The 204,888-nt window shown below is 38.9% G+C and overlaps 1 protein-coding gene and 1 long non-coding RNA gene across 3 annotated transcripts; one reads left to right on the forward strand and one right to left on the reverse strand.

The window, feature by feature from the left end:
• The first annotated feature begins 3,715 nt into the window (after positions 1–3,715).
• Positions 3,716–154,260, forward strand: sema6a (semaphorin 6A). 2 transcript variants are annotated; one of them, XM_023344312.1, is made up of 19 exons: positions 3,716–4,345; positions 70,007–70,169; positions 72,028–72,145; positions 88,124–88,184; positions 90,298–90,360; positions 90,833–90,934; positions 101,977–102,067; positions 103,600–103,719; positions 105,233–105,321; positions 108,441–108,658; positions 110,491–110,622; positions 113,689–113,844; positions 118,533–118,706; positions 121,312–121,452; positions 121,561–121,638; positions 127,339–127,397; positions 128,201–128,221; positions 132,061–132,216; positions 149,165–154,260. In XM_023344312.1, exons 2-19 carry the CDS (start codon positions 70,070–70,072, stop codon positions 150,298–150,300), a joined length of 3,015 nt encoding a protein of 1,004 aa, XP_023200080.1. In that variant the 5' UTR covers positions 3,716–4,345; positions 70,007–70,069; the 3' UTR covers positions 150,301–154,260. The 2 variants fall into 2 exon arrangements, with proteins under 2 accessions (XP_023200080.1, XP_023200081.1); XM_023344313.1 differs by lacking the exon at positions 132,061–132,216 and having other exon boundaries at positions 3,717–4,345.
• On the reverse strand, positions 77,489–195,513 carry LOC111610370. Its single transcript, XR_002753637.1, has 3 exons — positions 195,410–195,513; positions 176,652–176,764; positions 77,489–78,218 (listed from the first exon to the last, which is right to left on the reverse strand). It is a non-coding gene; the product is annotated as an uncharacterized LOC111610370 (long non-coding RNA).
• Positions 195,514–204,888: the final 9,375 nt, after the last annotated feature.

A 204,888-nucleotide genomic window follows, 5' to 3' on the forward strand; every position in this document is an offset into this window, starting at 1 on the left:
ATTATTGAGCTCAAATTATACCCTGCCTGCCTCCCACACTTTGCAACACTTCCACTTCAAAGTGTGTGTGTGAGAGAGCTAAATTGGAGGATTTAAAGGCACACTGTGTAAAACACAACCCATCTGCATGTTTATTTGATTTTGTTTGATTCGTCCAGAATTTGCACAATTACTGATGTTTGCTTATGCATAGGCAATATTCCTCCACCAGTGTAGCCCACACTCATGCACATATTAAACAGAGCATTTAATGAGCTCAGACAAAACCACTGCAAATCATGCTACTTGTGGTTGTTCTATCAGTCAGAAAAGAACTAAAGCTGGTTTTGAAAAACAAAAACTGGATGATGAAAACAGATGGATGGATAGTTTAGCAGCAACAGCTTGATGTAAATGTTTCCTGTAGCTTCCCTTTCCTTATAGCTGAATTGAGTTAAATAGTTGATAACGAAGAAGAGAGGAACATTATCCCTTCATGACTACAGTTTATGCTTTTCTGGGCATGAAAACTCTAGTTTACAAAAAACCCACCTGCAGACACATAAATCAGTACAATGAAATTAAACACTCCTTTAATCACAAATGAAAATGTTTTTGTGACTCGTGCTAGTTCCTTCGGTAAGACTCATAATAAAAGGAAAAAGAGGCATAATAAAACAGATTAACGGGATTTCTTCAGTTTTTCCTTTTTTGTTACGCTTAATGTTTAAAATCATCAAACTTAGAAAAGTTGTGTGTTGATGTTTTGGTTTTCTCTTTTAAACTAAAAAGCCTCCAGAAATACCATGTACGGTGTTGCCGTGGTAATAATCTTTAAGGCTATTATACATTGAGATCCTCATGTCTCCAGATGTCTACTTCTTATAATTTCTTCACATGATCTCTCTGTGAAAAACTCAGTAGGTCCTGATGCAGCTTTCAGTCTTTAAAAGGAAATATGCAGCTCTTATACTTGATCATCTGTATTTTTACATTTGTATATTTCTGCATAGTCTTCAGGCTGTGGTCTACCTTGTATCCCCAGAACTAGAACCAGCATTCAGTTTTTATGCTCCACAAATCTGGAACAACTGAAAACAACCAGAAAACTGCAAAACAGCCAAAATACTGAGTTCTTTTAAATCAAGGCTAAAATCCAGATGATCAGAGCTACCTTTGGTCATTAATAGCTGGAATATTGATCAATATATTTGATGCATATCTGGTTGACAATGGTGGTTGACAAAATATAATGTTTATTGCTTGGTTACTGTTTCATGTTTTTATAGTTTAAGGCACTTTGAACTACCTTGTTGCTGAAATGTGAAAAAAACCTGACATGACATGATTGTTTTTACCGTACATCTGTGGTTTTTGTGATTTTATATGTGAAGAGGTGTTAATGTATCCTGGGAGTCAGATGACTCCCAGGAAGGGTAGCAAGGCCAGAAAGTTACTTGAGCAAATAAATGTTGGAGTCCAGATTGGGGTTATGGTTTCCCTTAGAGTGAGCGCACTTCCGATTCTTATGCCATCTCTCATAAAATATTTTGGAAAATAACCAACATCTGAGTGAATGGAAACATTATAGTAATGTTTCCCCGCATTGCGCTCTCTTATGATGGTTCAATGAGATGGAGGTAAATGAGGCATTGTGTCTTTGAAGGCAGTACTGTACTTTACTGTTACAGTAACAAGAAAACAATTTTGTTTGACAGCTCTCTTCTCGGGAAAACAATTAGGTCCAAACACACACACACACATACACACGCCTGCGCGCACCCATTTGTTGTTTCACAGGTGGCTTGTTGTTCTAATGATAAGCCATCACCCCCATTAGCTTCGTCCCCTTGGAGCTCATATAGTGTGGTCTAGACGCTTGCTATTGTGCAGCCTGCTGTACGTCTGACAGCATCTGCAAGCAGTTTGTGTTTGTGCTTCGTGGCAGGCTTGCAATTTTCATTCGGGCAAATTGATGTTTACTTTGGCCTGGTTAAGCCAAGGACTGTTTGTAAGAGTAGCCAGCGTGGAGCATGCATCACTGGCATCTGATTGTAAACGGTGGCCAGATTTTGATATGGGTGCCATGACCCGGGGCTGTGCAGCAACTGTTATTACAATATTGACCAATAACCTAATTTAAGTCTAGTAACAGCATAAACATGATACGTTATAAGGTTTCCTAAGGTAAAAACAAATTTTGCCAGTCATTTGTATACCAGATTTTGTATGGGTTGCCTCTGTCAGAAATTAAAGGATTGTAGATGATGATGTTTTCATGTTCAATTAGTCAGAGATTTTCACTATGTAGCATTCTCTTTAATTTTGGTTGCAAATTTCAATTTGAGAACTAGTTGTACTAATTAACCCATATTTATTCCACTCACTTGAATATTTAAATCCATAATTTCACCCATTCATTAATCTAGAATGCAACACAAGACAGATAACCATGTACACACTCATATCTGAGGGCAAATAACCTAACAGTTCTGCTTTGGGACTGTGAGAGGAAGCCAGAGTACCAGTAGAGAACCCAGCCATGCACAGGGAGAACATGCAAACTCCATCCTGAAATGTCAGAGATCCAAACACATACATTCTTGCTTTATAATTTTATGTATAGATACATATTATTTTCAGTATTTTCAAGTAACCACCACCATGTCCATTTGGTTGCTAAATCCCTTTGTGGAATGTGAAGGAATTCAGGAAAAGAACAGAGACTGGATGTGCAACTCAGTTATCAGCAAAATAATGTAATTTTTGGGTTTTTATTCATTTTATTATACCTAGAAGTGACAGGATTATTATGTTGTTGGCTGTGTTTTTTTCCCTAGAGTATTTTAAAAAATAGTTATTTGTCAGTCAGATGCTTATCTGCATCTCAGTAAATGGGATTTGGCGCCCCCCTCTGGCGTGGACAGCATATGCAGTGTATGAAAGTGAACCAGTCCTGAGGCGTTGCTAAAGCTATACACACCCATGAAAAGTTAATTCATTTTAGTAACTCATTTCACTAAATGAGACACATTAAATACATTAATTACAAACTGGCTGATATTTCAAGCCTTTATTTTTGTTAATTACATATGATGAGTTTTTTTTTGCCCACAGCTAATGAAAACAATTTAAAGCTTACGACTACAGACCAATAATAATATTTAAAAAATTATCACAGAACTGAGGGCTTAATAAAATGTATTTTTGGTACCTGCTTAAAGGTTATTTAAAAAAGGTACTTTTAATCTCACAAGCAAGCCTCATCCGATCTGATATTCTACTTTATTGAATATTCAATAAACTGGAATATATAGGTGAAGGAAAAAAAATCTTTAATTGATCTGATGTAAGATGCTAATCTTAAGCAGTATTGTTTCCATTGACTGTCAACGGAAAATCGTCATAATTAACATAAATAAAGTCTAAAAAACATCAATTTGTGTATAAATAATCTGTGTAATGTGTTTCACTGAAATAAATGAACTTTTCAATAGTAATAACATTTTTAGACTATGACTGTGAACTTCGCGGTCTTGAGAGTTTGTGTGATGACACGAACTTTAAGGTGACTCCAGGGTTGATGTGTAACCGGGAAGCACGTGCTTTAGTGCGTGCGCTAATTAGCGCGTGCCAGCCCCAGACCAGGAGGGTCCATCAGGGAAGAAGAGCTATGGTCCAGATCGCATCCGTAGCAAAGTAGGGTGCTGCAAGTAATAAGACGGAGGATCTAAACCTGCGATGAAACAAGAAGATTCCCAATAACCTTGTAATATTTCTCTGCTTTCTGGCTCCATCGAGATTTTCCCCCTCTCCCCGGTGCGCATTTTTCCTGAAAGGCTGCTGCGTAAAAATAGAAGTACAGTTGTCCATAACTGGCCCCCATTGACACAATAGCTCCCATTCCTCAGACGTGGCTCCTCCCTGTATGTGTGAGAGCCTGTGGGCGTGTGTGTATGTGTGTGTGCTTGTGCATGCAGCGGGTGGGTGACAGCTGGGCTCGCTGCGCTCCGCTCCAGTCTAAGCTTCTCCAAATAGGATGACCGTCGGCTTTTGTGGAAGAGGACTGCGTACGTCTCCGTAGCTCGTTCTGGGACACCCTGTCGGTTCGGTCCGTCCGGTCTCACCTGAGGAGAACCTAAGAACTAGAACATCGCTTATCTGTTTAGTGTGGATTTCTGATGGATATTCCGATTTGAAGAGGTGCGATTTGAGCGCGGCATGTAACAAAAAGAAGCGCAAGAGAAAAGTAACGCTCGTATTGTTATTCTGAAGCGAGCTCCCCCATCTGAACTGCTTGAAAGGACAGATCTAATGGATTATTAAAATAAAAACCAGAGCTGGCATACCCATTCATGAGCTGAAGGTAAGATTTTCCGTTGTTTATGTCAAACTTTATGCGCTAAAAGCTGCCTCCTCCTGTCTGTTTTAACCAGTCTGTACAGCCGGGAGACAAGTGCACAAGCTCCACTGGACTTACTCTATTAACCCGATGCGTAAAAAACCCCAAACTTTTTTCAAAACAGCGCGTGCACAAGTCTGTATTGTTTTTGAATTTTTATAAGGATTAGTACAGTTTTTACATGATAAAATAAAAGAGGAGACTTTCGTGCGTAACCCCTTACTGTGGTGTTTATTCATATGAAATAAAGGAGGTCTGTAGTCTCTAAGGTTCTGTTGAGGATCTCATAGAAGCAAAACAGAAGAAAAGCGATGTGTGAAGCATCAGCAGGTACATGAAGGGAGAACTTTTATGACCTCACAGACAGTTTTCCTATTTGTAAGAAATTAGTTTTAAATTTTAAATCAACTTTTTTTTCCTGGAACTTACAGCTAAAATTTTGTAAGTTTAATTGGCTACATGCTCAGTTTAAAAGATGGTTAAATGCACATTTATTTTCACATGACTGAAATTAGATTGAATTAAAATTGTTATCAGTGGGAATTCTAATGATGCAACTAATGTTGACAGTTTTTTCAATCAAAGTGATGTCGATATTGATTGATTTTCCATTCAGATCAGGATGTTGGCTTACAGTTTCACATACATACACACAGTCCAACACACACACATGCACCCCCCCACACCCACGCACACCCACACTGGTTTGGGTGTGTTCAAGGATTTCTAGCTACCAGGCTGTGGAGTGGTCACAATTACCCTTGTCCAAAAGGATCAATCATATGTTTGCAATTCTAACCCGGAGCCAAATGTGTTTGCCATTAAACAAAGTCCTTCAGTAGCACATTAGAATAAAAACAGGACCAAAACAGTATTATAGCATCAAACTGATTTTTTTATTTTAACAAGCATGACTGCCAACACCCTGTTACTCCATTGTTGCCCCTTCTCTTCTCTTCTTCTCTCCTCTCCCGTCCTCCGCTCTCCTTGTCCAGTGTTAAAGATTCCCCCCTGAGACACTGGGAAGAGCTGGGAGACCAGAGGGGGGAGGCTTGAAAACTCCAAATGTAGGTTACAGATTATGAAGTTTGCAAAAGATGGGGGGGAGCTGGAGAATGAAACGAACACAGCCGAAAATGCCTCCCGTCAGCTGATTTTCAGCAGCAGCACATGGTGTTTTGGAAATGTAATTCTGGTATCAGCTCAGAAAAAAATGATTTTCTTCCCAGAGAAACTGAAAGAAAAACATTTTACTCATTTCAGTTTTTTCTCTCCGAACAGAAGAAGCATTTGGCTTATCTTCTTGTAAAGTGAGAGATAATGTGCATTTGCAGCCTGTGGGCCAACTCTGCGCTTATAAACTGGATTTCAGTCACACTGCTGGATTGAATTGAACTCAATCTGGCTATATTGATTGGTTTGGATATATTTTTTTCCCGTATAACTGAATTATATTGGTTTGACTTGTAAAGTGCCATAAGAAGACTCTGGATTGAACTGACTCTGACCTGGCAATACGTATGTCTGCCTTAGCGAGAAAAAGTGCAAGTAGGTCAGATTATCTCATTTGTCCCTAGGATTCTTGCTTCAAAGTAGATTTTTTTAACATGTTCAAAAATCTGAGGCAAGGTAAAAGAAATTCTAACAAAATCGAATAAAACAGCCATATATCAACTCGTCTGATTTTTGAATGCTCGAAGTAGAAAAATTATTAGATGGATTGAGAGATTATGGCACCTGGAAATGTCTTATTTTCTACTTGATTGGTCCTGAATGGTGGCAGCCGGGTTGGAAAGTCCAAAATCTGATACTTACAAGTCATGTAGACAAAAGCAATCATCAGTGCTGAAATTGTTATAGAGTGAATATGTGTTTTCAGTATCAGTATTCAGAGGAAGCAGAAAAGCTGTAAGAAAGCATTTAAAAGGAAATTGCGTTTGTTATGGGGACGTCTACAAAGAAGGGCTAGACGTCAGCTTGTCTTGGTTCAGTTTTTCTCTACTTTTGTACCTTGGACATTTTCTCTAATTGGAAAAAAAAACATTGTGCAAACCGTGCAAGGGACAGACTCGAAAATGCTTAATATCTGCCCACAGCCTGCACTGCTCCTCCTACAACATCCGCCTGAAGGCAGTCAGATGCTCTGGATCCAGTTTTTCTTATGATCTTCCACAGTCTGGAAATCCCAAACAGTTCCTTTCATTATGGCTGCTCACCACCACAAACCCAGAAGGCTAATCCCGCCTTTAACACTTTTTATATAAACACTCTGTCATGCAGAGGTGCTGATACATGAATTACAGCATGATTACCTTTTGTGACAATGGGCCGCCTGTTGTCCTCGCGGAGAAGCAGAACACAGCAGAGCGACCCGGGCTGATGCTTGTGTTTGGAGCAATGCTCCGTGGAGCGTTTGATCCGCCGATCCCCTAACAATAGCAGTGGGGATGGCTTTGTGTGTGACTGATGTGAATTTGTCACAGTGTTTGTGTGTGTGTGTGAGTGTTAGAGAGAGAGAGAGGCCGAGGGAGTTCGTCTCTACCTTTGCCAGTTAAGGACACATGCGGATACTGAATACGGAGGTTCTGAATAATTGATAAATGGCTTTGCTCCTGTTCAAATGAATTGGCCGTCTATTATAAACACGAAGAGCAGCCAACTGCTGTTAACTACTGCTCCTTGTTCAGCCAGTGTCAATACCCAGTATTCAGCAGAGTGTGTATTTATGCATATTTTATAAAAGCCATGTTTTATTGATGCGCATCCTTGGTGTGTGGGCTCCTTTTTTTTTTATAACAATTAGAGTACAAGGAAACATCGGACCCATTTTCCTCCACTGGTTGTGATTTATTGATGCTTAACCTATTTTCCAGCTTCCACATTTCTCTAAATTGCTGCCACTTAAATTACCCGCTTTAATGGCGAGTGACAAGCCCCCTCTACAGCTGGGGAAATTTGGCACACTTTGATTTTAGAAATACAGGTCGGAGTAATAAAAACACGTTGATGGACTGGTCTTTTACATGCGTGACATGGCTCATTTGCTAACTTTAGCTGTGTCCAAATTGACTTTATTCTGCTGTAATTCATAAGGCTAAAAGAAGACGATTTCCTAACCTGCATTACACTAGTCCCCTTCCAGATAAACATTTTTCTACTTAACCTCCTCTGCTCCATCTCTTTCATTTAGGTTTGCTATGATTTTCCCCAACCCTCTGAAGTCAAACTCATTATTTGATAAATGGCTTTCATTTTTGCTAAGGAAAACATGCTGAGGATATTAGCAGAATGAAAAGAGGTAGTCTGATGTGTATTTGGGTTTTCTTCAGAACTAGAGGTTTATTTACTCACATCCTCATGCTTTCAAGTTGAGCCAGAACATTTTGGCTTTGCTTGTTTGTAGCTATTTGTGACTATAGATCAGCCATAAAATTGTAATTTTTACTACTGGAAATGAACAACAGAGAACATCTGGGGGACGCCCTTAGGTCTTTGCTGCAGGAACCTTGAAAATTTCACCATACTTTGTGTACAAAGACCTGCTGATGCAGAATGTTTTTAGGGTCAGCTGCACCATATGGTTCAATGGATCTACACTCAAGGCAAATAGATGAGCTCAGCGTGTTGGTGTGATTGATTTTTCACTAAGAAATGATGCAATTTTTGCCTCTGTGTGGTGATAATTTGGCACCCGAGTGGACCTAAAATATATATTAAAAAATGCAGTTTAGTGACTAAGACACTATAAACTTTAAATGATTAAACACTGTTTGTATGAATTGGACTTGAATCAGAGTGACAAAGTTGTGAGAAAACCTTATAGATATAGTTAATGATTTTTGAACAGAGGTTCTTCTAAGACTGTATAAACAGCTAACATTTTACTTGACAAAAGACCAAAATGGATTTCATTCAGTCTTAAACATCTTTAATTAAAAAAAAATTAACATCTATAATTTATTTATTTATGAACTATTAAACAGTCATTAGATTTCTATTATGTGTGTATTTCCAAAGAAATTGATGATTATTTACACAGGAAATGAGGGTAAAAGGTGCTGTGCTGCCTCAAATGACCTTAAAGTGTGGATTGAGAACACTGAACATGTTTCCAGGCAGAGTAGATATTTAATTCACAATAATACTATTTAAAAAATCTATAAAATAGTGCTTTCTTTTACATGCATTATGTACTTTTTTATAAACCAGTCACTCTGACTGGAAACAGTGGATGCAGGTCAGAAATTGCCTCTGACCTCAATTTCCTGTATAAATAATATTCAGTCTGAAAATAACCAGCAAATTCAAATGTGAAGACAGCTTAAGGGTTCACAAAACAGCATCATCCTAAACTTCTATGATATTTTGTAGAATGGAAATATTTTAAGTCTGGCTCCTCCCAGATTAGCTGCATGCCAACCCATCTGAATTTACACAAAATGAAGATCCTATGAGAATTATCCACTCAATTCAACATATTAACTGGTTCTAATATTTTCACAGAAACTCACTTAGAGATAATCTTGAATTATCCTTAGTTTATCCTGTTAATGTGCACAGTGAGGCTCTGTTGTGGTAGGAAGGACAGAAGGTGGGCTAAGTGCAACTGGAAAGTGTCAGATTACCATCTTTGCTGAACAGTAGTGGTCTTATGAGGGATATGGCACCCTGCCCAGGGCGCCATGGCATGAGGGTTAGGAGTGGGGTTACATTGAGCACTTAAAACTATATACTTTATTTCTTATTCGGATGACTAGTTGATTGCAATAATTGGTGGCTTATTGCAATTAAGTTTGCATCTGATTTTGGAGTCAAATTAAAAGGCTATTTTACTGTTTCTATTGGGAATCTGGCCTGTTTTCACGTGCCTGAACCACATGAGTTTCTAATTGTTGCTGTAGAGCTCATAATGTAACAACAGACTGGTGTGCCTTCTGTAAGTTACAGTCCAGTATGCTCTCTATCCACTCTATGGCTCATTGAGAATGTAATCACTGTCATATCTCGGGCTTTGGCGTCTGGCTCCAGTTCGTTCTGCCCTTCACTCATAAACACAAACACAACCACCCGCATGGATGCCATGGTTTCCAAGTTTTATCATGTTGTTCTAACTGACTACTTTCTCACCACTTAGCCTTAGCCCTTCTGAGTCCATGAGTGACTGTTGAATTAACCATTCATGTGTTCAATGGCCTTCATATTCTCCACATTTGCATAATTGATTGAGCGTGTTTTTTTACTCTGCCAAAGAAAAAAAAAAACAGGCAACTGGGTGTCTGCTGTTGGCTGTGGGTCCTTGGCAGGGCTTTGTTGTTGGAAATTAAGTGAATTAGAAAGCGATCACCAGCCCACCACCTCTTCTGATGTTGGGAAAGACAGCTGAGAAGCCTGCATGTTGGATAGGACAACACAGCAAAATCAGATTATACCTCATGGATTTTTCCTATTTCAAACACTTAAGCATATCCAACAATAACATGCTGTAATACCTTTGTCACAGATGATGGGTTTTTTTCGTTTGTCATTACCCAAATGGAAATGAAAGCAAATGCATTTGCTGGGATAATCCGTAAGCAGCAGGCTTTTTTTTTTTTTTTAAATGGGAACGCCTGAAAGTCTAGCCTTAAAAAGAGGCTAGCCATGTACCGCACAGACCAGATAATGTAAAACACGGTATGCAGTGTTAAAATATGATGTCCTATTTCCTGTCCTTTAAACACGCTTGCTTTGCCTTTAAACACGAGGTGTGAGTCACAAGGACAACCAAGCTGTGTGCACGGACTCATTAGGCAACATCCGCCGCCGTGGCTGCGGTCATGACTGTGGTTAGTTTGTTTATCCGGAGCCAATAAGGAAAATTATGTCATGCAGATCGGTCTCCTGATTTGGTTCTCCACCCCTAACACTACTGATAGCTTGTGTCCATGTTTAAGTCAGGCATCTGTGACAAACAGACGAAAGGTGGCTAATGATGGAGGCGGTGGAGGTGTGGATTTGGGTGTGCATGCTTGCTGTGAATGTTTGTGTGGCGTTGTTTGAGTGCATCTGTCCCTCCTCCCCAGGCCCAAGCGATTGGCACTGCATCTCTCATCTATTAATCATAGAGAGCGCTTGCTCTCTCACTCGGTTGCCATAGTTTCAGGACCTGAGACAGTGTTGGGGTGCCTATAGAGAGGAAAAGTGAGGGAAAGAGAAGGAAAGGAAAGGAACAGAGAGGAAAGGAAATGAAGTGGAGAGATGTAAGTTTAGAGAAGAGCTAAATCGTGCAAAAAGTGTTGGAAAAGGGAGAAGAGTCTAAAGCGCAGCTGAGGAGGCAAAAAAGGGGGGTATGTGACTGACAGAGCAATGGCAGGCTAACACACCGAGCAGGTCTTCACACTGTGGATGTGAGTGCTTCAAGAACCAAAATGGATTCCATTTTTATCTCGGCAGTAAATCCTCTATCTCCCCCTGCGAGTGCATCTCTTCAATTTCACTCACTCTCTCCCCCCTCTTACACACACAGGCATACACAAACTATTTCCATCTCTGTGCTCTCTGCCTCCTAAAGACACCAGAAGAATATTTTCACAGTAGGCATCATCTTGTGAACAGCACGCTCGTGGGGCTGGTGCATCTTGGTTTGTCACAGTACATTGAACTGCTGTTATTTTATCTTACTTTACAATGGAAATTCTTTCCACTGAGCTGAGATGGAAGACGGGCCTGGGTCTCCACTTTTATGCTCGGTTGGATGCTTTGATGTTAAATCATGCTGAAGTGTGTTTATTATTGTGTTATTTGGTTGTGGATTATATGAATCAACCACTATGAAAATTTCCAAGGCAGAGATTACCTCTTGCTATCAAGTTTTCACCACTGTCGTAATATTATTTTTTCTTCTTCTGCTTCTTCTTCTTCTTCTTCTTCTTCTTCTTCGTGTGAGAGGAGGGTGAGTGGAGAGCGGAAGAAGAGTGAGAGAGAGAGCGAGTGTGTACTTTTCTATCTTTGTTTGTCTTACTGTTTTTCACTAGGTGTTTTGTTTTTCATTTGTTTAATTGTGTTTTTGTGTTAGTTGGTCACGTTTTAGGGGGGTTTTTCGTTTAGTTTAGGTGTGGCCGTCGGGCGTGCCTGGCTTGCCGGCGTCTGACGGCAACAATGGTGGGTGTTGTCGGTGGTGGGTTTTTCTCCACGCTGACACGGAAGAACGGTATCAAGGTGGGTGCTGGTTCTCCGTGCAGCGTGGAGGAAGTTTGTTTGGCTGTAGGGGAAATGATTGGACACGGGAATATAAGGTCGGCGGCACGAATGAATGGAGCGGTGGTATTGTTTGTTGCAAAAGTGGAACATGCACAACAGGTGGTGGAAAAAGGTGTGTCGGTGAATGGGTTATTTTTACAAGTTACACCGCTCACGCTACCAGCCACTAAGATAATGTTGTCAAATATACCCCCTTTTATCAGCGACGAGTTCTTGATAAAAGAATTGTCGAGGCACGGCAAAGTGGTGTCACCGATCAAAAAAATCCCTTCCGGGTGTAAATCACCGCTACTGAAACATGTTGTTTCTCATCGGAGACAATTATTCATGATTTTGAATAAAAAAGATGAGGAAATGAATTTGCGGTTTCACGTTAGAGTGGATGATTTTGATTATGTGCTGTTTGCAACATCAGGTCAGATGAAATGCTTTGGATGTGGACAGGAGGGCCACGTAATAAAAATGTGCCCGGATAAGGCAGAGTCGGCCAGGCCGGATTCAGAAAAGCAGCAACCCGCTGCTGCTGAGCAGAGTGGGGGAACAGGCAGCGAGGTTGTTGTGGAGGGAGAACTTGCTGCTGCTGCAGCAGCGGAGAAGCCAGCTGCTGCTGAAGCGGCGGGGGAACCCGACGCCGCGGTGGGGGATTTGGGGGCAGCGGAGGAGGTGGTGGTGGAAGCCACTGTTGAGGGGTCAATAGAGGATAGTAGTAGGAGTGTGTATGCGGAAAAAGATGAGAGCACGGTGGTGTGTGGAGGTGGGACAATTGGTGATGCAGGTGAGAGTGTAGAGGGGGGAGGAGGTGATGTACAGGAAGAGCAGGAGGGAGTGCAGGATGATGTGGAACATCTAGTGTGTGGAGACAAGGGGGAGAGAGGGGAAGTGCAGGCGCATGAACAGGTTGAAGGAAAATATAGTGAAAAGTCGGTTAAAGGAGGTGGAGAAGAGAGGGATATGGGTGGGGCGGAGAAAGAGATGGATTTAGAGGTTTGTTATTCAGCAAAGAGGCGAAGCAAAAGGAGAAATGTGGTTACTGCTGAACAGGCTAGTAAGCAAGCTAGTAAGTTAGCTGTAGAAAGGAAAGAGGTGTCGGAGAGCAGTGATGAAGAGAGCTGGTTTTCCGACACCAGTGAGGTTTCAATGTCACAAGCAAGCAAAGAACCAAGGTACCCGGTAGAATTATTCAAGACCTTTTTAAAACAAACAAAAGGATTAAAAGGAATAAAACTTGAAAGCTATTTCCCTGATCTAAAAATATTTTATTTCTCTGCGAGGCATTATGTAAAAAACAAAGAGGTGTCAGGTTTTACAAATACAGAGGTTTTTAGGTTAAAGAAAATAATGACCAAAGCCAGAAAACAGTTTTAATGATGCACAGTAACTTTTTAATATTTTTAATTTTTTTAAATTGTTTTTGGCATGTTGTCTTTAGCCTTTTACCCATCATGGATTCTTTTAAGATAGCATCTTTGAATCTTAACGGGGCGCGGGAGGCAAAAAAAAGGGCATTAGTGTATCAAATGTTGAATCAAAAAAGAATAGATGTCATTTTCTTGCAAGAAACGCACAGCGATCTTTTGATCGAAACAGACTGGAGAAGAGAGTGGAGGGGGGAGGTGATTCTGAGTCACGGCACCTCCAAGAATGCAGGAGTGGGCTTTGTTTTTTCTAAAGCTTTTATCCCGCTTTCTATTGAAACTGAGCACGTTATACAAGGGAGGTGTCTCTTAGTAAAGATGAAGTTTGATTTTTTTAACATGGTTTTTATTAACATCTATGCTCCAATCGTCAATGCAGAGAAGAAATGTTTTTATGAGAAAATTGGGGAAAGATTGGAAAATTGTGAGACTGAAGATTATGTTTTTATAGGTGGGGATTTTAATTGCACAGAAAACGAGTTTTTAGATCGTAATCACGCAGAGCCGCACCCGGCAGCCCAACATGTCTTAAAGCAGCTGGTCTCGTCTCATAGCCTGGTGGATGTATGGAGGAGGATGCATGCAGGTTTCAGGCAGTATACATGGTCCCACATCAAGGAAGGTAAAATCTCTTTAGCTCGTTTAGATCGTTTTTATTGTTTTAAGCATCATTTTAATGTGTTTAAAACATGCCAGATCGTACCTGTACCCTTCACAGACCATTCGTTACTTTTAGGAAGTGTTTTTATTAGAAACATTTTACCGAGAAGTGCGTATTGGCATTTTAATTCTGCATTGATATACGATCAGAGTTTTAAAGAGGTTTTAACTTATTTTTGGACCGGTTTTAGAGAAACAAAGGCTGATTTTAGTTCAATCAAACAGTGGTGGGACTATGGGAAGGTCCAGATTAGACTGCTGAGTCAGCAGCACACTGTCAATGTCACTCGTGACATCACTGAATCTATCAGAGATCTGGAGATGAGTATAGTGGATTTGGAGCGACTTAGTGACACCACAGGAAATCGAGAGTATTTTGAAGCTCTCAAATCAAAAAGGCTAACTTTAGCCAACCTGCTGGAGAGTAAGGTACAAGGCGCGTTGGTCAGGTCCCGGATGCAGAACATCACAGAGATGGATGCTCCCTCTGGCTTTTTCTTTGGTCTAGAGAGGAAACAAGGTCAGAGGAAGATGATCCACTCATTGCTGTCGGACACGGGGCAGCACCTGAGCGAACCGGGGCAGATAAGGAGGAGGGCTGTGGAGTTTTATCATTCTCTGTTCCGGAGCGAATATGATGAGAGTGAGAGAATGATGGAGGAGTTCTGCGAAGAACTACCTCAGATCTATAAGGAGACCAGTACCGATCTGGAGCGCCCGCTGGGCATACAAGAGCTCCACACAGCCCTCCAGAGCATGCAGGGCCAGAAGTCCCCGGGCGTTGATGGGCTAACAGTCGAGTTTTTCAAGGCCTACTGGGACCTTCTGGCCCAAGACATGCTCGAAATGTACAACGAGAGTCTAGCCACCGGTTCGCTCCCCACATCCTGTCGCAGGGCGGTCATCACCCTGCTGCCAAAGAAGGGCGACCTGCAGGAAATAAAAAACTGGCGCCCCGTGTCCCTCCTCTGCACGGATTACAAAATCCTTTCGAAGGCTCTGGCCACGAGACTAGGGAAAGCCATGGAGCAAGTCATCCACCGGGACCAGACCTACTGCGTCCCCGGCAGGTCCATGGTGGACAATGTCTATCTAATTCGGGACATTTTGGAAGTCTCCAGTTCATTGGGTTTACAGACAGGCTTGATTTCATTAGATCAAGAAAAGGCGTTTGACCGCGTCGAACACGACTTCCTCTGGAAAGTAATGAGGAGGTTTGGGTTCGGCGAGGGTTTTATCGCCAAGATCCAGGTGATGTACAGTGACATTGAGAGTGTGCTGAAGATCAACGGTAGCCTGTGTGCCCCTTTTAGAGTGTGTAGAGGCGTCCGACAGGGCTGTGCGCTCTCGGGGATGCTCTACGCACTCTCCCTGGAACCCCTTCTCTTGAAAATACGCTCAGAAATTCATGGTCTGGTTTTACCTGGTTTTAACAACAAGTTGATTTTATCCGCCTATGCTGACGATGTTGTTGTTTTTATTAAAGATCAACATGATGTCAACATTTTAATCGAGATAATAGAAAAATTCTCCGTCTTGTCTGCTGCGAAGGTGAACTGGGGAAAGACCGTAGCTTTGGCCGTGGGCGAGTGGCCCGGTGGGCTACCAGTTCTCCCTCAAAGACTCCAGTGGAAGAGAGACGGTTTTAAATATCTTGGTGTTTTTTTAGGTGGAAAGGATACTGTAAAAAGAAACTGGGAAGACTTGGAACAAAAAATACAGAATAAACTGGCAAAATGGAAATGGTTGCATAAACAAATGTCATATCGAGGAAGAGTGCTGGTTCTGAATAATTTGGTGGCGTCACAATTGTGGCACAAGCTTGCTGTTTTAGATCCTCCATCAGGACTACTAGTAAAAATACAGTCAGAGATGGTCAATTTCTTCTGGAACAACCATCACTGGGTGCCGCAGTCCGTTTTGTTTTTATCCAGAGAGGAGGGGGGCCAGGGCCTTGTCCACCTGGCCAGTAGAGCCGCTGTTTTCCGGTTGCAGTTTCTGCAAAAGTATCTAACAGGATCCCCTGTGTGGAGGGATGTGGCCAGCTGCATTCTGAGACGTGTAAATTTTCTAGGGCTGGATGCTGCTCTGTTTTTAACAAATTTTAGCCTTTTAAAGTTAAAGGGAATTCCTCAATTTTATCAAAGCGTTTTTAGATCGTGTGCATTTTTTAAATTGCACAGACCAGATAAGAATAACTCTCTGTATTGGCTTTTAGAAGAACCTTTGATCTGTGGAGCAAGATTGGATGTCAGCGATAATGCCGTTCCGGGTTTTTCTGAAGTGTTGTCTGAGTCCAGAACGGTAACTCTACGGCAACTGATCCAGGCGTCCGGACCGGACTTTGATAATGCCCAGGAGGTTGCCTCGGTCATTGGAATACGGTCCGTCAGATTGACGAGGCGCTTCTTGGAGAGGGTGAAAAATCGGTTGACCGCCGAGGAGAGGAGGCTCCTACAATGGTACGAGAAGGAGGAGTGCCTGCCGGATTCCACTGACCCGTTCCCAGAAATGTTTCTGGACCCGGATTTTGAGGAGGACAGTGGTCCCCTACTGCAGAGCACAGACTCGAAGATGGACCTGTGTAAAACAGGTCCAAAAATACTGTATAGATACTGTACAAAACTCTTAAACAAAAGGACCCTCCAAAAAAGAGAAGTGAGTGTGTGGGACAGCAAGTTCGGAGGACAGAAAACTCACTGGAGAACCTTGTATAAGCCTCCAATCAAGAAAAGGACTGGTGACCTTCAGTGGAGGATCCTTCACGGAGCCATTGCCACCAATTCTTTTTTATCTGTCATCAGTCCTGGGGTTTTAAACGAGTGTCCTTTTTGCAAGATGTCCGAGAGTGTTTTTCATGTTTTTATAGATTGTGCACGGTTAACTAGTTTTTTTAATCTTTTATCGACTTTTTTAGTTTTTTTCATATGGTTTTTTCTAATGCTGTCTTTATCAATGGAGTACATCATAGTAAAACCACTAGTTTTAAATCCCGGATTTTAAATTATTTAATTTCCGAAGCCAAAATGGCTATTTATATTACTCGACGGGACAGAATGCAGGCTGGACCTCAATTTGATGCTGTGACTCTGTGGAAGGTCAACGTCAAAGCCAGGTTGAGGTTGGAGTTTTGTTTCCACAGAGCCACTGGGAATTTGTCGGGGTTTTTAAGCTTGTGGGGTTTTAAAAATGTATTGTGCACCATTTCAGACCAGAAGGATTTATTTTATAACAAATTGTTATTGTGAATATGTATATTTATTTTTTATGTATTGATTAGTGCCTTGATTTAAGGGAATAATGTGACAAAAATAGGTTTATTGTATAATAAATGTTTTGTGAAAAATCAAAATCTTCTTCTTCTTCTTCTTCTTCTTCTTCTTCTTCTTCTTCTTCTTCTTCTTCTTCTTCTTCTTCTTCTTCTTCTTCTTCTTCTTCTTCTTCTTCTTCTTCTTCTTCTTCTTCTTCTTCTTCTTCTTCTTCTTCTTCTTCTTCTTCTTCTTCTTTTTATCAAGATGTGTTCTTCTTTCTCTACATTCAGATTTTATCTGTACAGATGAGATTAGGGTGAGAACCAGACATCCAGGTCATGAGATGGGATGATATGATACGTGGTACTGGATTCATGGAAAAAAAAAACAAGATCTGAGCGATACTTTGCTTAAATAAACATGTTTTATCTTTATGAAACAAGGTAGCTTCATCTCTTGTTGTTAAGTCGTTCTTAAAAACAGTGCATTTTTGTCACGTTTTGATTTGTTCTTTTATTGTTTTTTGTTTGTTTGTTACTACTTATGTATTGATTGGGTCTATTTTAAAGTGTGATGGTCTGGTTAAACAAATGTTTAAATCTATTTGTTGTTTGTTTGTTTGTTTATACCCTTTTTTTACAAACAGAGTAGGGTTGGAATTGGATTCTTTGTTTCCAAAATGAGAAACAACACAGGAGATGTTGACTTTTAAATGGTTAGTGGCTAACAGTTAACCAGTAGCACTATTTTCACGTTGCTTGCATCTGGTTTGTCACTGTGTAGTTTTCTGTTTTCTATTGAATTTTCAAGATCATGCAACAAAAACAGATAAAAAGTGATGCTTTCAGTAGAAAACTGTTGAGAAAGACAAAACCTCCATTTCCTGTTTTCACAAATAGAGTAAAAATTTCAAGAAAATGTATTTAAAAATGTTCAGGTTTAAGTATTTCAAGTATTTTGGATTTTGAACTAGTGATAATCAAAAGCAATCTCAGTTCAGTAAAAAACTGTGAAATATCGGTGATATTTAGCACCGGCTGGATGCTACACAACAGACGCTAATTTTAGTGGCTAACGATTAGCCGGTCTAAGTATCCTTAGAGTGCATGTTCTCTGTCATCGTTTAATTTTCCTGCCATGCGCTGCTAATACTACTGCACAAACCATTTAAAAATGGTGGAGTCTTCGTCATTTCTTTTGGTACTGAGCGTTGATATTAGCTCATCATCCGACTCAGTCAATATGAAGGGACGAGGAAAGCACAACTTTCTTTATTACTTCAAAATAAGAGCCTCAAACACTGATATAATAGGATGTCACTTTCCTATTAATTGCTCTTTGGCTTTTTTTCTCAGAATATGACCTCATAATCTCATTTGATGTCTAACCTTGCCCTAATGTGTTGCTTGCATTATCGCTTTTTTCTCTCCACATCGTACCCTGCTCTTGAGTGTTTCCACTGCGAGCTTTTTGGAGAGTGGGTGATTGCCAGATCTGCAATCATGGGATTCTCAACTGCATTCAACCACCTTTTACTTGAATGCGTGCACACAAAATGGACATGGACACACATCGGCACATTTAAGTGCACTCAGTTTCATGCAACGGGACATTTTCTTTCAAGTTGGTAAGACTGAAGAGGAATAAAGAAAGCTTGTCATTTGTATTGTGGTTCATGCGGTGGATGCCAGTGGGCAGAAACCTTAGAATATCTGACTGAAGAGAATGCTGTAATTCTCCCCCATCCATGTGTGGACTTTCTGCGGGGGAATTACCATTAGGAGACAGCGGGACAAAGGAAGAAGCAAGAGGTCGCGTTTGCTCTCTGTGCTGATGGCACTGAAGTGCTTTTGAGCCTTTGAAGTGATGGGATTGCAGGTGACATCATAGCGTTCACATTCTCAGGTGCAGCAGGTGAATTAATCCAGGTGGAGGATGGGGGTAAAGGTGGATGTGTGTGTGTGTGTGCAAATCCGAAATGCGCTCGGGTATCAGTGGAGGCAGGCATGCATGTGTGGATGAGTGTGTGCATCCGTCATCAAAGCAGAGGAAAGCCAGTGTGTAAGTCGATCTGTATGCTCATAGCGGAGCAGCAGTCGTTCTCTCCCAGAGGCTATGAGCCTCGCTGAATCTGGAAGAAGCAGCTTCTTCTCAGCAGCCCAGCTGCTGGTCTCCTCACGGGGGCCAAACCAGGCCGGACAGATTTAGTTTATCCTGCACATTTCTTAACTTTCTCCACAGCAACACTCCTGGTCAGATTATCTCTCAGAGGAGATACGGTATCGCATGATCTAATATTGCTTACTACATCATGATGTAAACATTTACGAGGCTAAGTGGACAAGCTCTGCTCAAACAACCGTCAATGGATACCCTAGACACGAGGTAATTATTGGAGCAGCCTTCCTCAGCTCATCTGACACACTGATGATGATCATTGTTGTAATTGGTCCTTGGTGAATATTGATTATTTCCAGATGGTTTACAAATCCGTACAAAGACCTGCAAGTATAACCCTTAAATTTAAAAAGAAAAAACTTTCATCTGGATTAGAACAATCAACCAGAGACAGTTCTTGTTTCTTTCAAATAAAATGAAGTTTCACAATTCTAAATCTGTTTTTAATTGTCTCTTTTCAGTGAAAATAGTCTGCTTTGTATTTTATTTTTTGAATCAGACATAATAATAATTCAGATCAGATACTTAGGGAAAAAAGAGTGAAGTAGTCTTTTAAATTAGGGCTGATACAAAATCCATGAATTAGATACCAAGTTTCACATCACTACCCAGTAGTGAAGCCAGTCCCTAAACAACAATTGCTACATTTTTTCAGTGCTTATGCCATTCCTGGTGGAATGATGCCCTGGGTAGTGAGCCACATCTCCATAACAAAATTTGCTACAGATCAAAACAACTTCCCCTGAGCAGGATTTTGTTGAAAACACATCAAGAGGACAGCATTACCTTTCATTTAAACAGGTTTGAAACAAGAGAAACATGTGAAACAAGACACTGAGACGGGGACTTCTAACTATGGCCAATTGTTTTGAAGAGCACTGATCAAACAAAACTAACAAAGCTTATCTGTCTTTGTAAAGACTCAGCAGATATAAAAAGTAACATTATCTATGTATTTTTCTGGGCTAAAGAAGGATAAGAACTTCCTTTATTAAAATGTTGATAAATGTCCAGTGTTGGAAGAAAAACCTCAAAATTAAAGACCATTCTGCAAAAAATTTGTTTCTGTGTAACTCTACCTGCCACACAGAGAGCTAAAAAGATCAATTCAGACTGATTTAGTCTGATAGGAGCAGTGACGATACCTTCATGTTTCTTTAACTCTTGTTTCAAACTCCAAAACAAGCTTTTAAACCACTTTTTATGTTTTCGTAAATTGAATAAAATCTTCAACTGCTGTTTTGAGTCAATGTTCAACTATTCGGCTCAGACCAGTCTTAAGTATTAGAAATGTTTAAATGTAATTCATGTAAATAAAATAAAACTTGTTTGTGGCACAGTTAAAAGACCTTTTGTTCTTTTTTTGTGTGTAGCTCCCTACACTTTGCCACCCTGGGTGGTGTGCCATGTTGGCCATATTAAAAACCGGCACTGGTTTCCATTCACAGCGTTTCTCTCCACAAATAGACAAACGCTGGAAACCTCTGAGTTTGTCTCAAGCCTTGTTAAGAAATCCTCTCGGTCACAGTGGTTGGCAGACTACAAGAGCTTCCCTGGAGGGTCCTCCATTTCAAAACCCAATCAGGCAGAACTCCGAACAATATTACCTCTGTGTGTGTGTGTGTACATTTATTACATTGCTAATGAACAAATTGCAGCCATGTGGCATGGTCTGGTGGCGTAAATGGTGAAAAAACAGCACACACATCACACACTCCCCAGTCCCCAGCCACTGCCTTCCCCCCTTCACCATCATGCACACACACACACACCCCCATGTGCGCACACACTGAAACCACAAGGCTCCCAGTGTTCTTGGCCTGTCTGTCCATCAGCTCATGCAGAGTGCTGGGCTGGGAGTACTTATCACCACTCTGCTGAGTGGAGGCCTCACAAAGGCCCCCCTCACATCACACACACACATCTACACACACACGCATGTGCAAAGAGTACGGCGAGCACCGGGAGGCTGTTGGACGTGCTCAGAGCTGCTGCGGCTGATTAAATGTATGGTGTGACAGCAGCCTGAGCTGACACTGGGAGGAAAGCCTGATAGGTAAACGAGTCGACTCGCAGGCAGACACAGCACTGTGAGGTGATCCGTAACATCCATGGAAATACTAAAAAACAACCATTGTTTGGAGAAATACTTTGTTCTTGGAATGCAGGTTTTACTTAAATAATACTGAACCTTCAACGTGAAGGTTGTGAAATATTTCAGTTCAATGGTGACTGTAGTTAGAATCAAATTTGACCTAACTAATCATTGATCACAGATCAATGATAAAATCAATCCAATCATTGATCTATGATTGGATTGAGATTAACTCAATCTATCTGAACTGAATTTGGACAATTTGGCCTCTACAAAATTGATTATGATTTCGACCTTTTAGATCCTTTTGTTGTATTTTACCATTGGTATTTTTACCATTTGTTTGGTATTTCTACTCAGAATATTGAAATTTCAGATTTTCAAGTCAGAACATTCAGTGCAGGTGACTTCGAAAGTTGGTGGACTTTTACCATTTCAGAGTTCAGATTCTACATTGCTGCTCCACGTTTAAAGTGTTGTAAAGTTTGCAGGAATAAACTCTTCATTGTTGATGTATTTGAATTTTCCCACTTTTTTCCTCAATCTTTGAAAAATTATTAAACAACCCTTTTGTGTTGTATCAAATTTCAGCCTATAACTTTTTAATGAATATGCAAATATCCATTAAGGAAAGGAAAGGAGTTTTGTTTAGATTTTTTAGGCTTTTTCCTGCTCCCTGGCAGAATGCCACCCTGTGCAGGGAGCCATATTGCTCATATCACAAACCACCATGACCAGGGGCACAAAAATGACATCATCTCTATTTGTGAGCATGCACCTTTATTATTACAGTGCATGAAACTGAGTCATTCATTATGTTGGTTTGCATTAATAACAATCAGTAATGACTTACACCATATGGGCAGCATTAGAAAATAGCAACATAATGCATGTTATATATCAGTTGTGCACAGAGCAAGTTTTCTACTTCTTTTGTGAATGTGGAGTCAGTGGGGAGCTGGCATCCAGGTGTGTGGCTCACCCAAGGCCCCATTTATGCAAGAACAGGCACTGCTTGTTGTTAGCGCCATGGCAAATTGCAGATCAGACAGATTTTCTGGCTTGCAACTTGAACACAGACTATGCTTCTGGAGTAATATTTTGAGTCAACTAAATATGAATATGATTTTTGTTTTCTTTTGCTTTTGACTGAGATTTTTGTTTTTGTTTATGAATACAGCTTTTAAAAAATGGGAAATAGCTATAAAAGCTGTAAACCAATAAAACAATATTTTTTAAAATTTTATTTTTAATTAAATTAACCACCTAATGCACAGTATGAACAGATCCTATCTATATGCAGTTATATGAAGCCTAATTCATTCCATATTCTGATCATAAAGTCAGAGTCAACATGCACTGATCACTTAATACCTATTAATGGAACGCTAACTATCTGAGGAAGTCCTGCTTATTGTTTTAATTTGACTTTGCACTCTGACCGCAAAACTCTGGATCTTTGTTCAAACGAAACAAACAAGACTCAACTGTCAGTGTGCTTCTTTTAAGCATTCATCCTAGCAGTAATTACTCACATAGAAATGTGGCAGGTAGAAGGAAATGTTTGGAAAGCAGCAACTGACAGAGCCACGCAGTCAGCCTGACAGCCATGCAGATATCCAGGTTAGGGGGAACCGAGGAATGCACAGACTCAAAGAGCTAACTCGGATATTTAAGAAGACAAGCTGAAAGCCAGACAGCCTGTCAAAGGGGGCAGTGGAAATAGCCTGCAGAGTAAGTAAAGGAGGCAGGGAGCGGGGCTTTGAGTCACACAGAGAAAAAAAGAAACTCAAGACATCTCTCTTTCAAAATGAGTTCTTGTGAAAAGAAATAATTTTCAACCTCGCCCCATCCGTTCCTCCTTTAATATGGACAAAAGGTGCTCTGTATGAGTGCAGGTAATCGGGAGAGCAGGTTTGATAGGCAAGAGGACATACAAGCTGTGAGGCAGGAAGACTGAAGTTGTGCTCTGCATGATAATGTATTCATTCATCCCCCACTCTGATAATGTTCACAGCATGCTTGGGTTGATTCATTCATCACAGTCTACTGGGGTCCTTTATTTGTTAAAAAAGCATCTCAGCTTTTTAAAACCGTTAAGGTTTGCTCACTGGATTATTTGCAACGTAAATTCTTGTGTGTGAAGCTGCGTGAGTCCACCTGAGTTTGGACCTCGGTTGTTTGCATCTCTGTGCTAACAAGGGTGTGTTGAGGCTGAATATTCTGCAATGAAGCCAGTGTTATCTCCCTAGTTGCTTAGGATAGTTCCAACACAGTCTGGAAAAATCAGAAATTTGATTTCAGTATATTCCAAGTCTGGAAAGTCTGAAATGAGAAAAACGAGTGGGGAATAGTATTTCCAGATTCCTCTCTTACCCCATCCTTTAAAAATGTTCCATTTTTCCCTCTTGAGTCCTTCTTGCCTCCCTAGTGTTCTATTGTCACTGCTTTTTCCTACTTTATGTTCCTTCTGTTCTTCCTTGTGGCCTTCCTCCCTCTCTTCTCACTTTGGGTTCTATTTTTCTCCCTTGTAGTTCTTATTTCCGTCGTTACCTTCCTTCCTCTTCCTTCTTTGTAGCCTGTCTTTTTTCCTTGTCCTTCCTTCTTTCTGTCCCTCCTCGTTTCCTTCCCATGTCTCCTTCCCTCCTTCAATTGTTCCTTCCTCTTTCCCTTTTTTATTCATTCTGTCCCTAAGTTCTGTCTTTTCTTTTGCTTCTTCTCTTCCTCTCTTTTGTCTTTCCTTTCTTGTAGTTTTGTACTTTGTAGTTACTTTCCTTCCTTTTTATTCTTTGTGTCCTTCCCTGTCCTTCCTTCCCCTTTTAGATATTTAAAGTCACCTCTGCTATATAAATATTTGCTATAGATTCTCTGTCATTTCTAGTATCCTAAATATTAAGGTAGTTGTCAAGGACAGTGAACTCTAGAAAGTTGAGCCTGGACAAGTCATCATCATCATCATCAATCACTTTATCATCATCAATAAAGTGATTGATGATGATGAGTCTGGACAAGTCTTTTTATTTACATGAAAAACATGTAAGAATGCCGGTTTAGTTATTTTCTGTCTTGTCCTTTTAAATCTCACCTGTCGCACTGATAAGTTCCCTATATATTCGCTTCATTTCATTTAAATGTTCCGTTTATTTTATGAGTAATAAACAGCAATTTCATTCTTGATTATTTAATTGGATTTGCAATTTATGCGAGGAAGCGTGGCCGGGCGCCCGGCTTCTGTGACGACAGTTTAGATGAGTCAAAACTGGTGGGACATCATCACAGTGAATTAACTCCGTTTTGACAGATTAGTCTGATGTGTGCGTGCTTCTTCGGCATCAAATCCTGCTTGCATGAAGGCTTTAACGTGACTTTCTCAGCAGTCCGTCAGGTCGGAAAAACAGAAGACGGCCAATCCATTAGTCAGCCTCCTAAATTTCTCTCTTCCTTTCCATCCGTCTCTTTTTATCCTTTTGTGCGGCTCTGTTTCGGGCCGGAGCACATTTGAGATAAGAGTGCACGCATTAGAGCTAGTAATGCTAGCTACTCCAGTAATACTAGCCTGGTAACCAGATAGGAGCACCAAGAGACAAGTGAGACAACATCTTAATCATTTACATGGAGTAGCTGGGTCTCACTGATGCGTAATGGCTCTTTTTTCAGCTTTTCCAGCTAATTGTAATTCATCAAATGCTCTTCTGTTTGCTGTTTCTACTTTAGATCTGTACTAGAAGAGTGTAAACACATTTTTAGCCAGTTTAAACTTTGATTTAAAGGTCAATTAGAGCTGCAAACAGATTTTTCTCTGGTTGCTGCTGCTCACATTTCAAAGAAACGGTTGTCCCCATTGCCTTGGTTGTTCTGTAGAAAATAAATTCAGCAATCTGCTCTCCATCTTGAGTTTACTCTGCAAAATTACAGTACATTACATCATGGCACATAACAACAAAGACATCAAGCTGGCAGGAAAGAGAGGCGGGATGATTCTTCAGAGGTGCAGCTCTGACCTAGATAAGATTGTGAGTTTGTAGAGTTAAGCCGATTCTGTGGCGTAGGCCTATTGTTGTCATTCAGCTCATACCTGTCTTTGATCTTCATCCTCCCCCTGATGCTGCGCTGAGTTTTTCTGCTCAGGCTTGTGAGCTACTGCCATCCTGGGCCCAGCTGAATTCCCTCTAGCAAAACTACTTGATTGTTGCAGACTCTATCGAGAACAAACAGGCTTTTTTTCATGCAGCCAGCTGATAAGACGGGACACGGTGGTGTGCTCACAGTGGCGCCGCTGCAGCAGTCATTCGTATCACACGTTAACAGGTGAAGGACTCAGTGTGCGCTTGTGCTCGCTGTGTGGGTGCTCTGTAGTTAACTCTGGATGACCCAGACTTTTGGTAAATGAACAGTCACAGATAAGACAGACGACCGAGACATGCATCGGGTGTCATTGCAACACCGTGAAGAACGAGGATGTGGTTGCCTATAAACAGCTTCTTTGTGTACACTGGAGTTCACTCAACCTTGGACACAAATATGCTCAAACATTTGGACTCGATAAATCAAGGCTTAGAGGCAGCTGACTGGTGACATCTGAGCAGTGAGGTGACAAGCTTGAAATGCATTTAGCACCAGAATATACAGCCTCGCAAAAGTGTTAATGCACATTTAAATTTTTCACATTTTGTCAAGTTATAACCACAAACCTTGACAGGTCAAACAAAGGAACATAACATATGCCTTTCATTACTTACTCTTTTTCAGATCAGACATCCTCTACTATGATACCCCTAAATAAAATCCAATGGAAGCAATTGTTTTTAAGTAACCTAATTAGGAAGCAGAATCTAGTTGTTTGTTTCCACTTTCTGATTAGTTTAATTTGTTTGATTAAAAGTACCTTTTAAACATAACAACCTTTAAGGTGGTATTAAGCTTACTTTTCATAAAAAAAAACATATTTCTTTATTATAAAATGGTTTTTGATTGGTCTGACGTAATGTTCTTATTCTAAATGTCATGTTTTCATTTACTGTTAGTGGAAAATAACCATAATTAACATAAACAAGTGCAAGAAAAAAACAGTCTGTGTGCAATTAATCAATAGAACATGTTTATCTTGGTGATAAAGGTGCTGAAACTACAGGAATTTTTGATAATATTGTAATTTATTGAATGGATATGTAAATCCAGCAGTTCTATGAAAGTCTTAGAGGTTTGTTAGAGAACATTAGTGAACAAATAGCATTACGAAGACCAAAGAACACAGCAGACACATCTTGGAGACAGTTTAAAGCTGAGTTAGGTCATAAACTAATATCCAAATCTTTGAACATCTCATGGAGATCAGTTCAATTAATCCTATGAGCCAACTGCAAATAGGCCAAACCATGACTGTCCACCTAATGTTACAACCTGGACGGGGTGTAAAACGAGGCAGCGAACTACCCCAAACACACACGGTCTCTCTGGTGAAACATGGTGGTGGCAGCATCGTGGTATTGGGATGCATTTCTTTAACAGCAGCAGGCAAGCTTGTCAGAGTTTATGTAAAGACGGGTAGAGCAAAATACAGGACAATCCTGGGAGAAAACCTGTTAGAAGCTGCAAAATAAAATGAACCCCTTAACTGTCACCCTTCATAAAAGCTCTCCATCAAGGCTGCCTGAACTTGAGGTAGTTTGCAAAGAAGAAAAGGCAAAAATCTCAGTTTCTAGATGAAGCTGGTAGAGACACATCCCAGAAGACTTTCAGCTATAATCGCAGTGAAACATGATTTTTAAATGATCAAGTTTTAACTCAGTGGGCTGAAAACACAAATTATGAAAAACAAAACAAAACACTTTACTCTGACTTTTAATCTTAGTGTGACAGTGTAACTCTCTGTTATTGCACCGTTATTTGAATTTTGCAGAGGCCTTTTTTTTTATAGACACACTCACTCATAAGCCCCCATTTTTCATTCTGAACTGAGAGGCATGCTGATTACAGGGAGCAGACCACTGCAGGGTTTCGGTTATTTTCCCTTCCACTTCATATCAGCTTCTCAGTCTTACTCACAGTGATTGTAAGACGCTGCCTACATTGCCTCAACTACCTGCAGAGGGGTTTTTTCTCTCCCCTCTTGCATAATGAGGTCTGACTTTCAGTTTTAATGTTCTCATTGCTTGTCCCACCCTTGGGGCAGTCGGGTAGTTACTCCTTCTTCACAGTGATTTCCATGCTTTTAAGGCTGGACTAATTACCACAGATGACAACAGCATCCGTCTGAGTGGAAAGGATGAGCACACAAGAGATGCTTTTAATTAATTAATTGATAAATTGCTGTTTGGGGTCCTTAGTGATACCGAAATAGACAGCAAGGTGCTATTTTTATCCAAAGGATATAGGAACAAGAATGCTTTGGTCAATTTAAGATAATCTAAATGGATCAGTTGTCCTTTCTGTTCCAACTGAGTAGTTTCACATCAGCTTTTTCATCCTTAATTCCTTGTGCCACCATATTGAGATTAAATAAAGATTGTGGCTGGGGTGGATATTGATTTTAGTGGCTAGAATGTTAACCGATTCTCTGGAGCTTTTTATAGCCATTAGATGTGGTTATTAATTCCCAGGGATGCATTGTGTTACATCTAAAAGGAGGGTGCAGAAGCAGATGGCGAGATTGTGATCAATAGAATCATAAATCCTGTTTTTTCCCTCTTGTGTTTTCCCTATTTCCACACTTCCTCTTTCTGGACAAAACCACTTTTATCATGGGTTCAGCTCATGGTTCAGATAGGCTCGCAAATCGTCATCATATGATGTGGTCATGGGAGTGCAGCAACAGTGAGCCCACAGAGGAAAGGTTAGTCATAGAAACAGCTTGCTGACTGCGGCGCGGCCTACCATATGCTTCTAGTAAACAGAGCTAAATGGAGATGTTATTCACAGAGGGATGTAATGAAGAGCAGGACGTAGAGAGGGGAAAAGTGTGTGTTGATTAGCGAAGGGGGTTTGGTTACCCTTTTAACTGATAGCTATCTCTCAAACGGACAGAAAGAGAGGCACACCTGTATTACAGTCATTTGTATAAGAGAACAAATAGTGGATTTTATTACCTCCTTGCAGAGGATGCAACTTTATCCATCTCTGAGGGGTTTCATAGTAGATGAACAGATAAGTGTATGAGATAAAACACTTTTTGGCAAATGTTGACAGCAATGTAGTTATTATGAGTTTAAGATATCCTAAATCAAATAAAACAAACAGCCAGGTTGGTGCAAACAGGCAGACATAAATTCAAGATAAAAGCTCCCGAAGCCTCATGCTGCCTCAGGTTAGAGGCACGCTGTGTCATGCCTGTCCGGTATCTACGATCAGGGTTCTGGACTGGATTCCACGTATCACGTATCAGCAACTCGGACATGTGCTGGGGAGTCGGATGACTCTGTGATCGGATGAAGATGTGATCCATGAGAAGCTGGATTCTCTGACTCGGGTTTTATTTGCTTTCGCCAGAATCAGACTTGAGAGACATGGTTTAACGAGGGGTCAGCGGGGACCTGTGGACTGTAGGACTGAAGCGGTTAATGGATTAATGTGTTAGGTGACCCACCAGGATTTAAATGGCAGCAAATGATTGTGTAATTCCTGAAGCTGCTTGGTCAGGCTGATGAAGAGGCAGGATCAAATGTCTTCATTAGGAGGGTGTGATGAGTGTCTGAGTCATGTTTGAGAACAAAGAAATTATTTTATGTAGCAGTCTCATCATACTTCCCAGTAATACTATATACTATATAATTACTATACTATATAATTGTTCATATAATATGTAGGAAAAGTCTTCATACGCCCTGAGCTTTTTGTTCATCTTCTCACTTTTTAATTAGAATGTAAAGGACTAGCAAAGAAAAGCTTTTTTTGTTTTGTGGAAGGAAGAAGATGTTCTCAAAATGTTTTTCAAACAAAATAAATCTGAAAACTGTGGCTTGGATTTGTTTTACTCAGATACCCCTTAACTTTATGTATGTAGGAAAACTAAAACCCATGTAATAAAATGTGGTTTGGCATTATCATGTTGTAAGGTTACATGGCTCAAAAGACTCAATAACTAATAACTGATAACAGTAATATAATTTTCTTTTTACAAAGTTTTTGATAAATATCAGCCTCCAGCAGAGGAAAACATCTTCTTTTAGGCCAATTTTTTATTTTCTGTACTTTAAAATTTAACAATAGAAGTAAAATGGTGGTTCTTTAAAATGACAACAAAGGTCCCATAATAGATGTATTTATTTTTATTATAAGTTGCCTTTTTCATAAGGTTAGCTAACATATTTGAGTAGTTTAGATCAAAAAATATTAATATAAAAAATTGTTCCAGTCAAAGTCCAAATCTAAATCCAATTGAGAATTGTGGCAAGATTTGAAAATTATTTTTCAAAGATATTCTCCAGTCAGTCTGGTTTAGCTTGAGCTAAATAATGGGGTAACATTTCAGTCTGTAGATGTGCAAAGCTGCTGTAAATGACTTGCAGCTGTAGTGACGTCAAATGGTGGTTCAAGCCAGCGAGGACCTAAGGGGATACAAATGCACTTTACACTTTTCATATTTGTATTTAAAAAAAAATAAAAATAAGAAAAACATGCATATTTTAATTCCAGTTGACAGTCATGTGCTCCGTTGTGTTGTTGTACCATATCAAATTATAATAACATGTTTTGAAGATGGTGAAAAAATTGTCTCAAGTGAACACGTTCAATGCGTGTGAGTATGTTCGCAAGGTTCTATATATTACTAGAAAACCAATGTTTTAGTCAACAGAAGACAAGTAAACCTAATTTACCATAAATGCAGGTTTTTCCTGGTTTGACTGTTTTTGGCACCATTTCTCCCTACAGCTCAACTGGGAGCTCTAAAACTAGGCTTGTTACAATATTGCTGCATAATATAACACTTTACAACACCATCTGCTGCTTCTTTCAATTATAATAAGTTCATGAAAGCAAACGTTAGAGAGTGGCCAAGCTATGAACACTAAGTCAAATCAACAGCATGGCTTTTGACATGCTATAGATCTGGTTTTGTTCTCTCCACCGTTGTTTAGTGTTCAGTCAGATCTGATTGTATTTCTGCCCACCCAGTCTGCGCTCCGAGCATGCAGGCTATAAGCTGTGGTGGGAAATCACAAAGAACCATTCAACCAAGCGTCCTCCCCCTGAACAGATCAAATGTAAAGATAAGACAAACAAACTCATGTTGGCTGCCCAACTAAAGCATGTGATACTTCCTCTTTCTGTGGTTCACTCCGTGCCACAGCAAGCTTGCTTTCTGAGTCTTTTAGGTATAGAAATACAGAAAATAGGATCAGATTATGGTAAAGCCTGATTGTCTTTCCTGCAGGTGGACTGGGAAATATTACTCTTGTCCTTGTGCACAGTTATTTTGCAAAGATAAGACAGGACAGCAGCTTTTAGTGTCACTTTGGGAACAATCACTGTTCCAGATTTGTTCTTTGGTTTCCTGGAACTGGATTACTGTAGCAATCATTCTCTTTCTGCTCTCTGGCACCAGTACGGCGCTTTTGCTAATGTTCTTGTTAGTTGTTTAATGCAGTCTTTACAAACCCTTTGAGAAACCCACGCAGTTTATTGTGCTTAAGAGGATGTTTCTTACTTCCGGTGGGTCTTTTGAAAGGCACATTGAAAAGCTTTTGACTTAATACCCTGAATTAGAACTGTGTTTTAGTGGAGAGTAAGAGAAGCGTACAGTTATGCAAGAACCGTAACAGGCTGAATGCTAGGACAAAGAAATATTCATTTTTGCTTTCTTTTTTAAAATGTTAACTGCTGACATTTCATAAGGTCTTGAATGTTTCTTTAGGGGAGAAAAGGATGGTCTGTCTACCCATCCTTTGTCTTTTGGCTATCAGAGATCGGTAACAAGTATCTCCTCCCATCAACATTCTCCAAGCTATTCTGGATCCCAGTGTCACCGCAGGCCAGAAGGTTTACAAAAATCTTCAAACAGATTGTATCCCAGTGGAAAATCTGTTAAAAACCTCCAAAATGAGGCAACCAGGAAGCACACTGATCCAATGCTTAAACAACCACAACAGCTATACTCTGAGCCTCCACTAATGATGGAGCTTTTCAGCATATTTTCTAGACTGAATCCAAGCACTATACAGAGGAAGCTCCTTTCAGCAAATCATTTAACTGGGGTTGTTCATTGTTTATGGTCCATATTTTAGAACCATATGTAAGAGTTGGTTCAGTGAACCCCACCTATTCGCGGTTTGAGTATTTGCAGATTCCCCTACTCTAATTATTTGGAGAAAATTCACCTGCTCATGGATTTTTTTACAGCATAAATAGAAATGGGGCTTGGGAGGCTGAAATATCTGCATGCAATACAACTTGAGACTATTGGCTGGTGTTTCCAGAACAGCCAATTCAGAAGAGATATTGATTTTACTTGGCACTGATTGGCTGTACCACAAGGAGGAAAGATAAGGAAGACTGAAAGGTAGATAAGGTGTATCTATTATTGAATATTAAGTTATATTTGGCATTTTAACCATTAACAGGTAGTTATAATTGCTTCTGGAGGGTTTTAAGTATTCATGGGTTTTCCTTATTGGTCCCTAGCCCCTCGAATACTGGGTGTCTAGTAAATTGGAGTTAGAGGAGTTGACTCTCATCCTGGCTACTTCACACTCAGTTGTTCCCTGATCCAATACATGCTGTACAAGTTATCGCCTCATCTGCAAAACACAAAGAGATTCCAATAGAAGACACCCTCCTCTCATTGACTAGGGCTACATAGGGACACAATTGTTGCAACAAGAAAGTTGTGGGTTGTGGACATTCGGTGAGGCATTTTAATGCTCTTGTTATATGCATATGTTTTATTGCTTGTTTTCCCATACATGCAACTTAGGCTGCCCACTTTGAATTAAAAACCAAGTCCAATGTGTGCTTTTTTTTAGTCCAGTAATGACTGGCAACCTGTCTAGATTGTGCTTCAGCTCTTGCTTATTGTCCTTTGGAAAAGACTTAAATGGGTGTAGAAATAGATGGATGATTTTTTTGCAGGGGATAGTCTCTTTTTAGTTTAAACTTTTACATTATTTTCAGTTTTTGCTTGCTGCCTCATGTTCTTTATGTCTACCCTTGCTGTGCGCCTGTGTGTATTTTAGGCGAGGGAAAGTGAGTGTCTGTGCTGCTTAGTTGTCCTCTTATGATGAGAGTCTTGCAGTGCTGGGAAAGCAGAGCCAGGTAGACCAACCCAGAGCAGAAGAAGAAAACCAGGGCAGCCAGACCCTCCTTTATGCCCCATTAATAACACAGTTCCACGAAGGACAGCCAGAGGCCAAAGAAGCTCTGTCAAGGTAGTTCATTGTGCTTTAGGAAGTGAGTTGTTCATATGGTAATAGCCACAGAAGCTGGCTCCTTCAGAGCCCGTTTGTTTTAGAGAAAGTTGTAGTCCCTCACAGAGGACGCCTGGATGGAATGTGACAGGGTGCAAGGCTGTTTAGTTACTGTAGCTTAATTGACCCTGAGAAAGCTCAGGCCAAAGACGGTGGGAGGAGGGTTAGTGGAGAAAGGAGTGAAGAAATAGGACAGGAGAAATGTTCAGAGCAGTAGGGGGCAAAACTAGAGGAAATTTTAATAAAGACAGAGAGAGAGAAAGAAAAAGGGACGATGCTTTGTTTTGGGAAAAGTTGCTTTCTGCAGTGGAATCTGTCTAGATGAAAAGAAAAAAGACCTTATTGGTGAATGCACAGCACAATAACATGAAAACTACTTGAAGTTCTTCTTACTAATGAGCTGACTTGTCCAGAATTATCACATTTCTAATTATTTAGTCAAATTTTATTTATTTTTCCATTTATATTCTCATTGGTTGATGATTTGCTGTTTTATTTTCAGGGTCATGGAAAGAACTGAGTCTAGTCTTTTTTCATTTGACTGCATCACAATTACATATAAAAAAACTATACTTTGCAGCAAAGTCCACCTTCATATTATCTGCCTTGTTTAAGGCAGATAATATGAAGTTATATATATATTAGAAGGTGGAGAGAAACATTTATGTCCTCAAGGGAGCTATAGCTTCAGAGATAATGAAGAAAGCTAAATATAGACACAGGACAAAACATAATGTTTAAGACACTCTGATGGACAAATTATGACATTATGTTTACTGTAAACAATTTGTTTCTGCAAGCAAATTCTTTTTTTGTACCAAAGTACCAGTACCAGGTACTGGTGCTTTAACCAGAAAATTACTTAAATTAAATCACTTTAATGTCCAGATGTTGGTGCACAAAAAAAACTGTAGATGGGTGCTCAGCAGTAGCAACAATTTTTAAAAAATTACATTTGAAAGTTGAATTTCTCAAGTTCCAAGTTGGTTCACAAGCCAGAAGTTGTGGTATGCTATCTGGACTCCAAAATCCAACATGGCTGCCTAGTATCTACAATTAAATTAAGCAAAAATAAACTATTTATCTTCCAACACTTTAAAGCTCATCAAAGTAATTACATAATAATAAAAACATCTTACTAGTCTATTGTTAAGTGCAGTGTTTGCAGTAATAACTAGCCTGGTCAATTAGATAAAAAGCTAAAATATGCCACTAGTTTTTCCACACCACCTGGATACAACTAAACCAAATTTTCCACATACAGTACCTATTTTACTACATTACTAAAGCTATTCTGAATATAATCCAATTAAAAGTGAATATTTTCACCTCAAAGCTTAGATAGCTTATCTGTTAGCTTTCTTATCCCAATTATTTTCAGGTAAAAGTGGATAAGTTTTAAATAATTTCATAGGTGCAGCCCTTTAAAAGGAAACATTTCCCTGTTGAAAACAAACTATCATAACCTTTTGGCGTGAATAATTTCCAGCTAAATTTATACTGACTGAGATCAATAAGGATTAATCATTGCATGACATGTGGGCTCTAAAACATTGATAATTTCTTATTTTTCTATGCTTTTATAATGATAATAATATCAAACTGCTCCTGTCACATAGTTATCAAACACACTGTGTTAAGTGGACAGTGTGTCAGAGGGGAAAAGAACGAAAAGAACGTGGGTGGGAGGTTGTTTGCCTGCCTGACATTCCCCTGAAGTCACTATCCGTAAGCTTCTAATCTGACAAGTTTGATGGATGACGCAGACGCTCTGCACATTCATGAACTTGCAGCACACACACAAGCTGTGCGTGGGCTCCTGAGCTACTTTACACCCAAATTTCTTGCTGAAATGAACACCAGTCATGTCCATCTTTCACGCTGAGATGTCTCCTTCTGTTTCCACTCGCTACAGAGGTCATAAGGTAGTCCGGATTGAAAGGACCTCAGCAGATCTTGGATAGGCGGGTCATTATTTGGACTGACGCTGTGCTGAAATTGGGGGAGCTATTTTAAGGCCCCAGCTGCAGTGTCCCCCCTGTTCTCCCTATATCTCTCTGTGGGAACTTAGTCATTGATCTATTGCCAAGCAGCATCCACTGCTCCACCCTTCCTCAGCGGGAACCCTCAAAGCATCTCCACCCGGCGGATTTCACCTTTAGATGGCCTAGCAGCTGTATCGTGGCACAAAACAAATAACAGTGTGCAGGGAGATCAGTGGAAAAGGCTTTTAGTGACACTGCCAGCCTCGTACCGCAATGCCCCGACCTTCAGCAGAAGATTCTGCTTTGTGTTTAAGGCAGTGAATTGTTGTCCGTAAATTATAGGCTCAGGGAGCCTTGCCCTTTTGCAACATTTGGAAATGGAAAAGCATTCCTCAGGTATGTTGGCTGGAATAAAGATGAAATGCAGCTTGTGTCTGCAACTAAGCATTAAATGACTCGATGGAGGACTGTTGTTGATGATAATAAGCAATGAGCCCATACCCTAACCCTATCCCTACCCTTACCCTGGATTTCTTTTAATAAAATTACTTCTTTATGTGCATTATTTTTGGAATAAATACAGCTGTGGTTTGTTTCTATGGTAAATTAAAAGCAAAAATAAACAATGTTAGATTTGTTACACCATCAGAGCAAACATGATTTCACTTCACATTGGAATTATATCCCAATAAGTCTTGACTGCATGTGGCTGCTGTACAACCTTCAACTTTGTATAGGAAATAACAAGAGGAGATTTCCACAGGAAACTTGTGTCCAGTCGTATCTCACACTTGTCTTCCTTCCTGTCAGTCTTAGATAAGTCTCTCTCTGTTTTGCTCCTCACTTCCATCATATCCTTATTTGCTATCACTGGCTAAATACTAACTGATATGTTGTTATTAGCATGTTGACCACCTTATTGGTTTAACTTACATTTACAAACTTTACAAGGTTAATATCAGCTAATATACCGATCATAGCAAGTTGTGTAAAAGTAACTGTATTTCTGATCTTGCCATGTAACTCACTCTGAAATGGTGAATTACTGTCATTGGATTAAAAAAAACATTAAATGCTAATTATTTAGATTTATGAAATCAAACTCCACACAAGAAGAAATTAGAAGCTAAATTAAAAAGCATCCCAGTGCTTTAAAAATATTTCATTTCTTCCTTTAAAACCAATTTAGCAGCACTCAGAAATGGGGACTGAGGGTCCCATTGAAGCAATAAAGCAGCTATTGAGACATTTCGTCACTGTGACATGCGTTTCAGTTCACCAGCAGTCTGATTGTTCATTTGATTGTTACCCCTGCGTCAATTCAATCGGCACTTTAGTTTACATAGTCTGCCCCTTCGTCTTAAGTTGCTGCAGCAGACTCTCCTGCGATGTCATTGTTTATTTAGGTAATGGATTCTAAGTTGCTATTGTTGTTTATGTCATTTGGTGATTGATGGGAAAAACTCACCTTCTCTTAACCCACTGCCCCGTCCCTCCCAAAGCCATCTTTACACAGACAGAGCCGAGAACAAGTCCCATCCTATTCTTCAGACAAAGTGACTCAGTGGCTTCCGGATGCTCGTTTTTTGGACCAGTGGACCGTGCCTTTAAATCAAGAGGAGCTTTCTGAAAACAAAGTTGAATCTGTGTGACTATGACTCTAAAAGGGAGGTTGAGATTATATGCGTGGACAGTTTGGGGGTTCCTTCTATTCATTGGTCATGTCACCCCATGGGGAAGGACTAATTGGTGGCCCCAAACAGCCCCCTGTTTTGTCCCCGCTGCTCACAAAGACATTGGGGTGCAACTGCATGGAGGACAGGGGGTGCAGGGAAGCGGCTATGGGGATGAGCAGGTTTCCCATAGAATAGCTGGCTTGGATGAACTGGAGTTGGGTAGGTGGAGGAGTATGGGATGGGGGTCTGTTCCCCACTACGTTGCAAGGGAACATGACACACTCGTTCACTCACCCACTCTCTCATTCACACGCTCACATATACACACACTCAGTAGGGGATTCTGGTGCCAGTTGCTGGCCTCCTCCTCTTTAAATGATCCAAGGCTGACCCACATAATCAGCCATGTGTGAGGCTTCCCTTTATCCGGCGGCCCCGCTGAAACATTGAGTTATGGGTGTTCTCTGGTGCGCCCCGGCCGGGACCGCTGTGGGGCCCCATGTGGGACGACATTGTTCACCCCGACCCGAGGACAATGAAGCTGTTGGCTGGACTGAGATAGACAGAGGGAGGGGAGACAGAAGAAGAATAATAATAAAAAAAAACAGACAGAAAAAGATTGAGATTGACAAAGTGAATGATTGAGAGAGGAATGGAAAAGATGAGGAGAGCAGATAGCGAGGGAAAGCGTGTGGGGTAAAAGACAGAAGGATTACTTTGTTAGTAGACGGGTGAGAGATAAGATGCTGAGATGAGGGGTGAAAGGAATGGGAAAGATTGGCATGAGAGATAAAAACAGACGGTCAGTGAGACGGACAGCAGGAAAAACACAGAGACTGCATGAGAAAGTATTGATCGCAGTGTGTACTGAGTGTCTTCAGCTGTCGTAGCTGCATCCAGAGTGAGGTCGTTAGTGTCTGCGAGGCATGGAGCCACAGACATTAGTAGCTCTTTAACAAACTGTATTGATTGGGACTTAGAGGAAGACTTACATGTATACCAAGGGGTAGTGTCATGAACGCAATTAGCACCATGGCTGTGATAGGGACATAAAGGAAGAAACTATCAGTACTACTGGGGACAACGTCTGTGTGTTTTTGCAGTAAGTAAAGGCTTCATTTGATCACTTCTCTCCTCCAGCAGCTTTTATGAGCCTTTTAGCCTTTTTGATCCAAACAATATTTAATCTAGTTTCAGGCATCTCAGGCAGCCAAAAACAGCTGAAGAGGCAAAATTAATAGTTTGTTTTTAATAGGTATGAAGAACATAAATTAGAGAATTGCAGCTACAAAGGTGTTTTGGATCATTTAATTTGTCTCAGTTTTCCTTTAGCTGCCCCCCCACATTATTCCCCTCTCCTTCTGGCTATGATTAGTGACTGGACTGGCTCTCAAAATGAGCAATTTAATTGAAAAATCACTCTGAAGTTAATCAAGTGATTGTGTTGATGACGGCCATGTAAAAGCGTTGGCTCATGTGCAGTGCTGCGGGTCAAGCACAAAAAATCAAAAAATGCTTTCTTTTGTAACGTAATTGCCTTTTTTTTTTATTTTAACGTCTTAACCACACAGCTAAAAATATTTTTTTTGGTAAAATTGTGGTCTGAATGATCAGGAGTTAGTAAAGCACATTGCCTTTCTTACGGGATAGTTGTTTACAAATAAAATATCAAAAAGTGTGGCATATTTGTATCAAACCCCTTTCAATCTGACACCCTTAAATAAACACAGCTGTACAATGAAAGTTTGTTGGAAAATATTGCGAACAAACAGAATCATGAAACTCAGAAGGCAGAATCGGGGTAAATTTACGGAGATGTTTACAAATCATATATGTGACACAGCAAACATGCAGAGAACAGTACTCTGGTCAGCTCAGACCAAAATGCAACTTTTTGCATTGAGGAAAACTAATACTGCTCACCAACCTGAACACACCAACCCCACAGTGAAACATGGTGGTAGCAGAATCATGATGCGGGAATATTTTTAATCAGCATGAATAGATAGATGGCGCTATGTAGACGATATTCCTTGAGAATACCTGTTAGAAGCTGCCTGTAACTGGGGTGGAGACTCACCTTCCAAGACAACGACCCCAAACAAACCAGAGCTACAACAGAACGGTTTAGATTAGGGGTCTTCAACTCCAGTCCTCAAGGTCTGGTGTCCTGCAACTCTTAAATGTGTATCTGGTACAACACACCTGAATAAAAAGGCTGAATTAACTCCTTGGTATCAGTGGAGCCCCCAGAAACATTTCACAGGGGTGGCCAGATCAGGCCAGTATAGATTTTAGGGTGACATAACTAAAACAAAATACATATTTTTATATATTTATTTACTTAGTTTTTGTGTTTTACATTTATGTCTTAATTGAAGAAGATGACTGTATGCCTTTGTATGGAGCTGATATGATTGTCTTTAGGAGGTTGGGGGACAGAAAGGGACCAGCATTTTTCCAGAGGTGTCATGGCTCCCTTAATCCATCTTCGGGGACGGCACTGCTCAGTATAGTTCTCTTGAGTCCAGTTAATGATCATTTCAGTCAGGTGTGTAGAAGCAGAGATGCATCTAAAAGATGCAGGACAACAGCCTTTGAAATCTCTGGTTTAGATCAAAGTATAATCATGCGTAAGAATGGCCTAATCAAAGTCCACATACAAATTTGATCCATCAAGTGTGTGTGATTTTGAGAGTGTGAGTCTACTTGAGCATGGTGTGGGAATTTATGTGTTTAAATGTCTTGATTATATTTTGGATTTACTTACAATTGGGATTTTTATTATTTGTTGATTGTGTTTATGTTTTGTAAGGACACACTCCAAAATCAGATGCTGCATCTCAAGAGGTTATCCTCGAAATAAGTAAGATAATCTGTTGCAATACTTGACATTTGCTTTTCTCAAAGGCTCTCCATTCAAATCTGACTGAGCTTGAGCAATATTAAAAATAAAAATAGGCAAAAATGTCTCCTGACTGCGATGCAGGTATGATCTATTTTACATAAAATCACAATAAAATAATGGAAGTTGGTGGTTGAAACCTGAAGATAAGTGAAATGGTTCCAGAGGTAAAAATGCACTATGTTAATGTTTGCTATTACCTGAGACAGACAGACAAATTTGTCTGTCTTCATTAAAGTACTCCATCTCATCTATCTGTGTTGATATTTCGCAGTATTGGCATCTATAGCCACAGATGAGAGATATTGTTTATCCAATCATAAAAGCTGCCAGATCCAGAAGAGGTCCCACTCTCATATTTTTGGTATATTTGCAAAGCGTAAACACTTGTTAGTGAGGTTGTTAAGGCTGTGAAGCTGTTAAGGGAGACTTCTGCATTCAACGCTGTGTTGCAGTGAATTGCTTGTAACACCACACAATGTGATGCCAAGGATTGATTTATTGGCGCTTTTATGGGGAATTTTTTATTTTAAGTTCTGATTGCACCAATCAGAACTTTTTGCAAAGCTTTTATCTGCAATAATAATTTCCACAGATTCAGATTTCTCCTTAAGGGCTACAATAAAGAAAAAAATCTTTTTGGGCTTTAGTGTCGTATGCTACCAGTTAGCACTGTGACTGCAGCTAACGTTAGGAAACAGCAGTCTACTTTAAGTTTTCCAAATGTAGTTTGGGAACCTGAAATATTAAGGTACAACGCAACCTGACTCACTATTTGTCATGAAGTGGTGAGGTGAGGGATGGTGAGGCAGACGCAGCGGACCCAGGTAAGATGAATAATGATATTTAATGGCGAAAACACAGTCCAAAACAACAGGCAGCTCGCACAGAGACGCATCGACAAGACATTGACAACGACAAGGACCCGACGAGGAACAAGGAACACAGGTGGAGTTAAATACACGGGAGGGTAATCACAGAAACGAGACACACCTGGGAACAATCAAGGGAAGGACAGGACAACGAAGAGACTTAAGGACACAGAAAACTCTAAATAAACAAGGAAAAACACAGATCCTGACACTATTGGCTGGAGTTTGAAGGCAACCAGTCCAAGAACTCCATTTATTTGTCTTGGTCCTGACTGACTGTACCCTTAATGGTGGAAATTAAGAACGCTGTAGATATTATCTAAGTTTCCAATGTGTGTATTAATGCGTATTAAGGCATATTTCTTGTTTGAACTATAGGGTTTTCAAGTTTAGTCATATTTTAGCAATTCAGAGACGACTGTGGTCCCTAATTGCCACTCTTCTCCCTTCAGCCTTCATGTTACCTGTTGATAGTCTGCTCTCTCTCGCTCTCTCACAACCTGAATTATCTGGGAACAGACTTTTGAACACCCCAGTGCTCCCGCTGCTCCCTGCAGGAGTAACCTCACTCTGTTTCCAGTGCCACATGTTGATCATGAGCCGCCTTCTTGGTGCATCTCTAAAACAAACAAAGTGGGGAGTTTTTTTTGGTCCTGAGCAATTCTGCACCTTCAGCACAGATGCTCACATCCCAGCCAAACCAGCAGCGTTTCTTCAGAGGCTAAAGCACCAGTGCTGTGTCCTCGCTTCTGGAAATCATTTTGGAGTGGTGGTAAAACCCACATGAAAAGTGGACTTTTCACCATATGTTTTTTTAATCAGTGACTCTTTCTCTCAGCTTCTGTTAGAAGATTAGACAACTTTACTGGATTTTATAATCAAAGATGTGAACCACGGCTCTAAAAGAAAAGAAAAGGAAAAAAAAACACCATTCTGATCGTTTTCCAAAAACGAGACATATGCAGGTCATTATGCTTCTCCCCTCAAAGACATCCGTTGCCTCTGGATTTCAGGATTCCTTGAAAGTCTTTCACATAAATGGAAGGTAATTACCATATCAGAGATCAAGACTCTGGGCTCTGACACCACTTTTTCAATTACGTGGAAAAGGTTGTTAAGATGCAAATTCAACAAAATGGGAAAAACCTCCAGAGAGGGATATGGTTTCACACTCAAAGCTGCTTCTTACGTTTCTTTGCTCATCACATTTTGACAGACAAAGAGAGAAAAGGAGACAGACGTGGAGAAGAAGGGCAGGGGGGATTGAAGATATCTATCATTCATTTAGCAAGGCATCCCTGCATCCATTTTGGAACAACTCTTTGGAACCATTGGGCATCCTTTCCTGCAGGTTTTCATTTCTTATCGAGGAAGGTTGCCCCATTAATTTGTGAGTCAGGTGTCTGTTCTGCTCTGAGTTTGACATTTTACATTATGACGAATGTCCTTACAGAAAGGAAATAACTGCTTCATCAGATGTGCTAAACAGAGATCAGGGTTCTTCCAGTGTCTAAGCTTTCCTCCTTGCTGCGTACAAGATAAGCTCATTCAAATTTAACATATACTTTGTTTTCAGGGATCTAATATTTGCATTGCTGGGATATAATCCTGTAATGCAGATAAATTATGCAGCAGTCATGAACAGAACTGTACAATACATCTCTTGCCATGTATCATGCCAATTTCAGATTCTGCCTTTAGCGAAAGCTCAAAGCAAATGATTCATTGTATATTTAAGGCAATTTTTGGAGGAGAGATGATGCATGAGATGCAAGCATTTATGACAACCTGAGCACAGATGAAAGGAAATTATTTTTATTGGATCAGAAGCTATTTGTCAAGGTATTTGGGGTTTTGTGAGATTTGACGTTGCATTGTTGCATATTTTATGATTTTCTAAATTTGTCGGGGTTTTATGAACTTAATTTTTTCGTTTCAAATTCTGTGTCCTTGTTGCATTTCTTGGTCTGTTTAATCCGTCCATCTATCCATTGTGTTAATCCATCTGTCTGTCTATCTATGAATCAATCTCAACATATTTTGTACTAAAAAAATGCCTTGAGTGAACTTTAGTTTTCCAGACTAAAACTTACCCCTTCGTACAACAGAGGATTAGGGTCACTGAAAAAATATTCTGACATTTTCTTCAGAATTTTGTCTTTTAATCTCAGACTTTTTTCCCCACCAGAATCCTGAATTCAAAAAGTCTCTGAGATTAAAATCAGAATTCAGAGAAAATTGTCAGAATTTGTTTTTATTCCCCTCAGTGGTCCTAATTCTCTTTTCGAACTCCTTTGTTAGGAAATTAGCAAGCTAATCTAAATCAATCTAAGCAGAATAATGGCTGTGAAGGTACAACTGACATGAACCAGGTCAGTTTCACAGTTAGGTGTTCATGATATGAGTAAAAAAACGTCTTGTGGAAAAAAAACAGGATGAAAGAAAGCAGCATAAGGGAAAACATGGAGAAAGTTTCCCAGCAGCCAAAAGATGTGGAGGAGCCGTTCAGTTTAACTGGTGCTGCCAGGAATGCTGGGAGCACTCTGCGTTTTGTGTGTGGGTGTGTGTGTGCGTGTGTGTTAGAGCCAGGAGGAGGGAAGTCTCTGGCTGAGGTCATGCCATACAGGCATCTCCTTTGGGCCAACCACACACACACGTGCACCCCCACTGGTGCCGGTGCCAGATTGAGGGCTGAGGAGACTCTAAGGCTCTGCGCCGTGAATGGCCGTCTCTTACCTCTGTATGTCCTTCATCGTGACGGCCTCATTATGACGGACTTGAATTGTGCCGCTCTGGTTGTGTGTGTTTGAATAACTGGGAAAGGAAAGAGAAAAAGAGATAGAGGGAGAGTGACAGGCAGAACCGCAAAAAAACAGCATCATGTGCGTTCAAGTGTGGCGTGCTCATTCAGTGTGTGTCTTTGTGTGTGCGGTCATGCTCCTTTTTATCGGATTGCTGTACGCATCAACAGGATGTTTCCCTCTCTGCTTAGAGGTTACATTGTGAAGGAGCCCAGCTCAGTCTCGAGGAAAGCACCGGTGGGCTTATGTAATAATTCATTAAAACTTCAAGTTCTACACGTATGCATGGAGTTTGCTTGCTTGGTTTCCACCTAACCTCGTTTCCCCCCCAGACAGTCTATACAGAGATTTCATGCATTATGCAGATCACACAAGAGGACTGGTTTACCGTGTGACTGGAGAGAGGGAAATATAACTGCATAGAGAATTATTATATCACACACAGCTTATTCTTAAACATTCAGAAAGAAACAGGGAGGGCGAATCAAATGGTGGAGGTATCCATGTTTATTCTGTTTTTTGTTTTACTTCTCCCCTGATTCTCTCCATCCCTGATGCTGTTTCTGACGTTTAATAGAACATGTTGGTATCAGGGGGGAATTTATTTGCATTCCTTTGAATGCCTATCCTGCGCTGAATTTTCTTTGCCTTTAAGTAAACATATAAGAGAATCCACTGAATTGGAGCATACATTTCCACATGCGTGCTTTGAATAAAAACCCCTATTCCTACTTTTATCTTACTATTTAAATGAATCAAAGCCAAATATGGACATTTTCTTTAATCAAGTCGATTTTTGATCAGTTGGCCTGAGAACTGAACAGGGCAATTATTATTCCTTAATCAGCTCTGATTTTTTGGTTGCACACAATTCACTGGAACTGCACTGTAATATCAACAAGTCATATTAAAATAAGGAGCAAACATGCATACATTAAACTAGAAGCAAACTGCTCTGCATGGAGGCATCATCATCTTCCTTTTGAAATGAATTCTGTTTTTTTTGACCCAGATAACATCGAATTGGAGCAGCATGTCAGAGATGTTGTGTAGAAACTCTAGTTGAGCCGAAATATCTGCTGCTGTCTAATGAACATTGTGTTTTATTTCACTGCACTTTATAGCTACGGAGCTTTTAATTATACGAATATGTATATACATTCAGAGAAATAAAATATCAACTTTTGTTTTGATTTTCTACAGCATCACATTAGTTGAAAATCATCTGGAAGATGGGTTTGTGTGCATTATTGTGTCTCAAAGTGGTTTTTTAATTACTTTTAAAGACCGTTCCTCTGAAAAGCTCATTGTATGCCCAAATTAAGCCAGTAAATTAAATCAATAAGGTCCAGCCAAAAAGTGAGAATGAAAAAAAATCAATAGCCTCACACATTATTAGAGCTGCTCTTTCTGAGGATAAGAGGGAAAAACTTCACACTGAAGATGACAATACAGATGGTAAACTCAGGAGTTATTCCCCGCACTTTGCTTGTTTGTGTGTTTGTGAGGCAGAAGTTTGTGAATTTTATTGGAGCACTCATTGCATAACACCGTAATTATAAGTAGCTGTGGTCTCTAGAAATGCAACACTGCAGCAGCACTATGTTCTGGTAATGGGTTTTTGCCGTTTTTGTTGTTCTCTTGCACTCGTCCTCATCCTACACGCTTTGAAGAACCTTGATATTTACATCCAACTCTACTGTGCCCTACTTTTTCTCAAACAGAATAATCCGCAGTATCCCCCCACATATGTTTACACTGCTCCCTGTGGACTAAGCCACCGCACCCCCCACGGCCCTACATCACCCAATCCCTCATGGGTCCCATTGCTGCAGCACCATAATAATAATAATAACAACAACTGGCAGTTCTCCCAGTACGTCCAGTGTTTTCATTATGGCAACCGGCACTTCTGGTTGTTGCTGAAGCAGCTGGGAGTGCGAGCTCATGCTAGCCTCTTTTTGATCAAATAGGTGAGAAGAATAGAGACAGAAGCTGAGAAAAATCTATATTTGCTCACTAGAGATAAAACAGAGGAGAGATGGAAGAAAAAACTTTCAGATTGAGGAACGAGATCTCACGCAGAGTTTGAGAACACTGGCCAGCGATCACAGCGAGCAAGTGACATACGTCACCTCTGCTTTTAAAACAGTTAATCTGCTCCTAGAGGGACAATGGCTGCTTCAAGTCGCTCTCTCTGCATGCCCCCCCACCCACTCCTACTCGCTCTTCTAAGTCCCTCCCCTGGAGATAAACCCAATCGAGGCACATTGCTCAGATTAGCTTCTGTTGTTGTTGCATCTCTGCCGCTACATAGCATCAAATGGGTGCTGGAAATGCAGCACTCATTCAGCATAATGTAAGGTGCTTATCTGCGGATAAAAGAAGGGTTAAAATTTTGTAATCTGATGGTGAATAACATGGTCAAACTCAGTATGCAAAGGTGTTACTTCCAAAACATGATGTATTGCAAAGAATGCTCAGAACTTTTTGATATTTTATCACAACCAGAAGCTTCAATGTGTCTCACTGGGATTTTAAGTGGTAGACCAACAGAAAGTAGGCCAAAATGGTCAAATGGGAGGAAAAAATAAATTTTTAAAATTTGTTTTGCATAAAAATGCATTTTTATTCACATGTCTGTAGGCTCATTTTTATTTAACCTCTTCTTTACTCTGATGCCAGTGGATAAAGCCACTTCAGAAAACTTCTGTTAGAAAAATAATCCAATAACCTCCTACAAGTACCACAAGTATTCATGCACTCCACAAATCCGACCTCTGTGGAAGAAACGGGTTGCTGAAAGAAATCCCGTCTGCATTTTGCAAAAAGTCATGTGGGGTATGCAGCGTGGAAGAAGGTGGTCCGGTGAGATTGGACTACAACTTAATGTTTTGGTGTTTATGCAAAAGGCTGTGTGTGGGAGGAAACTAAACACGCAGCCATGGTGAAAAATGGGGGTGACCTCATGCTGTGGGAATTACTTTCTTCAGCAGGGCCAGGGTGCGATAGCCAGAGTTGATCGGAGAGGTGGGTTCAGTTTAAAATAAAAAACAAAAAACAACAGGACAACCCAGAAAGAAAATCTGATAGAGGATCCAAAAGTGCTCATTACCTAAAAAGGGAAACATCGTGCATCCTTTTCTTTCAATTCATAATTTTGTGCTATTTTGTGTCAGGTTTTAAAACTGTCACTTCAAAATGCTCACATATCAGACCTTCGATCCATGAAGACATTAGGAGGTTAAAATATATAGTTTGTGGTTGTAATATCACAAAATGTCCAAAAATTTTAGGGGTGTGCATATTGTGGAAATTTTCAAATAATTCCCTCTGAATAAATTCAGATAATTGGAAGTTGGCGAAATTATGATTGGGCCGTACTACCACACTCTAATGCACTTAGTCGTCATCAGAAAAACTCTAATATTACTCAGGATAATAAAATGATTGGTACCAACATATCCAGAGACTTTATCTGCTTTGACCTCCAGGACTATCGCTTTCGCTTGAATTAATTTGATGCATTTTGTCCATTTTAATATCATTATATGTTTGCACGGCTGGATGTGGATATTCTGCAATGGGTCCTGTCCTCAACTGGCCTTTAAGCAACCCAAACACTAACAAATTGTATTTGTTAGCTGCTAATTTTCCAAGAACTCTTAGTCATGAACAGTGAGTTGCTGAATGGATTAGGCTTCCCAGGAAGCATTATCTGTCTGCAACTGTTCACAAGTCAGAAGAGGTCATCACGTTTCCTTTCTGCAGCTGTATTTATTACTTCAGAAGCAGAGGGTTTGCTTCTGCTTTGCGGTAAATGAGTTTGCTCCATGTGGACGTCTAATCAACCTTCACCTGGAGAAAGTTGAGGCCAAAGTAGTAACCTTTGTCCTCATCCGGCCACCCTGAAGAAAATCTGCTGTTCAAGGTGCTCTGACGCTGCGGCACGAGGGGGATTAGCTGTTGCTGTCTGCTGCTGTTGTTTTGTCCACCTCCAACCACTCACCTCAACCAGTAAACAGACACAAAGGACGCCACTGTGCACTCGTTATAGAGCAATCCAGAAGGGGCCCCTTTGCTTCACAGCAGCAGCTCTGACAGCACTATGGTTGTCAGCCGCAGTCTTTTGACAGATGTAGAGAAAGAGTCAAAGGGCAAAGCGGATGACTGAGTGTTTCTGGAAACATGTCAGATGCCGGCATACCTTCGTAGCCCTGATGGATTCAACAGAAATGACTCCGATTCAACATGAAACTGTCCTTCTACATGACTGCTGTTCACAAAGCCAGTTGAAGGCTGAGCCACACAGCAATCCCCAGACTGCAGGTAAATTAGAGTTCCTATGTGGATCCACAATGTCAAGTAATAAACCTTAAAAAGGTCTTTTTATGTGAATAAATAGGAATATCAACCTCCCTGATCATTTTCCACCTAAATACCGTCTCAATTCCCTCCTAACCTGTCAGTGAGCAATTTTAATCACTTTAATATGCCACAGGTGTTTGATTCCCTACTGTATCATTTCACAGATGGCTTATCTTCGCAGTGACAAAATGAAAATGAAACATGAAATCTTCTAGGTTGCGCACTAAAGTGATTAACTTACATACTCCTGGATTCAAGAGACTGCCAGTAGGCAACCTGAGCTGAGAAAGAAACAAATATAATGTTTTATTTAACCCATGGCGCATAAATATGATTTACAATCTCTAATTCACTCTGGGTATTTCAGCTGAAGCTTTTATTGCTTGTGAAACAGAACCAGAGTGAAATGATATTAGCAGCTAAGCTGAAACTTGGACTGGGTCCTAAACTAATACACAAGTAGTATTCTGCAGTTCGCTCAACCAAATTAAACTGGATTTATTTAATATTCACTGTAAACCAGTTGCTGTTTGTTTTGTTTCTTTTATAAAGTCCGATTGTCTACAATAAGTTTGGACAATAAGGACTATTTTATCTCCTCAAATATTGTATTTCAATTCAACTTTTCTGTTATTGTTGCAAAAGGGCAAAAAGAGTTGAATATTTAAGAATATGTTATGATTATTCTTAAGACTGCAAAGTTGAAGCTCATATTTTGTAAAAATATGAATTTTAATGAGTCCCTAAGTCCAAATTCTTACAGTAAAAATACATCTACAATAGCAACATTTTGAAACAGAAAGGACTAAGTTTGTGTAACAGCTTGACCACGGATTCCGCAGAAAACTAAGGAACAATATCGGCAACCATTTCTGTTCTAAACAAGGTAAATCTTATCCCAAATGTCTCTCAGATTGTAACTTTGGATACATGACCTGTAAATAAATATCTGTTAGGTCGCTATGACCTGTATGCATCTCAGAAGAAAGAAACAGCAACGTTAGGATCTTTGAACATGGTACTTTTCTGTAACAGTTTTCGTGTAAACTTTCCCAATGTGCAGAATACGGTCTCCTTTTACTGTACAACTTTTTAAAAATAGTTTATTTTCTTATCCTGTTAAAAAAGTTGGGCTAAGTGTTCATGTTAGCAGCCTGAAATGTTAGGCTGAAGAGCTACAAATTTGAAACAGTGTTACTTTATTAGAAGTGAGGTGGTTCTTTTTTTCCTTTAATTATTTAACTGTTTTTTTCTTACCAGCATGTTCCTTGAGATAAATAATCTTTTTTGAGTGAGGCCTGGCAAAGACGCACACTGTTGTACAAACCAATAATTAAAAGGTACAGACAAAATAAAAACAATTAAGAATAGAGTAGAAAATTAAAATTCTATAAAATAAATTTGAAATGTTTTAAGAATGACACATACATTTTCAGATTTAAATTTCTTCAAGGGAATAAATTGTAGAAGTTTTAAGGACTTTTGCAAATTGTTCCAGGACCATAAGCATAAGAGAAAACTTTTGTTTATTTATTTTTTATTTTTACCAACTTCTGAGCAGATTTTGGATGCACTGAAGAGAAGCTGGTGTGGCACAAAGCAAATATGGGGGTTGCTTGTTCAAGGCAGCCTTGTAACTGAATACAATTCAGTGTTGTTGCCTCATTTGTTTTAGTGAAAGCCAACAGAGCATGGTGTACAGTTTATTTAGTTTTTACTTTCCTTGCTGTGACTGGTTTTGCAGCCTTATTTTAACCAGTCAGTTTAAAACTGATTAGGTTGGAAAAGGGTCATGGCTGTGTACAGATAAAGAAATACCTTGTCACTCAGTCAGATTCTCTACAATTTCATCAAAATGACTTTATACTAGCAGTTCAGGATTTAATGTTTGTGGTTCTGACCTATATCTACCAATAACCAACCTAACTCTGTTATTATAACTAAATCTCCCAAAAAGTATCCTGCAGGCATTCAGTTGGGTCAAGAGATTATAGCCTTTTTTTTTGTTATGCTCTTCAAACTTTTAACATTTTTGTTCAACATATTGTCTTGCAATGTCTTGATTGATCCATGGTAACAGGTAGAGAAGTGCGGACATGTCACAGGATGATTTAAAAGAGAGAGTCAAAAGAATGTAAACACCAGACAAAGTATTGAGGCTTCCCGGCAGAACATTGCATTCCACATCATGATTGATGTTATTTATTACAGGGATTGTATTGATGTAGCTGATGAGTTTGTTTGTGTACAGAAACAAAAGGAGAGATTCCGGTATTGGATTGCACTTTTGGGTAAGGCAGATAAAAACTTATTAACAAAATTGGAGCTATCCTCCTGGTGTATTATCCTTCCTCTGCACTGAGTTTTAAGGTAACAGCAGTAATCCTCCTTTATATATACAGCTGAACTTTACCTTTCAGTCAATTTCTGATGTAAAACACACAAATTTAAAATTTGCTGTGAGATCAATGAAATGAAATGAAATCAGCATCTGAAATTAGACTCTAGAAGTCCTCCGACATTCAGCCCTGGTTTCTCCTTTAACCCAGCTTGATTGAGTACTTTAGCCTCAGCATGGTCTACTTTGCATAGATTTCCCTTTAAAAATTCAATGTCAATTGGAATTAAATGTACAAAGAGCTAAATGGTTTAAGTTGCTGGAGGAGCAACTTGATCCTCTTATGTCTTTAGGGGTCCTAACTCTGTCAGAGCAGCGCTGATTTCATTGTTGTGGCCAGCAGACTGTCTTCCTGCCTTGTAGGCTGTCTCTGTAATTGCGTGCATGTGAAGGTGAAGGTGCATGCTCGTGCTTGTTGTGCGACTTTATGGGGCTCGTCCTTGGATTAGAGACGGTAGTGCCGCTGGTGATAATGGTTTGGATGGGATCATATCTGGGTGGATGAAAGGAGGATTTGATGAAGGGGTGGAAGAGAAGGAGGGGCAGGGTACTTCAGAGATTCATCAAAGGGAGACAGAATGAGGGAAACAAGAAAAAAGACCAAAGGACATTGACTATCATCCCTTTTCTCTCTAAGTCTTGTGTGACAGCAGCGGAGGTCTGCTTACTGTTGTTGCCTTTAGCTGAGCGAGAATTTGACCCTTGAGCAACCCCTGACTTGCTCCTCATTTATCTCCTTTGCACTCCTGCCCCTACCTCGGTTCATATTGTACTTTCGCCAATTCCATTATATTCAAACAAACCTATTAATTGCATTTTCCCTGATTTTAGTCTACTCTTCAGTCTGAATCCAGAAGAGGTTAAAACAACAATTGTCCTGAAATTTTGTAAAGCTCTATCTTTTTTTTTTTTTTTTTTTATCATTTTAGCTGATTTTTCTTTATCTTTAGTAACAGATACTTTTTTTCTATAATTTGCTAATGTAACTGGCTTAATATTAAAACGTCATAGTGAAATAGTACAAAAAGTTTCTTAAGCACAGATATAGTTACAAATCTGTGTCTCTCCAGGGAAAGGAAAAGAAGTGCAGCATTCAAAAATGAAAAGAAACTAGACATTTTACAACATATATCATTATCTTCTAAATGTTTTTATCTTTCTACCTTCACAATTCATCATTTTCTCATGCAACACTGGGTTCAAAATAAATAACAACTGTGTCCAATTGGAGAAAAAAGGCCAGATTAACTATTATTTCAAAGAATATGAATCATTTTTTCACTTATTGCAACTGAATGAGCGCTTTAAGCAGCTTTTTGGTAATCAAACATTAATAATTTATATTAAAACTGGAGGTAACGTCACACTGTGTGAGTGAGACAGCAGTTAGTGATACACAGTTCTGCAGTACGTCACTATTATTTCAAAGTAACCAAAAATAAGTTCAGAGGCCAAATTTTAAACTGTCTTTTGTATCTTTAGCAGTTAGCTCTGCCAGGTGTGAACATTAATCTCTAAGTGTGTTTGTTGTAGAATAAGTACATTAACAGAAGCTTCCAATAGATTAACATTTCTAAATCTAGCATGACAGATATAAATTCATTATTTAAAAAGATAAAACAGTTAAACTGGTGTAAAATTCTCAGTTTTCAGTTATCTGCTAACTTTTCTATGTTTGTTCGCAGCCTAAAGAAACAACCAAGATGCCTCTTGTATGCTTTCTGGTAACTTCTTACACCCTTTATGTCTCCAACATTCCAACATTAGGCTAATGGTGAAAACAGCTAACTTTCTTTCCCCTGTCTTCACATCTGTGCATCTTTCAAAAACATGAATAATTTAATTAAGAAAAAGTAAAGCAGGATTAAAGTCACCTACACTAAAAATCCAAACCATTCCAGTTAGCTGTGACTCCACTGTTCCTTGTGGAAATATCATCTAAATGAAAAGATCCAGACTCATGTTTATCACAAAACCCAGACAGACATTAGCGAGAAACACCAACAGAGGAAGCAAGAAGCAAAGGGAAGCAGCACAAGCCAGAAAATTGGGCATGGAGAGAGACAGCATAAATGGACAGAGGGAGATGTGGTGTCAGGGGAAGGCTCCAGTCACAGTCTTTTAGCTGATGATGATGAATTACTTTGACAGAGACAATCAGTATGAAATGTTAATGCGAGTGTGCCAGCGGATGCCGTCGCAGCCTGACCGAGTCCTCCTATGGGGAAACGAGATGGTTAGTTAGACTGCACAAACACTCAGACACACTCAGATGCACGCGTGTTTGCTTGGATGTACAGCCGCGCAACAAATCCCGGAGGAAGTGGAAGTTTTATTCCCAGACTCCCAGTTCGTGTGTGCTCTATAATGTTGCTCTGAGGAATGAAATGTGTCAAATAGACGCACATTCTCCCGACATTTATGTACATGCAGGTGTGAATGTTTGTGAAAGGATGTTTGGTGGTTAGGGGATTCATTTATATGGTGAACCAGCGTCTCCTCAGTTCAGCTTTTAAATGTCAGATTGCGCTGTCATAAACAATTGAAAAGTTTTAGATGCTAACTTTATGCAAACTCTGTTCTTTCATTCTGTTTCTCTAATGGTGCTAGATGTGGAGAAACTGTGCCTACTTAGCAGTGATGCATCTTCTGACTAATGCTGAAATGTCACACTGGTATTTGTTCAGTGATGCACGACGCGGTGCGATGATTGTTCATTCTAATCTGTCATAGAAATGATTTCCATTAACGGTCCGTCTTTTTTTTACTTTTTTATTTCACTATTAGTTTTAGTTATGATGCATTAGGACTGACGTGCCAAAGTCCAATCCTTTGGAGGTACCATCCTGTAACTTTTATATGCCACTTTTCTCTAAAACACTTGAAACAAGTCAATAGCTCGGTACCAGGCCTCTGCAGAGCCAAATGACATGCTGATGAGAGAATTTATCTATTTGATTCAGATAAAGGTATGCATCTAAAAGCTGCAAAATAGTAGCTCTTGAGGACGAGACTTCTGGATTAGGGCAATTAAGTGTGTACCTTTTGCTGCAAATATGACAAAACCCCATTTTCTTTTGACAGATTAAGCCTGAAACTTTTGAAAATGTTGGTATTTTGAGCAATTTGTCTTCTCTTTGCTGCATTTTGATCTCTATTTTCTCTTACTTTGTGCATATTTGATGGTAATGTTGATGATATTAATCGCTTTGTGCTTTGTGGTTTGCAGAGGTGACCAGCGTCCATCTGGACGTAGAACCAGGGCTTCTTTAACTTTTCATTCATTGTTGCTGTGGACATTCAATAGCCTCTATTAAAAAGACATTCACACTAACACTGACCCATCTGATCTCCTTAAGACGTCCCTGTTAAAGTTTTAGAACCTGCAGTGGAATCCCAACCTGAGGGTGGGGAATTATTGCTGCTTGTTTCATTGAACACTGTTGTCTTTAAAATGTATGGCACAAAAAGGGGCACAAATGTACTGCTGAAGGCTTCAATCAATGTCTTCTGTCTCAGTCATTCAGTCTTGATAGAGTATTGTTATTCTTTTCTCTCTTTCAGACTCAGGAGTGCTTCAGACAAAACGCAGACTTCGCTCCACTTGATTGATTAAACTTTCCTGAAAGGTGCAATGACTTGATAAGTCGTCATTGATTGCTTAATCAGCCGTGACAGATGTGACTGCTTTCAACTCTACACCTTCTTAAAACACTTTGGGAGAAATCCTTAGAGTCCTGCTGAAACTTTCCACATTCGTCATGGTGCACGATTAAGTGAGGCTGCTTGATGCATGTCTTGTTTTCTTACAGACGCTAAGACAGGGCAGACAAAGAAAAGACAGGTTTTTTTCTGGGATTTGATTGAAAGGAGGCTGTAATCCTGGAATTAGCTTAACATCGCAGTGAGTGGTCTCGACCGGCTCAGGTTTCCTACTTTGTTTCCCGAGTGGAAAGCCCTGGGAGCTGCAGGTAGAAGCACGCCCACCGTCTGACTGACTGTAATACAACACCTGCACGAGCAAGCACAAACACAGAGAGCAGACTCTCACAACAGCCTTTTCTTCTTTGCTTCACACCCCATCTTTCATTATCACTCAGATGGAGAACAGTAGTTCAAGGCCGAAGCTATCACCACTTTCGGTCTGGCTCAACTCACTGTTATTTCCCAGTCTCCTCCGCACTTACACTACCAAGATAGTTGTAAATGCAGGTCTTTAGATGTGGCCAGTTTGGGCCGGTGGGGTAGGTTAGAAGGTCAGAGATGAAAGGAGGAGGAATTGTTTGAGGTTTTTAACCTCAAATGTGTGTTGTGTTTCATATAAACCCTTTGCCTTATGGCATGTGGCGAGAATAAAAATAAGTTGGTGCTCTAAAGCAAAGACAGTGTGAAACAGCTACAGTTTTCAACACTAGCGAGGAACAACACTTGGTGAGTTATGGTGTGAAAGCAAGAAAAGAGTATAGGAATAAAGAGTAAATATGTCCTCAAACTTTTAAGTTAGATTCACTACGTATTGATCCATCTGTTTTCAATGAAGATGCAAGAATCATTTTTGTGGACAATTTCAGATCTCTGATTTTTGTAAAGCTTTTACCTGCCCATACAATTATATTTAATTCTGAATTCTTTAGAAAACAATGTGTAAGAAAATACAACAACTTTGTAACACTTTTAGTAGCCTTGAGTACAAATTTATTTTAGACCAGAGCTGATGAATATTTTTATCCAAAGACAAAACAAGTGTTAATTTTCCCCCAAATATATCATAGTAAGATGATAAGAAGGCAAAAATTAAGAAGCTTTTACAATATTTTGTAACATATTTTCCAAAATATGTCCAAAAAAGAGAAAACCTATAAACCAGTTCTTGCAGTCAGTCAGTTCGACCACATCACCACCACTTCCAAGCAAATATCTACAGCAGCATGATGTATGGCCCCAGCCACCGAATTAATGCAACATTTCCATTAGAAAATTGCTTGACACAGTCGATATAAGAAGTTAGTGATCACAAAGACCCTGTAACACACCATGAAAAATTGCTTATCGGAGAACCGTCATCTGCTCTTTGTTGAAATTTGTGACGGAGAGCAGAGACAGAGGCTGTGATACGCTTTCTCTATGTTCCTCTGGAAAAGGCCGACATGCCGGCGATGGTCTGCCGTTTCCCTTCTGAAATAAATTTCAAGGCAAAAGTCAACGGAAAGGCGGTGATTTGGATGTAATTTCATACAGTTTTAAACCAGTTAGGACATGATTTTTAAGTCTGTAAAGATATACCAGTGTTCATTGTAACTGTACACTATAATTACAGCGTGATTACAGTGCATATGAGCAACAACGAGGGCCGTCTCAATTCAAACAGCTGTAGAACAAACAGGGTTTGAATTTATTGTTGTTTTTACACCATCCTTTTGAGTACCGTACTTCTTATCTCTGAATGTTTTGCCTCATTTAAATCTTCTTTGTCTGTCAAGAGTTGTGGGTAAAAGATGACTGCGATGTGCGTATTCATGTATTTTAAGCGAGGCTCCAGCTGTCTTTATAAAAGCATTGCAGTTACATAAAGCATGGAGCAAAAGAAATGTTTGCATTGTGTTATACTGTATTTTTCTCTGCACATCACGTCTTAAATCCAGCTTTCTATGGATATATTTGCTGATTTTAGTGCAAAGGAATAAAACTCTTTTTTTGCAGCAGCAGGATTAATGCAGTCCATTACACTATGCCAGGATTTGGTGACAAATAAAGTGACTTCAGTTCATGTCCTGCAAATCCTCCAGGTTTTAAAGCTAGTCCTTTATCCAAATTATTTTTGTTGGGGTATTTCTTTTCAGACCTCAAAAAGTGCTGCAACACAACAGCCAAAAGCACATAGCAAGCTAACTGAGGTTAACCAATAATCAACTTGTATGTTTCTCTACAAACCTAAATGGATTCTGTTAGCAGGCTCTCTGCTGATTATGTGGATAACAAGCCTTAGCTGTGTTTATTATTAATAGATTTGCTGTTTCATAATAAATAAAGCTGTTACATTATATGTCTGCAGTTTTTAAAAAATAATTATTTTAAAGACTGCTAAGATAAAATACTATTATTAGTATTTCTTGATGGATGCTCTGGAGGCCTGCTTGGAGCTACATTTGCGTTGTTGTTGTCATGAAGCGTGTCTTACAGGCAGCATGTCTGAACGTACGTGGCACTGCGAGTGTAGTGACACACTAATTGAGCTGATCAGCTTCCCTCTAATAAGGTTTAGCAACAGAGACACTGGTTTCCCCAAGGCGTACATCCCCTTTATCAATCTGCCTGTGTGTCTCTAAAAGGTAAAACTGGACAAATGCCATATATTTTTCTTATTTTCCATTTCTCAGCTTCATTGTTTCTTTTCCTGGGAATAAGGCACGGCACAGCAATAAGCCACACAAAAGTTTTAAAATTCCTCAGATTCAAAACTGCTCCTCACCCACTTGTTGCTGTGAACTGCTGGTCAGTCGGCTCAAAGACGGATACGACACTTTTCCTTTCGTTAAAAGAAAAAAAAAAAACACTTTTCTATGTATTTCTGGTTGAGAATGGATTGATCTGGTAAATAATACCTACATAACATTATACAATATCTGCCTTCGATGTCAGTGGAAGACATGATGCCATAAGAAAATATCTCTAAGGTATGTATTTGACTTTGAAGAATGCCTAATTTAAACACTCAATAAAACTTGCCTGTCAGATTTTTCTTTTTCTCCAGCATCTCCAACAATTCTGCTTGCTCGCATCATCGTACAGATGTGTGACAATCTCTCACTCACTCTGACATGATCGTTGTTTAAAACTGACAATGATGAGTAGATTTACTTTAACGGTGAAATGACGAGTGACCTCACAGAAAAAGTAACACACCCTGTCCTGAGACAGCAGAACACTTTGTATTCCACACTCTTGATCCTAATGGATATGCATTATTCAGAACAGGAGTGCATCAGAAGTGAAAAAAATGTGACACAACTTGATGTTTGACAAAATCCTCTACAATTCCCCACATTTAAATTCATGGCACATGCTTTTGTTAATATGCCAGCACATACAGCAAGACAGGAAACAGTGGCAGCAGCTGAAATATTCTGCATAGTGCTTGGAATCTAGTTCCAAATATAAATGTCTTTTCAAGCATGTCCCTCAAAATTTAAATAATATGTGTTAGTTGTTAATATTAGTTGGTTATTATTACTACTACAAATACCAGTCTTGTGTATTATACATAGAAAACAATATTGCTTTTCCTGAAAACATACTTGAAAAACAGAAATGAGATGATTTCCTTTGTATGTACTTAAATCTTTTGGCACGCTGGTATTTCTATTCAAGGTTCATATCAAGTCATGTCTAGTCAGACTGAATGTGGTTGAACCGAGACAAAAAAAAGAAGAAATAGTCTTCAAATGTTTCTCGTATTTCAGCACAAATCACTGCACTTACTGTATTGTGTTACCTCATCTTCTGACATAATAACATAACGACAGTGAGCACGCCGCTGCCGACTGACAGCATGTAATTTGCAACCTGTTGCCTTGTATTGTGTACAGTTTCGCTCTGCATACTGATTGGACGCCTCGGTGATCGGCCTGCTTCAGCACCTCATTCATTCGCTTAGAGCAGGCTGCATCATTCCTACAATATGGCCTCTGGAGATAACCACATTCATTCTGTACAATAGCAGTACAGCTCCCACTCTGTGACAATGCACTGTCTGTAAGTGACTTTGGCTTCATGCAGCAGCAGGATTGAATATCCTTTTTTTATCCTTACACTCTTGGATGTGATGTACTAACAGAGAACAAGATACTCTGTTATCGGCAATGCAGTATCGCAAGCTGACACTGACTGTAATTGTGTTGAGTTTGTTCCATTCTCAGTAATAAATATATGCTTCCTGTCATGGATGAAAATGGACAGAAGCGGGGTCTGTATGATAAGTCTTTATTTGGTTTTGAGGATTTATTTGGTACTTAGATGCAGCAAAGGGAGTGAAGCCGAGCCAGAGAAGGTAAATTGTTATCCAGAGACACTGAAAATGTCTGAAAGTAAATCAGAGACATAGAGGAAGACTGAAATTGTGTTTGTGTGCGTGAGTCACTCTTTCTCTCCCAATCCTGGGCCACCTAAACAGAGATTAGCATCATGCTAAGTCAGATCTGATGGGCCTGCTGCCCAGGAACAGAAGGCCAGTTAGCCAGTTATCAGCGAGGACGCAGGCTCAGTCACTTAGCATAATGGAACCTGCCTCAAATGAGCCGGGAGCTCAACAAGAAAAATGACATTAACAGGGCTATAGAAATGATTTTCTGTGGAGGTAAAGCAGTAAATTAAATCAGGCTACATTTGCAGGCTTGTTGATTGAAATAAATGCACCTGATGTGATATCCAGCTGCATTATTTACTACTAAATGCTAATTTTGATTTTGTTGAACAGAACTGAATGTTTTTTTTTTGTCTGTTTTCAGGATTTCATTTAAGAACAACTAGATAAACAGTAGATTAGCATGTTTGGATTCATTATTAAAAGGTTTAGGATTAAAAAGTCTTTAACCCGCTGACGATCGGGGAATTTGGTGCTCAATGAGGAACAGGCAGACTGCATCACACCTTGAATGACTCTGAGGCACACCTATTATGTGTAAGCGAGAGGCTGCAAAATGTGAAAACTGCACCAGATGGATTCAACAACAGAAAACCATCACACCTCTTATTCAGTCACTGCACGCCACCTGTTTATATCCTGTGCCTGCTTTTCCAGTTAAGGCTCTCGGAGACAAAAAGAACTCCAGAAAAACAGCTGCAAGTCAGAGTTGAAATGTTCAAAATACAAATCCAGAATAAGTGTTGTGAAGCGTTTCACATTTTGCCACGTCTAAACCTACAAAATTCATGAGTTTTGGGTGACAGACTAACACAAAATACTGCATAATTGTGAGGTGGAAGGAGAAAGACAGATGTGTGTGTGTTTAGCTCTCCTGAGTCAAGACTTTTGCTGCAGTTACAGCTGTTAGTCTACCAGCTTTGATCCTCTAGAGACTAAAATGTTTGCTCAAGTTTTGTAAAACACCTTAAGATCAAGACAGAGAACATCTGTGATTATCAATTTTAAGGCCTTCCTTCAAATTCCCAGTTGGATTAAGGTGTGGACTTTGACTGGACCAAACCGACAGATAAATATGCTCTGGTCTGAATCGTCCCTCCGTAGCTCTGGTTGTGAATTTAGGATTGTTTTTATGCTGGAAGGCAGAACCTCTGCAGGAGTCTCAGGTTTTCTGGAGCTTCTAACAGTTTTCAGGATTGCTCTTCATTCAGCTAATGTAAAACCCATGTGTCTGGTTTTAATTTAACAAATTTGTGAAGAATTTTCCAGCACCGTGATTGTTTTTCCAACACATCTCATAAAATGTTAGTTTTGACATTTAAGTCTAGATAACTGAAAATGGCTCTCCTCACAAAAACAGCTTGAGTCTGAATTTTAAGAGCTTAAACTATGGAGATAAAGCATATTTTCCCCCCCCCCCCCGTTTCTTTTACATGCATAGCACATTTGAATATAAATATATAACTGAAATCCTTTTGCCAGGTCTCCTTGAGACATTTATATCCATAAAATAAAAAATAAATGGATGAGCACCTGTTTAATATTGATGTGAAGGCTTTTCTCATTTATTGGAAGAGCTTCTAACCATATAACTCTTCTGTGAGAATTACATCTATTGTTTTATTGATTTGACCAATCCTCTTTTAGCTGTGGGAAAAAGAGCCCCAGCATCACATCCTCCATACTCTAATACCCTCACTAATTTCTGTTTTCATTCAGAGAACCGAGGCATGAAAGGCTGCAAGCCCATCATGTTTCCCCTCTTTTACAGAGTCTTGCAAAACTACTTCTACCTCTTGAACCTCTTTACATTTTGTGAATTTAAAACCATTAATGTTAATGTGTTTTATTTGGATTCAAAGTGATAAATCAACACAAACTGCTCAAATGGGAGAAAGTGTTGTTAAAACATCTATCAGCTGTGTACTTATGAAACACTGTGGTGTTAGGGGGCTGCTTTTATTTAACTGGGACATGTAAGGTGGTCGGAGATGATGACTGAAGCAAAAAAAAAAAAGTCTACAAAATGTCTACATCTGGACACCTACACTGAACATACAGCCAGCTAGATAAAAGCATGTTGATGTGTAAGAATGGTCTAGTCAAAGACAGACCTAAATCTATCATCCAGTCTTACTTAGTTTCGTCTATTTTGTAATGAATGTAAAAACTTTTAGTTTGGTGGGTGGAGACAAAGAGAAACTGTAAATACCTCCTCGTGTCCATCACTGTTTCCCATCTGATATGTTACTTTCTACAATGTAGGTGACAAATTAAATCTGGAAGTCAAAACTGTAAATACACTGGAAAGTAATTTGCTCTCAGTTTGTGGTAAAGCCGATGATTCCCGGCAAAAACATTTCTAAACATACAATCATTTGCTCCTAATGCCAGGCGTCGTGAACGTCGAGCCTCACTTGACTCACCAACCTGGCAGGCTGGAGCTCCCAGGTCTGTATCATGACTAAGCGTGGCATCAAATTGCTCAGCGCTGCCTGGAGGCACCCTGCAGTTGGCCTCCATAAAGCGAGTTTCCGTCTAAAATGTGCATTTTGCTGAGTGACAGTTTGAACACTGTGATTGCTGCTCGGCGGGGCTCTGCCTCCGTCATGCCAGCATCTGTCTCTGAGGACTTAATGTGGCGTTTATCTCTGTGACATCCTGCCAGCTTTCGCCAATATTTGTCTTCCTCTCGGAAGGAACAGACCCTTCCTTTATTATTTCATGGACACTTTTTGCCCTTTTAAAAGGGCTTAGGTTCAATAACTCCATGCAGGTGAATTTCACTTTAAATCACCACCTTGCTATATGTAAAGCATGCCCTGTTAATATGCAGCACATGAAGAGTAAAGCGATAATCCGAGGGCAGTACAACAGAATGTGCATCAAAAAGGCAGACAGAGTTGACCAAAGAGATAATTGGATCAAAAGGGAGACGGAGAAGGCCATGTGCTACCAAGCTCAGCCTTATCAGCAGCAATTTTTTCTGCTTTGCCCACACAGCTCGGTATCAGCTGAATCCAGATTGATTAAGCTTCACCGCTGGTGTCGTCACAAGCAGTGAGTGACGGGCCTGAGAAAGGTTCTGATATTTAAACACGTAACCTTGTTCTTTGTTTGGCGGCAGCTGCGTGTGTGTGCTTCACATTTGGAGCTCTGTGTTTGTTTGTGTGCTTAAATGCGCCGCGCACAGAGGGGGCTTGTTTTGATTCATGAAAGCTTTTCCACCTCAAAGCAGGAAACATTCTCACCTTCTTAGTCAGGCTGCTGTTCTCAAAGAGTTAAAGTGACGCTAAAGGAAAGGTGGAGAAAAAAAAAAATCACAAAACATTAAAAAATAGTTTTCACTTAGTCAGTGAGACTTGATGAGGGAGCATGGAGGGCAAATATGAGTAGGAACACGACTCAATATGTTCTCAGTATTATAATCTACAACTGTAATAATGTTGTATTGCAGATTATTTTGCAGATATGAGAAAGTTAAACTGTTTGCTTTTTTTATTTAGAGCTGTTCTTAGTATGTTAAGACATGCTGTCTTAAAGCTTAACTTATTTTTAGAGATGCTTTAGATTGATTTAACTCTCTGCACCGATTTCTATTTTGTTCCTGGCTGAACTTGAAAGCTTTTTCTAGAGAAGATTTGGGAGCATGTTGCTTCCTCCTGACCTAGTTTAGAAAACAATACTCTGAGAGGTAGTTTTCTCCTCTCATCATTTATTTCACATGAGTTTCTGCTTTAAGCGAGGTTAGAATGACGTTAGTTGTGATCATTCTCTTTTCTCAACAACGAACATCCATTACCTTTTAACTCCTCTTTGCTCCTTTCAATTCCTTTCCTTACACCACCTTTCTCATCTTTTTTTTACCTTTCCTCATTTGCCCTCTCTTTCCTCTTTTTTCTCCTGCCTTTGCTTTTCTGTCATTTGTTGTCCTTATTTCTCCTCCCTTCCTTTTCCTACTTCTCCTTTTTCTATTATCCTCTATCATTTTCTTATTTTTATTTCCACTTCTTTTCTTTCCTTATTTCTTCTCCATTACCTTTTCATCATTTCATTTCAATTTTGTCTCATATTATAAAGACATAATATGGGAAAAATGTCTTGTTCCACTGGCAGATTATTTCACTTATAACAAGTACTTTTTCTTTCAATATTAAGTATTTATTGACTTAAAACAAGCTCCGAGATCACCTTGAAGAGTTACTTGCATGTTAGTTTTCTCTTATTTTAAATGTAGTAATTTATTTGGATTCGAAGCCAGACCAATAATACTTGGTAAGATTTTGTGTTTTTGCAGAGCACTCAAACACCGAGGTCAGTCCTGAAAACTCATATCTTATTTGTGGTGGATAATTGTTTTTTAAAAAATTTTTCTGGTTGTATTTGACTTTTTATTTGCTTTATATTTTTATTTGTAGCTGGACATGAAAAAAGGCAGTGAGAGATGGAGAAAACAGGCAGTAAGTGACCCGTGGCTGGGAATCGAACCTCTGTATATGGTTCTCCTGTTCTACTAAACAATGTGCCACTCTCTTAAATAATTGTTTTTAATGATTAGGAACCTCAAGAATACATCCAAGTCTAAGGTATTTTAGATCATAAAGTCAGTATAATATAGATAGAGGGTTACAGCCAGTCTTGAATGTCTTTGTTAAGCTTTTATTGTTGCAGTTTGTATGCATCGTTCTTTTATTTTCTGCTCTGTAATTCCTTCCCATTTGTTTTTGAGAGGTCCTTGGCTCGTTCCCAGAATCAATCCTTCACTTCTTACATTCAGGCTTTTATTTCAGTAGCTGACTAACAGCTGCGGGGTGCCTCATTCAACTCAACTTCCTTGTCTTTTAATAATCAAACCATGATGGATTGCCTCCATGCAGATATTCATTTGGAGGCGATGAGAAAGGGTTTAAAAACAGGCGAGGAAAAGGGCGTTGATGCGAGCGTGTGTGTTTGTGTTGGATGGTAGACTTGCTGGTTTTCTTTTTCCCAGTAAAACGGGCGGGTCTCCTCCCTTTGCACTTTCTCCATTTCCTCCTCTTATCACAGCCTACTGGGCTTCGGCTATCTTTTTTCAGCGTATTTATCAGGCCAGGAATGACAAGCGTAAACACCTGCGAGGTGATCCTCCCCATTCGGGAGCCGTAGGTGGTTGGGATGCAGCCCATTTTTTATCTCCCTTATTGTCGGATCAGGATTGTTCTCTGTCTTGCTGGGGTTTTTTCTTTTTAATGCTGCTCGGTTTAATCTTCTTCTACTTTCACACATCAGCTCAGACACAATTTCCTCCAGCTCACCCGTCAACAGGTGTCATAACCGAGAGTGGTCGAGAGCTCCTTAGAAGGATGCTGTGTTGTAAAGGTGTTGTCTGGTGTTTTAATGGGTGTTGCATTCACACCTGTGTGTAAAGGTCTATTTCTGCTCTAATGCTGCGAGACATGCAACACAAACGTCTCAAGGAGCTAAAATGACTGCACTGTAATAATTCACCTGTTCAATAGCCTTTTTTTTTTATTATTAAGCTCCAAGAAAAGAAAATCGCTCCTCTATCACTCCCACTCAGGCATGTTTTCTTCTATTCTTATCACCAGTGTTTACAGGACAAATTTATCTCTTGTACTACGCAAGAAGACTTCTATTTCCTGTTTCTCTCAGTAAATGTTCTGCCTCCGCCTGAGCACGCTGTGGGAGGCTCTGATCTCTAAAGAATACAGAAAAATGACTTGATGCTTTTATTTGCAGCCACATCCCTAAAAAGACGGTCCTCATCCTTGGGTGATCATAAAAACAGGTTCAAATACGATTCTTTTTTATGTGGTGGAAGTTGGGTTTGTGTTGGAAAAGCACAAACTCAGCAAGTGTCATTTATAATCTCTGCTCCCAAATGTGGTGGCTGTAGTAGTAAGAGACCCCACATCTATATCACAGTAATATATATATACCGTATATATATATTAAAAGTCAATCATTTGAATTTCTTTCTTAGACTGCAACCCACTTCCTCCATTATTATTATTATTATTATTATTATTATAGTCACAGTTCTGATTATAGACGCTCTCAGTGAGGGCTAGCTGGAGACATCCTTGAAGGAACTGCTGCTCGAATCTGATCCAGACAGACATTTATGCTTGAAAATCTTCCTCTGAAATACCTCTGTAAGACAGAATAAAAACAAAATGACTAGGAATGACAAGCGTAAACACCTGCAAGGCGATTCTTACAGGTGAAATCCTTTAACATAAAAAAATAACAGTTTTCAATCCCACTGAATTCAAGTTTTAGACTTGGATTGAAAACACCTAAATTACTTAATCTGATTGTCATTGCTTCTTGTTTTCCCATTTAGAGGAATTGATAAGAAAACTTGCCTCTTTTTTGCATTATATTTATGGAGGTAACATTTACAGTCTAAAACTACCTGTTGACTCATAATCAGTTTGCAAAAAGTTGAGTAAAAATATCAGAAAAGCTGAGATTTCTGTCATTTTTCTGCTGCATTTGCCCACAAAAAAGTCTTGATTCTGAGGCAGCGCTTACCAGGAAAATTCATTCAACATTATATTTCAGACATATGTTCTAAATGGTCAATTATTTAGCTCAAAGTTTGCCATAACTTCAAGTGAATATGATTTTAAGTAACTAACCATCTGTGGGAAAAGAGAGGATATATCATTCAATTTAAATAACGTTTTATGGCTTTTAAATGAATATGTTGATAATAAAAACAAAGACAAATATCTGTGAATGTTTCCAATTTCCTCTAACTCTGAAAAGATTATAATTTAGCTTTACAGTGTAAATGCTGTGAAATTTTAACTACGTTATAGTTAGATTGGAGTTCAGCTCCAATGAGAGCTATCTCTAACGTAGACGTCTATTTAATATTTACAATTTTCCAAGGACTATTTAGTGACCCTGAGTCTAGTCAGTTTGAAATATAAAGTTTTATTACTTAAATTATGATTTTTAATGGCACAATTAGAGCGTTCCTTCCATAGTCACTGAACGAGTCCTTGGATGATACATCTGTAGGGGAAGGAGCCAATTCTTTGTTCCTGTTAGTGTTATGGCCCTCCTCCACAATAGAAATGATAAAATTAGGATTTAATTAAATACACTGAAATTCAAGCACAACAAAAGATAAATGTGTTCTTTAGAAATATCTTTGTATTGTTGCCTTTTGTCCCATCTAAAATGTGCAATTAGGTCTTTACAAATGTCTGTTAGCTGTTAAGCTCGCTCAAACACACAAGAACTACTCCATTATGTCTGTAACTGGCCTCTGATCTGGTTCGTACATCTGACGCCAGTTTTCACAAGATTACATGTTTTATTCAAACAGTTGGTAAATTTAGGCAGCAAATGGTTTGGTAGGAGTCAGTGAATGAGTAAGAGTCAGATCCTTTCTTAGGTCAAAGAAACCTTTGTTATCATGGTTGTAATAATGGCAGCCTCATGAATGAAGATTAAAGAAAACTAATTTTCTCACATTTTCCAGAGTTATTCATCCTGAAAGACCTCTTTGTGTGATATCAGACTGTTTCTTCTGAAATCAAGGGAATCCAGAGCACTTTCCCAATTGACAGCAAACATATGTTCTTTGCGGTAAAACTATATTTGTGTACTTGTTTTTCTCCTTGGCGCCACACACATTCAGAAGCATCAGTTAATCAGCAACAGGTTTTACTCAGATGTAATCAAAAAGCCATCTCTCACTCCATTGCACACTGTGTCTGGGCACCATGGGGGCTTTGAGAGATGAACAGCTGGGACCCTCTGAAGATTAGCTAATTGTGCATGTGTCTACAAAATGCCGTGTTGTTCTGGAGAACCAGGCTTTACGTTCATCTGTTTGTGCTCTCATCGAAGCTGTCAAAGAGAAGAAATGTTGGCCAACATTTCCTTCCCCTTCCTTACCTGAAGCCCACTGTGACCGACCTTGTCATTAAAATAAATGTGTTATCACGAGCGTGCACCCATAGCTAACGTGTTGATGCAAGAGCGGGAACAACATCATTAAGCTGGCTAATGTGTTTATTGTTAAAGCTAATGCAGCTCAGCCTGGTGGCCCCTATGGGCGTCTCTCCCGACTTGATTGGTTGTCTGCTTTGACTTGCACGGATGTTGTTTATAGTCATGAATCCTATGCGTATTTTTCTGCTCGGAGCTGTGTGTGTTACGAGATTGTTGAGTGTGTGGTTCAGAGAGGGGATAGGGGGGTCTTTGTGTTTTTATTACCTACATGTGCCTTCTTCAAGGTTTAAGTCCTCCACCTTTTCCTTAATGTGCTTTAAGGCTCCCTAAAAAGTTATGGAATCACTACAGAATACAATCTGTACTATACCTAAACCTTAAATGTTACTTTCCGCAACTTGCCAGGTTCTTGCTAGAACTTATCGTGTATTTGTGGAAAATGTTATTAAACTTGCTGGATACTTTCGCAGAACTAAAATTCTGGAACTTGCTCGCTTTTTTCTAGGACTTTGTTGAAACTTTGAGTATTGTAGACTGCTGTTGATTTCACTTTTATTCATCAGGTACCTTCTGGAGCTTTTATGACACTTAGGCTGTGTTCACACTGCAGCCTGAAGTGAGCCAAATCCAATTTAATTTTGCCTTGTTGTGACCTGTATCTGATCTTTTCACGACAGTCTGAACAACACAGATTGGATTTTTACAATTGGACCTAAATTTGATGCGTATCTGATATTTCAAATGTGGCTTGTCGCTGTACTGCCAGGTCGCATTCATCTGACCTGTACATCATTAATACCCGTCAAAAGTCACTATTCTGCATCCTGATATGTGGAAACGGGAAGAAAAGTAATGCTCTGCGGTTATTGAACAGTCCATTGGACATGCTTTCTATTGATATTGATTGTCTATTACAATATATATTGTTATTGATTCGTTGCCCAGCCCAAAGTTATTTGTCAACAGCAGAAGAACAACGTTCTAAAACTTTAACCCTCTTTAGATGTTCTCCTTTGGTTTTCTTCAGTGAAAGCTCTAAAAGAGTTGAAATCGTCACTGTTCCACCTCCACTGTGTTATTTTGGTAGCAGGTAATTTATTGCAGAAGTGTGGGCGTGCCTTTGATCCTTGATTCCCAAACCCTTATGTCCTCAGTGTATGTGTGTCTAAACACTGCCACACAAAAGGAGCATTTTAGATCAGAGCTCTACACACTCAGTCATACTTAACACACAAGGAAGCAATTGGCTCCTCCACGCACAGAGTAATTCGGTAAAGACAGGCTGTGTCTTGCCTCGTCCCTTTTACTCCTGTGTTGCAGCCGGTAATGAAAGGGTCGCTGGAAGGTTTAGAGGTTTCACGTAAGATGTTTTGTGCTCAATTTATTTTGTGTATCATGGGAGGGGTTTTAGCATCCAATTAAAACCTGCTGATATGGATGGAGGAGCTTCTCTGCCTCCAGTCACAGCTGATCACCAGTGAGATGTCTGGAAAACTCGTCTGAAATTTCCCCACAAACAATAAAAACAACATCGTCTGCGTTTGTGCGAAGGACGCAGTTAGGATTCTGACATAATGAGGCAGAGTTTCAGAATCGCCCCTCGTTCATCTGAGCCGTGTCTTGTTTTGTTGGTTGGTGCGGCCTCCATCCATCACTGACTACTTTCACTCCCTAAGGGTTACTTCCTCTTTCTTATTCTACTTCCTGTTCATCAATCAGTCAATTACTGGAAGAGTTCTGGGTCAAGGTCCAAAAACGATTCACATCTTAGTCCCCCAGTGAGGTTTGCTCTACTGTACAGGCAAAAAAAAAGAGAGAAAAAAATCCACTTTCAATTTGGACAAAATAAAAAAAATTAAACATTCATTCTGAATTCAGCATAGATAACCCACCAACACAATCCAAAGAAAGCCTGTTGTCATCTCTCAGGAGTTGAGAGAAACCAATTCCTGGAAATGCCTGAATGCATTTCACTAGGAGATGATGTTGGACTGAAGCAACATCTATTTTTGAAATAGAGCTGTCTTATTAAAATGTAAAAAAAAAAGAAAAAATAATTTCACTATGCAAGGATAAGATGGCAGACCAACAAGTGAGAAAGGATGGCGGGGAAGGGAGAAGCTTTTGAGATCAAGGTCGTATCCAGGCTTTAGTATTGGTATTCTCCTCAGTGTTAAAATGAATCTACCACTGAATAGTGTTTTCATTCCTCTCCTGAATGAGATTCACAGGAGCATGGAGAGAGAACGAGAGATGGGGGAAGAGAGGCAGAGGGACATGACAGAGAAAAAAGAGAAAGTAAGCCCTCCTCCTCCTCTTCCTCCATCTTCTTCTTTTCTCCTGGTCGCTCCCCCTCTAAGATATACAATAGCGAATGAAAATACAGCGTGGGATAAACAACTTTTATCAGGCTGAGGCAAATGAAATCGACTATTTTATTCAATTCCTCATCCCTGAAGCATCCCATGCTCTTTCTGCACAGCTACGTCTCATCCTCCCAGCTCCAGCAGAGAAGAAAAAAAGAGAAGAGAAAAGAAAAAAAAAACTGAAGGTGCTTCATGCAAATTAAACGCTTTATTCCTGATTAGATTACAGATGCAATAATTGTCTCGGATGATTTATGGGTGTAATTGTGTGCACACAAACTGCAGCAAGCTAATCCCAGATGCCTCCATTTGAGCTATGAGAATGCTGCATTAACTCAGCGTTCGCTTTGAGGACAAAAAAAACTTGCTTTCACGTGACTGTTACTGTAAGAAAACAAGATGATTTCTTTAAAGGTTGACATGATGGAATAGGTGGGATGGTTTGGGATGCAGACCATGGACAAGGTTGGACCCCCTCCTACATGTTACTACTGATAGAAAAGGACAGATGCAGGTGAAGGAATAGGAGGAGGAGTAAAAGTTTTCAATGATGCGACGTATCGTATGGCTCGGGGTGGTTTGGGTGTGGTCTTTCTTCTGTGGTCTGACACAAAGATTTATACAAAGTTATAAAACAAATACTTTGTATTTCTGTCAAACGATTAAAAAAAATGCAATCAGATTAATCACACCAGGGCTGTGAATAACCATGATTAATCACTATTTTTACCTTTGTAAGCTTGAAATGTAAAAATGCACATTTTCAAAAAATGTTGAAGAAAATGTTTTATTGTTTCAAACGAAACTTCTCAGTTTTACAGGTTTTCATATTCAGGAAGGTTTAAAATAAGTGATTTTGTTTCTAACTTAATGTTAAATATAAACTGGTTGTGCTTATCCAAATGTCCATTTAAGTATTTTTAGGCACTAGTCGCCTTTACTTGATAGTAATTTGACAGGAAAGGAGCAGAGAGAATGAAGGAAAGACATGCGGCAAAGGAAATGAGGATGCGATTCGAACTTGGGATAGCTCCATCAACGTCTATAGCTCTTGTATACGGGACGCCTGCTCTAACTGGGATGTTTTTTAAAGCATAATTTGCCTCCAAGCTGACTCTCCTTGCTTATCATTTCACTCATGTTTGCGATTCTGCATTGTTAATCTCAGTCTTAAGGACTGTTTTGAACTATGCAAACCTGGGGGGCCACAGAGGCTTTTAGGTCAAAATAGGTACTGTGATTAATCTGTACTACGTAATATTAATGCGTTCAACTTTTTAGATTAATCACATGCATTAATGCTCACAGTCCTAGTATTTATCAACATAAAAACCAAAATGCTTCATATAAAGCGAACTGTTATCCATTCTCTGATTCAGCAGGTGGTGTATCATGTCCCTGAACATGTAAGAGTCAGTGTACAGGACTATTCTACCCTTGTAAGAGAGTGCAAAGTATGAAATAAAGGACCTGCCATGCTGCCCTGCCCCATCTCCACGCATGGCCGACGCTGTGCAGCAGGTTAATCTCAACAAGAGCACTCCTGCTTCACTAAGACCCTGTCATACTCCTGCAGGGAGAGATCTGCTCTGCCTGACATCGATCTATGACGCATATTACCTCCCTAATCCAATTAATTTGGTTTTGCTTGCATGGTGGCTTACTTGAGTCATCGAAAAATGCTTATAAATATAACTCGGACTGTCTGAAAGAAGCTGGGTCAAACTGCTCAAACAGCTAATTTAGGAGGGATGTGTGAAGTGGCCTTTGACCTAAAATGCAGGAATCGAACACGGGGAATATTGATTCTGCAGCCAGGTGAAAGAACTGTTACATGAACTTTGTTGTTATTTTCGCTGAGAATCTCATCCTCGCCTTTCTGCCTGTGTCTCCTCATGTGCAGGCGAAAACACATCTTTAGCAGAGGACCAGCAGCAGCAGCGGCGGCGGCGGTGTTGGAGTGACCATGAGGTCAGAGGCCTTAGTACTCTACTTCACGCTACTGCAAATAGCCGGGGCGGGTTTCCCTGAGGACAGTGAGCCTATTAGCATCTCACATGGCAACTGTAAGTGTTTTTTCCTTGCTTCTCTTTCTTTTCTCTGGGTTATTATCTCTTCTCTTGTGCACAATCCATCCTCTCATTAGAAGTAGTCTCTCTGCTTTCTCTCTTTTCCCTCTTTGTCTTGTACTTCAGAACTCTCTATTCTCAGTATGTGTCTCATTGGTTCAGTCTTTTTACTCTTCTGACACCCTCTCAACTAGTGCTTCCTCTACAGCACTTACCTTCCCCACAAAACTGAACTCCTTCTGCAGGCCTGGAGTGCAAATTGGCACCAAAGGATGGGCCCTATGCATGGACTAAAATAAAAGACTTAAGGCAGCATTTGAAACTGAGCCCACCTCACATGATTGGATAATCCGCTGTCAGGGTGCTTGTGCTGCTCTGATAGAGCATGCTCTGGAAAGCTGTAAAGATATGGTCATTGTTTTCTCTGTTTCTCCCAGTGTTTCTCTCTGCATCGTGTCCTGTTCTCCTTACTGTGGGCGTAATGCTCTGTGTCCTGGCAGAGAAAACCAGAACTCAAGCCAGACAGCCTCACGCGGACCTGTGTTACTCAGACTGTTTCCTCAAACCAAGTGCTGTCATCCAAAACCACCAATAGCAGAATGAACGCATGGAGCGAAGTGGCATATTTAGTCAAATGAAAGAAATTAGGACACCTCTTTATATATTAACTTGGGATCTATAAAGCAAAAACCATAAAGGTAGCTTAGTCATTACACAACATATGAGCAAAATGTCATTTTTCCAGCTCAGGAACAAGTCAAGAGACTTTAATAATTCCTCTCAACCTCTTCAGTTGAAACAAACTCATTGAGATGCTTTTTGTAGCCATCTAGCAGCCAGTGACCAATATTCTGAGGAAAGTTTGTCTCACTCTCACTGTCAGGTGTGAGATGTTTGAGATGTTCTAACATGTTTGGTCTGTTTTAATTGAGATCAAGATCTGGGCTTTTCATGACTCATTGTCATGTTGCAGGGTCCACTTGGATTTCCTTCCATTTTTCGCATTTTCCCAAAGCTCCCTCTGAGACATTGAAAAATTAATGGTGGACTCTGTGATGATGAGCTGACCAGGTTCTGCTACAGCGAAGCATCTCCATGACATTTCCCCTCTTTGCTTCACAGTTGTTATGTGGCTTATTCAGCAGTTATACAGCAGTTCCTTGACTGCTGTATTTGGTCTTTGTCAAGCATGTCTTTCACTGTCACGTCAAAAAAACAATATTTTACCCTCATGTGCTAAAAAACACAATTAAAGCGGTCTTGGCCTTTGTCTGTGTTGCTTATGGCAAATGTTTGTCTAAAAAAAAAACACAATTAAAGCGGTCTTGGCCTTCGTCTGTGTTGCTTATGGCAAATTTTTGTCTAACCTTCATGCTTTTTTAGATCATTCTCACTTGAGCAGTCAGGAGCACCCCACAAGGCAAACCTCCTTTAAAATGCTGAGCAATGTAGTAAATTCTGCATACCTTATTGTCAGAGGCACCTGAAATGATACACGTTTGTGTAATTTTAACCATTTTAAGTGGAAATACATGTGGGGTTGTCCTAATTATTCCATAACTGAAACAGCATCTTTTAGTAAATTTTACAGAAAATCTTAAAAAGTATTATCTTCTGCTTTTACTGTGCATTTCAGTTACTAGAATTATTCTGTATTGTTAAAATTATGTTAAATGTTTAAAAAAAAATCATTAATAGTTCTGCCATAATAAAGTTATCGCACAGGAAGTTGAGCCCAGAAGGTTGACTGCATTCCCTTGTTAAACAAAGACACTTTGGAGGCCCAGAAATTCATAGTATCTGATTACTTTTTTAACTGAGGGGATATTTTATTTTAATTTTTACCTTTTGACAGACACAAAACAGTATCCAGCATTCGTGGGCCACAAACCTGGGAGGAACAACACGCAGCGGCACAAACTGGACATCCAGCTCATCCTGATCATGAACAGGACGTTATACATCGCTGCCAGGTATGTCATAATCACTGTTCAGTCTGTTAACCTGATGTCTAATTGTTTATCATTTCATTCATGCAGCATTTATTCATCCTCTCAATGGGACAGACATTGTAAGCTTTTTAAGGTGGATTTGTTCAGTGTTTCCTCAGACTTTTTGTACACGTATAGCATTCCACACATGCTGCCTCAAAATTTACATCGAAGCAAAGCATATTCCACAGCAGTGATCAAATAATTAATTTCACATAATTTCATGTTAAGCTATGCAGACTTCATGCCTCTAATAATGAAGATTCAGTTTCCTCACTATGCCAAACGCATGTAGTTTACCAGGGGAATTGGACCTATAACCTGCTTAGTTCAGTTAATAATTTTTTAACCAATCAATCTTAAGACATACTTTTTAGGCATATATGATTAGATACAATTCATTTGTTGCATTATCTTACTGATACTACTCAATTTTATTCAGTTTTGTTATTGTTTTTGTTCTTTTACTCTATTCGGTTCAGTGTTTTGGCAAGTGCTTCCTGTTATTCCAAGTGTTTTTCAAAGAAAGTTGCTTTGGTCGGCTTGTTACCATGTAAACTGTAGTATAAATGTAGGAAAACATTTTCAATGTTTGCAAAGATAAACATCTTGAGAGCAGGAAGTACAATTAGTCCAGAGAAAATGTTTGAAAGTCTGTCTAAAATAGAAAGAGCTACTGATCAGAGTAAAATGTTACATGCATTAAAAACTACTTCCTCTATTACAGAACCTAGAGCATTCTTTCTTCCTTCTTTATTTGGTTTGGTTCAAATGAAGAAAAAAAAAATCTGCATTGGCGTTTCTGTTGTGAGAGAAAATCTTATGTTGATTTTTGGCTAGGTGCATCTCTAGTCGTATCACATGCACTCATCACCGTGACTCTCTCAAACTAAGTCTAAAGTTGCTTTTCAATTTTATGCTAATGTGGCTTTTTGGGTAAATCTGCTGATAATGTAGTGAGGAAAATTCTCAGACTTGGTTGTGAGGACTGCTGCTCTCATTGCATTATAGTTGTTTTCAATTTTAAGCTTGTTCTCAGCCAAAGCTCATTTTACCTCTTACAAGGTCCCGTCGGACTCATGTCGCACTTTTAAAAACATCCACTCATAATCACGTAGCAGAAAATTACAGACGAGTGATAACATTGAAAGATGGAGTTGTCTCTTTTTTTCCTTTCTGAACGACTGCGACAGCATTTAAATTGAAACCGACAGATATGAGAATATAATCAAAATTTTATTTTTCCACTATCTTTTGCGGAAACATAACAAATCGATTTCAAGTCTCTCAAGCTTGGTTTACATTTTGTTTTCCTGTCTGTCACCTACATTTATTTGCTTTTGTGAAACTGTTTCCATCTGTCAGTCTGTCTTTTCAGAAAATAGAGCTCAGCTACACCATGTGGAGTCGTGGAGAAAATCCATTTTTCTTTTATTTTTCATCTAGTTTCAGGTACTTTTTTATGCTCATGCTGCTTCCTCTTTCCACAAAGTGAGCAAGCCAAAAAGGGATTATATCCATATTCAGTTGGCAGGTTAACCTTATGCTGAGGTCTGAAAGTGCGGAATAATATTGAAAAACTGCAGCAATGGAAGAAAAATGGATCATTGTGAAGTTTTTCTCTTTTTTGTACCGATTATGGCTAATTGAGTGGCGGGCTTGATTGGAGGCTGTTGAAAAAGACACAATGGGGGTCTTTCTTTATTTTTCTCCCAAGCATGTCAAATTAAGTGGTGGAGAGAGTCTGCTGCCTTAAGTGGCAGAACTTTTTAAGATATCGGCGGTCATTAAGAGGAGGTGTGTGGAAAGTGAAAGGAAGCAGAGCGAAAGAAAGGCAGGGAGGCTGTCGCCCACCTGCTCCACATGGGGTAGCACAGGTCTTAAGGGTCGAGGAGGGAAACGAGACACAGAGGCTTTATTGGAGGAGTGTGTGTGTGTGTTTGTGTGCTGACCAGTTGTCCCGTGGATTTAAAAGTTATTTCTTCGCCTGCATGTGTGGACGAGTTGGGGAACATGAGCCCTGGTGGGCGTCGGAGCCCCAAGATCCTGTCTGCACATGTGTTCCTTTTCCTGAAGCCGCGTCAGTCCCCGTCACGTCTGCCCACTCAAAGCAGGCAGGAATTTTCACACATGGTCGCGGCATGCGACCCCTAAACGAGCGGGGTGGCTGCTTCAGATTAGACAAGAGTCGGATGACTGCCATTGATCCCGACTCAGACAGAGAGGAAACTTAGCGTCGATTACATGGGCACCCGAGTGACAGCTGTGGGCAGGAACATCCATCGGCTCTAACGGGATATCGATAAAGACATGTAAAAGTTAAGCAACAGCGTAAGGCAAACAGCGGAGACAATTACCACCTCAGGGATCAATTTGAAAGCGAGTCAACATTCGGCACAGGCAGGATGCAAATCGAGACAAAAAAAAAATCTGAGCTGCATCAATAATTGCTTTTATGAAGGTTGTCCAGTTAAATGGCCTGTTTATTCTGGGGCCAGCGCCACACTGCTCTGCCATCATGCCTCTAGACTAGCTTCGCCTCAGTTCTTGGTGCGCAGCAGCTTGCAGATGGCCTCTGTGAACGCCGTCCAAAGCCCAGCACTGTTTCGGCCTGCTTTTGAATGACTGTTCAGTGTATGAAATCCCTTTGGCTCCTGATTCCACATTGGCAAAGTGAACGAAAAAGAAAAATATCACAAGATTTTTAAGCTGTGCCATGCATACAAACATAGAAACTGATGAAATTGTAAACAGACAAAAGTGGCTTAATCCGCAGAGAGAATGAGTCAAATCTTTGGCAGCAACCAAGCTCAGCAACAGATGAAGTGATTGATAATTTGTCCTCAGCTCTCCGGCGTGAATGGAGACATTTTTCAGTGAAAACACTCAATCCTGTTTCTGTCTATGTATGTAAGGAAGAAAAAGTCTTCCGATTTCCTGGATTGTAAGATGCAATCAGCCTTCTGAACTCATATGTACTCAATGTTCAATATGAATTCAGCTCTTGGCAAGTTTAGATTTTTTAATATTCTGAATCTCATTCTGAGGCTCAGTTTACATCAAGTGGTTCATCCAGAGAGACAGGACTGCTGACAAAATGCAGTCATTTCATCAACAACTCCGTTTGTTCAGCTTCAGTAAGACAGGTCCTGGACTGAATATGACATTTCCCTTCTTGGGACCTCACATATCTGCTCTTATCAGAAGAGACAACACAATTTTTTTTAACCACCTTCATAAATAATAAAAACAGGAAAAGATATATTTATACTATCCAAGACCTTTAATACAGAGAAGCAGCTCTGCTGTTCTTCAAGTCATTTTTGTTATCAGCATTATCAAAGGAGTTTTGCAACATAAATCTAAAATTTTTCACAATGAAACATTCCAATGCCAAAACAATTAAAAGTTTTGAGCAAACATTTTATTTTCTGCTCTCCAAAAAGAGAAACTCCATATTGTGCTTCTTCATTTTTTGAAGAAGCCTAGAAATCATTTTAATTGCAAATTAGAAAATGATGCATAGAAATTCCAGCTGTCTTCACAATATCAGTATGCAAAGAATTACTTGAACATTTATTTGAGCCCTTGGATTCACACTGCATGCAAACAACTTACATGGCCAGCCGACTGGACTTTTACGGCCCTTGATGTAGATTTAAGTGACCTTAATACTAAAGCTTACAGAAATCAGCGAGAAAATTGTGGTGATGGAAAAAAAGGGATATAAATGTGGTTTAATCTCACCATTGAATTATTTAATAACATCACAGTTGCATGATTTTCTACTAGCTTGTAGTACAACAAGTGTATAACCGCCAATTCCACAGTACAGAGTTGGGTTTTTGTAAATCTGATTTCTAGAAATAGTCCTCAATTAGATATCACACACATACCTATTTATCATTGTGTTGTCTCAATGCAGAGGATTTGCAATAAAAGCAACATAGCCTTACAACAGATTATTATCAACACACTAAAATACCCTACCAAAACCTAAAATTTATTTTCCCACATTAAAAAATTCTCTGCATAGTTTGTGTAATTTCTTGTTTTTTTTGTATCCTTGCCAAATGTAAACTTAAACATTAAGTATTTACATTTCATGCTTGATAAAGTCCCCAAAACCCTCAGATGTATATTGTTTCATTAAAATGCAGAACAACAAATAAAATCAAATTCTCCTGCACAATGTTTTGCCGAACTGCGTAGGTCAAAATGGTGTCATTATTTCGTAACTCAGATGGTGCATAAAAGTTGTTTCTTAGGTTCTTTTGCAAAAGCCACATCTTCTATAGGATGGCACAACAGGCACATTTAACGTTCTGTGCTGCTGTTTAATTCTGTTTTTCCTGAATGGATCAGCTAAATAATATTTGGTGAGGAGCATAAAACTCTCATATGTGATCTTGGTGGTTCTCGTTTATCTTCCAGCGTGTGTATTTTAGTAGCAGTCATGTTTAATCAAAGCGATATACTGTACACGGAGAGGAGAGCTGTATGATTTCTGTCCCAGAGGTCCATATTTCAAGAGAAGGGTACACTATGTGCTGCATTCAGAGGGAATTTATCAAAGTTCAAAGGGATATTTATGATTTTACTTTTGCCAGAAAATATCTATGCATGGGCCTGAACGCGTGTGCACCTGCAAATACGGCAGTAATGTCAGAATGACTGGTCTCTTGCTTGTAAAGCAATTTGATTAAAGCCAGTTCCAATTAAGTAGTCATAAAAACATGTTCAAACATCTCAGAAATAATACATTCCTGAGAAAGTCCAATTTTCTGTTTGAAGGAGGCCAGTTGAAACTCCTTGATTTAGTTGGCTTGTCTGGTCACAATAGCCAAACCCTATGACGCCTTACTTAACACAAAGCTGTGCCTGAAATTATTTTTATTGTTGGTTTAGCCAGTTATTAAAAGCAAATGTTGAATTGCACGAGACAAAATAAGTGGCGGCTTGTTGGTAGCAAATGCTTTCAAACAAATTTAGATCGTTTGAAGATAAGTGTGTGGTAACTGCTTTTTAAATATGTATTTTTCTGCACACAGAACAAAGGCTTTGCTGTAATTTCCTGGTCTCCTTAAGCAGTTCAGACTTCTTAAGTTAACTGATGAGTTAAGTTGATAGTTGGAGTAATTTATGTGAACGTACATGGCTTTCTCTAGTTCGTCTTTGTGGTGGCTCTGTGATGCAGCAGTGACTTATTCAGGGCTTATTTAGCTATTCACCTTTTTATTAGATTATTAAATATGAAGAAAATTGTGAATGAGTTTCAATGATCCCCACTTCTAGGTAGTGCGCCAGATTTTGTTATGTTGGTAAAACATCATAGTTAGCTCACATGACGAGACAAAACACAATACTGGGTTTACAAAAGCAACACAAAAGACTCTGGAAAAAACTGAACAAAGAACTCAGTTTATTTTGTTTTTACGATTAGACCGTCTTAAAGAAACTGTAGTTTGATTGTAGTTTGACTAGTCCATACAAGCAAAACAAATGTTTTATAAATTTGAAATTCTGTCCAGCTCAGTTTTAATCAGCATCATGAGGGTATGTCTGAATGTGTTACTGTATACGCTGCCTTGCATTCATGTCCTCTGCCCCTCCGCATGCAGAGCATAGTCGCCATTCTTGGGCTGCAGGCAGGCTTCGCCATGGCAACACCAGCCGCACTGTGTTTACACCCCTCTATGGGGCTGGGAAGCATGGGAATCAGAGCAAGAATGTGTGTGTGAGATCCGTGTGAGACCAAGAGCAAAAGGACTAAATTTTGTGGTTGCCATTTGCAGTCACACAGAGACAGACAGCTTCACTCAAAAATCCAGATTACTTTCTCTCAGTTGAGTCAACTAAAACAGTTGTACCTCTGTGGATGGCGCTCCTCCCTGTTGGGTCTCTTTGGGTCTTGCAGTGGAGGCCACTGGAGTCTCCATTATTGTAGCTCCACCAAATCCTTTTTAAGCCCACTAATGACTGGGATTACATGCTTGCCTCCTCTCTTTCCCTCTCTCTCCTCGCAGAACCAACGACATCCAGCCATGTCCACACTCTGAAACAAAAAGATTGCAGATCCAGAAGTTATAATCACCTAAATCACGTTTAATTCAAAGGATAATGGTGTAGGAATGTCATCAACCTGCTTTATCATTTGTGACTACGTCAGGGGAATTATGTTCTAGGATAACAGATAATTCTTTTTTCTTTATAAGAAGGCTGAAATGTGGTAGTAAGTTATTTTCACAGGTTTAGCCTTGTCCATTTCCAGTCAAAGTAACTTTTCAAATGACAGCACACTAATTGGCTTCCAGAAACCCCCCCAAAGATGCTAGTAACAAAATGGACTTAGTAGTGGACTTAATGGACTTTCAATGCAACTTTTAGAGCAACTTTGCATAAAAAATGTCATTATTCACAGAATGACACTTTATGACAACAAACATTCACAAAGACTCCTTCATGTTGATGACAGGTGTTATGTCATGTTTATGACAGTGTCATGTCATTTTTATGCACACCCTGTCAATTAAAGTGTTACCAAATGTTTGCCACCATCAATACTCAAAGTAGGTAAGAACAACTACTGGTTTATATGAAAACTGTTTTTTATTGGTTTTGTAACTTAATGTTGGGTACTTCCTAATCACTTTTGTCAAAATGACTTGGTCCATTATTTTAGGAAGGTGATGATGTGGAAATGAAGTGTTTTCAGTCTTGGATTTCATTCACCATTTGCCTCTCGGTATATGATTCATTAAAACACAAGCAAACTGATTCAAGACACCAATTTGGTAGCTTTGATTTTTTTTGTTGTTGTTGTTGAAGCTTTAGCAGCAATTTGCATTTTTACAAAATGCTAAACACTAAAACAGCTACAAATAAAAGCAAATGTGGTGAGAATTTTGAAACTCATAATAAGAACTTTAACCTTCAAAATGAACAACCTGCCTCAGCTTGGGGGTGGGTGAACCCTGGCTTGTCGCATTTCATGGTGCCACGTCAGCGAGGGCCCCTCGATGCCCTCGGCTCATTTAGAACCTCAACAACTCCCTTCACATCCCAAAGGTGCCTGCCGGTTCCCTCCCGTCCACTTTGTCAAGAGGATTTGAACCAAAGAAAGCCAAAACAATGTACAATGGTCCCCTCCATCTACCACCCATGATCCAGTTATGAAGAGAAAGGAATATGGGGGATGAGGGTGGGAGGCAAAGAGGAGCCTGGATGTGCAGGCATTTAGTGTGTGGAGAGTGGGGTGGTGGCTTAAGGTGCAGGGATGCATGCTAATCACATTCTCGTCTTTTCTGCTGCCCGAGAGTGAGATGGATTGACAAAGACCTAGCAGACGGACCGAGCCGGCCTACAGTTGCCCCAGAAGAAATTCGCTGTTATGAAAACGACATTCTTCCTCACAAAGAGGCTGTGTTCTCATGGCTGCATGTTCGACGAAGACCCTCTCTGTCATTGCGCTGTACTCAGTCTCACACTCTTGCCCACGCTCAGTTGTTCTTCTGTCTTGACTTGATCACTGAGCTCCTTTCTCTTCCCGCGTACTCATTCTTTCACAGTGGCTTCGTATCTGTGCCCAGCAGAATATTTGCATACCTTCCATACAGCTCACACATATTTGTCACTGAATTTTGGGAAATGGAAAGCCCACACATTGACACCCAATGTTCTCTTCTTATCTGGTGTCAAAGGCTGTGGGTGTTTCATTATTTACTTCATTCATCTTTAGAGCTTAATCTTTGGCACTGCAGACTCTAAATCTTTATGTTTTATGTAACAGCATTGTGCCAGCGAATTAGTTGGACATAAAATTAAGAAAAATGCATCAGCAGGCAAATTCTCAGACTTACGCTATCCACCAGTCAACTCGCTTTACAAGTGAAACATGGTTTTTAAAATGCAAGGTGCACATGGACATGATAGTTGAAAGGAAGAGATGTAACAAGATAAAGTAAAAATGTTTGTGACAATCAGCATAATAATTGACCTATATGTTGTGTTTTATTGAGGAAAGAAATTCTGTTTTCACTTTTTTTTTAAAACATCTAATTTAACTGACTTTTTTATTACAGACAAGAAACTAAGCATGAGAAAAGTGTAGTAATGTTCCCTTACCAGGCTTGCAGAACCAGGTGGGGGAAGAGCAGTACTGTTTCATAAAAAAGCATATCCAGTCTCTAATGCCTTCAAACCATGGAAATTGAGTTTTTTTTTTTTTTTTAAATTATGACTCTTTTAAACATTATTGGAAATCTGTGATGTTCTTGGATTACGCTTGGCTGTTAAAAAAAAGTTGACAACCTTTTGGTTTTTGCACATTTTGACCACCCATCCTTAAATGTTTTTTATACACTTGAACTTAGATTCAAATAGTTCTAAACTCTGGTAAAGACCTGGGGCCTCATGCATAAAAGAGTGCGCAGTTTTCACACTAAAACTTAACGAAAAATTTAAAAAAGTGCGGCGCACAAAAAAAAAAAAAAAAAAAAAAAAAAAAAAATCGGACGCATAAAGCCGCGCACCTTTCCTTTATAAATCCTAATTTGCGGGAAATAGAGCGCAGCTGGTCCACCCTGTCGCCACACATAAATACATATGTAAATTAGTATAAATACCCGGAAGTCTGCCACCACGTGAAGCAATAACCATGGCAACGTCCTTGTTCGAAGCAGTATAAGTATTTATAATAATAATACTTATATATTTTATTTAAAAGGTGCTTTGAGGACACATAATGTCACCTCACAAAAAAAAATACATTTTAAAGAAAAAAAAATCCAAATAAAAAGAAAATAAAGAGATCGTACAAATGCCTGTTTGAACAGTAGAGCGTTCAGGCGGGATCTAAAGACAGACAGCGTGTCAGAGAGACTTTGAGTGGGGAATATGAACGTTTATTCTAAATACTAGAATGCTTTATGTCCATAAGCATCACAAACTCTCCCTCTGAATGCTTCCATTGGCGATGTTCTCCATCAGAGCCAAAGCGCTCTGCTACAATTACGCCGCACACCTTTGCGCAGCTACTTATTTGAGTTAATCTGCTGATCCAACCCCGTTTCCTTCTTTTAGTGAGAATTAAATTAACCCATAGATGCATTTTATGCGCTTCGGCGTACGGACCAATGCGTTACATCTTTACGAGACAAGAACTGAGAAAAAGTACTATTTACATTCGAGCGAGGTTTTCACATACTTTTATTTTTACTTTCTATATTTTGTGTGCGTGTTAGTTCATTGTATAAAAATAAATGCGGTTCGGGTTTGATGCTTCTTGTCTAAATAGCACCGAATGTAGTCGGATTTCAGTGTATTTAGGTGAGTTTTGACTCTTTGTAGTTTGATATTGTCCACAGAAAAAGTTTGCCTGGCTGCCGCACTTTTTCGGTGTGCCTATATTTATGCAAACTTTGACGCAAGGTTCATTTTTATACATGCCGACTTGTGCGTAAAATATGGCTCCGCACATTTGTTGTGCGCACGCACGCTTTTTATGCATGAGGCCCCAGATCATTCAAAAGAGAAAACCCAATAATCATGGGTGTAATTAAATTTCCCTACGAGTGTAGGTACCGTGAAGGCACCGTGAATTTAGCTCAATCGGATAAAGGGGATAAAGATATTTCATTCAATTCATTTGAAAAGCAATTTGTCAATCCCAATGGGAAATTAAATTTGGATGCTGAAACAATCAATTAATTTTATATAAACATGTTGCTGCAGTTTATTTGCCATGGAAGTGTGAACATTACAATAAATTTGATTTCCAATTGAAGCGTTTTCCTGTTGCTATTTCCAAAAAACACCAATCTGATTTAATGCACTGGATCCATTATAGTGACATTAGCTGATGAACTGAAGTACCAGATGACAGATCTGTTTATGAAAAGAAATTATGCAGTTTTAAAGGAGTCATGACCCTCATCTCATGGTTATTTCTTTTAATTTTTCCTATTTGGAATGGGTAACTCTGATCAAGTAGAGTAAACCTTGACACTGCAAATGTGAACAACTTTCTGTAATAGATATTTTCAAGCTCAGGAAACCTTAAGTGCCTTAACTAATACATGTTTAGGTTCTGTGTTGAAGTAGAGAAGAAGTGATGATTTTATTTCTTCTGTGTAAATTGCTGGGTGCCGTTGCATCTCATTTGGCTCCAGATCTTTAAATTCGCCAACTCCTAGAAATTGGCTCAAACTAAACCGTGTAAAAAAGTTTAACATCGTGCTTGGCAGCTATATTCTTACAGTTCAAAGTCAGGGATACGAAAGAGAGAAATTCAAGATGACTGACATAAATAGATTAACTTTAGGGTGAAAGCCTTCCTGAACTGTTCAGTGCAAAATTAAACAGGCCACTAATAAAATGACGTTATGAGACTAGCTGTTGCTTTAACTTGTGTTTTCATCTGCAGCAGTTTATGTGTAAGCTGTTCTCAGCAGGGAGGAGAGGCCTTGAAACACAGTCCATTTAATTCTACTTGTGAAGCATCACAACAGTTAGACACTTAAAGCCTCAAATAAAATTCACAACTAATCAAAGAAAGAACTCTATTAAATTAACTCGGTTTAGTTGGACCATACAAACTCGTTATTGTAAAGTCGACCCTCTGTGCTCAAAATCACAGCTGACATTTTCTCACACAAACTGAAGAGTTTTTGATTGATGGCAGCCACTGTCTTTTGTTTAATTTATCTACCGTTTGAAAATAAACACTCCGTTAATTTTCCAGCCTTGAAGTTATCTGAACCGAGAGAATGTGAAATAGCTTCATAAGCCTAAACTCCTATTTTTCAAAACATCTTTGAATAGATCTGGGGCCTCAAGCATTAAAGAGTGCACAGTTTTCACACTAAAACTTGGCATATGGAAAAATGTAGAAAAGTGCGTCGCACAAAGAAATTCACACGTACGCACGCACGTGGCCCCGCATATTTCCTTTATACATCCCAATTTGTGAGACAGAGCAGTTGCTGGTCCGCCAGTCGCTACCCATAAATACATATGTAAATGAGTATAAATACCCGGAAGTCTGCCACCACGTGGGGCAATAACCATGTCAAAGTCATTATTTATAGCAGTATAAGTATTTATAATAATAATAATAATAATAATAATAATAATAATAATAATAATAATAATAATATATTCTATTTAAAAGATGCTTTCAGGGAACATAAGGTAACCTCACAAAAATAAAAATAATACATTTTAAAGAAAGAATAAAAAATCCAAATAATAAAAAAAGAAAATAAGGACATCGTTCAAATGCCTGTTTGAACAGGAGAGCGTTCAGCCGGGATTTAAAGACCGACAGCGTGTCAGAGAGTCTTTGAGTGGGTAAATTGGACATTTATTCTAAATAGTGGAATCATGTGCATAAGTTGTACATTTACAGAATAGAGATGCTTTCGGTCCCTAAAGGTGCAAAGCTGGCGACTCTACTGAAGGATGACTGCAGCTGGAGTGGTACCAGTACTGATGCATTTCATGCGCTTCGGCGTTACATCTTTACGAGACAAAAACTCAGGAAATGTATTTTTTATATTCTAGTGAGGTTTTTGCATCTTTTTATTTTGTTTTCTTTACTTTGTGTGCGTGTTAGATTATTGTATAAAAATAAATGAGGTGGAAAAAACATCGGGTTTGATGCTTCTTGGGTTAAATAACACTGAATTAAATCAGATTTCTGTGCATTTAGGTGAGTTTTGATGCTTTGTAGTTTGATATTCACTGAAAAAATTTGCGTGGCTGCCACACATTTTCACGCCAGGGAAAAAGTGTGCGTATATTTACTCAAACTTTGACGCCAAGTTAATTTTTAAACATGCCGACTTTGCGTAAAATATGGCGCCGCAAATTTTTTTGCTCACGCACGCTTTATACAAGCTAGCTTAACTTAAATGTTAAGCTAGTGTCACTGCTAACGGTGATGCTGGAAATCCAGCCTCTTTCAGGTTAAACTAGACTCAATCCTTGATGAATATTTTAACCAATGTACCTTTATCTGAGGGGGATGGTTTAAGTCAGATGGTCATAACTTAGACACAATAGGTGGTCTGAAAATGGTATTAGCCCACAAATGAAGAAAGGAGGCTAAAATTAGAATTTTATAAAGGCTGGACCTCAACCAACTTGAAAAATAGTAGGAAGTTGCTGAGTCAAGAAATTCTGCCAAGAAAAGAGGTCAAATATCCAGACTGAATTATTCTGTGAGATTGTTCAGGCCATTTGAACAAATATTGGGAATATTTGCTGGGATTTAACGTGTAATTTTAAACCTGTGCACCAGGTTCCTGATTCTCAAGGAATTCATTGAGGTTGTTTGTTGAATAATCATTCAAAGAAAAGATAACATTCTCAGAATTGTCAATAATGTTCATTCATACGATGAGAGTAATGAAAACTCCATGTCTGGCTGCCTCTCTCTTGTTCTACTAAGAGGATGTACGGTATAATGTACAGATGTGACCCGCACCGCGGGGTAAGGAGAGTTCAGGAGCAGAGTTGTAGAAGTTAAAAGGGCTCTGGAGGGAGTCTGTGCCGCCATGTTGGGGTACGACGAATGGGAGAAGGGGGAAGGGGGACGTCTCTATGCACATGTGTGTGTTTATAGAGCCGGTGTTGACACAGACACAGCCGCTCCATTGTCCTCCTCAATCTCTGGTCAGGATGTTTGAGGGATGCCTTGCCGCTTGGCTTCCTCTAATCTCTGCTGGAACCAAAAACCCTGCAGCTGGAAGGCTTCGGCCCTGGAGGGACGCTGTCAGCGCCGGGACAGTATGGCAGGGAAGGTTACTGCTGAGAAAATGTGGAGCAGTCAATTACAGATTACTCATGAGCTGTTTTAAAACTCCAGGCAGTGAAATAACCCAGGGGATTACAGTAAGCCCACCAAGTAATCCTTTGATTTAATAGCTTTTGATTTAGTTTTGTCTTTTTGAACATAGTGTTTGAATTCTTAAAATAAATATATAAGTGAAACTCAATGAATAACTTTTAAGAGACTTTCAAGCACTTAAACTGAACACATTTAATGTCTTCTTCCACAAGTTTCAATGTGTTTTAAAAGACAGTTTAGTTTTGTTTTAATTTAGTACATCAAAGATTTAGCTGCTGTTATCAAATTCAGTACTACCCCAGTTATTAGATCATTGCTTGTGATGTTTTTCATGAACATGTTAAATAATAAACTGAGTAAAACTGTGCTGAAGTACTCCTAATGAACATGTTTTGCAGGTGAATTATTTGATTATATTTATTTAATGATAGCAGAAAATGATATACCAGCTATGGTGATCATAATCTGCTCAATCTTGCCTTAATTTTAGAGTAAAATATTTCAAAATTGCCCCATAAAGAAGGAAATCATCGCTCATTAATCATCATGATTATCTGAGACCTTGTCATAGAGGAAACCGGTCTAGTGGGACATTCGTCTCCCCAGCACTACATTCCAGTTCATTCTGGGAAACTTCAAAATGTTACCACACCGTAAGGGATATAAAGTCTGTGAAGCAAGTGCTGGATGAGGCTTGGGGTCTTCCTGCAGAAAACCTCCAAATGAAGGAATCCAATAAGCATCATTATTAGATGCCTGAACTATCTACCTCTACTGCGTCCTCTCAGTGCAGAGGAGCAGTAGCTCTTCTGTTAGCCCTTCGAAGGTGTTGGGGTTCCACACTTTGTCTCCCAAAGGAGGAAGCACATTTTATCCTCTTCTATCAAGGATATTGTTCTTTTGGTTGTATTTCAAACCACAAGTGAGCCGCAAGAGCTTCACTTTTTGTTTGTGCTGTCTCACAGCCTCTCCAACCTACTGCCAGTCATTAACCTCTACCTAGGCAGAGACTAACGTCAAACTCATGAAGAAGCAGTTCTCTTGGAGGTCAGCTCTTCCAAGCCTCACACTTGGAGAAACAGATCCTCTTCCCAGCTGCTTCACACAAAGTTATGAACCTCTGTAATGATTGCTGCAGGTTAGGGCTGGGACTTAGAAATGGATTCCCATCATTGGCAAAAATCAGACGCTGAGGTTTTCAAACTAGACACCCTCTCCTCTCCACAACTACACCTTGAGATCCTGTCTCTCGCGCTTGGCTCTCACTTTGGTTATAAAAGAACCAAATAACCATAAAAGGAGCTCCAGCTCCTCATACTCCTTCAGATTTCCCTATAAATTGTGTTTATGGATCTGGTTTTTACCATTCTTCAGATCCAACACAAACATAACCTTCCTCCAGTTCAGAGCCACAGCTTCAAACTTGGTTGAGTTGACTGTCATCCCAACCACTTCAAACTCAGTTGTGGATCTGTCCAGTGTGTGCTTAGGATGCCAACAAGCCCACATACACTGCAAAAACCAAAGATGAGACCTTGAGCCTTGCAAACCAGACACCTCCTCTCCAAGGCCAGACCTTAAGAGCCAGTTCATGGATCCACAAAAAGGAACGTTGACAAGGGACCAATCAGATTCCAACTCGTATTGACAACAATGTTTGTGCTGATAATAAAAAATACGTCTTGAATTTATTGTTCAAGGACCGACTAGCATCCCTGGCACACCGTTAACATGCAAATGTGCAAAGAAGCACAAAAAACCTGAAAAGGTCCACATCTTGGAACATGAGAGGGTAACTTTTTCTGATGTTTTAGTTTATTTATGTTTTGGCCAAAGAAAAACCCTCTGGGGGAATTTAAGACATCAAATATATTTGGTTCAATTTAACCTGCATCTTAACTGTACCTTCAAACTTTAGAAGTATTAGATTTTTGCTTTCCTAATGAGTAATCTCCCTGATGGAGCTGACGCGGACACAGTTTGTGGACACACGACATGATGGATATTGGGCCTACATCCACAGCTCTGACATCTCTGTTTTTGCCTATAAAAAGCTGTTTTCTTAATTCCAACCTCTCCCAAAGATTAATTATTCAAATGGAGCCTTGTGTGTCATAGTGAAGACTGGGTTTTGTCCGCAAGGACACAGACGTGGCAGCCCCCCCTCCCCAAGAAGGCGATATAAGTAAATTCATTTCAAGGTGCCTGTTACTCCAAAGACTTTATTAGATTTAGTTAATGAGAGAGAGCAGGGCTGGCTGGCGGTCTGAGCGCAGGTTGGGGAGCTGGAACGTAATTAAACCTCGAGTCCGACGATGCCACTGTTACACACTTTGGTATAAAAAAGAAAAACTCACTCAGCAACTAATCTCCACCAAAATTAAAACAGATACATCATTCATCACTGTTGTTTCTCCTTTTTTTATTCCTCGAAAATCAGATGAATCCTTTTTTCCTTTGTTCTTGTTCTGTTCTCACCACCTCAACACCTTCGACTCTCCATCTCCAAGGGAGGCGTAGCCACACGTTGGTCTGTCTGAGAGCTGGTTAACCTTTTAGAGTTTTATGTCTTCCATATGCCCTGCTGGGGCTTTTATGGCAGGACTGCGTAACACAGGAGAGGCTTTTATGTTTCCAGGCTAGCACGCATACGTTTTCTCGTCCGAGCAATAATGAGTGTTAGTATAGATTTCCTGTGGCTGAAACAGCAGACTTAATTGACCTGAACAGCCCTGAGTGACTTGGCACCTCCCGTCTCAACCTTCCCTCCTCCATCGCCCCCCCATTAGGACCTTTCCTCTGGACAAAGAGGCTTTTGTCCCCAGGCCTGCGCCGCAGAGCTCTAAAGCTTTGTTGACTGTTTCTGTCTGACAGAGCAAATAGCTCTGGCCTCCTTTTGTTTATTGTAATTTTTTGAAGTTTAAACATAGTTTATACAAAGTCCCATTTTGTGACATTGTTTGCTGCCTGCGGGGGGGAAATAGAGAAAGAAAAAAGAACACAGGCTTATTATTTGTAGATTTTTCTGACTCTGTGTTGCTGTCTGAAGTCTTATCTTCTCATTTTTCTCCCTCTCTCTCTGTTTCTTTTCCTCCCTCCTCCTCTGGCAGGGATCACATATACACAGTGGACACGGAGACTGCCAACGGTGACGAGATCTTTTTCAGTAAGGTGAGTGAGACGTGGGACTCTCTGAGGATTGGTTATTCTCGTCGGGCTGCGATTTGACAGCGTAACCCTAATAACCCTCCTCGCTCTGTGTGTCTGCGTGAGCACGTGGTTGTGTGCATTCTTCCATCTATGTGCTCGTCAGCACTCTTACACACCTGCTCAGAGACGTGAGCTTGCCATGGTGACCCTGCAAAGACGATTATCCAATCAGTCGGTTAACAAACCGCCTGCGTCATGCGTTGCTCATCAGTGGGACGGTGGAAGTTTAATAGAGGTGTAGCAGATGCTAAATGGAGGGATCTTGGCACGTTATGAAGCTGAGTGAAAGTCTTGATTCATATTTTTTTGTTGTTGCTTTTTCTCATATGTAAAAAAAAATCATGGATTTTTGCTATCCACAGGGCAGCAATGAAGAAGGGTTAGGGTGATTTCTTGGACAGCAATGTCTCTCAGCCAGTCTATGTTCAGTTCCCATGACAACCAAATAGTTCTGCATGATGTTTAGTGATTGTCTCAGTTTCTAACAGGTTAAAGTCACACACGCACCACAGCATCAAGATATATGTTTCAGAGTGAATGCATCATTTTATAATCAAAATGTTTGCTGTCAGCACGCCAATAAGTCCATTTGGATTCAGAGACGTTTCTATGGAGACGATCAAAAACAAAAACATAGTCTCTTACTTCTGGATGGCCATGGTGTTGGAGCTTGAGCCATACAACTCATATCAGAGACATTTTCTGGGGCTTAAGGAGCCACTGCAGACATCTTTATATTTTGGCTCCAAAGAGCCAGACTTTATTTTAATATTTTGAAATGTCTTTATCAGTATTTCTTCAGGATTCAAATGTCAAATTAACATTGTTTTCTTTAGTCTTTTTGCAATTTTTTTTTTTACAATTTGATTCTTTACTTTCTTGTCAGCAGCATGTCCCAAAGCAGTACTGAAGATAACAGACTTTTGTGTTCATACATCTGTTTTAGCTCCACCGAGTTGATTCCTGATGAGCAATTAGCTGAAAACTTTGCAGACAGTAGATGATGCATATCTCTGGTCCATTATCCTATGCTTTCAAAACAGTCTTTCAGGCTGTTCAAGTGCTCGAGAAACTATCAACGGTGCAATCTAAAGTGCAGAACATGCTAACATAGTCAGGTACCAGGCCTGGAATAAAAAATCAGCAAAAAACCCCCAAAACACCCAAACACTCAAAACTGTTGTAGCTTTTTCGAAGGCCTGCAAAGGTATTGGTTAAGAAAATATCAAGAATTCAAGAAAGGATGGTTTTAAACTTCTGCACAGTGCTGTTAATGCTGACCAAAGGGGAATTTAATTACAAACATTTAAAATATTTAAACAGTATCAGATATTTTCACCACATCTTTGCTGCAATGTCCATCCTCTTTTTCATTTTACCCACTCCTCACTGGCATCCATTGGCCTCAACATAATAGATGCAAACAAAGCTCAAAACAAGGGCGTTCTCTTGTACACAACCACCCTCCGTCTCCTCCACTTCAATGTCAAAGCCCGGTGAGTGGGTCTTAATGAGAGCGGGCTGCAGATGAAAGGCTGGTGAGGAGAGGCGAAGACTGATTGATGACCGAAGGTCTTTAATCAGCGGCTGAGCTCCAAACATGCTTCACAACGGCGGCGGGGCACATGGTGGTCTGAACCCGTGGCTGAGCGCTGACCCTCAGGCCACACAACGAATGGTGTATGTGTGTTAGTGTTGGTGCATGATCGCGCATGTGGCTTAGCATTGATTAATCAGTGTGTGGACTATAGGGTGGAATTTGTCCTTGGTTAGAATCGGCTCTGATCTGTGGCCTGCATTGTGCTTCCACCTCTCTGGCAGAGAAATTAGGTTTCAGAGCGGTAAACAGATCATCCATCAGTGCTCAGAATAAAGTTGGTCTCAGAGCAGTTTCCTGATGTGGGGAATCAATGATGGGGAATCTCAGATGATGATTATTGATCCCTGTATGGATGGATATTGAGCTGTCTGCCTGGGCTTTTTTTTCCCGCCAAAATGTTGAGTCTGTTTACTCTCAGAAACTCTCCTTCTCTCTGTGTCCTGTTTACATCGATTATTTCTATTTTTTTCTCAGAAAATGACCTGGAAGTCCAGACAGGCAGACGTGGACACTTGCCGAATGAAAGGAAAGCATAAGGTAACACATTCATCACAATTTACGAGTATGTCACATTTTACACAAGTACACATCTGATTTAATAACTGAGTCTCTCTGTTTTGTTGTTCTTCACACACACACACACACACACACACACACACACAGACATTGAAATATGACCCTGAAGATGCATCAACTTATTTTTTTATGGTTTACATAATTTATAAAGTTCATCAGTGGGAATCTTCATATCTTTCAGTCGTGCAAAAAAATTTATTGTTTGATTAAAAACAAGGCCATTAAAATCAGCTGAAAACATTGCGTCCCCTGACGAAAAGTTAGTGTTTGTTACACATGGATGACATGTACTTTACCAGAAAAGCAAAAAAGGAAAAACAAGCTTATTGATCTGAGTCAAATGTTGCTATTAGTGTGAAAGTATAAAGACAGAAATGTCACCGCTCACTTTCTCTCTGTTTTGTTCTTTTATCCTGCTCTCTGCTCCCTGAAGGATGAGTGTCACAATTTCATCAAAGTCCTCCTGCAGCAAAACGGTGACACCCTGTTTGTTTGTGGAACAAACGCCTTCAATCCGTCCTGTCGAACCTACAAGGTAGGGAAGCATGCAACTCTTCGTGTAGACACATTTGTTCTCAGATATGCTGCACCCTCTGGGCCTCATTTATCAAAAGTGCATGTAGCAGAAAAACAGTTGCAGCGTAATTTTGAAACATTTTTTGAGATTTGTCACTTTGAATGTGAGCATAGGGTACACCCAGATAAAACCCACTGCAGGTAGCGTATTGTGAATGTAAGTATTGACTGTGGATTTATGTGTTTATGGCCAATTTATGTTTTACACTGCTGGATTTCAGGTGATTTGTTTATTGTGGTTTAAATTTTTTATTGGCTTTTTCTATCATATTACTTTGAAGTTTAGAAAAGAAGATTGTATGAGTGATTCATCGGCTCTGCAAATTTGTGTCAGAGTAGTTGCCTAAATATTGTAGGACATTTAAGAATGAAATATTAAAACTATTGTGAATAAAATTGGTTGTATTTCGAATTGGAAACATTTTTATAGCAGTGATTTGATATCAGAATTTCTCAGGAAAATGTACATTAAACAATATTACTCTATAAATCTGAACTGGCTGAGTAATTAATTGCTGATTGCTTGCACAAAACAGATAGTGAACAATAAACAGAAGCTACTTCAAACATCTTATGTCATTATTGGGCATATGAGGCAAAGGTTTACTAGAGCAAAGTGATCAAAGGCTATAAAATTGATTTAAGGTTTGAAAGTTAAAGTGTGCCAAACTCTAGTAATGCATTCAAGGTGGAGAATTTGCTGCTTTAGAGACATGAGCCTCACCAGACTGTGGTTTGGACAGGATGCACATTTTCAAATATGGATGTTAGTGGAAAGCAGCTGCGAAGGGCACTAATGGGGAGATAACTTTGTGCACATCTGCACAATGTTGCATTGGATCGTTGGGTGTAAAACTGTTGCTCTGCAGTGCGATGAACTAATATTGACCTGGGTTGACGCTGCGCAATATATGGAACAGCAATCTTCTTTGCATTATTTAGTGTCTGCAAACTCATAGTCACAAAAGACACTTTGGATTACATATTCAGAAGGTTATTATAATCCAGGCCTAATGCATTTGAATCATGATAGTCCATCAAACATTTGGCCAGTTAGATGATGTATCACTTCCTTAAATGCCCAGTTTTTATGTAGCTCTTAATGATATAATGAGGAAATCATGAGGATGAAAAAGAGGAAAATGTGAGTTAACTGCAATCAGTATTGTCATCACAAGACTGAACAATAATATCTCAGTATCATGTTTTACTAATATTGTGCTGCTCTAGTCTGAGGACTGTCAGGACTTCATCACACAATTCCAGTAATTTACTGTACAATGTTTCTATTTGGTAAATATGATCATAAAATAAGACATTACACAACAGGTTATTTTAATGGCTATTGTTTTCTCCTAAATTTATCAACACATGGCTGTTTTCCTGTGCTTGGATTGACCTGTATACATACGTATATCATAAATCACATGTATTGAATTATCTTATGATAATTTCTGCGCCCAAATCTTCAGCAGTTTTCATAAATGAGGATCCCTTGTTTTGTCTTTCCCCACTTTCTCTTTCTTGTACTTGCCACACTATTGCATGCTGGTTGATACCAAAATGATCCTGCAGCTACTTTCTTTGTCTTTTGACTCTTGTATATGTAATTTGATACATCACAAATTTTATGTGAAAATGTTCAACTACATGAGATTGACAGCTTTCAGATGTCATGTACTCTTTACATGTTTGCCAAAATTAGATGCTACAAAAATCAGTGGGCCTCAAATATTGCAGCAGTAAGTATGATTTGACTGATAATTGACAACTTGTACAGCTTTGAAATGTCATTCACAGTCAGTCGGATCCCTAAATATGTAAAAAGAAAAAACAACCCCTGAAATGTCTGATCACTGAACTCTGCACCATTCAAAGCTTCAGAGCCTCCAAAGGGACACACTAGTCTTCAAAGATGGGACAACACGATTTTTGGTATGCCTTTGTAGTAGCAAGATTAACTCAACTCATTTTCCAAGTTTATATAAAAACAAGAAGCCTCAGTATGTTTTGAGTCCACCTGTATGAACTATTGTGTCATGGATTAAATGACTTTCATCAGTCAGCAGGTCTTCTGAAGTCTTTGTCTCCAGTTTGATGTGCTTGATTTAGAAGCACAGAAACCTATCAACCTGCATTCAATCACACACAAACACACACATGCCCACCACACACATGTTGTGAAATGGAGGTGATGACACAGTCCTGAAATCCAACTCAGCCATCTCCTGTAAACTTCTTTGGGGTTGTATTCATGCAGGCATAGTGTCTGGAAGGCATTATAATTCCCTCAAGAAAAGTGAAAGCAGCACAGAAAGTGATTTATTTTTTAACCTCAGGCCAAAAAAAAAAAGAGAAGAGCAGGTGGACAATAAAATTGACTTGAAAAATAAAGCTGTTAATAGAAATAGACATGTGAGACATCTATAGGAAGGCATATGTACAGACAGGAGAGATTATCTTTTCTGATGAAACCTACATTTTTATGGTGTGCAAAAAAAATAAAAAAAATGTTATTTCAATTAGTGTACTCTCATAACCAGTTCAGTCACTCTCTCTACCTATGCTAATAGAAACCAACATCATAGCTGCTCAAATAAACAAGGCACAGGGGAAATAAAGGAGAAAAGATGTGTTTCCAGGCAAGAATATCCCAGATCGGAAATAAACCCAGATTCATATCACAAGGTAACCCAGGCTGTGGACAACATCAACACCTTTACCTGATGAATTTTTTCACACAGAGTCACTTTAGAGCCACAGAATATTTTAGCACTTTATCCTAACTGGAAGAAAGTGGACACTAAAAAAAGTACTTCTTTTTTTCAGTGTCTATACTTATTAAGTCCCTTTACTCTGACACCTCTAAATAAAATTCAGTACCAGCAAGATTAGTTGTCAACTAAATATTAGTCTCGTGTAAGTCCAACTATTCCTAAAAAGTGTCACGTATTGGAGAAAATTAGTGAAAAAACAGAATAATGAAGGCAACTTTTCAGAAACATATAAAAATATTTGGTTGGAGAATTAAAAAAAACTTTAGTATTCATATTGTCAATTTTCCTAGAGTGAATCAGGTTACAAGGTTGACATAAAACCGTGAAGGTAAGGAAAGAAATATGTGATCATTTTCAGAAAAATCTACTTTTGCACATCAACGAAGAATGGCATCAGAATAAATCCTAATTTTATAAATCCTGAAAATATAACTGGAATTATAAAGGGTATTTGAGCAGATAAAAATCCATCTTAAGTTAAAATTGTGCTCAAGCTTCTCTACTCTGTTGAACAGCTGATCTGACCTAAAAGCTTGCTTCTTGTCTGTAAAGTACATAAAGCACTTAATAAAAGAAAAGAAACAAGGTGAGGGCTGCAAGATATCAACAAACATTAAATTACCATATAATTGCAGTGAAAAATATTTTTTGGATCCAACCACATTTTCCACAATATTCTCCATCTTTTCCATCATTACAATGGCATCATGTCTCTTACACTCTATTAGGTTTGGATGTAAAAGACAGTGAAAGGCCATCCAACAGTCCAAATATGTTGGCATTCAGTGGAATTGCAACCATTGTGATCTTTTCTACTGCTCTATTTGAGAAGCTATTGAAGGGCTCCAGCATTAGTTACATTTTGCCCAATTTATTTTGAAGTATTATATTGCTTCCCAAGCAGCAATACTTCATTTTTTGGAGTTTTACAGTTTGAACAATGAAAAGAAACTTATGTAGATGGTGGTAATCTAAATTATTTCATTTTAAGCCCCCAAATTTGGTATATACTCTTTTTACAGAAACTACCTAAAGATTGTTTTCACATTCAAAGTTGAAGGGACATATATAAGGTATGAAAGGCTTTTTTGTCCCTACAAGTGTTCCTGTTCTCCTTGTCTGAATGCGATGCGACATTGAGATTTTATCTGTGTAGCCTGTGGGGGAACACTCTCCTGCTTTGGTCCACTAGGTCTGTTTATCAGAAAAGGAAGATGTTTCCACTCCGTTGGCTTTGTGGTTCAGCATGCTAAGAGTGAGCGTCTTTCAATTCACTGACTCCTCCTGCAGGGAGAGTGGATTTTATGTCTCTGAATTTATCAGGGTTGGTTAGCTTTTATAGCGCCTCTGGTTATGGTTTCAAGGTTTGTTTTAGCAGTTAGTGCACCGATATTGCTGCGAGTCTGCTGGAGTTACTGGGATGCGTGGGGGAGGAGTTATAAAACCTATGGAGAAAGCACACTGCCTGTGACAGAAAAATTAGGACACTTGATTTATTGATTTTGGGGGAGCAATCAGAAAAAAGTATTATTTATGGTTGTGCAATATATCTTTCAGATGAACTTTGTTTAGCTAGATCTGTTTGGGTAGTTTAGTGTCTTCAGTTTACATTGACTTGCAGATGTACTCACTTGAACATTTTTAAGGTGGAAACAAAATAATATATGGTTTATTTTTATTTGCAAACAAAAATCTGAAATGTTTTGATTAAAATTTGATTGAATTCATTCACTCTAAGTCAATAGAGTCATGTTCCTCTTTTGGATTATGTCTCTACTGGCCTTGCACATCTAAGGCCTGTTATCTTTGTAAAATATCTCAGACTCAGTCAGTTGGATGGAGAGCATTATGTGAAGATCAGTTTTAAAATGTGGATTTTGATCAGGGTGGTCATACAAATAAATATGCTTTTGATAAGCTCTTCTACTGTAACTCTGTTGTCCTGTGGGAACATTGTTGTCCTGTCCGGTGAACATTTCCCCCTGTTTTGGAATATTTTTCAGGTTTTAATCCTGCTTTGCTCTGTTATGCTCCATTCATCTTCTAATCAACTTCTAATCAGCTTCAGAAAAGTGTCCCCAAACAAAATGCTGCCACCACTATCATAATGTTCAACACTTTTCCCTTAACTTGCCCAGCACAAAGCCGTAGTGTCAACAAATTCTCTCACCTGACCCTGAGACCTGTTCAGCCTCCCCAGTTATTATGGATAAATGTATGTGCATCCATGATTCTTTTCTTCCACTTTACAATTATACAATTTTGAAATACAGTTTAAATTCTTTGTTCTCTCATAAAGAAGCTGTCATTTTTGTGAGTGGATAATGATTTTAAAAAGTATGCGTATACCCAAGCAGCTTGCAGTGAAACCATTGCAAACATGCAACGTTACAGCACACATTTTTCAAAGCTTCTCCCATGCTGCTCTGCTGGCAGACTCTCAGGGCAGATACCAGGCCTTTGATGGCCTGCTGGGCTTATCCAGGCAGCCTGGTCAAAACTCTCTGTGTGTGTGTGTGTGTGTGTGTGGTTAAATCCACCTTGGCCACAGTTTGGCTCTCCATCTCACCAGTGTGACAGCATTGAAAAGAGCCTCTGTTTTGCGGCCAGCCTCATCCCACATTAATCAACGACGCTGCGAGGGCAAGCAGGAGGGACTGAGAGGAATAGATGAGGAGAAAGGAGGGGAGAAAGAAGGACCACTGAAGGCGCCAGCCCAAACTAGCACCAACCCACATTGTTTTCTGCTTCAATGGCTTTCCCACCTAGTTATTTCTTTATTTTTAACTCCCCATTGTGTTTCTGCTGTGTCTATTTTAGAATGTGATCAAGGTTTTCTCTTTATTGGCTTTCAATATTGATTTGCCTCATCCACTTTGTGTTCCAGAAAGTATACGTTAAAAGACCTTGACAGCATGATGCAGTCTTTTTGTTCAGTTCTCTGCAACATTAAACTCTATTTCCCTCCCCCCATCTCTTCTTCCCTCTTCTTTCTCTCTTTCTGCAAAGCACTGACACCTCACTCCCTCCATCGCTCCCATCACTGTACCATCTTTCCTTCTGTTGCCTTCTCCCTCTGTCACTCTCTTGCTGCGCTGCCATAATAAATGCCCCATCCAGCTGGGTTGATATATGAATGGAGTCAGTTTCATCGCCTGTTGCCTGGTGCAGCAGTGGGGGTCGGTGGGGAGTCTCTAAGACTCCCAGGTGATGGGGCCTGGACTTGATTTTAGTGCACTTGAAATTATTTGTGCACACTCAAGAGTTTGCTGTTTTTGAAAAAATACTATTACCCATTTTTTTCTTTAAGTCTATTCTATTGAGACAGTAAGCCTGTAAAAACACAATAAAATGCTGAATTATAAGTAACTTTACATCAAAAAGGACTCATTTACTTCCATTACATGTTGAAAAATGACTCTCAAACAGACAAGAGAAGTTAAGATTTTGATGAGTCAGGGTAGAAAAGATTTTTTTTAACAGCCACAAACACTCTAGTTTCTATTTCTAGTCCAGAATGTGTTAACATACATTTTTCATCCCTCTATTCCTCAGAAACTGGTTACGGAGAAATGGGCCGTGACTATTAATCTCCCGGGGAAGTATGTTCTGTTTTTAGATTGCACCACCTCTCCCAGGACAGGTGCGAACTGGTGCACTTGACCTTTATGGATGGAGAGAGCTGTTTCAGGTGGAAAAATATTTTGCAGTAGAATACATTTGCCGAGGCTTAACCCAGCTGCAAAGAGTAGGTCAACCATCTATAAATTAATCAGCAAGCAAGGAGTAAGACAGTGGGGACTTTTGGGTTCTAAGAACCAAGTCATAGTCATGAATTACTGAGAACTTTTATTATTTTGGAAGGGCTGACACATTCCAATATTAATAAACCCCATGAAACATGCAGCACACAGTCCATGAAACATTAAGCTTTACTGTTTTCCAGTAAATGATACACGCCACCTCAGAAAAACCTGTAATGCCCACAAACTGCAGTTTTTTCAGTCAGACTAGGTGGAGGCACTTCAGACCTGACTTGTAAAACCAAGACTTCGAACTTGACTTAAGCTCATGGACTCAAGTCTGATTGGCAATCTTTGTTTAATGTAATCATGAGTGAAGTCAAGCTGGTATGCATACAGACTGGAGCTCAGACAGCTAATGCAGCAATGTAAGCACATAATTTTTGTCAAAGGGTGCATTCAGTTTAATACCCAAGATGTTTCTGGGCAGTGAGTTTTAATGATTTGTTACCATCTGCTCATATTTTCTGTAGCTTCTTAATATTCCTCACTATGATCTTGATCCAATTTGGACTTGCTCCTCAAAGAATTGACATGCGTCTTGGACTTGCCTCACAAAAGACACGAAACTTGACTTGAACTTTCTACTCAAAGACTTTAAGAAGCAAGTTAAAGGCTTGAGATGACTTGGACTCACTTCTCAAAGATTTGCCCCAAAAAGACTCAATACTTGGCTTGGACGTTTCTCTGAAAGACTTGACTTGGACTTGCCCATCAAAGACTTGAGGCTTGACTTAGAAAGGATTTATGCACATCTGTAGTTAAACATGGTAACAATATTGACTCTGGCACACTACATATTGGTGCAGTCAACAAATAATGTAAAAATAAAGTTCACTAAGCTATTCAATTCGAGTCCCATGGTTCTTCAAGTAGCATAAATTTGTTTTGAATAAGAAATCTCCTGATAACATCTGATGTGTCGTCCTTACGGAACCACACAAACGTAGGATCAGAACCTCACTTTTAATTCAGAACCAATTATAATCTTCCTGATGGGCATGTTCCGGCTCCATGTTGTGTTTGTCTAATTAATTAGCATATAGCCCATGGAAAACACTAATGAGTTGTTGTAGTAATTAATTCATCTAGATGCATTGTACCTTAAGCCAAGGTTACTGTACATTCAGCCTGCCAAAATGCACTAGAATGTTTTGTTAATGCAACATGTGACAAAGCTCTCATTATGCTGAACGGTGTCTCCACAAAGCTGAAACCCGTCTGTCTTCTTTGCAGCCAGTAGGGTTGACAGCATAATAATGTTTGTCTGCTTAATGGCGGAAAAATGCTACAATTCTCTCAACCAGTTCAAATATTGAATTTCCTTCTGCTTAAAAACATTGTGGTGGAGTGTGGCAGGTTTATCCTTTTCTGCCTGCCATATTTCAAAACACTGAATATTGCTTTTGACAGGGCTAACGCCATGTGAGGGAGCGTTAGGGTGTTGCTTCCCCACACATGCCAACTCAACAGGAGATTGGAGCCGTATGCGTATCTGCGGCAGTGGGGCTTGGAGTGTCTTCCTTTGCTTGTACGGCAGGAACAGATTAGTGACAGCCGGCCAGGCCCAGCGGACAGAGGTCACTGCATCAGTGGAATCATCTGAGAAGATGGAAGGCGTATGGAGTGATATGTTAGTGTTTGTCAAAGACGGACGGGGTGCTTATGTTACGTAGACGACAGAAAATGCTGACTTTGCACTCAGATTCAGTAACTACACCTGACCTTCAGCTACTCATGTCTGCTCTGATCTGTCCAATCTATAATTACAGCCTTTCCTGTCTTATAACAATTTGCGTCCGTCTTGCATTGGTATTATCCTGCTTTAATTGCTGCAGAAACAGAAAGAATGAGAGTCTGTGCAATGCCCTGCATGCCACTGGTGCTTCTGTGTTTATTGTAAAAGGTCACTTATAATTTTCCCTGCCAAATCAGCCTCAACAATTTCTTTGGCAAGCTTTTCCACCGTTGCGCTGGGGTTTGTGTGTGTGAGTGTGTGACCTTTTTAGTGGGCAGATGATAACCGTTTCCGCCGAGACAGGAATAGAAGACAAAATGACCTGTTTCGAGACCAGAAAGGGCGGCGTAAGCAGTTTGCAGCCTTAGTAAGCCGTGGCGTTCCCCCCCAAGACTTTGTCAAGAGATGGTGGAGAAAGTGAGAGCTGTTTGTCAAGAACAAGATAGAAAGAGATACAGGCGGAAAAATGACTATGAAATGTAAACTGCAAGTGAAATGTTCTCTCATCTGTGAGTTTGCACGCCTCTGGTCATTAGCCAGAGTAAGAGAGCATCCTGAGACATGCTGGGCAACACAAGCTATCCCATGGTGGGATGATAGTGACCTTTCATCCATGTCTGATTATGTGCCATGCTCTGCCAATTTCACTGGAACAAAACTGGAAAAACTTGTCTTAATTCCATTTTCAATAGATCGTCGGCTAGAATGAAAACACTAATTTTCAGTGCCTTGAAAATTACTCTAAACAGATTTGGAATTGGCAACATAATAGGATTCATTTAACAAGCAACTAATACAGATATTAAATGACATATTTTACTTATATAAAGGATGCCATCTAAATATCTGCCAATACCAATATTTTCCATCACATCCATTTAGCCACTGTCTTCCACCTATTTGAGATCAGGTTTCAAGGGACAAAAGGTTTAGAAAGGAAACCCGAACCTCCCTCTCCCCAGCATCACTCTCTAGGTCATTCTGATGGATCCCAGGGCATCCCTAGACCAGATGGGACACTCTCACTAGTGAGAGATTCATTACTCATAGAGTAAAAAACTTTTATTTTTTTCATTTGTAATGGTTATAGCTTAGAGGTAAACGAAAGCCAAAATTCAGTGTCTTGGGTAATTAGAGTATCACATTAGACCAACAAAAAATGGATGTTTTAAGCGCAAATAGCATTATTCTGAAAAATATTTACATTTATTTGCACTGAGTGCATGGCTGGACCTTCTCTCACTACCTGTTACTGGTGCCTCTTTTCCCTACGACATTTCTTCCTCCCACTCAACTTTCTGTCAATATGCCAATATGAATTCCAGCTTCTTCAGCAATGACCTTCTGTGGCTTGCCCTCCTTGTGAAGAATGTGGACTGTTTTCTGGACATCCGTCAAGTCCATAGCCTTCCGCCATGATTGTGCAGCCTATTGACCCAGAGAGAGACCGGTTAAAGGCTCAGCAAACCTTTGCAGGAGTGTTGAATTAATTAGCTGATGACTTTACATTACTGACATTTTTCTGAGACACTGAATTTTGGATTTTCACTGCCTGTAAACCAGAATCATCAAAATTACGAAAGCTTAGAATATGTCACTTTATGTATACAGTAATGATTCTATATATTTATAGTTTGCCATTATATTTTTAATGGCAATGTTCTGGCCACGTTGCCAAGGAAAATTGTAGTTTGTGCGAATCACTTCTCGAAGGACTCTCTTGAAAACAGAGAACAAGTTCATTGCAAACCTGCAGATTAAACCCTCCTCATGCAGGTCCACTCGACCAATAGCTACATCATTGTTGGTTGTACATTTGGGTTAATCCCGGTCTGACTCAGCTGTAATGTTGTTCAACTATGCATGTATAAAGTGTAAACACAAAGTTGGGAGGCATGGCTTCCAGCAGTAGCTTATTTGCATAAAGTGACGGTCCTAAAGCAACAAAACAGGCATGGTCTCATTATCTGAGAAGGATTTTTTACTAAAAAAATTTAATGAAGATGTTTAGGATAACCTATCCTAATTTATTCAAGGAAACAGAATTGGTCTCCTTTTATATTAAAAAATCTTTAACAAGTTCTTCCCAAACAAGGCGCATCAGCACAAGACCATGGGAATGCAGCCAAAACAGTCACCGTTACACAATCTACAACTAAAACTTCTTACAACCTCTGCTTAAGGCTGCCTGCTCACAACATTTAGCATTTTTTCTCCACACATTTTCTTTTTTTACATCTTCACAGCAAAACAAAAAATGCCTAGACCTGTGTTGAAGATCTGGTTGAGGGTAGCTAAAACTCTTTTTCACCATCAGCACAGTTGGAGAAGGAAAAAAATCCATTCATCCTTTTTTTGAGACATCTCTGCAGAAAGTGTCTGTTTTTCTCGCTTGGCGACAGCTTCCCAGATACACCCACATGGGCGGCTTTGACAAACCTCAGCAGGGCACCAGGATGGCATCCAGAGGTTATTTAGTTAAATGAGCACACTGCTGGGTTGGATAAGACATTCTTGTTTTCATTAAGTCACCCTCCCTATGATAACATGTTTGGCTTTTTCCATCGTCTTTGAGAACATTTTTCAAGATCATTACTTTCAACTGGCTGTGCAGCTGGTCTTATTGATGCCACACTCAACACATGATTTGCTCCTGACCTTTCTGATGTTTCTTGTCCCGCAGATGGACTCCTTGGAGCCTTTAGGAGAAGAGATCAGCGGGATGGCGCGCTGTCCATACGATGCCAAGCATGCTAATGTTGCACTCTTTGCTGGTAAGACTAAATTTCTCTATGCAAATCAATCATCCAGACACTCTAACAACATATCCTGTTGACATAAAAAAACATGCTGTTCAATAATGCAGTTCACTAGAGATTTACCAAGATCTTGCAATATTAAAAATGTTTCTCATCTAAGCTTGGAGTCAGCAAGTTGCTGTAAAGATGTGACCGTTTGTTAAGTAACTAAGCTTTTACCAAAGGCCCTCGATATGAAGGGCTGTGCTATTAGCTTGACAATTTATCTGACTAAGATAAATTTAAGTAATAAAGGAAGTTGTTCTTGAATTAGCCGTTTGTGGTGAGAAAGTCGGGCAATAAAGACTTCAGGTGTGTCCAAAGATTTTGGGTGTGTCCCCCTTTAAAGGACTTGATCTTCATTGATCCTTAATTGACCTCAAAGACTGGAAGTGAGTGGATAGTCTATGCCTCAGATTTAGCCCCGTACTTTGACGTACGTCCTGTCACCTAGTTGATGGTGCTAAACACAAGCTGTTAAATAAATTGAGTTCTTTTTTTATTACTTATTTAACATGATTTATAGTCAAATGCAACCTTTAAAGGTTGCAGTCCCTGAATTTGGACACACCCTGTTAATGAAAAAGAACACTTGGTTAAAATCAATACCCTGTGGTTTTAAGGAGCATTCTGACTACATCTTGTAAAGCAAAGCCAGGGTGTGTAAGATCCATCAGAGGAAAATTGCCAGACTTGCCTCTGTTTTTGCTTCGAGTCTGAAATTTGTTTCCTATTAGGATCTTTGGAAATGCATCAGTAGTACTATGGTAACTGAAATAATAATTTGCCTCTGACTTTTCTGTTATTCCTTTTGTTTCTTATTTAGTTTCTTTCAATATGAATGTGATTTATGAAAGGAGGAAACCAGAATGAGTCAGCTCTCTTTGTTGGTGGAATGTGACCCTCATGCTACAAAAGACATCCAGTCCTTGTTCATGTTTATTATGATCCGATTTATGACACTATTGATGATTTGTCCCTTCTGGTTTCGAACACATGGTAGATGCCAAGCCGGAGCAGTTAATATGTAGCAGAGCTACTTGGAAAAGAGCTGGAAGCTCTGAGTAATCATGAGGGTTCCTCTCTCTGCTATCCTTTCAATTATGTCGTTTGAGTTTCCACTGTGGTTAAGACCAAGCCAGGCTGAGGTCATTCTTGTGGCGCATTGTGTTTGGGCAGTCGTGTGTGTTGGCGAGTCCATGAAAGTGTGTGACTGCGGCTTAAACAAGGGAGTGTGGGGATTCTGTATTTTATTCACAGATGTGCAACATGTTTAAGTTTTGTTTGTTGTTTGTTGAGGACTTCCTTCAGTTTGTGTGACTCATCCATTTTCCAGGTCTCAGGCTTCTGAAATATGTTAGTGTATCCAACCACAGAGGGCAGGAATCTCTTTGTTACTAAACGCTTTTTATTTCCTCTCTTCTTTATGGCTCTCTGTGTCTTACTCTCTTTATTCTTCTCCATCTTTCCTCCTCATTGCACTTTCTACCTCTACATTCCCTGTCCAGATGGCAAGCTGTACTCAGCCACCGTAACAGACTTCCTAGCGATCGATGCGGTCATCTATCGTAGTCTTGGCGACAGCCCGACTCTTCGCACTGTCAAACATGACTCCAAGTGGCTGAAAGGTGAGTTGAGGACATGGAAACTCACTTGTTGCTGAGAAAAAAAAATGTTTTCAAAGATGCCTCACCATGTGTGTTGAAACTGCAGAATAGGCATAGGCAGGTTTCACATATCAATACATCATAAAGTTTAAATGTTTGAAATTAAAGATTGCAAAACTGTTTCTGTTATATCAAAGTTCTTTGGAAAAGTAATTCAGTGTTGTTCCTCTTGTTGCACACTGCAAGTCAGCTGGCTCCCCCTTATTTCTTGAAATTATTCAAATTAAAAATCAGTGCACTTAATGGACTGAATGCTTAAACATGTAAAGAGCAGAGATTTAAACTGAGTAATATATATTTTATATCAAAAACATTCATTAAAATTGGATGAGAAAGTAAAATATTATGTCGTCATGGTTCCTGCGCTACACCGCGTCATAAAATTATTTAATCTGGCTCAGTAGACTCAAACATCTGACTGGTCAATCCAGCAAATTAGCTTCAGATCAGCCAGATAGGAAGAAGTTCCACCCACTGACTGGACTTGTAGGTCTGACAAGAAATAGAATAAAATCAGTAAGCACTGCAACCTTGAAATGATCAGTTGAATAATTACAGATGGCATTTTGTAATCTTTATATTTAACTTATTACATATTTTATTAACTATGTCTGTTTTAATCATTTTGACTATTAAGGGAAAAGTGTAATTTGATTATCTACTTACTTATTCACAAAATTGTGGCATTTTTGGACCTGTAAGTATCACATTGTTAAACCATTACCAAATTATTAAATTACTTTATAAAAAGCAGAATGGTAATTTTGCATGACTTTTTCTTATTTAGTTATTATGTTACCTTTAATATTTATTTTCCGTACACATTTTTCCATTTAAAAAATATATGGCTGTCTTATATAGCCATATACTGTGTGTGTATATATATATATATATATATATATATATATATATATATATATATATATATATATATATATATATATATATATATATATATATATATATATATATATATATATATAATTTTTTTTCTTCATTATTTGTCATTTATTTAAACAGGTTTGCTGACTGAGAACAAATTCTCATTTTCAACAGTAACCTGTTTTGAGTGTTGGCGTACATGCCATGAAACTGCTATATTTTTGCTCAGGTTTATTGTATCGTCCTGCAGGTCTGACACTAGATCATTGCAGAACCACTTATGCAGATACTCCTCAATCTGCTTGAAGTCGATCATTTTGCCATCCTGCTTCGACTGAAATTGTTCTGCCCCCAGGGTGAAACAAGCACCAGTCCAGTCTGTCAAAACCCAACAGGGAGGCAGTCTTTTCTCACATACAAGTTGTTTTGCCTGCATAAAGGATAATAGAGTGAGGCTCTCAAGACCGACCATCAGTGCTTCTCCTCATAATACGATAGATATTCTGTTTGCTGTGAAATATGGTGTCAGAACTATTCTGTTGTGGTAAAACATCACTGACTTCTTTTCTTTTCCTTCTTTGCTTCCCTGCAGAACCATACTTTGTCCAGGCAGTCAATTACGGAGACTTCATCTACTTCTTCTTTCGGGAAATTGCAATGGAGTACAACACAATGGGAAAGGTAAGCACAAGCCAGTTCTTCTGCTATTGTTTGAACTCTAATCAGAGGTGACTTCCTATTTACTGGGAGAATGAGGAAGTGCCTGGGGAGGCTAAAAGGATATGGGTGTATCACATGTTGGGAAGGAGGCTTTCAGGAGTTGCTAAGTGGCAAGAACTTATTTTAGGAACAACGAACAGAATACAGAACTTAAAATAGAACCAGAAAAAACTAAATCTATCGATGTCTGCAGGATCTATTTTGGAGGCTAAAAATAGAGGCAGAGCGGATTGCACGCCCGCATCCGCTCTGCAGTGCTCCTGTTTGACCTCTTGTCTCAATGTTTCCCATGAGAAATTCCTCCCAAGCGCCGCAGAGAAAAACCCTGGAGGGGAACAGGAACAGGAAAAAGCTGGAGAAGGACAAGGAGAGGCAGCAGAAGATTTTTCTCGGGGTATTACACCAGCGGGACGAGAAATTTCTTCTCTAATCATCTCATTTCAGTTTTGGATCAAGCAATGAGAGAGTTTAATGAAGCAGCAGGTAGAAGTGAAGACGAGCATGTACTTTGCAAAATAAATTAAAGGGAATATAAGAGAGAACAGTATGAGAGCAGATCTGAGGCGATGCAAAACACAGAAGTAATGGATTCAGTGCCAGAAACGACAGCCATGTGTTATATAGAGCATGAATACAGATCAAGCCTCTCAATCTGCTGGGTGTTTTGAAAGCAGCGTCAGTGTAATTATGCAAGTGGTGGGAGATCTGATGGCGCAGAGAGCAATTTAACATTCAGTGGATGATATCTCCCCATTATTTCCCAACAGAATGGCCTTCCCTGACAATGTAAGGAGTTGCTTGTGCAACGTGGCAAACTGATAAATCTGCTGTGGAGGAATAAAATAAAAGTAAAACAAAAGGAAATATATTTCTTAACATAGATATTAGCTTGGGGTGAAGAAATTAGGATGTAAATCTGGAATAATTCAACCTCCAGCTTGACACTCACCTGTTCAGCATTTTTTGTTGCCACCTGCTGAAGCTGCCGTGGGTGAGGCTCACTGCACGGCCAAATCTCTCATTTATATATCTGTATGTGGGTCAACGTGAGAACAGAGTATTCTGGTGTGTGCCTAGCCTGGTGTGTGCGTTTAAGGGTCTGGTTTAAATGCATGTTTGCACCCGTTCACACTGTCAATTTCGGGCCATGGTTGGAGTTATAGCTGTTAACTATAGTGTGACAACAGCTAATTACAACACTGGCTACCAAATCTAACAGTACAGTTCCAATTACAGTTTTTGGCTCTGATTTAATGCTGTATGGTTAAAACTTTCTGTTGCCAGGTGCTGACTAACTAAACATATGGTGCACAAATTTACTGCAATAAAACACCAGGTTAAGACGTGGCTATCATTAGAAGATTTTTCATCACGGTGTATACTGAGTTCTTTAAGGGGCAGAAACACCAACACTCATAGGTTTATGGCTCACCAACCAGGGTGGCACCAAATACAGCATAAAAATATTTGTGCTTGGTGTCTTAAATGAATTTTCTATTGCTGTCTGTCATGTCAATAACAATAATGCTTTGGAGGGCCTCTTGAATTTCACTGACTAATTATGCCGAAGCTGTTTCCTTGTTCAACATTCCTGATCTTGCCAATTTTTTCTGAAGGAATCTCTAAAATACTCTTGTTGAAAATTAAAAATACTTTTCTAGTTAAATTTTTCCATTTCTGTTTTGATTTAAGGACCACAACAGATAAAGAAAAGTATAACTATTAGCAGTACACTATACTGCTAATAGTTTTAGGTTACTTTGACACACGTATAAACTTTCATTACATCCCGTTTTTAATACAAATATTTTTAATATGTTGTTGGAACGCCTTACCAGTTACAACATCTACAATTCTTCAAGGACAGATGCTTATAAGGCTTATAAGTCAGTTTATGGTGAATTTTGATTGTTCCTCCACCATCAGCTTTGACACTGATGGTGGACAAGAAGGCCGGTCTCAGAGTCTCTGCTCTAATTTATCCCAAAGTGTGCGGTCATGGTTGAGGTCAGGACTCTGTGTAGACTTGTCAAGTTTCTCCACCTTAGACTCGTTTGTTCATATTCTCATGGACTTTGCTTTGTGCACTGGTGTTCCTGTTAGAACTGTTGGGGAAATGCCCAAACTCTGCCCATAAAGTCAGACATGAAATCGTCCAGTATGTTGCTGTAGCATTAGTAGCCCCATTCACAAATGTTTGGAGAAGCAGTTTGCATGCCAAGGTGCTGGATTTCACACACCTGCAGCCGTGGAAGTGGTTGGAACATCTGAATTAAATGATAGAGGGCTGAGTGAGTATTTTGGCTATACATTAAAAGTTAATCCTGCACCTAATTATTCATCTGTAACAAAAGATTCTTTAAAAGGGTTAATATTTGTGAAACCACCATTGCCAGTTTATCTCACTCTTTTTCAATGAATGCTAGCATTGACCCGAGCGTCACCTGACATGGGATCAAGTATTAACAATGTTTTTTCTCAAAATCTAATTATATTGTGAAACTGCTAAAGAGGAGCTGAAAAGTACAGCTAATTATTCCCAGTGTTATCCAATGTGAAGCTTCAGCTGGGTGTGCTATAAAGGTTTCACCAAGAAAAAAGGATAAAGTGGCACAAACACTGCATAATTTCTTAATTTTAAATCTTTTTCTGGTTCTTCCTGTAAAATCCAATCAACTATGTATTATGGAAGCATAATGCTTATTTTATTCATGCTAAAAAACCTGCAGACCAAGTTTTGCAACTAGTGGAACGAGAACAAGCAGAAGAAATTGGATTGTGCTTGAATCCAAAATAGGACAATAACCAATATTGGTTATTGTTATTGAACAAGGAATGGTTATTGTTCAATTGTAACCATTGAACAATAACCATTGTTCAATGGTTATTGAACAATGGTTATGAACATTGGTTTGTTCGTAAAATTTGGAGTGTCTCTGCAGCGCAAATTAAAGTTTCCTTCTTACTTAAACCTACCAATTATGACTCTTACATGACTACAAGTCTCCATGTACACCACTTAGAAATTAAGATGTGACTGACAAAGATGCCACAGCGTTTTAAATGTATGACTCCATCAGGTGGTGTTTCCCCGGGTGGCGAGGGTTTGCAAGAACGACCGCGGAGGTTCTCCTCGCGTCCTGGAGAAGCAGTGGACGTCATTCCTAAAGTCCCGCCTGAACTGCTCCATCCCCGGGGATTCCCACTTCTACTTCAACATCCTGCAGGCTGTGACGGACGTCATTCACATCAACGGGCGGGATGTGGTGATGGCCACTTTCTCCACCCCTTACAACAGGTATCTTGAATAACTAGAAGGTTCATTTCAGATCTGTGTGAACGTGCCAGAAGCTGATTTTCATGTTCCAGCTCTTATCCTGGTTATCTTTTTCAGTTAGAAGTACTTTCTAAAAACATTTTGACAGCCTGACCTTTATTAACGTTGGTAGAGCTGCTGCGCCTCTCGGCGACACATAATTTCTGAGCGTTACAGGGCCCACATTTACATCTCCTGTCAAAACAGTCTTGCTGCCCTTTTGACTTGCTGGCCTTAAAGCTTATTTTCCGTTTCTGTTTCATGTTCCTAACTGTTCTAGAGGGCCATGGGAGTTTTTAATCTAAATTGAAAATTACCACAAAAGCACAGAGCTCGTCTGATAGCTCATACATATTGTAATTCTCTATTTTATGGCCGCTTTTTAAGCGGATAAGACAATTACTTGTGACAATGCAATTGAGTATGGTTAATGGACACCCAATGAAGCAGCACCTCTGAAAAATTTCTGTAAGGTTCCAGCATTAATTTTCTGTTTCATAGTTGGGGAGTGAAATTAGTGTGCAGACAAGACTCAGAGTTTGTCTGTCTGCCCACCTCGTGCTCAGTCTCTCCTCCTCGTCAGCTGTCTGGTAAAAACATGAGTATAATGGTCTCGCTTTCTGTACATATTCAATAGAGACAGCAGTTACTGTAATTTAGTAGCTGAGCAGAGAATTAACAGCTTTCTGACCTTGCTCTCTATAATGCTGCCCTTGTGTATTCTCGTCTCCCTGATGTCTACGAGACAAGTTTAGTTCATGATGCAACGCCGAGAAAATTCAACCAGGAAAAATGGCAGAAAAAAGAATACTCTCAAGTTTTTTTCATATACTTTTGAGTACAGTTGGATAAAGAAATAGAGAAATGAGTCAGTGATCAGCTATGCGTTGATTCCACACAAAGGCGGCTGCCGCGCCGCTATTAGAGGATGAGGATTTTTTTCCCCATTTATAAAAGAGAGGCAGTAATACAATTATTTGTTGTTCATGTATGGAGCTCAATAGTGGATTTGTAATGAACTTTGATGTCATACGGAAAGAGTTTGGGGAAACCCAGTCTGAAGGCCAAAGATTGGAGATAAGGATTATTAAAAATGCAGCATAAACATGTTAAAATATCAGGTCTCTATGGTGCAATATCCAAGATAAACCATTTCAGAAATTTTTCACACCACAGATTTTCAATCTCCAAATGTACTTTTACAGAAGCCATAATTTTCTCCGATTGGTTTTGATTCATTGGAAATTATTTTGTACCCTTCTCCTGACTGAAACCTTTGATAGAGAGCTGTGGTATGGTTTGGAGTGTCTCTGATGGTTTTTGTTGTGATGTGACCCAGAAGTTGTCAGAAAATGTCAGCCAAACTTCATTTGGGTTTTGTCAGATTTCTACCCTGCATTTGTTTAAATTGGATAATTTTATTATGCAGCTGTTTTATTCTCATCTAAAGGATTCCAGGGAAATGTTGGGCAGGTTTGGATCAATCTTAAAGGTGGATCTGAAAAGGTTTACATTGGTCTAGTTTTTTCAGATGATACAAAACTGGCGCTAACTGGTGGGATGTAGACTTTTTACATCCACTTTATGTACAAAATGCTATAAAAAATGATTGCTTTTAGAAATGCAACAAGTTCTCCTTCAACATTTAAACAAGCCAGGGGATTTAAACGCCTCTGTAAATGGATTGTAAATCCATTTTTCTGTCTCTTAGTGATAGTCCAGAATTGGCAAGATGTTTCCTTGTGAAATGATCAGTCAGTGGCTTGTTTATGCATTGTTTCTTTACTTTAATGTGTGTTTTTGTGTTATGGCAGTATTCCAGGTTCAGCAGTGTGTGCCTACGACATGGCGGAGGTGGCCCGCGCCTTCACTGGGCGTTTCAAAGAGCAGAAATCCCCAGACTCCACCTGGACGCCTTTTCCTGAAGAGAGGGTTCCCAAGCCAAGGTACGGACACGAGCAACACGCACACACACGCCCACACGCATACTTGCACACATGGTAAATGCATTAAATACAGAATCGACTCTATTTCTGTCATTATTCTCAAACACTGCTCTCAATCATTCATTCATTCAATCAAGTCATTTCTTTAGAAAACTGAAAATGACTTATCTAATCAACTACTTGCACTTCTGTTATTTTAATGGTATCTTTTAAACATCCACTGCACATCATCTACAATTCCAATGCTTCAACCATTTCACATTCAGGTTACAAGAATAATTTTTATGTGATAGACCAACAAAGAGTAGTTCATAATTGTGAATTAAAGGGAAAATGATTCCTGGTTTTTAAAGTTTTGAGAAAGGTTTGAGAACCATGGAGTGCATGTATATTCAGCCCCCTGAGTCTTTGTAGAAAAACCTTTTGAGGAACGTCTCCAGCAGCTTTGCACATCCAGAGTGACATTTTCTGCTCATCCTTCCTTGCAAAACAACCCAGCTGGGTTAGGCTGGATGCAGAACAGCTGTCAACATCAATTTTTCAGGTCTTGCTACAGAATCTCTCCATGTTTAGGCTTGTTGTCCTGCCCTGCTGGACAACAATCTTGTCTCAGGTCTTTGAGGTTTTCCCCAGAATTAGGTTTTGTCCATCCTGCCCCTTAATGTGATATTTTTTTCCTGTCCCTGCAGTAGAAAAGCATTTTTTGCCACCACTATCTTTCATGATGAAAGGTGTGTTCAGGTTGATCAGAAGTGTTCGTTATTTTGGGGCATCAGAATAATGATGGTTAAATATAATTTACACCACACATTTTTATTTTCTTTTACTTGAAGACTGTCTGTGTTTACCTTTTTGTGCCATTTTATGTTGATCTACCACATAAAATCCTGAAAAAAACTGATGTTTCTGCTTGTAATTTGACAAAGAGTCCAAGAGGTATGAAAACTTTTGCAAAAATACTGTGCAAATATCCACTCTCAATCACATAAACAAAATCTTTTTTCATAGTTGCACACATTAGCTCCTCTGCTCCCCACCCGCAGTTTCATAAGCATCAGCAAATGAAGCATGAGATCATTTTAAGTATGGCTGGCTAATTCCACAAATGTACCGACCTGATCAATCTCCCATCTATCTCTCACTAATTAGAGCACTGAGAGTTTTTCTTATATCCTGAAGGGGAAAAAACCTGATTTACTACAAAGATTTGGGCTATGATAATTGTTGGTGGGTGTATAGGTCCTCACTTAAAGCCAGGGGATTTGATTCTTCTACAAAACACAAGAGCTACATTGCTAATTTAATGCATAAATGAATATATATGAGTGAGCCCGCCCTTTTTACCTTGATTAGTATATGTAACGACTTGTTTACCCTGAGTGAGGTCAGACATTTCTAGAAGCAGATATGCTCACATTTGCTTACTGCAGTAATTGATGGGATTGATTAAATTTATGCTCTCTGCTGCATTCAGACCCTTTTTATCTACAGGCAAGCAGATGGAGAGCTGCAACAATGCCACCAAGGTCCGGTCCTGTGGCAGTCTGTTCCTCCATGTGCTAGACTCCCAAAACCCAATCATTTACAGATTTTCATATTTAATACATGTCTGTTTCGGTTCTGCCATCCATATGCGTGCGTGTGTGTGTGTGTGTGTGTGTGTGTGTGTGTGCATACCCTGCAAACTAACAGCAGATATTATTCTGTAGCCCTTTCAGCAGCCTCATAGATTTGAGAATCCACTTTAGGGTAAAGATTTTACAGTTAAATGTGTTTTCTTTTAGCAGGAAGTCAATGATCAGAGTTTTGTAGCCAGTTTCCCACATTTGGTTCTTGTAAAGCTTTAATCTGCTGATGTTTATGTAAGAATTCAAAGTATTTTTATATTGTAAAGAAGTTGCTGATCAGGCAGATTTTACCATTTAAAAATAGACTTAAAAAAAGACTGGACATTTTCACTTGTCTTTAACATCTTGAACCACCACTTCAAGGAATGTTGATCTTTACCAGATAATCTGTGATATTTCCAAATCATTCAGGATGTTCACTATGATAGGCAAAGTTTGAAAGCTCAACAGGATAAAACAAAGCAAATTTAGCCTTCTTCCATCTTGCTATAGGTCCTACTATGTTGTTCCAGCCTGAAGAGGTGGTATATCTCCATAGCAAAAACATGTTTTACATAGATCTTTTCACCTTTAGTGCTTCCTCTTGACTGCCTAATGAGATTGGAAAATGCTTCAGATTGATCAGGACCACAAAGTTGAAAATCAGCCAATTCATTAACATTAACAATTCTTGGTTTATTGTTATAAACTAAGCTATAAGCTCTCTCACATTCTGCAGGATCTCGTTTGTATTTAAAAACTCTCAGATTTAGCCAGTTTTCTGAACCCATTTGAAGGGTCGTCCCAGGATGTTGGGAGGAGGCCTCATCATCCGAGTCAAACCACATGCTTTCGTAGAATTACTTCCAGTTCTCAAATGTGGAAAAAAAGGGGAAAACGGAGCAAATCTGACTGAAATGTCTATACCAGCAGCACCAGATATGCACATTTTAAAGCTATATACATTTCTCTGGATGACTCTCAAATGTGCATTTTAAGGCTTGGTCCTTACGTATTTACAGTGCAAGGCCAGCTGTCTGACATTTCAGGGACCTGGTGTGTATTATGTGCTGTGAAAGGGTATCAAAGAGCACACTGTAAAGAGGTTTTACAAGCTCTCTGAGGTGACACGCCTGCAAAGAGGATATGCTATCAAAAGCAGCTTCTTTTTTACCAGCTCCTGTAAACGGATCACACTGATAGAATGTCTCAGTGCATTACCCCAAACTCGGAAATGAAGACATCATGTGTCCTCCTGTTTGACCGAAGGCTCTAGGAATAAGTGTTTGGCCATTTATGACTTAACTTTTATTGATTTTAAGGGAATTAGACTTTCTGTCTTCTGGCAGCTTCTCATTATAAACTGTTTTTTTTCATTTAAACTTTTCCTCCTTATTGCACTTTTCTTTCCCCGTTTCTCACATTTTGTTGTCTTCATCTCCCTCCACTGCATTTGCAGACCTGGCAGCTGTGCCGGCACTCCATCCATGGAGAGGTACAAGGTATCCAATGAGTTCCCTGACGACACTCTGAACTTCATCAAGATGCATCCCCTGATGGACGAGGCTGTGCCCTCTATCGCTCACAGGCCCTGGTTTCTCAAGACCATGGTGCGGTGAGTACATTGCACTCCAAAAAGCCCGCCATCGTCAGAGCTCCGTGAGCCTCTTCAGCTCAGGCCGGCAATTATCTGAAGTGCTGCTCAGAGAGTTAGACTCATTAAAAGACAGTAGTGCTCCATCACAAACCCGCCACTGACCTATTTTTCTTGGAGTGGAGGAAACACTAATTCAGACCTTACTATCTTTTTTTCCCTACACAACAGAGTAGTAATCTTTGGAGTGAGTATTTAAGATACTCACTGGTGTTTATCTTGATCCTTAGCTCATTGAAAACATCTATAAGGTCTTATTAAAGACATTTTTTTCCTCTCTTGACTTGAAACTTCCCAAGACAGTATACTGGAGTGCAAACTTCTTTTTAGTTAATGTGGCTTTTTCCCTGTGCTCTGGAGCTTTTCTAAAACCTATTGCACCATGTTTGTTGTTTGATCTTAAAGTTTTATGTGATTTTTTTAAGCTATGCACAAAAGATTTGATCAAACCCACATTTCAAGTGTTTAACATCCAACTTAATAGTAAGATCAACAGTTAAGAACTGATTTGTTCTTAGATGACAAAGTTATATCAACACTTCATGTGAATTTTCTTTGCATCTCTGCCCTGCAGGGAGACAGTTTTTTTCTCATCATCCCAGCAAACGGATGGGATGATCCATCCCATCCGTTTGCTATAATGTTATCAGTCTATATGTTAGACTGATAACATATAATGTTATCAGTCTAATGTTATCAGTCTATCAGTGACAGTCTGATTATCGTTGTTTTGCCACAAAGACCAGCATTTCAGATCTTTAATTATTATAAGGCTGAAAAGCTGCAAACAGCATTTATAAAATCAGTTAAAAACATTGCTTGTGTTTCTAAGTCCATCTGGTATACTAACTAGAATACACTAAACGATAAGGAAACATTTAAACAGCTCTGTCGTGTTGTATGTATGTGTATGAATGGATGGATCTTTTAAACAGTGGGAAGAGGAACAAACCATGGAAAACTAAATATTCCTTTCAGGCTTTTCCCATACATACTCACCCAGACCTGAAAAATGTTTAAATGATATTCCAGACTATTCAAAACCACCTAAAACCCCATAAAGATGACAGATAATGGACAGAATCTCTGTATTTTTATTGTTCTGGTCTAAATAAAAAAAAACTACCTCACATGTAATGTAATGTTTAAAACTCATGCAGACTGTTGGTCTCCAGCAGTTTGCTCTCCAGCCCCAATAAAGGCAGATTTTACTTCAGGTCCAGCTAAGAGATGGTGCCAAGATAGCACTGGATTTTCAAAGCAAGCAGCGGCACTTTAGTGGTGCACTGACCTCCATTTAGGTCTGGAACTGGTTAGGTGGAAAAATCCTTACACATTTAAGCTGAACTCAAGCACTTCAACATATTCCTAATTAAAATAATTATATTCTCACATTTCTTCTTCTTACCTACAGCTGCTCTGAAGTTAGCAGATCTGGGCAGATCCATGACTGCCCAGTGGCAGGACCTTCTTTTATCAAGCCGCTACTTAAAGATTCCTTGATAAAAGGTTTTTTTGTTCCAGACCTGAGTTGCTGTGTTGCCTCTGTTACAATATAAACAGCTTAGTATGAAAGAGCTCATTAATGTTTCTGATTTGAAATATCACCCAATCAGCAGAACATGTCGATTAACATGCAGGCCAATTGCTGAAAGAATTATTTAAGCTTGAAAAGTATCACAAAGGCATGTGGAGTGGATATAAAACCCCTGTTGGGGTTTTATCGTGGATTACTATTTTGAGCTGAAGTCAACTGGAAATGAAATCAGTAATAGGATTTGATCCTTGTCACACCCCAGAGAGGACACCCGAATATCAAGTACAGGCTTTTTGCTCAATATGAAGACGCTTTTTTTTTTTTTATCTTGAGATTTGCAGCATTTTGGCAGGGAGCTCAGCTAGCTGGATGTAGCCAATCACTTCAAAGAGGAAGACACACGCTGAAAAATTATACTCACTGTGATTTTTGTTATCTGGATCAAAATTGGAAAGACAGACCTTGCCTTATTCACTGAGATTGTATTATTTTAGTGAGTTAAAACCCTAATTTCATACCCTTTGGAGCTCCTGTTAAGATTGAATTAATCAAAACCTAATAATATCTTCGTATTTTTGTCTTTGTTGACACTGACCATTTTAGGGGAAACTTTAAGCAAGCAGGAGTAGGTTAGTGCTTTTTCAAGTAAACTATATCCTTAGAGGAACATTTGCGTACTAGTGCATCACTTTTAACCTGATTTTACGCAAGGAACACTCAGTCAACATTAATGATGGCAATAGTGGACTTCCTAGATTTCCGGATAAGCTTTCATTGGTAATCTTTAAATCCAATCTAGTTCTATTAACCCCTAAAGCCTTAATCTGTGTTTTTGAAGCTTCCATCTTGAAAGATTCTCCAATCCAGTTAGCAACAACCCCTTAACTTTAGAGAACAAACGGAACAACCTCAGGCTTTATGGATACAAGATGCCACAAAGAGGCCTGAAATACAGTAAAGCTAAATCACAAAGCTTCCTCCATATCTTATATCTTGACACTTTAATCAGGCAGGGGTGTAAAGCGACACTCAGCTGTGTCAGTACTTTCTGATTGAAATAGATTTAATTAAATTGAAAAGCCCCAATCTAAGCAGATAAACTCCATGTGCTTTACAAACATGTCTTGCTATATTAAAAAAAAACATGTTCCACATGTCTTAAATGTGTGGCATGCAAGACACAAATATAAGAAAATAACCTGGAATTAGCAGAACATCCAGTACTTTAACATCTTTCAAGAATATGTGTCAATTGCAGAGTTGGATAGAACATGTGTGTTGGGAATAAGGTTGTGATCAACTGCGTCAGAATGACATATATTACCATGATAATTGTCAGTCAAATTTAGGACTTTATGGCAATTATCATAATTAATACACAGTCAGCTTCTCTTTCAGTTTCAAGCTTTTGGCATCTCGATGTGAGTGAATCTTCCTCAGTGTAAACGGAGAATTTGCACGACAGCACATAAGTGAAGTTATTATTAAATCATCACTGTAATATTTGACAAGTAGCTGTTGGTTATATATGCAATATTAATGGCTTTAAGTTGCAGCAAAATCTTTTAATGACTCATCAAAAATTATAACAGCCTGGTTATCAAATTATGTATGCCGTAGTAATAAATTTATAGGTGAATGGTGCAGGAATTCCAGCAGATCAACATTAAAGTAAAGGTGACAACATTTTGAATTTTTATATATGGGTTGAGTCATTTTTGAGTAAAAATACCCCAGTTACGCAATATCATCGTCTTTACAGAAATATTTAAGACAATGTACTGTATAACAAATTATTTTACTTCCGGATCAACAACTTCTTCTTCTAATATTACATTTAACATATAAACTATGTACTAATACTACCTAATTACTAGTGTTATGAAAGTGATCTGAAAATAATAAACATTTTGTTAATTATTTTTTTATATTTTGATACATTTAGTAGTAGTTTTCATAAACTCATTCAAGAGTCCAACACTGCATGCAAAAACGCCAAGGCTGTTAAAACAGTACTGTGGTTGCTTTCAGCAGCCAGAAAAGCTAAATTCATATTTCTTTTTTCCCTTACAGAAATAGTAGCTCTATTTCGGGCAGCTGACAAATGTGTACAACAACAGTTTTGTGAAGGGGAGTTGTGTGCTTCTGTATGCCCTATACATGTAGAAAAATGTTCAGTCATTCCAGAACCTTCACTGACATCTCATTAAAAAAACTTTGAGCTGTCTGGGCTGTTTTTGGTAAACTTGTTACCCTTTAGTAATGGTACTGTAATACAGGGAATGGGTTGAAATCCCACTGCTACCACCAGTGAAACACCATGAAGCAGTAGAACAGACATTTTTCATTTTTGTTTTGGAGTTGTCACCGCACTTGGTACAATTATAAGTACAATACAATGCAATTATTTTTCTAAAAAATAAGTCATATAATATTACCATCTACACCACAAACAAGAATGAAGTGCAATAAAAAACACATTTATTGCAGAACCTTTGAAAATGGCACCTGTTGCTATAACAAATCCAATGCAATAGATGCAAACTCCAATGTGGAGACAGTTAAAATATATAAACCAATGTGCAATTATTCTCCTTTTTGTTAAGGAGAATATTTATTTGTCCCTGAACTTAAAAACTGAGATTTGACTCGTAAAAAGAAAATATATTTTGCAGGAGTTAATTGGTATTGTTGCTTCAACAGTTTCAAAGGAAGAGGTACAGAGTCAAATAGTCTCAACTTCAGCAATTAGTCAGAAAATAAATGTGTGCTTGTTTCCGGGTGCTTGAGACACTTTGATGTCATGTTTTTGTTCTCCCTTTAACCCCCTACAGGCATTATGACAGTCTGATGAATATCAAATAACATTTAATTAACAAGATAACAGCCCCCTGCTGCTCTGTTGTCTTTTTTAGACACTTGATATACACAATAAAAAGTCCATTAAGTGATTAACTGTTTGGCTCTGCAGTTATTATCTGGACTTCACTTCAAAGCATTTACTTGATGTGCGTCACCATTTATTGCTCTTTCAAACATCGTTATATGTGTTTGGAAATTGCACTAATCAACTGATTGGTTGATTTACTTTACCCGGTAATCCTACTTCCAGGTATCGCCTGACGCGGATCGTGGTGGACAACGAGGCGGGCCCCCACAGGAACCACACGGTCGTGTTCCTGGGATCCGAGAAGGGCATCATCCTGAAATTTCTGGCCAAAATGAACAAAGGCTTCCTCAATGACAGCCTGTTCCTTGAGGAGCTCAACGTCTACAACCCGGAAAAGTACGTAACTATGTGAGCATGTGTGTCCAATAGAGGGAACACATGGATACAGTTGCCACAAACAAAAGAGGGCCAGGTTTTTTTTTCCTAATCTCTGTATGTATGCGTTAAGTGATTCAGAAGTGTTTCATTCTGCTGTTCTACCATCGATCAAGTCAGCCAACCCACTAGTTCCACTGCTACCCGCCGGTTCCCCCGACCCAAGCTCTGAAGTGAAGCCAGTCACCCAGATGGCTACTCTATCATTTAAAGGAGTTTTATCAAGTTACACTTTGCCTAACCACAGCTTCTAAATTAAAGACACAGACACTAAAGCTCTGGATAGCATTGGAGTGCGGTTCCCAACCGCATTGGAGCTGAGTTCTTTCCAAAATGCCGGCTGATTAAAGGAAACACACACATACATGCTCAGGCACAGGGCTGCGTTTGTCTTCAGAGCCAGCATAGGATGTCCCACTAATTTATCACATCTTTGTAGGTTTGTGTTGTACCGATGGGCCTTTTCTAACCCTAAACTTTACTCAGAACGGTGAGCAGAGATCTGTCGTGCAATAGAAAAAAAATAAATCTGATGCAGTGCAGTCCTGCCAGAGCAAATATTTGGTTGAGAGGTAATGAATGAGACGGGGGTGGCAGTACGGATAAAGGAGAGAGAAAACAGCCATGAAAACCAAAGACGAGAAACTGAAGGGTTAGAGCATAATAAGTACCAAACTATAGCCATGGGGCTGTTCGAGGCCGTTGGAAAGATTTTTTCTGGACCCCGACTGTGATTTCAAAATGGTATAAATTTTCTATGTCAGCACAGGCGGTTGATGAAGATAGACTCCTTTTGCAAGATGTTCATGGAAAATGCCAAGCATTTTGAAATTATTTCAGTGCATTTAGGTAAAATATTTGTCTAAATTTTGTGCAGCAAACGGTGTCATGAATATTAAGGAATAGAGCAGACAAGTTAGTGAAGCAATGGTTAATCAGTCCAATTTTGCACAACTGCACTGTGGCACACTTGCTGTACATATATTTACATATACATACTGTATCTGCATTTTTTGAATCTTTGCAAGGACTGCTCTAAGTTGCTTTTTATATTGACAGCATGTTATATTTTATTTTTATTTGTCTACAATTGCTACTCAGTGGTGGTTGTTGTGTGTCTTGTCTCTAGGCTGCTGTAACTAATTTAAAATAATTTCCCTGCTGGGATGAATAAAGTAATTCTATGCTATTCTATTCTATTCTATAATTAGAAAACAATATTCTAAGCTTTGAACATATCGGTTTAATTTACTTTTGGGATCAATATAGTGTTTTTGAATTGAATTGAATTGAACTTCGTTGAGTTGAATTTGAACATCTGAAAGAGATCCACAGCTGAGGTGGGAGAATGTTTTGACTGAATGACTGTTAAAGTCACATGAAGGAAGTCGTAAGAAATACAGGTCAAAGTTTGGTCGAAGGAGAAGAAAATACAAATTTTGGTCCAGAATGCCGCAATTAAAGTGCATACTAAAAACAATTAGGAATCTTAAGTGACTTGACTTTTATATAAATTGTTTCCAATGAGTTTGAGCTAAGCTTTCAGTCTGGTGGTGCAAATCTGGAAGACTTTCAGATTTAATTAGAGCTCTATGTGGTACTTCAAATGAGTCAATATGGAAATGGGATAAATCCACATTTTTAAAACACTTTCCACCTTTTACTCCACTTCACAGTTCTTCTCCACAAGTCCCAATTAAATGCACTAGACTTTGATTTTGTTACAAAGGTAAGTGATGAAAAAAGGTCAACACGTTTGCATTCAGAGACCATGTGATAAGCTTTATGAAGGAGATGAAGGTCCCTTCCTTGTTTCCATGTCTCTTCCTCTCCCTCTTCCAACTAGTTCCCTTCCTTCTCCCTCCTCTCTCCTGCTGGCTGCAGCAGAGCATTCACCGGCTGCTGGCCATCTGGCTTCAGTCGCGTACAGTAAGCGACTTTGCCTCCCTGCTTGGCCAGCTAGATCAGCGCAGACCCGATTGTTGTGCATTACCCAGTGTAGATCGACTCTAAACCCTAATTGCGAGCGATAATGCAGGACCAGAGCTCTGTGAACAGGAGATTAAATCCCAGAAGCGGGATGGCAGGACGGAGGGAGAGACAGGATAGAAGGAGGCTCGACACACCCCAGAGGGATTAGAGCGTGCTCCTGCGGGGCTGTGGAGACAAAGTCGGCTAACGGGGGTGGAGGAGTGGTCGCGTGCGGAAGGGATGGATGGGCTTGAGTTACTGTTGGTGGATTTTACACTTAAGTGCTGCTGACTGCTCACAGCGCCCATCTGTCTGTTTATCTGTTGTATCCGTATCACCCTTTTCCTTATCTCTCTTTATCTCCCACTCTGCTCCTGACCTCATGTACACTTGGCTAGCATTATCCGTTTTCTTGCTGAGTCCACAGTTTGTCTGTCTGCTACATCTTAATCTGCGTATTTTGTTCTTGAAACCAACTCTTAAATCTCCTCTTAATCTTATTGTGTTGTCCTGACCTTTCTTTGGTCTTTTTCATTGCATTAAAATATAAATCAAACACTTAAGTACATATGACCCTCTCTTTTGGCTCTTGTAGGTGCAGTATAGAAGGTGTGGAAGACAAGCGCATCATCGGGATGCAGATCGACAGCAAGAGTAACGCTCTGTGGGTGGCTTTCACCTCCTGTGTGGTCAAAGTGCCGCTGTCTCGCTGTGAAAGGCATGGAAGATGCAAGAAGTATGTGGGAATTCCACCCTTTATAGCTGTTTGTTGAAAAAAAATCATGAATAATTCCAGTTTGTAAAATATGTGATGTTAATAATGGTTGATGTGACTGTCCTTCAGGTCCTGCATAGCCTCCAGGGACCCGTACTGTGGTTGGGTGTCAGAAGGTGCCTGTCGACAGGTGACTACCAACACCAAGTAAGTAAAGAGAGGTGAAATCACATGCAACGTGCAAAAGATTTTGAAAAACACATAAAAATTAGTGGCATTATAGAGGTTAAATATGTCAAATCACCAGGCCTCAGATCTATAATGCCTTATAGAAACTAGGGATGGACTATTAGAACAACGTCATTCTATGAAGAACTGTTATTAGGTAAAATGACAGTTTTATGATATTTAAATATCTAATTACAGGAATTACTACAGCAACTAAAATAAGACGCACTCCCAATTCATGGGCCAATTTTCTCCTTTATCTAACCGGTGATTGGCAGGTCAAATAATCAGAATCAGCAGGTAGGGCCTGAAGAAAAACTATGAATCAGTCATGAAAAGCATGATTCTTGCATGTCTAATTATTAGTATTTTATTAATATTTCCTGTACAAGTAGTAATTTTTATCCAAAAATGCTTATTCCCCAGAATATTATACATTTTTCCATTCTGCTTTTTATAGCTTAATATTGGGAATATAGCAAGCTGATATAAGCTGGCTAATTAGTCAGCCATCGCCTGTGGTTAACACACATGTGGCTCATTGATTGCCAACTGTAGTGACAAAACAGTATTACCTAAACAGGAATGATCGGAAGAGCTCCTTTCGTTTCCACACCATTGGCCCCTCATATTTTTGTCTTGCTGACATGCTGCTGAACCTTTAATAAAATGTGGCTTTTTGTGAAGCTTTCCAGGGAATTATTCAAAAATTGTGATTGGAGTGCTTTTTAAAAAAAAGTTTAAATGTCTTTCCTCATGTAAAAATTCACCTATTTTCCACCAAATAATTTTTTCTAATGCAACATGAATTATCACAATTTACAATCAAATAAAATGATGTTGATTTTCATAGTAGAGTTTCAAACTTTATTGAAGTAATAGTAGGCGTCCAATGCAATCTTTCACATCGGTTCAAACAAACAAATTGATTAATCAACAGTATTTTGAATAATTTCTTACTCCTCATTCCACCTGAACAAACATTTACCCCTAATCCTTCAGGTACATGGCCTCTTTTTTCTCCCTTGAAACAACAACTGAGGCTCATGAGTGTCAGTGCTTTACTCTAAACCATCAGTTTCACCTACTCCAGACCTCTGGACTTGGTCAAATTCCACTCTTTTTTGTACAACTTGCCATTCCTCTGTCAATTTGTCTAATTTTACGGTGTGTAAATGCAGCTGCCTGCAGCGGCAGGGTTTCTGGAAAGATGAATGGATGGAAAGTGTTGTTTGCCCAAAGCCTCGGGTTGGGTACAGTGCTGGGGAAAGTCTGATGGCCGCTGCAGCTATAATTTTGTGGCTGTACTTATGACACAGAACCAGATTATACTTTCTGAATAAACAGCATGAGAAGGTCTGTGGTGGGAAAAAACATTAAACAGATGAAGTCATGAAAAGGGACCGCTGCTCCACTGGCTTTTTGACGATGAATGAGTTTGACTCTTCTCCTTCAAAACTGACTGGTTTTGCATGCTAATAGGCCTCATGAACACAGAACACGCATAAACCAACAGATGCTTCCCATCCGGTCATTATTCCCTGACAATTCTGACAGTTTCCACTGTGCTGCAGGATTTAAAAAAAGGTGCATTAAGAGAGGCATTGATGGTCATGAGATGATACAAGACAAAGGTTTTAGCAGCAAATTCAGAAAAGGAAAGTATTCCCATTTTGTGATTTTCATAGACAAATTAAATGTTTCATACATTTAAACTATGTTTTGAAAATAAATTGAAGACTATTTTCTCAAACAAAACTGTGCCAAATCAGTTGCAACAGGAAGGAATTATTGGATCTCACCAATCACTTATTAGCTCTATTGTGCAACATTTATGAAACTAATGTTTCAACAAGTAAGCTCTGCCCTTATTTTGACCAATATGCTTCTAACATTGCTTGTTATAGACTTCCAATGAATAATGCACACCTGTATCCTGTTGTCTATAATCACTCGCCTTGTTGAAGTGTTCACTTGTGACTGATGAAGACACACAAAGTGTTGAAACCTCAGTCTAGTTGATGATTGCAGAATAAAGATAAGAATAATATATAGCGGTTTTTATACTCGTCTAATGCTAAGGTGATCCTAATGCCAAAAAAACACTAAGAAGGTTTCATTTTTGTGTTTCGTGAATCTCACTTATAATTTTAAAGACTCCTTATTTAATGTAGAATAATCCATTTTAGGACTGAGCGCTTGTTGCACTCTTGCTTCATATAGTAGAATATCTAAAAGTGAGAGATAAATAGTGTTTATCCTGGTGGTGTCTGTTGTTAAAGCGGTCTGATTTATATTTTCTTGCAAATAACTTGTCTTACCTGCTTATGTCCACTCCTGCCTGTGTATCTATTTTTATCCCTCTATTTTCCTCCAACACACTCTTCCTCTCTTGCAACCCTCCCCTCCTTTACTTCTTCCATCTGGCCCCAATGGTAGCGTGCCAGCTTTCCCATGTGTAGTTATGCCTCTCATACCTACTGCCTGCAAACAGCTTGTGCTCTAGTCTTTTGCAATATGGTCCCTAGTCACCCCCTTTTTTCATGCATATAATTGCACCTGATTCTGAATGGTTGGTGTTTTGTGAAATAGCTGCACGGTTGTGTTGCTGTAATCAGCCTATCATGAACAGATGCAGATATTATGGGCCCATATGCTGGTTTGAGACCCAATGAAGTGAAAGCTATAAATTAAAAAGGTAAATGACAGCTATATGGGACCAATCTGCATACTTGCATCATACTGTACGTACAGTAAATTCCCAGCTTTTCAGTTCACCTCTGATATGAATAATTGATACCATTATGCCTGACCCACATTTCAGCAACCAAGTCCCCTTCATACAACCTCTCATCTAGTATAATAATCATATCTGATGCTAGGTGATAAATAATAAACACCATTCCTGGTTCCCTCCAGATTTGTAGAGAACATCTCCAGTCTGATTTAAATATGTATTAGATCGTACTGTTGCAGTGGGCTCTTAATCCTGAATGGACTGCCTGCAGTGCTGCATTCAGACACACTGCATTTCAGTAGCTGTAATGCAGCCGCTATGAGGATGACCTCCTTAACTGAGGGATCATATTGAGGTTCATTGACTCTATGTGCCAAGCAAACCCCAGACGCCACATCTGTAAACTCAATTCATCTCAAATCAAGTGGGATTTATACCATGTAAGCCTCATCTTACCACAGTTGATAATGTTAAAATCAACCTAAATGGGGAACCATGACAACAAGGCTCTTGGAAATACACAGCATTTCAAGGCACAGAGATAAAATTCCTATGATGAGCATTCGTCAGATATCAGGAGTGTTTTGACTATTTGTGCTGTTAGTTTTATCACTCTCTCTGCTTTGTGCCTGAGGACGATAAGAAAATCAGACCAACAGATCAACTGATGTTTCAGATACGAAGATAGGACGCTACTCTTATTGTTGAGTACTGGATTTTAAAAGGAATTTGTTAATGAAGAAATCCTATTTAATAGAAGACTAATAAGTTGTATTCATACATAACTCTCACTGCAAAATTGTAAATTGGAAAGGACTTATATATGGTTTTAAATTTGAGTGGTTTGCATGTATGTCTCCATTCTTTATGCTGATACCCTTAAATAAAATCCAGTGCAGCCACGTGGTTTTGGGAGTCACCTAATAATAGGTCAACTTTGTGAAATAAAACTGCTTTTGAGAAGGTCTCAAAGGTTTTTTTAAACATTGGTGAACAAAGACCATCATGAGGGCCAATGAGCACAGCAAAAATGTTAGTGAGGTAGTGGAGGAGATGTTTTATAGGTTCTAAAATGAAATCCAAGTTATGAAGAGCTACAGCAGAATGATTTAGTTTAAAGCAAATTAATATTGTGAGAATGACCCAGTGGAAGTCAAGCAATCGCATTAATTGCATCAGAAGGTGCTTCCACAAAGAATTGACCCAAGGAAGCTGAATATATGTAACATTTTTCAGATTTCTTTTCTAAAAGCAAAATAGTTTTTCCATCTTTGTTTTGACATTTTTGTGATGCTTTAGCATTCAAAGCCTTTGCAGGGTGAGCTATGACTGTCAGTCTCATTCTGCTACCTATAGGGTGACGGTAAAGGCTGAGGTATTTACATAAATACCAGAACATGTTATTCTTCTTGTAAAGTTTCAGTGTTGTGGCTTCAAGTTCCTTTAAAGTGATGGAAAGCTCTGCTTGTCTTACAAAAATCACCTGAGCTTGTGAGGTCTACATTTTTCCACACAAGGGAAGGGTGACGGTGTTTCGGAAAATAATCTCCTTTATGCTATGATTGTGACCAGTGGAGGGTGAGGAAGATGAGAGACGGGTGGACGGACAGAGGAGGAGGAGTACAGAGGAAGGAATCGAGGTGGGCCGTGAAAAACTGTCATGCGTGACCGTGATCCTGGTCGACAGTTGGTTCGCTCTGTTTCACCGATCTCCTTACAGCTTGCTTGGTGGTCTTTCAGGGATAAAGCATGTCTCGGTGCAGACTGCATCAGAAAATAACATATCCCAATCTCAATCTCTCTTACTCTGTCATATGATGGCTCTCAAGCACGGTTACCCCCCACTGCTCTCCTCTCAGCCCATGTGATTGTACTACACACTCACATTACTTCTCAAGCTAGATAAAGTCAGATGGAGCATAGATGGGAAAAGATTGCACAATGTGAAGAACTCATGAAAATAAATTGGGAAATTGACTTTTTCTTTCTTCTTGCAAGGAGTTACATGTGAAAATTGATCATGCTCTCATGTTTATAGATTGGATAGGAAACTAAAAGCAGCAGAACTGTCCTGTTTAATTTAGCATAAATAGTGAAAGATATAGAAATAATACATTCACCCATCGGCTCTTTCATTTATAAGCAATGTATTGTTGTAATCTAAAATAAATAAGAGTTTATACTCTTTTTGACTTGATAAAAATGCCAAAGGAAAGTTAATGAGCTTTCAGCAAGCCACTAATGCCAAGCTAAGCTGATGATAGTGGTATATTCCATCAGTACTGCGCCATAATAAAATCATATAGCACTACATTAAATGTTGGCTGTTTATTTTAATAATATGTCCTGTTGTCTGGTCAGAGTAGGAAGAACACTTAATAAAGTGTTCTTCATACATCCATTTATATGCTGATGGTGGTAAGCTACGGTGTAGCCACAGCTGTCCTGGGGTAGTCTGACAGAAGCAAGGTGCCACCGGAGCCTCTGACCACTGACTGAAGCAGGAGTCCAAACCGGGACCCACTGGTAACGGGACAAACTTCTACCACCGTTGCCTCTACATGACTTGAAGTTAGATGGAATGTGCTATAAGTTGCTGTGTGTTATCTCCTCCTCTGCCATAAAAATACAACCTTACAAAGTGTTAGTCATTTTACAATCCCAACAACATAAATCATAGAGAAAGACTATTTTCAACACTCCAAGCAACAGCTCTTGTTCTAGATATTTACTTCACTGTCTGGCGTCTGCATTACCACTGATTCAGGTCTCCAGGGTGCCTGCCAGGTGTTCTTTGCTTCCAGCACAGCATAGGACTTTCTGCATCTGTGTTTCCAGCTCATGCTATCTCTGATGTGTTTCTGTGTTAGCTTTCCCATAGTTTTGTTGGGTGTGGCATGCCCCGTTTTCCGCCATGACCATGATGTCTCTGTTCCCTGCAGATCAGCCTTCGAGCAGGACGTGGAGCACGGTAACACAGATGGCCTGGGAGACTGCCAAAGTAAGCAAGCCCTCTTCACTCTTATCTTTCCTCCTCTTTTCCATACCTCCCTCACCACCTCTAACTCTGCTCACCTCTCAGCCCGCCGATTCCTTCTTTGCTACAGTCAACTTTTTCTTCTCCCTTCTGTTCTGGCCCTACAATTCCCTCTTTCAAGATTCTTCCATCCATCTGTCCCTTTCAGCTCTTGTCCTCTTGTGTCCTTTCCCCGCTGTTTCTCCTGTCCCTAGTCAATGGAGTCCTGTATCCCATTGGGCAAACACTGAGTTTCTTTTTGAGAATTTCCTCACAAACACAAACAATTCAGCAGCACACTCAGTTTGTAGATGTGAAAAGTCACAGGAACTGTTATATTGAAAGTAAAAAACAAGACTATTCAAAGCCAGCCTCTATTCTTAAAAGGTGGGCATTTATTCTTCACACTTTGAGACAGTATATTTGTTCTTTTCAGGACCAAATGCACTCTGTTAGCATTTGCAAACATGGTTCCCCCCGTTGATAATCTCCTGAAACTTTAAAACATGTTTGATATTGAATCAAATAAGTAAATAACTCTAGAAAGGCTATAATTTTCTCCTTTGCTTTCATTTGTGTGTTTATGAGCTAACCCAGAGCATTATACCTTCATCAGCCATAGAGCCCTGAAAAATTCCCTTTGATTGGACGAAAAGAGAATATTGAGCGGCCAGCCAACTCTGAATGACTTTAAAAGTCATGGTTTTCCATCGTGTTAAAGCATATAAGCTCCCTTTTATTGCCCACAATAACAGGTTTCCTTTCGTTTTTCTTCTTTTTCTCTGCAGATACATTTGTGGCACTGAATGGTAAGTGTTCCTCATCCACCTCACGGCAATTAAACTAAAAAAGAATGGAGTTTGAAGCTCCATTTTTCACCTCCCAAATCTTTAACTTCAGCCACACCTCTTCATCAGCTCAGTCAGTCTTGCCCTCTCAAGCAAATGAAAAACTCCTCCCACATGTGTAAAGACAGATTATTAATGATTCGAGGTTTTAACCAAATTGATTTCATTCCTTTCTGTTTGATAGACATCCCTTCCGGTTATGAAGGTAATAGAAAGTCAGTCACTTTAACGCTTTTATGTAGTTCCTTTTGGTGTTTAAAGTTGAAAGAGATCAAAATCTTTCATCTTTGATACTGATTCCGTTAGTTTATTAGACATTTTTCTCCCTCACTCTTTGTTTAGTAGCTCTATCTTCCTCTTTCGCTTGTGCTGCAGCATTGATTAGCTATGACCTTTGCTTTGTTAATTGGATGGATCTGGTTGTCAGTGGTTAAAGGCTTTGATAGTGAGGAAGTTCTTCGCTATGTGCATTAGGTGGGTGTCGATAGAGAGCGAGATGTTAACCCGGCCAGTTGAGAGTGTGTTTATGTACACCAAACATCATCACGCAGCTTTATTCATACCTATGCTTTTCTTATCCACCACAGTCTATCAGCGTTGTCTTAAGACATTCATCCATTCATTTATTCACCCATCCACCAAACAGTTATACACCTGGTTATTCATAAATACATCTATCACCTTTGCAGGAAGTATTAGTAGTGAACTTTGGCATTTTCACTTTTGTATCTACAGGATGAAAAATGAGAAAGTCGTCTGCAATTTGGGCTTTAAAAATGTGTGGGACCCTGATATCAGAATCATCCCTGAGTAGCTGATACTTGAAGCAAAGCCACTCTCATCTACATGTAAACTTACAAAGATATTCTTTATCTAATCACAGGACAAATTAGCTCTTTTTAGTGAATCCCTCTCAGCTCCATCTCGCTCTCTCTCAAACACACGCATACACACAGAGTGCCTCGCAGCTGCCAGATCAAAACGGTCAGATCCATGCAGAATGACGAGAATAGATATTTTGAAGTCTCTCCAGCAAGCCCTCTCACTCACCCCCATGTGACTGTACTCCCACTGTGATTTTCCCTTCTTTTTGGAGATCCAGGGTCATCCAAAAAGCATCTGTGTTGGTGTGTTCCCCCTCCTCGTGTGCAATATGCTTAGAGATGTGTGTTTTGGTGCACAGACAAAAACTCACACCCAGTTTACTGCATCCAGACTCGGTCCCAGCCATTTCCCGAAACCCTCTATCTATCTGTTGGCGGTTGATATGGATTTTAAGATAAATTATTGCACCCTCTAAAACCTCATCTTTTTTACCCCAGACGAGACACCCTCGCCTCTCTTTAATCTGTAGAAAGAGAGGGATGTGCATCCGTTGGCAGTTTTTTCCCCCTCCTGATCTCGGAAGAAGTGCAGAGTCTCTGGGCTCCCTGTATGTGTGTCATCTGCCTGAATTGCACTTCCCCTGTTGGTGGGGGTATGAATTATAAAATAGGCCTGTCACACTAATCTCTCAGCCTTGGGCCAATAGTTAAATAAATCATTTTAATGATTGCCACGCCACACAGAAGAGGAGGAGGCCTTGAGTGGCGTTCTGCGAGGGGGGTCTGTTGTGAACAGTCTCCTGGCGTCGCCTCCCCGTCTTCAAACACAAGCGTAAACACATATTGAACGTGTACGTCCTCAAACAAACACACACTCCCATGCTGTCACCTCCTCCATGGAGAGGGCTTGTCAAAAGCGGTAACTGGGGGAAGAGATCTGCAGAGCCGATGTGGATAAAAGCGTCGTCGCTCTTAATCGAGGGCTCTCTTTTTTTTTTCTCTCCTTGCCGTGTGGCTTAAATACATCATGGTATATCCCATTTATAGGAGCAAAACTGTGTAGGGAGGCTTAACTGTTAGCATGTGGGATGGTAATGTGATTGTCACGGTTCGAAAATACAGTCAAACAAAGCTTATGCATAAATTCTGCTCATGAAGAACAATGAGAAGCATAAGAAAGAGGGGTGGAGGAAAACTGTCTGCGTAAGCAATGTCTGAATGTAAACAGGAGAGAGATAAGCATGATCCATCACCCACAGAAAACCTCACAGTGCCTTGTAAAGAGGTTCATATCCACATCTCACATTTCTATTTCACTGAGATTTGTTGGGATGAACAAACACATAGAGCAGAGTGGAAGGAAAATGATTGAGTGTTTTCAAACTTTTTGACAAAGTAAAATCTGAAATGTGGAGTGCATTTGTATTCACCTCCTCTGATTCAATGCTTTGTGAAACCACCATTCATTACAAATATATTTGCATTTACAGATGAACATGTTCACCCATTCATATTAGTAAAGTAGCTCAAGTTCAGGCAGTTTGGATGAACCCGTGAGCAGCAGTTTTCAAACTTTGTTACATATTTTCAATTTACTTTTGGCTTGTACTTTGATTAGGCCATTCTAACACACCAACATGCTTCGATCTAAACCAGAGTTGTCCAATTTTGGTCTTCAAGGATCAGTGTCCAGCATGTTCAACACACCTTGAACAAACGATGGGTTTATTACCTGGATCCTTTTCTTTTATGACCGTCATCTAGAAATTTGAATCAGTTGAACTAGGGAGACATCAAGACATACCAAGTTTTCTTCCAGTATTAATCTTCATTTAGCTCCATCTATTTTCCCGTCAACTCTGAATATATCACTTCTCTACTCAAGAAAAGCATCCCCATGTCATGATGCCATGTTTCATCAAAAGGTGATTGATTGATCAGGAGGACGTACAAGGTTAATTTTCCAGCACACATATGGTTTTCATGGGTCAATGTGGTTAAGTTTTGACAATTGACATAACTGTCAAGTCTCCTGTTTTGCCCAGAAACTATCCCTCTTTCCCTCCATGCTCTCATATTAGTATTTTCCTGTAAATTTCCTGTATATCATCCTCTGCTCCTACGGTAGCACTGGCTTAGGAATTTCCCATATTTTTAAATCTAATATAATTAGATTTAAAAATATAAATGTGAATGTGGCTGAATATAAATGTGGACCACCCTTTATAGATTTTTATTTTTAGTTGAAGACAATGTATTATTCCCAATTTTAATATATTTTGTGCCGATTTATCACATAAAATCCAGACACATAGGAAAAATATCACTTTAAGAGGTGTCATTGCTTTTGCAAAGCGTTGAATCTGAGTTACTCTGCAAGTTCAAGAAGTTTACTCCAAGTTCCAGGTCAGTTTTGTAGTTCTGCACATTTAACTTCACAGCTACAAAACTGGTCAAAATCTTGAAATGAACAAAAGTATACAAAAAACAGCAGGGTGAAAATGTTCTGAGTTAAAGGCTCCTTTGTAGTTAAAGAGCAGTTACAGGCAGAATCCTCAACAGGACCAGTGAGGAGAAAGTTTGTCTTTTGTCCTACATATGAAAGCAGGGCACCCTGTGGTTACAGTGGAGAAATTATCATCTGACAGACCCAGCAGAGATCTGACATGTCAATCAGAACAAGATGGGGGGAGAATGAGGAAGACAGAGACGCAGGGAAATGACAGGAAGAGGAAACGTGTCAATCCTTAGAAACACACATGTAATTGGTAATGAGCTGCAGAGGGTCTCGAGGGAAACACCTTGTTAACCCTCACACAGCCCAGCAGCTGTCTGAGTGTGTGTTTATGCATGTGAGGAGTGAATGTGCTTGTATATATGTGTGTGTGTCTGTGAGCAGTCTAGCTGGTCTGCCTGTGCCTGTGCACTGGAGCTTGTTTGCTCTGAGCAAAGGTTAACCTGTGCTGTGTCCGACAGGCCACCATCACCATCACCACACCCTTTCACTTCCCACCTCGGCCCTCCCCGAGGCAGCCGAGGGGCCCCTGGGGCGGAAGGACCCCCCTATGAGTTCAGACAAAGGGGAGGACCCTTACGTGGCGGTGCCCTCTCAGACTCAACCTGAAGCCACTGGTAAGCCTTGGAACATAACAGAAATCAGTCAGTTTGGTCCATTGTCGCCTGTGGCAACAGGCTAATGAGGGGGAAGGGTGGGGATGTAAAGTAGAAGGGGGTAGGGGAGGTTTATGTAATTGAGATTTACGGCTGCCTTGCTGCTTCCAGCTGACGCGGTCTATAGATGGTGGATGGTTTTCTCTCTAGGGGACAAATTGCCTCATGCTGTGCACGAAAAACCCGCTGCAGAAAAGTAGCAAACAAGCGAGATGACACACGTTCACCCATGTGCACCTAGACACTCAGCGCTCATTAGGATGCACACTCAAATACACACACACACACACACAGTAGTGTGGATTTATTATCTGTGGACTGTAATGTCCCATAGGAGATGTAATATCCAGACCATTACACTCTGAAAAGGAAGATGGCGATGTATTTATTTCCTTGAGAAGATGCCTCGGTCGCCGGCTGTGCCATCCTTAGCGACACCATGACATGACATTGAACGCCCTTTTTTCTCCTGTGTTAACAACCTGCCTAATGCTGTGCCGCCTCAAGGGCAGCTCGCCGGATAAATGAGTCACAGAGAAAAGGATAGAGGAGGAGGAGACTAGGGACCAATCGAAGGAGGGAATTTAAAGGTCTCTGGAGGGCCGCCAGTTCATTATGATGGGACAGACCGACGTATAGCACACCCTATTAAAGCAACACGTCACTTGTTCATGGTTCTGCAATTAGAACCAGCTTCAACATTGTTAAAAATATAGGCTATAAAAATTAATTGATAATAAAATAATAGAGTCCCTTGCCAACTTATTCAAACCTACTGAACATTTGACAAGAGTCAATGTATTTTTTATGGATTTTATGTGATTGACCAACATAAGTCAAAGAACATTACAGTTAAATGGAGGAAAATGCAGTTTTTTATTTTATACCTTAAAAAATACATATAGAAACTACACTACGCAATTGTTTTTAGCCTTTTACTTTGATAGCCATGGATAAAAGTGCAACCAACTATCTCAATAAATCATTTAAATAGAAAATAAGAGCCCAGCTGTGCATAATTTAATGTCAGTTTGAGTTCAGCTGTCCTGTGAACAAACAGCAATCAATGTATGATGTTGCAGATCAGCTCAAACAGGGTTTGGTTATAAAACAACATCCCCAGCTTTGAATATTTACTAAATAAATTCAGTAATTTACCAATACATGACAATAAACTGACAGGCGGGGCAGGGAGAGCGTCAATCAAAGAAGCAGCCTAGAGGCCTGTTGTGACTCTGGAGGAGCTAAACACATCCACAGCTCAGGTTGAGGACTCTCTAAAGAGCAACTTTTAGTTATTCATAATTCTCTCACGGCAAAATATTGAAGGAAAGACATGAGAAGTGATGAAGGGGTTAAACCAAACATGTGGATAAAGGACAAGACCAAACAGAATTTATCTGGCTTGTATGGAAAATGCCGTATCTGGTAGGAAATTAGCTGTGGTGAAACATGATAGTGGAAGAATCATGCTGTGGAGATTTGGTCAGGGAATTTGGTCAGAGTTTTTTTTTTTTTTTTTTTCTGAAAACTATGTCACTTTTTTTTCAACTTCACCAAAATGTACTGATTAGCATTGATACATTATACAAACTCCTTCCAAATCCTGACAAAATCTAAAAAGGTTGAAGGGTTCTGAAAACTTTAAACTTTAATTAATAGGTAATGTTATTTATTAGAGGTGGCTCCTTCAATATTGAAAATGCTGTAAGTGTAAAAACAGGCATAGCAATAAGAAAGCAGCTTTTGAGCTCAGACTGGAAGCTTTGGTTTCACATAGAGATTTGTGCCGTCTGCAGCCTTCTGGGGAGTGAATACAACCTGAGCGAGAACACAGGAAACCATCTCATTCACAAGCTTGTAAGAGTCTTTGAAGAATTCAACTGTTGACAAGCGGGACTGATAGGCCAATTGTTCCTGTGCAGAAAAAAATACCCTCATCGAGTTCAAAAGTATTTGACGATGCGAATCAGATGTGAGGGTTCTCCGCATGAGAGCGATAATCTAGGACTAGAGATAAATCACACCATCTCCTAGTTATAAAGCGTTATTTTGGTTCTGTGATAGGAATTTCTGCCTTTCCTGTCTATGGAAACACAGCAGAGGCAGCTGGAAGCAGCAGAGGCACCAGTAGGTAGATCCAAGCACAATGGTGGCAGAGACTTCAGACAGCATGCCTACAGCCAGCATCACAACATGCTGTAGTGCCTCCAGTTGCCTTTACCTGAGCAGATGCAGAATTACTTGGCTCAACAAAAGCCAAAATCCATTTTACACCTAAATTACCTGAAAGGGTTTAGATTCATTTCAATGGGGAACGTTGGAGTTTTACGCTCAGGTAATGGCAACGTGGCTTCATATGTCAAAACAATGCTTTCTGCTGTTTTTTCTGTATTATCATTGTTATTATTATTATCTTTTATTTTTATGGGGCACCTTTGCAGCTTATTTCACCGTTTATTGGTTCAATTTCAGCTCTGCAGACTTTTCTTTTTCCTTTTTCTCTAAAAATCAGCTTTGATGAGATTTGACTTTTATTTTTCTTTATGTGAGCAGTTCTTGATGTTTTTGCATGGCTTGGTTTGAGACTACCTCTTTTTTGCTATTTATATATTCGCTTTTTTTTCCACTGTGTTGATTGCTTTGATGGTATTAAGCACAGTTTTGCCTCCATACAGCTTAACGCTCTTTCAGCATGGCAAATTGAGCACCACAGCCAACAGTACTCATTTCCCGCTCCACCCATCCAGCCTCCTCTTCCTTCCTGATGTTTTTAAGCATCGCTGGCTTCAGGTGTCAACTGTACTGTGAAAACTTAAAAGTGGAAAATGGTATATACATATGAGAAATGATTATAGAGTCTGAAACCAGGCAAATAAGTCATTTCATCTACATTTTAATGACTTGGATAAATTTATGCAGCAGAAATGAGGAATCAACATTCAGCAGCACCATCAATCTGGAGTTTATGCTTCAGCTAAAATATATTATCTCATATCCAAAGTCATTTGCAAGCTTGTTTATGATGTAAAAGAAATTAAAATTACCCCTTAAATTTTTCATTTGCAGTTGAGACAGAAATGTTATCTGCTGATGAATATTACAGAGCTGCCAATATGTATTAGTCCAACACCACCGTAGTAATTAGTAATGCTGCAAAGTGATGATTCACAGACAAATGATTATATTCAACACCCAGCAGCACCATTATTTGGCATTCCAGCGGGGCCACTGCAGTACCAGTGTTGTTGCTTGTGTTTCACAGTACATTTGAGCTTTGTCTGTCCAGGCCTCATCTCTCTCTGCTAAGATTCTGTGAAAAAGTAAGTACCCCCTAACAGATTTCTTCTGTTTTTTCTTTTTTATCACATGTATGTTTCAGATCATCGAACAGATTTTGACAAAGAAAATGCATTTTTCAAATGATGATTTCATCTTTTAGGGAAATAAATCTATCCAAGCCAACCTCTGGCTTGGTCAGGAGTTATGTTGATTAATTTTACTAGCTACATCCAGGCCTAATGACTGCCTGAAGTTGAAAACTCTTAAATTGTTGGTTTGAAAGGCTTTTAGCTCTAAAAACCAAATTATAATTTGAAATCTGCATTTTGTATTTAATCAGTTTAACCAAGTCTGATATTGTTTATGATCGGAAACATATAAGTGGAATACAAAAGGGGAAAAAAAGACATCTGCAAGGTGGCAAATACTTCTCATGGGATTGTATATGTTATTCTGTAGCACACATCTTGCCTTTCCTTCCATCACCTCCCCCATAAGCCATCAGCAGCCTTTTCCTCCTTCCACCATCTGCTGCCATTGTGATCAGTCTCCCTTCCACAGGACCTCTGATCTGACTAGGCTGGCATGTTCCAAGGCTATACCTTACCTGGTGCAAATTAATTCCCAAACCAATTTTACAGAGCCTCATTGCCCTGTCCCTGTCTTTCTCCTCCATCTTGGCACCTTCTCGACTGTTTTTCCCGTTGCAGTCTGTCTCTTCGGCAGCTGATGTCATATCAGTTCTCCTATCTGCAGGAATGAATCCATTCCCTGCCTCTCCTTAGCTCCATTTCCTCTCAGATACCTGTCGCCTCTTCTCTGTCGAGCCTGGCTCTTCTCTTCCTCCCCCTCTGTTACATCCACCCTTTACCCCACCCCCAATCTCGACCTGTAACCACTGCTGTGTTGCTCCAATTTATGTGTTCATTATTGGTGAGGTGAAGGAAAGTAGGGGGATGGAAAGAGACTTCAAGGAAAGAGACTTTGGGGATGAACGAATGGAGAGTCACGTGATGAAGATTTATTAAAGAGAATAGAACAATAATGTTGCGCTGAAGGTTATGTGGAGGATAAGGGGAAGAGATACAAGGAGACGAAATAAAGGAGATGAGAATCTGAGGTGATATAAAATCTGCTGAGATATTACAGCTGCAGAGTGGACAATAGCTTTTGTCTGTTTCTCCTTTCGTTTCTGTAGTGACAGAAATGAGTCAGTCAGCCTAGACTATCTTTACTTAAATATTAAGTAATGACATAAAATAAACAATGTACTCCTCAAAACCATCTTTTTTGAAGTAGGGATGCATGATATTGGATTTTTGGTCGATATCTGAAATGCTGATATACTGAAATTCGGCATATCGAGTTTTAGTATATCGATATGCCGATATACTAAAGTGTTACTAATATTGATATTTTTTGGCTGATAAGTGATACCAATATTTCTATTTTTTCTATACCTACTTATGAAACTATATGGCTTTCTCTATTGTGGAATTAAAATACTGCATTATCTTTGTCAATTTATCCTGCTACCAAATGCAAATGCTAAAAGGGAGGCTGAAAATTATGCAACACTTTCCAGTTATGTTTATTGTCAAATCTATTTATGACATATGTTCTCAAACAGTGCAAATTTGTAAATCTTCACAAAACTAAACTCAACCTGTTCACAAGCAACAAGTGAAAAGCACGTCAGTCGTGCTTTAATACTTAACAGTTTCTTATGACGCTGTGCTACAGGCATTATTGTCGCTGGTTTGTCATATAAAAACAACATCTTTTATATTTATTTTGACGGAATGGTCGATGTCCGGTATTAAATATTACACTTAATATCGACCGATACCATGCCGATAATATTGTGCATCCCTCCTTTGAAGGAAAGGCCATACAAACTGGATTACTGTTATCAGTTCAAAGTTAATTCATTGTGGTGGTTATAAATTAGTTAATCTCTAAGTTATGATAATTAGAGAAAGAAAGATTTTTAGTGATATTTGCCTTATGTAATGTTACACTCAAAATTATTCATACCCCTGAATATTTGAAATGATTTCCATTCTACTAAGCTATTTATTTCTGATAGCATGTGAGACAAGCATATCTTAAAATATAGGTTTATGTAGAAAATACAAGATCTTGGACAGTATCTGTTTCCATTTATATTCTGCAAATATAATCAGAAAAGACTCTTGCTTTTATTTACTAAAAACCACAATGTTTTTGATCAGATGTGCTTATCAAGCGCTAATGTAATTTATGATTTCCCTCCATACTCGTATTTCACAGTAATACGACCTGTCAACTGACAGCTGCTCTGCAAGGGCTATTTTCAGCTGCAGGTATCTCTCTGACACCTGTGTGCCAACGTGAGGCTGCAATGATAGAACGGGACTGTGACCTCGCGTAGACGGCGAAGGACCACTTTTTTCTTTTTCTTTCTTGTCAATGTGTCTCCGATTTCTCTTCATCTCACTCTGTGGGAAACAGAATTTGAAAGAATACTTCCCCACTGTCATTTAGGATGCAATGTGAATATATAATGTTAAAATGTTTAAGTTGGTAAAGGAACACTACAGCAAAGAAATCAAAATCTAATTTTATTTTCCAACTGATGTAGAAGTCTATGTTTTAATTTCTACACCTGTTCAACTGCTTGTTAGCACAAATTGTGAATCAGCCAATCACATGGCTGCAAGTCAATTCATTTGGATTTAGCTGTAGTGCTCAAGTTCAACCCTAGCACCAAACAGGCTAGTTTAGAGCAATGTCTACCATTTTCCAAGGTACAGAAAATGGTAGCAAAAACAGAAAATACCTTGCTAGATAGTGTCAGTTTTTTGTCTTTTCAGCAATATTGTGCCTAGTGGGTTATGTCCCACTAGCTGAATGATTGGATTTACTCTAATCCTGTATAAAAAGCCATGGTGGGACTTAAGTTAAAGATTGGTGTAATGTCCCTTTAAGAAAGAAGAAAATAAAATTCAGTGTTTCAAAGAAACAAGAATGAGTTAAAAGATCCAACTGTAAAACTAAAATCCCTTCTACTTTAAAACAGTCACCTTTGTGTTACTTGAGCTTTATTTTGTGTCTCCTTTCAGCTAAAGCGTGTTCAGGCTTTTGTGCAGCCGAGAAATTATTTGCAGCTCATTTTGAGTCATAAAGACAATGGGCCGTATGTTTTTTCCCGCAGCATTTACGCACTTCCTTGACTGACATCAACCCACAAGCCATAATTTCCTTGGCTGATTAGCTCATTGTTCTCTAAGGCCGCCTCTGTTTTCTACACACATTTACAGCTTTCATGTTTTTGTTGCACCAGAAGAGCTTTTGCCTTTGCTGGACCCCACAAAGAAAGCAAAAAAAAAAAAAAAGAAAAATCAGTCAAACCATGACTGGTCATTCTTTTGACTTCACAAATTTCTCATCCACATTAAGATGTCAGTTTTTGTTTTACGTAACACTCATATTAATTATATTCATCAGAGCGTACCACTCAATAAAATACAAGCTCATTGTTTGTTCTCTGGTGGTTTTCTTCCTGTTTATTAAAATATTACTCTGTAATTATGGCATAATAAAATACACCTAAGCAGGTCAACATCAGGAATCAATGTTAATTACTTTCCCACCTATTTTTTTTATTGTTTTAAGAATTCAATAGTTTGAGTAAAACAATTTCTGCCAACTCCATGTTCAATATGCCAATATGTGATATTCCTGCACTGTGGCAATAATTAGCTCTATAATTTTATTTACTTATGCCATCCTAAGCCATATATTGTAACAACTCAGTCCTTAATCTTTAGTATTGTCAGTTTAAGAAATCAAACAGCAGCTTATGATTGTTCCCATGGATATTTGAATTACCCCGATGTACTGTGACTATTACATATCACAGTCTGCATGCAGGAAATTGGCTACAAGGTTAGTACATCACTTTTAATACCTGAGGTGCAGAATGATATAATTAGAAACTTAATTATATCTTGACGAGCTAATCAGTATGCTGTGCTGCAACTCTGAATTGTCTGATGAAGGCTTTAATATTGAATAATACCATTAATGCAAGTGCCTCTTGAACACAAACATACACAAGACTTAATGGGATAATATCCGAGCAGTGAGGAGGATCAAAGAGATTTTCATAAATACTGTCACCGTATAAGGACCAGTGTCCTTTTTTGGAAGACACGCAAAGCAAAACTTGTCCTAAACAGAAAATTCTCTTGCAGAACTCCCTGCAGTAAAGGCAGCATGAACCACTTAAAAGGCATATATAATCGATTTCAAAATCTGGCAGGGAGCTTATAGCTCACATTAGTTCGAATTACCATTTTTAAAGTGGAGAAAATAGAACACCATATTGAAGCATCAATGATTAACACAATGCCACCCAAAACAAAAGTAGGAAAGTTTCAAATCAATTGTGAGCTTACAAAGTTGAAATGTAAGTGGTGATTTATCCAGTGAGAAGGAAATTAAGATAAATGCTGCATGAATGCAAAAGCTTGGAGGCTGAAAAAAAGGATTATTCACCCCAATGCTGAAATTTGTGCTCCAGTTCTGACCAGCATTGTCAACAACATGCACAAACCTGCATCTATTCTTGAAAACAGAGTACTATATTAGCAATGGTTGTTTAAAACATTTGAGCAGCTAAAAGTCTCACTTATACATATAATGTGTGGTTGATATAGTTGCACACATTTGGTCACTTAAAGCTATTGTCATACATGTGGTAGCTGGAAGAGCTGTAAAGTTATTGACATAAAATCCATCAACCATCTGGCTCACATCAAAAGTCCCAGCTGAAGCTAAGTATTACATGTAAGTAGTAGCAGTGATGTGCGGTGAGATTCATGGCTGGTGAGGCACCAACTTGATCAAAATCATAAAACCACCTGCATGTTATTGTTTACATACGGAAATTTCGCGCATGCGGACAAAATTGAAGGGCAAAAAAACTACACTTTCACATGCCATCCATAGCCGCGCTGCCAAGGTAGAATAAATCCATTAACTCAACCAAACTTGGAAATATAGATATTATTAATTTAGAGTTATGCTGCACAGCAAAGGAGAAACCCATTGAAGTACAACTCAAACCACCTTTTTCTCTCTCTCTGTATCAGCCAAGCTACACATAGACTCGATGCGTGTAGCTTCCCTTATTTACTGTATAGCTAGCTTGCTGTCTCTTACTCTGCAGTTGTAGAGTCACAATGTCTGGGATCATGAGTGCCCCCTGCCATGAGGCAAGAGAACTGCCTGCCTCACCTCGAATCTGTTCTCTGCCGTTTCTGATCGCTCCTCAGCACACGAAACACGTTACACACACAGTTGATGACAACAAACACTGTTCAACACAGAAATCAGTTCATAGATAAAATGTTTATTAACCATTTTACTGGCGATCCTACAGAGAGGAAGAACATGCTCTCATAGAATGGCAGTTAGCCAGAGGTTGCGCAATCCCAAGTGAGGCTCAGCTCACTGCTGCCTCACCAGCTTCGCTTCCAAGCATTTGAGTGGGATAATGCGAAAATTCAGCGATTTTGAAGAAAAAATAATCAAAATCGGATAAGCTAAATAAAAATTAAATACTTTATAGTACAAAACAGAGGGTGAAAATAGCAATATAATGTATCTTATCATTATATAATTTTCTTCCATGACGACAAGTGAGGCAGAACCTTACCTGGCTCCCCTGACCGCACATCACTGAGTAGTAGCAGTTACTGATGTACTAAAGCCATTCATAGATGTCAGCAGACATTTGTCCTTTCAGAGGGCAAATAAAAAGTAAAAACCTATATAGAAGACATTTTCTTACCTGAGACACTTTATGCTCAAAAACAACACTTGAAGTTTGCTACTTTGTTGCAATCTCATCCCTGAGCTCTGGGTTGATCCGTCTCTTATAGCCAAGATTAAAAATGTTTTGTCACCTTGTGGTAAGATTTTAAATCTGCCCTCCCTCTTCACGTATTTGTTTTTAAAAATACAACCAACTTTTGTTGCACCAAAAATCTTTGTGGATAGTAAAAGTACTCACTCCTTCCTTTCAATTTTATGAAAATGTCCTCTGCCTCTGCATTCTCATCCATAAAGGAAGAGTGACATTGCTCCAAAGGTCTTTTTTATATCAGATACCTATGTTTTACTAATCTGCTGCAAACAGCAATAAAAACACTGATTATAATTTAAGATGTCTGCTCCCATAATTAGGGTCTGCTGCACTGTTTTTCAGCACATGACACATGAGTGAGCCCAGTTGAGTTTGATAGAGGTTCTATCATTCCTCATACCGCGTCTCTGTGCTGCACACAGTAGTCAAAAGGTTAGGGCCCGCTACAAAACCCCTCTGTGATGTTTAACCGCCTTTGAAGTTTCCCCAACACCAACACAAAGACAGGCTCTGTGGGCTTAAGGCAGACAGTGCCTGTGAGGAGATTAAAAGAGTGTACGCGTTCCTCTGTGTGTGTTGGACAGACAGAGATAGAGAGGATTCGCATGTTCCAGTCACAGCAGATTACAATTTTTCTGATTTACAACAGCTGCGGACCCAGTCTGTTTTGACATGAAGACGTATCGGAGCATCAGAGCTGTGTGTTTAATATCTGAATCTCGAGACCCGAGGCAGAGTGAAATTAAAACTAAATCACACAGAGAAGCATCGAGCCGCCGCATGCTTTGCAATTCATTTGGGGGAAGTAGCGAGTTTTAAAACCAGAAGATTGTGGGTCAGGATGAGGCTAGAGGGTTTCTGTGGGTTTTAGCAGAACTTTGAAACTCGAAGGTCAAGTTGTATCAGTTTTGAAAAGTTTTCCGAGCATCACCGAGTGCAAATGGGAAAAGAGAGACGTGTTGCCACCTAGATTCAAAAGCCCGAAGTCATGCGATTTGAGTGAGACAGCTGAGGCGTCTTCTGCAGCAACTTTTCTGGCTTTGATGTGAGAGAAACAACTCCCAAGAAGGATAGAAGCCTTTAAAGTCTCACCTTTTTTTTCTTATTTTTGTTTTACCCAAGGCCTTGAAATTGTGTTTTTGTGTTACTGTAAGCTTGCAGAAGAGGTACGGGATTATTAGAGGAACAGAAAGAAGTAAAAACAAGAGCAAAGTACAGATTTTCTAAACAGAGTCCCACGTATTGGGCAGGATCAATAAGACTTTGCTTGTTAGATGAAAAACTAATGAGAAATATTTAAGTCTAAAGTTTAAAAGGATGCATTACTTCTTGTCCAATCTGTCTCTGCTTTTTCTATACATTCGTACTCCTTGCAGGGTGATGAGGCCATTTCTCCAGTGGTCAGTGTGCAAGGGGTGGGGCATACCTTTAACAGGTCACCAGTCCCTCTAAGAGGAAACACAGACCCTGCAAAATTATTTATACCACTTAAATTTTTCAATATTTTGTCAGTTTCCAACCACCAAAATAAATGTACTGTATTGCAAATTTCTTAACAAATAAAATCTTAAAAGTTTGACATGCATTAGTGTTCACCATCACTCAGTCAATATGTTTTTTGTTTTTTTTAATGTTGCAATTATGACTTCATGTCCTTTGGAGTTTGTCTTTACCAGCTTTACACATTTTAAAAAAAGGCTGGCATCTTTCCCCATTACTTTTTGCAAAAATGACTCAACCTCAGTCAGATTAGACAAAAGGCGCTTTCGAACTTTAACTTTCATGTCTTGTTCTGGAGTTATTGTCCTACTGGAAGGTGACCAGTTTTCTTCCAGGATTAAATTATTTCTTGCGCTGACTATCCTCCCATCATCTGACCAGTTGTTTCTGCTGGGGAGGGAAAGCATCCCCACAGCATGATGCTTCCACCACCTTGTTTCATGGTGTGTTCACAATATCAACTAACTACCAAATGGAGTACATACCATTTGGCATGTAGTCCAAAAAGTTGAATTCCAGTTTCATCTCCTTCGAAATATTGGGTAGATACTGAAAACACTTTTCTGCCAGCAGTTTAATTCAGTGGGCCGAGAGAAATGCAACTCTGCATTTTTATTTGCAGAAAACAAATTTGCAAACAGAAATCTATTTTCTTCAAGCTTTGAGCTACGTTGTGTTTGCCAATCACATAAAAGTAATTGAAATTTGTGGTTGCGACCAATTAAAGTACTATATGAGACTCATTCACATTTACGCCCAACAGCATTTCAGTGTCTCCATTAAACTCAACTAGCATGTTTTCGAGCTGTTGAAAGAACATTTAAAGTAAAATCCAAGATCCCATCTCAATTAACTTTAATAATAATATTCTGAGAAGGACAGAGATGAATGACCTATTTGCTTTTAACAAGGATTAAAGGACCTAATAGATTGGGCCAAGCTGTATGTTTACGCTCCCACTTTCATTTTCCAGTTGGCTTCTGGAGATTTCCGAGGTTTCTTGCCTCAAGTGAGCCTTGAATTTTTCCTGCATCGCTTCTTTGTTAGCAGAAATATTCACCCCAACTGCTCTCATAAGGCGCCCATCACCACTGTGACCACTATCCTTTCCTTTCTGCCAAAAGATGATAACTCACAAAGACCACATGGTTGTAATTACAACCTTCCCTCTTTCCATGCAGAAACTTAGCACTGCAAGAGAAAACAGTCTCACAGCTCAAGGAAGTCAAAAGTTGTTGAAAACCATAATAAAAAGATATGAGAGCAGAAAGTCAACAAAATGAGATATGGCAGTGAAGAGAGGTATCTTCTTCTGACTCAGATGTTAATGCATGAGAAGGGAAGCAGATGTTTCACCCCACAGACAGGCCATTTGGTCACACGGGTTCTCAGCGTAACACTTGTCAAACCCCAACGCCTCACAGCAGATAAGGCTCATCACTCCTCACACCATCCATAGAGCAGGAACATCCCTTCTGTCAAAGAAAGAAGTTTTAACCTCTTTAGTTTGACTCCAAATGAAAGATGGAAAATCTGCATGTCGTCGGCTTTCTCCTGATAAATCAGAAGTTTTAGTTTTACGATAATCAGATAAAACTTTTTTCTTACTTATCCAGGTTGAACTTTAAAGTTCAAACACAGACTGAAGTATTTCCCAGTGATGGATTTCAGCCTTGAAAACAGCTTTTAAAGTCACGTTGGGGGACTAATGAAGTATGTCTGCAGTAAGTGAGGATTATGGATGTTGGTTTAGCAGAGTCTGGATTTCAGTTTCATGAGAACAGATTATCAGGCTGTCTCTGTGTGTCTGTGTTGCGTCTCGCTGAGGAGACACAGAAGATATTCTGACACAGCCAAGCAAAAAACAACAAACAGAATTACCCAACTACGTTCGGGTTTCAAAGCATTACTGCATCCAGTTTGGCTTGAAATACTTTTCTTCAAGCTAAATTGATATTGAAACTCATAGTGCAGATATTAAAAGTGCTATAGGCAGATAAAAAAGCTCATGAAAGCTGATGAAACCTTTAATCAACTCAACGATCCAGCCTAATTAATTCAGATATATTCTATTTAACTCAACATTAAATGCCATTTTACAACGTGAATTCCTACAACTTGAGCAATGAAGACTTAAAAAAAACCTCAAGAACATGAAGAATCAACAGACAAAAATGCACACATAAGCAGAGATTACACTGTATTGCATTTGTACATTCATAGGAGAAAAAATTTGAAGAACGTTTTCCAGTTTAAACGAAGCAAAATATGCTCACTCAAAGCAAATTTATTGAAATTAGGTGTTTATCGGATGTCAACTTTTGAGATGTATTTACTAATTAGCTTCTTCAGGAGCTCCTGCCTTCGACTTCAACAGAAAAACTAGCAGAGACACTGAAAATGTCTAATGTGCATCACAGATGCAACTTAAATATGTGTGGATTGGGTGTTTATTTACCTTTCCACTCACTTTCTTAAACTTTTATTCAAAAATATTTTAATATACAGTCAAGGTCAAAATTATAAAAGTACATCCCAGGAGTAGATTTAGAGGTAGAGGTAATGTTTGCAAAAAGGAATGAGACAGTCCATTGTCTCCCCTCAACAACATAACAAAAACTACTTATGTTTTTAATTTAAAAATCCATCATCTTATTCAAAAGTCACTGAAATTACAGCAATAAAACTATTATTATTGCTAACCAGCTTTTTGCATATTTCTGCTAGTATTCTACCAATTTACCTTGGGTAATGAACTTCAGGTCTATGAGGTTGGATAGCCTCCTTGACATCACCTTAATCTTTAGCTCTGACCGCAAATTTTCTATTAGATTCAAGGCAGGACTTTGACTGGGCCATAAAATGTTATGTTCAAATAGGTTAGGAACCACAGCCACCTGCAAAAAGCTAAAATACACAAATGCCTGACTGCCTATCTTAGTAGATCAAATACCAAATATACCTTAATATGCATTAAAACAATTTTTTAGAGAGGATGTTACATATTTGTTGATCTTAGTTGTTCACGGGCAGTTGCGGTTCCAAACCCAGGTCTTTATGTCCACAGTCTTTATGAAAACAAAGATTATAAAGGGAAAATGTATAAAAAAAAAATTTCTTTATCTCAAAATATCTGGAAGATGGATGATTGATCAGTTACAGAAAAGAAACTCCAGTCTAATCATAAACATAGACATCTGGGGTTAAACGTCGAAGTCTAGCGCAAAAGATTTATGACATGTCCACACTTGAGTGGCAGAAGGAACAGATCGGTTACTGCGGACGGAGGACAGAGCAGGTGGACTTCATCACAGAAAAAGCAGCCGCGGCACATTCAATAGCCTTGATGCAGGTGTGTACTTCCCTTCTAGTCCAATAGTACGGTATATATCACTGTCTGTGGAGTGAAAACAGATTTCTCAAACTCCTCTGTGCATCATATATATCTCTCAAGCAGATCACTGCATCCTGGAAAGCTGCAGGAAATACCAAAGCTTTAACTAAGCCTGTATCGGTGTCTCCAGGTCCTGCTCCCTGGGACTCGCACTCCTAAATGTTTTTTTTTTTTTTTCTGACTAAACTTTCTCCAGCACCATTGATTTTATTGAACAAATTACCTTAAGAGCGGGATAATACTTGCCAACTTCAATCAAGGACTGATTGATGCATAACCGCAGTATGTATTAGATAATGCTACATTACTAAAAAAATGCATGTAATAGTTCAAATATTCCAACCTCAGCAGACACACAAAGCTCATTTTTAAAGGCACAAATTCCCCTAAGAATTAATTGACACTGTCTTTAAAAACTGTTCTATTTTCAGCACTGGAAAAAAAATTTACACCAAAATTTTTTTTGTTGGTGCCTGTTTTAAAAATGGTAAAAAAAAAAAAAAGTGGTCTAGCTTAAAAATAGTAATATCTTAGAGTTGTTTTGTGCTGCTCAACCAGACCCGTCTCCACGGCTTTCTGTTGGCACTGAAGAACGATCCGGCTGCACTCCCCTAACACGCTGCTACTGGGGAAACCAAAAACGTCTGTTTGTTTTGTCTTTTCTTCGTGAAGCTCTCCTCTACATCAACAAGAAACACAGTTTATGGTGCAGTAGTGGCACAAAACTGTTTAGGATTCGGGTTTCCTTGGAGAACAGTTGTTGAGTGGATACATTTGCATAAAGCCGCTGAACATTTTATGGTATCCTTGGTATGTATGGATGGATGTATGGATGGATAGATAGAATACCTTAAAATAAATCTTTTTAGAAAAAGATTCCACTGAAAAATGCTGAAAGGCTCAACCTTTTAATTTGAGTACAGTATAGTAATTCATAAAAAGTGATGTTAAGAAATAATTTTACTCAAAGAAGTCACTACGGCTTAAAATTGAGGGCTTTTTTATGCACACATTTTTCAGTTGAGCAGTGTGTCTTTTAGTTTGAATTGGTTGTACAAATGTGACATGACTCAGGGGTAAAACGTCTCCCAACCACTCCTAAAAATGTGAAAAACAGGAAAACAAGCATTTAAAGAAAAGACAAACATGTGTGTTGATCTTCAGAATTAAGAAAATAGCTACAAGAAAATAGCTTCTCTCCTAACCATGTCCATATTTAGAATCAGAGGAAAAACTTTAATCGTTTAAATGATGGACAGAAGAGAATCAAAGAACATAAGAAGGCAGTAGTGCTTAAATGGTTTCCACTGTTTGTACTAATAGTAATAAACATGTTATACCTTAATATGCATTAACATGCAGAGTGGGCACCATTTTGGCTCTACCACAGAAGCTAATATCTGTTCTTGGGTTTTCAGCCAATCAGTTGTAAGGAAAATAAATAGTGCTTCTGGACTGGCTGCTTTGTAAAGGCCAGTCAATACTGCACGAAGTAGCATTGCATCTAGATACCTCAACTTTCCAAACTGCATTTTGTTTCAAATATTTTAGATATGGTCTATGAAAAGATACAAATAGGCAATTTTTCCACAAATATTTTAGAGTTACAAATAGGTGCGAATAGGTAAACCGCAGAGTAATTCTCTAACAAATCACAGACTGTCCTATAATGAGTATGCAACCACTGTAGAAATGTCTTTTTAATTTCCACCTTGTTTTCAAATCTGAAGTGGTTGTGAGAACATGAAGACATTTAAAATGCTCTTTTTGTGTGTGTTCATAAATATAATCAAGGTTTCATACCTCTTAGTTTTTTTTAAAACGTTCTGAGTCAGCTAACTTATTCTAGGTCTGTTCAGGTGAGATTTTCAGAATTGACATATAGAGATGTTTGATTCCCCTCAAAAGCACAGAAATAGCTCTTTAATTTAGCATCAACCAGGAAGTTAAAACAAAAACAAACTTCAGTATCACTTGTCAAACATATTTTCTTACAATACTTAAATGGTGCACAACACAAAGGGTACCCATTCATATTTGAGTAGGAAATCAAATAAGCAATAGAAAACTTGCATGTTTATATGCATATAATAGGCGACCCCAGTTCATGGTGCCCTGGGTGGAGAGTCATATTGCTCTTGTTATGGCCCCTGTCAATACAGTATGTACTGAAATCAAAGTTATCTTTGATTCTGGTTTACATCCTGAAACACGTTGATCCTACTCTCCAAATGTTACAATAATTCACAGCTGCTTCCATTAAATTATCTATTTTCATGTATCTCCTATTTTAGTCTTGGAGAATCATTCAAATCCCCAATGATACAGCTCATTGGATTCAGTGCCTAATCAGAGGCTTTTCAATGTATTCTCTAGGATTCACGAGATTGGTTTCAAGCTTTATGAAAAGTCTCACATTTGCAGTCGTGAAAAGAAAAGGGGTTTGAGTATTTCATGCTCCCTTATCTGCTCTCGAATCATTCTCATTTTACCAGGAGGTTTTATGTGGGATTTAAAATGGGAATCCTAATCACCTCTGAAAAACATCCTCAGTCTGAGATTGTGTCTTAGGGAAATATTGAATTTTCACACCTGAAGCTACCATTTGCAGTCATTATGAAAAATAGTTTTTTGCAATAATAGGATAAATCTTCCTTCATTTGCATATTTTCCATAAAATGATTCGACCTTTTAATCTTGCTCTGTCTTCTGAAAACACATATCAATCATCTATAATTCTAGGTTTTTTTTTTTTTTTGAAAAAGTCAGCCATTTTGCCCTTTTGAGTGACTTCTGTTTGTCAATGTGTCTCCCTGCAGGTGTGATCCGTGAGAGCTACCAGAAGGGTCGTGACCAGCTGGTTCCCGTGACCCTGTTGGCCATAGCTGTCATCTTGGCATTTGCGATGGGCGCCATCTTCTCAGGTCTCATCGTCTATTGCGTCTGTGACCACCGGCGGCGAGATCTGGACCTGACAGGTCGCAAGGAGAAGGACAGCCTGCACCTCCACTCCCGCCGCGGGTCGATGAACAGCGTGACCAAGCTGACCGGTCTGTTTGAGACGCAGGCCAAAGATGGTCGCCCGGAGGCGATTCTCACCCCTTTGATGCACAATGGGCGACTGACGCCAAATGCCAAGATGCTGATAAAAGCCGACCAGCACCACCTGGACCTCGCTGCTCTGCCAACGCCTGAATCCACGCCGATGCAGCCGCGTCGCAAGCCAAGCCGTGGAAGCCGTGAGTGGGAAAGAAATCAGAACCTTATCAACGCTTGTACCAAGGACATGCCGCCTATCGGGTCTCCTGTCATCTCCACGGACCTGCCCCTGAGGGCTTCACCTGGTCACATCCCCAGCGTTGTTGTTTTGCCTTTGCCGCAGCATCAGCATCAGCTTCCGCCTCACCTGCAGCAGTCCTACCAGCACGAGTATGTGGAGCAGCCCCATCACAGTGACCTGAGCATGGCCCACGGCGTCATGGAAGACCAAGGTGCTACCTTGGAGTACAAGCCAGGAAAGAGCCACATGATGGATCCAGACGGGATGCTTCCACCTCGCGTTCCCCAGCGAGAGGCATCCCTCACCGTCCCTCCTGCCGTCCCACAGATGGGCAAACGTCTGGAGGTCCACTCTTCAGTATACGGCCTCCGGAAAGGATCGGCTTCTTCTGCTTCTGGATCCTCAGCACTGAAGAAGCACAACACCAACTCATCCAACTCCTCCCACTTGTCGAGACATCACAGCTTCCGTGTGGAGACCCCGCCGCCCGCCCCCCAGAGGGTGGACTCCATACAAATGACAACGCAGGGCATATCGCTGTCTCGGCAGCCTGGGATGATCACTTACGGCTCGTTGCCTCGAACGGGCAGCAAACACCTCAAACCCGACGTTCCCCCGAAACCCTCCGTAGTCTCTCTCTCAACAAAAGCAAAGTCCAGTGACTCCGGCACATAGTCAGTTCGTAACCCCGTTAAACCAGACTGAACAGACAGAAGCTAAAGGTGTTTTCAGACAGAAGAAACAGGGACTACTGTACAACTTGCATCTCCTTTTAGTGCATTTGTTTGTTTTTGGTGGAAATTCACAGATTTTGCTTTTTAAATAATTTGTTTTTATATAAATATGTAAATATCCAATGGATGTTGTCTGTTGTTGAGCTCAGATCAGCTCCCAGTTTGTCTGTTAACACAAAGAGGAAGATGTACTCCTGAGAGAGGAAGTGAAGCCTGTCCTGATATTTCACATATCGGCACCTTGTAGCATTCAAGACGGTGGCTCTCCTGTTTGTAGTGTCTTCAGCCACCTGGACTTGACTTTTCATACATTATCGTGCCGATGGACAGTGAGCGTACAGGGGTCAGGAGACGGAGATTAATCAATGTACAGAAGCACTCAGAGAGACTGGATTCAGACTGAGTCCTGTTGGAAACTGTGAAAAGAGTCTCAGTGTTACAGCAATCAACACCTGGGCGGGTTCTGCTGAGGCCCGGCCAGAAGAATCTCCTACTGTACTGAACAATACGTGACTGTTAATACTAATAGCCTGTTGTATTTATTTTTATTAAGTGCTTTAAAAGAAAAACTGACTTTCTAGGCTTGGACAGAGAGAGGAGACAAAGAAGAGGTCTTTTAATATTAATTAATCAAGTGAGGAAAAAAATATTTAAAGTCATTAAACTGGAGCCAGTAGAACTTTTCTTGTAGACTTTAAAAAAAGGTCTTACTGCGTGCTCAGTGGGACCTGCAGCTTGAGATACGACGATGAGGTGGAGATATTTATTTAAACTGTGCCAGACCAGACTTTTACCTTTTCAGACCAGAGTTTCCATTGTTTTCAACCAATCAAGATGAACAAAAAGAGAAAAAAAAAAAATCTCCGAAATCTCCCCCTTTCACTCCTCCACCACGCAAACCCTTGACCCTCCCCTCCAATCAGCACTGTGGTTTTTTTCGTCTGAGTCCAAAACATTCGTCCTGATTAACTCACTGTTGCATGTTACACATAAAAGGAAGAGGCGCAGCAACAGTGCAGGAATCAGTGCTCAAAACTAAGCTAAACGTTGCGACAGAGCGACGCCGGTCCAGCGCGGCGCCACGTGGACGAGCAGGCGGAGAAAAAAATGGAAACAATAAGAAAAAGAAAAAAAAAAACTTTTTATCGTCTGGTTATTTTTCCACATGTAAATTTGTGCCTTACACCCTAAAGTAGTGACAATGTTTTTCTTTAATAGTTGTTAACTTTGTGTCCTTGTTGTATTCCTTTTTGGTTTTATTTTCTTATGTCATGATATTTCCCTTGTTTGATAAAAATGCAGTTAAAGAATGTAGGTGTTATTGTTGTAATTCTGGTCCCTTAGACATTAACACAGTTAACAGGTCAGACGGAGGAGAGGAAGGAGCGATCACTTTCTTCTTTTTTACTCTTTCTGCACACACACTCACTCAATCATCTTTGTGGTTCATTTCTGACTGTGCCATTAACGCGCTTCGAGCAGCCGTTCATGTTGTGTTGGCATTGTCCACAATTATTTCTTTTTTTTATACAAGCTAGACGTTTCTGATGTTGGTTTTTATTCATTTATGTTGTTTGGTGTGATAACCAGAGCAGTTAAGATTTCTTACGAGTTGAGAAGGACAAGGTAGCTTTCCGGTGCATTGCAATAATACTGCAACAACAGCACCATAGCGAGCTATTAGTATGAGATACAATAGGCCCCCAGTGAGCTACAAGAGCTCACTGCTACTTATAAGCATTCATTTCTTAGGCAGTTGCATAAACAGGCTGGTTCCTGTGAAGAAAGCTGGGATTTTAAAACAATAGTAAAGAAGTTTCTCTATTTAACCCCTTTTTTTGTAAGAAAACTATTTGAAAAATATTAGTGATGCTTTTTTATTTTGCTTCGCTGACTCTTATTATTAAGGCCTGAGAGTTTGACTTATATGACCTCTTATGTTTCCTTCGATCACCCCTCACCAAAACACTTAAATCAGTGGAGCACTCATCTATTGTTGTAAGTGTAGATAGGTCAAAGTTTTCTTCATGTCCAGCAGTTGTTTTTTTTTTTTCCGTTTCTCAATGGAGGAAAGCCAAAATGTCTCTATCCACAGCTAAACTAAGAGGGATATGTAGGATCTGTGAATGGGTTTCTGGTTTTCATGTGTTGTCTATATGCTTACAGGATTTGGTCGAAAATATCCTCAAGGCAGGAGTTGGCTCAATGGTTTTCTATTAAAACATGTTGAACAGTTTTTCCAGGAAATACAGTCGATTATGTTTGTTTATATTTTGTTGTTATTTGCAGCTTTTATTTATACAGAGTGTCTCAATGAGATCCAAGATCTCATTTAAAAGATAGAACTGTTTTGATAACACAAAGAAAATTACAAATAGCAACAAAACAAGCAATTAAGAAAAAATTTTGGCACCTTTGTTTTAAAACCTGTGTGAAATCTAAAATTACAATAAAATATAAAGTATTTGTAAAAGCATAACCTCACACTGCAAAGTCCTGAAAAATTCAACTTCTACATTTGGAAAAAAATCTGTTCAATTTAAAAAAAATACAAATCACCAATGTTAAGACAACCACTTTTTACCAAAGATCTTCTACACAATTTAAGAAGTTTGGATCAAAAACAGAGACAGAATCCCTGACCATTTCTCTTTCTGCTGTCACAAAATGATCAAGCTCAACACATCCAGGAATATTCCACCAGTACATTAACTAGTTTTCAGATATAACCAGCCCACAGCATTACACATCCTAGCAGTGGACATGAGAGGCTTTTTTGCACTCATTTGTTGTTTTATGTCAAACTCACAGAGACTGACATGACTAAAGTACAGAGTCCTACTTCAAATCCCAATAGACTTCAGCACATTCCACATTTTGCCTTTTTGCTGGCATTTCCAAACATCTAGATAATGTTTAATAGTTGTTTTAGTGGACCCCAAAGACGCCCACCCACAATACTCTGCTCCCAGATATGATGGCAAGATAAATATGGATCTTCTTCTGGTCTAGTTCTAGTCAAGTTGTTTTAAACTTTTTAAATAATTGCTGTCATGGCAGAAACTGGACATTTTTATAAAATCATATTAAATAACTTAAACATTTTGAAAATAGATACCAATAATTATGCCACTGGTGATTTTGTTAAGAACAATTCACTCTTAAAACCCACCGCTTCTAAATAATTGTGCTCAATTTAAAGGTTGGATGTTTCTGTAATTACAGGGTGAGGTTATGTTACCACAAAGAAAGATGAATTTATTTTGAAGCCTTTCCTATGCCATCAGCGGTGCCATTCGATGGGTATAAGTAGTCCAAAATAACATGGTTTCATCCATGTTATTTGGTTTCATCCTTCACACAAGTCCATCCCTTCTGCCTATATTTCAAATACGTTTTCCTGGAATGAAACTGACAACTTGTTCGTAAACGTTTTGATTCATGAATCATCACGTCCACACAGACAGAGAACAACACCCCTGTCTGGGTGAGAAGGTTAAACATCCATCGTCTTGTGTGGACACGTGAATAAATCTGGGCGTTTATTTTGAGCATCGAGCATTTCGATGTCAGCAGGACTGGAGGAGTTTTCGACAGGCTGGATTAGGACTGACTGTGACTGCCGCTGTGGACAGTGAGGTTCTTTAGTGTGTGCCTTTTTTGTCTTTCACCCTTGTTATAATTCACTGCTGTTAGATGCAAATCAACTCTTATCGACTTTTCAAACTTTTGAACTTTGTAAGCTTGTAAGATATTGTGACGTCACAAAGTTTTTTTCCCTACTCTCTCTCCACTTCCTTAACATCTGATTCACAGCTTAATGTATGTTGTAAAGAAAAAAAACTCTTTAATTTAATGCAAAATGTAATGAAAAAAAAGGAAATAAAATTCTTGTCATGAAAACTTGATTTGTCCTTGCTGTCTTGCTTGATTCTTTGCTGGAAGCTGTCTAACATTTACCTTTTGTGCCACATAAAAATAAAAATCTTGCTTCATACAGGATCTGAACTCATTAGAGAATAATTGTAAGAAAAACATTTCACTTTGTGACCTTCAGCTCTTCTCTCCTTGAGAAAATCTCATGAGATCTGAGGAAGCATTCCTTAAACTTGAGACACAAAGCGAGTTTGAGGATTAAAGCTTTTTGAATCTACAGATGCATCTTAGGAAATTAGAATATCATTGAAAAGATCATTTATTTCAGTAGCTCAATTCAAAATGTTTTCATTACACACACGCCAATATATTTTAAGCTTTTATCTACATTTAAAACTTATGAAAACCCAGAAAATATAATTACTAAATAAAAAAAAGTTATGGCATACCAAATCTCATGGAAGTCTACTCAATGCAGACAGTCGTTATTAAAGGTCATTGGCTAGATATTCAGAGTACTGTATTCAAGCATATTAATGGAAAGTTTACTGCAAGGAAAAAGTGTGGCAGGACAAAAAGAGCACACATAACAAAAATACCTGCAGCGCTAAAGAGCTTGAGAACCAAAACCTATGTAAGAGTTTTGGAGAGACTGATAAGGTGAATCAAAGCTTCAAGAAACACGACACACAAATGCCTCAACAAAGTGGACTTCAACTGTTGTATTTCTTTAGTTGAGCCTTTTGTAGATCAAAAAGGGTGGAGGAAGAATAGAGTGTCTGAATCCAAGCTGCCTGAGATCCAGTGGGACGGTCCCACAGATACTGATGATTTGACAAGCTGTGTCATCTGCAACTGTCTACAAGGAAGTTTTAGAGCCTTCATGCTTCCTTCTGCAGACAGGTTTTATGGAGATACTGATTTAATTCTCCAGCAGTACTTGGAACCTGCCCACACTGCTAAAGACACCGATACCGCTGTACCCCTGGGACAGTGCTAAGATGATAAAAGAACCTGAGACAGTAATGTAGATAAGCTGAAGGCCGTTATTACAGACCAATTCAATAAATTTGCATATTATTAAAAAATGTATCTATCTCAGTAACTCAGTTCACAAAGTGAAACACATTATATGGATACATTACTCACAGTTGCTTTGTTTTCATTAGCTTAAAGCAAATGAAAACAACATTTAAGATTAGAATATTACATTAAATCAATAAAAAAAACATTTTTAGTACAGAAGTGTGGGTTTAATGAAAAGTATGATTAATACCAGCTAAAAGGCACCTTTAATCTGAAAAACGACCTTGGCTTCTTGAAGAGCAGAGCCTCAGGTTGATCCCGTTAATGCTATAATGCATTAATCAACTAATTTATTCAAAATGGGCCCATCATAGTATTGAGAGACTATGCTTTACAGTAAAAAGAGATATGTTTGACTGGGACAACCGTTCTTTATTAAAGATTATTTTATTTAAATGGATCTTTTCTAACATTAAATTTGACTGAAAAACATTATTTTAGCTTTTTATGAGGTGTAGGACTTCAGCAGAAATAAATGCTTGAATTACACCACACTGTGTGACAAATCAAAATAAGTTGAATTACTGAATCAAATTTTCAGTGATGTGCTACATCATTCAGATGGACTTGGGAGGAAGACCGAATATCAGCACCGCATGCAATGGGAGGACATGCAGTTAGTTTTTCACCAGTCAGTGAATGAAACAATCCCAACAAGTCCTATTAGTCTCCAAGGCAGTGAGCTAAGATGTTTACACTGCTGGTGACAATGCTGAAATCACTTTTTAAATGATTATACATTGGCACTGTATGTTCTATGCTTACAGGACCTTTGTGTTGTGGTCTGCTCCAGAGTCTCTCCTTCAACCCACCACCGCCTCATGGACCATTAGTCCACACAGGCAATCAAACGCTATAATTACATTTCAAAAATATGTCCCCACTGGTGGTTCCGTGTTGTCAGAACGGCGTGCAGTGACGACAACTGCGTAACAGCAAATGTTTCTTCTCTTTTATTCCTCAAATAGTTATTTCTAGACCCCCAAAAATAGCTTGATGCGATAACCGGCATGAACAAACTGCACACATTTCACTGCTAATGGTCCAGCGGGTAAATTATTATAATCCTTCACCCCTACATGTCACTTTTATGGAGAAAAGATAAATATGGCTCCTCATTCATGCTTCCTTCTCACTGTTTTTCAAATTTTAAACTTTTTAATTATTCCTCTGACTGCATACTGAAGATTATCTAACGTCAGCCTAACTTGAATATCTTGTTTTCTTGTCTTTCCCATTTTTATGAGGGACTGAGATAAATGTTCCTCTGTCTCAGAAAGCAAAGGACAAATTATCAGACATACTGTATGTTCCCCGATGCACCGATCAACTTATATAATAAAACATTTGAGAATGCGTCAGCTGCATTTATTTTATAGGAACTGCACTTATTATATGGCAACAATCGTTTAGCAAAGAATTAATTCTATCACAATTTATGTCATATAATAATAAAATAAAATAATTTTAAAATGTTCAATTAGTTTTATTATTTTCCAGTGTGATTTTAAATATTGATAAATGATCTGTCTCTAACATTCAAGCAAAAAACTTTACTATTGTGCAAAAACTTAAAAAATTGTAACATACAAGAACAAAGAAATTGATCTAGTGAGCCATGTGAGGTGCATAAGACTGATGTGACAAAAACTTTGCAGAAAATAAAAAAAGTGCATAAAAGTCCACATATTCGAAAGCGGTCTTTAAAACATAAACAAACAAATAAATAGGTAAATAAAAATTTGACTTCTGTATTGCAAAAGGTTAACTTCTAAGAACCAAGGTACTGATTAATACAGAAGAGCATTGGACTGATTTTTTTCTGGTGGGCAAAAGCAGTTTTTCAGTGGAATGGTGATGTTACGAAATAATGTGCAAATACCAAGATACCTGAGAACAATCTAGAAATGACTTCAAGAGTTTAATTTTTTTACATATTGAAAAGAGAACTGTACAAAAATTTAAAATAAATTCCTCTCATCTCCATGATTTAAAGACTAATAAAACATGCCAGGAGGCACGTCTACATTTTTCACTTAAGTTAGAATAACATTAAAGTAAACAAAAAAAAACACATCCCGAACAGCAGCCAGATTGGTTCCCGTTTCAGATTACCGTCTCTAGTTTCTCATGTTAGCACATCGTTGGCACTGAATTGTCATAACCTGTAAGCTTAGCAAGTTGTTCATCACTTGTTTCTGACACCGCAGAGTGGAGTCATAAGTTATAATCAGCCAGTGTGGCGATCAGATAATCACGGCACGGTTCAGATAATGAGGCCAGCCAGAGTTTACAATACTGCATTGTGTAGCTCCCATCAGGGCAAGTGATGAATCAGAGATCAAGATTCAGATAAGTCTATTTCATTCAGTCTATGAACCTACAGGTAACTACTGTATCTGCTACAGAAACAGCCAGAGAGTGTTCAAAAGGTCACAACTCGAGGTCAAAAGGTTTTCAAATAAGACATACAGGAATGCATGTAAAGGATAAAACTAACATACAGGAGTGTCTAAAAGAGGTGTTTTGTTTTGTCATAGCAACACTTAAAAATTGATGTTGGCAGACACTGTAAATCCAATCTAACCAAGTTTGAGTTGTTTTCACATTGATATACTTCCTTGTGTTTTTGTGAAATCTTTTGATCATTTTCTTGTCTATTTTATTCAGCATGATGGAATATTTCTTGTTATTCAATATTTTGTAATATAAAATACAATTCCATGTGCTTCATAGACAGTGATACACAATGCATCAAGTAAATATGTATTTTTTAAGCTGTAATTGATGTAAGTGCTGCAAATCCTTGTTGTGTAAATCAGCAGAAATCAATCAAACATCGCTCATGATCTGGCATTATGACCTGCCAGCCCTAAAGCTTAATGGCACTTTTCCTTGACAGCAGCAGCAACAGAAATGTTGGTCAGCCAGGCTTTCAGCCTCCCAGCCAGCCTTTCACGTCAACCATCTAGTCGTTCATTCAGCCATTAAGCCCCAGCATCCACCCGTCCCTCATAACTCTAATCCACCTGGCTGGCTTTGGACTTGGCAGTACTCATTTTGAGTGCCCCTCAATCTGTGGTCACAACAAGTTTATCTGCGAGCTAATCCACGCTGTCACATCCAGCAGTCATTATCCCCGTTGCTGATACTGTCTGCATCCGTCACTGCTCTTAATGACTCTTAACATACTGGCGATTTTTCATGCATGTTTCTGTCAAAATATGGTTGCTCCGGTGACTCAGACACAAAAGAAACAGACACAATAGGACAGACCGATCAGCCAGTGGAGGGGATAATTATCTGTCAGATTTCAAAAAGCCTGCAGAGAGTTAAATGAAGTCAAAATAGACAGGAAGGCAGACAGCCATGCACATTTATGCTCCGTCTGTCTCTCACAGACACAGACACATTATCACAATCCTGAATGATGTGTCTCCTGGGTATTAATATGGTCCTCTATGAGCCATTAATGGGAGTCAATAGGCCCCTTAATGGCTGTTCGCCATGTTGGTTGGCCTCTCATTAATGCGTCATCGCATAAGTACTTGTTAGATTCATGATGGTCACCGCCATGTGATTATGTTTGATGGGGGTCATACCAAATGAGGAAACTCATGTTGTATACAATAGGCATTAAGGAAATTTGGGGCTTTGAGTAAGAATGACTGTATTTTTATTCAACAGCTAAAAATATACAAGGGGTATTTTATTGTAGATTGTAGAAATACACAAACTCTCAAAGGTCTCAATGACATACATTGCCAGATGTTACTGGTTAGTAAATATTGGAAATATGTAGAGGAAACAAATTTAAAAGGGCCATATAAAGTGATGGAAAAGGTTTCAACCAAGGATGATGGGGATGAGTGGGATGAAAGGATGGGCCAAAGAGAGACAAAGGATGTGAGGGGTGAAAAGAAGTTATAAAGAGGGATAAGGGAGGATCAGAGGGACAAATATAATCCTGCAAGAGAAAAGAAAAAGGCAAAAGAAAAGACCTAATTGCTTCTCACTTTGGAAATTCAGGAATGAGGAGGATGAATGGGATAAAGATCGTCCTAAATAGGAATAAATAGGATGACAGGGATAAATATGGATTTTAAATGGGTATGAGGAGGATGAGTGGGTTGAAGAGGAGTCATAAAGAGGGATGAAGTGTATATGCGGGACGAATAAAAAAAAATAAAAGGTGTAAATATGTCAAGAGAGGGAAGAGAAAGTGAGTGGGATGATGAGGAGGAGGAGGAGTATGATGGACAGGAGGAAGAAAGATATGGAAGCAGGGGTTCAACAGACTGATGAGGCAAATGAGTGGGATGAATGGATGACACAGAGGGATGAGGAGGTTAAGCATGATAAAAACAGAAAAGGATTATGAGAGGGATAAAGAGGGGCTGTAAATGTGAATTTGAAGGATAAGAGTGATTAAAATGACCTGCAAGAGGAATGAGTTAAGAGAAAATAAGAAGATGAGAGGGATGAAGACAAGTTATAGAACGGGATGAAAATGTGTCATAAACAATGATGTGACCCAAAAAGGGGGTTAAAAGATGGAAAAGAAGGAAGACTGGTATTAAAAGAATGGATTAGTTAAATAAATGGGTTAAAATAAAACCATTTATAGAACAGAATAGATTGAACTTGGCAATAAATTTCACTTGAACCTAAGTCAACACATGAACTGTATTTGTTTTGTATGGATATAATCAGATATTAAAGTTACTGTCAGGTATTTGTACAGAATCAGTTTATTAGACATTGTTCCACTATGTCACATTGCCAAAGGAGCCTCCATAAACTAAATCAAACAATCTCAAACACTTCAAGAGCACTTAATGTACCTATAAGGCATTTAGTGGGTTTAGTTGTGAAGCATGGAGAAGCATAAACAATAAAAACAGGCCTATATGCTGCTGCAGCTTGTGTGTCATAAAGTCTGGCAGCCTCAGAGAAAGAAGGCACATGTGGAACTGGAAGATATTACAACACTGACTTAATTTATGATATTTCCCTGTTTCACCAAGTATAATAAAGCATGCTGAATAGCGCTGCCAATCACTGTGCAATAAATGACTCGGCATTTAAATTTATGCATCTTTATCTGCAAAAGATCAGCATCCCTTTAGAAGCAAGCCTAAATTAATTTTAGAAACTTTGACCTGGAATGCAATAAAACTTTTCCTAATGGGTCTTTTGAGTGGATGGCTCATAAAGAAAAAAAGAAACAAAGACTCTCTGACATCATGGGAAGCATCATGAACACTAACATGGGAGTAACAGCCCGTGACCTTATTATACTTAGCATACCGGAATAACTTCAAGATGCAGCTCAAACTTCTCAGAGGTCTCCAAAAATCCAGCAGAAGATTCAAAGTAAGAATTTACAGAAACAAGGGTGAAAGGAACTGTCTCTTGTGCTTTGAGAAAAAAACAAAAGCCTTGGGCTGTGAGGAAGCAGTAAGAGGAGCATACCTCTGGGAGTTCTGATGGCAGAGTGAGCGGGGAAAAGAGCCAAGCCTTGTTCTGCCGTTATAAGCCCTGCACTGCACACACTGACGAGCATGCAGGAGAGAAATTGGCAGTGGGAATAAGGGCAAGGCGGTGTAAATGTGGAGCAGAAAAGTCTTCAGGGTGCACTGTGCACTCATCCTTGTGACCCCGCACACGCACACACACCAAGCACAGAGCACAGGATGCATGGGGGCTTAGGAGATGGCTGTGGATGGGGATGAAAACAAAGCCTGTGGGTTATGTTGGAGGGAAGCTCAGGGAATTGGGAGGGAAGCCTGCTCCTCATCCACCGGCCATATGCAGCATTGGATGTCGCGCACATGTCTTGTATTCACAGACACTGGGAGCATATCGGCCATAAAAAGAGAGATTACCCAGGAAAAAAACAGGGGACGCCAGAAGGAAAGAAAACTAAAACTCACAAGCGCACATGCACCCAGTTACACATCGCAAAAGGTTCTAACTGGCTGGTTTTGCCAGAAGTGAAAAGGGTAATCCTATGAAACTGTTTATGCGTGGAGAAACTTACTTTCAGTGGCCAAAAGAGAAAAAAAAAGTAAGGAGAGAAGATGCCAGTCAAGTTCATGCCTCTGCAATCTGTGACCTGGTTTCTAAATGCAGCAGCTATAAGGAAGGAAATAACAGCTACGCTGCTACATCCAGTCATTTCTGCTTCAGTCCGTTCCTGTTCATGCCGCTTGGATTCTCAAGAAGTTCAAAGCTGTGACAACTTTAAAAAGATATGTGCTTATTTTATTGTGTGAAACAAATGGTGTAATGTGTGTTAGCATGGGGACTTGACACATAAAAAGACAGGTGGAGCAAGATGGAATATGCTTCTGGAAATTAAAGAGGATGAAAAAGTTTGAATTTACAAGTGATCTGTCTCTCAACCAAAGAGTCACAACAATGACATGAACGGAAATAGGATGTGGCACTTGATTTATGACTTTGCATGTAGGTTTTCTTTCTGTAGGACCAAATAAACATATCTATGTAGAATGACATATCTGCTCGATGAAAACTGCTTTGCTATGATGCATGTTGATGTTAAACACAACATTTAAAGATTAAAGTAATCAGAATTATCTCAGAAATCTATGTTTTGAATCGTAGCCTCACATTTTAATTTATTTTTATGACCTCCAAGTTTTTGAAGTTGGAAAAGACTCCTTGCCTTCACCCTAATCTTTACCACATTCAACAGATTCACCATCATATTCACATTTAAAGAACCTTTGAACACAAATTGCTTTGAGTCAAAAACATGGGATATGAGTCTTGACTCCCAACCCTGTAGGTGCAGCACCTCTGTTTGATTAATTTTGCATGAATGTCATTTAAAGACAAAACATGGTGATATTTAGACGAATCTGAGACTAAACCAGCTTGTAGGTTCACTCTCCTCCCTTCAGGTACGTCTCTGAAGCCTCTCATGCAGAGGAAGATATTGATTGCTGATGCACGTCTATTTTTATATTTAGACAAACACACATATATAGCAGGTGGACCAATAATTATCCCTGCTGTAGGGCTGGTCTGCACATTCCTCAAACAAGCATTTATTTGTAATATGCTGAAAACAAATAGGGGGGAGTATATGTGCAAATACAGTATAAACAGATTATGAACATCATTGATTTATTGGTCTCATGTACATACAGTGTCAAGCTTAAGATCAACCAAACACTGACTTCCTTTAACCATCTATTCACATTTTCTCTCCAGCAGAGTGAGAAAGGCTTGCTTTTCTGGACAGATCAGCAGTTCAACACGGGGCCCTCAGATATGTACATGCACACAATCACACCTTTAGACATGTTATTATCACAATCATTACAGTTTTAGCAGATAGTTTTTCATATCTGCTAAAACACTATCCCCTATCCTACACCTTCTCTTAACCAAATTTTCAGTGGACTAAAGTATATAATAATTTGGGAACTAAAGGACAAAGATATTTGTGACACATCTGTGGACTGCTGCCTTGTAAGACATTATGGAAAATGAGCAGAAATTAGGCAAGATATGCGGAAGACAATTTTGGATTTCCTGTTCATCCTCAGGTTCAATGTCAAATGTCTGAAGGTGCCGTTTTTATCTGATCAAACAATTATTTACAAGTACAAACATAATGAGAATGTTGACAGGTCTTTGTGCATCAGAGATTTAAGTCTCAACTCCAAAACAAACCCAAAAAATGCTTGTGAAGATGTTGGCTGAAACTGTCAAGAGTGCCATGAACAATATACCAACATTATCTGAAGTCGCTCAAAGAAAACAAGGTAAGGAAGATTTTCTCACATTGGATTATTCCACATGCAAACAAATTGTAAAAAAAAAAAAAAAAAGAAAAACGAAAACATTGGAAACAGGTTGCAATTTTATGACAAAAAGAAAAATAAATCTCTTACTGATTTCAAGACAACAATCTTGTTTATTTGCTAATTTAGCTACAGCCTAAATCTATTTTTTGTGTATATTAGTATTAATAAGTTTCATCTTAAGAAGTAACATCCCTAAGTGTGGCCGTGATCAAAACAAGGAGGAGGTCAGGAGAGTGTTCTGCTGAAAGTCTCACTTGTTTCCCATCCCCTGTAGGCCAGGACAGGAGCGAAGGAGTCTACTGCATGTGTGAAATCTGTCACATTCTTGTTAATTTGCTTACAGGGTTTCATCCATCCACACTGAATGAGGGAATAGAGTTTGTCAATTTGTTTTCTCCTCCCATCCTGTGAAAATCCCACACTGCAACATTTGAGTTTCATCAGCTCTTTTGACGCTCTGACGAGGGTTTGTTTTAGTTCTGTCATTTCTCTTCATGCTCAAATCTTTTTTTAATATATATTTATTTAGTAAATGCTTCTCTCTTCTGCAGTGTTGCATCACAAAACTTCTAAAGAGGCTTTCAGAAGAGCAAGAGCATTGAAAATTAATGAATGTGTCATCAGCAATAGAGATTAATGAAGATTCAAGATTATTTATCTTTCACGCCTTTCCCAAAGTGCCCTGTCATAGAGGAGGTATAAATGGGGGTCAGTGAACAGAGTTTGGCTCCCAATGTGATTTTCACAAAAAAAATATTACCACTAGTAAATAAAGTTGTTTAAAATAAGTCGAAAAGTTAAAATTTCAGATGTATTGTAAGTTAAATGCAATATTCCCCTTAACATTTTTTGACCTCCTAGTAAAGATGTGTAAAAAATTTTAAGTATTCTTTCCCCGCAGAAGCATAAATAAAAAATTTAATCTAACCTTAAATTTGGTTATTTATATTCTGCAAGGGGGATTATGCATCTGCAATAACAAATAGTCTTTTAATAAAACGTTATTGGCAGAACTGTTGTTTCAGCTGCTTTTGCCAACAGGAGAGCACTTAGTCCTCCCTCACATCTGGTTTCCTCCTTGGACAGTCCCAGATCCCTTTTTATGCTCTCTTCTCTTCAGCTGTAGGATGTAGGTCTATGCACTGAGTTGGACATGTACGGAGGTTGTTTTTACATCTGTTGAACCATTGTTGTGTTGTTGGAACAAGGTAAAGTACTTCCAGTGACAGTGTCTACTGTTTACTGCATGTTCACTCGATTTCCACATAGCACAAAAAGGCTCAGCAGATGGAAAACATCGGGACAAGAAAACTTGTGAACGAGTCTCACTTTATCATATATTCTGCTTAAAACAACCTTGTTTTTCATTCAAGGTACATTTCTAGAGTATCTAGAAATATCTAGAAATGTGACTCAAGTAATGGTTTGAGTAGCAATAAGTCATAATACAGTTCAAATACAAGTACAGTGTAGTAAAACTACTCCTAAAAGTAAATTTTGGTAAAATGAGAACCACTCAATGTTTTCAAACATTGATGTAATAATAAATATAGGTTTTAAGATTTTTCCTTTGATATTTTCTTATCATTGAATATTTGCATCAACCTTTTATAACAGAATGGAACTAAAACTATCAGTAATTTAATTTTTTTTTAATCATTATTAGGTTTGAAACTATAATTTTCCACACATATTAACATGTCTAAGTAGTAATTTTTTCTGTAATTCTTTTGTAAAATTGCGATACTTTTATTTATTTTCAAACTAAAAATAGAAATTTAATTATTTCTGCAAAAACTCATGTAAGACAGATGGATCGATTGATCAATGACTGTACTGGTAATGTTGGATGTTTGCAATCCAATAAAAGATTAATTTAAATCAAGGCTGTTTACTTTATTAGCTATTAAAGATAATGGGGATGTTGAGAAATTCTTCGCAAAGATGTTTCTGAACACCTGAATTACTCAGTGGTATCATGACGGGTTCTGCTGTCAAATCAACAATCAGTTTCAGAACCAGCGACTTATATCTGGAGACTGGAATTAAGTAAAACAACAGAAAATGACAAATGACAGACTTGCAACTGGAAGAGATAACATGTCATTTTCACCCTAAGGGTTTATGCGCTCATCCATTTCACTTGGTGGTCATTGATGCAGGACTTTAACTGGAAACTCGCAGCGCTGTGATGATTGCTGCTGATGGTCCGGACTGCCTGGGCTTGTTTGACACCAAAAGCAGAACAAACATGTTGCACAGTGAGTGTGATCGCACCGTTCTTTCAGCAGCTTTTGCTTTAGAAACAAGAACACAAAACTGACAACACAACATCGCAGGAACGCTCCGTCACCGCTGAGTTACTCCTGACAGTGAAAGGGGTCAGTCAGAACTTCAAGAGAAAGAAACACTGTTTTTATTCTTTAATCAGAAGTTTTTGGTTTCCCAACGAGAAAAGTGTATTTAAAACATTTGGAAGGACTGAAAAGAAAGAATTGTCTAAATTTACTCCATGAAGAAATTTTTCTGTAGAGATTTCTGATTTTCTGTATTAGAGGTAAAACATAAAAGGCTTGTCTGAATCATCTGTTGGTATTTGATCACACTTTACACTGGGAGAAGAAGAAATCATCTGTAAAATTATTTTTCTTGCAGTGCAGCCAAAGGTAAATCAAAGCAAAATGTACCTCTACGTTTCTTCTTTTACATTTAGTTGGATAAAAAAAATAGCCAATGTGGTAGAGATCAAAATCTCTTGATTTGGTATTGGTGCTGAAGTGATCTCTTTAGCACATCTGAATGGAGTTAGAGCTAATGGAAGAGACAAGTAGTTCACCAGCTCTGTGTAGTAGAAAGGAAGCATGAGTGAGGCAGATTGTACCGTATGTGGGACGAAAGGATGCTTGTGTAACATCTTTTGCTCTGACACAGTTTAAGGAGAGTCGTTGTCGGATTGAGGTTATGATGAAACGCGCCCACGAAATCGCCCTTACTTTACTGTATAGAGCGAAAGGTCATCGAATGTTTTTGGAAGATGATTTAAAGACAGAAAACGGACAAATTTAGGGATAAAGACGTGTTCGCGTAGGTGCGGGAGCAAGTGTGTAAAAATATCATACCTGCATGTCACAAATAGTCCTCATGCTGCTTCTTACGCAAACCTTAAGTGTAAGGAGAAGTGTATTACAGAGACTCAGTCAAATAAAGCCATTTTTCACCAACTTTTTAGTTGTTTTTTTTTTTACATCACGGTTGCAGATGGAACAGACTCCAGTCTGGTCCATAATGCTTGGATTGGGCAGAGGATGGACAGACATTTTGGGGCTTTGATTGCAACAATGCAGATGATACTGTGTTCTACATTTTGACGGTCTCACAACGTCTGATGGCTAATTCACCCTACAGACAGACCACAAGATACAAAGTCTTAAAAATATTTTAAAATGTCATTGCAGGACCTACAGCAGGATCTTGCAAATATGAATATGAAAGTAAATGCCTGTACAATCTGAAATAGATTATGGAAGTTAAATTTTCATTAGCAATATCATTATTCTTTAAGCAAGAAGTAAAATCCAGATTAGAGTGTAGCGGCGATAACATAGATAATGACCAAGATGCCTCAATAAATCTAAAATAAAATCACTTGGAAACAAATTGATGGATATGTTTAGATTCGACTAAATTTATCATTCCAAGAAAAGAATCTCATATCAACTATGAAGTACAGAGGTGGAAGTATCATGGAGTTAGCATGCTTTGCTGCAGCAGAACCGGAGCAACTCAGAATCCAGTTTTTACTATATGGGATGATTTTTTCACAACTGTATTCCTCTGGAATGATGTTAATGGTACAGGCCACACTATATCAAGGCATTTTGGGGCTAACTGAACTGAACTAGAACTGAACTCATTTCAAGTCTATCTGGTGTTTATTTTCTGGGGAAATAGCAGAATATGAAGCTCTGCAGGAAAATTTTCCCAGTGAAACAGTAGGATGTTTCCTAGTTTTCACCATTCAAAGTAATTTTCATCAGCTGCTGTTTGCCTTATGTGATGTCACCAGTCATTTGAATGTTAAAGCTCGTTTTTAGGTGGTGCGATTTAAATCTATCCTCATAAAAAATAAATAAATAAATAAAAATGAATCAACTAACTAGAAAACCAAATGGGAAATCAGACCATGACGTGGTTCTATGATTAACAACATGTTCTATGGTGGTATTCCATGGCTTCACAAAAAATATTTGACTAGTAGCAATAAAAGAACACCTACATTCCCCATGGAGGACATTTAACCACATTTATTTTCTGTCTCTATGCTGAAAAAACCTTTTAATCCAACAGAGGACTCTCCTGGTACACCTGATGTCTGGTTTTTGTGATGTTTTCACAGCTGCACTCTAAAGACGGTAAGTGATGTCACCAGCTGTGTCCTTCACTATTCTTCATCTCTCAAAGGATTTTTCTGTCTTCACCTGCATTTTTTCCCCTCTTTCATGGTCAATCTGTCAGGGGTATATTTCTAAGCCCCATCATTTGCCTTTAGAACTTGTCACACTGTTTGACCTAATGTATTTATTTTCCTATCTTTCTTTTTAAACAGATTATCGGCTTTAGCGTCAGTTCTTCTGTCTTGGAGCAAACATAAGCCGTTGGCTTCAAATCCTAACAGATGAAAATGCGAAAGGAAATACCGAGGATTCAAGTTACTGCAGTCAGTCATTAACCTGTTCTGAGATGCATGAAAGTTAGGAGGCAGAAAAACTGCAAAAACATCAATTTTATTAACCACTGTCTATAAAATAAATGTTAATAATCACTTACATCTTGATTTCAAATGCAGGACTAAAACATCAAAGCACTGCAGTTGTCTACTGACTGGTTATGTGTGTACAGATGTTTGTGTTTACTGTCCGTCTCTGTCAGAGCTGTAAACAATCTATCAGCACAAATCCAGGACTGTCTCTCTGCTGGTTGGTCAAGGTCGCCTCACACAAACACACACACAGACGACAGCCCTGGCACAGACAGGTTCAGGACAAACACAGCATATCCGAGGGCTGACTTGGCAAAACCAAACCAGAAACAAATTCATTTTTGTCATATCTGCTAAATTCCATGCAAACAATTTTGGAAAACAAGTGACTTTAGGAATTTTATCAGGAGCATGGATTATTCACTGTTAACTTACTCTTTGCAGTCAGAGTTTTTATTGATTGTTTTATTTATCAGTTTTACTGGTGCATGTAGTGAAGTCAGTGCACAAGGTACAGAATAACAATTTCATATGACTTTTCCCCAATTTTCTATGTCAGCACAGTCTGTTGTCCGCTCTGTGCCAAGTTTGAAGTTCCACTCGGTCTGAACAAAATTGATTTTTTTCTGCCATAATGTCCGTCAAATTGAAGCACCTTCAGCAGCTGAGACTTTTTGTGGAAGAGGTTGGTGGACTATTGGTGTCTTTGTCTTCAAGATAAAAAAAGAGAGAGAGAAAGGAACACCAAACACAGCCTGAAAGAAAAACTGTCCCTCTATACAGGCTGGAAAAACCCAAGAGCACTGGTACATTTGCTGTAGCATTTAGGATACATTTCTAGAATCTAGACTGGCAGTTCTTTGTGGAGAAAAATATAAAAGGTTTCTCAGTCCTTAACAAACTTAAAGGAGTTAGAGTTGAGAGCAGGCAGTCTCTTTATTCACAGTTTTGCTCTTTAGGACAGACTCATCCATTCATCCATTTCTAATGTATACAGTTAAGAAAAAAGTTATTCATATCCCTGGCAGATTTAGATGAATAGCTATTTTATTCCACCAAGAAATAAGAAAATATAATAAGAATAATTTAAAAAATGTTTTTTATAAATGCACATTTTGTTAAGATGTTGAAAATAGCCTGATCAATGATCAGCTCCAAACTTATCACTTTTGGCATGTTTCACCAGTTATCTTGAGGATTTATTGTTGATGATGACCTCAAGTGATGATGACTCAAATCTTGGAAGGTGGAGTGCCTCCTTGCCACCACCCTAATCTTCAGCTTCCTCTTCACATGTTCTCTGTTGGATACAGGCCACACTCTGGCTAAACGAAACATCCACTTTGTAGACATGATTATTAATAATTCCTTCTTGCATTATCCTCATCTCTCATTCCTATCTCCTTTCCCTTCATTCCTGAATATGAATATTCAATGAATATGTCCTCATTCCTGCGTCACTATCTACATTAGAAAATCTTTGATCCCTCATCTCTCCATCTCCCTTATCAATAAACCTCCTCTCCACCCATCCCTAATTTCTACAACCTTTATTGCTTACTCCATTCATAGATCATCCTTACTTATTTGATTCATCATCCCAGCATCATTACCTGCTTTATCCCCATCTCCCTCAATCCCACCACCTTTACCTGCATCTGGAGAAATGGCTTTAAACTGTGTCTGGCTTAAGCCATTCTTCTTCAACATCGGCAATTGTCTTAACTTTTGGGTGTGGTCTTTGCAAGAGAAAACTTAAAATGTAAAGAAAAAACCTGCCCAAGGTAAGGACCTTCACTGCATAAACTGCCTGCCGGCTGCTGTAAGCCTTACTAATCAAAGAGACCTGAGCAGATTATGTTCCCTCTTTCCTCTGATGATTGCTACCAGAAGACAACAAGCTTTTATTTTTGCAATATTCTTCTGCTTAATTATTTCTCACCTTGTTCTTACACGTCTATATTATGAATGCAGATGCAGCTGATTCCATTTTCTATAAGTACTGAATAATGCTCTACATATGAAAGCAGCACAGAGTCTCATGTACTCAGGTTCACCTTTATCCCACCTCATGCTGACGTTGTGTGGTCCTCGGTAGGGTGCACATGACGCTGAGCCTCTATATTTATTTCCGACTGTACCACTCAGGGTTGATATTAACTGTGTGGAGTACCAGGAGCCATAATTAAATAATGACTGACAATGAGAAGGTAGAGCAGGGGCCATCTGGTCTGCAAGGGTGTGGCCAAGCAACAACACACTCACCCAGACCACAAAGCAACACATTCATTATGATAAAACAAAAAAATAAAACATATAGTGTAAAAAAGAAAAAGCAGCATGAATGTGTCATGCAGGAGACACCCCAACTGAAATCACTGAAACCCAGAAAGTATCTGTTCGCATATTTCATCTTTCTACCCCCTTCATTCTTCAGCAGCATCTCTGTCCATTCTTTCTTCCTCTTTGTTCTTCCGCCCTAACATCATCCCCAATGCCCAAACCTCCTCCTGCCCATCACCTCGGCCACCAGCACGTCACTGGAGTGGCAGCCATTGGATGGAGCTGCAGTATATGTGTGACCTCAGTGCACACATCCCCACAAAGACAAGCGCACACACACACTGGCAAACACGTGACTGCCCCCTGCTGCCTCTGTGGACTATAATCAGTGAGGTCCCAGCTGCAGGTCCGGAGCACTCTTCTCTGAGGGCTACAGAGATCAGTCATTTCTCAAAGGAGATGGCAGCATGTGGGCTTCCACTGTATGTGTTTGTGTTTGGATTTTAAATCAGAGGGGGGAGATTTTATTATTTCTAACAAGTGGATGAGATGTGATCTGTGAAATTATCTAAAACTTGAATCAAAAGACCCCAAAATATTTCCATGTTTTTTTCAAAATGGTAAGGCCATAAAATCTGTCTCATTAAGACAAAAGACAAAAGATGAAGATGCATCATAATGTGGATGTAAGCAAACCGGCTTTGATGCCATGGTTGCACAATGTTCAAAGTTTGCAGTGAAACAAAGCAGTGAATTGGTAATATGAGCTGAATTGAGCTGATTTGCTACAGTTGCAATTACTTGCAAAAGTATCAACACACTTTAAACCTTTAACACTAGGATGATACAGTTTTCGAGTCCTTCCCATATCGGCTCAACAGGGCCAAAAGGCCGGAGTCCACCCTGACGACTCTGATGGCTCAAATTAGCATCCCTTCTTCAATTGTAAATGTGGTCGTTGGCCGTCGGGCCAGAAGGTGGGAATGTGAATAGTCCATGTTGGGGGTGGGTATCTATGATACCTGCAGGAGATCAGGTCTCCTGTAGGTAGTGCTCTTCAGTTTAGTTTTGAAGCATACATGAAGTGTTTTTGGAGAGATGTGACCTTTTGCAGCTGATCCATGATGTTGTGCTGCATTATCCAGGTCATTTTGCCAAATGTACATAGAGTTTGCAAAACATACAATCTGTTTCAAGAAATGTTCAAAGGTTTTTCTAAAAGAAATTAGTAATGTTTCTCTTTGAAATAAAGCTAAGAGGGTATAAAATGACAGTTTAGAAATAAACTTACCAAATTAATTGTGTTGATCCACCTCAAAAAAACATGGAAAAAGTGTAAGCAAAAGAGATCTGGGTCTCAGGAGGTTATAATGAATTCATTGTGCTTGGGTGCGCCAGTAATGGCCTTATTTACGGAACAAAAGCGCCTGTTGAAAACAGCTAATATATTGGAACCTCAAACATTGTCCTGAGCCGTATGCAACGAAATTTCGTTCTTTATACACCCTGTGCATTGAAAATGACAACAAAGTCAGTTTAAGTCGAAGTCGAAGTCTAAGTCTATTGTGCAACTGTGAGATGCGTTGAGGCCATTACCAGGGTACTGATAAGGTAATGGCCCTATTTACAGAACAAAAGCACCTGCTAGAGAAAATCCTTCAGGCCAGTTGGACTATCGAAGCCGATATAGGTATACGTCAAAGTGGACTAACTCTAGCCATTCTAAACACAGTAAGAACTTGAAACATGGTAATGTTTCAAGTGTACATTTCCTAAACATGACAATATTTCAAATGTACAAACTCCTGTGTCACTATGTAACAAAAGGGAAAAGGATCTAAGGTTTTCTTTAAAAAAAAAAAAAAGAAAAAAAATCATTTACAAATACAAATGTGAAAAATGTGGTGTATATTTGTCTTAAGCGGCACACGCTGGCATCTGGGTCTTTTGGGATACGTCTCTACTGGTTTTTAGACTCGAAACAAACTTTTTCCCCATTCTTCTATGCAAATAAGCACAAGCGCAATCAAACCGGATGACATACATCTTATATTTTGTGTCATGGCATAGTTGCTCAACTGGATTTAGGTCTGGACTTTGACTGGGCCATTCAAGAATATGTTTGGATTCAAACTAGTGGTGTGCAAGGTGTGCTGGTTCCCTGCCTGTGTTAGATTTTGCCTTGGCTCAACATATGTGAATCTGCAGAACGAGACACCGTTGACTTATAATGTATTTAAGTATTTGTGGATTTCACGGTGGTTGTGCTCCCTTACCCCTGTGAATCTAATGTTTATAATTTCCCTTTGCTTCAAAGCTACTTTTTTACTGTATGTCCATCTATCACATATCATAGAAAATCACTAATGATTGTGGCTGTAATGGGACATTATGTTAAACAGTTAAAAGGATGTGAATGCTTCTGTAAGGGACTAAAACAAAAAAAGAGACACAAAATCTTACATCTTTTACAGTAAAGTGTCTCCATTCACTATTTGTAGAGGACATCCAAATTTCATCAGCTGTTACATTTTTCAGCCCTGATAAGCTAACCTTGCTTATTCAGGAGCTGCTTTACCTTTTGCTCTCTGCTGCCAAAAGCCCGTCTCATTCCATGTAACATTGATAGATTCATCAATTTGTTAAGACTTTTGTTCAGTCTTTACTCAGATCTTTTCATGAAAACTGAAGTTATCGTGCGTGCACAGTATTTGCCCTTTGCACGAAATTGGATAGAGTTTTCTCGAGTTTATTTGCCTCATATGCTGAGAAAAAATGACAAGGTGCCTCGGGTGATTATCGAAAGTAAAACCATGGAGAAAGACAGTTTAGACTGCGGCTTTACTTATTTATTCAATGATGCAATTTGTCAAATTCCTCTAGGTTAGGCAACCAGTGCTGTCCTTAAATGTCACCGTAGCAGTTCAGACTTGTGTTGACATATACAGTATGTTTCTGTAGTTGACCTAGAGATTTTTATCCAAAAATTTAAGGAAAAGGCAGAATTTAAGACATGGCAAGGACATGTTCAGTGTACTTTCAGCTCAAATATCTTTCCAAAGGTATTCATGCAACTTTTCAAGCATTTTTGTCACATAACAAATCACAACTGCCAGTGTATTTAAAGACCATTTTATGTCATGTTATGCATCTCAGAGGTTTTGAGTAGACAGAGGGACATACCAGTCAGATCAGGAATATGGGCGATGAGACGTTTAAAGACAGGTTAGCACAGCTGCAAACACCAAGATATGTCCACACACCTAAACTGTCAGACAAGCAAGAAGGGCAATAATCAGAGAAGCAGCAAAGAGGCCCAGAAATTCACACCTCATGTCAGAAGATCTATTGTTGAATGCTAGCCAGGCACTCTACAGATCTAGGCTTTGTGGAAGTGTGAAAGGAAAGAAGCCATTGTTGAAAAAGAACCATAAAAAGTGCCGGGTGAAGTTCAGAGATGCAGAAAACGTGGAAGAAGGAGTTCTGTTCAAAGGATGCATAAAAAAACTATTGCCCATTTCCCTTAACACACCATCCTCAGGGCTCAGGTTGTCATGCTGTGGGGATGTTTTTCTATTTAGTAATGAGAGTCAGTTGATGGGATGATGAATAGAGCAAACATAGAGAGCAATTCTGGAGAAAAACTTGTTAGGGGCTACAACAGACTTGAGACTGGGGTTTGAGGTTCACCTTAGCACAATAACACTAAACATACACAGGAAAGCTACAGGAAACCTAATTAGCTCAAAGCACTTGAATCTGTTGGGAAAAGTACAGACCAAAAACCAATCAAGAATCTGTGAAAAAGTATGTTAACAGATGTTCACCATCACCTGTTTTATTTTAATACCATCAGCAGACTGACCCATCCCCAATAACTCTAAAGAATTTTGAATTAATGAGTTACAACAACGCTCAATTTCCTTTTGTGATGAATAGAGTATTTTTGATGGGATTTTTTGTTGTTATTGTATCCAAAAATCTCTAGATGTGCCCATCAGATTTTTTTAAATGTTTTCCTTCTTTATAGTAATGTATTTTTTCCACCCATCAATCCTGAAAAGCAGACCATACATACCATAACAACATCAGAGAGACAATGTTTCAGTAATTTTTATGTATTTTTTGGTAGTTGTACCCTCATATTGGGTAGACGTGTGTGTAGCATGTGTCCCAGCTGCTGTGTTCATATGGGAATCTGCGTGTGCACGTGAGTGAGCAGATTGTTGGTATGTTCTCCAAAGCCCTGAAGGTCATCTGCGAGGTGATTACACTTCAGCTGTGTCCAGGTTTGAAGCACAAACAGCTGCACTTCCACATTGATTTCCTGTCACTCCAGATAGGAATACATAGTGTATACCAGACCGAACCCATCACACACACACCAACGTCAGTTTCTCTATCTCTTATGCACACACACTCAAACTAATCATCCTGAAACCAATGAATGATTTCAGAGTGGGCGGTGAAAAGGTGAAGGATCAGCCCATGGTTTGTGGCAGGTCACCAATGGTTTCCGTAGCTGGCTGGAAATGTATTCTCTGGGATCTGGATGAACTGTCAAATGAGTTTATAGGGAACCATTTCATCGTGGTTTTTTAATTCCTGAATCTAAAATGTCTGACATGTTATTGAAATTCAAATGACTAGCTTCGCCGGTACTTCTCAATCTTACTGCATGAATATGAATGGAGCGACAGCCTCCATCTGATTCTTGCTTAATATTCATGAGAGGAGATTTGATGAATTACCCAAATGTGTGTACTGATCTCTATTTGAGATTATCGAACCAAGAAACCAATTGTTCTGTAATGAGAGGCATTCACGTTGGCTCGGGATGGGCTTTAAATGTTATTCTGGGTTCCATCCCGACGCGGCCTTTTTAGACAGGAGGTCAGGGGTCGTGAATCCTTTGAAGGGGAGTATCCGTCACACTTGACATTTTGCATTGACCTCCGTTCAGGTCGTGCAGCCTGGAAGCCGTGAGGGCGGTGTGAGTTGTTGACAGCTCTTCGGAAAAAGGTGCAGATGGATGGAAATGCACAAAAACACTAACTTGTTGCCCACACATGGACACAAATGTCTGGCTTCACCCACAGCTCAAATGTTTGCCTTAAAAGCATTATTTTGCATTGCTATTCAGGGCTTAATTATTACTTGTGTGCACAGACCGCTATTATGGCTTGTTCAGACCTACTTCCAATGACAGGTCAACTCAAAGCAAATGAATATCAATAAAAGTGACAGATTTTCTTGCAAATACCTTGAATGCAACATAAAACATAATTTACCTTCATGTACAGACTTTTAATCAATGTCTGCGCCGACCTCGTTTGCACTTACTGGTCACTTTATTAGGTATACCATGTCAAACGCATATCAACGCAAATAGTCAATCACTTGACTTGGTGAAGTTCAGACTGGCATTCAGAATGAAAAAGATTTATTTGACATTATCAGGCAATATGCATTTGTCAGTAACCACATGTTTACAGCGCCACGTGTCACCTGTATCTCATCACATCTCATTTTGTTCCAGTACACATTAATAAAAGCAAAACCATCTTTATTTTGCACTGATCTGAAAAAATATAGGAACTATTGAACCACAACCCTCAGTATTGCTGCTGACCATGTCAACCTCACTGTGACCACAGTAACTCATCTTCTAGCAGCTAATTCCAGCAGGTTAATCCACCATGTCACAAAGCTCAAATCGTCTTAGACAGGTTGATAATTCTGGATTACCAATTTAAATTTCTTACGCACTTCGATTAACATAGAAACTGAAATATAAATTGCATACACACATTGCACTGGTGCCAGTAAATGCAGTGGGGGACTGTAACTATGACTGGTCCAAAAAGGTGCCAGAGAAGAAGGATTATAGGATTAAATTTGTGTCTCCGTTTTGAGGTCTAGATGGACATGACCTGTCCATCGGACAAAGTGTTTTCTAGCTTAAAGTGTTTCTTTGCTCTTGCACAACCACCCCCAACCACACGGACACACAAAGACACGAACATGCACGTTTCTTCCATAATTGATGTGGGAGATGAGGCTTCCCAGGGGTCACCTCTTCTCCCTTCATCCCTCCCAATTTCTGCAGCTTTTCTTGGCTGCCTCATGCTCACCTTCTACTCTCCTTTTCTACATTTCACCTCTTCATCCTCCCCCCTGCCTTTCATCTAGTCCGTCCATTTACCTGCCTGCTGGCTCACATCCATTTAATGTGCTGACAGCACCGGAGGTGACCGGGTTGGGGTACCAGAAAACCATTCATACAGAAGCAATGTGCCTTTATTTATTTATCTATTTATTATTTAGCCTCTGGTCTGTTTTAGTGTGTCTGTATCTATGAATATTTCTAAAAAAAAAACCCTCGCCATCAAGATGAACTCACAAAACCATTGCGCACACAGAAAAACACAAGCAACAGAAACACACCTTGTGTTCACGGTGTCCTCAGAGGCTTTTATCACGGTGTACTTGGGTCCTCTCCAGATGTTGAACGTCTTCCTGGCCAGGTGAGATAGTCAGGAGGAGGCAGACACACACATCTGGAGAAAATAGATTTATGGTGAGGGAAAAGCTAATTTATCGAGAAACCCAGCACACCTGAACACACATTTACATTAGATAAGGATTACCTGTAATTCTTCACACTGATATACATTGCAGGCAGCACATCTCATCACACATCATGAATTTACATATGGCAAGTATATATATCAAACATGACTCTCATACTGTAGGTAGTTTTTGTATTCAATTAATCTTTACAGGATTTATTATTGTGTTTCACAGAAACTGAGCATGTTTTATTGCCCAGAACAATCATAAAATTCCTCCAGCATTTCACTGAGAAGGAAGCCTTTTACATCTGCTTCCAGTCAAATGAATGATCTTTAAAATCCCAGGAAGTTCTCTTAATAAAGGCAAAAGAAAATCTCAAAGAGGCCATCTTTCGCAATTAAATCGAGGGAAAATGGCCACTAGCTACAACTGGAATATAATCCAAGTCTTAACATGATGCTAGCACCACCAGACTTGACACTTGGTCTAGTTTAATTAGGTTAGAAAGACTCATATTGCCGTTTTAATATATGCTTCTTGTCACTGTGGCTAAAAAGTGAAACTTTCTCTTGTCTGAAGATAAAATTTTCATATCTAGTTAAACTGGAACGAGTGTATTCTCAGTCGATGCCGATATAAAACTGGCTTCACTGTGTAGCTGGTGTTAAAACAGCTTCTAGTTTGTGGTTTCTGGGTTGTTCTTGGACATCTTGACTAATTTCTTTCCATTTGATAATTTGGGTCAGGTGGTAGAAAGCTTGGCACAAACATTAATAAATTCCTGTTTCTAAAAATGATTAAAGTTGCTTGTGCCTTTCTGGTGTTAAGTTGGGATCCAGTGATCTTCAGGATAACATTAAGCTTCTGGAATGACTCCCATCAAAACAATTGTGAAAATACGTGAGCTGTGCTTGGAAGTCCTGTGTGTACCAGGAAACCAATAAGTTTGAATAAAATATCTTAAAAAGTGATCAAATCAAACATGCAGCACAGTTACAGTATCCCAGAAGCTCAGAGTTGAATACAGAAATTCTGCCATTTCTCTGCAACTCCCTCTGAGGACATTTAACAAAATATTAGGAGTGTTTGCATATATTTTCAGCTTCATGAATAACTGACAAATTCAGAGATGCCCAATTCCTGCTTCTGACATTCCTTAGATTTGTTTGTGCCATGACGCGGTTAAGTTGGGAGCCAAGTGCAGGCAAAGCCAGAGGCTCTTGGTGAAGAGCAGATTCTTTAATAACAAACAGAAAGGAAAACTTACATGGGGAAATCACAAGGTAACTAGCGGTTGAATTGAGGCAAAAAACACACATGGCAGACGGCATAAATCCAAGAACAAAAATGAGTGGAACCAGTAAGGAACAAAGAGAAAGTTTTATACTTTTAAACCAGAAGGACTAATCAGAGGCAAATGGGAACAGCTGAGGGAGAATGAAGCCAGAGGAGAATCAGATGATAGAAAACATCTGTGAAAGGGAGGAAACTATCAGTCTGAAGGTGAATAATAAATACAAAGAGGTTGAAACAAGACTAAAACCGGAAAGAATAACACTGATCAAAGATTTCAAGATTCAAAAATACAAATAGCAATTGTGCTCCAATTGCTTTTTTAAACCAATTATCTTCTAACATGACTTTATTTAAATTAATGCTGGAATTTCCACATTTTTTAGTAATTCTTTATAGACAAGCTTAACATGGGTGCCTAGAAATTTGTTAAAGTTTTTATGCAAATAAGTTCTTTCAAACCAATCAGATTGTTTTTTACATTTACAATGATGCTCACCATGTTTTCTTTAAATAATCCATAATCACATCCTGGTGAAATTTTCTTTTATTTTGTTCCATGATGTTTTGTTTCATAACATCAGGAACTATTTCTTCGATGCAGATCTACTGACCTGCAGGTTTTCGATACAACCCTGGTCCAGTATTTCTCCAAGAAAAGGGTTGGAGATCCTAGATTTGCAAAACTACGGTTATATCTTAGAAAAACAGAGACAAATTAAACAGATTTTATAGGGCTCTTTATGTCATAGAGTTGGTATTTAAAGTGGGAGGAAACAAAATGTAAAGATTTCAAATCAGATGTTTTATCTTACTGAACAGATTTCATAACACTAGATAGTCACCTCATAGAAAAGTTTAAACCTCTAGCTGATTTTTTTTTTTTAAAGATTCTCTGGCCAGTTCAAACACAGGATCTAAAATTTGTAGGACAATACATCTCGAGGACTGAACCTGGGCACTCCTGCTCTAAATGATGATCTGTGAGTGTGTTTTAGGCTCTGTGACAATCTCGGGTAGCTGTCTGGAGACCCTGTTTGGTCTGGGTGGCCCACAGGCAGCCCTCAAGCCCCGGAAGAAACCGCTGCTCCATCTGGACTTTCTGATCATCCTCCACTCACCCTGAACCAGCAGATGGTGCAGGACAAAGAAGTGACTGGCATGAAATGCTGCATGTAATGCTCTCAGAAAAAAACAGGAATGGAAGGGAAAACAATTGCAAAGTTGCAATGAATAAAACATGGGATGATGACTTCTGTTTGACTTTATGTCAAACAGAAGTCATCATCCCAACATTTTTTACTGATGTTTTTTTACAGTAAATAAAAAAAAGAAAAGAAATTTACATCCAGGGAATAGACTTCATGTCACAAGAAGAACAGTCCTGAGACATCACTGGTTTCGGTAAGAGAAGAGTGACAGGAAGGAGACAAGGGAGACATCACACCCAAAGTATCCAGAAACATAGAACCCTGGAGGTCTGCAGGTTTTTGTTGTCTTCAGAGTTTTTAAAGTCAGGCTGTTGCAGATTGATGTGAAATACAGTCAAGATTAGAGCAATTTGGACTTTTATTAGCTTTCTAAATGTTTGTCTCCCTCAGATGGGACTCGTTTCAAAAATGTAAAATAGTTTCTCCTTCTCTGTTGTTGCATTCTGTTGTTTCATTAGGCCAATCCTGCAGCTATTCTGGCTCTTTATGGGTAATTTGGTCTTGCAAATGGTGTTCAGCTGTGCCAGTAACACAACCCTTTTGACACAAACACAAACAGGCTTCTTGATATTTTTGAAAACATCCTGAACAAAATCAGAACTAAAATGAAAACATGTACATTTCCAGACTACTTTTGCTGTAGTTTTTCAGATGAGCATCAAGTAATGGGCACATACTTACACAGATGTGGATATTGACAGATCTTTCATTTCACTGAAGACTAGATATTCACCAGATATTAACATTCACTGGATAAGGAAAACACATTTGTTCTAATTAAGTCAGAAAAAATATTCCTGTTAGTTCAGTTAGGATTACCATGATTATTTAAATTTGCTAAATGCTAGGATAATGAGACAGGATTTTCCATTATTTTCCTCATAGTCAGACATTTTTTCTTAGCTTTGCTGCATTTAAACTGCAAGGGTTGTGTCAAACATTTTAGGTATCCTAAATAATAACAAGCTTCTCACACTAGTTTGACCCCACGGTCAGAAGTGATGATCCTGAGTTGGGTTTGTAGGCCGGCTTGCTTTGTGGCTCTATCCGAACACTTTCTCTGAGATCAGGGCTTTATGACAGCCACTCCAAAACACTGACATTTGCCTATAGACCATTTTGTAACTTAGTTTGGTGTTGGTCAATAAAACTTTATTGACCAACACCAATAAAGTTTGTGTCAACCCTCACACTGCTTCAATGTGAGGGTTGACATCATCCATCTTGTGAAGAGGTTTGGCATCTTCCCAAAATGGATGATGCCATCCACTCTGGGAAATGCACAAATCCCTCCTGCAGTAAAACGCCCACACAGCATGATGCTGCCACCGCAGTACTTCAAATTTGAAATGTTATAAGGCTTAGAGTCTTTTCCCTTTCTGCTTTGGTCAAATACTTATATTTTATATTTCTCAGAGCAAAAGACATGTCTCCCAGAATAAAAAGTCTTTCCATTTCCAAGTTGCAATCTGCTTGATGTGTTGTTTTATACTTTCTTTAAAAATTTCTATTATAAGATGTATTTTGCTAAAAAAAAAGTAAAAGGGATTATTAAGTCATTTTATTATCTAAGTGAGAAAGATATTGTTTCTGCTTAAAGTACGCAGATAAAATTGGGAAAAACACAACTTCCAGCAACAACAGACCAGCAACAGTGTGGAAACATAGAAGTCCAGGAGAGTCCTGGCACACTAGGAAAGACTCACAATTAATAAAAAAAAAAAAAAACAGATGAGTCAAAGCTTTTGCACAGCTCTGTATATTTATGTTTTACCAAGTAAACAAATAATCTACTGGTTTAGTTTTGAGTCTGACATGAAAAGACGATTTTTGTGGATTTTCATGTTATACAGGGTGTAAATTCCTGCAGCTGTTAGCTGTGGTAAAGCAGAGGAAGGAAGTGGAAGAAACCGTTTTAAAGTTTTCACTTAACCTCTGGGCTCAAGGCCACGAAGGAGCAACATGGTTCAGGGTCAGCAGCCAAAGATTAGAGTTCAGGAAGTCTTTTTGTTCCTCAATAGACTTCTCTTACAGCGTTACCCTATGATGGGAACCAGCATCAGCTGATTCTGAGTGGAGATGCGACTTTCAATGGTTTCTATAAGTGTTTCCAGTCCATCTATCTCAAATACCATTACTCTTTTCTGACACAGCTTCTAAATAAAAGCCATCTCTATACCATTTTTCATCTGATGATAACTTTTAGTGTTTATGTACTGAGCATCTGTTTGTCTTTCAGATTCACACACGGCTGCTGCTCATGATTCAGTGGATCACACGAGTACAGCAGTTCACACCGGGTGAATGGGTGGTAATCATGCATGTTGCGAAATGCTTCTCATCACCGTATTACTTACACACAACACATCTGCCGAGTCTGAGAGAACAAACAGCTCTGTCTGAAATATTCAATTACACACACATACACACACGCATGCAGACAGAGGCTCGGTTCTGTTTACCTCAGAGTAAAGCTCATTAACAACAAAGTACTGAGCAGCTTTCACCATTTCTCACATAGTTTATAATCATCTAAATGTTGTGACAAGTATGCAAAGAGGACAGTAGCACGGTAGCGCTGATGAATGGGGTAAAACACCTCACATTCGATAAAGACACAAATACAGCCGCGGCGCCGTAAACCACAGGATGATCCTTTCACATGCGATAAATCCATTGCCACCAAAACACGAGTCAAAAGATGACTCGATTATAGCTGACAGCAGCAAGTGTTGCATTGATAGAGATGCTAAATCTGCCTAATACAATTTACTTCAAGCTGTAATTTATCTTCATCTTCATCAGTTTACCACCAGTGAAGCCAAACACCCAACTGATTAATATTTCAGATGTTAGTTTATTAAGGGTAGAGTGGAAAGCCTTTTACTCACACAACCCCTCACAGGGTTGGATAAAGGTTTACTCTCATCTGGGATCCTATCTTATGCTGTCTTCTCTTAAGATCATTTCACAAGTTTTATGTAAAATTTAATTTTAAAGGTCCTGCTAAAAGAGCATCTGATGACCAATGTTTGAGTTTTCCTGGAATCCAGGAAATGTGGAAGAGATAAAATCCCATTAATTGGACTTACAATTACCTCTAAATCAAATTAAGACTGCAGCCTGGGTGATCAGCACTTATTAGAAACTGGTGTGAACACTCTGGTACAATTTGTTCCTATCATATGAAACTGTTCAGCAGTAATTACATGTAACTGAAGGTAGCAGCAAATTGGTGCTTGTATTTTTGGTTTACTGTTAAAGCAACTCTGACAAGGGATACGTATGACTACTTCTAAAGACTTCTTAAAGGGAGCAATGAGATCAAACTATCCAGCATTTTGGGCATGAGGTGTTACTTTCTCCCCTGTAGGGGAAATAAAACATTCTGCACTAAACCAAGTGTTTTCCCACTTTATTGTGCAGCTGCATTGTCCCACAGTGTTTTGGGAAAACGTTCACACTTCTTAAATCTTTTCATGTTTTGCAGCATTATATCCAGACTTTGTTACATGCTGGACATGTTAGCACCATCACATCGTCACTATGTGATGATGCTAACATGTCTTTTGTCGCTAAAACCACCCACACTCTAGTTTCAACCCATCCCACATGTTGAGGTTTCCTTCTGGGGTAGGAAAATATTAGCTCAATGACAGAAAGGTGATAGGAAACACAGATATGCACAAGACACATGTATGAAGATTTTACTCTTTAAGCTACAAAATGAAAACGGCATCACTGAGCTTTAGAACAACTGAAAAGGCTGTTTATATCTTGATCCTCTAAAACACGACTTGAATTCTGGCTGTTGGGCACAAATCAGTCATTTTATTAACTGCACACACTCCTGGTCTATTCCTAATATGAGTGTAAAGCACACCAATCTGCATTTCTTCAAATCCAGCCTCCCCACCAAAGAGAACAGATTCAAAATTATTCCATAAGCAGCTAATCGCCCCTGAATTGCACTTTGGACACCCCTGCTGAAGGGGGAGCTGAAGCTTTGAACTGCTGAGTAGCAGCCAAGAAAACACAGGGATTAGCAAAGAGCTTTTGCAAGTGGAGTGATTTAGAAATTCATCCTGAGATGTGTAACAACCTGGTGCAGCTAAAATACGTCTCAGTGCTGTGCTTAGTCATGCTTTCATGGAGGATGAAGTATTTATTTCACCTGGAGACATGCAGACCTTTTTTTTGACTAACTCAGCATTTGTCCTACAATATCCACTCATATTCATATTCATCGCAGTAAAGTAGAGCTAATATAACAACTAGAGCCTGTGATTTTAAATACCACAGCATCTTTTAGAATGAGTATAAGTACTTTGTGTTAGTCTGACACATGAAAACAGTTTGAAGTTTGTGGATGAAACATGGCAAGATGGGCTTTTTGCCAGTCACAAGACATAAAGAGGTGTGTGACCAACACACACCTCTTTACTCCAATAGCCCCACTGACATATCTTCACTAACAGATGCAGAATGAAAACCTCAACAACCTGAAGCTCACACACACTGAGGGACAGATGGTGCCTGCAGACATCCAAAAACATGCAACCGCACTGAAATCCCATGATGCCACTAAAGCACTTACAGGTATTCAGTTAACGTGAAAGCAGTGGATATTCATCACAAATCTCTCAGCTCATAAAAAAAAAAAAACATGGACACAACTTAATCCTTTCTGGTGGTTACTGCTCTGCACACAATGAAGAAAGTATCATCCTGCTACAGGTGTCTGTCAGATGCTGCATATTTGGACAGATGGACAATCCTTTTACTTGTGCACTGCAGGGAGGCATGCACACATGAGTGAATCCATCTTCCTCTCTTTCTTTGTCACAATGGGGCTTTAACTTTATCAACAAACAAACGCAGCAATAAATAAACCACTAACTTAGTTAGAGCAGAACAACAGACAGAGAAAAATGGAGGGTGTCCCATTTTCCTGTAGGTTTTTGTGCCTGCTTGAGATACTCTGCACAACAATGCATTCAATTATAAACTTGAGACATTTCTGATTATGAATGCGGCGCAGGGATTTAAGTGGGTGACTTCGGCTGGAAGGAGACAAAGGAAGTCTCGAGGGCAGTGGATTCTTGTATGCTGAATCGCATAGAGAAATGTGCAGCAGCAATAGGATTTTCTCCATGGAGTCCAAGGTGCTGGGATTTGGAAAACAGGATTAGCTGCTGTGTAATAATGTGGACGTGATGGGGCAGCGTGCTCAGAGGAGTCCGCCCTTGTGCTGTAGGTTTACATGCATCTGGAGCGACCGGCAGGAAAACAGCAGTGGTACGGATTAAAAACGTCCCACCAGCGAAACGCTGCTCTTTGTCTTCTTTTGGTTGAGTTTCAAGATATGTTGCAGCTTTTGAATTAGGCAAGTCAGAACCGCAGGTGTGCAAACTTTTACACCGTTTAATTCACACACTGGAACCTAAATGAATTTATAGTCTAAGTTGTGTTAAATGACTTTAATGTTTAAAACCAATCAGTTCTACAATCTATATAAAGTAGATCACTTTATTACCTCAGAATCAGCCTCTTCACCAAATGCAAAAGAAACTAAAATATTTCTTTAAAATTCTCAGGATTAAGATTGACTTCATTTATTAACTCAATTAACATTTTTTTTAAAACTCAATGAGTGTTAATAATTAATTGACTTACCAAACACACAAACACAGATGTAGTTGTGCAATAATGTACTTCTAATTCTTGTCTTTTTGTCACATTTAAATATTTCAGATCAAATTGATTTTATGTCATAGATTTAGAACTTGTGTAAATGCGAAAGGTAGTTTTGAAAGTTATGGATTTATTTACTAAGGAACAACAAGCTGAAGTAATCATCTCACTTCTCAAGACGAATAAACTAATTAACTACACCTTTTGTGGTCAATGTCAGAAGCTACACCTGTAGATGTCTGTCAACATAAAGGATAAAAGAATTGAAGAACAGATGAAGGAAAAACGTCTTTGATTTCTATTACAAAGCCATTTCTAAGTCCTTGGACATCATACAAACCACAATAAGAGTCGTTAACCAGAAATGGAGAAAATATGGAAAGGCTCGCCAAACCAATCCTCTGCAGATGCAGCGGATTGCAGATGCAGCGTTGTGGCCTTAAACAGGCCATTCACATTTGAAAACCTTCCAAACACTAGAATTTAAACAATTCAGCAAAGAAGAGTAGGTCAAAATGGCTCCACAGACATTTAAAACACTCACTGCTAGTTATTATAAACACTTTCTGACATTCGTCACCACAAACGGTGACCCAACCCAATCTTAGGTCTGAAAGGAAATTACATTTTTATGTAGTATGTAAAAACATTTTTACATACTGCAAGAATGATTAAGATAATTGTTTTTTTCTTTATGAATGTAATCATAATTTAAAATCAGATTTTTTTTTCTTTAACCCAAATTATCTTTTCCAATTAAAAAATGGGTTTGATGATCTGAAACATTTCAGTGTGACAAAACAAAATTAATCTTTACAGGGATAGAAGCTTTTTATGACACTCTGCAACACTAATGTTACTCTACAGTAACAGACTAGACACACGACAGATGTTTAAAATATTATCTAAACTTAATTATGATCTCACATTTATGAAGATTTTATCGATCTCCAGAGATCTAAGAAAAAGGAGTTTTACTACCTAAATATTAGCTTGATCTCTCCATTAAAACGGTAGCAAAAATAAAAGAGGGAATGAATTTAAGATCATTTGTCGTTGAGCATCAGAACCAACACAATGGGGTTAAGAAACGAAGCCTTCTTGAGTCAGATGGGTTGTTTATTTTATTACACCAGTGTTTTGCTGAGGCCCGTCCTACACATTTCTAAACTCTGACTATCTAATCTAAAAGACTTGCCTGCTTTTGTGTCTCAGCCCCGGTGCTGCTGCTGTTGCATCTCTGGTGTGAACTCAAGTCATCTGACTTAGACTCAAGTCACAAATGTATTGATTTTAGACTCAGCCTGATGAAATCACTCCAGACTTGGAACTCATTTTTAACATCAAGGATTTGTTATTTCACCCAACCTTAAGCCTTGATGCTACTTATGTGCAAATATTAACCGATAATCAGGCCTGAAGTCAAAGAGTGGGTGTTTGCAATGAACAATGACTAAGCAAAGTTACTAATAGGTCAAAAGACAATAAGTGTCCATCACAAAACATTAAATTCAGCCTCAAATAACATTTCTGGGCAGAGTTTAAATGGCAGCCTAAGCAATTGTGAAAAGCTTATAGAAAGATAATCAAAAATGTTTGATCCAAGACACAGTTTAAAAGTAGCTTAAATACTTAATAAATGTATGTAAATGTCAGAATATAAGAGAACATAAAAAAATATATATTATGACTTTTTTATTTTTTGGCATTAAGCAAAGATAAATACTTTTCACAATCCCAACTGACCAAACTTGGGAAAACTTTAGTCTGATTTAAAGTTAGAAAGTGAGGAAGAAGGGGTTTACTATTTATTTTTACACAGTGAATATAAAAATCTCGTTTCAACTGTACTTAAAAGTAAGTTTTATATTTCACTGCAACATGTAGCCAGCAACTTTAATGCTTTAGTAAAAGTATAAAAATGTTCAGTCTCAAAGTAATGCATTTTTAAGAAATCTACAGCGTGTACTTTTCATCAGACATATATGAGTAAGCACATAATAATTGAAGTCTGAAATAACATATTGTAACGATTCTGTGTTTTAGTTCTGCTGGGGTTATTTGTATTTGTTATAAGTTGCATTGTGATCCTTTCTGTTAGAGAGTTATGGGCTTCCCCTGTCTGACTCTGCTGGCTCCCACTCACATGTGATAGGCCTGTCATGTGGGCGGGGGATCGGTGGAGCGGGAGTACCGGAACCGGAAGTGGGAGAGAGTTCAGAGGGGAGTTAGCAATGAAGCTAATGGTTGATGGTGCCCGTTTGTTAGAGGCGTGAGCTGCAGCCTCAGAAATAGCAGCTTGTACCTATCTCTAATAAACCCTGTCTGGCGGGACTACATCTCCGGTGTTGACGTCATTACAATATTTTAATGCCTCACAAACAGAATATTTTAAACTTTCCGTTTCTCATCCTGACATGTTCTCTTAAAAGCCTCCAAACCACTCTGCTGGCGATGGAAGGCAAGTCCTCTTATTACAGCACATCTGTACTTTGTGAGCACCACACAACAAAGAACGTTCCTCTTACTCCAGTTCTCCATGTTATGATACATTAAAATACCAATTTTGAGAGGCATAAAGGTCACCATTAATGACAAAAGTTCATACAGAAAGAGGAAACACTTTTGGACAAACAGGATAAAGGTTCAGAGGAAGTAGTTTATTTCCTCCTATATGTAGGGAGAAATAAAATTAAAAAAAAAGTGTTTTATTCATGAGGTCTTTAACTCCAGACATCGAGGGCTGATGTCCTGCAACTTTTAGATGTGTCTCTGCTTCAACATACCTGAGCCAAATATTAGCAGGACTCTGGAGAATTTGAATCAGCAGGTAATTCATCAGTTTGATTCAGATGTGTTGAACCAGAACACAAACAAATGTTGCAGGACTGCGGCCCTCCAGGACCTCTATATAAGAGATTTTAACCTCTGTTCGTCGTGGATCATGCTGCATTTGGAGGCGTTAGCAGCATCTTGGAAATGTCAACGCTCAAGTAGAGGTTTTTCAGGATACACACACATGACCTATAAAACATCCAGATTACGGAAAACTTTAAGTTTAAAACTGGAATCTTTTATCTCTTACAGCACTTCTCTATCTTACACAGGTTTTACTTTGCCTCTGCTTTTAATGCGAGAACATAATGGTTGCCCACAGCAGGAAGACTAGAAACAACATTTTGAATGTTGTTCTTATTGTTTTTTATATTACAGTTCTTAAGGAGAAATATGAGTCACCTTAAAAGGATGCTGGTATAGACAAAAGTTTTGCAGAAACCAGAAGTTGAAAAACATCCATAAAAACAATTCTTACAAGTGAGAGAGAGTCTCTCAGTGTTGGCAATGCAGTGGACTGAGTATACTATACCTCTCATGACTGATGGGAATTTCTTCTGAAGAATAACTGATTGTTCATTTTAGGAGAACAACTTTTTTTTCCTATATATATTCTTTCACATCTGCAGCTCGAAATGTCAGTTTATTCAGAACCCAATTGCCAGAATAGCAGCACCAACAGGCTTAAGCACATCACTTATTCTTACCTTTTTCTTCTCTGGCCTCCAGCAAGTCGAAGAATTGATTTTAACATCCGTCTTACTGTATTTAAATCTAAAAATAGCTCAGCTCCATCCTACACTGGTGATCCAGTCCTATTTTACACACTTGAAAGATCAGTCAGTTTGAGTAAAGGTCTCCTTCCTCACTAAGATAAAGTCTACATCAGCATAAAAACAATAAATACTTCTTGTCTTGTTCCAGTTTTTTAAACCTTATTCTACTCACCTGTGCTCTGTCTTATTGCAAAAACATTCTTGTGTTCTCACCAGTTTTTTTTTTTTTTTTACTGTTTTCTAACATAACCTTATAGGATCTCCCCTTTTTAATTATGAAATACATGCAGATTATTATATTTGGTAAGAAATCTTCACCACAAGTAGTGTAGTTTGTGGAAATATTCAAATATAAACAAAAAGCAGCAAACTGAACCCCATTACCAATACTGCACTTTCTAAAGAGGAATTATTGCACATTAACCATTTAACATTTCAATAACAGATATTTTGTAGGGAAATGATCTGCTCTAAATTAATACCAAGTCCTCTCTAAACATTTTGATTAAAATATAACTCAACATGTCGATTCATCACATGTTAGATTTCCTCATTCGCCATGTGTGATGCCCAGAAGATGCTGATGGGTTTATGGGTTGTGTTATTAATTTTTCAGCTTAGCAGCTGAGATCTGTCAGCAGACATGTTATTCAGAATGAGTAATGATGTGCAAATACCAACATGTATGTAAACACTTATTGAGTTTGTTGGGTAGAACTATGAACTGTTCATTTTGTAGATGCCTTGCACATATAAATGTACAGATAATGTCTGTTGTGTCTAATGTTTTAGTCAGCACAAGACAGAAAAATTAAATAGCTATGGTAAAAATATTAAGTATTCAAATAAAATATTTAAATCCAACTAACTTTGTTGAGTTAGTACATTCAAAAGCTAGTTTAACTATTTAATTGAAGTGTAATTTAGCTGTTAAACTTGTATTATTTCTGACCAGGAATGTTGATTAAAATCTATCCATTTTCCTTAAATGTGTTATGAATTAGTGTTGAACATGTTTTTCTTTGTATTTCCAAGAGTGAAAACTGTCATTATGCTGAAGAGATTCATTTTAAAAAGTCGTGAAATGTCTAAAAATTGATGCGTGGATAAATATTGTGATTCTCAAAAACGTAAGTTTGAGATTCAAGCAAAAGAGGAGGCCAAGATTTTGTTCTCCAGTTGGTGAAGGGTACATGTCCAGCTTTGGACCTTTGCACAATACAACATCCCTACAACATCATATTTCTTTCTGACTAAAACCTAATAAAACACAGTAGTAATTCATTCCTCGAAATAACAAAAAATATGTTTATTACATTATTAAGGAAGACTGTCACAATCAAAAGGATTTTATACTAAAATATTTCACTGCAAGGTAGCTTCAGATTAACAAATGCATCCAAAAGAAAAAGGTGGCTGACACGAATAAATAAAAACTTACTCTGATTAGTGCGTATGTCCTGGAATCAACCCTGGTTTACTTTTGCTTGTATCTCTGCTTTCCCCTAGTAATTGTTGCAGAGCTGCACCATTGCTCAGCAAAAGGCAAATCTGAACTGACAGAAAGTAATAAATAGATTCCTAAGTTTGTTTACAGCAGCAACCTCACATATGTTACCTCAACTCAGAGGTCAGGTTATCTGCCTTCAGCCGAAAAATTGTAAGAGAGGATTAAGTTAAAGATTTAAATGCTTTCTGGTCTTTTTGGCTTTATAGCTGACTTTAGAAAGGAGTTTATGTTTTAAAGTATTTCGGAGACTATAAACAAAACTCTTCATAACTTTATTCCATTTTTCTGTTTTGTGAATTCCTTATTCTCTTTGGTGAACCTCTAAACAAGGTCGAATGTGTGTTTGTTGCTTTATTCTCTGAAAAATGGCCTTGTAGATTATGAATAATTCACATTTTTTATGAAACAATTATTAGGAAAAGCTCATATTTGTTCTGGCTTTATTGGTTTTAATTATCCCAGACTGTTTACAGAAGGCAGAATAACTCCATTTTGTTTCTGTTTCACGATAACTAAAACTGAGACAAATGATTTTTACGATCAAATCAGACTCTTTAGATGGTTAATAAGTAACAATTTGCCAGAAAACTTAAAGTTTCAGCCGTAACTTCAGAGTACTTGTGCTGAATTGGTTTGTAACACATCGTGTTCAGTGAACCGGGGAGCAGATCAGGTTCAACATGAGCCCGGCTACAAACTACCCAGGAGGAAGTACCAGTCAGGCATCTCTCTGGCCTACTTTCCCTCGTTTTATCTTCCTCCTCTCATATCTTCCCACTCTCTAACTCCATCCCTTCGTTTCGCTCCTGCAGCACAGAAAACTGGTTTGAGTGCTTTAAAGTGTAATTGATTAGATGAGATTTGGGGAAAATTCTGGTGAAAATTCTGGCTTGGGTGGATTGTTAGGTCCGAGGAAATGCACCTAAAAGGGAGAGATTTGGATTTAGCAAATCCGCTTCCTGCTTTATATGCAGAGTAGTTTGATATGCAAAATAAGATGCATACATTAACAAGCACAAATAATAACCAAACATGACCTGAGCAGAGAGGAATCCCTGGTTATCAGGCTGGAAAAAACGAACCAGTTTCTGATTTTCCTGCTTTCTTATTTTATTTCTTCGTCACAGCAGAAAGTGCAGCAAAGTTAATAAATGCTCTGAGAGCAAAGGCCTGCAAGGCATGAAAAGGGTAATCATGCAGATTTCAACTGGTAATGCAGCACATTTAAATGAACTTTCTCTAAAACACATTTCACAGCACAAACAACTTTCCTTCAGTAAATTAATTTTTTAGAACTCTGCAGAAAAATATTCCTAATTAAAAGAGTTCTAAGATGTAAGCATGTGATAGAAGAGCGACTGTTAAGAGTTCTGGGTTTAAATTACATTTACAGGCAAAACCTTTCTTAATATTTTGAATTAGAAACCTATTATAGTTATAATTAACATCCAAACGAGACCTATGATTAACAATAAAATGTTGTTGTTTTTTTTTTTCTTCCGACAGGCCATCAAAAGGACAAAAAAAATTATCTTGTAATAACTAATCTTATAATCAAGTATATCCGAATAATTTATCAGGGAAATTATGAGACGAGACTTGTATGACATCACTCAAAGTATAATATTGCATTAAAATGCATTATGTTTGTGAACATAATCTCCTTCATGTGTTCTGCTGACTGAATAAATGTTTTTCTGATAAAAATGTATCTGCAGCTTTGTGTGGTTTGTGTGCCATGCCTCTGTTGCGTGTTGTGGTCGGTTTTCATAACTAATATAAGAGGACATGGAAAGCAAGTGAGACATGTGGCATTTATTTCTTCACAACATCTTTCCTTAGTATGTGAATTTAATTTTGAAAGGAACAAGCAGAAGGGAAAATTAGCTTCAAGCACATCAACACTTTTCACAGAAAATAAATTATATTCTTGTCAGGACTTAAAATACCAGACCAGATGTTGCTAACAGCCCAAGTGATGCACAAACACAAAGAAATTAAAATAAAAAAGAAACTCAATGAACAGATGTGCAATAAAGGGGAATGACAGGGAATAAAAATTGAACTCATGCATAAAAGTGAATTCTTTCCCCAATCAACACAAATTCATTACAGCTGATTTCACCCACATTGATGACCTATGACACATGTTTCTCACTCCTGAGGAATCATTTGAATTGTGGAAAGCATTCAAATGATTGCTTCAATGCAGGTGGGTTCCTTAGTTTCTGAATGCTCCTCTGAGCACATTTAGGGCCATAATCTAGAAGAAAAAAGAAAAATTTTTACTATAACCTGTTCATAACCAGCTCCTCAGAAGATTTCAAACTGAAATGACTTACAGAGGCGTCAAAGTAAAATCAGAAATGCTGTCTAAAAGTCGAGAACAATTCAGAGAGAACTTCAGAAAGACCTTAAATTAGCAGATGACGTGGCACTTCAAGTATAGAATAAAGTAATAATATTTGAAATGACTGCGAAATACTGGGAGAACAGTAACTCTTTACATGTAAATGCACAAACCCTGTTTGGGGATGAATGGCACTGCACATCAAATCTAACAGCAACAGCAGGAGAACAGCATCATTTTAACCATTTGGTTCTGGCTGAATGGCAGAAATTTAATGAAACAATCCCAATGCAAAAACATGTGATCACTATCAGTATTTAAGACGTTTTCATTTTGATTTCTCTGCTTGGATGACTTAGTATTTGAGTGAATTTAATGTAAGCGATTGATGTGTTCAGTCATTCTTTTCTTGCTGACTCATTGTCATGTGAAACTCAGCAAATGTAAGTTTTTTAAAGATTAGTTCACCAACTATCTGACCAATTATGAGAAAACCCATAATTAAAGCCTATAAATATTCCACAAGACCAGAGACATTTATCATCTTTCAGAGGGATGCAAAAACAAAATTATGTCACTCTCTTCTTTCAGCTGTGGTTTGAGAGTTTTTGTTGCTGGTTCTTGACACATCATCAGGACAAAACCTATTGCTCTTGCATGCTATCCGGCAGTTATTTTATGGAAATGTTGCAGTGCGAGTTCCCAAGAGTTCTGCGGCTAAGTTCTTGTGAAGCATTAAATGTCCTGTCTAGAAAAAGAACAAATGTCCTTACTCTAGTGGAGAATGTTTTGGCCTTTAATGTTGGTGCAATGTGTGACGCGACCCTTCCCGGAGGAGATTAATTGTGCAAAATTACAGATAAAATTCAGTCAGAGTATGAACAATATTGTAATCTACTAAAACTGCATATAATGAATAATGAATACTAAGCTGTCTACCTCATTTTACTTCCTTTATTGCTAATAAAACACTTCTTTTCATTGGAAGCTGCTTCCTTTGATTCAAAGTTGGCATACTTATTAATAGTTTAACTGAAAATGTAGTTAATAAAGATAAAAATATGATTTTACAGATGATCAATGAAAAGAAAAAAAGAAAAAGCATCAGCATCACAGGAAAGGTTGATGTTTTAATCGAGCTTGAATCTTGATACTCCTTCAGGAATAAGAAACTCATCACAAGCATAGCTCTCAGCCAAATAACTTAACTTAACTTGTTGTTTATTTTGTCAGATCGTACTCTAATTACAAGTTCTAGAGAAAAGCTATGGGATAATAATAAACACATTAGGCTGAGGAAGAGAATGACATTTAAAGCTCCAAAAGAATTTGAAGCAATTGAGGTTTGTGACTCACAGTGGAGATGAGCATGACAGGATGCAAACACTATAGAGAGGAAGCAGGCTAACATGAAGGCAGAGAGGGACAGGTGCAGCAAGTGGGCAAGAAAGAGGAAATACGGTGAGTGAGAAGCGATGACAGACACTTAAAACAGAGAAAATAAGACACGAATATCTCAGGATGGTAATATGAGAACCTGCCAAGTGTAGGGGTATGATGAAACTCCCTCTGAGCTGAAGCTGTTTATGTAACACAGACAAAGCTGCTTTAGACCCACAGACACATCAGTTATACCACCATACCTAGTTCATGAGAGGGCAGGGCGACTGCATGCTTCGCCTACCACAGCGATCAAAACAGCAACAAAAAACATTCCAGCACTGAAGGCAAGAATAACAAATGACGACATATGTCTAATGATAAACAAAATTTAAAAAGTTTACGTATGCCACAATGGAGATGTTCATAGCGGAAATTTGTTTTCAAAGACATTACACTAGCATCTTAATCGATAAACATTTGCTCTTTGGGCCCATTTTTCTACCTATGGGATCCAGACTGAACTGTACCAAAGTTACAAAATGGAACCATGTCAGTTACCTACATTGGTATTGAACCTGTAGCAAAACGTGGGACCCATACGGGTCCCAAATGTGTTGCAGATCTTAAGTTAATTTTGCTAACACACATTTGAGGGCAGACAAAGATGTGAATAGAAAGAACATCAGGAAAGGTTTTCCTGATATGAGTAACATTTTGTGAACCCAAATTGAAGGCCAGGTCCATAGGGGCCCACAAACATGACAACAGGTTACATAATGCATGAAGAAAGATTTTAGTTGTAAGGTAGTACTAGTTAAGAAAATTAACCTGATGATACCAATGTGAATTTGAGGAAGTAACTTAAATATTGAAAAACTATGAAAATGATAGTCTGATAAGATATGGTAAAATAAATAAATACTATAGAATGAGAAATTTAATTATCAGTATTTAAAACATTTTAACTGAGTTTCCCATGTGTTGGCATTCATTTGGTACATTTCCAGTCTCACTTTCTGAGCCTCATCTCTCCTGCATAACTAGGCCACCACTAATATTTTAAACTAAAGATGATTAATGATTGGGGGAGGTTGCACTTTTGTTGTTAATTTTTAAAATTTTATTTAACCTTTAATTCATCAGGTAAGTTGATTGAGAACAAATTCTCAGTTTCAACAACAACCTGTTTTCAAAAAACATTAAAACGTCATACATCATAAAACAGAGAAGTGTTGTTACAAAGAACATAAGTTAGTCGTTATTGTTGTTGTTAATTTTATTGCCGAGTGCTTTTACACGGACGTGCCGTCTGGTTAAACTGTAAATAAAGTAAAAAAATAACATCAATACTTAGTATTGCAGTATTCAATAAACACAAACTTAAACAGATTTATTAGCTAGGCTTGACTTTGCTCTTAGAAAACTTCGTAATATAACAAACATCTGCATTCAAATATCACAGTGCAGCAAACACAGCTAGCATTCTGCTAATTAGCTCTAGCAAATTCACTAAGCTCACGCTTATAACAGATAACAAAACTCATCTCCCCACAGCTTACAGCATTAATATAACTCACCACGTTGGGCAGCACTGATGAACGCCAGTAGGATGTAATTTTATTGTAGATTCAGCTTGTTAGCTTCAGCTAACGGCAGTCTCAGTGTATTACTGGCCTGCCGTAAGTTTCTTCTCCTGTTTCGCCTCCCCTCCACTACCAATGCAAAACAACTACAGAGCCCCCTAGCGGAATGGGAGGAGTGAATCCAACAAGTGTCATTAGCACATTTAGTATTAACAGCAATCTCTGTGTATTTTCTACAGAACATAGGAAGATTACTTTAACTCTGAGATTTCAAAGCGGATGCTGACATTTCCACAAAAAAAGCAACTTCAATGACAGAGAGCTTGACATCTTCAACAGATAAAATAGAATAACCTTTCTGTGCTTGTTTCAGCCTTCCTACTTTCTCCTGCTGTCTGTTTTGGGAACCTTAAAGAATGAACGCCATGTCTCTTTTTTTTTTTTTTAAAGAGCTTTTGTGCCTCTCCTAACTTTAGGTTTAAACTACTGGCAAAGTGCAATTAAAAATTTTAAAAACTGGACAGAATAAAAAACAAAACATTAAATTAATTAGAGATGTGTAACTATTTAATTGGAACTATTAGGTTTTGATGAAGTGGCAATATTTGACACAATAGATTTGAATTTCCATATTTTTTTATTATTGAAAAAACAATGAATAGACATAAATTATGTACTATGATAATTTACAGCTACCAATTCATGGTAAATTACTATTTTTGCTACAGGAATGCAGATGCAGTTTATTTTATAATGTCTTGGAGCAAGTAGAGCAGCAGCTTCACAGTCTACACTATCAAATTTCTATAACTGTGTTGGGTAAAAATAAACCCAACTAAATACTTATATGTTTTACAGAACATGTTGTTTTTTGTCATATATATATTCAGACGTGTTGAACCTCTCTCTGTGTCACTCTTTGCAGCCACTTCATTCTAAAATCCAGTTTTTCAACCTCTAGATGAAACATATCTTTCTTAACGCCTCATGTGATTGATTTTGTGATGAATCACCTTATTGCTGGGCTGTAATTCAAAGTGATAGATATGATATATATTTTTATTCATAAAAACAATTGTAAAAATGGCAGAGGGGATGAAATTACAGAATAAGTTTCCAGAGTGGCACAGAGGGTCAATGACTTCTGTCATTAAGCATAGAATCCCAAATTATAACAGATACAAAAAAATAAAATCGCCAAAGAGCAAAGGAGAGCAGAATAGCCACAATGTCCACTACAGCTGCAGAAACAAAGAGAGAGATGGCCAAGAGAGAAAAACAGAGATGATGTCACACATGTGGATGGAGAGGGCAAGACAAGGCAAGATGAGGATTGTGAGGACAGATGCTAACGAGTGGGAGAAAAACAGAGAGAACAAGTGAAGAATGAGCACAAGGAGTTGACAGGGCTGTTGTGTCTTGGTGGTGCCAGCCTGAGTCTGGAGACGTCTTCGGCCAGCACTGCAGCTCAGGATGGGAGCTGTTTGTGTGGAACCAGAACAGAGCAAACGTCCACTGAGAGTCTGGTGGTAATTGTGTTGGTGGAAGATAAAGGCACAAGTTTCCCCTAAAGAATTTAATAAATATAAAAATTACCATTAGCTGACCTTTACCAAAACCCTCGTCCCTGGCAGTGAATGACTAATCATAGCTTAACAAGCACAATGAAGCAGAGCAGCATGTTGAGTTGGGGGTTTATTTTTGCTGAATTAGACCACAATATATGTTTATCAATAAAACATGAGTGGATTCATTGGTTGCCCAGTTGTTAAAACTAAAGGTTTGCAAATACATGAGTGTCAGTGAGGGTTTTTTTTTTCACTGTAATCTAACCTCCCAGTCTGGATTTGTGACAAATAACTTGTATAATACACAACAGCAGTTTCATCAGAAATAAGTTCAGAAGGTGTTAGCAATAGCAGCAGATTCCTGCTGATAGTACTTGGCCAAATACTGTTTTAGTATGACATGAATAAAGTACTAAATTTGTCATACTGTGTCAGTGCCTAAAACATGATTACTGGGAATCTTATTTAGTTATTGCTTTCTGCAAAAGAAAAAATGTAGTTTGAATTTAAAATAAAAGGTATTTTTCAAAATATTCTTAAAAATTTGCCAATTTCTTTCAAGGTAATTGTTTGTTTTGTTTTGTTTGGACAGAAGCTGGAAAGTTTCAACCACACACTGGGTCAAATCTGTATCCAAGTTTGTTGGGTAACAAAAGAGACTAAAGTGAGTCTAAATTTTCTCCAGAGAAGAACAAACGTATCAGTCCTAACTGAACTTCCTCCAAGGAATAAACTAAGAAATAATGAAATGATTAATTAATAAAGGCTGACATCAATGGGTTGAGACGATTAGTTCACTCTAAAGAATACATTTAACTTTGACATCCATCCGTCCATCCATCCGTCCGTCCGTCTGTCCGTCCGTCCATCCATTTATCCATCCATCCGTCCGTCCGAACACAGAAACTTCTCTCTTGACAGAATTTTAGCTTCTTGCTGTGAGGTGAAAGTGCTGACTGTACATAACTTTGCTACAGCCACAAATTGGCATATCCACTGAAATAACAACTAATAAAACACATATTCCAACCCTAACTACATGCAGAGCCGAAAATCTCTTTCAATGGTAAAATAACCTTGAACGATTCTGAAATATTGCGGTTTCTGAACAACCGATAATAGATTTCAGTAAAGTATTTTCAGGTTTCCAGTCATATTAGAAACACATGTTAAGAAAGAGAGCTGATAATGTCTAGGAGATGTCAGTCAAAAAATTTTAATGCTTTAGTTTGTAAGCGAGGAGCGCTCTGCCAAGGCAAAGCTACAGCAAAAATAAAAGTTTAGACTCTCAGCTTAAACTAAAGACAAATCTCCATTAAAGCAAAGCGAACATCAGGAATCTAACTTTCTTTTTCACTGACTGGAGCAGCCTCCCCAAACATGTGGCTCTAACCTCCAACGGTATAAACGGAATAATACATCAAAACAAATCTGTGAAAAAATAAACACATTTTATGCCACAGAGCAAGCTTCCTTTTTCTTGGACCAGGTGCTCTTTGCCTGCGCCAAGGACGACTCCACAAAATCATATTGCAAGATCAAAATGGCAACTTGTTTATTGGAAAATCTGCCCATCTGGCTAAGCTTCACGGCTGGCAGCGAGATGAAAAAGATGACTCACTAAAGTAATGCTGGGGGAATGAGGGGAAAGCAAACGATGTGAATCATGAGTAAGGCCTGGCAGGTCCCGATTGGCTCTATAATGGAAACCAGACTCCACTGAGCCAGTCTAGGCCGCAAGCCCAGAGTTGTCACCTAGGCCAGTGGACCAGAGATGCACAAGCTGAATGACTGAGCCCATACATAATGCCAACTGGGCAGCCAGATAAGCAGAGCGGTGGCAGAGCGGAAGAGAAAAATGACAGTAGGAGGAAGACATAATGTTCACAGCTGGAAATGTTTGCAAAAGTTAAGAGTTGGAAAAGTAAGGAGGAGGAGAGAGACTTGGGTTTCAGAGTGATAATAATGCATCTAGTTTAAGAAATGTGCACAGCAGAGGAATTACCTTTGAACAAAGAAGCATTTTTTATGCTTTCTAGTAAGAAGTTAGCAAAAGCATTTCTCCACATCTCAGCCACAGCTGGCTGTATACATTTATCGTAGTCTGTATACTTTTAATCACTTTGGACTGGTTCTCAAAAAGTACCCTCTTCTGTTTGCATGGAAAGAACTGTGACCTTGACATTTGAAGGCAGATGTTTCTCTCCTTTCAGCTCATTTTATGGCCTGCTTGGACCTAAAATAAGATCAGAGTTGCTTTGACAACAAACTCAGTGGACGTTTTTAACAAAATAAAAGCTGAGAGTTGAGAAAGTCCAAGAGTCTTTAACAATAATTATTAAAAAAAACAGGTCAGTGAGAATAATTGACAAAGCAGTTGTGTTTACTATGCAGTAAACAAAATGTAATCATTTACTCACTATCAAGTAGGTTTTTTTTGTCCTGCCAACAGTTTCACAAAGAGATTCTCATGCAGCTTTACTGATGGTTTCTAAGCATTAAATTCTATAACTTGATTAAAGTTAGTCAGTGCTTCTACTTGTGAAGGGATACAAATTCTTTAAATTTTGTTTCTAAAGGTATTAATGCTTTTTAACTTTTAGTCAGAAATCTAAGGAGTGAAAAATCCTTGAACCCAAACAGGGATGCATTGATATCCCTAACAGAATAATGTCCATTTGCAAATCTATGCACATAGTTTCATAGACTGAAGTTTTAGTAAAAATCTGTAAATTCATTTGCACAGCTGACAAAAGAAGACCCTGATTAAAGAAGTGTGTATGATGCTGAAAAATGAAAAATGATTACACAAGCACCATTTAAGCTGATAAAAAGGCAAGAGGAAATTTGCTTAGCCACCAATTTGACAAAAAAAGAGTATCTCCACTTGAGTCCAGCTACTATGAGTTCAGACTGACAAATTACAAAGTAAGAAGAATCAGCATTATTTGGATGTACAGTAATTTGGTCATCAACACCAACAACAGAATTGGAAGTGATCCAGTTTGCAAAGAGCCTTTATGTCTATAGGATGAGTAGCAGTAATTTCTCTTTTCTTGCATATTTCAAATACATAATTAAATAAAGTTGTGATGGAGAAAGATTTTCCTTCAAGTGTAGGCGATCAAACAGCCTTTGGGAGAGGAGCGGCAAATGTCAAAGCTTTTGAATGCTAAGCAGTTGGACAAGAAATCAGAGTGATTTACTGCAAAGTAAATCAACAAAACATTAACACAAATGGGAGAATCAAGATTCACCGGTACAAGAGATAAACCAGTATTTGCTTAAATTCCAAACCAATGTATGGAAAATGCTTATATATCACCATAAAGGTTTAAAGTTGTGGGAATACTACCAGAACAAGGAGATTTTATTTTACTCTCAGCAGTACAGAAATGAATGAAAATAACAGAAAGTAAGTTAGCTTCCAAATACAATGTCTTCAAAAATAAATCAGGGAAGAAGTGAAGCAGAAACAGAAAGTATTTCGATTAAAGTTAAGTAGCTAAAGATTTTCTCTCACATATCTTCTGAAAGAAAAACATATCTTTCAGCATGCTGAATTCACGTTTTGCAGGTTTTTTTTACTATTTGATTAACGTGGTGATTTATGTTATTATCAATGACTCCGTTGTTGAGCATTTGTCTTAACTTTCCTGCTACCGCTAACTTGAACATGAAGAAGCTCCTGAGGCCCACAGAAATAAAGACCTGGACTAATTTTAGACATGACAGCAGCACAAAGCGAAATGTCACAGGAAGTTAGGCAGACATCCACTAATGGAGATGATGACTTATTCTGGTGACATATTCAACAATTCAGAGAAATGGGTATGTAAGGCTGGCAGATCTTAAACAGATAAAACAATGCTCATAAAAAGACATAACTGTGTATGTCAAAGCAGCTTAGTGTCGTGTGTTTTTAAAGTTAAGAGTCAGGAACAGAGTGGCTAATGAGGACAGAGGCAGACGGAGTCGCTCCGTTAGAACCTCTGCTCAGAGGAATATTTTGGTTTTCAGGATACAGAGGAGAAAAAGAGCTTAAGGAGGGCTGAGGTTAAAGGGTCTTTATCTGTGCAGGAACTTGAAACTACTGGGTCAAGTGGGGCTCAGAGCTTGGCAGAGCAGATAGTGGGCTTGAAAATTTGTAGGAGAGTGTCTCCAGGATAATAACGCTGGAAGAAGAGGTGATGATTTTCAGAGAAAACCTCAGTGTCCCAGTTTAATTTCACAAAATGGGAGCATCGGTTCCAAGAAAGTCAGCAACCGCTACATAAGAATGCAGGGAGAACATCTTGTTTTAGTGTCTGTCGGGCAAGACACACAACATAAAAATAATTACATAGAAGGAGCTAAAACAGAAAGGAGCATAATTGAAAGAATTTGTATTTAGAACAGCAGCAGAAACTGATGATTTGCAGAGGATTTGTTTGCACAGAGACTGACCACAGGTGGCTTATTAGGACTCAAGGCAGAATAATAATTTTAGATGGAAAACAAACACAGAGCAGTGGCGAATTTGTGATGTGGCTCCTCTGCTGGAAATGAAAAGTCGGCGCAGACCGAACGCCAGCAGAATTGTGTGTGACCGTTTCAATTCCACAGCCAGAAGAAGAGAAATATCCAGTTTATTTTGTGAAAAGTTTCCCACTGTCAGTTAGAAGCAGCTTCACAAAAATAAGGCAAAATTAGAAAGACTTTGGTTCAACAAGAAAGAGAGATTTCAGAAGAAGACTGTTTGGCTTTGAGTCTCCATAGAAGAAGGAAGAATGAAAAAGGAAAGTTCAACCACAGATTGATAAAATGTTTAAGAGTAACGTTAATTCTTTCTGGGCAATTCCTCATCCATCTTTGGTCATTTAATTTTGGACAACCTCTAGATTGTCCTAAATAAATCCTATAAATAATTTATCCTGATGAATTATTTTCTTCACATTAGCACCAACTGGCCCGTTAGATGTGCCAATTAGGACAAACCCTTAAAACAACGTTACACTGTATTTTATTCTTTTTCTCAAAGTTTGTAGGTGGAAGGCAGCTAACATCCACGAGTCTTACCTACTTGAGCACATATGCAGTGTGGAGACAAAGGTGTGTAAAGTGTGTATAGTGGGGATTTGTAGAGAGAGGAAGTGACACTGAGAAGCCAGAGTTAACAGCTCCACAGTTAACAAAGCAACAGAGGTGAGTGAAGTGCAAATTTCAAGGGGAATGTGAACAAAACCTGCATATTAAAAGCAGCAGAGAGGAAGGGTCCTGATAAAGCAGCAAGATGTCAGCATCATTAGCATGGCTGCAATGCGCTTCAGGCATAAATATATCACTAGTTTAGGTATCATGTAAGTTAAGCTTTTTGTTATGGTTGTTATCTACTGAATTTATTACTTTGATCTGGTAGATTGGTAACATTAGAGTTGGAAGCATTTTCTGTTTGCTGAACTTTTTTTAGCAATTTCCTTATTTATGAATTTATGAAAGACTCTCTTAGTTTATTGCCACGTTCTCTTGTCTTTCCCATTTTAAAGAACTTCTAAGAGAAGATTGTATTGGTGACATAATGCACAGACATGAACAGAGAAGCATTTTCAGTTCTTCTGAGACCTCACCTGGTTTAGGAGTTTTATTTCTTCAGGATTCAGTCAGACTTTCTGGGATAAAACAACCACTCATTGATGTTGTACTTGTTAAAACTCCTTTTCTCTTGTTTTATGTTCCTCTTGTAGGAATGGAAAAATGATGTCAAGATAAATGGAACTGATCAAAGCCTAAAAGAAAATCGATGCTGGATGTGTTGAGATAAAAGGCGTCTCTTGAACACATTTGCTGCTAAATAAAACCTTTGCTTTCTCTGTGTAACTCTTTGCTTGGAGGCCAGAGCTGATGATTCAGCTTATACCAGGGGTCTGCAACCAGCAGCTCCAACACAGTATGGGGCTCTTTAGTTCATCCACTTTGGGTCTTTATAACATTGGACAAAAATACAAAAGAATTGAGCAATGATTTCAATTGTAAAGATAATTAGAAAATGTTAGCTGTAGTCATTTTACCTAGGTTTTTTAATGCAATATATGCAAACCACTTACTGTGTTGACATAATTTTCTTTAAAAAAAAAATGAATTTCTCATTGAAGAACATGTTTCAAGCCTGCAAACAAAATCTAAGTTGTTCTTTCATTTAAAAATTTAAACATTTCCCACAGTAGGCTTGATAAAAAACAATGTATTTTATTTGAATAAAACATGTTTAAATCAAATATACTCAACCATCCCACTCATGCTAATTGTGCAAAGTGCTCATATAAGGCGGTTAAGTCGCCTTTGTAATCATTCTGTGTTTTTTAAAACATTAATAAAATTCTGTTTTACTGCAGAGCTTTGCAATACAGACTTCTCTCTTCCTGGTTGATATAAATAATAATTTTCTACAACGACCATCAAGTCCTAATCCCTCAGTCAGGTCTTTCTGCTGGCCCCAAAGAATCTATTCCTCACATTTCAACAAAACTTAGGCCTGCTGAAGCAGAATCCTCAGAAACTTTGAAGTAAAGAACAGAAATACTTCCAGGTCCCAACATGTGGAGGAAATGAGGCACTGAGCCTCACCTCATTAACACCATAAATGATAAGATCATTCATGAGAAGGCTTCATTTTGTTCTCACTAAAACTTATTTCAGCAAAAACAAAGTATACAGGACCAGAATAGTTCTGCTAATGAGGCATTGAGGGTTTTTTTTTGTGGTTTTTTTAATGCACGTCAGAGAGCAGAAAAGCAACAAATGTTTTTCACGTTGAGTCTGAAACAAGGATGTGGGGCGTTTCAAAGTATAAGGAGTTGCTGTTGATAGGTAACAGAAACCAAGCTGTTGGATTGATGTCCCAAAGATTAGAAAAATAAATGACTGGGACATTTGTAAGCACCTCAGAGTCAAACTGAATCAGGAAAAACTGCTGCTACATGCTGTTCGCTGGTGAAGTTGCTTATGGGTGAAACAGTGTGAAAATATTTCCAATCCATTATGGCCTCAGGAGGGGTTGTTTTATAGGTGTCAGCTCAATAAAGTATTACTTTTTAATATATATATCCTATGTCTTGAGTAACAAACATCAGCTGAAAAAGTGGCAGAGATGATTTTGCACCATGAACTTAATACTTGTGCTTGCTTGGTCTTGCCTCAACAAAATACCCAAATGACAAAAATCAAATAGAGAAATATTAATTAACAGCACACAAGCATTACAATATCCTACTGGACGTTTTATTTTAGGAAGGATCCGAAGGGAAACAAAATATTTTGAGGAAGCAGAGAAGAAAGACACAAATGTAAGAAATACGACCCACCGTTTCTGAAACTGCTTTGCTCTTATACTCATAAATAAAATCCATGCCAATTATTAAAATAATAAATATAAAAGGTGCTTCAAAGAGACCAAAGCTGAATTTTTATGGTCTAAATACAAAAAGTTACATATGAAGGAAAACTAGTAATGCATTGACCTGAACACACCATCTCCAAGTCCCAAAGGAGTTCTTTTGAACAACTAAAATTTTATCAAAAATCATTGATTCAATGACAAAAGTGATATTTAAATTTTGTCAATTTACACTGTGATAAAATAGTGACTGATTTAGGTCTGGACTTTGACTGGGCCATTCTTACAAATTATCTGGACTCATCAGGAAAAAACAAATAAAGTCATAGCTATTCCAACAGGCATTTTTCCGATGCCTGTTGGAATAGCTTTGGAAAGTTTAGAAGAAAATTTAGCATTAACTTTAATAAATCATCAAAAGGGATTGAAATTTTACGCAGGCTTGAAAGTTCCTGAGTTGTAAAGCAGAAAACAGGAATAAGGCCAACTAAATCAAGCCCAAACTAAAATTAAAAATCAAAGCCACCCCAGGG

The sequence above is a fragment of the Xiphophorus maculatus genome, chromosome 12 (assembly GCF_002775205.1).
Source record: "Xiphophorus maculatus strain JP 163 A chromosome 12, X_maculatus-5.0-male, whole genome shotgun sequence".
Classification (NCBI taxonomy): Eukaryota; Metazoa; Chordata; class Actinopteri; order Cyprinodontiformes; family Poeciliidae; genus Xiphophorus; species Xiphophorus maculatus.

Excerpts from the sequence above, each read along its gene's own strand:
- sema6a (XM_023344312.1), top strand. The coding sequence starts at position 70,070 with ATGAGGTCAGAGGCCTTAGTACTCTACTTCACGCTACTGCAAATAGCC. Across the intron at positions 70,170-72,027 it reads TAGCATCTCACATGGCAACT|ACACAAAACAGTATCCAGCA; the intron begins GTAAGTGTTTTT and ends ACCTTTTGACAG. Across the intron at positions 88,185-90,297 it reads ACGAGATCTTTTTCAGTAAG|AAAATGACCTGGAAGTCCAG; the intron begins GTGAGTGAGACG and ends TTTTTTTCTCAG.